Below are 288,358 nucleotides of genomic sequence, written 5' to 3' on the forward strand. Positions count from 1 at the left end.
ATAAAAGAACATTCACCAAGGAGGTCCCACTGGGAGAAATCCAGAGACCACATACCAAGGCAGCCTGGGCCCATGGCTTGCCATGGATTAAAGATGCTGCCAAGGAAACAGTACAAGTCCTCGGGTCCAGGAAGAGAAATGTGGAAATTAGAAAGCCAACCAGAAGAGGAAGTAACAACAGCTGATTCTTATATCTTGTTAACAAGTGCAGGCAAATATTTGCAAGAATAGCAGCACAGTACATGTACATCATGGCAATTTGTGGGTCAGTTAAATGGAGAAATCATAGTCATCAACTGGAACTGCATTTATCCATTTAGCCAGCTTTGAGTGAGTCAGGTTCTGGGCATTCCTTCTTGGTAGGGACAGGCAGGTACACAAAGACCTCAGAGAGTCAGTAAGCACAAAGTGCTAAGTCAGTGCATGGTCTTGCTGCAGTCAAAGAGATCATGGAAGGTTGAACAGCCAAGATTATGTGTGAGGCCCAGTTTCCCATTTCTCCAGGCTTATCAGCCAGGACAGACCACATTCCCATTACACAGCCAACATTTCAGCCCCCAGTATTGACCCCATGGCCCATGTCTGGAACCCCCTCTGGAGCTGAGCCATACTTAGCTGTCCAACAGGGCCAGAAGTCGAACTTCCTGTGGCTGGGTGAAGTAAGGTCACCACTAATGATTCCGCTCACTCATAAGACTTGATAAAGACTCAGTGCAACCACAAGTTGTATTAAAATAGCAAGTGTTTTGTTCTGATTGCAAGTGACTCCTGCCCTTCCCTAACCTTCCCCAAAAGGTAGTCAGACTTTGTGTTCCTCATCTGGGGGTGGACACAAAAAAGGGGGAGGGCTTCCATGAACTGAGTTGAAGCAGTAGTCACCAGGTACCCAGAAGACAACCACCATTTCCTTCTGGTTTTTAGGCCAGTGCCACATATGGAAGAGATCAGATAGGAGGGATGTTTGGAGCTGGAAAGATTACCATGTTTTGTGAGGCTTGGACTAGGTGCAGTAAGCAGGGCTGCTTCCAATAATGATGTAGTGCAGGCAGCTGCTCTCAATGACCTCTGTGTTAACTCTAACTACGTGGTCTACATGGTCCAGTAAAATCCTACCCATGACAAGTTTAGGGGAACCTTCAAAGTCAAACACAGGAAAGAAGCCTGTGGTCCTCATCTTGCATAAGCATAGGATCCTACAGGCATGCAATGGGTGAGGGAAGCTCTATGAAGTCCACTTGTACCATGACCTCCTTAGAGAAGGTAGGGCTTACTTGAATGGTGAAGCCAAAGAATCATCATCTCAACCCCTCTGCTGATTCCCTTGCTTGTGATATGTGCACAACTCCCTCCAGACTCAACAATTCCTCCTGCACGATGAACCCCTTGTCTTGCCTTCCCTGGGGCAATGTTAGCATCATGGAGTGTCTCAATACTGGGGTCTACATTGTCCTGTCACCCAGAATATTCTGGATGACTATGGCTAGGAGGACATGAAGCTGCCCAAGCACAACCCCGGCATCCACTGGCATGCTAAAGTCACCCCTGACCTGAATGGGCCACTCACTGCATAGCCTTCCCTGCTTCTATACCCAGTGGGTCTGCCATTGAGCTGACTTGCGTATTTACAGAAATATACCAAATACAATGACATCAACAAGGTTGTAAAGAGGGTATCAGAGGGACCTCAATGGGCAATTCTGGTTTCAGTAAGGACCAAGTCAACTTCTGAGACATGAACAGTGATACCCACTCCCCCAACCTTAGCACTGAGGCTAGCATTACTCTGGATAGCCTATTTGTCAGGCTCATTTCCTGTTTTGATAACAAATTCAGCTACAACAACCACTTTGTGGCCCTATGGTCCTCACGGCCTCCAAGAAGTAAAACCCCTGGACCACCAGCACCAACAATAGCATGAGCGGAAGAGGTGCTGCTCAGCTGCTAGGGACACTTTGACACAACTCACCCTCATACAATATCTCCCACCCTTTACTCTGTTCTCATCTCAAACCCCCTGAAGCAAGGACTTGGAGGGCCCTACCTTGCCTTGAACCCTCATCATACCATAAAAACCTCTGTACTACACCCAGAAAAGAAAAAACAAAACAAAACACATACACACATCAACAAGCTTCAGATTGCAAAGAGGAAGCCAAAACACTTGTTGAAAGTAAATATGAACTGCCCTTGGAGTCACAGCAGATTGTCAAGTTATTGTTTTCAGTTGCAATGAAAAAGAAAGAAATTCCAGTAGGGAATTCAACAAAATTGTCTTAAAATGACTAAAGCCTAGGAAAGATGATTGCTGTTCAGCCATGCGTTTTCCATGTGGATTTCCACAGACTGTGAATCTCAAAAGTGAATTTCTATTATATTTAATGATTATCTTTTTTATTTTTTATTTTACTCTATCTGGAAGGATTAAAAAGAAGGCATGTTAAATCATGCAATTAATCCCCTTTCCAGTAGAATTTTATCCCTGTGGTAGGAATGACCTTGTAGAAGGTCAGCACAGACTTTGAGAAAAATTAGTCTCCAACACGGCAAGGCAAACCTAGGTGTCTGGACAGGATTGCCACAGGGCAAGGTGACCTCTGCCAAGTTTGGGTAAAGGTGAATTGTCCTTTGTCTGGTTCCTCTGCCATCTTGTGACACCACTGTCCTTGTCTTAGTGGCCCCACAGTAGCCTCCTGTCTCTCTCATTCAAGTTGTGGCCTGTGACATAAGCTCTCATTCTTATTTTTTATCCCAAACCCAACTGGTTCAGTTCTTTCCATTCAGGTCAAATGTTAGCTCATGTACATCACTTTACCCAGAAACTGTGGCTTTCCTAGAAGGTGTGGCTTCGAGACCCCTATGTAACCCTGGATCCACACATCCCTGCCCCACTGCCTGCCACCCTATGTCACTGTTGTACCACAGACACAGCATGTTATACCACCATCACCCCAAGCAGTGTTTTATTATGTAAAATATACATAAACATAAAATTTAATAGTTTACCCATTTTTAAGTGGATAGTTCAACAGCATTAAGAACATTCACATTATTGTACAACTGTCACCACCATCCATCTCCAGAACTTGTTCAACATCTCAGATGTAGATTCTGTCTCCATTAAACAGTAACTCTTCGTTCACCCTTCTCCTAGCCCCTGGAACCACCATTCTAACTTTTTGTCTTTGTGAACCTGACTTTCCTAGGTATCTCATATAAGAGGAATCACATATTTGTCCCTTTGTGACTGGCTTATTTGACTTAGCATAATGTCTTCAAGATTCATCCATGTTGTAGTATATACTATTCCATCACATGTGATCCTACATCTTATTTATCTGTTCATAATCAATAGAAACTTGGGTTCTGTCCATTGGCTATTGTGAATAATGATACTATGAATACAAATGTGCAAATAACTGATCATGTTTCAGCTTTAAATTTTTTGAGTATGTATAATAGGAGTGGAACTGCTAGATCATATGGTAATTTTTAATTTTTGAGGAACTGCCAAACTGTTCCTAGCAGCTGTGTTACTTTAGATTCTTAACAACAATGTGTAAGGGTTCCAATTTCAATTTCTCCACATCCTTGCCTACACTGACTATTTTCTGGTTTGGAGTTTGTTTTATTTTAATAGCCACCCTAATGGATGAGAAGTGGTATTGATCTGCATTTCCCTAATCATTAGCACGTGTTGAAGACATGTGCTTATTGGCCATTTACTTTTTTGGAGAAATGCCTTTCTTTGCCCATTTTTTTAAATTGGGTTGCTTTGTTGTTGATTTGTAGGAGCTTATTATATACTCTAGATATCAACCTCTTATCAGACCTATCATTTGCAAATATTTTCTTCCCTTAAATGAGTTAGATGCCTTTTCATTCTGTTGATAAGGCCACTGGATGCACAAAACTATTTAGTTTTGATTAAGTCCTACTTATCTCTTTTATCTTTTGTTGCATGTGCTTTTGGTGCCATATGCCCTGTGCATTTTAGAACCTGGGAGTCTAGTGCATATCTATGCCTGTTAAAGAGGTTGGGAAAGCCTTGTCCCACCTTCTGTGTCTGCAGCACACATATTTAGGCCTTTGGACTTTCTTAACCATCTAGGTGAGTTATAATTTTTAGCATTTCTTACTCCTGTTACTTTCCTCTTATTACATGCCTTATTTGTCCTCCCAGTAGGGTGTCTGTGAGAAGTACTAACAAGTTTTCAAATTTCTCTATGTCACTTCCTGGGAGGTATCCCAGATCTCAGTATGATTTTAAGTTAATAGGGAAAAATTGATGCTTTTATTTATTTTTATTGTGCTTTGTGATGCTTTTAATGGGAATCAAATAGAAAAAAAATATTAGTTGAAATACTATGATACTTATATTCCTTACAGTAAAATGGGACAGTCCAGCTAGTCAACTGCTAAAAAAATGTCATCCGGGAGCTTCACCAGAAGGTGAAGCATATGGTATGATCAGATAACAAAAATGATATAATCTAATAATAAAGTATACAAGGAATGGTAACATGACTGAATTGTGATAATGTAATGTTTTGTGAAAAAAACAAAACTATAGTGTATGAATCCAATTTCATTAAAGGAGAAATATAAGGACAAAAAAAGATTGTACAGGTGGTTTTATCTGGACATTGGAATTAGGGGTGAAATTTTATTTTTTTCTAATTTTACATATTTATAAAGAAAATTTAAATGGGGGCACCTGGGTGGCTCAGTTGGATTAGCAACTGACTTCAGCTCAGGTCATGATTTCATGGTTCCTGAGTTCCAGCCGTGCGTGTGTAGGCTCTGTGTGGACAGCTCAGAGCCTGGAGTCTCCTTGGAATTCTCTGTCTCCCTCTCTCTCTGCCCCTCCCCCACTCACATTCCATCTCTCTCTCTCTCTCTCTCTCTCAAAAATAAATAAATATTTTTTTAAAAATTAAAAAAAGGAAAAGAAAATTTAAATGGATATACATTGTTTTTTATATTAGAAACACAGCTATGGGGCACCTGGGTGGATCTTTTGGTTGAGCATCTGATTCTGGATTTCAGCTTAGGTCATGGTCCCAGAGTCCTGGGATGGAGCCCTGCGTTGGCTCAGCATGGAATCTGCTTAAGATTCGCTCTCTCCCTCTGCCCTTCTCCCCTACTCATGCTCTCTCTAGATCTCTCTCTCTCATTCAAATAAAAAAAAAAAAGAAAGTAATGCAGCTAATGGATATTTATTAAACACACAGCCCACTCCTGCCCTTACACCTTTCTGCTTCTTCCCTTACCCTACAGACTGGGACATTCATGTAGGACCTATGGAGCCTTGGTGGTCACTATGTAAGGAGAAGACTGAAGATCCTTCATGCGGCCTTACAGACAGGTACTCTCATGTTGGCAGAGACACAAGAAATGCAGGGATCTTGCCTGATTTCATTAATAAGTTGTTTAAAAGAAAATTTATATAATCACCATAAAATGTATGTGTGGGTAGTGTGTGTGTGTGTGTGTGTGTGTGTGTGTGTGTAACCACAGCAAGAAAATCTAGGTTGTGAAGATAACATACTAAATGTATTTCTTTATTTTGGGGCCATAGTTGTTTTCTTATGGGTCTTACTGGAAAACACCAAATTTATTTTTCTGCCATCTATGAAAAGGTATGGTACCCGAGGTCTCTCATAATTGGAGACTGAATAAATGCTTGGAGGTGTGGGGTTTTAAGACAAGAGGTATGCTTTCTTGGCCCCATGTCATCCTTATCCCTATTCCAGGTCATCTCATAGGGACTCATGTCCACACCACCTGGGGTGTGAGAAAGCCCCATGACTCTATGCTTGTGAGTAGACCCAGCACATTCACAGGTGCCATAATGCCTCACTCCCCCCCACCCTTTTATCCTTGCTTCAGTGACAGTGGGACCCCTCATCCTCCCAGCAAATACAAACAATGATTCTGGCCTCTAATTGTTTTTCCTAGTGACTGGTTTTCATTCTGTTATTCACCACATCAGTGGGCTTTCACTTCCCCACCTTGTGTGCTCACACCCAAAAATTTACATGATGGGGGATAATCACAACTTACTCTTTTTCACCTCTCATTCATATTACAATTAGGGCATTAAATGGACTTCAGTTTGAAATTATTTGAGAGGGTTGATGGGGGGTGAGAGGGAGGGGAAGATGGGTGATGGGTATTGAGGAGGGCACCTTTTGGGATGAGCACTGGGTGTTGTATGGAAACCAATTTGACAATAAATTTCATATTAAAAAATATATTTAAAAAGTTAAAAAAAGGAAAAAATTAAAAAAAAAAGAAATTTGAATTGATGTATGTACCTACATTTTGATGTATATTTTATATGTATATTTGATATACCTATGTAATTGATGTATATTACCTGCGTTTCATTTTGGAAGAGCAGATGGGTGTTAGTTATTTCTTCTATATGAGTTGAGGACCAGCTGGTTGTGCCTGCTTAGGTGTAAGTTCCTTTTGTGGCAAAGGTGTATGAAGCCTTGTTTTTGCCTCAACTTCAACTCACATTCTCTGGGTCAGCTTTTACCAACAAAAAACTGAAATGTTGCTATGTACTTGGCCCCTGGGTGTCTGTCAGATGGTCCAAAAGCTAGAAGACTGGGTCCTCTTCACCAATGTTGGTCTTCCAACAAGGAATATGATACAAGGTTAAAGCAAGCTGGAAGGTCATCAAGAAACCTTAACTGTGAAAAGGAGAGATGTGATACAACCTCTGTTCACCCCCTTTCATTTGCTCACTACACTGTTCTTGGTAAGTAACTGAGACCCTACTGCGCTTTGCATGGCCAGGGCCAAGAGTGCCTGACAGCTACTGAGGTTTTCCTTCACCTTTCCCTTGTAAAACTCTGCTAGGTGTTGGAAATCATTAGAATACTTAAAATCATACTACAGATGAGGAAATGGAGGCAAAGAGAAGTTAAATGACTCCTTCAGAGTCACACAGCCTTGGATGTGAACGTGAGTCTTCTACTGTCTCCAGTATGAGGGTGTTTTCACGTTCCCCATTTACAGAACTTTGGCTTTCTCACTATTAGTTCAACAATAAAATCTTTGAGTTGAAAGGGCCTGAGTACTTTCAGCCACTTAGGACAAGGACACCCTCGGTGGCCCATTCAGAACCAGACTTGCAGGTGCAGGCCTTCCCTCAGGAGCTGTTGACACTGTTGAGGCTGACTCCTTCCCTGCAGCCACTGGCACTTTTGACTCAGCTAGAAGCAGAACAGGTCCAGTCCTCAAGCTGAGCACACATGTAGATACTGCTGCCCTGCTCTTCTGGCCATGTCTCTTTTGTGGGCTAAAAGTGCCAGGTCATGTCCCTTGCCCTCCTGACCGGAGTGCTCATTTATGCATCCCTCCCACGTGTGACTACCCTCTGTACCAGAGTCAGATTTATCAGTGTCCCTCTCAACACAGAGAAGCCAGGGTTATCCTCTTAAATTTGTTCCTTTCAATTCAGGGCCAGCTTCTGGCTTTTCAAGGCCACTTTGAATCCTGCAAGGTGGTAGAGAAAATCAGCAATGCATTTCTATCCTCCATGCCCAGAATTTGTGTTTGTGTCTAAATATGGTAAGTTTGCCTCATACCAGTTGTTTGTGAAGAAGGTAGACTGGACAGACCAGGGACTGAGTCTGTGGCATGAGGCCAAAGACCTCCTTTCTGCCACCGTGGCTATTACTCATGACCACCCACAATCCCCTGAATACTCACACACACCTCCAACGTTCCACCGTGGGCACTGTGCCCCCACATACTCTGTGTGCCCCTCCTGAGGGCACTCACTCCTTAATTCTTTCTGCCACCTCTGCTCTGTCTGCTGCTCCAGATCCTCTTCCAGCCTCACTCCAGATTTGTCTTGAAAAGAGTCCAACACATAACCCACTTTCCAAGGGCAGATATAGGTGGAAATAATTGCTTTTATATAGGACATGGCTCTGGTTGCACTTGGGAGATGCCCTCCTTTTAGATAGAGGCCACTATCTCTCACCCCACTGCAATGGTGTTCTGGCCTCACCCCTGCCCTGACCCTGCTGTTACCCAGGCCACAGTGACCTCTTTGAGACCCAGCTCAGAGCTGTTCATGTCCAGGGAATATCTCTCGCATGGCACTCTGGGGTGTCACAGAGAGGTGTGCTGGTGCCCCATGGAGTTGGGTAAGACAAGCGACTGGCAGGCTGCATCCTCCTTAGTCCAGGGGTCTCCTTTCTGCTTAGGTTATTCAACATTTACTGCTTGTAGAAATACTCTCTCTTCTTGGTTGTGAGGATGGCTCACCCCTGCCTCCCCCATATCCTCATGGTCACCCACCCTCCACCTCTTCTGTTGATCTCTCATTTTCTGTCCCTCTGGAGACATGTCTATTCTAGCTCTTGGTCCCAGACCCTGTCCTGTGCCCCATCTTCATTCTTAGTCAAGGTGATGTCATCAAGCAAGATGGGTGTCAATGCATTGAGATGCCCGTGGCAACTCCCACACCTCCCATATTCCAGTCTGGTTTAGAAGGCCACCTGAATTCTCATATTAGCACCTGCCTCTCTGACACCCTCCCCCCTTGAGGTGGAAAGACACCTGGAACTCAGCCCAGATGCCCTCTGCCCCTCATCAGTGCTGACAGTCACAGTGATGGGCAGCATCAGCATCAGGTTTCTGTGGCCACAAACCCAGGATTCCTCCTGATTGTTCTCCTTCCCTCAAGCCCTGCTTTCACCATCAGCTGAGTTCCATGACTCTGCTGCATGTACATGTCAGACAGGTCCACTCTCCCTACCACCTCCACTGCCCCATCTTGGTCAATGTCCCTATCATCCCACACTGGGCCTTTGAAGTGGCCTCACGACTATTTTCACAGCTCCATCCCCTGCTCCCTCTCATCCATTCTCTGAGCAGCAACCTGTGTGGTTGCATTAGAGATGTCAGATCAGGGCACGAGCCTTGTTGAGAACCCTCCCTGAACCTGAATTTCTGCAAAGGTCTCTCACTGGACTTGCTGTAACATGCAACCTTCTTACCATGGCCTATGAGGTTCTCGTAGGCCACTTTTCTCTTGGCCCCATGTAGTCCAGCTGTATTGACCTGCTTTCTGTAAATAATCCAGGCTCACACCTGATTTAGTTTCTCCCCATGCCCTTCCTTCTGCCTGTGTGTTATCCCCAGATGTTCACATGACAGCTCCTTCTAACAGGAGGCCTCAGCTCCCAGGGTGTCTCCTCATAGAGGTTTCTGACCATGTGAGGTAGAGCAGAAGCTTACCCCACTCATCAATCACCCACCACTCTGTCTTTATTGTCCTCATAGATACTTATAACCATGGGACTGTGTTCTTTCTTCCCCCAATGTAATGTAAGTTCCTTGAGTACAGGGACTAAGCTGCTTTTGTTTAGATTTTATTTCCAGTGCCAGAAAGTGACCTGGCATGTATAAGGTAGCCACTATCATTTGTTAAGTGAATGACTCAATAATCAAGAGATAAATGTAGACCTTCTGTTTCTGTATTTCTCAACCCTGGAGGTACAAAAGAGTCAACTAGGAGCTTTACAAAAATATGAATACTAGAGCCCCATACACAGAATTGCTGATTTAATTGTTTGGGGGAAGGTCCAGGCATTAATGTCTGTTAAAGCTACAAACGTGTACCAGTTGTGCATCCAAGGCTGGAGGTTTCAGACCTGGGTCCAAATACTGTCCACTACCAACTTCTCAAAAAGCCTCCAGGAGAAGCCCTGAAACAGTAAGGCAGGCCCACTTGCATGGTGTCTGCAGCGATCTGCAGAGCAGAGTCAGGGACAGCATTTCTCCGTCTCAGGGTCTGAGCTCAGGGATTCTTAGGCAGGTCTTGAAAAGTGAGGAACTGACTGGAATTGGGCAGAGTTGACAAAACAGCCTTGGACTGTGGGCACAGCAAACAGATGGTGTTGAAAGGAGTCCTGATGAGCAGAATCTTTGTGGTGTTTTGCATTCCAGGAGGAGGAGTTTCCTGGAGCACCCACCTTGTTGTCACCTGTCTGGGCTTCTTTGGCTGCCTCCACCACTCTCACATGGGACCAGAAATCATGTTGGTTTCAGTTCTCAGCATTAATCACAAGGAAGGCAAGGTTGAATGGGTGCAAAAAGAAGTCTTTTCAGAAAAGGATAAATGGCAAAAAGGATCAGAGATTCAGCAGATGTAGCTGACTCCACAGTCCCCAGGGGAGGAGACCTGAAAGACTTCTTGCTTCTCTGGGTTAGCTACTAATTTTTATTCCAATGTTAAACCATTGCATGATTAATGATATAACTCAATCTATTAAGCATAGTTTAATGAATCAATCTAATGCTTTTACAATGAGTGAAACATATTAACAATATGAATGTATTAGTGAATCAAATGATTTGTTCTAAATAATGCAACATAATGATGCTGAATCTAATTAAAAATTGAAATCAAGAAACTGATTAGAGAAAATCATAAAAAAATATTGATTTTGTTAAATACGTAGGTTGAAGCTAGGAAAATACACAGTTATTTACCTAGTGTTCCGCCAAGAGAAAACACGCACAGAGGTGACCCTGTGGAAATAAGTATCATCAGCCACTTGTGCCATGTCCAGAAAGACTAGCATGAGCATGTGATGTTGTAGCTGAGAAGCCAATCGGGAAAGTTTTGGTAAATGCTTTCTCCAAATTGAGCTACAACAACAGCTAACTGACCACTTCACTGAGTCGGAGCTCCCAATCAAGTCATCTTGATTCAGACCTTTACTTTCTGTATTCATGATGCAATGAAATGGAATCTTCTTTCTGGGAAGGACATTTATATCATGAAAATATTTAAATTGATCACAAAGCTACATGAAAATAAAACAAAACACTATCTCTGCAAGAATGCATACTTTTAAAGTTTTTATGCCACATGTTGAATTAAAAGGTTCTGTGGGGAGATAAGCAGTATGACCCCAGAGACTCCTTCCAGCTGCCTGGAAACCAGCTGGTGTGGGGGTGGGGTAGGCAGAGGTGGTGAGGTAGGGGCTGTGCACAGCCCAGCCCTCAGGTCAGGCACAACTTCCCTTTCTTTGACCCCACGTCTCCCACTTGGCAATTCCTTCATAGCACTTTCTCCCTTTACTTTGGATGTTTTTGGAGCCTCTGTTGTAGTCATCTTTATATCCTCTGTAACATTTAAGACATTTTCACCCACTAAATGTTTGAGCAAACTGAGTTTCTTGCCTGCCTACTGATCTGAAGGCAGGATGCTTTCTGTAGATGCAGAATCTACATTCTCAAGGCATGGTTTTATGACTACTCAGGAGTTCCTGCTGATCAATAGCCAGAGATTCAGTCATCCCTTCAAAAGTGTGGCCTGACTGGGGCAAAGAAAAGAGACAGGATAGTATAGTAGAAAAAAATAGCAATTGTCTTCTGCCAATTGAAATTCAAAAGATTCCCCAGGGATTTATTTTCTAAATGGTTTCTAATTTCCCTAAGTGTTTTGTCCTTTTTTTCTCTTATATGTGAGCATCCAATGAGCAGACACTAGTGCCATAAATTTCTGACATTCCTTTCCTGGCAAAATCCTCTAATTATAAAGCACTGCTTGCTGTGTGAGCCAAAGGGAAGGGTAAATTACTTCACTTTTGTTTTTACTATTGACCCCACAGATGGATGTGTTCATGTGCCTCATAGAGCTGAAGCCATCCTTCTTCTGACCCTTTGCAAAAGCAGGTGACAGAAGCTTGTGCCCACCCCACAGCCCATGAGTTGGGTTTCTGTCTCCTTCACCCTCGGAATGGGCTGTGCATCTCCTGGCTCCCAGTGTGCCTTTACAGAATGCCAGGGACAGCATCTTCTTGATGTATGAGTCTCTCCACCTGTTCCAACCCCAGGGAATAAGACAGGGCCTCAGAGATTCATGACTGGGAGAGAGATCCCCTAGAAACATTACCAGATGCCTTCAGGCCTATGACTTCAATGGGAAAAGTGTAAAGGATAGGGTGTTTAATGCATATTGAACGCTAGCATGAGGCTCTATGCCACAGACATATTATATGGGTGATCCCATTTAATCATCCCAAATGGTGAAGATGGTATTATTATCCCCATTTTGCAGTTTAGACCGGAGGCCTGAAGAGATTAAGCAGCTTGCCCAAGATGTCTCCCTCACTCTCATAGACATAAACATACATGTATACATGTGTGCACACACTCACACACAGCAATAAGGCAGAGCAGCCTTTTGTCTTGGAGATCTACCTCCAGAGTAGGATGTTATAAGGCCTTCTAAAAGCAGTCTCCTTTTATGTTCCTTAGGTGTAGAGTCTTAGGAAGTTAGAACTGGCAGACTCTAGGTCAAGTGAGAAATCTGAGCATAGCAGCGCTGAACAAAGTGCCCAAGGTCACACAGAGGAAGTTAACTAGACAGCCTTCCAGACCTTGATCCAGTCTTGAAACCCAAGTGTCTTATGCAAGCTCTTCCAGAATCAGACCCCAGGTGAGGATCAATGGGCCAGTGACTGATTATGGAAGAAGTCCCCCAGGGGAGGCAGTAAGGGATCAGGATGGGAGGCTGGAAAGGGAGGGATGCAAGCTTGTGCAGGATGTCAGGAAAATCCCAGAGAGGCTTCAGCCTGACCCTGCAGAGGGCTTTGGAGGGTAAGCAATGCCTCTGAGTCCATCCTGCCTTGAGGCAAGGGAGCTGGACTCTCACACCCCTACTGGTCTGTTACTGGTTACTGGCCACAGGGGAGGACATCAACCCATAAGCATCCCCAGCTCTCCGAGCTCCAGTGGACCAAGTTCTCTGAAGACAGTGCACATGCTGGAGTTAGGAGAAAAGCATATAGAAACTGCAGGGTGGGTACACAGGTGAGATAAAGAAGTGAGGGGTGTCTGGATGGAGACTGCTGCACTGGACCCCTGGTGACTAGTATGGTGTTTTCACATGGAGCCAGAGGCAGGCCCCATAACCACACAGCCCCACAGCCTCATGAGGGAGTGAAGGAAGGGAAAGGCATCTGAAATCATGCAGAGAAGTTGGTCAGGAATATTGGAAATAGATTTTGAAAGAAAGGTTGACAGAATTAGAATGGTTAATAGCTTCAAAAGCAGACTAATAATGATCCAGTGACATGCAAGTAAACAGAGGCTTACTACAAAGACAATAACCACTGATTCAGCAACCAAGATATATAACTGGATGTACAAGAAAATGTCTGACATTAGAATGGGCAGCCTCAGAAGGCACTAAGGAGATGGGCACTCATCACACCTGGGATCTGTTCTGCGGGTGACACGGGGTCCCTCTGAAGTGATTGGCTGTGAACATACAAAGCATGACCACAAAGACATTTCTTTTTTTTTAAGTTTATTCATTTATTTTGAGACAGACAAAAAGAATGTGAGTAGTGGAGGGCAGAGAGCAAGAAAGAATCCCAAGCAGGCTCTACCCTGCCAGTTCAGAACCCCATGTGGGGTTTGAACCCACAAAACTGTGAGATCATGACCTGAGCTGAAACCAAGAATTGGATGCTCAACAGACTGAGCCACCCAGGTGCCCCAACAAAGACATTTCTGAGCATCTCTGAAGGATGCATATTTGGGAATAGAAGTACATGAAGACAAGGCTACAACAAAAACAGGAATAGAAGACCTTTTACACCCACCCTGGGCCCTGAGTGAGGGGAGTGGAAGCACTTTTATCCTTCCAAGCATGGGCCTGATATCAGGATGCTCCAGATCATGACCTTTGCCAGCTGAGTGACCTCAGGACATTATTTAACCTCTGTGGACCTCATTCCCCTCCATTGTGTGAGCAATGTCAGCAGCTGTGGTCCCTGCCTTGCTAGGCTTCTGCCAGATGCCATCAGTGGGCACAGACACACTTAGAGGTGGGAACAAATCACAGAACAACTAGGAGGGCTCTTTAAATGTGAATGCATGCCCATGTCTGGTGGAAAGGTGGTGTTCGTTGCTTAAAAAACTCATCTGTTAGAGCAGAATTTATTTTGATTCAATACAGTATCATCAAGGGACACCCAAGCATCCTGAATATCTGGTTCATACCCTACTTATATTTCTTCCAGCTATTGACATAGCACCTTTCATCACATCAGTGCTGTGTGGAAATGCAAGTTCATTCATCCTCCTGACGTCCTTGGATGTGAGCTAAAATCTGTAAATTAGCATCTCCATTTTGCAGATACAGAAACTGAGAAACAGATCAAGTCACCACTTCCTGAATGTGGAGCAAAAGCAGGCTTTGCTGCTGGTTTCTTTCCTTGAATCTCCAGTCTCCACTTTGTAAGCCACGCTTGCAAGGCACTTTGTTCCTCAGCCTGCTCTGATATGTATTTTTTCTTTCTTCATGTTTTCGTAAAAATGAATGGAGCTTTCTTTGCTGGAGTGACAAATGAGCATGGAGGAGAGGTATGGAAATCTCAGAACTCAGGCCAGGGATCTGGCATACAGAATCTGACACTGCGCCCTGATTTATACCCCGAGCCCTGCCCTGTGAGCAGTAAACAAATGGCATATAGCAGGTCGGGCACATTATCACCCATCCAATCAGCTCACTGGGTGGAAGAGTAGGCATCAACTGTGGGGAATTTTCAGTCTTAAGCACAGCTTTCCAAGGTGAATGGGTACACGTGCAGGCCACCTCTGAACTACAGCTGAGGATGGGAGAAAACCCATGGTCTGGAGGCCTGGATGCAATACCGTCTCTGCCTCTTTGCAAATGGGACTTTTGGCACCCCCCACTCTGGGTCCTGTGGGCCACAGGGAGGTCTGAGTGCTGCCCCCTCCCCTGCTCACACAGATTGTGCTATGAGAGTGGTTGGCCGAGGCAGGACAGCTGGTGTCCAGCATCAGATATAGGGCTGGGAGAAGCTGAGGTCTGAAACAGGGAAAACGATGTTAAGTCCAAAGACTTCCCAATGAGGATAATGGACGTAAATAACTAGGTCAGTAGCTAGGAAAGTAAAAGTCAAGAAGAGTCAGGGGCAAAAACAGGTTTTGGAGTGTGGTTCAGAGCAAAGCTTCTCGCACAGCAAGGCAGCAACCAGGAGCCAGATATCCCCTTCAAACGGGGTCAATGATACCAGTGAAAGGGGCCACCCCTGAGGAGCAGAGACAACAGGTATGAGTGGCCTCTGCTAAGTGCTGGTGGACAGGGAGGCTCTGGGTTCCTTGGAGAAGGCAGAGACTCCCCTGTCACCACCCAGCCATTCCCAGAAACTGCAGATGTTCTCAACTGTATATTGTGGGCTCTTGTACTAGTCTTACATCCTCGGATTCACTCTTCACAACACAGAATGTGGGAAGGGAAAGAACTGACTCATCCAAGGTCACTCTGCAGCAGGTGGAGGTAAGATAGCATCTGGCCTGGCCCTGCTTCTGTCCACCAGGTGGCCCTTCAAGCCCCTCTTGCCCCCTCAAGGAGGATATGGCTAAGCTGTGAGGGGATCCCCACCAGATCCTTCCTTTTAAGTTATAGTGCAAGTTATCGTTGGCATTTGCATCTGAAGACACTGGTGACTCTCTTGTTACTATTTTGGTTTTGGCTAGCAGCTATTTCTGTGACAGTGAGAGCTCAGGGGTCTGCAGACTGTGTCAAGGAAAGATGTGAACATCCTTTGTTTCTCAGGCAAACAAGCTTTGTGGGTCTTGCTTCTTTAAACTTCCCATCCACTCAGCTGGGAGGATTAGCTTATTGTGCCACTGGGGGTAGGGGGTAGCAGACATAAGGCCACCTGAAAGATCCTGACTTTTCCTTTTCTTTTCTCCTTGAACTTGTCAGAAGGGCAGTGGGAGGCGGGGGGCAGTGAGGTGATCTGGAGAGGCTGGAGCGACAGAGCACTGGAGCAGAAATAATCAGACGAGATTCCAGAGAAAGACAGAGATTAGAATGCCCTAAGCACAAATTGCTGCTAGTTCTAGAAGGTGTGGGGAGGCTGCCAGCCTGCCAGCAGCTTCCTCTCAGCATGATGCCACCATGGCCTCTGGTCACCCCATATCATGCTGTGGTTTCTATGCCATGAGACTGTCGCGGGTGCTAACCTACAGCCTCCACCCTGCATGTCCCTTCCATCTGCACACCGTCTTGAGAACAGACACAGAGGAGAGGGCAGCAACGGGATGCAGGCTTACAGGTGCCACTTCCAAGCAGCTGCCTTGGCATCCTTTGCTTCTCCAGAATTTGCCTTTGTCTTGATAATTAGGGAATAGTTGATTTGCAGGAAAAAGACATGTTTCTATTAAAAAGTGTTTTCAGTGTCTTTAGTGAAGCAACAAAATGTATTTTTCTACCTGTTGACATTTTTGGTACCTAGACAGGATTTCTTGACAAGACGAAATACATTATCCTGGATGCAGCCAGTCTATGTGGGTGAGTAAGAGAGGGCGGGCTCAATTCCAGCAGGCCCCGCTGACTATTCCAGTGTCTCAGAGGTGAACTGCCTGTTGCTGGCTTAGCGGGAGATCAGTTGCCCCTGCTGAAAGCCTGCAGCAATGAAAACCTTGACAAAAAATTGTTAAAATTATTGTTACAGTTTTTAATTATCAAATATATTTGTGTAGGAAAGAAAGAGCCAAGTAATATATATAAATTCTAGGAAATAAGTAATTTTGTTTGCAGTTAGAATGTCCTGCAGTTTTCAATGGTATGCACTCAGCTCTAATGCTTTGTAGGTTTTACCATAAACAGGGTTCAGGGCAGCTGCTGCTGGGAATATGCAGATACATAGCTCAAAAAGTCCAGACACCACCAAACGTTGCTGAACCAATGACAAACACACAGACTAGGAAAGACCCATCCAGTTACTTGGCTGCCCAGAGCAGTCTACTATATCAGATACTGCCGCTTTCTATTATTTGTTAAATCATTTTATTTTGTTATTCTTTCCATGTCTGTGGGGATATAATTTAAGTACATTTGGCAAGCTGCACCTTAGCTGACAAAACCTGTTTTGGCGTATATTTTGGATTGTCAGGTGGCCCTTAAACCAACGGAGCTCTTTCCTTCATGCCACCAGCCAGGGTTTATTTGTCCTGCACTTCCAAGCTGTATAGATTGTGTGTGGCCATGCTCAATCTCTGCTGTGGGAGGAGATCCTCATGGCATCCTAGTGCCCTGATATCAAAGAAACCACATTTTAGTGACCCTGGGAAGGGCTAGCTGCCAGGACAGCTGTGGCCCTGCTTCTCTGGGCCCCTACTCATGTGTAGGACAACCACCCAGGGTATACACCTAGAGTGCAGAGGAGAATGCCATATGGTTTGGTTCTGGCACTTGCCTAGTAAGGTTCTTTGTTTAAGAGGTGTTCTTTTCTTGAAATATGAGTGATAAACTGGGAATCGCAAAAGTGAAATTGCTTACCTTTGTGCTTTTCCCTCCACTTCCACATCCTGCAAAATTACAGAAGTGCTTATTTTTACAATAGAACTCTTTATTTTTGCAGAAAAAAAAGAGCACATGCAGCAAAAAATATTTTTTCTTATGCCAAAAACAAGTTCTTAGACCTTTTAGAAAGTGCCAGAAATCATGCTAATAATTAATGACATGTTTAAATGCTTAGTTCTGCACCAGCAATGCTTTCAATGACCAACCTCTTAGTTTGTCATTATGTTAGAGCTGCACTAGTACATGTAGTTCTTTTGTACAGCAAGGAAAACATGCTCTCTTTCCATTTAAGTGAAGGTACATCGCTCTGTCCACTTCAGCATGTAGACTGAAGTGGACAACTGAATCTATTTTTTGAGGCTAGTGCTCTGAGCACATGCTAAAAATTCTGGCCTCATTGTTGATCCTGATAATAAGGTTTTGCAAAGCTAACCTCTTTTCTAATTTCTCTTCTCTTTAACAGTCTTGGAAACAGCCATATTTTCCAATGTTTGACAAATACATTTTCTCAAAGATACTGATTATTCTGATACTACACTCTGTCATAATAATAGATTTATGTTATGGATCATTAATTAGATCATAGAAATTAGTAACTAGATAAAATTCAAGTAGGAGTTGTCTGCCAAGACAGGACAGGGTTATGTCAGGAGATATGAGGGCAAGCTACATCAGGGACACAGGGAGTAAGTGCTGGAGGCTCTGGTGTGAACAGGCTGGACTGTTACCTGACATCTCCAGAAATGCCCAAGAGAATGTGTGACAGTCTAGGAAGAAGAAATGAACTGTCGAAGTCAGTAGAAGGAATAAATTCAGGGTGGGAAACAAGCAGATAACAGCGGTAAGGATCCACAATATTTGCAGTGAGCACAGAGGGAGCATTGAACTTGACCTCTCTTTACTGATTGATCTCTGGCTGCATGGTGTGTATGGCCTGTTTGCTGGGAAAGGAAGAGGGCCTATATCAACTGGATAGCGTAACCAAACCTGTCTCTGTGTTTGTCAGTTGTCACCCACAAAAATGACCAGCCTCTGGCTGAGTCTCAACACAGGGCCACATTCAAATAAACAGCAATTTGACATCTAACATCTTGAAGTAAAAGACACATCCTTAAAGTACACACAAATGATATAAGAATTTCACACACTAAATCATGCAGCAAAATTTTCCAGGATCCTACTTAGTCACTTCTCTTGTGCCAGAGGAAGCCTGTTTGATACACAGACACCGCCCAGAAATGTGGGGTGGAAGGAGGCTTCTGGACACACACATCCTCTTCATCCCTCTCCTGGGTGATTCTAAGAAATACTTTTTGTCCAAGGGGAGAGAGAGCTGGTTGCTACCTACTGTGACCACCTGAGGAATTAATTCCTCCTTAGACTGGCTCCCCCTTCCTCCCCATGGACCATGCAGGTGGTCCTTCACTTTTTGCTCCTGGGATCCATTCCCCAGTAAACTGCCTGATTGCACCGTTGGGCTCTGGTTTCCGAAAAGGAGACCCAGACCAAGGTACCTTTCTCTATATTGCAGCACCTCTGCTTTATTGAGGTGTGACAGTTTTTGTAATTCAGGTGTGTGAAATCATGAGCTCCACTGAGGAAAACTATGCCAACAGTGGATGGGCAGATTTCAGTTTCAGTGGGTCTTGAGGGAAGCGGGGAGAACTCTCTTGCCAGCACAATTCATCATGCTCACAACAACTCAGCTCTTCCTTGGCATCTCCACTCCTATAACTGCCCTGGACTAGCTCTCCATGGCAAATGTTGTCATACCCATTTTGTAGATGGAGAAACTGACATTTCAAGAGGTTGAGGAGTTGGGTGAATGTCCACTATACCATGGTCCCAGACGTGCTCAGGTGTCTCTCCAGGCTCTGGCTTTAAAGGCCTGGGGTGGAGTGGAGCAGGAAACTCATATTTTCATGCTCTTACAAGAGAAATTAAGGCTGTCTCAGGAATTGGCATAACATCAAAATATGTAGGTATGAGTCATTATCAGCAAGGTCCACAGAACTGGAGAGTGGGCAGATGGAATCAGTCAGCTAAAGGGATCTGGGAGAACCTGAAGGAATACAGCTGTGTTGGCCACACCCAGCCTCTGCCCCCTCAAAACAAGAAGAAACTTGGATGAGAGAGATAGCATCAATCACCCCTCTTATGTAGCGTTTTGGGGGGCTTCCAATCACCAGCATAGGTTTTGTGTTAAAAATGTAGAATTTGCCATTCCCCTCAACTACCTTGGAAAAAAAGTACCCAGCAACTTTGTCTTCCAAGCTATCTTTAAGAATAATAATCAGGGGCACCTGGGTGGCTCAGTCGGTTGAGCGTCTGACTTCGGCTCAGGTCATGATCTCACGGTTCGTGAGTTCGAGCCCCGCGTTGGGTTCTGTGCTGACAGCTCAGAGCCTGGAGCCTGTTTTGGATTCTGTGTCTCCCTCTCTCTCTCTCTGACCCTCCCCCGTTCATGCTCTGTCTCTCTCTGTCTCAAAAATAAATAAACATTAAAAAAAATTTAAAAAAAAGAATAATAACCAGCCAACTCTGGTCAGGAAAACATGCTGAGTGCATTGAACGACATTCATGCCTCATACAATGTCAGGTGACAGATATTATAATTATGCTCATATTAGATATGCAGGAATCCAGGCTCTGGAGTAAGTGAGGACAAAGTGATAGGAAGTAGAAAATGCTTACTTGGAGCCTAGGTAAATTTCTGAGCTCATAACCTTGATGGTAAGCATTCCTCCGACTCCTAACAGACACCTTCTATTAACGTTGGCTACTAGGGAAGTAGGAGACAGGCTGGATCTGCACCTCACTCCTCCTCTCACTAGCTATATGATGACAGGTGAACTATTCAGTCCCTAACACTCAGCCTCTTCAGCTCCTGGGATCACTCCTACCAGGCCCATTGAGCTCAGATCAGAATTCAGTGAGCTTTTATGTATAAAGAACCTATCTCATTTCTAGGTGCAGTAGATAGCAAAAATGGTCCCTAATTCCTCCCATCCCTCATCACATGCCTATTTCTAATGTGACTTTATGGCTCCACCCATCAAAGGTAAAAGCTATTTCCCCATCTCCTATATCTGAGCTGGGCTACCTGACCTGCTTTGGTCAATGACACATTAGCTAATGTGAAGTCAGCTTGAAATCTGTGTGCATTGAAGCCTGTTGCCATTGAGTGTCCTGCAGCCACCACTTTGTAAGGAATGCTGGGCCAGCCTTCTGGAGGGCAGACTTATAGCCCTGTCAGCCCATCACCAAGTCCACAACCAACGTATCCCCAGACAGGTGAGTAAGGCTTTTGGCTGCCAGCTGACTACAGATGCCTAAGTGAGCCCAGGAAACATCATGTGAAAAAGAGGCAATCCATCCCAGTGGACTTAGCCCTCATTGTCAACCCTCAAAATTGTGAGCAAGTAAGTAGTTGCCATTTTAAGCCACTGAGTTTGGGGGAAGTTTGTTATGTAGCAGTAGACAAGGGATATTCTGGCACTATAGGGTTGCTTATAACACATTAACTTTGTGTTTTCTTTGATTCTTTCCAAGTGATGTAATGGATGCAGAGGCAAGACCTGCTAATATGGAAATCAGTAACCTAGATGTGGGTTGACTGTTCCTCCATGCAGCCCTTCTGGAACTGTCTCCTTACAGGAAGAATCAGAGGATGGGCCTAGGTGGTCACCAATAATTCCTCCAGCTACAACGTTCTGACATTCTACTGCATCTTTTTTTTTCCTATTCTAAACTTTCATGTCAACACAGCCTCGGAAATTATCCTAGGTTTTGGTTCTTTCTCCCTTTATTTCTGATTACAGTTCATGTTTTTTTTTTCTTAGAATCTTGCCCATCATGTTTACATTGAATATCTGAATGCTCATCTCCCCATCTTTCTAAGTCAGAAAGATTCTACTATCATAAGACACTGCAGCTTTTCAATTCCCAGATGTCATCAACTTAAGAAAAACAATTTAGTAATAGATTTGGGGGACAGAAAAGGGAAAAAAACGTATGATATTAATTAGATTGCTTTAAAATTGCATATACTATTCATCATCTTTAATACTACAATTGACATTTGGGGCAGACCATTTTACACATTTCATCTTACAATGGTTTCTGAATGAGCACTGTTGACCTCCAGACACCATGCACAGCACTATAGCCCCTGGGCTAATGGCTTTCAGTTTGAGACATTTTAAGAAATATTTATTATTTGAAAAACTCAAATATATATTTCCTCTCATCAAGCCCACCTATCTCTAGGGAGGTAACAGCTTCTCTGGAAAGTTGCTGAGAAGACTGACCGCTAGCTCAATGCTTTAGTGACAGCTCTTCACAACATGTGAATTGGGCCCACCGATCTTGCTTAGCTCTGAAAGTTCTAGAATCTCTTCTAAGAGGTAAGCATCGTTGAGAAGGATTCCCATTTTCCAGGAAAATTGGCAATACCTACTGTGTCCCACTGCCCAACTCTTGGCAACCCCTCATTCCCTTTCTCATTGTAATGTTACATCATGGTGTAATTGTTATGATCACACTCCAGTCAACAAGTAGGGAGGCACACTTCAAACAAACTGCCCTATGTGTGTAGCTACCATTCCAGATCAGCCAAGGTGCCCACCAGGAGCCCTGGATCCCTCCCTGAGCTGTCACATTTGCTGTAAGCAGGTGACATTCCTCTCTTCAAGTTTGAAATGCCTGGTCCTGGCAAGATTCTTTTGCAGTAAAGTGTAAGGTCAATTAGGATTGCAGAAATACTTAAGTGTGTGTGTGTGTGTGTGTGTGTGTGTGTGTGTGTGTGTGTGTAGGGGGTAGTGTCAAGAAAGAATACATCTGTAGATCTTGAAGCTCTGTGAGTGGCATGGGAGAATAAGAAGAGGCAGGGAACAGGAGGAGGAAGAAAAGAAATAAACTCACCACATTGTGAACTGTTCCTTTTTCTTTCAAATTACCCTGTTTTTTCAGAGACATCTGGTTTTTGACCCCACAATCCAATGTGGTTTTTTTGACAACTATCAATCATTGAGTATTTGGTCAGTATTGTGAATGCAGTAACCTATCGGAGCCCACCTATAACTTTCAGAAAGAAGTTACATATTCATTCCACAACAAAAATAAATGTGAATATTTAAATATTACACCAAATGAGGCACATTATGAAAACCAACTCTTAGAAAATTTTAGCAAATACAAGCATACAACCCCTATACCCCCATCAATGTATCCATGCTCAATCCATCACCCAGATGAGCCAGGGCATACATATAGTTCCAAAACATCAACCTACAAAGTTTCAAAGCACCTAGGACATGAAGACAGTTCACAACACTCAATACAAAGGCATTTTCTTCTTTTAAATTCTGCAACACTCACTTTTGGAAGGAACACTTCACAGGCAACCAGCAGTGACCAGTGATCATGTTTTACACTGCAAAAGAGGATGCCTGACTACTCTATTAGGACAAACCCAATTTAAAATTCAAACATTACCTAGAGTCAGAGGCAAGTCACAGCTGCAACCCAGGCTGGTGCTCTCTTAGCAAAACAAAACTGTCCTCCAAAGCCCAACCCAAAGACCAGTAAGCAAAAGTTCATTGGCTGAAAGGCAGGAACCTGAGTTCCAGGCTACTTCTGCATATTCTGTAGCTATAGAAATCTTAGTTAACTTTTGTAAAGAAAAACCTCAGCTGCTTCATCTGATAAACGGGAATAATGATTCTCCAACTCAAATGAGTCTAACAACGTCTTCTCAGCCCAGTGGTTCAGATGAGAGAATTTTCTGTTTAGGGAAGGACTTCAGGAACAACTAGCAACGTTACTAAGGCAAGGGCAAGGGGGGGCATTTTCCTCCCATTTGAGAAGTTCTCCTAGATGAGAGAGATGTACAATGCTCTTTTCTGAGTGTTGCAGACCAGGGACTTGCAGCTCTGGGGATCTAGAGGAAGAATCCCCAGTTGTGCTTTGCCATGCTGCAGAGTTGCAGATGGAACACAGTTCAAGTTGATAAAGGGAAACCACAGATGCCCCTGGTTCTGCTGACCTGCTCCTCCACCCATTTGCCTTTTTACAGCCCCACTCTGACTTTAGCATTCTCTTTGTGGGGCTGATGCTCCATAGGTGCCAAGTCCCCCACAAAGGCAAGACAGGGTGGACCTGTGGTTCTGGCACCACCTGCAATGCTTGCCCTTTGCAAAGTCTAACAGAGGCAGCCTGGCAGTGGAAGTAGTGCTTTCTGAGGGGATGAGGGGGGCAAAGCGTTGGTTACTAGGTCAGGAGGAGGCAGGGCTCCTCACCAAGCAGGGTTTCATCTGGGTATAACCAGCCTTGATTATCAAAGCCTAGGCTGGCAAGGCTAGACTGTAGCAGGTCTGCCCCTGGGGTAGAAATGGGCTAACATTGTTTTCCTAAATCACTTTCGACCCCCTTTCTGACACACCTTTCTTTCCTGGTTCTTTCTCTATGGAATTCACACTGAAAACACTATTTCCCCCATCCCCCAACACTTGAAATTGATACTATCTTGGGAGGTGGCCTTTCCTTGGCTCTACTTCCCTCTATTCACTCTGCTCACCACAGTTATGGCCTCTACCCACCCATCCCCACAGCCCTAGCTCCTTTTAATTCCAACAGCCAAGAGGCTGCCTGGTGAGAAAAACAAACCGGTTTGGGGCTGGGCAGGGGGTCTGAGAGTCTGAGCCCGCGCCTGGTTTCTCCTGGGTAGCTGGTTGGTCAGGACGTGAACAGATGCCAGGCCTATAAAGTGGGTCCTACGAACGTCAAAACGAACAAGAGCCTGGGGAGGCCTTTAGGACCGAGGGGAACCATCTCAGAGCCAGGCTGCAAATCCCTGTCCACTGAGTACCCAGCGGATGCTCCCCTCCCCCAGTCTCTGTCGCCTTCACAGTCCCAGACAGCGGCCCCAGGCCAACCGCCTGACGTGGTCACCCGCGGGGCCCGATAGGCCTGGGGCAAAGTTGGCGGCCGCCTTCTCACCGAGCCATTCCCTTCTCCTCCTCGCTCATTCTCCCTCGGAGCCCGTGGCCACCTCCTCCAGCACGCGTGTCGCCAGGCTTGGCCAACCAAGCGGCGCGTCCCGGGACGGCCCTTGCCCAACCAGCCCGCCAGGCGTGCGCCGCGGGAGTCTCCCCGCACCTTTTTTTTTTTCCCCCTGGGGGCTGGAGCGCCGGGCTCCGCCCTATCGTCGCCTCGAGCGAGCTCCCCGCAGCCCCGGGCTGCCGCCGCTGCCCCTAGCCCGGCGCTCCTGCACGCTCGGGGCAGCCTGGGGAGCGGGTGGCGAGTGCTGGGCGGGGAGCGGCGCGGAGGGGAGGGGAAGGGAAAGAAGAGGAGGGCAGAGGAGGAGAGAGCTGGGGAGCTGAGGAGCAGAGGCGGGCGCCGCACCGCACCGCCCCGCGCCCCGCACGCTCACTGGCTCCGGAGACGCGCGGGCGGGCTCCTGGGCGCACTGGCTGGGTCACCTTGTCCGGGAGGTAAGTCCCGACCGTCCCGGCAGCGCCGGCTGGCGGAGGGGCTGGCAGGAGCCGGGCGGGGGCCGCGGGCGGGCGGGCGCAGGAGGCGGCTCTCACGCGGGAGGGCGCCCAGGCTCCGCCTCGGAGCGCGCAGACCCAGCGGCGGCGCGACGCCCGCGGTGAGTTGGGGTGGTCGCTGTGGCGGGACCTAGGAGGCTCGGGGTCGCCAGGATCTAGGGGAGAACGGAACTGGCGAGGAAGATGCGGAGGAAGGGGTCGGGTGCTGTGAACCCCGGCTGCAGCTTGGCGCCTCGCCACCCCAGTCGCCCCGGCGACGCGGAAGGGCTGTTGTGCAAAGTCGGTGGGAGCTAGTGAGACCTAGACCTCGGAGCGCAGTGGAGCGGGACTGCCCAAGGCCTTGACGGTGCGGGGCTGACGTTGGCTCTGCAGGTTCGGGCGACCCCCTGAAGCGACCCAAAGGAGACCAGCTGGGGCTGGTGAGCGGGGCAGCCGCGGAGCTGGGGACCGAGGTCCAACTGGGACTGGGAAGGGTAACCGGCTTGGATTGTCTTTGCCAAACCAAGGGAAAAAGGAAGGCGAGGGTGCGAAAGCATTGGGATGGGGACTCCCAACCCGAGACCGGGACGGAGGTGGGGACTCCGGGAGACCCCGTGTCCGCGAGCTGTCTGGTCCCTGGCAGCCACGACAGCCCGCAGCCTTGGGAGCCGCCAGCCCCGCGCAGAAAGGGGACCGAGTGAGTGGACGCGCTTTTGGAGATCAAGTTCTAGTTTCGCATTCCCTAGGCATGATTTCTGCCCCTTGGTGTACGCTCTCCGAGCTGCTGCGGAGGAAGGAATGGATTGCAGGCAGAGTTGGGCACTTTTCTTAGGGAAGGGGCTTTGATCGCTGTGCGTTTTCTGAAAGACTCCAACAGAGTGGGTGCTTGCATCCTTGCTTTTGAGAGGCTGTCAGTGGGGTCGCTTGGCTTTTCTGAAAGACTAGAGGAAGGCATCATCTGGTCGCCTTCATTTCCTTGTGGGGGGATCCCCTTGAATGCAGAGGCGTGGGCGCCTGGCACCCAGACTTCAGGTGAGCGCAGCCTTTCTGCGGCGTCAGATGCTCTGGCGCCTCGTGGCTAGTGGCCCGGACTCAATGTCTGTGCCTTCTCTGGCCTCGTTCCGGTGTTTAGTGCAGCAGACGCAAGTCGAGGACTCGGTTGTTTTGAGGGATAGAGGGTGGATAGCTCCGTTTTCAGGTTAGAATCAGGCTCAGGCGGTGGTGCGTGCGCGCGTGTCTGTGTATCTGTCCGTTTCCCTCCTACTGGCCAGCGTGTTTAGTCAGAGCCCAAAGGGAGAGGCGTGCTGCTGCGCAGACCTGCAGCCTGTGGGGTGAGCAGCCTGGTAACGAACCCCAGAGCGGGCCAACTTTTCCTTGCCGAGGTGTGATCTCCAGGACAGTCTGCGTGGTGCTGGGATGTGGTCCTCCTCTGAGAGGGGTCCGGTTCAAAAATCCTCACAGCAGCAGAACCGAAGACGTGCCACCGAGGTGGCACCGCAGCAGTCTGATGTCCCTTCTTGCTAGGACAGGAAGTAGCAGGAGCCAAATTTTCAGATGAATTATTGCATGCTGTGTGCCTGGTGGTTGTGTGGAGTGTCTTTTTGGAGATCAGACCACAGGTGCCACCAGGCCTGTGAGAAGGTGTGAGGAAGAGCCCTCCACCTCCTTCCTTCCCTCCCTCTCTCCAACACCCCTGGCACATTTTCATGGAGCAAAAGTTGGTTTGTAGCTGGTCTGGTCGCCTCTTCCACCCCTCCCAAACCCCCTGCATAAAAATGGAATTGCCATAATCAAGAGGACCTTGTTAAATAAAGGGGAAAAATAGGAAAATCTGTGCTTAAAGGTTTTTTTTTTTTAAGATTGAAAATTTCAATAGTACACCAAAGTTGAGAGAATAATACACTGAACCCCAGGTGTACCCCTCATCCAGTACCACACTCACTGGCCCTTTGTCCTGGCCTCTTTTCAACCACCTCTCCTCAGAGTTTTGGAGGCCGTGTTTGATGAAATTTTAAGAACCCATTCCAAGCCCACTTCATCTCTAAATACAACCCCAGGTATCTCCAGTTGATATTTCATTCCATTTCACCTATCACCAGAAACGACTGCTTTAAATGATTCCATTAGAACGGGTGCTATCTTAAAATAGAAATGAAGGCAACCCCATTTCCATTTTGGGGTAGTCAAACTTGCTGATGTTCCCTAAGGTATGGGGGGGGGGGGTGAATTGAAGGAAGAAAAAGAAATCTAGATCCTGAGAAAAAGAGACATTTGAAACCATTAGATTTCACTTATACCAGTTGATATTCAGGGAATAAACAAGATTCCAGCTGAACTATGAGAGGCAAAATAATTTTTTTTCATAAAAACTTTAAACTCAATTCATAAATCATAGGCAATTAATTAATTCCATATTTAGCATGACATAAATTAAAAGTGCTACACACTGGACTTGACTCATCTTCCTCATTAACTCTGACCTGTATTTTCTAGGGAATTATTTCTATTATAAGAGAATAAAAAGGTATTTTCTTATGTAAGTTTTCTATCCAAGACACTTGCCAGTGCTATTCAGGGGTTCATGAGCAGTACTGAATATTTCATCTCTCAAATAGAAAATAAATGTTTGGTCATCACACTAGCCACATCTGATACACCCTCTGGAGAGACACTAGCTTGCTCAGATTTGAGCTCAAGTGTAGTTTCTGGTGGCTGGAGGAGAATACCATGGTGAGGCCTCTAGAGACAATGGGAGGGTGCTCCCCCCACATTTGTACATGGCTCCCTCCCACCCTGCCACCTCTGTGCCTTCCCTTTATATAAAAGCTGTTCCTAAAAATTGTCAATGTTCTTAGAGGATTCAGTCAGACATTTGAATACCTTTATGAAGTGCATTATTTAAAGGCATCCTTAGTTAACCTTTCGTAATATGAATAACCATCCTGTAAGTGAGCAGTTTTAAGTAAAACCTTATCTTTCTGTGATACCAGTATGGCCCTGAGCCCCTCACTTTGGCCTTTGCAGATCCCCATGCACACTGGAGAATCTCATGACCCACATGGACTGATTGTAATAGTGTGATCTGTAGCTTGAGCAGACTTCATGTTACCCGCAAAATTATTTGAGTAAGTGGGCAAAGGTGGCAAGGATTGAAGGATGGGGTGTTCATTTGTCAGCATCAGCAAAGCACTGGGGCAAAATGAGTAGAAAAACAGCCTGTACATTCAGTGGGAAGTCCTGAAGCTGTTTTGCTGAAACATACTGATATGAGGAGGTATTGGAGCCATAGCTTTTGACTTGGCATCATCACACTTGAGACATTGTGCCAACATGTCAAAAAAAGCAAAACGTTGAAGATGTGCATATATTAAATATCCCAAATATTGAAGGTGGACTTACCAGGTCCCTGCCTGTGTCACCAAAATTGGAATAATGAAGGTAGTAGCAGGTGGTTTTTAACAAATATGATTTTAAGCATTCTCTGTGCAAGATACTTAGACATTTCCAATTATTCCTGAGAGTTCATAAATTTGTGTGTGTTTTTTAATTTTAAGAAAGATTTATTTATTTATTTTGAGGGAGGGAGAGACAGAGAGAGAGAGAGAGAGAGAGAGAGAGAGAGAGAGAGAGAGAGAATGGGGGAGGGGCAGAGAAAGAGGGACAGTGGGAGAGAGAGGATCCTAAGCAGGTTCTGCATTGTCAGTGCAGAGCCCGATATGGGGCTTGAACTCACAAACTTCGAGATCATGCCCCAAGCCAAAATCAGGGGCTGAACACAACTGACTGAGCCACCCAGGTGCCCCTCATAAATGTGTTTTAAAGAGGGGCTGAGTAACTTTTTTAGTCATTGGGCTACAATCAGTGTCCCCACAGTGGTTTACTTTGCCATCCAGTGTACTGGATTTCAGCTGGATGTACAGGGGGAGACAGTGGGGGGTGATTTGGAATTTTCCCAGTCCTGTGATTGCCCACCCAACAGGCTTTTCCTGAAGGTCCTGTGAGGAGGCTTGCTTGTTGGGTGATCTTAGAGACTTCACTTAGCTTTTCTGAGCTTCTTCTGTTTCTTTTCATCTGCTTCTTTTTGGGATTTTGAAAACAATGTTTATAGTTGACACAGTGTTTTTTTTAATGGGGAAGGCGGGACTGAGAACACTTTGATGTCTTAACTGTATGTCTCTTCAGGTGAAGTACCCCCCCCCCCCACCATCCCTCTGAGTCCCTCTGAGCGCTGGGAGTGAGTCCAGCCCCTGCTCTGTACCTGCAGCAAAAGTCAGAATGGGGACATTGTGCGTTCTTCCTTGTGAGCCTGCGTTCCCATGTAGGAATGTGTTTGGGTGATGTAGACATTCATGTCAGGGAATTGAAAGGGAATGTACAAGAAAAGCTTGTGAGCAGAAATATATCCTTAACACAACTCAATTTAGACTCATATCACATTTAAGAAATTACATGGTGCATGTTCTCTAGGAGAAAACATTTTGAAGCAGATTATCAACAAGCTACAAAGTACCAAACCTGTTAAGTTGCATTAAATAAAATACTGAAGACCCAAACCTGTTAAGTTTCATTAAATAAAATACTGAAGACCAACAACAACAAATAAGCATTGGGATCCAAGATAACTGTTAGAACCAAGAATAACATGACCAGGAAAAAATATACATACATAGAAAATAATGAAGATAAAGCATGCTTCTGAAAGCATGCTTCAGACCAACCCAGGGGACAGCTTTGCATATTTACTTGCATGAGAATGATTTATCTAGGAGTTCAATTAACATTATTCCAGAAAGATGGAGAGTTTTGCCCTTGAGGTTAAAATCAATGTTCAGTCAGCGTGAAACATTTTGAGTTTTTAGTTCTCAATTGATTCTCAAGTTGTTCAAAGATATTTGAAACTTAGGTCTCGATAATGCTATAATGTGATGGCATTTAGGGTGTGTGACTCCGAGGAAGAGGAAACAGAGTGATTTACTGATTGCATGGTGAGTCTCTCAGAAAGGGCCCGCCTAGTTTAAATTCTTATTTTATCTTATTAATGTTTATTTATTCTGTGTGTGTGTGTGTGTGTGTGTGAGAGAGAGAGAGAGAGAGAGAGAGAGAGAGAGAGAGCAAGCAGGGGAAGGACAGAGAGAGGATGTTGGGGGAGAGAATCCCAAGCAGGCTCCACACTATTAGTGCTGAGCCTGACTCAGGGCTTGATCTCATGAACGGTGAGATCATAACCTGAACCAAAATCAAGAGTCAGATGCTTAACCGACTTAGCTACCCAGTTGCCTCTAAATTCCTATTTAAAAAAATTTTTGCTTCTCAAACCTTCGACCTCATTGGGTAACTACTTTCACATGTATCTTCTATCTGTCCCTTTTTAATCTTCTAGAATGAGGAATGTCATTGTTGAAAACAAACCAAAAAACAAACATTTCAGATGTCAGAACTACAAGCATTGTATTCCATTGCCTCAACTTTAAATTAAAGATACTTCTGAAAGAGAAAAATATATTTTACCTCAAATATCCTAGAGCTTCACCTCTGCTTAGGGAAGCAAAGAAAAAAATGTTACATAAACTCACGTTTCTGCCATGTGTACAATATGCAGTTTTTTTTACTTATTCTTATGACCTTATCCTCAGACCTTGGTGGCATAGACTTATAGCTGGTGTAGGTGTTTGAAGTAAGAGGGTTTGTTTTTGGGGTCCTAATGGGATTAAGTCCTGGGACAGGATTAGCAAACCCTGTAGTATCGCTGAGGGGTAGGCTCAGGTTCTGTGTAGCATTGGAATGGACCCCAAGGATGCCTAACTCATCCTACCATTGATGGCTACTAATTCTTTTGTTATTTGCAGTGTCTAAAATTGCCTTTAAATACAGTCCTCCCTTATCTGCAGGGGATGCGTTCCAAGACACCCAGTGGATACCTGAAACAGTGAATAGTACCAAGTCCTCTATATACTCCTTTTTTCCTATACATACATTCCATACATATCTATGGTAAAGTTTAATTTATCAGTTAGGTACAAGAAGAGATTAACAACAATAGCTAAGAGTAAAACAGAAGATTTATAAAAACATACTGTAATAGCAGTTATGTGGATGTGGTCTCTCTCTCTCAAAATATCTTACCGAACTGTACTCACCCTTGTTGTGATGATGTGAGATGATAACATGCCCAGGTGATGAGATGAAGTGAGGTGAATGGTGTAGGCATTGTGATGGAGGCTACCGTTGACCTTCTCACTATGTCAGTATGAGAGGGTCATCTACTTCTGGACCTCAGTTGATGGTTTGTAAATAAAACTGCAAAAAGTGAAACCAGGGATCAGGGAGAGCATTTCTGAAGGCAACCTTAATACCTGAAATCTGAGCATTAGCCCCTAAGCGTTTCCTGTAGAAGGGACCTTATGCTTACGAGTTGGGATAATGGGGCTGTGTCCTGTATGGCAGTCAGAAAAGTTGACATGTGACAGGTAAACAGTGTGCACCGTCTAACCTCAGGGTATGGCCTGTGCTAGTAGCTCAGACATTTGTGCACGTATTTTGAGAGCCACTCAGACATTCACAGATGTATTTTAAGAGCCCCAGGTCTCCTGTAGCCCCTGCATGCTCACAGACAGTGGACAGGACCCTGCACTGGTCAGTCCCTTCACTCCCAGCCTAGTCCTGAAATGCGTTCCAGCATTCCTTGCCTGCATGCAATCCTATTTTCACTTTTCTCCCCCAATCTCTTTCCTTTCCCATAATGCTCTTTGGTATAAAAGCAGTTCCTCCACAAAGAACCATGAGCGGATTAATTAACGGGCATACTGTCCCACAGCTTTTCTTTCATACACTAAACCCAGAGACATAACACATTCATTATCAGTACTGCCACATAGTACAGTACTCTAAATTCCCTCACAAAGATGGATTTCCGCTGAAAGCCAATTTTAAGTAAAGGGGAATCATCTGTTTTGTTATTTCTAAGTTCATTCTCTTCCTTTTATTCTTATATTGATTTTTTTTTTTAAGCCGCGAACATAAGGGTCCCACCTTTGCACAGGGGCAACTGCTTTGTCTTTCTTTACTCAGAATTAGATCACTGGGGTTCTTTTTGGAAATCCCTTGTAACTGCATCTGGGCTCAGTAAGGGCCATGCTACCTGCAACCATGTCCCACTCACTAACTCAGAATAAGGAAGATGGTGGTCACTGTTTTGATGGTCTTGGTCCTTCTGTCATGCCCTGTGACCCCTCTTGTTGGGGTCCTCTTGCATAATATTCATTGGCACAATTGCTAATCTAAATGTTCTTGGTGTAGGTATATTAACTGTGAATAGGAGCATTGAATATATTTTGGAACATCACAGTCTATTCTAAAGCACAAGGAAAAATATATGTCTTGATTCAAAATGTGCACAACAATGTAGTTTCCTGTCCTGATAGTAGGCCTTGAGTAGCTGAATTGCCAAGTACCTTTCCAGGAAAAGTATGTACTTCAGATTCTTGGGTCCCAAACATATATTTGCAATCCAGATTCCAGTAATTACTCTGTTGTTCATTGCAGGCCAACAGGACCATAGTACGTATCAACACAGTGAGTGTCCCTGGTGCAAGGTGTGAACAGCATGGTGATGCCTCCTCTCGGTTAGTGTTTGGCCATGGTCCAGCCTCAAAGACCCTCTTTCTTTGCCAGAGAAGAGATGTTTTGCCATGTTTGATAACTTCATGACACCAGCATTCTATTTTGGAAAGGTCATGCTTTATAATACCACACCTGGCTTGCACTTCCTTCCTCCCTTCCTTTTTGCCTTCCCCCAATTGGAAGCTCCTTTGCAAGCAAAGACTACCTCCCGTTGATGGTCCACTGCCATTATTTCCCACTCAGAGTTCAGCACTGCCTGTCTCCAGTTGCTCTGTGTACCCCGCACTGTAGCAACCAAACTCACAGATGGTGTGAGCAAGGGACTTCCTGGTGACCCCTTGAGAAGAGATGAGTTAGCTGTGCTATAACCCATGTAGAACTCCCCTACCTCCCCATGTCTTGTTCTGTAGCTATTCTAATATCCATTGGGACCGGCAAAACTTTCTGGTGTCCTTCATATAGTCAATTGCCTAGTCCAATTTAGAATTGCAAGTTACATCTAATTTTAGGCTTACTTCTAGGGCTGGAGAAGCTTTGCCTGGTGAGAGGGACCCTCGGCCCTCAGGCACCTAGATGAACCAGTAGATCCTTCTGGTAACTTTTGAGGGCCTTCCCATACCACAGTCCCTGACTCTAGCCCTAGGTTCCACCGTCTCAAGCTTCTCTGCTCCTGACAGGCAACCCGAAACTCAGGATTGAAGCTCCTGGGCTTGCCTTGTCAGCTCCCAGGAGAAAGCCATGTGGCCTCCCTGGGAATTTCATCCTCAGACCTGGAAGGGGTCTCTTCATATTCCAGGTGAGGGGCCAGAGGCCTATGTATGTATGTATGTATGTGTGCTCTCTGCATGCCAGAGACTGGGGAGTGGCAGTGTCAAGGTGAAATGGGCCTACTTTAGGAGCAGAAGAAGTACTCCATGATGACCATGAGTTTCCAGACTGTGCTTGTGGCTGGTGGCAGAGGTCTGACCATCATGGAGAATGGGAGACAGTGAGTCTCAATGGAGCACATAGCATCCCACTTCCCCTTGACTACAGTGTGTCTTGGGTACCAGAGGAGGAGCTGGAGGCAGCCATGGGCTCTGGGGCATTAGCACTTCAGTGGAAATTGAGGCTGTCTGGTAGTGAGGGGTGAGTGATGCAGGGGCTCATGAAAGCTGAACCCTGGACCATTCCAGACTGAGGAATGACCTCACTTCTGTATGGCTGCAGATATTCCAGATGCCAGGGGCTGGCCCATCTGGACCTATGACACCAATGCAGTCTTCTAGCCTTCCTGACTTCAGGATTTGGCTCTCAGGGCTAGATCTGGACACCACTCCACGAGTGGTGGACCTCCACTTTACATTTCTCTCTGAGGGGAGGTGTTGCACCACACATAAACTGGGGCCATCTACATTGAAAGGAGAAGCCTCATCCTTCTGTTTTCCAGATGAAATTTAGGGAAGTGAATGTATTTGCAGAAGCAGAGTAAGCTCAGGTCTGAAGGGCCAGATTCAGGCTTGCAGAGCTTTTTTGGAGCTTGTCATGAGGATTATCAGGATAACCAATGGATGCCTCCTACTGCTTGTGCCTTCTTGTACTATCTGTGCCTCTCTCCCAGGAAAGAAGAGGAAGGGAAGAGAAGGGAGGGGAAGGATGAAGATTTGAAACATGTGTATTATTCCATTTCATTTCCTTAGCAACCTCCTAAGATGCCCCCATTATACACTTGGTGGGATGAGACTCGGAGGGATTACTCAACCTGCTCTGTAATGTCACTGCTGGTTGTAGGGCCTCTGGGCATGGACAGAGTTTATCAGGGTTTATTTATTTCTGTGTTTGTCTCCAAAGTTCATGTTTTCTCACGCATGATACTCAGGGATTTGTTGTTGTTGTTGTTGTTGTTTTGCATTGCTAGTATCTGATGTATTGTCCTAAGACAATAACATATCCTATGTAATAGTTGGACAGACAAACAGAGACAGAAACTTCCATTTTGCAGCAAAGACCAAGGAGGACAAAATGTAATTAGGTCATTTCTCCATCTGTGCTTTTTGATAGTTTCCTTGGAGGACAGTGCCCAGAGCATGTCAGCAAACTGTGACCCATGGTGCGGGGGAAGGGGGAGTTGGGTTGGGCCAGACCAGGGAGTTGTGTGCCTAGAAAAGTTCAGAACAGAAATCTCCTGCAGAATATACAGCAGTCAGGGTGGCGGGGGGGGGGGGGTGTGGGGAGAGGGGGAAGGTTCCCCCATTCCCTCTAAATGCCATGGGCCCCAGACATTTATAGAGAACATAAAAATAAACTAAACAGGATAGCAGATTGCCTAGTGAGACCTTGTGGGCACTCAAGGCTTTTCCCAGAAGATACAACTGTCCTGTCTCCTTCGATGCTACCCAGAAATGCTGGTCTTCCTGGCATTTGTATTCAGAACTGTATATTTCAGGAATATATTTTGGTGAGTTGAACTCTATCCATTGCTTATGTTTCCCTCCTTAGGACCAAGTTGGTGCCTTTATTAGAGAATGAAACACAGATGAACTCCATTGTTTCTTGTGGCACAAATCAAATGGACTCTGCACTGTGGTGTGGCTTAGCCCTGGAAGATGTCTTGGGAGCATAGTCCTGATGGTGCACTTCCCTCTTTTCTGACACCTCCTTTCCCTCTTTTACCCTCCTTGATTTCACTGACCAGGCCTTTTCTGGCAGAATGGCCTGAGCCCTGGCAAGAGCCCACTGTTTTTCATACTCCCCATACTCTAACTAAACTGTCCTGTGGTCTTGCTTTTGGCTGTGATTTATATGCACCTGGCTCCCAGATTTCTTTCTCTATTCCTAAACCCTCCCAAGGCTCAGCCTTGTCTATCCACATGCCCACTAGCATCTCACCTGGGGACGTCTGCCTCAGAGAACCTCCCTCTGCCTTCCCCAGGCCCTCACACTCCCTGCCCATGCCCTTCCTCTAGTGATGACACACAGCAACCTAGATATCCAGAAAATTGCTCACCTCTTAGGCTCCTACCTCTTCCTTGTCACCAGATTTCTTACCTTCTCAATATTTTTTACCTCTGCCTTGCATATCTTCCACCATTAGCTCCATCTGGACATTCACCTCCTTCCAGGTTCTCTCAGCAGCTTCCTGCAAGGTCTCATTACCTGCTCCCATGTGCTTCTCATTTCCAGTCTCCAGGACTGTTGGAAGAATTAGCTTTCTAAAATGCACATCTCATCTCGAAGGCCTTCATTGGCTTCTCATCTCCAGTTAAATAGGAAGGCTGCCTGAAGAGGATAGCAAGCTGTCCATGACAGTCCTGTCCACCCTCCAGCTTCTTCCCCAACTCCATAGGTTCCTATAACACTGGCCATTCATACCCCCACCAACATACCACATGTTTTCATGCCTCTCCCCATGTTGGTTGTCATCTCCTGCTAATCTTCTTCAAGGCTCAGCTTGACCATACCTGGTGCCTTTCCTTCAAAGTTCAGTGTCCCTGCCTCTGGGTTCCTTGTTACCTGGGCCCACCCCATTCTGGTGTGGCATGAGCAAAACAACCAAAGTAAGAGATACCTGGAAATAATTTTGGCAAGAAATATGTGGAACCATACAAAATAACTGTAGAATTTTACTCATGGAATAAGGGAAGATTTGAATAAATGGAGAGAAATACAATGCTCTGGGATAAGAACACTCAACAGTAACAAGATGACATTATTTTCACCAAGTTAATTTACAAGTTTAATGCCATTTCAATCAGAATCCTGATGTTATAATTGCCTTTTGAACTTCACACAATTATTCAAAACCTCATGAAAGAATAATCAGGCTGTGATGCTAAGTTTATTTAAGTGTAGTGGAATGAAGGAGGGCTTATCCTCCCAGATAATGAAACTGAGCATCAAACTATACCCATTAGGATGTCTATCATAAAATTTTAAAAAAGCAAATAATAAGTGTTGGCGAGGTCGTGGAGGAACTGGAAGTCTTGTACATTGCTGGTGGGACTGTAAAATGGTGCAGTTGTTATGGAAAATAGTATGGAGGTTCCTCAAAAAAATCAACATGGAATTATAATATGATCCAGCAATCTCATTTCTAAGTATATTTCCTAAAGAATTGAAAGCACAATCTTGAAGAGATATTTGCATAATCATGTTAATAGCAGTGTTACTCATGAGAGCCAAGAGGTAGAGTCCAAGTATGCAGCCCAAATGTCCATTGATAGATGAATTGATTTAAAAGGGTGTGGTGGGTATACAATGAGATACCACCTCACACCTGTTGGAATGGCTAAAATTAACAACACAAGAAACAAGTGTTGGCAAGGATGCAGTCAAAGGGGAACCATCTTGCACTTTTGGTTGAAATGCAAACTGGTATAGCCACTCTGGAGAACAATATACAGGTTCCTTAAAAAACTGTATATATATATATATATATATACACACACACACACACACAATACACACACACATATACATATACACACACACAATGGAATATTACTCAACCATCAGAAAGAATGAAATCTTGTCATTTGTGATGACGTGGATGGAGCTAGAATGTATTATGCTAGGAGAAATAAGTCAATCAGAGAAAGACAAATACCATATGATTTCACTGATATGTGAAATCTAAGAAACAAAACAGATGGACATATGGGATATGGGGCAGAGAGGAGAAAAGGAAACAAACCACAAGATATTCTTAATGATAGAGAACAAGCTGAGGGTTGATGGAGGGAGGTGGGTGGAGGTGGGAGGTGGGGGGGATGGGCTAGATGGGTGATGGGTATTAAGGAAGACACTTGTGATGATCACTGTGTTCTATGTAAATGATGAATCACTGAATTCTACTCCTAAAATCAATGTTGCACTGTATGTTAACTAAAAGTTAAATTTAAAAAATTAAAAAAAATAAAAGGATATGGTATATGCATGCAATGGAATATTATTTAACCTTAAGAAGGAGGAAAATTCTGACACATGCTACAACATGGATGAACTTTGAGGATTTATAAGAAGTGAAATAAGCCAGTCGTAAAAAGACAAATATTGTATGATTCTGTTTATGTGAGGTTCCCAAAAGAGTCAAATATATAAATACAAAATATAGATCAATGGTTACTAGGACATGGGGGTAAGGAAGAGGAAGAATTGTTTAATGGATATGGAGTTACAGATTTGTGAAATGAAAAGATTCTAGAATCTCCCAAAAAGCAGAAGTCCAAGACCAGATGACTTCACTGATAATTCTACCAAACTTTAAGAATAATTAATACCAGTACTTCCCAAACTCTTCCCAAAAAAGAAGAGGGGGAATACTTCCAAACTGATTGTATAAGGCCAACACTACCCGATGCCAAAACTAGACAAGGATGCCACAAGAAGAAATTCACAATATCCCTGATGATCTTAGAGGCAAAAATCCTCAGCAGAATACTAGCAAATTGACTTCAACAATACATTAAAAGAATCATACACCATGATTGAGTGAGATTTATTTCTGGGATGCAAGGATGGTTCAGCATCTGCAAATCAATGTGATACATTACATTAACAAAATGAAGGAGAAAAATTATATGATCATCTAAATAGATGCCGAAAATGCAGATGCATTTGTCAAACTTTAACATCCATTTATGATAAAACCTCTCAACAAAATGGGTGTAGGTGGAACATATTTCAACATAATAAAGACCATATATGAGTCCACAGCTAACATCATACTTAACAGTGAAAACCTGAAAACTTTTCCTCTAAGATAAGGAACAAGACAGAGATTCCCATTCTCACCACTTTTATTCAATATAGCAGATATTCTAACAAGAGCAATTAGACAAGAAAAAGAAATAAAAGACATCCAAACTGGGAAGAAGTAAAACTGTCACTACTTGCAGGTGACATGATATCATGTATAGAAAACACTAAATCCTACACACACACACACACACACACACAATCAGTAAAGTTGTAGGATACAAAAATTGATATACAAAAATCTGTTGCCTTTCTATGTACTAATAACAAACTATAAGAAATAGAAATTAAGAAAAAAGTTGATTTACAATTGCATCAAAAAGGATAAAATGCCTATGAATAAATTTAAGCAAGGAGGTGAAAGACACGTACACTGAAAACTATAAGACATTGATGATAGAAATTGAAAAAGACACAAATAAATGGAAAGATAATTTGTGCACATGGATTGAAAAAATTAGTATTGTTAAAATGTCCATACTACACAAAGCAATCTACAGATTCAATATACTCCCTATCAAATTCCAATGGCATTTTTCACATGGAGAACAAACAATCCTCAAATTTCTATGGAACTACAAAAGGCCCTAAATAGCAAAATAATCTTGAGAAAGGAACAAAGCTGGAAACATCGTGCTTCCTGATTTCAAGCCCTATTACAAAATCTATAATAATTAAAACAGTATGATATTGGTACAAAATGCATAGATCAATGGAACAGAATAGAGAGCCCAGAAATAAATATTTGGTCCATTAATTATGACAAAGTAACCAAGAATATATAATGGCTAAAGAACTGTCTCTTCAGTAGGTGTTGTTGGGAAAACTAGACCACTGTCTTATGCCATACAGAGGAATTAACTCAAAATGGGCAAAAGATGTGAACATAAGATCTGAAACTACAAAATTTCTAGAATAAAATGCAGTTAGTCACCTCCTTTACATTGGTCTTGGCAATGATTTTTGGATTTGACACCAAAAGCAAAGTCAACAAAAGCAAATATTAATAAGTGGAACTATATCAAACTGAAAAGCTTCTTCACAGTAAAGGAAATCATCAACAAAATTAAAAAGAAGCCTACCAAATGGGAGAGAAGTTTCGTAAATCATATATCTGATAAGGAGTTAATACTCAAAATATACAAAGGACTCATAAAATTCAACAGCAACAACAAAAACAATTTGATTAAAAATGGACATTTTTGCAAAAGACATATCACATAAAGGGTTAGTATCCAAAATCTATAAAGAACTTATCAAACTCAACACCCAAAAAGCAAATAATCCAGTGAAGAAATGGGCAAAAGACATGAATAGACACCTCTCCAAAGAAGACATCCAGACATCCAGACATCCAACACACAAGAAAATGGTCAACATCACTCATCATCAGGAAAATACAAATCAAAACCATAATGAGATACCACCTTACACCTGTCACAATGGCTAACATGAACAACTCAGGCAACAACAGATGTTGGCGAGGATGCAGAGAAAGAGGATCTCTTTTGCACTACTGGTGGAAATGCAAGCTGGTGCAGCCACTCTGGAAAACAGTGTGGAGGTTCCTCAAAAAATTAAAAATAGAACTACCCTACATCCCAGCAATTGCACTACTAGGTATTTATCCAAGAGATACAGATATACTGTTTTGAAGGGGCACATGCACTCCCATGTTTATAGCAGCACTATCAACAATAGCCAAAGTATGGAAAGAGCCCAAATATCCATCAATGGATGAATGGATAAAGAAGATGTGAGATACACACACACACACACACACACACACACACACACACACAATGGAGTATTACTTGGCAATCAAAAAGAATGAAATATTTCCGTTTGCAACTACGTGGATGAAACTAGAGGGTATTATGTTAAGCAAACTTAGAGAAAGACAAATATCATATGACTTCACTCATATGAGGACTTTAAGATACAAAACAGATGAACATAAGGGAAGGGAAGCAAAAATAATATAAAAACAGGGAGGGGGACAAAACAGAAGAGACTCTTAAATATGGAGAACAAACAGAGGGTTACTGGAGGGGTTGTGGGAGAGGGGATGGGCTGAATGGGTAAGGGGCATTAAGTAATCTACTCCTGAAATCATCGTTGCACTATATGCTAACTAATTTGGATGTAAATTTAAAAAATTTAAAAAATGGACACTTTTCCAAAGAAGAGATACAGATGATCAACAGGTACCTGAAAAGTTGCTCAACATCACTAATCATCAGGGAAATATAAATCAAATGCATTATGAGATATCACCTCACACCTAATAGAATTGCCATTACCAAAAAAACAAAAAACAAAAAACAAAAAACAAAAAATAGCATGTGGAAAAGAGAACCCCTGTGTAGTATTGGTGGGAATGTAAATTAGTGCAACTACTATAGGAAGCAGTTTGGAGGTCCTCAAAAAATAAAAAATAAATAAATAAATAAATAAATAATAGAACCACATAATCCACCAATTCCACTTCTGGGTATTTGTCCAAAGAAAATTAGGTTATAACTCAAAAAGATATATGCATCTCCATGTGCATTTAAGCATTAGAAAGCAACTTAAGTGTCCATCAGTGAATAAATAATTTGTTACACACACACACACAAACACACACGAATATTATTCAGCTATAAAAAAGGAAATCCTGCTATTTGCAATAACATGGATAAAACTTGAGAGAATTATGGTAAGTGGAATAAGAAAAACAAATACTGTATGGTATCACTTGTATGTGAAATCTAAAAACAAAAACAAAAACTAAACTCCCTAAGAAACAAACACTGATCTTATAGATGCTAAAAACAGATTGGTGGTTGCCAGAGGAGGAGGGGGAGGGGAGTGGGGTAAATGGATGAAGAGAGTCAAAAAGTAAAAAGTTCCAGTTATAAAATCAATAAGTCCTGGGGATGTAATGTGCAGCATGGTGGCTATAGTTAATAATACCATGTTGAATATTTGAAAGTTGCTAAGACATCTTAAAAGTTCTCATCACAAGAAAATAAAATGCAAGTATGCAAGGTGATGGATGTTAACTAGACTTATTGAGGTTATTTTATAATAAATATAAATATTGAATCATTATGTTATACACCTGAAACTAACATAATGTTATATGCCAATTATATCTCAATTTAAAAACCCACAATGGTGAGACTAGTTGCTTGGCTGCTTATCAGGCTGATTACTCCATCTCTGGGCAAAATCTGTGGGCTCTCTGGTACCAAATGATCCAGATGCCTGTCACTTAAGATCCCAGGGGACAATATGAGGACATTGACTCTGGTTCTTTCTCATCTGTAAAATGGTGAGGGTACCTACCTGCGTCCTTCATGGAGTTACTACAAAATGCAAATAAAGGATAGAGTAGAGAAAAAAGTTCGGTGTGGGAAGTGGGGGGTCGGGGGGAGTCAGTGCCACAAAAATAAATTCTGGAGATCTGATTCACAATATGAATATAACACTGTTGAACTATACACATGAAAATGGTTAAGATGGTAAATTTTGTGTTATGTCTTTTTTTTATGTTTATTTTATTTATTTGAAAGAGAGAGAGAGAGCAGGGGAGGGGCAGAGAGAGACAGAGAGAGAGGATCCCAAGCAGGCTCCATACCATTAGCACAGAGACTGACACGGGGCTCAAACTCACAAGTCATGAGACTTACAAGTTACAAACTCACAAGTCATGAGACTCAAACTCACAAGTCATGAGCTGAAATCAAGAGTTGGACACTTAACTGAGTCACCCAGGTGCACCTACCGTTATGTTTTTGTCACAATAAAAACAATCTCACATTCATTGGAGCTCTAAGGTTCTAATTACTAGCAAATAATTGACAGACTGTTCTAGTTATCTATTGTTCATAACAAACTGCCTCCAGAATTTTGTGCTCATGGATACGTGGGTCAGAAATTCAGAAAAGGCACAGCACAGCAGAGATGCCTTGTATCTGCTCCATAATGTTTGGGGCTTCAGCTCTGAAGACTGATGGCTGGGGCTGAAGTCACTGGGGCTTCTTTGCTCTATATTGCAGGTGCCTGGGCTGGGCTCACTTGAAGGCTAAACCCAGATGGGACTGTCACCTGGAGTGCGTACACCTAGCCTTTGTCTGGAGCTTCCTCACAGCATGGCAGACTCAAGGTAGATTTTGTGTGCCTTAGCTGGCGCTCCAAGAGTGAGCATGAATGAGGCACAGAGTACAGGCTTATTCAGCCCAACTCCATTTTAATAGGTGAGTGTCTAAACTAGCCCATATTAAAGAAGAGGTGAATTAGATCCAACTTCCTAAAGAGAGACATGTCAAAGAATTTGTGACCACATTCAGTTTGCCATTATAGGTAAGATAGAAAACTCTGGAATAGATTCCGATCCCAAGAGCTTATTGTATTGGCAAAGGCAGCATGGCAATCGGAAAGAGCTGGATTGATCAACAACTGGCATGTAGGAAGTTGGCTGTTTGGATATACAGTCAAATTATATCCCTCCACATTATGAAAATTTCTGAGTGAATATAAAGAGAAACATCGGTAAATAAATATAAAAAGCATAAATAAATTCAGCCTACAGTTGAATGTCTTAGTAGCATTTCCAAATGAGAATATTGATAAAGAATAACCAAATATATGTTACTCATTCTGTGCAATAAACACTGTAAGCAAAATTTAAAAAGCATAAAATAGCTTGGAAATAAACATTTATGACAAATGTAACAATGCTTAATCCTTGCAGAGTAAGCAATAAGAAACCAAACAACTTCATCGAAAACTGAGCATGTGCCATGGAGAAAAAGTTGAGATGAAATGGGAATGACTGATATATAAATATATGCAAAAGTGTTTATCCTTAGTTATAATTGTGAAAATAGAAAATTTAGTTTCGGAAGACATATCTTCCTTCGAAAACAATTGTGTAGATTCAAAGATGGTGCTGCTCAGGTCAGTAAGGATGCCTGAAGAAAACATGGGCTCTCTGATTCTCTGTGCAGGAGAGCTGAGTCAGCCCTTGTCTCAAAAGCTATTTGACATGTTCATCCAGGTCCTTCTGTTACCTCCTGGACCCCATGCATGAACACATTAAGCTGCAGTTCTAAGGTACCTGCAAAACATGCACATGTGCACCTGAAGTAATGAAATATCAGGGAAAAAAAACCCTAAATGCTTGTCATGAAGGGATTAAATATCATGTAGAAATGATGTTCTTCCAATAAATAGTAAGATAAACTCAGTACTTGGTTCATTGACCAGGGCCATGCCTGGTATCTATTTGTATGGATGCATGTCCATGATAGGCTAATAAAGATAGAAATCTAGAGAAAATATGTTAAAAAAAATTGTGTGAATGTGTTATGCTGTGTGTGTGTGGTGGGGATAGTTTGTATATTCCTTCAAAAATTGCTGGAAGGCTATTTCCCAAATTATTAATAGTACATAGCTATGAGGAATAGGGCAGAAGTAGGAACTTTCATTTTTTACTTTATACATTGGTATAGTTTACATTTACAAAAGTAAATGTGTTGCCTTTACAATAAAAAATTAAACAAAAATCTATCCTATGGAAATAATAAGAGGTCTGGATAAAGTTTTTTAGTTACATGTTCATACACACTTTGGGGGAAGTGGGAAACCTAGGGCCTCCTAGGAGTGGAATAAAAGGTATGCAGAGCGAGTGATGCATGCTCAGGTTACAGTGACAAAGCAGGACTCAAAACCACATGTACTTACATGTAGAGGGAGAAAAATGCATATGTATTTGGGGAAGACTAGAGAAGAGGCCCCAACATTATATGCAGATTTTTCTTTATGTACTTTTCTAATGTTCTTATTGATTAATTATTACTGTTCGAAAAAACTAAAAAATCAGAAAAGACATTATTTTGTACTCCTATACACTGTGCCTGGAGCCTGGCACCCAGTAGGAGGTGCTCAGTCCATGTTTGGCCTTCCTTGATTTCCACTCAACCCCATGCCCTCCTCTGGCAAAAAACTTTTCTGTTCCCCTGCCCACCATCCCCAGTTTGAGTGAGTTCTCATCCTTTCTGTGCACACTCATGCAAGCCCTCTCCCATGGCTCTATGCCCCACAACCGTGTAGACTCTTTAGAAGTAGTTCATTCAACATATCTCAAGTGCCTACCATGCACTCTATCTTGTGTTAAATGTCAGAGAGAAGAGGAACATTTGGGGACCTTCACTGTACCTTCAATGGCTTGTCTTGCTGGTGGGATGGGGCTTCATTTGCTCTAAATGCCTGCAAGTGAGATGATGCAGGTGAGTACACGGGCTGTGGGGCTTGGAAAGAGACCTCAGTCAGAGCGAGGGGTGGGGACATTCTGGCAAGGCTCAATCAAGACTGATCAGACCAGAGAAGTAGAAAGAAGGGATCTTCCAGGCAGAGAGTTCAGGATAAGGGTCAAAGATCAGATATGGCATTTCTGTATGGCCTCAGAACCTAATCTGCACCAATAGTGTTTATTGAGGTCTAGAGGACTGGATGGGAAACTGTAGACAGTCAAATTAGCTCACAAACAACTGTGGCTCTCTATTGCTGCATGCAGATTGCCCCAAAACTTACCACCATAAAATGCTTACAGTGTCTGAGGGTTGACAGTTTGGGAGAGAACAGCTGGCTGCATCCAATTCTGGTCTGTTGTTAGGGTGCAGACAGAGGGTATCTAGCACTGGGAGATTGGGGAATTTGGGCAGCTGGAGGTCAGCTGGGCAGCTCTGGAACTCTCCATGTGGCCTCTCCATGTGGGCTGTATTGGGCTTCTTTGCAGAATGGTGGCCTCAAGATGTTGGACTTCCTCAGTGACTTCTCAGCATTCCAGTGTGAGTCTTCCAGCAGAAGACATAAGTCATGTGGACTTTTCTGCCTCAGGAGGCACATAATGGCACTCCCACCACATTTCATCAATTACACATGAATCACAAGCCCGCCTAGATTCAGGAAAGGGGACAGAGCCCCCACCTCCCAATGACAGGAGTGCCAAAGCAACATTGTGAAGTAATTGTGGGATGCAAAATACTGTTATGTCCATCTTTGGGAAATATGATCTGACACAAATACTTAAAAGCAAACTGACTTGGTAGGTCTTTAGATCACAGATAAAAGTGGAACCTTTCTCAACAGCAAATGATCCAGATCCATCTTTTTAGTATGTGGGTTCTTCCACACCTCATTACTTATTTTCCAGTATCAACATAAATTCTTAGTGTGTCAAATTATGTCTCAAAAGTATATTCTAGAGGGTGATGTTCTGTTAGGTCCATAATCAGAAACTGGGGCATAGGTTAATAGCACCAATATTGCATGTTATATAGTGCATTAGTTATTGTGTGAGTGAATTCTAGGTCTTAGGAATTTTGCTCAATTCCATCATTCTCTAGTATTTTCACTCAAGAGATGGAAGGGAAAGGTGAGAAAAAGAATTAGAAGTTTCATGTCCTTGTATGTCTAATAACTTCTCTAGATTTATACAGAAATCAGTGGCAAAGCTGATTTGGATCTAGCTTTTTGCTTTTTGATTTTTTTTGTCTTTTTTTTTTTGAGGTGTAAAATACATAGACCTCTTTTTGCAACTGTGTGAGTACATAGGTTAGAGATTGTCAAGCTTAAAAATAAAACAGCCGGTTATTTTACCAACAAAATAGGTTTATTTGAAAATGGCAGAAAAATTGTAATTTGAGACATGTAGGCTATGGCCAAACTGAAGGCAAGTCTGAAAGACAAAGGAGAGGAGCCATTACTTTATAGAGAAAAAGGAGGAAGTTGGGAGGGGCTGCTTTAATGAAAGTCCATGGAAGGAACATGAATTTAGGATAGTGATGATTTCTCATTGGCTGAGTTGTAGCAGTTTCTCATTGGCTGGACTGTTGCTGGGCAAGGAGAAAATCTTTCCTACTCCTTCTGGATCTAGTAAAGTAGGCTTCTTCCTGATGGAAAATGCAAGATACCTTCCTCCTGAGGTCTGCAATTGAGGGGTGGGAGGGCATGTGTGCTCCCCCTTCTGACTTCTTGGCTCTATTTTATTTTTATTTATTTTTTTCTTTTTTGTGATGACATGCATTCTGGCAGTTTGGCCTGTAAGTTGTCAGGCAACATGCAAGTAGTATATTACCTCATTAGAATTATAAAGTAGTTCTCTATACTTTTGTACAGTGAGCAAGTATTTATTTGTCTAGAATCTAGTTAATAACTATTAGAACTATTAAATACAGCTAAACTAAAATTATTCCTAATAGAGTGGCAATTCAGAAAGCACTGACTGTCTTGCATTGTGTTTGGTTTGTCATGATAGACATTATCACTTATAGTATTGACACTCTGGAAGAGGTAGAAGACTGGAAGGTCTCAAGCATCATGCTATCATTCTCTAACTTATCCATGGCTTTGAGTGAAAACCATATTATTGTGTGTTTTTCACAAAGAACAAAATATTATGGAAATGATCATCTATTTGCAAGTTCAGATAGAATTATGATTATGCTACCATTTATTAGAATAATGTGGCCAGTCTGCAATTTTTTTTTACTTTTTAGATTTAATTTAATTTAATTTAATTTATTTTTTCATCATGATAAGTGTAATGTTTAATCCCCATAACATATTTCACCCATCCCTCTATTCCCCTTCCCACTGTTAACCATCAATCTGTTCTCTAAAGTGTCTCTGTTTTTTACTCTTGCTCATTTGTTTTGTTTCTTAATTCTACATATGAGTGAAATCATATGGTGTTTATCTTTTTGTAACTAACTTATTTCACTTATGATAATACTCTCTGGCTCCATCTCTGTGATTGAAAATGCAGATTTCATTATTCTTTATGGCTGGATAATATTCCATTGCATATATATACTATATCTTCTTTATCCATTCATCTCTTGATGGACACTTGGGCTGCTTCCAAAATTTGGCTATTGTAAATAATGCTGAAATAAACATAAGGGGGCATATATCACTTTGAATTAGTGTTTTTGTATTTTGGGGTAAATACCCAGTTATGTGATTACTGGATCCGAGGACAGTTTTATTTTTAATATTTTGAGGAAACTCCATACTGTTTTCCACAGTAGCTGTACCAGTTTACATTCCCACCAACAGTGCATAAGGGTTCCTTCTTCTCCACATCCTCACCTCACTTGTTTCTTGTATTTTTGATATTAGCTATTCTGACAGGTGTGAGGTGGTATCTCATTGTAGTTTTGATTTGCATTTCCCTGATGATGAGTGATTGAACATCCTTTCATGTGTCTGTTGGCCATCTGGATGTTTTCTTTGGAAAAATGTACATTCATGTGGTCTTCCCATATTTAAATTGAATTATTTGTTTTCAGAATGTTGAGTTTTATAAGTTCTTTATATGTTTTGGGTACTAACCCTTTATCAGATGTCATTTGCAAATATCTCCTCCCATTCCATAGTCTTTCTCTTGACCCTATTTTATTTTTTTATAATTGTTTTAAATTTTTTTAACATTTATTTATTTTTGAGACAGAGAGATACAGAGCATGAATGGGGGAGGGTCAGAGAGAGAGGGAGACACAGAATCCGAAACAGGCTCCAGGCTCTGAGTGGTCAGCACAGAGCCCGATCCGGGGCTTGAACTCACGGACCGCGAGATCATGACCTGAGCTGAAGTCGGACGCTTAACCGACTGAGTCACCCAGGCACCCCTCTTGACCCTATTTTAAATGAGGTTTCTTTTAGTTTCACAAACTGAAACAGCAAGAATAACAGAAAAGCAGGGACACAGGAGCTGAACACTGGGATTTCTTACTCTGACAAGCTACCAGCCTACTAGAGGAGGACTGCTTCTGCTATTTGGCCCAAGTGAAGGGAAGGTAGCAGTTTTTTAGCTGAAGATGCTGGAGGTGGGAGGGGCTGACTCAGAAGCTCAGTGCACTCAGGGCTGAAGCTCTGCCATCCTCCTGGGTCCCAGATGGCTGCTGCAACCCAAGACATCACATCTGAGATCAAGGCAAGGAGTGGGAGAGGTGGCCAGAGTCTCCCAAAGACATTTGTCCACAGGTTTCTTTGGCTAGACCATGTCTGCAGCCATTCTTGGTTAAAGGAATGCCTGGAGTAAGGGTGAGGAACTGCTTTTCCTGCCTCCAAGTGAAGGTGGGCCAAAGTGATAGCCTAGAGTGCATTCTCCACTCAGCCTGTGATTGTCACCCACCCCAAGACACATGGGATAGATGTAAGGTGGGAAGTTCAGAACATGTGTGTTTCTGAACAAAAAAGAACAGTCACTGGTTTGCTGATGATTCTGAAATTGTGTATAGTGTGTGTGTGAGGGATGGCAGTGAGGTAGGTAAAAGAGAGGCAGCAAATCTTGAGCTTGGGTTGGGGAAGCCAAGCAGAGAACCTGGACTGAGGCCAAGCAGAACTTCTCAGCTTGAGTGAGCACATCTGGGTGCTGGTAAAGTGCAGGTTCTGAGGAAGCTGGGGTGGGGGATCCTGAACTGAACCTGCACCATGCTCCTACCTCATGCTATTGCCTCATTCTAAGTAGCCCAGGTCCAGGTGGTGCTCAGACTTGACTGCACAGTAGGTTCACCTGAGGATATTGAAAAATTGGCTTGCATTCAAATCATGTAAAGAATATAAATTGATTTGGGTCAATAATATTAAAGGAGCAGATGAATCACTTTTGCTTGCTGAAGCATCTGTTAAAGCTGTATTCCTCAAACTAATACATGCACAAAGCACCTGGGGATTTGCAGGCACATAGACCCTAGTTCATCAAGTCTGGGCTGGAGCCTGCAAGCCTGCATTCCTACCAAGTGTCAGGTGATAACAATGCTGCTGGTTCCTGGGCTGCACTTTAAGCAGCCAGGTAGCAAAGAGCTAAGGTAAAAGGAGTGGGTAGGGGGAAGAGATGGGGGTATTTGGAGCACAGAAGAGCATGACTACCTCTGTTGTCCCTGGTCTGAGCCAAGGGAGGGTAGCAGCTGTTCATCTGGAGATGCCAACAGTGTAGGCTTGCTGAAGACTCTTACATATGGTTTTACTTGTCTTAGGTAAACTTATATAACCTGGATTTGGGGTCAAGAAATATAATATGCTTAAATTTTGTCTTATGTAATACATAATAAAAATGAATTATGAGCATCCTTTTTATTTAAATCTTCAGAGATATAAAACAATGCAAGATTTGGAGACAACTGCATCTTTGGGTTCATTGGAATGAATGTTGCAAGGAGACATAGTCAGAACCCAGGCTCAGAAGGGACCAGTCCATGACTCTCCTGACCTATTTAACCTCTATGCTCTAGTTTTTTCACTTCTAAATTGGAGACAAGTGCTGTTATCTCAAACAATGTGAAGTTTGCAGAGGGTCTAGCACACTTCTTGGTATGCATGAGGCTAAATGAATATGTACCTGCCTATATGGGTATGTTTATGCATGTATCTGCATGCACGCACATGTTCATGTATACATGTGCACGCATGCATGACCATACACATGCCAACCTCCCCTCCCTATCTTATCCCCTCTATAATATTTTGCCCTTGTGAGGTGTGGTAGATTGTTTGGAAAAATGGGTTGCAGTGACTCCTCTCATCTCCCCACATATCCTGCTTTGCACTGTGATACACTCACATCTCCCATCAAGTAGAGTCCATTTCTCCCCCCTCGAAAATCCAGATGGCTGTATTTCTGACTTTGACCAACATAGTGAAGTGGGGGTGGCATTGCACTTTTTCTGAGTCCAAGCACCACAAAGCCTGCACAACCTGAACTCACTTGTTTGAACCTTACTCACTAGCCAGGCTGGATCATGCAAGTTGCTACATTCACACTGAAGTGGAAAACCAAAATAAACACATATTTCTTATCCTTCCTACCTGCAAAGTGCTTAAAACAGTGCCTTGTGGAGAAACTATTCTTCTCGTCCATGCTTGATGTCCACTGTCACATAATTGCAGTTCATACTGCCTGATGGTATGTTGAGAACAAGGTAGACCAGATGTACAAGCACTTAAGCAGGGTGATGATAAATCACCACTTTGAACCCTTCTTCAGGCTCCAGACCATTCCTGGAACTCCAGTGACAAGCTGAAAAGGGGCAGGCTTCCTCTGTCCTGGTTGGTACCTATAGACATGGGTGCAAGGAGCCCTCCCCTATGCACTGCACAGGTTCCTGCTTTGGAAGATGAATTTCCATTTATGCAGCCTTTGATGAGAGCTTTCCATTCCTCAGGCAGGCCCAGGGTGTCATATCAATGAGGTAAGTGGTACCAAGGTGTGAGTGTTTTGCAGAATTGGAGGTAAATATGGAATAAGACTCTCTGCCAGGATTCTCAGCTAGAGACATCACCCCTGAACTTTCCACTGCCCTTAATGCCAGACCTGTGACAGGGCATGACTGGGCTCTAGGATAAAAAAGAGTTGGCATTGCTTTGCTGTTCTAGAATGGGGCATTGATCTTTGGGTCAGGATTTCCCCCCTGTTGTATGTAAAAAGCCTTTTCTGTGTTAGTTCTCATTTCCCCTGCAGTGACTCAGCCCTGTTCGTGATCTTGGCAAGTCTAAGATGCCTGTGGAGGCCAAGATTCCTGCAGGTGCCCTGACCTAGAACTGGATGTCCAGCTTCTTTTATGAGACAATATTTTCTACATATGGAAGCCACCTTCCCATCCACATTCCTTCATACAGATACATAGGCAAACATGTGCATACACATGTTTACATGGGCAGTCACATACCAACATACATACATAGATACACCTACTCACACACACAGAGACATGAACACACACATTAACACTCACATGGACACACACACACACACACATCCTGAGCAGTAAACCCAGTCACCGTGAACATCACTGCTGCCCTGGGATTCCCACTGGAAAGTCTGGCAGGCAATAAGCCAGTGTACAGCACTGGGGACACGGACAGCTGCAGGCACCTAGTCAAGGATGAGACTTTCTGTCCAGAGCCCCTGGACTGTTAAAAAGCCTCATGGCATGTTTCATGTCTTCACCAAGCAACACCCTCTGCCCTGGGGGAATCTGAGTCCCTGGTTCATCTAGCTGGCAGGATCTAAACACAGTACTCAAAGATGGGTCCACTGAACTTCTGCCTATAAATAATGGCAGAGGGGTGGCAGGGAGAGAGATAGGGCAGCCAGGAGCCTTAGAACACAAGCTGTCAGGTGAGGACCATGGGGTGAATTTGGGACCCCAGGCTTTTAATATGAGTGGATTCTTTCTATTTTGCTCCTAGTAATGACTGGGGTGGAGAGCAAAGAGGAATTCTTCTGTTGTGCCTGGTTCTTTTGGGGAGATCAGTTTGTTTCCATGACTGAATGAAAAGCACACAGGTTACAGTCCCTTGAGTACTTTAGAAAAAGCTTGTCTTTGTGGCTTCTTGATTTTTATTTATAGAGGGTTATTTCACCTAAAACTCCTATTTATGCTTTGCCTATGAGCCTGAAAGGATGGGATTTGCTTGTGGCATTTGGGACATGGAGAGAGGCAGAGAGGAGGGGAAACCAAGTCACAGCAGCTTGATGGAGGTTCAGCTGGGGCCTGGGCAGGGAGAAGGGGAATGTATGGGGTGTAAATGAGTGTGTGCCTGGGGCCTCTGTAGTCACTCTGCCCAGGTATGAATCTGGCCTGTCCCTTGCCTTTTGGGAAATCATCATCCTCTCTGTACCTCAGTTTCTGTGTGAATGAAAAAGAGGCACCAGTTGCTCTGGTGTGTGTTGTCATGGAGATTACATGAGGTGAGAGATAAATAGCCCTTAGTAGGATCTGCCAATTTGGAGCCAGCATGCCATAGCTGTTACTACATTTGCTTGTATGGGGCCTTAGCAGAGGCAAGCTCCAGAGGATGGGCTGGTCAGAAGCCTTGGTATAGTGGATGAGGCAATGCTGCAGCATGGAGGCCAAGTTCCAGGTGGGCACAGAAGGTGAGGAGGCAGATGCCATGCCTGCATTCCATGAACTAAAACCATCTGAGTGGAAGCAGAGCCAGGGAGGAAGCAAATCCCAGAGGAGCTGGCTCAGACCAACCTTCCTGAGTCCAGCAAAGATGGCTGAGCCCCATAGTGAGGTGCCACAGGGTCATGGCCCTTCTCTCCCTAATGGGTCTAACTGCTGCAGCAGGTGAGGGTAGGTGGACCTGTTCATGTGGCTGATATCATAAAACTCACAGAAAATAAGGTTTCAATAGGCCAAATATGCTTTGTTCAACAGGCCCTGTGGATTTGCTCTTTAAGATGCCAACCAATTGGCTGGGGTGAATGTGAGGTTGGTTGCAATCAGTTTTGAGAGCTTTTTGAACATATAAGTGGTGACTAGTGGAATACTAAAAAGGTAGAGCATAATAAAGGATGCCCCTGAAGATTTGAGATCTCTACAGGCTGGGAGAATACCATTTGCAAACAGCTTGGAGAGGGCAGGACATTCGTGGGGTCTTTGTGCAGAACAAGTCATGTCAAAACAATGCACACTCACTCTCAGTAGGTTGACAGGTTGACAGGTTGACAGGTACAGTTGATTAAAGGGGGGAAGTCTCAGATGCTATTGCCTGAACATTATCAGCCCCTGATTATCACAGAGGTGGGCCCACTGCAGGGCCACAGGCAAGGCTAGTCATAGGAGCTGCTGCATGCAAAGGGGTTTTGGCATTATTCTCACAGTGGACCCAGGCAAAGTACATCAAGGATTCCTGAAACCTGGGGGTATAGACATATGTGGGGTACATCCTAGGAGTGGCTCCCAAGTGGGGACCTGACACTAACATTTATGTTAAGATTAAATGATGACACTAATCAACTGTTGGCAAAGGACATCACTTGACAGCATTTGGGAGTATTTGAAGAAAATTAGAGATATGGTTATGAGTAAAGATGTTTAATTCATTTGTTCACTGAGTGCCAAGTCATTGGGCACCCACTACGTGTTATGTGCTTTCTGGGAACACAATAAAATAAAAGATGCAGTACCTTCCCTCAGGAAGCTGATAGTTTTCTTTGATGCAAATACATTTTGGAAACAAAAACAAAAACACAAAAAGTATAAAAAGTAAGAAGAAAAAGAAATGGCAAAGATGGGTAAAAGGAACAAAAATAGAGTTAAAATAGATACTCCATTATGGGTGCGTTATGACATCCTGCTATTTCTGTTTAACAGACAGAGCACCTGATGCTCAGCGAGGCACAAGTCTGCTCAAAAGACCCAGGTAACAGGGCCCAGCTAGAGTTGATGCTGTTGACCACTGTGCTTCTCTGCCTTTGTGCTTGTGGTAAACTAGGCGCCCACACAGGCACTGAGTACCACCTTCTTCATCCACGCCCCTCAGAACATGCCCACTCCTTTTGCTGGTTCCTGGTAGACATTATGGTTTTCTGTCAGTGTCAGGGTCCTGCTAAGAGTGACACTGAACCCAGGAAGCAGCCCCCTAGCTCTGCTGTGAGAGGTCAGAGGTGGGCACTTGCTAGACAGGAGAGAGGTGAGCTGGGCAGGTGAGCGAGAGGAAGGGTAGGCTCAGCTCAGCTGCAGTGTTGGAGGCCTCTCCAATGTCTGGTCTGAGATCTGCAGGGCCCACCCCAGGGGACATTTGTATTTCCATCCTGGCTTAGGAGACTTTGGTAAACTTCCAAGTCCCAAAGGAAAAACAAACAACAAAATGTCATCATCACCCCCTTGCAGGATAAAGGACAGGAATGCCTTCTGTTTTCTTCACAGAATGGGCTGAGTCAGATTTTGCAGAATCCCCCATCCCACACCACTGAGTACAGAGAGTATAAGAACAGGGGCAGGTAGGACTGTTGAATAGTGCCCTCCCCCTCTCCGTGGAGGATGAAGATCCTCCCTGGTCATGGGGCTGACCAGGATGGGGCTTACTGACCAGCTCACCATCTTCAAGCAGCCCTGCCCTTCCCATAGCAGCACCTTTCCCTGCCATCCAGCAGGAACATCCTGCTGCCAGTCAGATCCTCCAAGCAAAGGGAAACCACGCATCTTGCGCAGTGGCAGGAGTACAGTGGGGATGTGGGTGACTCTGGTGTTGGCTTCATGTGAAATGGTGATTATGATAGTCCCACTGTGCTAACCCATTAGTAATGGAAGAGAACATCTATGACTTCAGGAAGGTTAGGCACTTTGCAATACAAGGCTATCCAAGTATTGAAATGTCCTCAGAAAAGTTAGGGAAGCCTTGAATACTTTGCCCCAAATCATTCTGTTTCCAATTTTTATCAAAGTCAGTTTCACTGGAAGAATTAAGTATACCAGCAAACCTAAACAACACTCTGTCATTCTTTGCTCTGAGAATTAGCACACATTTGTAATTATAATGTAAATCTTGTTAAAGATGGAATGAACTCACTTACATAGCTTTGGGTTTCTTTTTTTTTTCTTTTTTTTTTTTTTTTTTGGCATAAAGCCCACATGTGCACCTGCACACTATTGTGAAGTTTGGTTGCTGGTTTAAGTGGACTTAAATTTTAACTGGATTTTCCCTCAATATCAAATATTCTTTGGAAACAGTAACCTCTTATATTAACACAGGTTACTGGAGATTTTCAGACCATCTTTCATAAAAGTTTCACATACAGGGCTACTTTGACTACTTTGGCTTGTGATTTTCTCACCTCCTGTGCTGGAGAAGATGCTGTGAGCTCACATTCTGTCCTGGTGGCATGCCGAGTGTGGGAGAATCGTGACAAAGTAAAGCTAGCACCACTGTCATCAAATGCTTGATGGACACTCACACTTATAACTAGACAGGTTAAGAGCAGACCCGAATGGGTGACCTCATGACCTGGGTGCCTAGTGTCCCTCTGGTCACTGCCATTTCCATGCCCACAAGTGGCTGGTCTGGATAAATCATGAACATGCCAGAGTCAATCAAAATGTTCAGAGTATGAAGTAAAAGTGGAAGTGAAAGAAGCATAGAAAAGTGTGGGCTGGTACCTTCCAAAAAGATTTAGTGTTTTCATCTGACCAACAGTCAAGTATTTTTATGTGCCAAGCTCTGTCCTGGGTGCATGGGATACAGAAGCAGTGGGTCAGACAAGGTCTCGGCTATCATGGAGTGCACACTCCCTTGGGGCAGGTAGAGAAACAGGTACAGAAAACAACCTAGAAGTTTTAGATTGTGATATGTGCTATGACGAAAAAGTGTTCAGGTGATAGGTTGACTGGGGAAGAGTGGAAAATATATGTGGTAGTCAGGGAGAGCATCTTTAAGGAAATGATTTTGGAGCTAAGATCCTGAAACAAGAAGGATCTAACCATGCCAGGATGTGTGCAAAGGGTCCAGGCACAAATACAAAGGCCTGAAGTGGGGCCCAACCAGGAACAAATGGACATTTCGGGAGCAGGTACCATGAGGCCAGTGTTGTAGATGCTGCTTTTGGAGGACCTCTAGGTGCAGGGGGTACAGAAATAGGAAGTGGGCCTGGGGCAGCTGGTAGAGGCCAGATTGTGCAGGAGTTCAGGCCAGGCTGATGGGCTTGGACTTCATTCTAAATACATATGGAGGCCCTTGCAGGCTCTAAGCAGAGGAGGGAGAAGGTCTGCTTAGCATTTCTAGAGACATCTTGTGCTCCAAGAGAACCAGATGTGGAGGCCCAAGGGGAAGCAAGTGACTTCCCTGGTCCAGGTGGGCATGGCTGTGGTTGAAGCTGGGTGTTGGGGATGCTGGAGATGGATGTGGTAGGATTGGGCTGCTGAGAATCAAGACAGAAAGAGACGAATGGAGACGAATGGAGGATGACTCTGGGGTTTGGCGTTGATGGACTTACTTATAAGATCCATGGGGCAGTGGTTCTGTCTAGCTTGCTCACTTCCCTGTGCCAGGCTGTGGGATTACATCTGGCATGTGGCATGTGCTCTAATGCTTGTGTGGAGTTGGTGAGTGGTGGAGGGAGACTGGGGTAGTGTCTATGGCTCTGAGACTGAGGGGCTCTCTCCCAGTGGGGTGCCAGGTGGCTGTATGCCCAGAGGGAGGCATGGTGGTGCTCCTGTGAACATCCACATCTGGAGGCCATTGAGCCCTAGGATTGGCTAGGCCTACTGAGACTGGAAGGGAAGAAGAAAAGATGAAGGAGGGACCCTGAAGTCATCCCAGCATGTGGAGATCTGGAAGAGGAGAATGGACCCTGGAAACTGGGAATAAAGAGCCACAGACATTGTGGGATCCCTTTGAGATCCTTTGTCCTGTGGACGCTCAGCTAGGGTGTCTCAACCACAGTGTCTACTCACTCAGATGTGGGGCTTAGGGAGATGTGTTGGGGGGAGGTGAGGGAATTCAAGGGAGCTGGCCCAGCTAGAGAAGTGTATGTGGAGAGCAGAGTAGCAATGGAGGAAAAGGTCTTTAGGGTGGGAAGATAAAGCCCTTGAGAAGCCAGGGAGGAGGGTGAGCAGTAAAGTAACAAAATGGTGACATGAGTATGGGAAGGAGAAGAGATAGTGGCCAGGTGCTGACACTCTCCATGTCTATTTGTGAGTGATTCTGTTGAAGGTACTCTTGAGGTGGAGCCCTAGAGGATGGGTAGACCAGGACAGAGGAAGGAAGACCCAACTCTGGGAGGGTGGAAGTGGCAGAATAGGGACTGGCCACAGGGGTGGACCTGGGACCCTGGGGGTCCAATCTGGTTGCCCTGCTGCTTTGCCTATGGAAGGCCAGAGTGGCTGTCCCAGCAGAGCCCCCATTATGCTGGATGGTGTGACTGTGCACGTGGCAGACACCAAGTAGTCCTGGCTTTCATTCCATCCCTGAGGGAGGCACTTGGCAGCCCCTAATACCCTCTGATGTGACCCACAAATTCCCTTTTTCCTGCTGGCAGGTCCCACTGGTCACTCCATGGAGGTCCTGTTCAGTGCTCTTTCTGTGGCTGTATACGATCCCCTGATAAAAATGGTTTACACTATTTAATTCAAGGTCCCAGAAATGCCAATTGTCATTTGTTACATAACACTTACACTGATTAAAAAAATAGTTTTGAGGAATGCTCCAGCATATGGGGCACAGGAGATACCTGGATGGGATTTTCCAGTTAAATTTTTTTGGGGGCGGTAGGCATTTACAACATATTCTGAGACATGGAGAGATGGGATGGGTTCCTTGTCAGAAGTTTCAGACAACAGGTCTGCCCTCTGTACACAGTAAACCTACTTCAGACCATGCCTCCATGCTTGCTGAAGGTCAGCTACTTGATGACCATTACTGAGCTCCCATCTCTATCAGTGCTTTTTGGGTGGGAGGGATACAAAACACCCATCTCTGCTTGCCACACCTGCCCCTACCCCTACTTATGTCTCAGATATAACCCTGGTTTGTAATCTGAGACCATGTCTTTCCATTCCCCAAGTTGATTGATTCCCTGTAGGTTAATGGCAGTGAGGCTAGGGATGTCGCACAGGCAGGGTGGGAAGGGCAGCTCTGATACACTGCTTCTGTCTGAGACTTCCCAAATTGACAATCCAAATCCTAGATGGTGCTGGTCACACTTTCAGTAAACATGGTAGAGAGCGTCCCTCTGTAACAATGCCAGTGGGAATTTATTTGGACAGAATTAGGATCAAATCTAGGGACTTGAACCACACATTCTTTAAACATAAAATGAGTGATACAATCCTACGGATAGGGGGGATTCAAGCAAGAACACATTGGTAGAGTGTGATAACTCCCTAGGCTAATAGTAGCTGCCTGATAAATGGGTATTGTTATTTTTTTTTAATATTCAAAAGCTGTTAGGTTTAACTGCACATTGCAGGATCAGCAAGAAAGGAATCCTGTCTCTTGCATTTGTGTGAATTGTAAGGTAAGCTTGTCTTTTTCTGCCAACATGCCAGCTGGGAGGTTGATAGGATTGCATTGAGTCTGTGGATCAATTTGCAGATTATTACCATCTTGGCAATGCTGTTTTCCAATTCGAGCACCCAGAATGCCTTTCCATTTATTTAACTCTTCTGTAATTTCTTTCAACAGTGTCTTAGAGTTTTTGGTGTACAAGTTTTCCATGTCTTTTTGTTAAGTGCATTCCTGAGGATTTTATTCAACTGGGTTCTGAAAGTGTGATGTTTTAAATAATGGAATGAGCATCAGCATATGACAAACCTGGGTGTAAATTCTAGCTCTGTTAATGGTCTTGTTTTGTCACCTTGGGCAAGATACTGGCTTCTCTGAACATCTGTTTCCTCATCTAAAAGGAGGCATCCCAATTCATTCTTGCTGAGGCAGGTAGGCTGCTCATGTGGGGTGATGCTCGTGAAAGCACGCAGCACAGTGCTACTGAATATTGGTTGTGTTCCTCCATTTATTAAGTCCACAGCAAGACCTATTATTTTCTCACACAGGATATCTTGTTTGCAAATGCTGCATTAAAATACCATCAACATCATTGGGGGACACACGCCTGCCTACTTTGTACTTTACATATTTAAAAATACTTTTTCACCCTTTTCAGTGATATAATTTTATCTATTTCTAATTCTCAATTTCTCCCCCTCAAAAAAATTCCCCTTGAGTTTTTTTGACCTACATCCACCTTTTGTGGGCTTAGTAAAGAATTTTATCTTTCCAAAGTAGCACTAACGCAATTCACTTCATTTAATATCTCATTACTGGCTCATATGTTCTTAGAGGCATGGGATTTTATCATAATGTCATTCTTCTCTTCTTCTGTCTTTAAATATGTTTTATCATGTTTAAGAATATAATGAAATACCTGCGGTGATTGATGCCCAGTCCCTGTAAATCAAGACACCTTCTTTCCTTTCTTTTAATTCAGTGCTTTCTGTTCTGCATGAGACTCGGGTTTCAGCAGCATAGTGAAGGACTGACGCTCTGTCTTTGAAAGGACACGCCTTCTTCCCCTGTCCCACTCTACACACACCACCAGCACACAGGTGTATGGAATTGTAAAACCAGAACTTGTGCAGGAACTTTGGATCTCTTTTCCAAAATTAAATATAAATAGGGGTTTTTAACCAACACTGGGGACTGTTGCTGTTACAAAACCCATGAACTAGTGAAGAGTATCAGCAACAGGGGCTGACAAGCCAAGTTTAGCTGACCACACTGTTGAGAATTTGAAGATCATTCACTGTGCTGATTTTAAATGTAACATGTGCATTCACTTTGCTGCTGCAACTAAATGGAGAATGATGGCTAAGCACTAACAGGAATGGCTTTCCCCAAGTGCACTGTCAAAATCTGTGTTTTTTCATGGGAAATAATACACAATGTCATACAAGGTGGTGTTTGTCATCAGCCTGATACACCGACAGGTTATTGAAATAAACACCTAATGATCCTACAGCCTTTGCTCCCAGGGCTTTCCCCATGTGGTGATATCACAGCCTAGACCTTGAAGGAGCATGTTGATGGGCCTAAGCATTACCCTGTTAGGGAGAGATAGAAGGCCTTCCTGATATGATTTCACAGGCATGTGTGGTCAGAAGAGGAAAAAAAGAATGAGGCGTCTCAGACCTAGTGACTCAGATTTAGTTTCAGGTAGAAGTGAAAGGTAATGGGCTCACATTCACCAGTGCTCACCTCGGCTGCTCCAGGCAAAGCTGCAGTAAATAGGCCATATGAGCACGTGAGAACTGCCAACATAAAACATTCTGTTGTGACATAAACCTCTATGTTACTTAGTGTTAATGATTAGAAATCACATGGAAAGGATGGGTCGGTACCAGTCCAGCTTTACAAGCTTTGCAGAGACTCTCAACTGTGCAAACAACAGCTCTTCCTGCCTTGGGCAGGCAGGGGCTGCTCCGGGGGCAGGAGAAAAGCAAGGGAAAGGGGTATTCCTGATAAAACAAACACTGACCACTCTCCTATCATTTAAAAAATCTGTAGAACGGTGTGCAAATCTTTACTAATATGAATGGTTGAAAAATATACAAAAAGCTGATTTCCGATTATCAGCTGAGGGAACAGGGATAATAGATGCCTGGTGAATCGTGTCATTAATTTTGATGATTCTGACCAAAGCATGTTTCTAATAGAAATACCTTAAGTTAGAAATGCCAGAGTCACACTCCCTGCATGCCCTGTCCTGTCCCGAGGTCAAGTGGGAAGGCAGAGGGCCAGACCAGCAAGTTCTCCTTTCACTATCCAGGCTGAGAAGCCAGTGTCTGTACCCCTGTACAGACAAAAGCATGGGGTCTGTGCTGTCATCCCTGCCCTCCAAGTAGTGCTTTGGTTTGCACATTTATGTCTCATGAATGGCATTTTAAAAGATGCCAAATAGTGACTGTAATGTTTCTTTAAAAATGAACAAATACTACTGGAAGGTGTTAATATAATTGGAATAAATATAATAGGAAGAAATGCCAGAAAAACTAGAAATACCTTATATACTACAAAAAAGGGACCCAGCACCTTCCTTTAAATCAAATTCTGTTTTTAATCCCTTTTCTGTGAGTTTTCACAAAATATTGGGCTATTTGGGCCTTTCTGTATCAACTTAGAGAATCAGATGTTTCTAGTTGGCAAACAGAAGCAAATATTCTTCTTCTGTTTGCTTTTGTGTTGATTGAAGTGATGTGCCCCTTCCTATTATTTATAATGCCATAGATGTGACTTTCCCGTCCAGCTCCACCACATGCTTAGTTAAAGTACAGCCTTTAAAATGCTTACCATATCAGACCTGTCTATCAGAGCATGAGACAAAGAATACAGGATTTCTACAGGAAGTCTGTGCTGTGGGAGATCTGTTTCCCATAAAGCAAAATGAATTGCACTCATGGTCTGACACTGACAGCTAGGACCTGTGCTCCAGACCCCAAGGGGGGGCCCATGGAAGGATTTTCTAATTAGTGAAGACAAATTGAAAATGGAAGCAGATAGCTTACCAAGTCTACTATATCAACATTTTTAAAAATTTTTTTTAACGTTTATTTATTTTTGAGACAGAGAGAGACAGAGCATGAACGGGGGAGGGGCAGAGAGAGAGGGAGACACAGAATCGGAAGCAGGCTCCAGGCTCTGAGCCATCAGCCCAGAGCCCGACGCGGGGCTCGAACTCACGGACTGCGAGATCATGACCTGAGCTGAAGTCAGACGCTTAACCGACTGAGCCACCCAGGTGCCCCTATCAACATTTTTAAAAGTGGAAAAAGTGAAATTTCCTCAAGCTAGCAAGAATCTGAAATAATTTGAAGCTTTAGAAAAAGAAATATATATATTTATCTACTAAATCAGGCAAATAACATACTTGCATATTTCATATATTTGATCATGTTATAAATTCTATTTTGTACTTTATATAGTAGTAGGTACTTTGCTTTGAGAACTATACTTCCATAGATGCCATATTAAGCCTCCTAAAAGTTGTTATCCCATTGTGCTATGGACAGAGTGTTTTACACACCTCCCCCACCCCCTGAAATCCTGTGTTGAAGCCCTAGCACCCAGTGTGATGGTATTTGGAAATGAAGCATTTGGAAGGTAAGTAGGGTTAGTTAAGGTCATAAGTGTGGGACCCTCACGATGGGATTGGTGCCTTATAACAAGAGGAAGGGAGAGAGCTGTTGCTGTCCCCCCACGTGCACATACCCAGGAAGGGCTATGTGAGGACAGAAGGAGAAAGAGGCCTTCTGCTAGCCAGAAAGAAAGCCCTCACCAGAAATCAAATCATCCGGCACCTTGACCTTGGACTTCCCAGCCTCCAGAACTGTGAGAAAATAAATGTATGTGGTTTAAGCCTCCTATTCTCTGGTGTTTTGATGGTAGCCCAAGAGGACTTTCGATCATCCATAGTACACTGGCCCCGGGTAGTGGCTACGGTGTCATATATGTGACACTGCTGACTAGGAGCAGCTAATGAAGGCTTTTCCCACTCATTTGCTTGATTCCACTTATTTCAGGCCCTAAGCTAAGCTGAGCAGAGCTGAGCTGTGTCCATTTGCATGGCCTACTGTGTGTGTGTGTGTGTGTGTGTATTTTTTTTAAATTTTTTAATGTTTATTTTTGAAGGAGAGAGAGACAGAGTGTGAGTGGGGGAGGGGCAGAGAGAGAGGGAGACACAGAATCGGAAGCAGGGTCCAATCTGTCAGCACACAGCTCGAGCTCTCAGCACAGAGCCCGACACGGGGCTAGAACTCACAAACCGCGAGATGATGACCTGAGCTGAAGTCGGATGCTCACCCGATTGAGCCACCCAGGCACCCCATGTATTTATAATTTTAAATGTTGATTTATTTACTTGGAGAGAGAGATAGAGAGAGAGCAGGGGAGGGACAGAGAGAGAGAAGGAGACAGAATCCCAACCAGGTTCCATGCTGTCAGTGCAGAGCCCGATGCAGGGCTTGAACCCACAAACTGTGAGATCGTGACCTGAGCCAAAATGAAGAGTCAGATACTTAATTGACTAAGCCACCCAGGCACCCCAGCCTACTGTATTTCTGATGGGGAGCAGTAAGGAGCAGAGGCTGGGGCAGCAGGTCTGAGGCCAGGCTGATTGGGTTCAAATTCCAGCTTTCCCACTTACTAGCTGTCTAACCATCAGATATGACTTTACCTCTATGTAACTAAGTTTCCTCTTCAGAAAATATCAGTGGTAATAACAATAACCACTTTATAGGATGCTTGTGACATCCTGAATTGTGAGGTGTTTGGTCCATGTTGCCTCAGATATTATCCATCCATCACACTGTACCTTATGGAGTTAAAGAATTCCACCCATCGTGTCTCATCCAGGAGTTTTATGTGCAGTGTATCTTCTGCACACTTGCCTCTGTAAGCCCAAACTTCTTACAGCTAATGCCTGCGACTTTCTACCATTTTTCCAGAAGTGGAAACCCACTCAGCATACACCAGGGTAAGCTGCAAGGTCCAGGGAGTGAATGCCCTGGGATCAACTCTTGAACAATGATGGACAGGGAGTTGGCATACAAATGCCCCAGTTCCCTTGCCCCTTAGGTCAGATTACTCTGAGTGCACATTCAACACATTCTCTCAGACTTCCCCAGCAAGCCTGAGTCCCAGTTGCCTGCAGCAGAAACTGGCTTAATAGCACATAGTTTCTTGGCTTCTCTCTGTTCCTCACCTTACTCGCCATTACCTGTCCACCTCTTCCTGGAACTACCTCCCAAATAAACAATTTATATTCCAATCCTTGTTTCAGAGCCTGCTAATGGGAAGTTGGGGATCACCGTGGACATAAGAATCATAGCCTTACTGAAATGATAGGACTGTTCTGCATATGTGCTTCTCTCCTACTCACTAAGTGAGTTCTGTCCCAGAACCAGTGGAAAACAGGGACTGGTGTCACACTGGGAGACAGTGTCATGTGGGAAGTGGCTTTGCTCATTAATCGATACTGCTCTGATCCACAGAGTGTCAAATCTCTTCAGGGTAAATCATATCCCAGGAATAAACAAGAGTGAATCTCAGGGAGGTAGAATCTCTCTGGATCCTTACAAATGAATGTTCTCCTGTAGAGTCTAATAAGAAAGAATATGACTTGGAGACAATCATTCATTTGGCCTCAGCAGCTATTTTAATAACTTTTAAGTGTCATTCCATGGATATCTCATCCAAAATCTGTTAAGAACTGCTGATTTGCTTTTCCAGATCAAATGCATATCCACCACAGTGTATTGCCATTTGGCTTCTGATCAGAAAAAAGTGAAGGCCTGTAGAACTGTGCTAGTTCTCCTGTGCTAGTAGAACTGTGCTAGTAAAGGTAATAATATACAAAGATCATTGAAGTAAGATAGCATGCCAGCAACCATGTTATAAAGTATCATCAGATCTATGTTTCTGATGTATCTGGAAAGCACCTTCAGGAGAGTTTTATCTGTATTTATATGTATTCTACTTTAAATTCTGACTAAGATCTTCAGTGGAGATGGACTTTTACAAAACTATGTTCAATGCTCATTTGGAAGTCATAGCATTTGTTTCTAGATTTCAAAGGTCCTTCATCCCAGATATGTGAATGGTCCTTTACCCAAGATTCATGGTCAGGTCTCGGAAGCAATGTGGCCAAGTGAGACTGGTGAGTGAACCAGGGCCTCTTCCCTTCCTCTCAGTGGCTGGGAGGACCTTCCTGAGGACCATGGAAGAAGGCTGGCTTCTGCTGCTAGAAGAAGGGCTGCTGATGTATGGAAATCTACCTCAGGAGTGGGTTGCTAACACATAGTATTTATCATCCAGGACATGACAAAGACATGTGGCAATATAATAAGATGGGTTAACCAATTAACTAAATAAATAGGTAATTCCAAAAAGGCTAAGGGAAAAGATGAGAGAAAAAATGAAATAAAACCAGGACAGAGGTGATACTCCAAATATATATTTTGAGGTCCAGAACTGGCTGTAAGCTCACCAGCAGCAATGCAAAGAGGGAGACACAATCAGAAACATGACTCACAGTGTCCAAGTGGTAAAAATAGACCAAGGACTCATGAGAAGCTCATCTATTTCTGTTCCTGAGATGAGATGCAAAGTTCTCATTGAAGCAACACTGCACTGCAATAAGCAGCATCCCCCAAAATACCCTAGCGGGAATACCTTCCCCAATTCTCCAGTCTCCCTAACCCTGCTCTAGCTTTCCATGACCCTTATCTACATAACTCACTAACTAAATTCATGGTCTGCATCCCATCCTTATGTAGAACATAAGCTTGGCAAGGACAGAGGCTTTAACTGGCTCCCTGATGCACCCCCAGCATGGGTAACAGCATCTGGTACAGGGCAGGTGGTCAGGGCATGTTTGTAGAATAATTGAACTGAAGAAATTTCATTTCATTAGGAATTTTCCTTACAGAGTGGATCCATGGGATTTGGCAAGGGTAGTTTTATGCTCTGCAGACATTCTTGGTGTGTAGGTCTCTGATGGCTTGTTTCAGTGCAATGTGGATTGTGGTGTATCTAGTCCAAGGATCAAATAAAAATGCACATGTGTAAATGGAGCACATAAATAACAAAAATGTTTAAAGAAGCCCCTTGAAAGAAAATGGGGGGTGGGTTTGGAGATTGAGAAAGGGAAGGGACCCACGCAAGCTGGACTGGGTAACTGTCAGGTACCTGTGTGCCAACCAGCCCTAGCCTTGGCTGTGGATCTCCATCTATGGCTATGAAGCTACTGGGGGCTGGGTCCTCGGGTTTATTTGCCCTGTTGTGAAGCATAGAAACTCTTAATTTTCAGTTTTCTTCAGGGTAGATCAAGCTCTAAACTTGGAAACTGTAGTTCATATGAAAAAGCTTTTACTTCAGAGTAGTAAAAGAAGGCCAGTGGGACCAACAGAAAGTTGCGGATGGAGATGGTGTCTAGGGGGTGGGGATGGAGGTAGAAAAACAGGGGTTGGCTTATTATGGGCCTCCTAAGCTACACTGAGGCCTTTGGACTGTACCCCAGGAGCACTGTCTCTAAAGGAACATGCACAGGGGTGTCACAAGATCAATTATATGTCTGAAAGACATAGGGGTAGATGTTGTGGAGGAGCTAAGAGATGTTGAGGTGGTCTGGGTGAGAGATGGTAACAGCTGGCTCTAGGGTGACAAGGGAGATGAGTGAAAGGATCAGCAGGACTTGTTGATGACACTATTTTGGTGGTGAGGAGGAGGTGGTGGTAATAGAGACTCCAAGGTTTGGGATTTAGATCAATAGTGATTCGTGGACACAGGGAGTGGGGAAGGGAACAAGTTAGGTTTTGGTGTGCATTGAATCTGATTCTTTTGAGAAGTCCTAGTGGGGATTCCAGTGGGTCTGGTGGTCATTGGCACATGGGCAGTAGTTGGCACCATGGGTTACAGGGAGACTGATGAGTGATAAAGGATCTAAACACAACACTGAAAGGCTGGACAGAGAAGGATGACCTGGTGGAGAATGGGTGGGAAGACCTGAGGAGGGGGCAGGAGAAGCAGGAAAAAGTGCAGCCAGAGAATCCATGGGAAAAATTATCTGGAGGAGAAGGAAGTTGCCAAGGGGTCATATGTTTCTGAGAACTCAAGCATTGAGGAGGTGAGAACATATCCTCTTGGCTCATTGACATCTAGGCCATGGGTTTTCTCGGTGGAATGGCCAGGAGGGCACCAGATTGGTTCCTGCACACCCCTGCCCCAGATTTGCCCTCTTCACTCAACCTTGAAGCTCAATTTGGGTGGATCTGGTGCATCCACATTGGTTTCTTATACCATGGGATTTGGTTTTCGGTGGCACTGCAAGATTTTTAACAGAATTTAAATTTAGTAGAATCCCAGGTGTTCTCCATGCATACTTGTTTCATAGTTTACTCCATCCACCAGGTTAAGGCATATCTGCTGATGGCTAATCAAAGCATCATCCTGAAGAACCAGACCATAGACATCAGAGCATAGGGAGGCTAGAGCTTACTGAGTGGGTCAGAAATCACAACACAGGAAGTAAGAGGCTAGATATTACCTTGTAACACATGAAGTGAGTTTTTAAGTGTGTAGCTAGTGACATGTCACTAAAAGTTTCATCCTTTCTTGGTGGTCTCACTGTCTCTATCCTGCTGAATGCCATGGCTTAGTGGTAACCAGCCAGAGGCTGGCCTCAGAACAGTGTTGCTACAGGGAAATGACTTATTTTAACCAGTCCAGAATAAGTGTGCCAGCATGACAGTAAATAAGAGAGTGCTATGACATAATCTCAATGCTGACCCTGAGGTTTGGGGTATGACTTAGTCCCTCCATACCATCAATTTAACTCAAGTGTTTCATTTTGGTACTACACGGTTCCATTTATCAGTAACCTCCCCCCACTGTGACTGGAAGGATTCCCAGCAAGGGGTCTGTCTTCTAGGCATCCTTATCTTCAGCAGGTTTTAAGACCAAGGACACATGGAATAAGGTAAAGTGAAATATTTATGCGAAAACATGCCACACATCCAAACAGCAGCAGACCCACATACCCAGAAAAGAAAATGTAAGTGAGGGAGTACATCCAAGTCATCACCAAACCAAGTCAGCTTTGAGAGAAAGAAATCCTCCTGAAGATATGGACATTGTGATAGCAGTCCTGATGCCACCAGAGTGACCAATGGCCTGGTATATTGTCACCTTATTTTTCCTTGAAAGCTGGAGAAATGAGATCTCAACATATAAACTTTCTAAAATTCAAGTCTCTGGAAGTCACATAACATTAACACCCACCAGAAAAGGCCCTTATCTGGAAGCTCCAGACTGGCCTCTTTGTTGCAGCAGATCTGTGGCCAGCAATCCAGAAATTGTACTCCCCTAAACTAAAATGCCTACTGGTTTCATTCTGGCTTGTTTAAAGTCTGCTATGCTGTGATTTTCAGGGCAGTGGATCTTCCTTGACCTACTAAGCCAAATTAGCATGGCCCACAGCAGACCACACAGTTCCCAGAACTGACAGAGATGGAACCTTGTCACCCACATCACATGGGAGGGGCAGGTGCAAGTCCACTATACAAAGAGAGCAGCTGGGCAGAGGGCAAGACAGCCTGTAGCCTGGCCCCTCATTCAGTCCAGGGGAGAGATTGGGCTAAAGGGTTTGGGTGTGTGTGGCTTTCTTGGGAAATGATTAGGGTGAGAGTAGAAAAGTGAGAAGGGAAGAGAGGGCCAAATAATGGCTCTTTATCAAGAGTCACCACAGGCATGGGTGAGTGGTGGCTGGGGTCAGTCCTGCTGGGTGAGTTCTGGAAGACAGAGTAGGACCTCTTCAGAATTTTGACACCTGCAGTCCAGGGCTGGTGGATTCATTCTCCACCTCAGTCCACAGTGGCCAAGGCTGCTTCTGGGGGCACTGACTCCCTCCTGAGCTTGCCAGCATGTGGACCAAGACAGCACCTTCATTTGCTTGCAGTAGGATGCATTAGTGCATGCTATGGGGATGAGTGCAAAGGGTATACAGGCAGGGACCATCACATCTGCAATGCCAGAAATGCCTCAACTTTCTGATTAATCATCTATATTCCCTAGAAGTTCCAGAGGGAGGAGCAAATAATAGTCATTATCATTTTGTCCCTGCTATTGAGACCCCTGGCTTTTCTGGAAGATGCTGTTGGAGCTCACTACTTAGGCTCTTCCTTTGTACAAAGGCATGTTCCCACTCCACCCCTGGGCACCAGCAGGAACACAAATCTTGCCATTATTGGGCTACTTTGAGCAGTACAGGAGCCCAGAGGGAGGAGAGCTGTAGGGCCCATGAGAAGGCACCTACTCAGCACACAGAGCAGGTGTCCACAGGGCTGTAGGTTCCTCCTGTAGCTTCTGAGGATTTCCCTGATGGAGAAAAGAAAGTGGACCGTCACAGGCATAAGCAGGACACCAGTGACTAAGCCAAGCCTTCTACATCATCTGAACATGAGAGAAGCAGCCTCCAGTGGTCTCCTGCTGCTTGTCTGTCTCCTCCTTGTCCAGGACACGCTGTGGGCACAGTTTGCCCACAACCTGTGGATCCCACGCAAGGAACTCATTGCCAAGAAGAGCCAAGGGGGTTGGTTGGGAGGTGCACTGTTCACAAATACAAGAACCACTAAGTATGGAAGTAGGGAAGTAGGTCAGTGGACCCTCATAAGAGCCCCAGTCTGAAGTGGTCACTTGGGCAGAAGTAAAGAGAAGGATCTGCATCTTAATGTGTGCTTTAAAAAAAGCTAGAAAAAAAAAGAAAGAAAACTGCTAGAGAGGAAGAGGGCATAAAGAAAGGTGGGAGAAAGTTAAGAGATTAACACACAATAATGGGTGAGTAGAAAGTTAATATTAAGAGGGATAATATTTAAATGTCAGATGATTTAAAAGCTCCAAAGAAGAAAAAGATATATGAAATAAAAAATATTAAAATGTAAAAAAGAAACCACAGAACCAGCAAAGGGGAAAGCCCAGAAGTTAAAGATTGTGTTTTAAAGAAAAAACAAAAATGAAACGAACAGGTAAATGTTAAAACAAGACTAGGAATTGGTAACAAAATGCATACAGTTCTTTAAAATGATAAAAAAAAAAGTGTGATTTCTCTGGCTCCCAACTCACCTGCCTACAGGCACACAGTGGAATAATTGTGGGTATTGAAGGATAAAGGAACTAAATAGAGGTAGAAGGAAGGAGCCTGAAGATTAAATTAAGAGTATTGATATCAGGTCAATAAGAAATAAAAACCACAATTGCCTAGATTCCAAGTCCTACAACATAATGAATTTGTAGTTATTTAAGAAACCAATACAGTGTAAAAAGATAATACATAAAATATATGTAGTGTTTCACTGGCTTGATGTGTAAATCTCTCTGGAGTGAGTTATCAGTTTCCCATGAGATGTCCTTGGGTCCTTGTAACTTTTGCAGGAACTCTTGGCACAGACAACTGTCACTCAGAGTTTATGACCTGATGCTCTATAGACATGTTTTATTTAGTCCCTAGAGGGATTTAGGGGATTCACATGAATGCATGTGCACACACACACACACACTTCAGCTGTCATTTTAAAATAAACCTGGATCCAAATTTCTCTTGAGCTCTCTATTGTTTTCGTCTCTCTCAACTTACTTAAAATGTACACTTTTTATTTATATCATTAGTTATTGGTCTTAATTTTTTAATATGTGTTCCTTAATGTGAAAATTCCAGAATTAATGCTATCACCATCCTTCTCAGGAATATAAGGATCTTAGAATCCCCTTTCTGAGTTACATTATTGTTCAGTATTTTAGTTCCTTCTTACTTTTGTCACACCAGAATTCATCCTTGTTATTGTCATTATTGTTGCTATTTATATATTCAGTGCTTATTAAAGATGACTCATATTCCTCAATTACCTTATATTTGCATCTATTTCTGCCTTCTGTGATGGATCTCCTCTTGTCCAGAGAATATGGTTTAGCAATCCTTTTAGTGAAAATCTCTTAGTGGTTCATTCTTTCAGTCTTTGGCCAAATGCATTTTGTTCATATTGGTGAATTAATAGTTCAACTAGGTATAGAATTCTAGGTTGAAAGTGTTTTTACCCTCAGGAAATTCGAAAGTATTTTTTTAATGTTTATTTATTTTGGAGAGAGAGGGAGAAAGAAAGCACAAGTAGGGGCTTGAACTCCTGAAACGTGAGAGATCATGACCTGAGCTGAAGTCAGATACTTAACCTACTGAGGCATCCAGACGCCCCTTTGAAACTACTTTTCATTTTTGTATGGTTTACATGGCAGTTACTGAGAAATCTATTCTTGGTTTGCTTTTTTATAGGGAATGTACATATTTTTTCTTTAAGTCATATTTTTATATAGTTTTAATATAAGATCTATAGGTGTGGAATCCCTTTTGTTTAATTTGTATTATGTGTTTTTGGGTCTGCAAATTCACATCTTTCATTAGTTCTGATAAATTCTCAAATCTCTTTAGACATTGCCTCTTCCCCAATTTTAGTGTTATCTCATTCAGGAATCCCCAGTCTATTCTTCTAGAATTTCTATTGGTTGACTAAGAGACATTGCCATTTTTATCTTCATGCTTTTTACATTGTCTTTCATGTTTTCCATTTTATGCTGAATTCCAAGTAATAGCATTAGTTCCACATTCCAGTTCATTTATTCCCTCATGGGATAGTTCCAGTTTGCTCATTCACTTGTCCATCATGTTTTAAATTAAGTATATATTTTTATTTCAGGAAATTCCAATTTACCTTGACTCTTTTGATAGCATTTTCCCCTAGGTGGGTTTAGTTCCTTCCTGTATTCCTTGAAAAAAATCTTCAGAGAGACTTATTTTGTTACCTCTGTCTTAATGTTTATTATCTGAAGTTCTTGGGCAGCTGCTTAATCTGTTAACCCAGGCTCATGGTGGATTGTTTCTTAGTAAACTTTAGATTTCTGAATTGTGACCCTCTTAACCGGAACTCTAGCTGAAAATTTGGTTGATATCCTGAGGTGAAGGTGTGTCACACAGGTACCCCAGGGGTTCACTGACCTGAGCTTAGTTTTTCATGGGAGTTTCTCTGCTGTCCAGATCATGACATTAAAATCTCAAACCTCAGCTACCCCTGGGGTTGAATTTCCAGCAGAGAACTTTCTCCAGTCTCAGGTCAAGTGGACCAAGCCCTGTTTTCTCCCTCATTGCACTGATGGGGCAGAGTGAGCACTTTTACTTGGGGTCCCATCTTTATGTGGGGTCTCAATTCCTGCTCCTTCTCTGAGGAGACCCAAGGCCTGTCTCCTCTCTCTACATGACCACTACAACCCAAGGCTTGTTTACTGAGACTTACCTCTCTCTTCAAAGATGCAGCAACATCAGTTTACATTTCTGGCTCTGTATTTCACTTCTCTCTTTAATTTTTGTCCCTGAATATTTCCCTAGCTTTCTTGTGAGCTCATCTATACCTTTAAAGGAATCTTTGCTGTATTATGCAACATGCTTAGATACTGTGTTTCAGGAGGCTTTCACATTGTATAGTCAGACTCCATGATTAAAGCAGATTTCTCCAGAGAGATCTGAAGATCTGGCAATACCAGGTCTGTTTCAGCAGGACTGAAATAGGCTAGAACCTTAAGCGGGGGAGTGTGCTCTGTTCAGTCTCTAAGTTATAACTTGCAATATTTTTCTCATCCCTGTGTTGGCATTTATGATCCAGCATTATATGGTGCCTACGTTGCCTAACTTTGAGGCTTCTTCTGTCAAAGCCCACCTGCTAAAGACCAACATGAGTACCTGTAGTCAAATGAAATTTCTTGTATTTAGCCCCCACAGCAAGCCAAATGGGCAACGTGGGATCTTGGGAGCATCCTCAGTAGGGAGGAAAAGGTCCTTAAAGGATTAGAGCTGTGCTAAATTATTCTCAGGAGCATTTGGGGCAGGAGCAGCCATAGGTGTGATACAGTGGAGAAGCATAAATACAGTTCAGTAATTGGATGTTTCAGTAACCTGTGTTCAAGAGGCAGAGGAACTAAGCAGAGTTGGAGCCACCACTGGTAAGAAGGGCACTTGCTCAGAAGCAAAGTTTGAAAGCACTTTTATAGCTGCAGTAGGTTTCTTGTGCAAGAACATGATTTGTGGGGTTTTTCCTGTCCTGTTGGAAACATTATATCAGTAGCAATCAGCAGGGTTGATTTTCAGTTTTCTTACTTCTTAGGGCTTAACTAACCTTTAAGTGAACTGTTTTTGTCAAAGAGAAATCCCTTGTTCCAAAAGAAACCTCGGTTCTTCTGAAGCTCCTGCAGAAGGGGTAGCTAGGTGCTTGGACCTTCCAGTGTCCCAGTCTCTGGTTTCCTGCCAGGTTGATTCATAAGGACCATAAAGCTGTCATATATGTGACTCACCACATTTCACCTCTTGAGTATATCTCTTAACACTGTTTTCACTCTTTAAAGCTCATTAAGGAATACACCTAAGAAAAAGCCAGCTCCCATCTGTTGACAATGTAATGAAATCAAGGAACCATCCCCACCCTATTCTTCTAAAGCCTTTATTCACCCTTTATCCGTCTAAACACCCCAGTATGAACCAAGGCTGGCCCAGCCTGTCCTTGGAGCATGCGCCTCATTCCAATTTGTACCCCTTGACCTTCACTAGGTTTGTGAAAGCCATCACTGATGGGCAGAGAATAACTGAAGAGTAAATGGCCATGGGAATAAACTTGAGATATTAGCCTAGGAATGCTGGGTTGAAATGTGACTCATTTTCTATGTCAGAGCTCTGATGAATTAATTTCAGCTGTTGATTTTTCTTATGTGTTTCTCAGGCTGAGCTTGTCCTCTGTCACATGAAAGTTCAGGAAGCAGCCTGAGAGTTTATTTTGCTAATTAATTCAAAGGTAGGCCATGTATGCCACCCATGAGATTGTGCATTCATTTCTGAATCTTTGTAATAAAGAAACCATGTTTCTATATTGAAGAAGCACTTGGTTATTGGAAAACTCTGGGGGGATATCATTTTTTAGTTTTTATACCTTCAGTTTATTTTAGCAAATCTGAGGTTTAGAAAAACCAATGCATGGGGAATAGCAAATCACTTCACTGTTTTGTTTTTGTGGATATTTGAGATCTCATGTTGTATCCTAAGTACCTTTTGGTAGATGATTTATGATGTGGATGATGACCTTGACCTGGCCATGTTTTCACTTTTGGGTTCATTTATGTGAACTTGGAAAAGTATAAAGCATATTACTCTTTTTTAAAATTAAATATATTTATTTATTTTGAGAGAGAGAGAGTGCAAGCCGAGGAGGGGCAGAGAAAGAGGAAGACAGAATCTGAAGCAGGCTCCAGGCTCTGAGCTGTCAGCACAGAGCCTTCGCGGGGCTCAAACCCACAAACTGTGAGACCATGACCTGAGCCAAAGTCAGACACTTAACCAACTGAGCCTCCCAGGCACCCCTGAAGCATATTATTCTTGTGAAATTCTCCAATTGTAGCATGCACATTCCTTTCACATTTTAACATTTCTTAAATTCTGAAATAGGGATGCATCTTACAATCAAAGCCTACTGAGACTTGATGAAATATGGCAAGGTTTTCCCCTGAACAAATCTTTATGTAAGTGAGTAAATCTAAATGAATATTGACTGTATAAAGCAATAACAATAAATTATTATGGGGCCTAACTATATGTATTAAATACAATTATAGATATCTATTTAATAATATTTTATATATTATATACCATTTAAAATAAGGACAACAGCAGTGCTAGATTGAAAGACTGTGGTCAGACTTAACATGTAAGTTTCTTGTATTTTTCAGGAAATGGTGAAAGAACCAATTTATATTAAACCCAAATCAGTTCAAAGGTACCATATCTCATTGGCTTGGACACCAAAGTTATTGCTTATGTTTTTAAAGAAAGTCATTTTTTTATTATGGTAAAATATACATCACTTAAAATTTATCATTTTAGCTATTTTAAAGTATACAGTGAAATGACATTAAGTGCATTCACATTGCCCACAAACCATCTCTAGAACTTTTTCATCATTTCAAACTGAAACTGTGTACTCATTTCTCCCTTGCTTTGGTCCCAGGCAACCACCATTCTGTTTTCTCTCTTATAAATTTGATTATTCTAGGTACCTCATGTAAGTGGAATCATATAGTATTTGTTTTGTGTCTGGCTTATTTCACTTAGCATAATATTTTCACGGTTCATCAATATTGTAGCAAATTGCTACATAAGCTGTGCTACATAGCAAGTTGTAGCATAAGTTGCTTCCTTTTTGAAACTGAATAATAATATTCCATTGTATGGGTAGCTCACATTTTGTTTATCCCTGAATCTGTTGGTAGGCAGTTAGGTCACTTCCATCTTGTGGCTATTGTGAATAATGCTGCTATGAACATGGGTCTACAAATACGTCTTTGAGACCTTGCTTTCAGTTCTTTGGGGTATATACCCAGAATGGAATTACTGGATCTTCTGGAAATTCTATGTCTGATGTTTAAGGAACCACCAAGCTGTTTTCCACAGGGGCCATGACATTTTATATTTCTACCAGAAATATATGAGGCTTCCAGTTTCTCCATGATGAAATTATTAAAAAAATATTTTTGTTTGTGGTTATTTTGACTAGGATAAGAAGCTTAGGTAAAATATTAAGTAGTATGCAAAAATCAATAATGAAAATTCCAAACCTCTCACCTCGACTCCTAACATATTGTGCCATATCCCCAACCTGCTTCCCAGAGGCAACTCCTTTTCGCCTTTCTCTTTTGACAGTTATGCCATGCCTTGACTGCTATGTTCATCCAGTTATTTCTTGATCTGTTGAGTTTATATTCTGTCCAATGGGTTTCCTGCTTTGAAAAGGTAGAATTTAGGTCACTCAAGGTTAGCATTTAGTTCACTAACACTATTCCCCATCTCCTCCCCTCCTCTAACTTTCTGGCGTTGTATAATTTTGACTTCTCCCATAGGTTCCTATTATATCTTAAACTTCCATATCCTGTCTTCCTATGAGGCAGGATGAGGCTGTGGGTGGCAGTTTTTTTTCACGCTGCTTCCCTTGTTCCCATTTACCTTCCCATGGAGGTTGGCTATGTCCTCACTTTTACATTAGAAGTGAGTCTAGCTTAATGGCTATGAGTCAGACCCTAAAATCAGACTTCCAGGACATGATTCCGGCTCTGCTGCTTACAGGGGGAAGGCATTGAGCAGGTTACTTAGGTTTTTGGTGCCCCAGTTTGCACATCAGTGAAGTGAAGTAACAGCAATACCTACTTCACAGGGTTATTTAGAAAATTAAACATGATAAGCCTCATAAAGATCTTAGCACAGTGTCTGGCATTTAGGTGTCTGGTCAAAATGACAATTATGATTATGGAGTTGATGGTGACTTTGTCAGGACTGGTAACCTTTAAAATCTGCTTTTTAATTGTATAGATTCCAAATGTTAAATTATTAAACAGTTATTATCATGCTTCTATAAATGCTAGGACTATAAACCCAAGTTTAGTGATAAAACAGTATTTCTTCTCTTCTGGTTTCCTGTATCATGACCACCTGTACTAGAAGAAAGAAAATATTTTTAATATCTAGATCAAGTGCATTCTTTTATATTTCATAGCTGCTTAAAATAATGGGAAATTTTGTTTTGCTTTTGCGTTTAGATCCGTGGAATTCTTATACAATTTTTCTGCTGTGTGGAGTTTTTTCCCGGAGTTTCTAAATGACTTTCCTTTAATATTGAGGGAAGAAACCTGCATCTTCCTCCCAGAATAGCTGGTATCTTCCAGCTTTGTATTTTATCTTTCCTCCTCAGAAATATGGCCTTTGTGAAGCCCACACATGTTTGTTATAAATTGGACAGATTGTTGATGGACAGCTGCCATACGGGGATTTTTTTTATTCATTTCCGGAATTATTCACTGTATCTTTTGTCCCTGATTATCCACTTCCTTGGTGTCCATTATCATTTGTTTTTCCCTAGAGTGAATTTGTAAGTTACTTAATTAGGGAGAGTATATGTGAGAAAATTTTTATGAGTGCTGAAAATATTTGTTGTTGTTGTTTGATTTCCTTTTTTTGCTTTTGCTCACACTTGAATGATTGGTTGGGTGCATAAATTAAAAAGTGTTTTCTGCTTGCATGTTCATACATTGTGGAAGGATCACCACAGTCCAGCTAAATGACTTACCCACCACCTCTACTGGGTTACCTTTGTATGGTGTGTGCATGTGCACACATATGCGCACATATGCTGGGAAGATTTAAGATTTATCTTCTTAGAAAATTTCCAAAAAGTACAATACAGTATCATTAGCTGTCATCACCACCCTGTATTTAGATCTCCAAAACCTACTCACGCTCTAAACTGAAACTTTGCAACCTTTGACCAACATCTCCCCATTTCTCCCACACCTTCCATCCTTGACAACCATCATTCTACTCTCTGCTTTTATGAGTTCAACTTGTTTATATTTCACATGTAAGAGAGATCATGCAGAAATTAATGTAACATTGTGTGTCAACTATACTCAAATTAAAAAGTTTTTTAATTAAAAATGTTAACCAAAAAATAGGAAAAAAAGTTTTTTTTTTCTTCCAGCTCTCAAGGCATTTGCTGGTTATCTTTCCAACATGTGTTGTTGTAATGGAAAGTTCAATGTCAGCCTGTATGCCTCTGTCCCCTTGGCCACCATCTACCTCCCCCACCAAGTCCTGGCTGCAGCTTCCACTGACTTTCCTTCAGCAATTTGAACCACTCCTCATCTACTGTGGCTTTTTAAGTCTTTATTTTCTTAAGTATTTGTTACTACTTTCACTTCTATTAAAATCTTTTTTTATTCTTTTGGAAACATTTTAATGAGGTCTTCTTCAAGAGACAGAAGAAAAATAATGTGTGCTCAGTGCTTCCTCTTGCATCAGAAGTAGGGCCCCATTATGGATGTATTCTCTGTCTCTCTGGTTAGTCTTATTAGAGCCTTGCTTTTAGAGAGCAAACTTCTGGCTTTGTTGTTTCTCCATGTTGTATCTTTGCTTTCTATTTCACTAGTTTCTGCTCTTATCTTTACTACCACCTGTCACATATATTACTTCCTTTTACTATTACTTTAGCTAATGTATTTATTTAGATGTCAACCCCTTACTTTTTGGCCTTTATTTCCCTGATAAATGAATTTAAGCCTCTATGTTTCTCTCTTGTATTGCTTCAGCTGCATCCCTTGGTTTTGACCTGTATTTTGTGTGGTTTGGTTTGGTTTCATTTTTTTTAATTTTTATTATTTAAAAAATATTTTAGTTAACATACAGTGCAATGTTGGTTTCAGGAGTAGAATTCAGTGACTCCTCACTTCTAAACAACACCCAGTGCTCCTCACAAGTTCCCATCCTTACTACCCATCACCCATCTAGCCCATCCCCCACCCACCTCCCTCCATCAACCCTCAGTTCTCTATCATTTAGAGTCTCATGTGGTTTGTTTCCCTTTATTCTCTTCCCCCCTCTTCCCATATGTTCATCTGTTTTGCTTCTTAAATTCCACATATGAATGAAATAATAGGATATTTGTCTTTCCTTGATTGACTTATTATGCTTAGCATAATACATTCTAGCTCCATCCATATCATTTCAAATGGCAATATTTCTTTTTCTTTTTTTTTTTTTGGTGGCTGAGTAATACTTCATTGTATATAGTTTTGATGTGTAGTTGTTCAGTATGATTCATTTCTAAAAATTTTTTTTTCAACGTTTTTATTTATTTTTGGGACAGAGAGAGACAGAGCATGAACGGGGGAGGGGCAGAGAAAGAGGGAGACACAAAATCTGAAACAGGCTCCAGGCTCCGAGCCATCAGCCCAGAGCCTGACGCGGGGCTCAAACTCACGGACCGCGAGATCGTGACCTGGCTGAAGTCGGATGCTTAACCGACTGCGCCACCCAGGCGCCCCAGTATGATTCATTTCTAAATAAGTTTTCATTTTGTTTTAATTCTTCTTTGGTCCCAACTAGGAAAGTATTATTACTACTACTAGGAAAGGTTACTCAGTTGGTTAAGCATCCGACTTCAGCTCAGGTCATGATCTCATGGCTCATGGGTTCAAGCCCTGTGTCAGGCTCTGTGCTGACAGCTCTGAGCCTTGGAGTCTGCTTCAGATTTTGTGTTTCCCTCTCTCTCTCTGCTCCTCCCCTGCTTGTGCTCTCTCTCTATCTTTCTCTCTCTTTCAAAAATAAATAAGTAAACATTTTTAAAAAGATATTAAAATTCCTTTGGTTTAAGTCTCAGTTTTTTTATTTATCTTTAAATGTCTTATTTCACTTTGTGAAAGATAGTTTTGTTGTACACTCTTCAAAGTCAACAGGTGATTTATCTCAATATAGTGAAGATGTTAGTCCATTGTCCTCTGGCTTCAATGATCGTCCATGTCTGTCACCATTTTCATCTTTATTGCTGTGTAAATTATCTTCCCTTTACCTTTCACCACATTTAGGATTGCCTTTCAATTCTGTGTGCATCAATTTAATGACAGCATGTCGATGTGGTGTTTATCAGTAAATTTTTGTTACCTATCAGTTCTGAAAATATCATAGGTGACATTCCTTCAAGCATTACTTCTCTTTTCCCCAAGATTCTTCTCTTTTTCTGGAACTCCTCCGAGAAGTAGGTTAAATCTTCTTATTCCAAACTCCATTCTTTTAACTACCAATTCAATTTTTCTATCTTTTTTTTTTCTGCTAATGATACATTCTGAATACAAGAATACCTCATTTTCTTGTTCTTCATAGGTACTGCATTTTTTTGCAGATTGATGGCTTGTGCCAACTCTGTGTCAAGAAAGTCTATTGGCACATTTTTCCAACACCATTTTCTCATTTTGTGTCTCTGTGTCACATTTTGGTAATTCTTACAATATTTCAAACTTTTTCTTTATTATATCTTCCCTTGAGCCAAAGCCTAATTCAGAGCAAAGCAAAGTAAATTCTGTGAAAGTTGAGAGAGGTGAGGAAGCTGCAAAAGAAAAGTTTGTAGTTCACAGGGGTTGGTTCATAAGGTTTAAAGAAAGAGTTGTCTCCATAACGTAAAAGTGCAAGGTGAAGCAGCAAGCATTGCTATAGAAGCTTCAGCAAGTTCTCCAGAAGATGTAATGAAGATAATTAATAAAGATGGCTCCAATAACAATATATTTTAATATAGATAAAAATAGTATTTTATTGGAAGAAGATGCCATCTAGAATTTTCATAGCTAGAGAGGAGAAGTCAATGCCTGGGCTTCAAAGCTTCAAAGGTCAGGCTGACTTTATTAATGCAGCTGGGGACGTAAGTTTAAACCAATGCTCATTTAGCATTCCAAACCTCTAGGGCCCTTAAGATTTATGCTAAATCTGCTTGTTCTATCTAAATGAAACAAGAAAGCCTGGATAACAGCACATCTTTCACAACATGGTTTATTTTAAACACACTGTTGAGAACTACTGCTCAGAAAAAAAGATTCCTCTCAAAATACTATTGCTCACTGGCAGTGCACCTGACCACCCAAGACCTCTGATGGAGATATACAACAAGATCGATGTTTTTGTGCATGCTCACCCAACATCCATGGATCAAGAAGTAATTTCAACTTTTAAGTTTTATTATTTAAGAAATATTTCAGTAGGCTATAGCTGCCATAGAAGGTGATTCCTCTGATGGATCTGGGCAAAGTAAATAATAGCAAACCTTCTGGAAAGACTTGATCACTATAGATGCCACTAAAAACATTTGTGAGATTCATGGAAAGAGGTCAAAATATCAACATTATTGGGAGTTAGAAGAAGTTGATTTCAACTCTCATGGATGACTTTGAGGGGTTCAGGACTTTTAACAGAGGAGGTGACTGCAGATGTGGTGGAAACAGTGAGAGAAGTGGAAGCCTGAAGATGAGACTGAATTGCTACAATCTCGTGGTAAACTTTCACAGATAAGGAGTTGCTTCTTTTGAATAAACAAAGAAAGTTATACCTTGAGGTGGATACTACTCCTGGTGTAGAAGCTGTGAAGACTTTTGAAATGACAACAGAGGATTTAGAATATTACATAAACTTAGTTGATAAAGCAGCAGCAGGGTTTGAGAGGATTTATTCCAGTTGTTAGAAGTTCTGTGTGTAAAATGCTATCAAATAGCATCATCTGCTACAGAGAAATCATTCATAGAAGAGTCAATCAATGTGACAAACTTCACTGTTGTCTTATTTTAAGAAATTGCCGCAGCCATCGTAGCTTTCAACACCCACCACCCTGTTCAGTCAGCAGCCATCAGCATTGAGGCAAAACCGTCTACTAGCAAAATGATTAAAACTCACTGAAAGCACAGATTATGGTTAGCATTTTTTATCAATAAATTATTGTTTAATTAAGGTATGTACATTGTTGTTTGCTTAAACATAATGCTGTTGCACACTTAATAGACTACAGTATAGTGTAAACATAACTTTTGTATGCACTGGGAAACAAAAATATTCACTTGACTCACTTTATTGCACATTCACTTTCTTTTTTTTTTTTTTAATTTTTTTTTCAACGTTTATTTATTTTTGGGACAGAGAGAGACAGAGCATGGACGGGGGAGGGGCAGAGAGAGAGGGAGACACAGAATCAGAAACAGGTTCCAGGCTCTGAGCCATCAGCCCAGAGCCTGACGTGGGGCTCGAACTGCTGGACCGCGAGATCGTGACCTGGCTGAAGTCGGACGCTCAACCAACTGCGCCACCCAGGCGCCCCTGCACATTCACTTTCTTGCAGTGGTCTGGAACAAACCCACGATATCTCTGAGGTATCCCTATATTTTTCTTGAGTCCACCTTCTAGATTATCTTTTTTTCCCTCCATCTGTGTCTTTTTGCTCTATAAATTTTAGTTCTTCTTTTATATTTTTATTTCAATTGAATTTTTTTTCAGTTTTTGAAGTTCAATCCATTTTCATTTTTCTACTTATAGTCTCTTGCTACTTGCTCATTTTTAAATATTTCTATTTATCTGTTTCTGTAAATATTTTATAAATCATTTTTATATTTCTATCTCTTCTATATTTCCATAAATATTTTATAAATAATTGTTCTATATTCTTATGATTTCATTACCTAAAATCTTTGATTGCCCAAAGCTATTTTTTACCTACTGATTCTCACTCACAGTGACATGCATGCAGTCTTTTGTGCATGCTGATCTTTAATTGTCAGCTCATTGAGTGATTCGATTATGTGGTTAAATATGGGGATCTTTTCACCACAGAGGTTTGAATCTATATCTGCTGGTAGCCAGGGCTCATCACTTACTTGAAACTATGTCAGAACCTACAGAATGGCAGCTCTCAGAGCGTGATCTTTGGATCAGCATCATCAGCATCACCCAGGAACTGCTTAGCTATGAAAAAATTTTGATACCCTTCCACAGTGAATAAGAAACAGTTGGTGGAGCCTAGAAATCTATACTTAACAAACCCTCCAGGCGATTCTAAGGCATGCTTAAATTTGAGAACTTTTATGAAGAATCGTAGCTGAGAATGAGGGTTCAGTCTCAACTTTTTCATCTTGTTTCTCTACCAAGCCTGTATAATTTACTATCAGTTACCGTTGGCATTGTAAATCAATGTAATTCTGCCCCTTCTAGAAATGTTTTATAGCATGGTGGTAATTTTGATGTTTTCCTTCACAACGAACAGTATCTCAAAGTATATTCTAATCCAGGGTCTTATTTTGTAGTAAGAGAAGCCCTCAGAGCCTCTAGTCATCTTTAATGCTAAAAGTGACACTCTGCCATTAAGGTTTTAATTTGACAAATGTATTTTTTTGTTTCTAAAGTTGTAAGTCCTTCATTTTTAAACATATTAAGCACATTTATTTTATAACCTTTATCTGATAATATCAATAGCTGCAGTCATTGAGACCTAATCTGGGTAATTTTGCTCACCCTTACTAATTGTGACTTATTTCCTTATGTGTTTAATTTCAAACTGAGGTTTCTTTTAACATCGTCTATGGACATCTTCTGAAGCCTGTCTTTAACACATTCTTCCAGAAAGGATTTGCATTTGCCTCTGCCAAGAATCCAGGTGTGAGGTTTCAGCCCCAAACTCTCCAAAATAAGAGTTCAATTGCATTTTTCAAGGCACATTGAGAGTGGGAAATCTGAGTGTGAGTGCAGACTTGTGGTTAGAAATTCTCAGAGATAAAGTCATCCTAGCACCCTCTAGAAGCATCGGGTTACCCACAAGAATTTTAGAGACAAGAATACCTTCAAGGCTTTCTGTCTCTGTCACTCACTGATGGGGAGGAAGAATTCTTGCTTGAGTCTGTGTCCACATTCAGTCTTCTCATTGAATTCGTTGATCACATGGGCAGCCTGTATATCTCCAAACCATAGAGTGGTATTTGAGTTGGAGGTGGGGGTGTCACTGCTGTTGATGGTAATGGTAGAGGTGGCATTATTTGTGCTGATGATAGTGGTGGTGTTAATGGTGGTGGCATGATGGTACTGATTGTGGGTGGTGGTGATGGTGATATTGGAGGGGTTATGGAATTAGTAAACTTTTTCTGTGAAAAGCCAGATAATAAATATTTCAGGCTTTACAAGCCATATGGCCTCTGCACAACTACTCAACTCTGCCTTTTTAGTGCAGAATAGCCATAGGCACATATGAATGAATGAATTTGGATGTGATTCAACAAAAATTGATTTATTGACACTGACATTTGAATATTTTATGGTTTTCATGTGTGTTGGAAAATACTTCTTTTCAGTCACTTGAAAATTTACAAAAATCATTCTTAGCTTTTGGGCAATACAAACAAGCTGGATTTGTCCTGTGGGCTAGTTTGCCAGTTCCTGGTGGTAGTATAGTGTTGAGAATGATGATGATGATGGTGGTAATGGTGGCTGTGATGACAATGGTAGTGATAAAGGTTGTGAAGGTAGTAGTGAAGAAGGTGGTAAAGGTAGAGGTGGTGATGGTGGTGATGGAGATGATGGTAGAATTGATGATGGTGCTGAAGGTACTGGTGATGGCAGTGGTAGGCAGATTGTGGTGGTGGTGGTGGTGGTGGTGGTGGTGATGATGATGGGTGGTCATGAAGATGATGGTGGTGGTGGTGATGGTGGTAGTGGTAAAGTGGTGGCAGTGAAGGTACTGGTAGTGACTGTAGGATGAGGATGTTCCTAAAGTGGTGGAATTGGTAGAAGTGGGTATGTAGGTTCTGTTGGTGAAGAAGTCACTTCCCACATCTTTCTTAAAACTGAGATGGGATTTCACAAAACTAAAGCAAGTTGGCAGAACTTTTATAGGCAGCAGTGGCCCTAATACACAGGTTTTTCTTATTTCCAGTACCACAGCATTTCCTCTGCACTTCTCTGACCATTAATGAATAAGATTTAGAATTCCTGCGGATCCTTTCCCAGAGGTATGGTAACAAAGCCTTGCTCACCAGAAGTTTGGATTGGCTTTGTGCACAGGAAGTCCCAGGTCACCAAAAGTGATAAGTTCGATGATGCAGCATTTTGCAATTGTAATGTTCCATTTAAATGTTAAATAACAATAACTGATCTGGTTCTGAATGCTTCATTAACTGTCTCCACTGCCAAATCACAGGCTTTTCTATGAGTTTCTGCCAAAGGCAAACTTTAATTGTTTTAATGAGGATTTGCAAGCAGCTCTTTTCTCTCAACACTTGGGCACTGGCGGAAACACATACATCATTTGCTTAGCAGGAGGGAAGTATTTCTGTTTACACAAAAGGCTTCTAACAGTGCTGGGGTTTAGGGAGGACCCAGCACCTGGTGCCCTAATGGTTTCCTTAATTGAGCTGTATGAGAAGGGATTAAAAGTGTTAGGAGCAATCCATGCCTGTCACACATCCCAAGCGTTCTGGCTAAACTAATCTGCTAATTAGTTAATTTTCCACATCAGTTGCATAGTTTGCTCTGTTCCGTTTTTACTTGGAGATGCTGCTCTAAAGGTTGTTTTATGTGTTAAATGTAACTGTTACTACACAAAATCCTTGGCATATAAAGGTTCTTAATCAGCCACAGAAGTACAGATATTAGATACTGCTTTGTAAAACTCCTTCTACTCCTCACTAAACATATCCTAAGCCCACAGTGCAGATGGTTCAATCTTCCTGTGGGAGGGGTGTGTGTGGGGGTGGGGTGGGGCAGGAGACAGAATCATTAGACATATAGAATTTTTCACAGACTCAGAAAAAAGAAAAATACGAGACAGAGTACTTCCGTTTGTCTCTGCTTCTGTGTTGATGCCTTTGTTTGGAAATCACTATACTTACAACACTGGTTCCCAAAATTTATATTTGATTTTTTCTAGTTATTTCCTCAGAGCAAAGCATCTATTAAACATTAGAGACAATCCCAATTTCTCCACGGATAGGTCCATGTGTAAGTCTGCTGTATTGATAGTACGTAATTCCTGGTGGAGCATGCTAGAATTCTTTAAAAAGGGTGTATGTTGTAGGGGCTAGAAGCAGACAGAACATAAAATTGCTCAGATCCTGTTCTTATTGAGGAAGAGGGAGGCTTTGGCTGCAGCATGGGCTGCCTTATTCTGACGAAACTCTGATATGTGTTTGGGTATCTGAGTATTCCATTTCACAGGGAGAAGGCAGGCTCAGTCTGCAGTGTTTTCTCCATTAGCAGGTCACATGGCCTGCCTGTCAGTGGGACTTCTCTGGTCCAGCTAGTGTTTGAGAGACTCCATCTCTACTTACCAAACATCTATGGCACCTGTCACTCTGTGTTCCCAGCCATACATGAAATGCCTTTTCCTGCAGAGGTGCAGACTGAAGGTTTTTGTTTTGTTTTGTTTTGTTCTTAAGACAATTTCATTCTCACTATATATTTGCCAGAAAAATAATGTACTATTTTATCAACCATTCAATAAGAGAGATGCAATAAGAATTAGCCCAGTAGCACATAGGAGCTCAGTGGTAACAACCATACCCCAATGAAAGCAATAAATAAAATGCAGTATATCCCTAAAATGGATTATTATTCAGGCATAAAAGGAGTGAAGTGCTGATACATACAGCAACATTGAAAGCATTATGCTAAGTGGAAGAAGGCAGACACAAATACCACATATTGCATGATTCCATTTATGTAAAATGTCCAGAATAATCAAATCCATAGAGACAGAAGGTAGATTAGTGGCTGCCAAGGGCCAGGGAAGGGAGGAATGGGGGAGGGGAGGGACTGCCTAATGGATATGAAATGATGAAAATATTCTGGAATCAGATAACAATGAGGCTTGCACAACTCTGTGAATATACTACAAGCCACAGAATTATGCACTTTAAAAGGTAGTGAATTTTATAGCGTGCAATATATCTGAATAATGCTGTTATTTTTTAAATGAATGAAACTACTAATGAAAACAAAAAAGAGCAACAGAACCAGGATCTTCCTGAAATATTGCATACTCTTCAGATATGAGAGCTGATGATGCAGGCCCACAGTCTGACATGCTTCCCAGCTTCTCAGGTGATGCATCACTATGACTCCACCTGGACACAGATATACCTGGGTTCAAATCCTACCTATTCCTTTGCCTCACTGGAGTATCCTCTCTGTATGTATTTAGATCATTCACTGTTAGGATTTAGGATCTTGTAGAATTTGAAAGACACCACCAGAGACATGACCCCGGATTTATTTTTCTTGGTGAAGAGTTGGTGAATCAGTCTTAACCTGTGCATTAGAGGCCAGAAAACCTGATCCCCAACTCATTGTGAGAGAATCCATCTTTTAGAGGGCAGGCTTATATTATCCTACCTGAGACTGCTCTATGGACCCACATTGCCAATTTATCAATTAGTAGTGAGGAATCACTCTCTTGGGGACCAAGGGCATGAAGCTTGTATGACCCCACACATGCTGTCCCTGGAATAAGGCAGCTTATGAATTTTCAAAGAGAATTAACAGTCTCATAGGCTTGTTTTTAATTTTTGTTTTAAAATGTGTTAATCCGGGGTGTCTGGGTGGCTCAGTTGATTAAGCATCCAACTCTTGATTTCTGCTGAGATCGTGATTTCATTCTTCATAGAATTGAGCCTCATGTTGGACTTGTACTAACAGCGTGGAGCCTGCTTGGATTCTCTCTCTCCCTCTCTCTCTGTCCCTGCCTTGCTTGTGTGCTCTCTCTCTCTCAAAAAAAAAAAAAATAAATAAACTTAAAAAAATAAAATTAAAAATAAATAAATAGTATTTATCAATAAAATATTCATCTAAGCCAGCATGTTATTCTTTGCTGTGGCTGGCCTAGGAGGGTTTCCATCTCTTTAGATGGCTTCTGTTTGGGTATGTTGAGGCAAATAGGTACCTCTTCTCTAAGTTCTGACAAGAGAACCGAGTTCAGTCATTCAATAATATCATAGTGTTGTGAGCTTGTAGACATATAAGCTGGTTTACTTGGTTCCCTTTTCTCTATAGAAATGGTGCTAGCACCTCACAGGCTTGTGGGATATTAGTCTGATGCCTTGGGTTCCTTCTCCAAGAAGCAGGTCCCAAGACAAGAATTCAAGAGCACCAGTAGCAGAGAAGGGAAACGAGATGGTTAGGGAAGGTGCCAACAAATGTCATGTTGGCCAGTAAGATAATCTCTGGGAAATTGAGGGGGCAGGCCTTCTGGGGCCTTAATAGAGTATGGAGAACACCTGCCTCAGACTGTCCCACTAAGGGACAAAGAGGCAGGGCATTCATCCATCAACTTCCCATCTCTCATTAATGGAAGCTGCACCAGGGGCCTTAACCCCTCTGACCTGGCCTGTGACAGCCAAGATAGCATGGTCAGTTCCTGGAATGGTGGGACTCAGGGCAGGGGTAGGAGCAGGGGCACCCATGGATTTAGCTCACCTGGTATATGTGAACTCATCATCATCATCCCTCAACTTTTCCAGATCCATCCCTTACCCATTGTTTCCTACTTTGGTGACATCCCGTCCACCAGGGGCCTAGGTCAGAAGGAGGGGTGCTTCATCTGCACATTCTCCACTCCTCTGCCTCATTATACATATTCAAGAGAGCACCCAGGCCTATTGACTCTGCCTCCTACTTGCCTCCTGGACTGCACACATCTCTCCATTCATGGGCCTTCTTGAAGTCACCTCAGTCAGGATTCCTGCCTCCAGCCTTCCCAGATACACATATGAAGGCTCCTCCTTTCCATCCTGCTGCTCCTCACTGGATGCTTGAGGTTGTTAGGACAGGCTCCAGTGCTCCTGCCACCATTCCCACCCTCTTGTCTCTCCCAGACCTCTGCTCCATCCAGCTACACTGCCCTTTGTGCTGCTTGTTCCCTGCCTCAGAGCCCTAAAGCATTTGACAGCTAGAAACACTTTCTTCCCATCTTGACCCTGAAATCCTCCTCACCCTTTAGGTCTTATCTTTAATGACACCTCCACAGGAGGCTCTTTCCCAATCCCCTGGCCAGGTTATTGCACCCAGTTTCTTGTGTATTCACAAAAGGAAGGCTTCTCCTTGTCTAGAGTACTGGGTATACTTTAGTGCTTATTCAAAGACAGTGTTTCTCCTGTGCCCACAAAATGTCTGTCAGGTGGATGCATGGAAGTCCCTGGTACGTGCTTACCATGTGCTAGTGCTGGATACATGCCGTTTTCCTTCCTTTCTGGTTTTGGGGGAGGAAGTTCAAATTATTTTGAAACTTTTCAGGTGATGTTGCATTAGGGGCTGAGGCTACCTCTGCTCTGGAGATCTGGCTTTTGTCCCCCTGGAGCCTGATTCTCCAACCCCAGGGTGAATTTCAGTTGCACTGAGAGATCACTGTCACTTGGGGTGGGGAACATTTGCTGGTCCAGATTAGAAAGCCTTCAGGATCCAGACTCATGCGGAAAAAGTGCTTCTATTATCTGTAGACATCATTCTCTTTAATTAAAATAATGATGGGATGGGAATAATTACCTGTTTGGGAGCAGGATCATAGTAGTTTGCTGATTTACCACTGGCTCATGTGCACAAACTTTCTAGATGAGAACAAAATGCTTGCTATTTGTGCCAAAGGAAGTACTGGGAAATTGCTTGATGAAAGTCCAACCCTCATCACCACATATATGGAAATATGCTCTCTCCCTATATGATATAGAATTTCTGACTGGAATAGCTTCTTCCTAAGTAAAAAGATTATTTGTGAATCAAAAAAAAGTCATAGCATTCAATAACTGAATCTAACATAGGTGAGCTTTTAAATGACCCACCTCTCTAGGCTAATGGCTAAACAGGTAATTTCCCTTAATTGATAAAAAAAGAATGTTTTGTGTTCATCAGTGCAGTTCTTGTCACATGTATTTGAGGGTTCATTTGTAGCCTATAGTAGCAAAACATCATTAGCTATTCATCAAGCCCTCGTGGACTCGATGGATGATCCAGGACGCATCTTCTGAGTTGCAAGGATGGTAGAACTGGTTCCTGACCTGGAGGAACTTGCAAACCAGTTGAGGCAAAGCCCTGTCCCACGTGAATCCCAGAGGGAGCATGGCAGGTGTTGTCACAGACGTCTGACCTAGACATTCCTCCGTGGGGGAGGTGATGTGTAGCAAAGACTGCTTCTGGAGTGAGCAGAAAGCCAGGGACAAGAGAGGAGGGACAGGAGAATGAGATAGACGCAGTGCGCTCAGCACATGCAGACACCAGCTCAGAGCATAAATTTGTCTTCAGGAAAATGAGACATGGGGCATCAGGCCTTGTAGTCCAACCTGAAGTCTGAAGTGTGGACAGTGGGCCTACATGACCCTCTCCAGAAAGATATAATCACGAGCCCCAGTGTAATCCTGGCCCTCACACCAGTGACCCTGGGGAGGGACTTGGTGAGCAACAGTATCTGTCCACTCAGAGAGCACCATTCATAGTTTTTCTACAAAAATGCAACAATGTGAATAATTTTGGGAGATTTTTCATAAACATTTCTATTTACCATGTCTTTTGAAAAATTAGAAATGGCAACGTGGAAACAATTCAGCATGGGCAGAGGCAGCAGGTGTCAGGGGCCAGCGGCTGCCCCCAAGCTGGACGGCGGTGCACCCTGCCAGGTCTGGGGGCCAGGGGCAGTGACATGGAGACCGTTGGTCTGACCACCAGCTGAAGAGGGCTCTCTGGGTGGCCTGAATCTGAGGGATGTGTCAGGTATAACAGAACTGGTGATTGCAGGGGACGAGGGGTGTAGTAAAAGTTGAGAATGGCTTCTGAAGGGATGACCTGTATGAAGAGTGATTTTGAAATTTAGTTTGTTGTCAACAGAAGCACCAAGAATCAAATACCAAATCACACACACACACACACACACACACACACACACAAAAGAGTAGGAGGACCAAGAACTCTATCCTGAGCCCTGCTCCCAACTTTTGTGCCCCCACCTTCCTCATTATTACCTGCTTTAGCTGTTTCTCTTCCTGGGTGGATTCTCTGTCGGGGAGGCTGTTCACAGCTCTTTTTCCATGAATTATTCAGAAATGGTTTTGGGTTAATCCTGTCTCTTGGACCTGAGGAGCAATAGATGTTGAGGCCAGATGTTGTTGCCTTCATCTCCTCCCGGCTGACCCCCACTCTGCCTCCAAACCAGTGAATGAGCTGCACTTAGTACTCAGCTTGTGATCCTCAGAGACCCCTGAGCAAGTGAGGTTTCCAGCTGCCCTGTCTCTCAGGGCTCTGGGGGCCCCATCTCAGTGTTCCTGGGTCATGGGGGCTGTGCTATGAGCACTGTGTCCCTAGCCCAGAGCTCTCCCCCTGCTTCTGGGAGTCAGTCTCAGGCCATCTCAGTGTTAGAAACCCCATCTGTCATCCACAATCCTACCTAAACACGGTCTTCTGAAAAGTGAAAAACTACCCACAGCTGGAAGAATGGTTGTACTTATGATGAGTAAGTGAGAGGGACACAGGTCACCTGTGTTTCTCACCCCTACCTTCCAGACACCCCCACACAGACCCCCACAGTTAAATAGGAAGTACTCACTGTGAGGAGCACATGCTTTCTAGCAGGGTCTCTAAGTACCTGTGCTCCTCGGGAAGGCCTCCATCATCTGCTGTGACAGCAGCACAGGAACTGCTGGTTGAGAATGCTCTGGCCACTGATGTCACTACTCATGTGGCCTCTTTATGATTGGTTTGTCAGAGATGGAATATGCAAAACTCAGGAATCATAGTGCTCTCATGGCTCATGCCACCCTAAAGGTTCCTGCAGGGCTTTGGTCCCTCCCCACTGCACTGACACTGGCTGAACGTGCACACAGTGCTCTGTGCATCAGAGCCAGGCCCCCAGTGTTGGCAGTGTTTTCTCCTCCACCCACACCCCATGCTGTCCGCAGACCCACCTGCCTCTGAAATTGTCATATTCCACTCAAGGGCCTTTCTTCCACAATGCCCATTGATTGTCAAAGTAAAGTTTTTCTGTACATTAGCATTCAAGATCCTTGTAATAAAGCCTCTGCCCCCTTAAACTTATCTCCTGGCCCTACTCTGCCAGAATTGCCCCAACACCACCCGTACATGTCCCTGCCACTTTGCCTGGTCTCGTGCACTTCACTCTACCTAGAACATCTTTCTTATATCTTCACCTGTTGATTTAAAGAAAACAAAACAAAACAAAACAAAACTTTTTGTTATAGAAAATTTCAAACCCAGATGAAAGTGGAGAGAAGTAGACAACGGACCCCATGTTCACACCAACCAACTTCACTGATTATCAACCCATGGCCAACCTGTTTTCTCTGTACTCCACCCACTCCTCCTCCCAAAACAGATGGTTTTTAAACAAATCCCAGCCATCACATCCTTTATTAAATCTGTAAATATTTCAGTATGAATCTCTAGAAGTTGGTAGCTCTTTTTTTTAGGTAGCTCTTTTTAATCCTCATCATATACCTTCAAAAATTAAAAATACCTAAAAAAAATTACAAGAACTCCTTAGTGTCATCAACTACCTAGCTAATGCTCTCATTTCTCCAAAGTCTCAACATGTTTGTGAATATATGCATAAATGTAGAGATGTTGTATATAAATATGTGTATGAATGTTTCTGTGTATACATATGTGTATACATATACATGTACATACATATGTACATATAAAAACATGTCAGTTCATTTGTTTGATTAGATCCAAATAAGATTAATATATTCAACTAGTTGCTATATCTTCTGAGTCTCTTTAGTACATAGAATCTTTCTTTATTCATTGCATGTGTGTGCTCTCTCGCTCTCTCTCTCTGTTTCTTAATTCTTAAATTTTCTGGTCATTCTTCCTGTAGATTGTCCACATTCTGGATTTTACTGATTGCATACAGCTATGATGTCATTTGGCATGTTCCCCTAACCTCTGAATTTCCTATAATTGGTAGTTAGGTACAGAGATTTGATGAAAATAAGGCTATGTTTTGTTTCATTTTGCTTTGTTTTGGCAAGAAGACTTTTGTGGGTGTTGACGCAAAATGAACAAAGCTTTTAAAACATTTTAAAGAGAAAGGAAAAGAGTTTTATTTAAGTCCAAGTGAGGACAGCTGCCAGGGATATACAATCTTCATAAAGAAGAGAGTGATCTGGGGAAAGAATGGTTGGTGCAGGGTTATACATGTTTTTACATAAAGAGTTACAAATCATCATGACAAAGGACATTCCAGAAAAGTATAGACTTTATCTTATGTGTTTAGTATGTGTAGGGCTGTAGAACTCTAATCTTATGGGAACTAGGGAGGATATGTGTGTGTGTGTGTGTGTGTGTGTGTGTGTGTGTGTTTTATATTTATGCTTGGAATACTCCTTTTGGTTATTTATTTATTTTACTTTTTTTTTGTAACAAAGCAGATGTACAATGTGTTCTGGAGGCAGAAATAGAGCACATGCTTTGAGGTTTTGCCAAGTCATTTTGCCCTTGGTAAATGTTAAATTATAGCTTCCCCGGGAGCCCAGGAACAGGGCTCACAAACATTAAAAGTTGGAAATTTCCTTTATAATGGGTGATGGCATGCATTTCCAACAGAAAGCATGTAATGTCCCATTGTCCTTATTTTTGTCCTGCTCACAGCCATCAATAGCTACTAGCCCTTATGTAACATCTGCTGGTCATTTTGATTGTAGCTTATATTCATTTAGATTCCACAGGAAGATCTTGTATGAACATTTCTGTGGTTCTTTGTTAGCTTACCTACAGCCTTTAAACCTGGAGGTCAGTTTGGCTAGATATAAAATCCTTGATGCACGTTTTAGTACATTGAGTATCCAGTACTTCACTCCACTGACTTCTGTTATTAAGCATTTTTGTTGACAAGTCTAATGATAATCTGGTTTTCTTATCTTTTTTAGTGGCTCAGGCTGTTCTGTTTTTTTTAATTTCTGGATAACCAAAGGTGTTTTTATATTTGTTTTCCTTTAAAGTTTAGTAGATTTACTATAATTTATATTGGAGTTGGTCATTCTGGGTCAGTTTTCCCAGGTACTTAGTGTACCCTTTCAACATTAATTACAGGAAAATTTTCTTAAATCATGGTTTTATACTATTTGCTTTTATCCATTATTTTCTACTCTAAGGTCTCCCTTTATATACATATGGTGCTTTCCTTATTCTATATTTGTTACTTTCTTTCAAAATGTTTTCAGCACTTCAAATGCACACAGTGCAATGCAGGTCTTTTGTGTTACAGTTTGATCAGCTCTGGAAAATGCATATGTATGTGTAACCTCTGCTCCCCCAAGACGCAGTGTGTGTGCATCACCTGAGGATGTCCCCCATGCCCTGTCCATGCAGAGCTCTTCCCACCCTGAGCCAGACAACCTTGCCTTTTCTTCTGTAATACAAAACTGTCTGCTCTTGAATTTTATATAAACTATAGTATTCATGCTTTTTAAATTTAACACATTTTTTAATTTTCCATATTCTCTTTCCTTTAAGGTGTGACCCACTGTGCTTATTCACTCATGTATCCCTTCTGCTTTAGACTTGATTTCTGAAATTACTTTATTTCTAATTTTTCCAAGTTCTGTTCACATCTCTTTCTATTCACAAATTATATTGCTTCTGATTTGTTCGCCAGTTCTGATATATGTTGTTCTCTCATAATTTATATCTTTTCTCAATTGCCTTTAGCTCATTTTGAAATATCAGATTCTGGTTTCACATGACCATGACTTTCTGGTATGTTTATTGTCCAACTGCTATTACAGTGACTTATGTAATTGCTTTCCTTCTCATTTATTTGACCTTTAATATTAGAAAAGCATCTTTTTATTTCCAGCAAGCACCTAACATAGTGTCTTACAATAATAAACCATTGATAAATATATATTTTATTGAAATTAAACCTAGCATATTCTGATCAATGTGAGATTTTTCACCACCTTTTGGAAAAGCTGTATCTAATCCCATGAAACCCAAGACTCATGGGCCAAGAGGTACAAATCATGGAGCTGAAAAGCACCTACCTTAAAGTTTCTCTTGCTTAACTGCTTAATTAATAATTCCACTCTCATAAGCAACTTGCCCAAGGTTATGTAAACATTTAGTAGCAAAGCTGGAGCTAATCCTTTTTTTCCTGGTTCTTAGTATAGTGCTTTTTATATCATGACTTACTCAAAGTAAGGAAAACCTGTTTCTATATGATACGAAGTTTGTATGGATGTTGCATAACTACTTTCTGTTTGTCTTTTCTTCTTCCTAATTGTTGTTTTCTTATCTGCCTGATATTCATTAAACTTGTGGGTAGGAGGATTCTTTGAGCAGTGGTACAGAGAGTAAGAACCAGGGAAGAATGAATAACTGGGGATTATAGGCAGAGACATGGGGGCCCCTCCCCCTTTCACCTGCCAGCAGCTATAAAAGCAGCAGGTGTAGCATGACTCACATGATGCCCTTTTAGTAGCTTTCTCTGCTAGACTCACAGAAACAACTTCCAAGACTTCACCCAGAGAACAAAATTGGGAGCTTGGCCATTAATGCAGTCCAAAAAGAGTTTTATCAATAGGAGGCAGCATCTGAGACATAGCAAAGTCTGGTTAAGCAAAGGATCAAGTGAGAGGCAACCACTGGTTCTGAATATCATGAACTGAAAAAAAAATACAAAATAAGCAAAATATTATTTGTTATACAATATAACCAATTATAGTATATATATATATGTGTGTGTGTGTGTGTGTGTGTGTGTGTGTGTGTATACATATATGTGTGTGTATATATATATGTATATGTGTGTATATATATATATATATATACGTATATATGTGTATATATATGTATGTGTTGTAAGGATAGCATTTTCTATCCTTAAATGTGGCAGCATTTTCTTTCTGTTTTATTTCTGAGGTGCTAAACTCTGGCTGGGGGAAAGCTGTTATCAGATAGGAGGTGGTAGAAGTAACAGAGGAAATAAGCTATTAGGAATTATTATGTGAAATACAATATTGACGGATGCTGCAGTAACAAAAGTAAAATTCCACTAATTTTGGCCTCTTTTACTCAAATTTAATAATAACTTATGATGCCCAAAGTTGAAAAAATCTACTTCAGGGAAAAAAACAAAACTTCTTGGGGCACCTGGCTGGCTCAGTGGGTAGAGCATGTGACTCTTGATCTCAAGGTTGTATCAAGCCCCATGTTGGGTGTAGAGATTACTTAAAAATAAAATGTTGAGGAGAAGTCAAGATGGTGGAACAGCATGGAAGTTTTTTGTGTGTCTCACATCCATGAAATACAGCCAGACCAACACTAAACCATCCTACACACCTAGAAAACTTATTGGAGGATTAACACAACAATCTGCACAACCTGAACCACAGAGTCCAGCAGAAAGAGAAAAAATTCATTTTTATTTTCAATTTTTATTAAAAATGTTTTTATTTATTTTTTTACTCTACTTTTTACTTTTGTGTAATTTTTTTTCAAATTCTATCTTACTTCCATCATTCTATTTTAGTTTACTTCAGTGTATTCACCTTTTCAAATTTTCAAATGATTTCCTTGTTTTTTTTTTCTTTTTCTTTTTTCTCTTTTTTGTTTCTTTTCTTTTTCTTGAATACAGAAAGTGAAAAACTTTATTTTTACTTTAAATTTCTATTAAAAATGTTTCTCTTTAATTTTTTTACTATATTTTTTGCTTTTATGTAAATTTTTTTCAAATTCTATTTTACTTCCATCATTTTATTTTAGTCTACTATAGTGTATTCACTTTTTCAAATTTGCAAATGATTTCTTTTTTTTCTCTTTTTTCTCTTTTTTGTTTCTTTTTGTTGAATACAGAAAGAGAAAAAAATCATTATTTTTTTTTTAATTTTTTTTTTCAACGTTTATTTATTTTTGGGACAGAGAGAGACAGAGCATGAACGGGGGAGGGGCAGAGAGAGAGGGAGACACAGAATCGGAAACTGGCTCCAGGCTCCGAGCCATCAGCCCAGAGCCTGACGTGGGGCTCGAACTGCCGGACCGCGAGATCGTGACCTGGCTGAAGTCGGATGCTTAACCGACTGCGCCACCCAGGCACCCCAAAAAATCATTATTATTACAAATATTTTTCTTTAATTTTTTTCCTACTATATTCTTTACTTTTGTGTAAGATTTTTCAAATTCTATTTTACCCACATCATGTCATTGTAGTCTACTTCAGTGTATTCATTTTTTCAAATTATCAAATGATTTCCTTTTTTTCTCCCCCTTTTTTTTCTCTAATCTGTCAAACGACTTTCAACACCCAGATGAAAACACACCTAGGATCTAGCGTCATTTATTAGATTTGTGTGTGTGTGTGCTTTTTCAAATTTTTAATTTTAATTTATTAACTTTAATTTTTCTACCTCAAAAATTCCTTTTCTCCCTTCAAAATGACAAAACAAGGGAATTCACCCCAAAAGAAAGAGCACGAAGAAACGACAGCCAGGGATTTAACCAACACAGATACAAGCAAGATGTCTGAGCCAGAATTTAGAATCATGATAATAAGAATACTAGCTGGAGTCAAAAATAGACTAGAATCCCTTTCAACAGAGATAAAAGAAGTAAAAAATAGAATGAAATTAAAAATGCTATAACTGAGCTGCAATCACGGATGGATGCAGTGGCGGCAAGGATGGATGAGGCAAAACAGAGAATCAGTGATATAGAGGACAAACTTACAGAGAATAATGAAGCAGAAAAAAAGAGGGGATTAAGGCAAAAGATCACTATTTAAGAATTAGAGAAATCAGTGACTCATTAAAAAGGAACAACATCAGAATCATAGGGATCCCTGGAGAGGAAGAGAGAGAAATAGGGTTAGAAGGGTTATGTGAGCAAATCATAGGGAAAACTTTCCTAACCTGGGGAAAGGCACAGACATCAAAATCCAGGAAGCACAGGGAACCCTCATTAGATTAAAAAAAAAAACAAAAAACAACTATCAACAAGGCGTATCATAGTCAAATTAACAAAATACTCAGATGAGAGAATCATGAAAGCAGCACGGGGGAAATAAAGTCCCTTACCTACAAGGGGAGACAGATCAGGTTTGCAGCAGACCTATCCACAGAAACTTGGCAGGCCAGAAAGGAGTGGCAGGATATATTCAGTGTGCTGAACCAGGAAAATATGCAGCCAAGAATTCTTTATCCAGCAAGGCTGTCATTCAAAATAGAAGGAGATATAAAAAGTTTCCCAGAAAAACAAAAATTAAAGGAATTTGTGACCACTAAAACAGCCCGGCAAAAAATTTTAAGGGGGACTCTTGGGAGAAAAATGGGAGAAATATATATATATATATAGCAACAAAGATTAGAAAGGATCATAATGGCAATAAATTCATATTTTTCAGTACTCACTCTAAAGGTCAATGGACTCAATGATCCAATCAAAAGACATAGGGTAACAGAATGGATAAGAAAACAAGATCCATCTATATGCTATTTACAAGAGACCCACTTTAGACCTAAAGACACCTTCAGATTAAAAATAAGGGCATGGAGAACCATCTATCATGCTAATGGCCAACAAAAGAAAGCCAGAGTAGCCATACTTATATCAGACAATCTAGACTTCAAAATAAAGACTGGATCAAGAGATTCAGAAGGGCATTATATCATAATCAAGGGATCTATCCACCAAGAATACCTAACAATTGTAAACATTTATGTGCCAAATGTGGGAACACCCAAATATATAAATCAATTAATCACAAACATAAACTCATTGATAGTAATACCATAATAGTAGGAGACTTCAACACCGCACTAACAGTGATGGACAGAACATCTAATCAAAAAATCAACAAGGAAACAATGGCTTTGAATGACACACTGGACCAGATGGACTTAACAGATATATTCAGAACATTTCATCCTAAAGCAGCAGAATATACATTCTTCTCCAGTGCACATGGAACATTCTCCAGAATAAAACATATACTGGGACACAAATAAGCCTTAAGTAAGTACAAAAAGATCGAGATCATACTGTGCATATTTTCAGACCACAACGCTATGAAACTCAAAATCAATCACAAGAAAACATTTGGAAAGGTAACAAATACTTGGAGATTGAAGAACATCATACTAAAGAATGAATGGACTAAGCAAGAAGTTAAAGAGGGAATTAAAAAGTATATGGAAGCCAATGAAAATGATAACACCACAACCCAAAACCTCTAGGATGCAGCAAAGGTGGTCATAAGAGGACAGTATATAGCAATCCAGGCCTGCCTAAAGAAGGAAAGATCTCAGATACACAACCTAACCTTACGCCTTAAGGAGCTGGAAAAAGAAGAATAAATAAAACCCGAAACCAGCAGAAGACAGGAAATAATAAAATTAGAACATAAATTAATGCTATCAAAACAACAACAACAAAACAGTGGAACAGATTAATGAAACCAGAAGCTTGTTCTTTGAAAGAATTGACAAAATTGATAAACCACTAGCCAGTTTGATCAAAAAGAAAAAGGAAAGGACCCAAATAAATAAAATCAAGAATGAAAGAGGAGAGATCACAACGAACACAGCTGAAATAAAAACAACAATAAGAGAATATTATGAGCCATTATATGCCAATAAAATGAGCAAACTGGAAGAAATGGAAAAATTCCTAGAAATATATACACTACCAAAACGGAAACAAGAAGAAATAGAAAATTTGAACAGACCCATATCCAGTAAGGAAATAGAATTAGTAATCAAAAATCTGCCAAAAAACAAGAGTCCAGGGCCAGATGGTTTTCCAGGGGAATTCTACCAAGCATTTAAGGAAGAGTTAACACCTATTCTCTTGAAACTGTTCCAAAAAATAGAAATGGAAGGAAAACTTCCAAACTCTTTATATGTAGTCAGCATTATCTTGATTCCAAAACCAGACAAAGACCCACTACAAAGGAGAACTATATACCAATTTCCTTGATGAACATTGATGCAAAAATCCTCAACAAGGTATTAGCCAACCAGATCCAACAATACATTAAAAAAATTATTCACCACAGCCAAGTGGGATTTATACCTGGGATGCAGTACTGGTTCAATATCCACAAAACAATTAATGTGATTCCTCACATCAATAAAAGAAAGGACAAGAACCATATGATCCCCTCAATAGATGCAGAGAAAGCATTTGACAAAATACAGCATCCTTTCTTGATAAAAACCCTCAAGAAAGTAGGGATGGAAGGAGCATACATCAAGATCATAAAAGTCATATATGAATGCCCCAATGCTAATATCATCCTCAGTGGGGAAAAACTGAGAGCTTTCCCCCTAAGGTCAGGAATAAGACAGGGGTGTCCACTATCGCCACTGTTATTCAACGTAGTATTGGAAGTCTTAGCCTCTGCAATCAGACAACACAAAGAAAAAAAGGCATCCAAATCAGCCAGGAGGAGGTCAAACTTTCACTCTTCGCAGATGACATGATACTCTATATGGAAAACCCAAAAGATTCCACCAAAACAAACTGCTAGAATTGATTCATTAATTCAGCAAAGTTGCCATAAATAAAATCAATGCACAGAAATCGGTTGCATTCCTATACACCAACGATGAAGTGACAGAAGGAGAATTCAAGGAATTGATCCCATTTACAGTTGCACCAAAAACCATAAAATACCTAGGAATAAATCTAACCAAAGAGGTAAAAAATCTGTATGCTGAAAACTATAGAAAGCTTATGAAAGAAATTGAAGAAGACAAAAAAAAATGGAAAAAAGATTCCATGCTCCTGGATAGGAAGAACAAATATTGTTAAAATGTAGATACTTTCCAAGGCGATCTACATATTTAATGCAATCCCTATCAAAATAACTCCAGCATTCTTCACAGAGCTAGAACAAATAATCCTAAAATTTGTATCGAATCAGAAAAGACCTCAAATAGCCAAAACGATCTTGAAAAAGAAAACCAAAGCAGGAGGCATCACAATTCCAGACATCAAGCTATACTACAAAGCTTTAATCACTGAGACAGTATGGTACTGGCACAAAAACAGACACTCAGATCAATGGAAAGACTAGAGAACCCAGAAATAGACCCACAAATGTATGGCCAACTAATCTTTGATAAAGCAGGAAAGAATATCCAATGGAATAAAGACAGTCTCTTCAGCAAATGGTGCTGGGAAAAATGGACAGCGACATGCAGAAGAATGGACCTGGACTACTTTCTTACACTATACACAAAAATAAACTCAAAATGGATGAAAGACATCAATGGAAGACAGGAAGCCATCAAAATCCTTGAGGAGAAAGCAGGCAAAAATCTCTTTGATCTTGGCTGCAGCAACTTCTTACTCAACACGTCTCCAGTGGCAAGGGAAACAAAAGCAAAAATGAACTACTGGAACCTCATCAAAATAAAAAGCTTCTGCACAACGAAGGAAATAATCAACAAAAGTAAAAGGCAACCGACAGAATGGGAGAAGATATTTGCAAATGACTTATCAGATAAAGGGTTAGTATCCAAAATCTATAAAGAACTTATCAAACTCAACACCCAAAACCAAATAATCCAGTGAAGAAATGGGCAAAAGACATGAATAGACACTTCTCCAAAGAAGACATCCAGATGGCCAACTGACACATGAAAAAATGTTCAACATCACTCGTCATCAGGGAACTACAAATCAAAACCACAATGAGATACCACCTTACCCCTGTCAGAATGAGTAACATTAACAACTCAGGCAACAACAGATGTTGGTGAGGATGCAGAGAAAGAGGATCTCTTTTGCATTGTTGGTGGGAATGCAAGCTGGTGTAGCCACTCTGGAAAACAGTATGGAGGTTCCTCAAAAAACTAAAAATAGAACTATCCTACGACCCAGCAATTGCATTACTAGGCATTTATCCAAGGGATACAGGTGTGCTGTTTTGAAGGGACCCATGCACCCCCATGTTTATAGCAGCACTATCAACAATAGCCAAAGTATGGAAAGCGCCCAAATGTCCATCGATGGATGAATGGATAAAGAAGATGTGGTATATATATACAATGGAGTATTACTTGGCAATCAAAAAGAATGAAATCTTGCCATTTGCAACTGCGTGGATGGAACAAGAGGGGATTATGCTAAGTGAAATTAGTCAGTCAGAGAAAGACAAAAATCATATGGCTTCACTCATATGAGGACTTTAAGAGTCAAAACAGGGGCGCCTGGGTGGCTCAGTCGGTTAAGCCTCCGACTTCGGCTCAGGTCATGATCTCACGGTTCGTGAGTTCGAGCCCCGCGTCCGGGCTCTGTGCTGACAGCTCAGAGCCTGGAGCTTGTTTCAGATTCTGTGTCTCCCTCTCTCTCTCACCCTCCCCCATTCATGCTCTGGCTCTCTGCCTCAAAAATAAAAACGTTTAAAAAAATTGTAAAAAAAAAAAGAGTCAAAACAGATGAACATAAGGGAAGGGAAACAAAAATAATATAAAAACGGGGGGGGGAGCAAAACGAAGAGACTAATAAATGTGGAGAGAAAACTGAGGGTAATGGGAAGGGTGTTGGGAGGGGGGGTGGGCTAAATGGGTAAGAGGCACTAAGGAATGTACTCCTGAAATCATTGTTGCACTAAATGCTAACCAATTTGGATGTAAATTTAAAAAAATAAAAAAATAAAACAAGTTAATAAAAAAAAGAAACTATGAAAAAGAAAAAGGAAAAAACAATCTGCCCATAAATCAACCCATTCAATTCAATCCCACGTTGTCAAGGATCAACAGTAGTTTTCAATAGAAACATAGGAGTGTGGAAGATAAGCCAAACTAGCTGCCATTTGCACTCGCCATAAATGTAAGATTCCCATGAAAAGCTGGTTCATTGTGGGTTAGGGACACTTTGAATTCCAAGTGTTGAAATAAAGTAGACCTCTAAGCTCTATCTCCATACACATAAAATAAAATAAAATAAAATAAAATAAAATAAAATATAAAAAAAGAAAACAAAACCCTTAAGAATATTTGATATATTAATTTGAATACTTTTTTAAAAGATAGTATATAATCCATTGTATAGTCAAGCCAACTGTGCAACTAGCCAAAACTTGCACTATATATGATAGAACAGCACCCCTCTGTTTTATGTGCAAAATAATCACTTGGAATGGTGTTAAAATGCAGATTATGATTCAGTAGTTCAAGGTATACTGAAGATTCCACCTTCTAACAAACTTCCAGGTGGTGCTCATGTTTCCAGTTCTCAGCTAAGCATTATAGGTGTCAAACTGTGGACAGCACCTCAGAGACCTAAGCTGTGCATGCCTCAAGATGCTGTAATATCAGATTCACATTTGGGGCTTGTGCAGCTCAAGGTGAACTGCCTCTTGCAGGGGCAAGGGCTGGAGGAAGATGTTGACATTAGCAGTTTTGATGTTTGCAGAAGAGGATGTAACAGCACCCATAACAGAAATTGTAGCACAGTGTCTGAGAACACACCAGAAAAGGGGAGATCCTTCGTCTGAGCAAGAGCCTGTGACTCCATTGAAGAGATGGGGTTTGAACACATGCAACCACATGTCTTTTGTAAGATAATACATATTTGAGAAGAAGGAGCTCAGTCTGAGAAGTGAACTATACTTCAAGAAGGTTATTCTAAGCTTGGTGGTACATCTGGCCTTCACAAACCATACAAGGGGCCCAATTCTGAGATCAACCCAGTGACTTCTCTGTAGAAGGAGAAGATTAGAGAAGCTGAGGGTTTGGATCACAAGTACTTCAACGAGCATATTATTCTGCCTTGGAAGAAGAACAGTCCCAAAGATGATGCTTAGACATATATTGTGCCTCACATGTTGCAGGTACTCAAAAGATCTTGTCCAAATAGTTTCATGGTTTCAGTCTTAAGATGTTAAATGCCAGAGCTAAATCAGCAGAAGTGGCAGTGAGTTTTTTGACCTGTCTTAAATCTGACACAGTGTCACATAAATAATACCCACCATCTGTCTGTGCTTATGCTGTAGTTTCACTAGTCATTTGTCAACTCTACTAAAGTGTTATTTTCTACTTAGTCACAAAGGTATCCTCCCTATTTCTCGGTTGGTCTAAAATTTTGAATTCTTTTAGCTACCACCAAATAAAGCAGTTATAATATGAGAAAATTCTGAAATCTCATAGAAAGCCAGAGTTCTCAAAGTCCCAACACTCAAAGTGTTTTCATACATAATAGCTATTAACTTGCAAACAGGAAATGCCTGAGGAAATTTATTCTTTTTGTTGTTAGGAAAAACCTTAAGCATTCATAAAATCTTGAGAAAAGGTGCAAGTGTTCTTAAATCATTATTTTTTTTTTACTTCTAGGAAAATTACTCAAATACTTCTAAATTATTCTATTTAAATTTTTTAAATGTTTGTTTAATTTTTTATTTAACTGTAGTTGACATACCACATAGTTTCAGGTATATAACATAGTGATTCAACAAATCTATACATTTTTCAGTGCTCACCATGATAAGTGTAATCACCATCTGTCACCATATGTTACTACAATATTGACTATATTCTCTATGCTGTACTTTTCATCCCTGTGACTTACTTATTTCATAACTGGAAGTTTGTACCTCCTAATCCCCTTCACTTGTTTTGCCCACCTCCCCATCCTTCTTCCCCTCGGCAACCACCAGTTTTTTTCTCTGTATTTAGGAGTCTGTTGGGTTTTTGAGTGTGTCTGTTCTCTTGTTGTGTTTTTTAGATCCCACATATAAGTAAAATCATATAGTATTTGTCTTTACCTGACTTATTTCACTTAGCATAATACCTTCTAGGTCCATCCATGTTGTCAAAAATGGCAAGATCTCATTCTTTTTTATGGCTGAATAATATTCCATTATATACATATAATATATGTATATATACACCTATATTCACCACATCTTCTTATCTATTCATCTATTCATCTATAAATGGACACTTGGATCATCTCCATATCTTGGCTATTCTAATTAATGCTTCAATAAACATAGGGGTGTATATACCATTTCAAATAGCATTTTCATTTTTGTGGGGTAAATACCCAGTAGTGGAATTACTGGATCATATGGTATTTTTATTTTTAACTCTTTGAGGAACCTACATACTGTTTTCCACAGTGGCTGCAGCAGTTTACATTCCCACCTCCAGTGCACAAGTGTTCCTTTTTCTCCACATCTTCACCAACACTTTATTTCTAGTCTTTTTTATACTAGTTATTCTGACTGGTGTGAGGTTATATGTCATCATGGCTTTGATTTACATCTTCCTGATGATAAGTTATGTCCAGTATCTTTTCATATGTCTCTTGGCCATCTGTATGTCTTCTTTGGAAAAATGTCTATTTAGGTCCTCTGCCCATTTTTAAATCAGATTGTCTTTTGTTTTGTTTTATTCTTTGGTGTGCGTTGTATAAGTTCTTTGTATATTAACTTCTTATCAGATATATCATTTGTAAATATCATCATCCATTCCATAGGTTGCCTTTTTGTTTGTTGATGGCTTCCTTTGCTGTTCAAGGATATTCATTATCTCCAAAACCTTAATCTTTGGTATCTTTCTTTCTTTTCCTCCTCCTCCTTCCCCTCCCTTTTTTTTTTTAAATATTCAAAACCCTAGAAAGGAACATGATCTAGCTAGAAACAATTTAGAAGCCTTCTTAATTGTATCCCAAATATGTAGATGTTTCTCTAAGTTGAGGGCTATTAAGGCAGGGGAATTTCTAGTTCAATTCCTGGGCCCGTGTTGGAAGACCAGTAGGCATTTCTCATACATACATTAGAATGTACTTGAATATACATGTGAGTGTTTCCTCAGTTGGGGAATTTTGTCCATACGTGGTACTAATAAAGTGGGTTTTCCTGTCATTTAACTTCTAAATCTGTGTGGGACATTATTTCTTCCTTGAGCATGTGTTTTCTGCTCGAATAAATAGCCATGGACCTGGGAAGAGTCAATCCCCATTACAGATTTACAGCCTTATTTTCCCTCTGGCCTGGCCCAATGCTAATGTGATTGGATTTACCCAAGGATTTCAAGATGTCTGCCGGCAATCACAGGTTTCTCTAGAGCTACAGTGGTTCCAATTCCTGCAAAGTCTCCTTTATTTGGAAGCAAAGTCTTTATAGAGATGTGAGTAATCAATATCTGGCTTTCTCTGATTGGCTGCTCAGATAGAGCCTTTTTAAAATTGGTAGAATAGGTAGGACTAGAATATCATCTGACTCCCCCAGTTTCTGTGCATATTGGCTGACTAGTACATGCTGAAACAGCGACGGTCCGGGTAATTAGCTTTTTGTCAGGTGTGATTTTCTTGTCTCATCTCTGTTTCCTCTGCCTTCAGGAGAAATGGGTCCCATGAGGCAAGTGTGACCCTGGAGTGCAGCCTGCCAGCCTTACACCCAGTTGAGGAGGGAGAGCACCATGGATGGCATAATTGAACAGAAGAGTGTGCTGGTGCACAGTAAAATCAGTGATGCTGGCAAGAAGAATGGCTTAATTAACACCAGAAACTTCATGGCTGAGAGCAGAGATGGCCTGGTGTCTGTTTACCCAGCACCACAGTACCAGAGCTGCCGGGTGGTGGGCAGTGCAGCGCCAGCCACCCTGGACAGCAGCAGGAGTGAGCCAGTACAGCAGCTGCTGGATCCCAACACCCTTCCGCAGTCTGTGGAGTCCCATTTCCGTCCCAACATCATCCTCTACTCAGAGGGTGTGCTGCGCTCCTGGGGGGATGGCGTGGCTGCCGACTGTTGTGAGACCACCTTCATTGAGGACCGGTCGCCCACCAAAGAGAGCCTGGAGTACCCTGATGGGAAGTTCATTGACCTCTCGCCTGACGACATCAAAATCCACACACTGTCCTACGACGTGGAGGAGGAGGAGGAATTCCAGGAGCTGGAGGTCAGAGGATGTGTTTATCATAAGCCTTTGGGAATAGGGAATGGGGATTGGGTGGGGACCCATGAGCGCCTAGCAAAAGTTAGGGAATGAAACTTGTGTGTGAAAATGCAGAGAAACGGAATCATCCTTAAATATACATTGAAAATGGAGTAGAGAAAGTCTAGGTGACCAACACCCAGTGGGGGCTTCAGCAGGGATGCCGGCAGAGACAACACAAGGTAATGGCCATAAGACTGGAGCTACTGGTGGATTTAAAGATTGCCAGCACTGGAAATCAACTGGGTATTCCTTCTCACCCCACACTCATGAGAGAGGGGTTATTGGCAACAGTGATCAAGGTGAGAGGGAGGCTTATGGTCCTAGAGCCACATTAGGCTGAAAAGGCATGTGTAGGGACAATTTGAGAAGTGTTTTTGCTGCCACATGTAGTTTCCTTAATTTGGCATTCTAGAGTTTCTTCTAAGGGAGGCTTGGTATAGCTAAAGCCTGCTGGAAGAAATAGTAGGAGTGCTAGCCTAAAGGGAAGATGAGTTGAGTTGTTTCAAGAGTCACTTCTTCAGGAGACTGGAGGGCAGGTAAGGGCATTTGGATTACATGCTCTGAAACATTCATTTTGGACATATTGTAACACAGCACAGCAGCCAAGCAGACCAGAAGCATCAGGCCTGGAAGTGCACTGAGAACCAGAAGCAGCTGGAGAGAGACGGGTTTAATCGGAAGGGAAATTCAGAAATGAGAAATGTCATGTAGCAATCCTTGTGAATAGAGCCCATGAAAACCAACTGTAAGGGAGTACAGAGAAGTCAAGTTGCGCGAGAGGCCATCAGAGCGAACCTTCACACCCTCTGGTGGCACCTGTTAAGGGGAGGAGGAGGATATCATCTCTGGCCATTCTAAAGTTTTGAGAAAGCTGCAAGAAGTACTTTGGCTTGCATTCACAAGCCACTGTCAATTGTCCACTCTTTTCTAAGACCTGACGGTTTTGTCGAATGCAAACATATAGATGACACTTGAACTGCTTGAAGTTCAGGAAGCAGATACACAAAAGTGCAGTTGCCACATAACACAGGAGTTATGATGGTAGAGTACTCAGTCTGCTCTGAAAGCATCCAAAGTAAGGGTGATGGGACTCCAAGCATAATGTGGCGGGTCAGCAGTCATTACAGAGGAAGCACTCCCTGCACTGCATCATGAGGTAAAGAACCAGACTCTAAGCAAGAGGGCTCGTGGGGAGTTAGCAAGAGAATTCTGGTCAAAGAGGACATCATGAGCAGATAAAGCACAGAAGCATCCAACCTAGGTCAGCAGGAGATAGTAACTGATTATACTTGTAAGACCTATGGATCATGGTGAAGTCGGGACACAGGACCAAAAGGAAAGTCCTGTAACTGAGGACTGTACCAGCCTTCCAAAGGAGGCTGGATTTTAGGTGAGGTCACAAACCCATATGCTTACAAGAAGGAAGGACATGTAATAACATCAAGAGAGAGCCCTGGGGGGGGGGGGGTGTGACCCGAGACTAGCCCTGGCCCAACCATCTACAGCTTCAGCCCTCCTCAGCTACCACCCCATAGGCCATGCTGCTAGATACCTTGAAGGATGCTGTGGCCATGGAAACCACTGAGGAGTTTCAGGCAGGAGAGCTGGGGTCAGATTCAAGTTTTTGGAAGCTGCTATGGTTGCAGAGTGGGACAGTGGGACAGAATGGAGAGATGGAGGGGTGAGGGGAGGGACATGGGGCTAGGACCAAACTGGATGCACAGAGCTTTTGGGAATTGTCATACGACACAGTGAGGGAGAGAATCAGGATAGCAGTAGAACTGAAGAAATACTTAAAAAGTAAAGTGTGCCATTGTTTGGAGATGGTGCAAAGGAAAGGGGCAGGCCTATCCTGTGCAGAGATGTCCTTAAGCCTCCAAGTGGCCAAGCTGGCTAGCAGAGGATTTTCAGCTTTGTTAAGAATATTTGGAAAATAAGCTCCAATATATAATATCCATTAGAATTTACAATTTTGGGATTCTTGAATGTCTCTTTCATTACTCTGTTACTTGTGTGGGCTTCATTCCTCCCTCCCTTTCCTTGTATCCATGCACTTAAAAGTCCATATCCTTGAATAACTACATTACATCAGTATCAGTGAAGATGAACAAGTGAATAATACATCTTCTTGGTCTTTAGTCCACTTCCATTCTGTGGCTTCACAACAAACTACACTGAAGGGAAACTTACTCCTTTTCCTTTAAGACTTGCATTGGCTTCAGATTGAGCTTGCTAATAAATACAACCATTATTTAAATGCAAGTGTTCTTTCCATAGTATGTCTTAATCCACATTTTTGTCAATCAATTACTGAATCCATTTTTTTGCAATAATTTTCACAAAGTGACCTCAGCCAGTAGATGTGGTTTTAGAACTTTGCAAAGGACCACAACCTACTTAGAGTCAATATTTTAAATTAAATGTTAGGATATGGGTGGCTGGGGCAACAGGATTTTTTATCTGGTTAGTCTAAGGCTTTGACAGGTAGTGCAGGCTTCTGGGGAGGTGAGCTCTGCCGCCCAGTTTGTTTCCCTGTCCTGGCAACAGTAGAGGCAGCCCATCAGAAACAATTATTTTAATGATGCAGCAGCTGGAATCTTCAGTCATGATTATAGTGCCTACTGTGTACTAATATTTTTGTAGTCACCTTTGACTGTAGGGGTAAGGCAGAACATGTTGGCATTTGTGCCTTTGCCAGAAAGGGTCCACCCAAAGACATCAGTGGAACAAGTACTTTAAAGCTGGGCTGTCTCTTACAAGACTTTCTGTTTGATATCCAGGGAACAAATCCAAACCAAGAGATGGATCTTCCCACAGGCTCTGAGGGGAAGGTATCAAGGCACAGTTATGGCAGTTGGCACTCCTTCATTGCTGTCTAGCATAGCCATAGAGTATTCTAGAGGGTCATTCAAAGTGGCAGATTTGGTCCATTAGGAATTCTGTAAAAATAAGGTATTCTCTCAGCAACATTCTTATGGTGTGGCCATTGCACTCTTTATTCATGAAAACAAACAAACAAATAAACAAACAAATAAACAAACAAACAAGCAACTAGTGAGTGGTTAGAAGTGTCAGCATGCAAGGGCACCTGAGTGGCTCAGTCGGTGAAGTGTCCAACTTCAGCTCAGGTCATGATCTTGCAGTTCATGGGTTAGAGCCCCCTCCTCTGGCTCTGTGATGACAGCTCAGAGCCTGGAGCCTGCTTTGGATTCTGTGTCTCCCTATCTCTCTGTTCCTCCCCCACTTGCACGCTCTCTCTCTCTCTCAAAAATAAATAAAGATTTAAAAAAAAGTGTCAGCATGCATGGAGCAACTGTTCTAAGGTTGATTGTTTTTCTATTTCATGAAATAATAAAGGGGCCTGTATCAGTTAGCATTTGCTGCATTACAAATCCCCAAAAACAGTGGCTTAAAACAACTATTTATTTAGGTCATGATTCTCAGGGTCAGCAACTGGGATGAGTCTCAGCTGGATGGTTCTTGCTCTGCTAGTCTTACCTGTGTCTCCTCACTGGTCTGTGGGTAGCTGCTGCTCAGCTACCCAGCTGTACTTGAGAATGCTGGCTGGCCATTAGCTGGGATGACAGAAGTGGCTTGACCACATGACTCTCATCCAGCAGGTCACTCCATCACATAGCAGTCATGGTAGAGATTCCAAGAGCAGCAAGAGAGGGTGAGTCTCAATGTGCAAGGGCTTTCCAAGTCTTGGCTTGTGTTAGGCATGTTGCTGTCTTATTGGCCAAAGAAAGACACACAGCTAAGCCCAAAGTCAGTGTGGGAAGGACTTTTTAGGGTGGCAATATAGGAAAGTGCCAACAAATTGGTTGCCAATTATTGCAGTCTATAGTCTATCATAGAGAAAAAAAGTTTGCCTTTTTGACATATATATATTTTTAAGATCATCTAATTGAACAGAGTGACAACAGTCATGGTTATATTGTCACTTAAACAGAAAATACAATAGTTATTGATTTGGAGCTCATCCCAGAAGGCAGTACTACTTCAGATAAAACAACAACAAAAAATGACAATTTAACTTCTCAGGGAATTCTATAGCTTCACTTGGTCTATAGCAAATTGATACCATTTCCTGAAAATTGTACTTTTCAGAAAGCCATTGCCCTGGTAAAGATAAGGGGTTCTTGTCCTTGAAGTTTCTGTGTACAAGGAAACCTTCCTCTTACCTGCTCCCTTCTCACTCTACCTGGAGAGGTTTGCCCCTGACATTTATAATGGAGAGTCCCTGATCCAGAGAGGTTTGCTCACCTGACACAAATTTCTACAAGAACATGTGAAGTTTTCAGTTAGCCTTTGAGGTCATACTTATGCAAATAGGTTCTGTAGCTAATTTCAAGAATCTTTATGTAAGGGCCTCAGAAATTGAGATTTGCTCTGCTCTACCCAAGAGGGAGTTGCTAGTCATGGTGAATTGTCAGGGCTCCAAATCAGACAGGGAGATCTCAGGGGGCCTCTGAGGGGTTGCAGGAATGCAGAGGTGGCTGCTCATCTTTCGGTGTCATTGCACTCAGTGTAACCAGACAAGCCTCCCCGTGGGCACCCTCAGGGCACTCTGGGTGCATGATGCTGGGCCTGGTGCTCTACAGCTCCAGGGCCTCCTCCCTGGAGTTTGACCACTGCTTCATCTAGTGCCCAGACTGCAGTGAAACTACATCTTTTAGGAACATCAATAGCAGGAAAACACTTCTCCTTTTCATACACAGACACTCAGAGACTTCAGGCACCAGTGATAAAGCAGTTGTATGAAATATAAAATTTGGGTTTAAAGCTATGAAATGAAGTAGGTGAAGTTCAGGGCTAGAGAGTCCTAAGAGCCCCCTTGCTGTTAGAGATGCTTATCAAATGCTGAAAGGCCAATTATGACCCATTTATTTGTGATAATGCAACTCCTTCAGGATCCTAGAGCACATGGAACATCATCACTTAGAAAGAGTGACCAAGGTGGGTGAGCCTTTTCTTTGCAGCGGGAAGGAAGGAGACGTCAGGCACCTACTGGTGGAGCATCTATGTCAGGCTCTTCATGCACCCTCTGCCATGTAACCCCACAGCAACACTGGGCCACAAGTGTTAATCCTGCCTCATCCTGTGCAAATGACACTGAAGCTTGGGTGGTGTCCAAAGTCACACAGTTGGATGTACCGGCAGCTCTTGGATCTGAGACATGCTGACTTCAGACTCCTGCCTCCTAATGGTGATGCTGTTCCTCCAACATTAGGAAGGGGGAAAAGTTTGTGTTACAGTGAACTGCGGTTTCAGAATCCACAGGTAAAGTATGAAGAGGCAGAGCTGGGGCAGTCACAGACCACTCCCTCGCTGCCCTGAGCTGCAGCTGGGCCTCCCCAAGATCAGGAGTCTGCCCTCCCATTACACACTTGAAGCCTGTCAGGAGATTCAGGATTTCACAACTGCAGTTTAGCACTGAGGTGCTCCATTCATAAACATGAGCAAAGAGGGAGGACTCAACAAACACTTGAAGAAAACTCAAAAGAGTGAATGAGACAGAAAAACAATAGAGAAATTGACCCAGAGGAAATAAATAATTCAGAAAATAATCGATAATATAGAAAATATTTTTAGTCTCCCCTAGAGAGGTTTGGGGTGGGCGATTTGAGGTTTGATTTTCTTTGTTTTCTCCATTGCCACTGGCTAGAACCTCAAATATGATGTTGAAGGGAGATGGCAAGCAGGAGGCATCCTTGCCTTGCTCCTAATCCTGGGAAAGCACTCAGACTTTCCTGATGAAAGATAATGTTGTTCATGTTCTTAAGCAGGAGTAGGAAATTCCCTTCCATCACAACTTTGTTGAACAGTTTTTTTTTTTAATAAGAAAATAGGTGTTGCATTTCATCAAATGCATTTTCTCTATTTAGATGATCATGTGTAAATTTTTCTTTTGTCCTTTATTCTATTAATGTGATCCATTACATGAACTGATTTTCAGATGTAAAAGTGTCCTTACTTTGGGGGATTAATCCCCCTTGGTCATGGTATATACTCCTCTTTAAAGATTGCTAGATTTGACTCACTAATAATTTGTTAAGAATTTTTATGTTTGTGTCCATGAGGGATATTGGTCTGTAGTTCCTTTCTTGTGATATTTCTTCCTGGTTTTGGTATCAGGGTAATACTGGCCTTATAGAATGAGTAAAGAAGTGTTCCCTCCTGTTTTCTGAAAGAATCTGCATAGTATTGATTGGGGGGCGTTGTTTGTTAAATATTTGTTCAAAGTCATCAGTAAAGACATCTGGGCCTTGGCTATTCTTTGTGGGAAGAATTTTTATTACTGATCTGAAATCAGTATCAAATCAATAAGAAATAAGATGATTTCTTTATTGTTTTAAATCTATTATTTTAAAGAAAAGCTTCAGATTTTCCTTTCTTCTTGATGCAGTTTTAGTAATTTGTGTCATTCTAGGAATTTGTCCATTTTATCCAAATTTTGTAATTTGCTGGCATAGAGTTGTTCATAATATTCCACTTAAATCTTTCTATTTTCTGTATGGTTGGTGGTGTCGCCTCTTTTATGTATACTTTTGGTAATTCAAGGCTTTATGTTTCTTCCTTGGTCAGTCTAGCCAAAGGTTTATAAATTTTGTTGATCATTTCAAGTAGCTGACTTCTGGTTCCACTGATTGTTCTCTTGTTTTTTGGTTTTCCATTTCACCGATTTTCATTTAGGTGTTTATGATACCCTTCTGTCTGTTTCCTTTGGGTTAAATTTGCTCTTCTTTAGTTTCTTTACATGGGAGCTTAGTTTCCATTTGAGATTTTTTCCCCTTTATGATATATATGTTTAAATTTATACTTTCTCTCAACTACTGTTTTAACTACAAATTTTTGATAGGTTGTGTTCATTTTTAATTGAGTTCAAAATATTTTCTAATATCGATTGTGCTTTCTTTTTTTTTAACTTGTTTTATTTTTTATTTTTTTTTAATTTATATCCCAATTAGTTAGCATATAGTACAACAATGATTTCAGGAGTACATTCCTTAGTGCCTCTTACCCATTTAGCACACCCCCCCACAACCCCTCCCATAACCCTCAGTTTGTTCTCCATATTTATGAGTCTCTTCTATTTTGTCCCCCTCCCTGTTTTTATATTATTTTTGTTTCCCTTCCTTTATGTTCATCTGTTTTGTCTCTTAAAGTCCTCATATGAGTGAAATCATATGATTTTTGTCTTTCTCTGACTAATTTCACTTAGCATAATCCCCTCCAGTTCCATCCACACAGTTGCAAATGGCAAGATTTCATTCTTTTTTATTGCCAAGTAATACTCCACTGTGCTTTCTTAAAGTGGGTTATTTATAAAAGTATTTAATTTTTCTGGGGAGCCTGGGTGGCTCAGTCGGTTAAGCGTCCGACTTCAACTCAGGTCACGATCTCGCGGTCCATGAGTTCGAGCCCCACATGGGGCTCTGGGCTGATGGCTCAGAGCCTGGAGCCTGCTTCCGATTCTGTGTCTCCCTCTCTCTCTGCCCCTCCCCCGTTCATGCTCTGTCTCTCTCTGTCTCAAAAATAAATAAACGTTAAAAAAATAAATAAATAAATAAATAAAAGTATTTAATTTTTCAAATATTCATAGATGTCCCAATTTTTTAAATTATTTACTCCTCAATTAATTTAATGTGGTTGAAAAATGTAGTGTGTATAATTTCTCTCTTAAATTTATTGAGAATTGATATGAGGCATAGTATATAATGTGCTCTGGGAAATGTGCTATGCACACTTGTGAAAGAATGTATATTTTGTCATTATGTGAAGTATCCTATAAATGTTTGTTAGGTCAAGTTGACTGATGATGCTATTCATGTCTTTTGTTTTTGCTGTTTATCCATTAATTTTGTCAGTTTTTGCTTTATGTATTTTGGGGCTCCATTGGTAGGTACATGCACATTGATGATAATGATGATGTTGATGATGATGATGATTACTGTTATATCATGCTAAAGTATTGACCATTTTATCATCATAAAATGTTCCTTTTTATGTCTAATAATATTTCTTGTCTTTAGGTCTATTTTGTGTGACATTAATATGCCACTCCCATGTTTTTATTATTACATTTTCCATGATACATCTTTTTCTATCTTTTTGCTTAGAATTTATTTTTATGTTAGAATTTAAAGTATGTCTCTTATAGAAAGCATGTAGTTAATCTCATTTCTTTTCTTTTTTTTTTGTTGTCTTACAGTCTTTCATTTGATTGGAATATTAATCCATTTGTATTAAATGTAATTTTTATATGATTGGCTTTATGTCTGCCATTTTGATTTTTGTTTTCTATGTGTTTCTTGTTTTTGTTATTGTTGTTTTCTTTTTATCTTTTCTTGTGTTAGCCACCATGTCAGCCAGGGATGTGAGGAGAGCTTACCAAGTCCCTCTGTAGTTCTCTCATTTCCAGGAGCTCCCTTTTAAATTCCTGGGTTATTCTCCCATCTGCCACTTGACCCAACCAGGACTATAGCCATTGGTTGGGAGAGCTTCAGACTTTTCCCATTCATAGCTAGGAATGGATTTTCTACTCCCAATCAATTAATCCCCTTTCAATAATAAAGCAAATGGTTTCCATGGCTAGGTCCACCCTAGCAGAAATACTGCATGGGCCAAGCTGGCGTGAAGCATGGTAACAACATCACAGATACTCACTTTTCTTACTCAAATTTCATCAGTTGTTGGTAAGTAAATACTTTTCAATATACTGACCTTTGGTCAGTGTATAAGGCTGTATAAGGCTGTGTTGATATTTTTTTCCAGTTATTTCTGGAAGACAAGATATGCCTACCTCCTGACACTATCATATAAGAAATCTTGCCAAGATACTGCCTGAAGTCCTAGATGTGCATTTTCCAGCATCACTAGATTCAAACAAAGAATGTGTTCACATGTCCATAGATGGCTTATGGTTAAGAATTTTAATCAAATTAATTACTTCAAATAATATGACATATATTTGCTTATAGCATTAGAAAATCAAATTATCATTTTCCTCCCTTGGGATAGTCTATAAAGAATTATATTTAGATATTCCAGTTTCTTGTGGATCTACCTGTGGATCAGTCACACAAGGGAATAGTTTTACTCCTTATAGTCATAGCCCATTTTGTGTTGCCCAAACTGCAGCAACCACCTTATTCTGTAAAGAGGCAATGTATGAGTAACTTTTATTCATCTAGAAATTAAATTTACGTACATGAAATAAGTAATAGTTACCAGTAAGGGCATTCTAAATACAATTTCCAAAGAAAAATTCAAAAATATTTTGTGAAACATAAACATGATTGGCATAATAGTATGCCATTTATTGTTTTAATTTTCTGTATCAAGGCTAACTCTCATCTAAATGTGGAATTCAAGGCATGTTTCTTAAAAATCGATCTCTTATGTTCTCATCTAACATATTCTCATCTTATATATAAATAAAAGGCACTGAAGTGTGTAACTATAACCATTTGATGGGGAAAGTGTCTCCCAAGATCATAAATCCATCTGTCATAATAATACAGACTGATAATTTTTCATATTCCTCTGAAACACTTTTTGATAAGTAAAAGGGAAGAGGCATCAAACCAAATTCATGTGTCAAATAAATAAAAGCCTTTTTAATTTTTCAAATTTGTGCTGAAAAGATTTCTTGACTGGGGCTTCTGAGCCACTAGTCATAATTGTAGGTGAGGAGGGGCCTGTTGTATCTACAGCTGCCTTAATGAAGGGAATCAGTGCCAGAGAACTGGAATCTTCTGTCATTGTAAGACTATTTCTTGTAATGAAATCTGCTTTGATACATTTACATGTTGCTGTGAGCTAAGTGCTTTCTAACATGCGTAAATATAGTCTGAATAATAGTGAAGAGAAGGCCCAAAAGCCTCTGATGAATATGTTCCATACTCAGTTTTGAACAAATATCAGCAAAATGTTTATTCTAAACCCAATTTTACTTTAATAAAGTTTCCCCAAGCTTAGCCGAAGGGCCACTTATCTCCCTTCATATTCATTTGAATGAAATCCAGTACAGATAGGATACTTTAGAGTTGTATAATGTAGATGTACACAATGGTTTATGAAAACATTTCTCCTCCAGGCCTCCACCAAGTTCAGTGTCCTGGTGACTCTTTAATAGGTGTGTGTAAGTAAGTAAGTCAGTCTGCATTGGTGCCAACATGTCAGAAGACCAATAACTAGACATCTCATGCTTGGGAAGGTGAGAACTACCAAGGGGTATGGTGGAAGTCTTTTCCATCATAAAACAAATAGAATGTGTGGAGTCAGGGAACATTCCTAACAGTTGTGAGAAACATATTTAGAAACATAATACATTGCTTGGAACCTTATAACCTTATATAAGGTTATTATCCATTGAGGTCTAGATTGTGAAATATAGATTCAGGAATGGGTTAGCAGAGATAAGGGTGTTTTGGGGAGGCTTTCTGGTGGAGGGTCCATCTAAACTGAGATCAAATCCCAGAGGATAGCCCTCTTTTCAACAAACCGCCCATGCTGTGCTGGCCTAGGCTGGATGCAATCAGGATGTGTTTCAATATGGTATATTATATGGATGCTTCTTCTAGAAAATAGAGGAAAAGTAAAGTCTTTGGATAGATTCATTAATCATTGAGCCTCCTGTTCTAGGACTTTTGCTTTTATCTCTTTTAAGTAATCACTAGGTAGCAGATCACCCAAACAGAGTTCAATAAAATGAACGCCCTGTGGGCTTTCAGGGACACCATGAGCAGAGCTCCTCTCCCACAGCCTCCACACCACTCATGCCCTCCCTACCATCTCAAACCTCAGGGGCCTCCTTCAGTCTCTCAACCTCCATTTGGGCTTTTATAGCCATCCCTGATGCCTGAAATGTTCTCTTCCTTGCCCTTCACTGGGCTGGCTTCTCAGAATCAATGTTGCCATTTCAATTCATTGTCTGTTTGCTTACTTATTTTCTGACTTCTTTGCCACAGTTGTCTTAGGTTGAGTTCACCAGAAACAGACAACAATGTGAGGATTCATGAACAAGAGACTAAGGAAATGCACTCAGGAAACACTGACTGGCCAGCCAGATGGAGGACCGAGCCTAGGAAGGGAGTTTCAGGCTAAGTTCCACAGAGGAGGCCTCAGTATGGCCCTTTGGGGACCTGAGTGTAAGTTATGTGCTGGTGGTCTGAAGACCACTTCTCCCACACGGGTTGTAGGTGAGTGGTTTGCAGCCTCCAAGGTGAGGAACAGAGGCATAAACTGCAGATGTCTCCAGTGCTTAGGCCATAGCTCCACAGTCTAGGCATGCAGTTAATATTTGTGCTCATTAATTTATTAATGAATAAATGAATCTGTCAGAGGCAGAAGAACTCCAGGATCAATTTCTAAAGATTTTTTTAATAGAAATGAAGCCAAACTGTGTGAGCAGCCAAGCTTGTTGAGAGTCTTCTTGGTGAGAATTTTATATGACCTTGACTTGGTTTAATAAGTTCTTTACAAAGACACCTGTGTCAAGTGCAAGAAACAGAAATAGAACAGGGGGCCTCCTGGTACATGGTGAGCTGCTCTGCAGTAGCATCCCTGTATCTTCCTGTCTTGGGGACTGCTGGTTAGTGGCACATGTTAAATTGCTCCCAAGCAACGTTCAGCACTGTGTTGCAACACGAGAGCAGATTGTGTTTTTCACAAACCACAAAAACAAAGACAGACTCCACATAAGGAATAAGGAGAAATCATGACATGAGGAGTATTATAAATGACACACCATTGGTATTTTATTAAAAAAAGAAATCCCGCAGTCATTTTACCCAGATAGATCTCTCTCTGTGCGCTGTAGAGTAGGAAGAAGGAACGGAAAACCTGGAGCAACCAGAAGGCACTGGGGGCCCAGACAGTACCCACCCTGTCCCCAGGCCTGTGCTCAGCCCAGAGCCCTTCCCTCAGCTGGCATCTGTGTCCTCTTTGGCTTTTAAACTCAGTAATTCAGAGGTCACACCCCAAAACCAATTAAATCACAATCTCCAAGGTCAATATTTTTCTTTAATGCCTGTAGGTGGCTGTAATTTAAGACATCCCCCCCCCCCCCACCAGTCGGATATGGCATTCATATGTTCTCATATGCCACGATCTTAGCCAGACCAGCTGTTCTTGGTCATCTCGTCACATGAACTGTGAGCTTTTTCTGAGTAGATGTGGAGGCAGTCAGAACCCTGGCACAGGTTCCCTAAAGTGTGTCCCATGGAACACTCATATGGGAAAATAGAAAGGGTTTGGCAAACCCTTGGAAACTCCAGATACTCCCTACAGAGTTACAGCCCCACAAGTTCTACAGGTCAGTTTTGGCTTAGCCGGAATTCACATGCTGACTTTAATTCAGTGATTCCTGGGTTAATTTGACTCTGAGCCCTTGGTTTTCAAAACACCATTTATTTTGACCTCCTGAACCAGTGTGCCACAGCACACACTGACCTAGCTATTCCCAAGCAGATTGGTACCATGCCAGATGAGTTAAGTGGCAGCGAAGAACCTAGTGACAGCTGGGCTAGCCCCTGTCATGAGGACCTGCATCATGTCGCAGGATGAAGTCAGTGCGGACAAGCTCCAGAGGGCCACTGTCACCTGGAGAGACTCCATCTGGAACAAGATGCAGAAACTCATGGGGTCTGAGGATCCTGAAGGAAGAATGGAACAGAGAACAAGGGGAGTGGCTATTAGTTTGTTGCACCATTGTTGCTGCTATTTGTTTGCCAAAGTGGAGCCTGGACAAAAAAGTAGCTCAGGAAGAAAGCTGGGGAGAGTGCCAGCTAGGGGACTCCCTGCAGCTCTATGCTGGAGAGGAGCTCCCAGGAAAGGAGCCATCCCTGGTGACTCCTCATCTACCTTAGCACTTTTCCTAAGCCTTGCCCAGTTTGAGTGTGTGAGCAAATCACTTCCTGAAATTGAAGGGCTTGAAATTGAAGGTGTGGGTTCAGGCTGTCCAGGGTATGGCCTTAGGGTCTGTATTTCTAACATCTCCCAGTGGATGCTGCTGCTGCCCCTAGACCACACTCAGCATCAAAGACAGAGACCTTCCCTGACCAGTGATCCAGACAGCTTCTTCTAATCCTCTTACTGTCAGAGAAGATTCAAGATCAACCTTTAATGGAAACATTTTCCATCTCTAGAGGTGGACTTGCCCCTTACGGCCCCTTCTGAAAGCCCAGGGACCCATGTCTACCTTCTTCTAAGGAGGGCCCCTTACACCCTTCTCCTTCCCCAGCAAGGCTGCCAGGCCCTGGATGGAACACTGCCAGTGTCTCCACTTTTCCTGGTATGATGGTATTCTACTCTTCTGGCCATCTAGGTCACTCTGGATCCCCTATGAAATGAGCCGAGAAATGGATAATCCAGAAGCCGACTGAAGCCCCCTGCCTCTCCTGGTTACTTCCCTCCTTGGAACACCTCCTGCTCTGTGACCTGTGAGCTCTGCCAGGACCTTGTGCTCATCTGGGTGGGATCTGCTTCCATCATTGCCTCCCTCTGCATCCCACTGTGGCTCTGGAACAAGGGTGGATATCTCACACTGCTTTACAGTCAGTCTCCAAGTTGAGGTATTGAGTGTAACTGGGACTGGGATCTTCTACACCTTATGTCCTCTGTGTGCTTCTAAAAATGCAGCCACTGGTCCAGTTTTATGGAAGATGAGATCCTTGCACAGTGGCTCCTAGAGGCTTGAGCTTTCTTGTTGCTTCAGGCAGTGACCTGGAGGAGATAGATGCACTCATGAAAAGGACTTACACAGCTCTCTTTGCTTTGCTAGAAGATTGGGCCATATTGTTCCAGCTGGAATTGTCCCCTGTAACAGCCCCATCTGTCTGTTGTTAGCATGCACTGGGCAAGAGGTGTGAATATCAGGCTTCTAGAACTGGATGCCCTTGGCAAGCTATCTCTTCAGCAGGCCAAATGCTGATCTGCCCCTTTTGATGTCCTTCTTATAGCACCTGGAATCACTCTGGCTGGCAGGACTTCAGTATTTGGAAGACCTAACATAAAGTGATATGGACTTTGAGGAAAGTTTTGAAAGAGGCAGCTGCCAGACAAATGAGAGGCACATGCCATCCCAGTCATCTCCATTTCCATAAATACTCAAAATGTGCTCTCATAAGTAAAAGGTAGCCTTAAAAACATTTGTTGTATCTCTAAGAACTAGTCTTCAAGATGGAGACGAAATAAGACAATGGTACATTTTTTTTTTCAATCAGAAGATTCAATGCAGCTTAAACTGGTTCAGTTGAACAGATGGTCATCCTGGACCCACTGGTCACACCTCTTAGAAGTGTCAGGAGTCACCAAGTCCACTACTTCATAAACTGTAGTTCTCTGAGATAGTATAAGTACATAACTCACTGTAAAGACTGAAGACACTGTGACAAGGGTGGGAGATAGGTGTATGGCAGAATTAATATGTACTAGCTTATCACAGAATCTACTTATCTCACCCCCTGTCAGGAGGCAGAAAGTATATGTGCTCTGTAAGAGCCAACCTGTTGAAAGAGAAATGGGTGCTTGTCAGTATCAGAAATATAAACAAGGTAAATTATTACTCAGGAGGTGCTGGAATGTCTTCAAACTGACAGTTAACCCTCTTCCTTACTCTTAAATTTTTAAGGGTATTTATGATTGGACCATATGAGGAGAATTTCTATATGGGGCAAAAAAGGCAAGAAGAAACAAGTCAATACTCAGGTACTATGTAGCAGGAAGAGGGACTCATGCCCCATATGTTTCCATCCCTAGTTCTTTCACTAGCTTATCAGGAAGATGTAGCCACGTCTATTTTATAGATCATGAATTTGAGGTTCCAGCCAGTGGTTTTCCATCTTGGCTGCATATTAGAATCACATATAAAACTTACAATGAAGTATAAAACACTTATAAAATCCCTGATGGTTAGAGCATCAGAAGACCCAAGCATCAGGAATCTTAGAGCCCCTAAGTGAGCCCCCAAGGATAGCCAAACCCCAGGACATTGGTGACTTGCCCAAGGTCACACAGCTAGGAGGGATAGACCAAATGTTAGCTCTAATTCCTGTACTTTTTCTATTCTACCATAATAAGTAACTTGTATCTCTGGGTCATGTTGATTGAATTATCTAAATTAGATCTAGAAACTCCAGTTTTCTATTAAAATCAATTTTTGTCGTTTTTACTCTGGAAAACAAATCTGAACCTCAGCTGATGACATGCATGCTTCAGTGTCTAGGGGGAGTGTACTGATATCTGCAGCTTACTTTGAAATGCATCCCAAAGAGGGTTAGACGAAGTAATAGATGGACAGAAGGATGAGCAACTTGGTAAATATCTGATAAAGTCAGTATAGTAGCTATGCTAACAATAGAGTCTGAGTGAAGGATACGTGAGCATTCACTATATGCTTATTTTCAGTCGTGTATGTTTTATCTATTTGAGTGCATATTGATGCAAGGAATAGGAAAGGTGTTATCACTGCACCATTTATGAGCTAATCCATTTTTAACCTTCTGTTTTGCAATTATCATACACCAGCCCCAGTGTTGTATTTCATTTCTGGAGTTTGTGTTGACAAGCATGTGTTCTTGTAGCTGACTTAATTTACTGCACAAATGGTAGCAACGTTGCTCTGAAAAAGAAGTGGTCATCACATTCACATTTACATTTAAATGTAAAGTGTATAACTATAACACATTTAGAGGAAAATGTAGGAAATCTCTGTAACCTAAAGTTAGGTGAAGAATTTCTAGGGGCGCATGGGTGGCTCAGTAGGTTAAGTTAGGTGAAGAATTTTTAGGGGCGCCTGGGTGGCTCAGTAGGTTAAGCATACAATTCAGCTCAGGTCATGATCTCGCGGTCCATGAGGTGGAGCCCCATGTTGGGCTCTGTGCTGACAGCTCAGAGCCTGGATCCTGCTTTGGATTCTGCATCTCCTTCTCTCTCTTTCCCATTCACACTCTGTCTCTCTCTCTTTCAAAAGTAAGTAAACATTAATTTTTTTTTTAAGTTTTTAGATTGAAGTTAGAAGGACAAGCCATAAAAGAACAGATAGATAAATTTGACTTCATCAAAGTTAAAGTTTTACTCTGCAAAATACATGTAAAATAATGAAAAGACAAGATGCTGCAGAGTGAGAGAAAAATATTTGCAAGTCACATGTCTGACAAATAATGTGTATCCAAAGTATATTTAAAAATTCTCTAAACTCAAAAGTAGGAAAATAAACAAACCAACTTCTAAAATGGCAAAAGATTTGAACAGATACTTCACCAAATAGGGTGTGCAGATGGTGGGTAAGCACACAAGAACATTCAACATCATTAGCCATCGGGGAAATGCAGATTAAAACCATGGTAAGATAGCAGGGCACACCTCTTAACAATGGCTGAAATCCAAAACACAGACACTACCAAGTGTTGGTGAAAATGCAAAGCAACTAATTCTCATTCATTGCTGGTAGGAATGCAGAAGGGTACAGCCACTCTGGAAAAGGCTGTCACTTTCTCACAAAGCTGAACAATTACCATATGACACAGCAATCCCACTCCTGGGCATTTGCTCTAAAGAAATGAAAACTTACATCCACACAGAAACCTGTTCCTGTACATCGCAGCATTTACTTGTAATAACTCAAACCTAGAAACTAATGTCCTCCAGTGGATGAATGGATGAGCTTCATTCATGGAGGGTGGCACTTCCTCATCATGCAATATTACTCAGGAATAAAATGAATGCGTTGCTGATACACCCAGGTATTGTACTGGGTATTGTGCTGAGCAGAAAAGGTGGGTCTCTAACAGTCACATACTGTCTGATTCCATTGCTCTGACATTCTCCAAAAGACAAAAGTGTAGCAACAGGCAGCAGCTCTGTGGTTGCCCGGGGTCAAAGGTGAAGGAAGGGAGGTAACTATAAAAAGGCAGCAATAACATGAAGGAGCTTTTTAAGGCTATAGGACCTTCCTGTATCCTGATTGTTGTACTGGTTTTATAAGTCACACATGCAGCAAACCCATAGACCTTTAGACAACAAACAATCAAACAAAAGCGAGGGCATGGTTAAGCTGTGAGATCTGATTTAGGTCTGTGGTTTAGCCTTGTTCTCCGTGTCAATGTCCTGGTTTTGATCATGTGCTGTGCTTATGTAAGAGGCACTCTAGGGTATGTGGGAACTCTCTGTTCTATCTTTGCAATTTCTACAGGAACTCTGTTCTATTTCTGAAACTTTTATGTGAGTCTAAAATTGTCTCAATTGCACACACACTGAAATAGTTTATACATATATACACATATACATATTTCATGAGGTTCTTTAATGAATTTTAACATTCTTTTTATAGGATGTTAATACAACTTAAATATATTCTTTCCCCTCAATAAAGCAGAATACTTTAGAATAAAGAAAATTGGGAAGTTAACAATTTTTTTAAATAGTTGATATCTGATTACCTAGAACACCCCGGTCAGTCCCTTGATATGTAGCCAGATATTTACTGTAATTGGATTTTGCACAGAAGCAACCTTTTGATTTGGAAAAAATTCTAATTCTTACAAACTAGGGAGCCCACTTGGGCCACAGGTGCTTCCAGATGTGTGGGGCTGTATTCCATGGACCAGCAGTGAACTAAGAGAGACTGGACAGGTGACTTCTGGAACCGCCTACACACAAGGTTCTCCTTGATCCCCTGTTTCAGGAAGTTGTTTTTTATTGTAGAGATGGAAGATGTGGATTCAGGGATCTGACAGTGTATAGGGGCTGGTGGCTTTGGCCAGTGACTGAAACTCTGAGAGGACAAAAAAGACATTGAACAAGTCGGGTAGGGGATCTACACTCTGCCCATTCTGGAGCAAGGTGGACATGCCTCTCACTCAAGCAAAAGAGGTTTCTGGTTTACTCTGTGATGGGGCACAGGGCTGGACAGGGTATGGGAAGCAGAGATGACCACTGATCTCTTAAGAAAGGGCACTGTGATGTTCACCTGCACCCCTCCCCCAGTATCTAGAATAATCTCTGGCACTTATTAGAGCTTATAGACTATTTTCTGGGTACATGGATAGTTGTGGATGGGTGATATCACATTCCCCCAAGCTTGCCCATAGTTCTTAGGAGGGCTCACATTCTGCTAGGCTCCTCTGGCTTCTAGCCTGTCCCTCCTCATACTTCTCAGCCTGAACTTTCATGCATTGTTTTTCTCTGAGCTCCTGAGGTTGTGCATTCTGTGAATAGCATTGGCACTCATGAGCCATCCTCTGCCAGATTCTTCCAGGAACCCTTTGCTACATGGGCCCTTGGAGGTGGCACTCAGTTGCCCTGTCCTGTGAGATGATACCTCTGACTATGCATGGCATCCATGCTTTATTCTGGAAGCCCCCTTAGGTTTGTTTAGCTCAGGCACACCTCTCTGTGTGAGCTCTCTGAGCTCCTGTGGGCAGGTGTGTGATATCAAATGCCACCAAGTAGCTTCTCTGTGGAAACATGAAAAGGACAGGTTTCATGGAATACCAAATTGCAACGTAAAATGAATTATTCATATTTCATGAAGAAAGTAAATTCAGTATTTTCCTCCCTGTTTTCCCCATAATGTTCACAGTGTTTTCATTAAAACACAATCAAGAAAAGAAAACAGGGGTGTTTGGGTGGCTCAGGTGATTAAGCGTCTGACTCTTGGTTTCAGCTCAGGTCATGATCTCAGGGTTTGTAGATAGAGCCCCATGTTGGGCTCTGCGCTGACAGCACAAACCCTGCTTGGGATTCTCTCCCCACCAACTCCTACCCCATTTGCATGGGCACATGCTCTCTCTCTTTCAAAATAAATAAACTTAACAACAAAAGGAAAGCAATATACAAAAAAGGAAAAAATCAATTTAAAGTAAAATTTTTGCCTTCTACAATGGTGTATGTAGGAGGGATTTTTTTTTAACTTTTTATTTTTAAAATAATTTGAGACATTCAGAAAAGTTGCAAGACCAGTACAAAGAACTTCTGTATGTTTGTCACCTGTTTTCTTCAGCCTCAATAGTTTACTACACTTGCTTTATCATTCTATCTATATACAGGTGGTCCTTGAACATTGCAGGGGGTAGGAGCACTGGCTCCACACCGTCAAAAATTTATAGCTTTTGACTCCACCAAAACTTAACTGCTAATAGCCTGCTGTTGGCCAGAAGGCTTACCAATAACATAAACAACACATGTTTTATGTGCTATATGTATTATATACTGTATTCTTACAATAAAGGAAGCTAGAGAAAACATTATTAAGAAAATCATAAGGAAGAGAAAATATATTTACAATACTGTTTTATTGAAATAAATTCACCTGTAAGTGGACCTATACAATTCAAACCCAGATTGTTCAAGGGTCAGCTGTACACAAGTTTTTCTGAGATATTTGCAGTTAAGTTACACACATGAATTTCCTTTACCACTAAATGAACCATATGTGTTTTCTAAAAAAGTCACTTATAAAAGGAAATTAAAATTATTACAATACTATCATCTGTTCTATAGATTTATTCAAATTTTTCTAATTCTTTCAATATTGTTCTTTGTAGTAAAAGAAAAAAATTGGGTTCAAAATCCCATATTCCCGTTTTTTTGCCATGCCTCATTAGTCTTCTGTAATCTGGAATCTTCTTCTGTCTCTCTTTCTCTTTCGTAACCTTGACATTGTTGCAGAGTACAGGTCAGTTATTTTACAGACAGACCCAGGTTTGGGTTTGTCTGACAATTCGTGTGGCTGCATTTTTGTCAGGACCACCACAGAAGTGAGGCTGTGCCCTTCCTAGTGCAGTGCATCAGGAGGCCACGGTGTCAGTGTGACCCATAACTTTAGTCACTTGTTGACAATGGTGCTGGCCAAGTTTCTCACTGGCCAAGAGATGGTGTTTCTTTGCAATTAATTAGTATCTTGTAGGTAGGTAGATACTCTGAGACTGTGGGGGCACCCTATGTCCCAGTAGTTATCCATCTAGGTTTAGCATTCTCTGACACATTGGAAACCCCATAGTTCGTTCTGTATTTATTACTTGGCATTCCACTATGAAGCAGAGTTTTCCCTTCCCCCATATTTATTGTTTCCCTCATTTAGAACTTTATTTCAGGCTGGGCCAATTGGTTCTTATTTTATTCAGTGGGTTACTGTTCCATTTATTACATTATCTATTGTGGTACTTACTTTGTTATGTACTCGACAGCCCCTTTCAATTTCGCTTCTGTGCACTTTGGACGTAACTCATCATTCTTTAATCATCGTCATCATTCCCTGGTACAGCAAGCTATTCTAGATATATCCTGTTGTGTTGGCAATCCTACCCCTGAAATCAGCCATTTCTCCAAAGAACCCTGGGTGCTTTTATTGGAGAACGGTATTTAAAAACTAACATTTGGGTGCTAAGTCTGCTCACTGCCCCTGGGGATGGAGATCACTGTTTCCAGGCACTCTCAGAAACCTAGATGGAAAACACCTATGTGCACATGTCACATATCAGTGTAACTGTGTGTATCCATATTATACACACATTTGATCTATTTATAGATAGGTAGAAACAGATACCCTCAATTCCAGTCCAGCCAGCTCACAGTGGAGCACTTCATATGTTTGTAAGCTGCATTGTATTCCATTGTGTAGATGTATCACAGTTTATGTGAACACTCTTCTTTGAATGAGCACTTCAGTCATTTCTAGTAGTTGGGAATTACATATAATGCTGCAGCAAATAACCTCATGCATATGTATTTCCATATTATTGGAGGTGAATCTTCCGGATAAATTCCTAGAAATGAGATTACAGGGCCAAAAATAAACACATATTTAATTATGTTATATGGACAAATATGCTTCCTAAGGCTGCACCCATTTGCATCTCAATCAGCCTGTTTCCCCACAACCTAATAATATCGTTGATTGTGCTTTTTAATTTTTGACAATAGGTGAAAAGTGGTGTCTTGGTGTAGTTTTCCTTGTCCTTTCTGTGAATGTGATTGAGTATGATTCCACCTGGACTCGTGAGGCAGGCACAGAGCCCAGGCCATGTAATTCAGGAGGCTTTCCATCTAGATACTTCTGTTGATGAGGGACTCTGGGAGTGAGACACACCACAGTGGCAAGAAGGCTGGACTAAGATTTCAGCCCTTGTTTCCCTCTTTACCTTCAAACCAGTCCAAATTCACCTTGTTACAACTACTTGGACTTCTCACCTGAAAACAGTGAGGAACTAGGTGGATTATGTGTTGAGTTCCTCAGACAAATGTAACATAAACTGGAAGCAAGAAAATCTAAAAAGGACAATCGTTACCTTATGCAATAATGAATCATACTAAAGCAGGGATGCACGTTTAGAAACTGGATCAACAATTAGTGATAACTCGACATGCTAGGGCTGGTTAGTTGTAAACCAGCCCTCTGGGTTGGCCATAAAAGAATAGGTCCCTGTTTATTTCCTGGTCACTTGGTTGATGTAAGGTAAGACCTGGTTTTCTCAAGCAGTGGAAAGTGACCAGGACTCTGCATGGTCTGGCTGTGAGCACCTCTCTGCTCCCACTTCACACCATTTTCTTTCTAGAGCCTTATGCATGTACAGTACTCCTCACCTAGGCCTTTGTACATGCTGCGCCCAGGTCCTTAACTGAGCAAGGGACCTTCAGATGGAAATCTCAATTTCTTCACAAAATCTGAAGTTCAGTGTACAACTCAGCTGCATCCACACTGTGGATTAAAAACAAAAACATGAGTGAAAAAGTAACCTAATTACCAACACACAATGATTACTTGCTATGCCTAGATCAGTTTTACCTCATTTGTGTGGTGTTATTTTACATCAAGTCTTACACACATGATGCATGTTTTTTCTTTGTGCTTATTTACCTGGTAGGGATGGGGTTTATCATCCTGGATGCCCACGTACCTTGTGGGCCCCCATTTGCTCACCCTTCCCAGGTGTTCACTGAGTGTGGTTCTTGCTCCACGTAGCATTGCCCTGATTCAAGCTTTTAGGGTGTCTAACACCCCCAGTTTCTCCCTGGGCTCTGTAGCACTTGCTATCAGTAGTCCTCAGGAGAAGGTCCCCTGGCCTGGCCTCCACCTACCTGAGGACTTTCTCTGGGGACCTGAGAGACCATCTGCAAAGTGTAGGAGAACCTTTGGCCCCAGGAACAATCCTCATCCACTAACCAGCAGGAGGTAGTTTGGGAATGATCTCACTCTGGCCCCTTGAGGTCCCAGCAGGACCAAGCCCCAGAGGTCTCATAGAGGTGCCTGCCTCAATACACATCCTTTATTGGTGGTGTATTGGTGGTGTTCCCAGACATGTCCCACTTCTCTGCCCTGTGATATTTCCTGTGCTCATCTCCCAGGAAAACAACACACCCCAATTCTATACTCAAAGTCTGTTTCTAAGAGGAGTTATGCTACCGCGGGTCTTAAAAAAGCATTTTGCTGGGGCGCCTGGGTGGCGCAGTCGGTTAAGCGTCCGACTTCAGCCAGGTCACGATCTCGCGGTCCGTGAGTTCGAGCCCCACGTCAGGCTCTGGGCTGATGGCTCGGAGCCTGGAGCCTGTTTCCGATTCTGTGTCTCCCTCTCTCTCTGCCCCTCCCCCATTCATGCTCTGTCTCTCTCTGTCCCAAAAAATAAAATAAACTTTGAAAAAAAAAAGCATTTTGCTAAGCATTCTTTCCCAGGGCCCCTGAGCACTTTCAGACTGCAAGAAGACCTGACCTTGTAGGGGAAGTCATAGAGGGAGCTGGTTCTCCTAACCTAACCATTGGATTAAATACTCACACCTAGTGGGGTGCCTGGGTGGCTCAGTCAGTTAAGCATCCAACTCTTGGTTTCAGCTCAGGTAGCAATCTCACAGTTTGTGGGATTGAGCTCCACGTCAGGCTCCGTGCTGACAGTGCAGAGCCTGCTCGGGATTTTCTCTCCCTCTCTCTCTGCTCCTCCCCAGCTTGCTATAAATAAATAAATAAATAAATAAATAAAACATTTAAAAACATAATATAAATACCCATATCTAGTTAGAAAACAAGCACTTAAATTAATACAGGCATATGGAATAGCCCTGTAGTGTGCTCATGTGTTACCATCACACCCCACTTTCATAAGCAGTGATAAACCAGGAGTGACCCCCAGACATAAATCTTAATGAACCTTGCTTCATTTGCTCCTGCTTCCAGAACATTACAGGTCCTAAGGCTACAACCACCCCTAGATGATAATTAGACAGTTCTCAGATAAGAGATGATTTTGCACTTTGTCCATTACAAGTAACCAGCAGCAGAAGTTTCTGTCTTGAGAGCTTCTCTGTGTGAAGGAATGCCTGTCTCCCCAGAATGCTGCAGACCTGGCCCTGAAAACCTTGTTTGTGTGTTCCCAGCCTCATCAGGTCAACCTCCACTGAGTTTGCTTTCTGAAGGTAATGAATGCAGGATGCAGCCTGGCAGGGGCTCCTCCTGAAGCCCTCCTGGAACCTGATGTGTAGAAGCTTAGCCTTTTTAAAAGGAAATTAAAGTGGGGTGCCTGGGGGGGCTCAGTTGGTTAAGTGTCTGACTTCAACTCAGGTCATGGTCTCACAGTTCATGGGTTTGAGCCCACTTCTGATCCTCTGTCCAAAGTAAACATTTAAATAATAATAAAAATAGATAAATAAAAGGAAATTAAAGTCACAGATTAATCAAATCTATTGATTATGGGAATGTAGCCTTCATGGGACTATACTAGGAACTAAGACAGGAAGCCCCCACCACAAAGGAAAAAACAAACTTGGAAGCAATAGAAAGAAGAACACAGTTACTGGAGGTGACCCACCAAGCAGTGTCTGTTTGGTTTCCACTATCCCATGTTTGTACACCATGTTGGTCTATTCCATACAGTCTCCTTGCAAATAATCTCCTCACATATTAACTCACTCACTCATCCACTCGATACCCAGAATCAAGCTGGGAGCTTCCCAAAGAGAAGGACGAGGTGCGAAATGAGTACTGCGGCATGGTTGGCCCAGTGTTGCATGCGCCTGTTTATACAGATTGGGGACTGGGTCTCATTCATTCTGGAAAACATAAGATGCTTATGTGGTATTTGATATCCCTTCTGAGTTAACTTTATTCTCCCCCATCTTTGGAAATTTTTCATATTTTTATGCTCTTAATTGGATTATTGTCTTCTAAAAATACCTCCCTCCTCAAGGAATATAAAATCATTTAGGGAATATTATGCCAGATATTACCAGGAGGCAAAAAAAAATTATTTCTGAGTGATGCATTAACTCTCTCATTTTCAACCTTTCTTTGTTCCTTTCTTTTTTTCTTTCTCTCTCCCTTTCTTCCTCTCCTTCCTCCCTTTCTTTCTTCCTCTCTTCTTTCTTTCTTTCTTTCTTTCTTCCTTCTTTCACTGAGTGTCATTTGTTTTACCAAAGTTTGCCTGGGAACCCAACACGCACACAGAAAACAGTGGAGCGTTTATGCATAAGCAGGGGGTTTGGGTCTGAGGGCTTCCACCCCTCCCCTGCCCTTCAGGAGGCCCCTGGCACACTGCATGAACTGCAGCATGGAAACACGCCCCCTCCCAATTAAGTGAAAATGATGCAACCTGCATTGTCATGCAAACTGTGATGTTCCTCCAAAGAATAAATGCATAGGTTGTCATTATTGGCGGAAAATTGAACATGTTGTGAAAAATACATATATATTAGGAAACCTTGTGTTTCTATTCATTGAACTTCCTGACCAATGGGGAGTTAATTAACAGAAAAAATGGAATTCCCAGGTTTTAGGAACTAGAGAGTGAAATGCATGTGATACTTTACTGACATTGCACATAGTTTCATTGTCTGATGATGATGCAGGGCATGAGTTTGGGAGCGATGGTTATTGAGAGTTGCTGAGGGGAAATCTGGTCATACCTGCTTTGGGCTGTCTTCACTTGGGACACTAGGGAGCATGTGCTCCAAGCATCCCATACTTGAAAGAGATTAGGGCAAAGGCCAAGGTTCTGGCTTCATAATCTGCTTTGCTCCTTGTCTGGTCTGATTCCCAAATTCTGAAGTCACAATTTCCTTGGCTCTCACCAAGCACCAGGAAGGGGTGACATACATGAACTTGGGATTCTTTCTGGGATTGTCTCTACTCCTGTGAGGAAGAATACAATTGCTCCCATCCTAAGACCATGCCAGATGCTGCTGCTCTCCCTTAATAGTGCCCCAGGCTCCTGACACCCTAATCTCTCACCCCCTCCCTTCCCATCCCCCTTCCACCCCTCCTACACAGGCTTTTGAGGAAACCCCCAAACAGTGGAGTCCCTTCCACAATCTCCACCTGGGCCATCCAAATGTACCAACACGGTCCACAAACAAGCTCTTTCAAAGTGTCCCAAAGAGGCAGTTTGAGTGTTCAAGTAGATTTTGTTGGTTTTTTTCTTGCCCCCATTGCACTGATATAGCAAATAATCTCTGTCTACAAGACAATTACTACCTAGTAGGAGAAACTAAATTACATGCCTAAAATAATTACTTAATAATTTAGGACAAAGTGTGTTTAGATACTAACATATTCTGTGTTACTGATCTGATTCCAGGTGTCTATATACCTTGTCATCTGTAAGCTATGTGTACATTACACAGAATGAGTACTCAGCATGCATCTGTCGTTTTTATGTAATCTGATGTCAATACAGGAGAGACCAGTGGACCTCAATGTGTCAGGGAAAGCCTGGTTCAGAGATGAGTTGACTGAATGATGAAGGGATTAGGTTCTTCCACAGACAAGTTGGCCATGGAAAACCCTTAAGTGGACACAGGTGGATCCCTGGGATCCACCTGATAGTGCAGGTGAGGGCAGGTGGTCCCAGTTCTGGCCCCGCAAGGACTTCGGGAATTAAAACCTAGCATTGACCTTGCCAACATAGCTCACTAGGAGCTATTTCCTCCTTTAGAAGTAGAAGCTTTGTTGGATATTGACTTTTCTGGGGTATCAAAGGCACTCACCCACACTTCACTCCTCTCATATAGGCAGGGGATCTCACAATCCATGCTGGCTACAAGACCACAGAACATTGGGTGTGCCTCTTACAGACACACACGGAGGTTGAGGGAGCTGTGTCCATCTGCCTACATCCTCATAGTGGCTTATCCTTATCATCAGCTGTCCTAAGACAGCCTTGAACCTGACCATGTCATCATTCTCCCCCACCTTCCCTGTGGTCTCACCTAAATGGATGGTTAGGATGTGCATTCTGGAGGGCACTAGGGAAGGCACTTCCAGTGGAGAAGGAGAGGAGACAAGGTAGAGCAAATCCCCTGGTTACTCCAGTGCACTCTGGGAAAACTCTGGGAGTTTTGCTGCTTCCGCTGGTACTGTCCATGTTGGCTTCATGTACATGTGAATTCTTTCTTTCAGCACATGTGCTTTGGGTGCCTACTATGTGCAAGACACTGTTCTGGGCACATAGGGTGCAGCTGTGACCAAAACATGCAAAATTGCCTTCTTAGTGCTTAGAGGAAGAGAGACAGTAAACAAACTAGTGCCACCTGTAGTGCAAAGGAGACAGGTAAGGGGATAGTAATGGGGGACAGCAGTGACAGCCTTATGGGGTATCTGGGAAAGGCTATAATGACAAGTGACATTTGAGAAAAGCCCCAGATGAAGTTGGGAAGCCAGTCATATGTGTCTCTGGGGTAGAGAATTCTAGGCTGAGAGAACAGCAAGTGCAAAACCCTGAGGCATGTTGCAGGAATATCAGAGTGTTGCCTGTGGGTGGAGGACAATGAAGTCAAACTTAATAGGGGTCAGATCCTAGAAGACAGTGTTATCCAATAGAATTTTCTGAGATACTGCAAATGTTCTACATCTGTGCTCAGTGTGATAGGCATTAACTACCTGTGGCAGCCGAATACTTGGAATGTGGTAGTTTGGCTGAGGAACTAATTGTTGGGTGTGTTTGATTTTAGGTAATTCAAGTTTAAATAGATCCACGTGGCTACAGCTGCCATGCTAGTCAACACAGAGGAGTGTCATGGGCTGCTCTGAGGGCTCTGGTCTTGACCCTCAGTGAGATAAGGCCGAGGGACCAGTGGCAAGGTCAGGTCTGACCTGTGTCTCAGTGAGTGAGCTCAGGTGTTGTGTTGAGCTCCAGTCCTGATCCAGCAGCTGCTCTTCAGGCTACAGGCCCATGTTATGTGATTTCTCTGTACCTAGTCTCATTGAAACCATAGTCCACAGGGTTCTAAGTGAGGATGAAGGAATGGTGGAAGCTCCCGCACCCGTTAGCACATCTGCACCTTGATAATTTTCATTGTTAAATGAACTTACTTAGTATAGAAAAATGCTAAAACCCAGAAATGCAGAGAGAAAAAAAAATAACCAATATCCTGGCCATCCAGAAGCACATTCTGACATCCTGGAGGGATATGACTTATTACACTTTCTACTCTAGTTTTTCACCTAAGTTCTTATAAACATCTTTCTAAGGAAATAAACATTTATATTATCATTTTCCATGATTATATAGATTTCTTTTTTTCTCCTTTTGAAATCTTTTTTCCATGATTATATAGAATTATACGTAGAATTATTTTGTAATTTTGGTGTTTTTAAACAGTGCTGTCAGGAATACTCTAGAACCAACCCCCTACATGCCTGGGAAGTAAGCCTCCATGGGGAACCCTGCATTCAAGCCGCCCAAGGCCTGCTGCTGTACCATCCTGCTCAATGCACCTACACTCTCTCCTTGGGGCCACGTGGAGCCGCACTGCAGATGAGCAAGCTATACCTGGGGGTGGGGGAGGGAAGAAAGTGTGAGACCCAGAGGGGGTGGGCAGGGGATGTGGGAGGCCTTGAGTGACACCAAGTGACATGGCTGAGCCCAGCTTTGCATCCCTAAGATGGCATCCTCACAGCCCAGACTCACATAGCTGAGTGAATCGTTATGTGCAAAACACTGGGCATTGTGCCTGGCATTATGATTGTTTTATCGAAGTATCCTAAGGGAAAAAAAAAAAAACCAAGGGGACAACTTCTGAGTGGAGGTGGTAGAAATGGGCAGAGAATGGGTCCTTTGTGTGGGGCACCAGTGGGCCAGCAAGGCACAGCGGAGGGACCAAGCAGCCCCTTCCTCTGCCCACCCAGCATTGGCTGCCTCAGAAGGGGCATCTGCAGGAATTGTAAGTCCCCTTGGAATGCTTTTAGTCTGCCTTGCAATTCTCCAATCTGATGACCCATGAAAAGGATTTTTAGAAGCAGCTGCTGTGCATGATGAATTTCTTGGTACTGGTGGTTGTGTGTTTTCCCTGTTTGGTTTATTGGTATCTATGCAGCCTTGCCCAGGCTGGACTCATCTCCTCTCCTCTCCTCCCTGTTTAATGGCAAGATGTACACGCTGCTTATACCCACAAAACAGCCGCCGGTGGAAGACAGAACATAAAATGAACTGGGCTGTTTTTGTCTGCCCTGTAATTTGTCTGAATATTTAAAATCTATTTTGATCAAAATTGACTAATTACTTTGGTACCGTGTAGCCACAACTTTGCAATTTACAGAGTGTGGTTCCCTTATGCTTCTAAATAAAAGTCTGTGAAGATTTTGGGGGAGTGCCCTGAAATTTAATTCTTTGCTTCATGGGGATAGCAGTGTAATTCTAAGCAGGTTCCAAAAATAGAAGCCAGAGCTCAGTGTACCTGTGTGGTCTGCAGCAACAATTCACATGCTCTGGCAACGTGATTGAGAAGGCTCTTACTGGCCACTACTGCCACTGGCCATCCACTGCTGCCATCAAACATATCAGTCCAGAAGCAGTCATTGTAATCACTGGGGCAGGCGAGGCAGAAAAGACATCTCACATTTGCGCAAGAAGCAAATTTAGCCAAAATGGGGTTTGCTTTGAGCCAAGTGGTTACTGCCCAGCACAGTTAACAGTATAGAGTTCTGGAAGGAGTGGCCACTGACTGGGCAGTTCTGTGATTTGGCAAGGCTTTTAGCTCTCAGAGCCCAGCTTTGTCCTTCATAAAATAAAAAGAACAACAACAACAAAAATAGTAACAACACTTATTTCCAGAGTTGCTGTGAGAATCCAGAGTGCTGGTATATAAAACTCTTAGTAAAATAAAACAAACAAGAAGTCCCACAAAAGCCAAAAAACTAAAATACTCATAGACAAAGTTGTTGGTTGTGTGCAAGCATATCCACCTGCAGCACGCTGACTCATTGGTGTGAAGATTATTAGCTCAGGGTCTGGGTTGAGGGCTGGAAGAAGTGGCTGTCCTTTTATCCCTGGTCCTCTACCTCTCTCAGGGGCTCTCTGCTCACGAGTTGCCCTGGGATTGTCACTGTAGGTGCCTCCCTTCCCAGAGATCACCAGCATCTCATGCAAAGGCCCATTCATGGTATGGCTCAGCCACATACACAGTGCTGACAGCCAACTCCTGTTTCCAAAGTGAAGGTCTGGAGGCCAAGCATTGTCTGGAGATGCACAGCTGTGAAGACACTCAGGGTCTGCCTAAAACATTGCACATCCTTCATTCAGATCAAAGATATCGGCATCCCAGCAGGTACATCTCTCCCTGGCTAGCCCTCTGGGCCCAGGTCTCACCCATGATTTGTGCATTCCTGGGGCTGCTCAGTGCCCTCCCCAGACAGACATAAGGACAGTGATTTTCATTTCCCGTCATTGTTTAGGAGACCACATGGAAAGCACTGCTGCAGAGTGAAAAGAATAGAATTTCACAGACAGGGCTCTATGGAGGAGAAGCCATACAGTCCCAAACTCACGGAGGGGATGTTGCCCCAGTGGCAGGTGACTCCCCAGGGCAGAGAGCCTGCCTAGTGGAAAGGAGCCAGCCCTCTGTGAGAAGTGATGCCTTCCAGTCCTTGACCCGCCGGGGTGTGTAGGTGTGTGCGCATGTGTGAGAGTGTGTCCACACCCACACTCTAGCGCATCACCCACTTCAGTCACAGGCCCTATGGAGAAGGTCCTTGTTTGTGATTTGAATGAGATCATCAGAATTTGCCTGTTCTTCAACTACATAGAAACAGAGTCCTAACGGGAAGTTTCCATTAGTTCCCTGCAGCTCCTCGTCTGTCTGCACGCTGACTAGAGGCTCTGATTGGCAGTGATATGTGCATTTAGTTAACCAAGAGAAGGACCATGGTCCCACGTGGGCTTTGTGTGTGCATGCGAATGTCAGGGGAGGCACATGGGGGCACTGCTGGAGGTGGACCGGGCAGCGATGCCAGCAGCACAGCGCTCACATGGGGTATCCACCGGAGTGTTTGGTGCCTCAGGTCACTGCCTGCCCCTAAAGCCACCTGAGGAAGTAGCCAGCATGGCTGCATTGAGCACTGAATGTCTCCAGCCTGCATCCAGAGGCTGCATGTTTAACAACCTCTGTCTCTGGCAAAGAGAGTGAGGAAGCTAATGACCCTCTTTCAGAAAGAAATGCTCCATTTCTTTTTTAGGAAACAAAATCTGGAGTAAAATGAGATTTTATCTTTGCATAAAATAAGCAGTTAGAGAGGCTGGCCTTGGATTTTGGATGAGTCAGCGTGAGTGTGCCATGTTTTGATGAGGAGAGAAAATTCATGATGGGGGCCCAGCAAATGGAATAACCAATTAGGCAAAAAGCATCCTCTAGTCATAACATCTAGACCTGGAGGTGCTGACAGGACAGCAGCCATTTAGTGCGTGGAGCTAGTAGTGAGATTTTCTGCAGGGAGGTTTGGTCCATGGCTGTCATTGCTTAGTGAGGGATGGAGTCTTCCATGGATTTTTACAAAGCCCTGTGCCAGTCCCTGACCCCCTACCTCAGGCTCCCTAGGAGGCTCTGGCAGGCCTGTGCTGAGCTCACAGGCCCACTAAGTGGGCTCATCACAGAGAAACTTCCAAACAAAGCAGCCGTCAGCTCCTCTGGAGACAGCACTTTCACCCGGGGTTGACACCAGGCCCAGCAGTGTCCTAACTCAGATCAAAGTCTAGGGAAATGAAGAGGGCTCAGAGACGGTGTCCCCTTGCCCAACACCAGCCCTCCTTGTCCTATAAACCTGTTTGAAGTCTTAGAATAAAGAGAGGAGTCCCATCCTTGTGTGGCCTTCTGAGAGTGCCTGTCCCATCCTCGCATAGATTAAAACTTTATCCCCACTGTGTGTCACTAGGTCCCAAAGATCTGTGAAATAATGGACTTCTGTAGGATTTGATCTTCAATGGAATGACTCAAGAGCCAAGTACTTAGTATTTTTTTCTTTTGTTCTTGATAAGGATCTCCTCACCTGGGGGCTTCCTTTCTTGGGGGAAATCTACTTGTAGGCAATAACAACAGTGACCTTCCCAGAGGGGCTTTCTCCATTCCAGACTCAGCACCCATGTCTAGGGGCATCGTACAGTGATTCCACTAGTGACGCTCTCTTCTTCTGTACCATCCCTGTCCTCTTCTGTCTTGCAGAGTGACTACTCGAGTGACACAGAGAGTGAGGACAACTTCCTCATGATGCCCCCAAGGGACCACCTGGGCCTCAGCGTCTTCTCCATGCTCTGCTGCTTCTGGCCTTTGGGCATTGCAGCCTTCTACTTGTCCCACGAGGTAAGCCTGTCTCTGTCGGCCACACACACAGCCTACCCGGGTCACTGAGGAGGAGAGCCCGAGAAGCCTGTTCAGCTCTTGCTATCTGAGGGGCCTGCAGTTTATAGTTGGAGGACAGGCCCATGAGGGAGGTCATGGGCCTCACCTCAGGCTGCTGGGACTGGTGAGTGCTGGAGTCTTCTGCTGCTTTTTACAAATCTGGGACCGAAGCTGCCTGTGAGCGGGAGCCTGGGTTGTGCCAGCAGGACCGACCCAGCGCTGAGAGACGCTGTGCCCAGGGCAAGGACAGCAGGTGAGGAGTGGTTCTGTCTGTGACAGGCTCATTCATATAAAACAGGTTATAGTGTCTGCTGCCTGTACTTCAGTACTCCTCAGCTGAAGTTCGGTGAGAGGAATGGCCCATCACAGGGTGAATCACACCCTCCCTCCTCCAGTGTGAAGGTTTCTGGAGGCATTGGTTCCCAGGTCTTTTTCATGCAAAGCATTTGCCCTGTTGTGCCTTCATGGAAGCCAGGCTTTGGAAGATATTCTCTAGCAAATGAAGACTATTCATGCAGAAACAGTTTCCGTTCCCATTTTTATTAATCAAATTGACACATACCTGTCAGTTACAGTGTGTTCCAGTGTTACCACACCCAAAACCTCAGCCCAGCCCAACCAGAGGAAGACAAGGTGGTTCCCTGGGTCGGCAAGGTGGAGAGTGTGGTGCCCACACTTATGTGTGTCCTCTGGGTGCGCAGCGCTCAGGGCTTCCTCTCCAGCATCCAGGGTTCTGGAGCTCAGGCTGAAAACAGCAGATTCAGGCAGGCTTGGTGTCTGAAACATTTATTTCTCCTGGCTTGAAAACAGGTGTCCTGGCTGACCCCAGCATGGCCTCTCACTGCTTCTTACTGGTTTCTGTGTTGATCTCATTTTGTTTGGGGAGAGAAGAGTCCCTTGATACATTGTCCTTTCTCCCTCCCCCCTTTCATGACATCACAGAGGAACAGGGGAGAGCAGTGGACCAGCTAATAATGCTGGAGCCCCTGAAAGCAGGTGCTTCTTAGCAGGAACTCTCAAGAGGCCCTTCTAGGCAGGGATGAGGCAGAGCCCTGCTCAGTCAGCACTGCTCTGCTGTCCTGGTTCTAAAGGATAATGGGGCAGTGGGGGGTATGTTGGCAGCCAGTCCTGCACTGCTGCGGTTGGGCTAAGTGGCTGTTCCATATTGTTCCAGCTTGGCCTGGAAGGTCTGTCTGAGCTTCACTTTTGTGAGTTTATCCCACAAATGCCAAAGACCCCCTTCTCTGGGGGAACAAGCATGGGACAGGAAGCAAGACTCCAGGTCTGGCAGAGGTCAGCCTGGCTATGGGGCAGAGTCAGGCCTAGGTGTACCCAGACCCCAGGAAGGGGACATGGGCACTACATGGGCTAAGGACACACAGTGGGACCTGGAGAAAAGCATGTGGACAGATGCCCTCTGTGTGTAGAACATAGAGCCTGCCTGCTCCTGTGTAAACTGCACTCTGAACCTGGGTTAGCATGCTACAAATAGGCCATGATAGTTTCACTAAGAAAAGGAAGGTCAGGAGGGCAGAGCAAAGAGAAACAGCTTCTCACACATCACAGGCCATTCAGATTTTCCCTTAAGCTCAACTTAAGCCCTCCCCCCATATTCCAGTCCTGCTACCTGCAGTGGTGAGGCAGGGTGGGTCACTCCCAGTCTCCTGGGTCAACCCTGCCAAGAAAGCCCTTTACCTACCCTGGCTGGGAGGTGGGGGGAGTACTCAGAGCTATATTTTGGTTGCCAAATTTTAGATGGGGACAGATGTGTTCAAAGGGACAACATCCAACATTGACATAAACATGTAGGCAGGGTGCTGGATGAAATGAGCACCGAGTAAATGGCTGGGCACAGGGAAAGGAGGGAGAGGCTGCCTCTGTCTTGGCTGCTCCACATCCTGGGTGAGGCCCCCGTCTCTGGAGCAGGGCAAGCTGTGCACAGCACCTTTGTCTGAAAAACCGAGGCCACAGTTGCCAAGGCTGGCATTTAGATCCTTTCTTGGAGAGTAATTTTATTCTCCACACCTTAAGAACCTCTTACTTGGGCCTGATGCATCAGACGTTTAATACCTTCAGTGGTAAAGACGATTCTGAGTATTTGTTTAATAGTGAATGTGAAATATAGTGTCTATGGAGGCCTCTGCTCACACTGCTCTGAGGTGAAGAGCAGACATTGTTGAGGAGTTTAGGGGTTTCTTGCAGCACTGGAATTAGAAGAGGGTTTCCAGGGGATCCCGGGCTCTCAGTCCCCCTTTTCATTATGCTGTGAGCATGGATTTCCTTCAGGGGAACCCCAACAGAGAAGAGGTGCCACATTTCATAGAGAACTCTGCAGGTGAGTGCCCTTCACAAGGCCTGTGTCCAGATCCTTCTCCCTGGGCTGAGACCCATGCCCTCAAAGCTCACTGCTTATAGCCCACAGCTGTGGCACTTTGGGGCTTTCCTGCAGACCTGGGAGACAACCAGCCTGGGCACACAGCACTCCAGTCCAGCCATCAGGCTGCCGGGCATTCTGTTTGTGTCTCTTCGGCCCAATTGCAGACACAAAGTCTGCAGCAGGTATTGGAGGGGAGCTGCCAAGGGGAGAGCACTCGGTTCGCAGTAGAACAGACACACTCCGAGAGTCATTACACTAAATTAAATCAGTGCTTTCCTGGGCAAGGCCAGCTGGGAGCTCTCCCTGGGGCACTGGAGAGAGGAGAGCCCAGAGCTGGTTTCTGCAGGGTCCTTTGTTGGTGGCCATAGGCACCTTCTGCTGCCCTCAGGGGCTGGGGGGCTGGGATGGTGATGTCAGAGTAGAGCAAACAGCCTATCTATGAAGCCAGGAGACCTCTAGGTTCCAAACGCTGGTTCACAAGGAAATATTTGACATCTAAGTGTGACTTAGGGTATTCTTTTTCTTTTTATCATAGATCATACCTCAGCGTAGTCACTGACAATTAGATGATGTCTGTACATTGTCAAAATATCCACTCAATGGACTACTCAGTAACATGTGAGTCCATTCCAGGAAAACACAACAAAGCAAATCTCAGTGGTTAGATGACATAGAGCAGTGGGAAGGAGAATTAATAGGATCCCTGGACTTACAAAACCCAGTTTTTGTTTTTGTTTTTCTGCCTTATTCCGGCTGGGTCCAGGTCAGCAGGCAACTTTGCCAGGCCTGTTTCCTGATCCATAAAACAGTATTGAAATAACCTACAGCATGCAGCTAGCTGAGTCAGAGAAGTGAGGTTAGAGAGAAAGTCCCCAGAAGGTTCCTGCAAAGAAGCAGGTGCTGATCATGCTCTACTGGAAATCCCACTTGTCTGTATACATGTGGGTCTCTAGGTGAAAGGATACCTTGAAGGAGACAGGATATTTTCTCTAACAGTTTTTATAATTAAAAAGGTGTTAATTAAGTACCAGTAACAATAGTACTGAAAGTGTTAGTAAAGCAGGTGACATCTGCTGAGCACCTATTAAGTCCTATGTAAAATACTGTGCACCTGGCTGCTTGGGGAGTGGTCCTGACCAGCAGCATCAACAAACCCAAAGCTGTCAAAAATGCACACTGTCTGGCCCCAGCACAGACCTGCTTGATCAGAGCATCTGGGGGTAGAGCCCACGAATCTGCATTTGAACATAGGAAGACTGTGAGGCAGCAGTGCCATCATATGGTACCCACTCTGTGGGTCGTAAAACCGGGGTCCAGTGAAGTCAGATGGTGTCCTAAGGCCAAAGGTGGCTGACAGTGAGCTGGGATTACCAGAATGGCCTGGCTCGGAGCCACCTTTGGAAGAGGCAGCTGGCGGGGCCTGATCAGGAAGGAGGGCTCAATGTGGAGGCCAGTGGGGGGATGAGCATGGCATTCATCACAACCTTATTTTATTCCAGCAACATTAATTGTTTGATCCAGCCCCCAATGCAAGCAGATTTTGTAAACCAGTTTATAGAGGGGAAAGTGTTGTATGCAATTTTGGCAGATTCGTCTAGGAACTAATGCTTCTCAATGATGTGGAGGATGGAAATGAATCCATAATTTGCCAAGTGACTGCTGTGAGCTACTTATTGCACACACTTTTTCTTATTTAACCTTTGCAATGAGTCTGAAAGGTGGACAGTTATTATCCTCACTTTGTGGATGACAAAACTGAAGTTTCAATGGATTAAATGACAGATAGAAATCAGAGAGGTAGCAAGTATGGGTACATGATGCAAATATCAGTATTTCTAACCCTTAAAATGCAATCTTCTAAACATAATATTGACTTTTATCTGTTAGCAGACAAAATTAGAAGCACAGGTCTGGCTTCTAAATCCACCATCCCTCACCCCACTTATAGCAGGGTAAAGTGAGAAAGACACATCCACTCTAGTGGACCCTCAGTGCCTCACTCAGTCCCATGGGGCAGGTGCTAACGAGGCAGAGGCTGGGGGCCCTCCCCAAGGAGTCCTTGGATCTGGGCTCAAGTGCTGGGCAGGCCGGAGGTTTGTATGTGCTGCGTCTGCTGCAAATGTCTCCTGAATTCGAGTATTTATTATGTCTTGATTTCATTTCATTTCATAAAATGTTTCTTTCTTTTACTAACTGAAATATCATAACAGTAATTAAATGAAAAATGGGTATTAAGAATAAGATTATGAATCTTATGAATAGCACCAGCAAAGGGAATTGGACAAATTAGGGGGAGGAAAGAGGAATCTCTTTATAGTATAAAACCAAGAAGAACGAGAGTCCAACCTGGCATATGATAGTGCCCTTAAAATCCAGTCATTCATCTGACATTTATTGAGCTCCTACTATGTGCCAGGCCATCCTCTGGGTGCAGGGATATAGCAGTGACCAAAACAGAACTCCAGCTTCACAGAACTGACATTCTCATGATGAGAAGCAAAGAACATACAAAAGTAAACTTATAGCATATCCAATAGTGTTATGTTATAAAAGAGAAAAATTAAGTTGGAAATGGATATGGGCATACATTTATAATTAGGGTGGCCATGGAAGGACTTGCTGAGGGGGTGACATTTAATAATGAAACTACAGGCTGATCCATGAGGATCACTTGAGGAAGAGCTTCTGGGAAGAGGGACAGCCAGTGCAAAGCCCTGAGTGAGGAACATGCCTGGTACATACAGGGAATGATTTGGAAGCCAGTGTGGCTGCAGCAGGTGACCTTTGATTGTGGAAGAGTAAATAAGACAAGAGAGGGGTGAGGTGGGGCAGAGCCCACAGGGCCTTTTAGGTTGTAACAGTGACTTGGGCTTTTTCTTTGGGCTGAGAAGCCACTGGGATGTTTGAGCAGAGGAAAGACACCATCTGTCTACACTCTATCAGGGGAGCATGTGGAACATAAGGATAGGAGACACCATGTTGGAGTCTGGTATAACCATCCAGGAGTAGACCATCCAGTAGTGATCTGGACCACTGTCATGGTTGGGAATTTAGTGAGAGGTAGAGACACAGGATGGCTTTTGGAAGAATGACCAACAGATTTCAGTTGTGGGTGTGAGACAGAGAGAAGGGAAGGAACTACTGGATGATGGGTTCCACTGGCTGGGGGGACATGCTGGCTGTGTGCCACAGGAGCAGATGGAACCAGACTTTGACCCTGTCAGGTTTTCAGTGCCTGCTGGCATCCAAGTGGAGACACTAAGAAGGCAGCTTGTTGTGTGCTGCCTTCTGTGAATTTGGGATTCAAGAGAGAAGTCTGGGCTGGGGACGGGAATGGAGGATGAGGTCTAAACATTGAGGTCTCACCAATGAGGAGGCTGGTGGTAGCATTGGCAAGAGCAGTTTCCAGAGTGCTGGAAGTGAAAGGCTATGTCTGTGGGCTCAAGAGGGAACAGGAAAGAACAATCCCTGAGCTGTGCTGCTGGGAACTAGAATGGCAGGCACTGTGCAGGGGGCATGGGAGGTGGTCATGGGTGCTGGGGATGTTCCATTTCTTGACCCAGGTGCTAGTTACACACTTGCCAGTATTCCCACAAAGGTAAAGCTCAGTATGTGAAAACTGGTCATTTATTAAGCATTGCATTTAATGATTTGTGCACTTTTCTGTAGGTATATTTTAACCAAAAAAAATTTTTTTTAAAGATTATGGGAAGAAAGCCATTGGATATGATGCATCAAGTTATCTTTTTTGAAGAAATTTGCTGTAAACAGAAAGAGAAAGGGGGAATAGTTAATAGGAGAGGTCATGTTAAGAAAAGTTATTCTAAGTGGAAGAAATCATAGCACATCTGTATGCTGAAGAACATGATCCAACAGAGAGGGGAAATTGACTTGGCACTCGAGGGGAAGGGGGAGCTGGTGAAAGAGAATTTCTGGAGAGATGATCTTGAGTGGATAGGCAGAGTAAGTGGAAGCAGTTGTCTTTCTTTGAAAAAAATATTTATTTATTTTGAGAGAGACAGAGACAGCACGAGTAAGGGAGGGGCAGAGAGAGAAGGAGACGGAGAATACCAAGTAGGTTCTTCTGTGAGCACAGAGCCTGATGCAAGGCTTGAAGCCACAAAACTGTGAGATCATGACCTGAGCCAAAACCAAGAGTCAGACACTTAGCCCACTGAGCCACCCAGTCACCCCGAAGCAGTTGTTGCCTTTAAGAGTTCCCTAGTTCATGCAGATCCAAGGAGGCAGGTGGGGTGCAGAGCCCTCATCTTAGGACTCCAGGTTCCTGAGTTACACAGGAAGCTCCTAAGGTAGCAGGGGTTGAAGTCCTAGAAGGAAGGAGGAGCTGAGGGCCAGGGAGAGCATGCAGGATTGTGGCCCCTGATGCCCCTGTGCATGTCTTGGCAGCAAGACCCTCTGCAGGGCTCCCCTGCCTAATTCTTTGGGGCCCAGGCAGAGGGGATGCACCAGGGCTGCCAACTTGCCTGAAGAAGACCACAAGCAAGGGATGCAGGGACTCAGTAGATAGGCAAAGGAGTAGGTGTGGGGATGGGCTGCAGAATTTGGACAAAATAAGAAGGGAAGGAAGGATTCGAGGGCAGTGGGGAGTGGGCAGTGATAAGTGCCCTAGTAATACACATTTGCTATGCTCAGGCACTATGCCCTCACTCACTCCCTGTGCCTCTGAGGAGAGTCCTCCTGTCCCCATTTTCAGGTGATAAAATAGGCCCAGAGAAATCAAGTAGGTCACATCTCCAGGGGCAGAGCCAGGATCAGCCCCCAGCCCCTCACCCAACATCACTGTCCAGGTTGCTGCTCAGTAATTATGTACTTGATTACTGATTCCACCCAAATAGCACTCAAGTGTTAGAGAAACTCTGGGCCTTGCTTTAGACATTATGAATACTCATATAGGGGAAAATATCTGAGTCTTAGATCTTTTCCTCTTCTTTTCTCAGTGAAATAACAACCCTGATTATAGCTCCTAGGGATATGCCTGTCCTTCCCCCATCTGACTCCAGTAGGACTGATAATATTAAATTATAGGAGAGAACAAAGCAGTCCTGAATAATAATATATACTAAAGGTACTTGTTCTTTTTCCTGAATTTGACTTTCTCTAGCAGAGTAGAAACATAAGTCAAGTACATTGCAGGCTGTCTTCTTCCCTCTGAATAAGTGGCTGTACAAATTCTGCAAAGGTGGAGGGAGACAATTATGGCATTTGGGGTGTGAAAACCTGTCACTCAGATAAGCCCTGGTAGAAGACATGGGGAACATCTTTACTGTCCAATGGGAATTAAATGCTTCCCTCCTGAATCTCCACCTTGGATGTTAACACTAATTGATTATGGCTTATTTGTAGGATTCTTGACAATATTTTCACCCAATTTCCCAGAAAGAACCCAAACTTTTCTGTAGTCACTCAAGACATTGTGCCACTCAAAGAGAGTGAGGGGGGGCGCCTGGGTGGCGCAGTCGGTTAAGCGTCCGACTTCAGCCAGGTCACGATCTCGCGGTCCGTGAGTTCGAGCCCCGCGTCAGGCTCTGGGCTGATGGCTCAGAGCCTGGAGCCTGTTTCCGATTCTGTGTCTCCCTCTCTCTCTACCCCTCCCCCGTTCATGCTCCGTCTCTCTCTGTCCCAAAAAAATAAATAAACGTTGAAAAAAAATTAAAAAATAAAAAGTGAGGGAATGGTTTCCTTGGAGATTGCCAAATAATGCCATTTTCTGGATTTGCTGTTGTAGTTGGTTCTTGAGCCACCACATTATTGGTACTAAAAAGAACCAACCCATGGGGCCATTGGGACATTGGGCCATAGATGACTTGCCCCATCTTCCTATGTATTGATATGGAAAGAACAAACTGATCTGCTCTTAGAAAAATGTGATATTGGTAAGATGATTTGAAAATAGGGAGCAGGAAACTGTTAGGGACTTCTGCTCATTACCTAGACTTTTGATGTCTTGCAGCTGGAATAATTCATGTGTGTGTGTGTGTGTGTGTGTGTGTGTGTGTGTGTTTATTTTGCTAAGAGCAACTTGGAGAGATGATTAAATGTGAAGAAATCTTTTTCCTTGCAACATTGCTTCTTCACAGCACCCACATATGTGTTTTTCTACATGAGGTTTCTGAGTCCTTGCCCTTCCCCCAAGTCACCCTCAGATGTCAATGACCATCAACTGGACACCTTCACATTTATGTGGTTAGTCTGTGTGCCAACCACAGGGGTGTCACTCACTGCCCACAGGTGTTGTGACTTGTGCAAGAGGCAAAGGAGCATCTGACTTTGAGCATCTGCTATTCTTGTTGCTGAGGTGCAGAGCTTCCTGGCACCACAGAGAGATACATGCAGTGTCTGGGGATGCTGAGGCAATGGGATTATTTCCTCCATGGGGGATCAGGGAAGAGATGGACCCTAAATTTCCTCCTCCTTCCTTCCTTACCCCCAGCCTACCACTCAAATCCTTCTCATGGTCTTCCACAATGCATTCAGAGGAGCTGTCTTGGCAGCACTGCTCAGGAGACAGATGATGGATATCCACTGTGCATTTGTCTGCAGCTAAAAGTGCAAGCTAAGAAGGAAGAAATAGTGTGAGCACAAGAGATTCTGTCTTTATATTATGGGAATGGCTGCATGTGCTTTTCCTTATTTCTGTTCTAATATTTCAGAACACATTTTACCTCCCCAGGGACTGCCCCATTCCATGTTATGTATGATTGTGAAAGAGCTATAGTTATTACAGAGTGTACAAATTTTGGCCTTATTCATCAGGAGCTGCTGGGCTGGGAGAGGGAGAGCCCTAGCTGCAGTGGCTGAGTGTGGCCCTGGCCCAGCCTGTGGGGGCTGGGACGGGGGTCACTGCCTCCCCTGTGGGACCCTAGGAGATGCCTAACGCCATAGCAGCAAACTAATGAGCACCGAGAATAAAGATTTTCCAGCCTCTTGGACTTTCCCTAGGTTCCCTAGAACATGGAACCTGCAGCAAGGTTGGGGTTCTAATGCTTTATTTGGAGGTACAACCCCAGGTCAACGAAAGTGAAGGGAAATGGAAATGGTGCATGGAAGGGAAGAAAGAAATGCAAGTGGGTGCCTTACCATGCTGGCCACCACCTCCCAGTGGAGGAATGCTGGCTGCTCAGCACTCAGGACCTCTCTGGCAGGGGCCACTGGAGAGGGAACTTCGTCCTGCTTCCATGGCCCTGCACAGGTAGAGTGATGTGCCTGCCTGGGATGTAGTGGAGGAGAGGCCTGGGGCAGAGGAGGCAGTGACCAGCCAGAGGCATGAGCCTGAGGGGCTCTGAGACACAGGAGATGTGTCTCATGTCTCTCCTCCTGAAAGCACTGAGCTAATCACCTGGGCATCCAGCAACGTGAAGCTTTAGCTCCTGTTATCCTCCAAGGACTGCCCCTCCTCCAAGGACACAGGAGTATTGAAAAACGTAGCAGGAACACTTGTGGCCCAAACCAGACCGACACCAAAAGTAAAGTGTAATAGGTAATAAGGTAACATCCAACCTTTATTCTTTACAAGGTAAGAGCAGCAACACTCCATAGAACCAGAACTACAGTAGGAGCATTGCCTTAAATTTGAGCTGGGAAGTGTGCAAAGTACTTTATGGGCACCTAATTATTACAATGGCCCTATTAAATGAGGTACCAGTATTATCACCATTTCACAGATGAAAAAGGTGGGTAGACCCTGTTCACATCAGGGTATGTGCTATTTATGAATCCTTCAGATACACTCAGAGCCACTTCAGAACAAGTTTACAGTGGATCACCTTTCATCCTCATGAGGACCACTGGCTGAGAGGCAGTTTCCCTCTGGCCCCACAAGTGAGGAAGCTGAAGCTCAACAAGGCTGTTTAACTTATTCAGGATCACACAGCAGGTTAACTGCACAGTAGTGTGGGGCTCACAGGGGGTGAGGTTCCAAGGAAACACCGCAATACCAGTAAAGTCCCTCTGTGCCCACCTTTGGCTCCTAGAAGTTCTAATACAGTCTCATCTATGATCACTTTTTGTTTTCAATTTAATGCAGATTGATTTGGGTTTACTACTTTTCTCTTGTAGAAATTGTTTTTTATTAACTTTCTTATCAGTCCCCTTTTGTTCTTTCAACAAAGAGCCAGTTTGTGGCTTCAAAATTAATCCCATGGTCATTTGTTGGAAGAATCAGTCAAATGATTTCTTTTTTATGTCTTCAGTTTTTAAAATGTTGCACTCTTCAGATGTGGGATATATTGTTATACATTTTTTAAAGTCAGAAAAACAGAAAGGGACTGGAAAGAAAATAACCCCCCAAATAGGCAATGACTGGCTTTTCTATCCTTTCCACACATGTGTTTTTATTTGTTTGCATTGTTGGTTTTTTGTGTGTTGTGGTTTTTTTTAATATTTTATTTTTAAGTAGTCTCTATCTCCAACGTGGGGCTCAAACCCACAACCTGAGTTCAAGAGCTTCATGTTCTATCCACTGAGCCAGCCAGCTACTCCTATTTGTGTGTTTGTTTTAACACCATTAATCTGAAGATGATTTTTCAATCCAATTTTAGTTTGAAAATAATACTCACACACATAATTGTATAGCTTAACAAATTATTATAAAACACACAGCCAAGTAACCATCACCTAGGTCAAGAAATAGAATATCCAGTGTCCTCTGCCATACTGCCTCCTGATCACCGCCCCTGTCCCCACCAGTGAGCACTGTGGAGACTTCCACAGGATTCACTTCTTTGAATACCTTTATGATATTACTCCCTGAGCTTGCATCCCCAAGCCCTCATTGCTTTATCTTTCCTGACTGGACTTGCAAGAGTTACACTGAATATAAGTGACATTCTTATCATGTCTTGGGTATCTAAGGGGACATTTCCAACCTTAATAGTACATGGAACCTTCCATATACCTTATTATTTGATCAAGAAAGGATGTTGAATTTCTCAAAGGCTTTTTGTGCAAATGAAACCTATGTGAATGTTTTCCTTCAATCTACAATGAGAGGAGTTGCATTGGCTGATTCAAAAATGTTAAACCGACCTTGAATTTTCTTTCTTTTCTCTGAAAGTTTATATAAAACTGAAATTATTTAGTTGTTGAAACTTTTATGGCACTCACTGTTGGTGTCATCTTGGACTGGAGCTTTCTTTATAGGGAGATTTTTAATTACTAATTGAATGTATTTAATATTGATAAGTCTAATTAATTTGCATTTGGGTACATTGTATTTTTCTAGAATTTTGTCAGTTTCATCTAAATCATCAGTTTTATAAATCTTCTCAAATTATAAATTTGGGCCTTTTTTATTTCCTTTTTAAATATAAATATAAGGGTAGATAGACAGATATAGATACCACCAAGAAGACATTATTGTTACCATCTTATATTGTTAGTATCTATCTGCATATACTTGCAAAATCCACTTACTCCATTCCTTATTCCTTCCTGAATCCTTGACCTTATGGCTTGAATAACTTTCCTCTTATCTAAAGAATTTCCTTTAGTATGAGTCTGCTGGTGAAATTCTATCTGTTTTGTGTCATTGGAAATGCCATTTTATTACTTTTATTCTTGAAGGTGTTTTCACTAGATATGGAATTGTGAGTGGAAGTTCTCTCCTCAGTTGTGTTGAGGCTTCTGATAAACCCATTCACTGTTTATACTTTTTATAGAAATTACCTGCCAACATTTCAAACCTTTTTCTTTTGTTTTCTTGAACATCATAAGCAGAGGTGTTTTACGGTCCATAACTGATGCTTATAATGTTGGGTACTCCTGCAAGTCTATTTTTTTGTTTCCCTCTCATGACATATTTTCTTAGATTTTTGTTGTATATGCGTCATTGTTTTGTGGTGTGTTTGTTTGTTTGTTTGTTTGTTTGTTTTGAGAGGGGGGGGGAGAGGAGCAGAGGGAGAGAGAGAGAGAATCTTAAGCAGGCTCCATGTTAAGCACGGAGCCTGACATGGGGCTTGATCCCACAACCCTGGGATCATGACCTGAGCTGAAATCAAAAGTTGGATGTTCAACCAACTGAATTACCCAGGCATCCCATGCTGGTCATTGTTTGGGGGATAACAAGTATTCATGGAATATTTTGAGGTATTTCTTTGCTTTTGCTGGGATGTGGGGCACAGAGAATTCAGGGTCACCTTAGTCCAAGCTCAAGTTTTGAGCAGATGCAAAGCCAGTCTGTAATTCAAGGGAGGGTGGGTATACATCTACTTCACTGTTTCTTCTATGGCTTAGGTCTGTGCTGCTCGGTCCTGTGGCAGCAGCTAGTTTGCTAGGATATTCCTCTTTGGTGGACTTTGTGCCCCAAAAGTAACCCCAAACGCTGCCTCTCAGCCACCTCTTTTGGGTCAGCACACATCACCCAGGCAGAAGTGTCTCCTTGTGCCTGTCCTGTACCACAAGATTCTTTTCCTCTCCTGGGCCTTGGCCTAATAGCCGCTCATTTTCTTATCTTTTTGATGCTTTTAAAAATGTTCTTTAATATTTGCTCTAGGGTTTTTAGCTGTCTTTCTGCAGGGAAGTTACTAGAAGCATTACCATAAGCATAAGTGTACATGTCTCTTTCCTTAATTGTTTATATGGGGAATATATTTATTTCATAATAGGAATTTTTTATTAGAAAGTCAAAGGCTTGGTTTAAGAACTCAGATTATCCATTGCTCGAATTCCCCCTTCCTTCTGGTGCTAACAGAAAGTTGAATGGGCTCTTTGCTGTGCATGAGTGACCAAGTACAAAGTTACCAAGGTTGACAGGTGTGTGAGAAAATGGGGCAGAGACCATATATGCCTCATTCACTCTCATAGGAATCAGCATCCCTGTGTAAATGATACCAAGCACACAGTCTGGCACTTCTTAGATGCTCACTAAGTCCTGGTTGTATTTGTGCCTGATGCAGAGATGTGCATACCCATGTTCCACTTGGTCATTTCCTAAAGATGAGCCATGTGGCTTATAAATGAGTTTCCAGACAGCTGGAAGAAGTTGGCAATGACTGAGATCAAATCAGTCCTCCAAACAAATACTCTGGGAACATGACCCAGGAAGGACTGTGGACAACTGGTACTAAGCCCAGGGGGATCCTCTGGGTCACAGAACCCATCTCATTCCTCCAAGGTGCTCCACCTACAGAGGGAGGTGCCATCAGTCATGGGTTGAGGTCTCCTACTGTCCTCTGGACCATCTGGCTTGTTCCTGCATCATAGTTGGAAATGATAAAGACAGAGGTGACCTGAGGGTGAGGGGAGGAGTAAATCACACTGATGTAAACTTTATGCTGCAGAAGGAAGTAGACTGACATAGGACAGTCAGCCTGGAATGCCAGAGATCCTTGAACATGGAACAGAGAGTCTGTCTTGAATACAGAGAGTCCACCTATTAACAGAGAATTTTAAACCAGAGAATAGCAGGTTAGAAGCAGAACACCATGAAAACTAGTCAGGAAGCACAGTATGGAAACAGTATGTTCTAAAATAAACTTATCTTTAGATTAAAAAATCTTTTCACAAGAAAATGAGCAGACATATTTTTCAGGCACTGTGGGGTGTCTGTGGATGCCTCCTGTACACCCTTAGGGTCACTGAAGGTACATGGAGGAAGACCCAAGACTGTTCATTTTCCTCCACCCTCCCATCAGCCAGAAGCGTAGTTACAGTAAATCTTTTGTGTGAAAATGAACTAGGACCTTTTCAGATGGTTGAAGAAAAATGCTCTGGGTGTTTTCAGAAGCTGTCACTTGTCCATCTTTCTAGCCACTTCTTTTCCCAAAACAAACCAGCATTTTCATGTTCTCCCATATAAACTTTGTCACAGGGGCAGACTTCCAAAATTGTCACTATTCTTTTTGCTTCAAAACTGTGTGTTTAGAACAGGTGCATTTACATAAAACCAGAACCTTGTGTATTCCACACACTGAGTGGTGTTGTTCATAATCATCAACACGTCCTGGAGTTCATGTTTTATGTACTTCACCATCCCCCTCTCTTTTGTCATCAAGTTCATGATCTCAAGTGTCCCCTGATTCATAGTAAACTGAAGAGAGTTAGAGAGTTAGAGGCAGAGAGTTAGATATTTTCTGGTCCAGCAAGGTAACAACTCTGTGGCTGGAGTCTGGGAAAAAGACCTGGCAAAGCATGTCCCAGACCTGGGAGGTGCAGAGAAACAGGAGTGAAGGGACCACATGGGGAGGAATATGCTACCAAGGGACCAAGGGCATGGGAGGGGCTTGGAACAGGTCCATCTCAGCCTCCCAAGGTGAGTGTCGTGTCAGTTAATGTTTTGGGGAAGGAGCTTCAGGGCTGCAAAAGCCCAGGTAGGCACAGAAACAGAGTTGACTTGCAGACAATGATTTAAAAACATGGCTGAGGGATGAGCTGACTAAGCTGGATATATTTTAACCTGTATCAGAAAATGTGCAATGGCAGCTGGGTGGACATCAAAAGATCAGATCTCCCCCTCTCTCCCCCTCTCCCCCTCTCTCCCCCTCTCTTTCCCTCTCTCTCCCTGTCTCCCCCTTCTCTCCCTCTCTCTCCCTCTCTCTCCCTCTCCCCCCTCCTCCTTGGATATCTCTATCTCCATGTGCACATTTAATTGCTGATTGTAGCTTTTGAGAGTTGTTTTGCAACTTCTGGATTTAAACAACTCCATATAAATATTAATGATCTGGGGCAGCCAAGACAAATCAGATTTCTGATATGTTTTTTTTTTTTTGCCATCTGGAATCTATGCTGGATGTAAGTTACTGATTTTAACTAGTTTTGGTATATAAATGAACAAATACATCATGTCTGTTTTGTTCCCTGGAGTGTATTGTATGGATTTTTTTTCAGTTATAGGTGATGCTTTGTTTCAGTAATTAGTATCTTGACTTTGTGATTATTTGTCTGTAGCATAGAAACCCACATGTTGATTGACTGTGCAAGAGCAGAGCCCAGGAATTGCCTGCAAATCCCCAATCTAAGGATAAAATCTCAATGTATTAAATTTTACATTCTTCCATCTGGCCTTATGGGTCACCTCAAATTACATTTCCAAATGTGTGAAATTTGAGGATATAGCATGCCTCTAAAAGCAAGGTTGTTCATGTTTCTTTTGCATCTCTTTTAAGATTAAAGCCCCCACACAGGTCCTGTGACATCCTGAGAACCAAACAGAGGTGCAGTGCCAGGAGCTCCTGGTTCTGTGCAGTGGCCCTTGGCCCCTGGCTATGCTTATAAAAGCTGAGTCCAGCCTGGCTAGGCATGCACTGGTTTATAACAGAGGCAACGAAGGGTCATCACAAGTGTCTCTGGGTACAGCTACATGGACAGCCCCTGTTAGCCTCAGATGGCCTCAAGTCAGATCTCAGGGCTCCCCGTGTGTTGGGGATATGACTGTGACAGTTAGTGGGACACTCCTGCCTTCCCTCAGAACTACGGACAGGCCAAGGCCACTAATCCACCTTGCATCTTGCATAGCATTAAGTGCCACTTTGCATGAAGGATAGCAATTGCATATATTTTGACTCATGTGTATATTGATGCAAGCTGAACATACAAATTCAAGAAGGATTGTGATACATCATTGGTTGATGAGTACATTATACATTCTCATAGGAATCTAGGCCCATATTTGGTACATCTCTGATATTTTCATTTTGCCATCAGTGGAACTCAGTCTTTCTCACTGATAGAGACCCTCTCACTGGGCTACCTCACCCATCAGGCCAACTCTCTGTGGGTGTTCAAAAATAATTTTTAATTGTTATTTTTTATTTTTGAGAGAGAGAGAGAGAAAGAGAGAGAGACAGACAGACAGAGCATGAGTGGGGGAGGGGCAGAGAGAGAGGGATACACAGAATCCCTGAAGCAGGCTTCAGGCTGTGAGCTGTCAGCACAGAGCCCGACACCTGAGCTGAAATTGGCTGCTTAACTGACTGAGCAACCCAGGCACCTCATCTCTGTGGTTATTTTAAAGGTACTTATAACATTGCCATCTGCACCTCTGCATAAAAAAATGGTCCAGCAAGAGGACAGGGCCCTGCCTGACAACTCTGGAGGTGGCTATTTTTGGCAATCCCCTTGTTTTCTTGCTTCCTTGATAAGCGTTACCTTTTCCTGGAACATGGAGAGTTCTATGAACCCCATACAAAGAGCTTAGCAGATGCTGAATTTAGAGCTGAAAAAATTATTTTGAGCACAGCATGTAGTATGACCTGCAGAGCATGTGTGTTATACTCCTTGTTTTTATTTTCCTTCCCTACTTTTATATGGAGAACTCTTTATTTTTAACCTGTTGAGGCTATGTACAAGATAATAAGGAGTGTCTGAAATGCAACTACAGAATGTGTTTACATTGGTCTGTATCTCTGTCCACCTGAGCTTTGTGTGGCAGCAATGTTCCAGCCAACACATAAGCAGAGAGCCCACGTCTTCAGCTTGTGAGCTTGCAGGGAAGAGCTGGAGGGCTGGTTGTCCCAGAAATAATTCAAAGATAAATGATGAAGCAATGAATTCTTGGATGACATGATTGTGGTTTATTTAGGGGACTAGGCAACAGCAAGACATGCAGGGAGAGAGAGGTGTCTTCTAGAACTGGTCGTGCACTGGGACATACTTAAATGCAAGTGGTGAATTTCTGAGTATGAGTCAGCTGCTGTTGGTGCCAGTCACCTCCTTGGACCCCTGCTATCCTCCATCTCAGCACAGCTGTGGCTCTCCAGAAAGTCCCATCATTTGGGACACTTTGACTTTCTTATTTGAGCTCCCCTTATAAGGCCCACTTAGACAGTAGCATTCTTCAACAGTCTCCCTGGTACTGTTCCCTCCATCCAAACTGGGTATTTTCAAAGTAAGCGTGAACCCCATGGCTTCTTCATTATCCCCCAGCCTCCTGCTATGTTGCTACCCTCCAAGGCCACCTACCCCCTTCCAGGCCCATGTTGCCTACCATTACCACCTGGGGTCTCTGGTGGTCTCTTCTTTATCAACGAAAGAGCCATAGGAGCTTCCAGGCTGTCCTGGGCCAGTTCACAGGCACAGAAAGCATCAAAAACAGACTGGCAGTACTTCATGGTCATCCCAGATATCCTTCTAAATGCAGTGGAGACATAATAGGTTGGTGAAACAGATGAGACATTTTGAGACTGTCCCTAGAGCTCAATTTAAAATAATTCTCTGCATTCCTGAGATGATTTTGAATATTTTGCTCAGTGCCTTGCATTCCTTTGGAAATGACATGCAGAGTTCGAAAACCAAAATGAATCTTGTAAGTGACAAATCTTCCTCCCAGAGCCATCTGTGTCCATACAACGATTTGGGGTCACCCTGTCAAGGGCATTTGGGAGCATGTTTATGCATGTAACATTGCACATGAGGGAGCCAAGCGCTAATCAGCCAGACCTTGGGTAATAGCCCCATCTCTGATTCCACTGCAGGGTGCCTGAGTCATGCACACCACCCACAAAAGAAGCTCAGATTTATGCAGCGCCTGATTGCTCCTGCCCTTAAGCTGGTTTTTAGGTAATTGGCAAGGTAGCTCACAAGGAACACTCACAGTGTGGCATGATTTATTATGCATGAATATTGAATCATGAGAAATGGAGTTGCCTGAAGTTCAGCTGACATGCTCAAGTCTGAAGGAAGCCAGAGCCCCAAACTGAATGTAGGGGCCTGGCCTGTCCCACAGGTGCTGTATATTAGCTCAGATACCTGTGCTGTTTGCCAGAGGTGGGCTTATCGCTTCCCAGGAAGGGGAGGATGTGCCCATGAATGAAAGTAAGTTGCTCCAAGAAGCCTGGCCTTCTAGAGAAGGCCTATCTCTTTCCTGCATGCCCTTCTGCCCAGTTACAGCAACGGGGAAGATCTGGCATCTCAGTTCTTGAGTTAGAGGGACGTTTTCTGTCCACAGTGGGTTGTCAGGCACAAATCATCTAGAATCTGCTCCCATGTGTGAATCATGAGATGCTTAGGATATTCTGGGTGCCGCCTGAGTGTTCTCTGGATTTCTGTTCATGGAAGTAACATTTGCCATCATACAAGGCCCTTCCCCTCTGCTCAGTACATCCTCTTTGCTGGGAATCCTCAAAGCCTCTCTGTACAAAGGTCTTGTCGGCACTGTGCCTCCCTCAGTCCCTTTGCCCAACTCTAAAGCCTAGTGAGATGTTTTCTGAGAATGAAACATATTCCAACTCACAGTCCTGTTCCAGAGTCTCCCTTTCTAATATATCTGCCAACGCCCTGAGTTAATATTCCTTAGGCAGATAGGCCCAGTTCACAGACTGCCTGGGCTCCCACTAGTCTTCAGGGCAGACTGGAACCCTTGTGGACTCAGGTCTCTTCCTCCAACAGCCTGTCCTTCCCTCAGCCCTAAGACCTGCTCGTGACCCCCATGCCACCTCCCCAGGAACCCTTGGCTCTCCTACCTTGGGGACTCCCATTTGGTCTGCAAAAATGTGTGTAGGGTGCTCTCTCTCAGCCTCTTCCTGTACAGCGCCTCCAGGGAAACACCGTGGTCCTTTCTGGCTGTTTCTGTTCCCTGGCACCCATCTCAGTCACATGAGGGGACCAGCTTGGCTCAAGACTTACAGGGAATTGGGCCAGACCCACCTTCCTGTGGGTGTCAGATGTGATCAGGAGGGAATGGGCCTATAATTCAGGAGTTCTAAAATAAAATCCAGGGAATACACGGAACTCTCACTGTTGTCCTGTAATTACACATCTTCCTGGGAGTATTCTGCTTCATCCAAGTCCGTTGCATAACTATGCTAATGGGTACATAAACACTTGATGGCAATGGGAAGAAAATATTGCCCAGGTGAATATTGCATTAATTTATCCATCAAGTTCTCTGAGCGCATGACTGGTTAAGTGCAGGTGAGTTCTGCTTGACTCCATTCTTGGTGTAAGAGCCTTTCATGAGAAAGACTAATTTTTTCCAACATTCTTTGTTATTCCTTATCACTTCAGGAGCAGGGAGGCCCCAAAGTGACTTGGTACATCTCACCAGCGAGTGATCTCTTCCCCAGAATAAATTCTGCTTCTTTATTACATAGAAACAATCTGACTCCAGGTGAAGATGCGGAGGAGGTGGTGGCTTTGATTTAGGATTTTTACCTTTTGTGGCCAAGACAGAAATCCAGCACACCCCAAACACCAGCCCGAGTCTTGTTGGGAAGATGGTGACTAGCCCTCTTATGTAGACCTCCTGGTGTTCTTGTTTTAGAGCAGGGGAGGAAAGAAGTACGAGCCCATCCCGTGTGGCATGGAGTGTCACATGCCAGAAAACCAAAGAAGGGCTTTCAGAGCTGGGCTTAAAAGCAATGTTAGCACAGCCTCTTGCTACCCTGTAGAATGACTGATCTTATGTCCCAGGAACTTAACAGAACTCAAAAGCTAGGGGAAAGGCTTAAAGCAGAGTCAACCTTAACTGTGCTTCTAACTACATCTTAATTCAGAATGAGTCCCCTTCAGCTCCCAACATAGAATCAAAATAATAATTTGTGACCATAAAGAAGGAGGAATTAAGGGTTTCAGCTCATGGGGGTCGAGAAAGAGATAATCATACAAGTCAGGTACTCGGTGTCTGGGAGGTTCCCTGAACTAGGAACATCGCTGTTGGCCACTCAGGGACAGGACATGTCCCCCACCACCCACTGCAGGGGCAGTAATAGTGACAGTGGCTATTGTTTCCCAGGTGTTTGCATGTTCACTATCACATATGTCCCCCAACGATTCTGAGGTGACAAGGAAGAGCACTTTGCAGACAAGGGAACTGAGACTCAGAGAGATCGGGTAACCTGTGTGAGGCCCCAGCCATAAAGGCAGGTGCACAGGACACAGACCTGGACTGGAAACCTGCCTCAGAGCAGACACTTCCAACATGTCTCTACCCAGCCTCCCTGCAAAGCAAACCAGAAGGTAACATATCTCCATGCTATTCAGATAAAAGATCTGGGTGATTGGGGTTGGGATTTTGGAGACCATCTCAGTGACATTTGCTCCCAGCTGGGTGATCCAGAGCAAGTTACCCCTCTGTGGCCTTCTAGGTAAGACAAGACTAGGTCAGATAAGGCTATGGGTCCCATCTGGCACCACAGCCAGTGTTGTATGCACTGGGTGACAGCAGGTGAACATGCTCTGCATAGTCAGTGGAATGGCACCATCTCATACCTGGACAACCTCTCCACATCCACATATGCCTCTCAGAACAGAGTGACATCCCCAAGCCCCAAGAAATCTGCTTGCTGGCCCCATGTTCAGCTTCCTAAGATACACACCTGTCAGTGGGACCTCTGCTTAGGAGCATTGGGTCTCTGCAGAGCCAACAGGATAGAACACTTGCCCCACAAACACCTGCCAGGGTGAGGCCATGTCTGCAGCCGTGTCTTGCCTACACCCAGCCTAGTACTCCCACCCATTGAAATTGCCAAGGCCACCTGCCCCACCTGCCTTTGAGTCCCCACCAGGAGGCTCTCCCTTCTTGCCTGCTTTCCTATCTTCATGTAGGAGCAGCTGCTTATATAAGAGTGAGAGTAACCTCCTTGCTACCATCCTTCCAAAGATCCTCTGACTGCTGAGTTCTGCTGCCTGCCTTACTCTGTAGCCCGTTGGACAGCAAGGTCTTCTCCAGTTACGTGATGGGACCATGACCCCCAGATGACAAGGATGTAAATAAGATTTGGAGTCTGAATTCTTAGCATCTTGAGGCAGGAGAGGATGGGCTTTTGAGACTTTGGGGGTGGCTTGGTGGAGAGGGTGTGCTGCCTCCCAGGTTGGGCTAGTCACCGTGCCGATTAAAGTTGACAAAGGAGAGCATACTGGTGATCAATGAGGTCGTGCATCCTTTCACAACCCTAACGTGTATTATTAAAGTGTTTAGTATTCATGGGATCTGTGGCCTGGTAAAGGAGTGTGATAAATACACTTTCAGGTGTTTGATTGGTTTGTGTAAACAGTAAGACATGGAAGCAACATCTAAGAAAAAAAGACCTGGCATGAAAGAGCACTTTTCTCAAAAGCCATCCACGCTCATTGGTTGAAAAAGGCAATCTTGGGGAACTAATTTAAGGCCCCTAATTTAAGATTCTGGAGTGATCAAGGAAATATATTCAATTAGACCTTAGAAACTGGGGCTAGGGGAATGCAATGAGAAAGGATCACTTACATGCAGGAAATGAGCTAACCCTCTGCTGGAATCATTTTGGAGGTTGTCAGAGTATAAATAAGATATAAATATGATTAAAGTACTAATTGACAAATTGTCATCAAGGAGAAGTCCTGCTTTTCCTGTTAAATGCTCAGAATATAGAGTATTTATCATGTGTACATTAATGTAACCCAAAGGCACAAGCTGTCCTTTCCAACAAGGGTGGGCATGTTGGGGAAAGAAAGGAAAAGAATGTAGTAATAGCTTAGATTTGGGCTATGTGTGGGGGAAAGTCCTAAAAGATGTGAATGGTGAATTTTAATGCAGCATTATTACTTTCAAGGACTTCTGTCACCTGGAAATTAACTAGTTTATAATTCAAAGGAGTATTTTCAGTGGCCGACTTTAATAAATGAAAGCTAATCTTTGAAATTAACAAATGATTTGTACATGTTAATCAAATTCCTACAGACTGTGGTGTCAAGTAGGTAAGGCAGCTTCCTTGCTAATATTTTAACATTCATTTAATGGGTCGCCATAGTTTTTTTCTATCCTAATAGTTTGCCCCTCCCATGCGATGCTCTTACAAAGCTGCAGGTATCCTAACACCCATCTGAAATGAGCCAGGGGACAGGCATCACTCCAGTGTGGCAGGAGACACATCTCTGAGAATCAGAGATACTGCATGACCCATCAGAAATCCCTACTCGTGACTCAGGCCAGGTCTTCTTAACTCTACATCCTGCCTCCTCAAGGTTCTTCTCTGCAGCCCCTTCCTCTTCCTGAATTGACCTCCTATCCCTGTGTGGGAGGCCACTTTTCCTGAATTACCTGACACTTTTGGGGGGCCTGCTGTGCCCACTTTGTCCTCCCCATGGCCCAGATCTAAGCAGCCTTACTCCCCATGCAGAACACACTCCAGCCTCTCTCCAGGTGGTCTTTCCTCACAGGCACCTTTGCAGAGGGGACACAGGTCCTCAGTTTACCACACACTGCTGTTCCTGAGACAGAGGGTCATCAGGGTCTTCTGTCTTCCACCTCATCCACCCAACATGGTGCTCCCCAGAGCATAGGCTTGTCCCCCTTCTCCTTTCTTGTCCAGAGGGGAGGTCCCTGGATCCCTAAGAGGTCGGTGGAGATCATTTGGAGCACCCAGAAGCTTAGATGGGAAATGAGGTACGTCATGATTTTTACCAACCTCTAACTGAAATGTTGCATTTCCTTCTACTATGAATGCAGGCAACAAACACATTGTTGTGGGTGCATCAGGGGAACTCACATGATAGAGATCTCAAAATATTACTTACGTTTCTCACTACTTTGAAAACCTAAACCCAAGTACTAGTTACTATTTAGTTCCTTAATAAAGTAGCACATATGTTAATATAATCACAATTATGACTTTTTCCACCGTATGTATATTTCAGTAATTTGGCTCCTATTGTAACCTTTTGCATTTTATTTTGTGAATTTAAAAGCCCCAAGGGAAGGCCCATTAACCATAAGGGAACCGGAGGAGATGAGAGTCCCAGGGCTCGCCCAGGAAAGCCATTCAGTTCCTTCTAACCAAAGGTGGAGGGGAGCCCCAGACAGGGGTCCTACAGCATCTCTGCAAGTCAGAGCCCCAGGCCTCCCTGCCACTGAGGGCCCAACCTGCCTCTCCTCTTGCCAGGGCTATTTCTGACCCGTCAAATTATGCTCCTGTTAGCATGTTACTCTGCCAGCCTGCAAAGCCCCTGAAGAGAAAAAGACATCACCCCTACAGCAATTTCATTACCTTTATATTTTACTCTTGTCTTTTGAAACTAGGAAAAGATGTTCTGTATTAAAATGTTCCTTCCCGCCGTGCATAATGCTAATGTCCTCCACATAATAAAGCTAATGGAATATTTTACAGACTGAAAATAGACGCAGTGACCTTTTCTTCTCTCTGGAAGAGCCTCTTATTTTTTTTTTGACTCTCTCACTCCTTCCCTCCACTTTTTTCTTTTTCATCTTAGATGTCAGACCCCTATAGCCAAATGACCAGGACATCTTCTGGAATTAGTGTTTCCTCAATTTAAGCAACAACAACAAAGAAAATCATCAGATAATAGGGGAACAAAAGCACTCATTTCCTTCAGTTATGGCCTCTGAAAAATATCAGGCTCTTGGATGAGAGTATTCACATCTTGGGGAGAGCTGGGAGTGCACTTCACACCCCAGATGGGGAGGCTTTTGTTTCAATCAGCTTCCTGTAGTTTAGATCTGTCAAAAGGGTCTAAAGGGAGGCTATTGTCTTGAGTTTATCTTTCTTTTTCTTTCCAGTTTAATTGAAGTATAGTTGACAAATAAAATTCACACAAAGTATACAGTGTATCACTTTGTTTGAATGCTGGAAAAGCATAAAAGTCTGTATTAAGCCTGGAAATCTGACTTACTGGAACCCCCAGCTGAACATGATCATTATTGGGTGTGAAGGATCCTTAACCAGGATGAGAAGGAAGGATGTGGACGGGGTAGGGGCAGTGTATCCTTACAAGCTCCTCACAGGGCAGCAGCCTGGACTGCACCCCCTTCTGAAGAACAGGAACCCCAGGGCTGTTCTGTGTTCAACTGTCACTTGTTCTGTCACTCTGTTCTTTCAATGTTGCCATTACTAAGGGAACTGGAGGCAGCAAGTCACTTGTACAGCATAAATCATGCCTCCTTTGTTCTTCAGCATTCGGGAGGTGACAAGAGAAACAAGACAGAGGTTGGCTTGTTTATATCTGGCCCCAGCATGGGATTCACCAAAAGGAATGGTCTGGAAGTCAGTAAGAAGTAGGAAGGAGCAAAGTGTCGAGTATTTATTCCGTCCTTAATAATTCTCCAGCCAGAAAGGGCCTTTTCTTCTGGATATTTTGCTTTTTTCTTACAATGGGGAAGCGAGTGGCAAGGATATTGAGGCTTCCAAAAAGGGCAGCCACACACCAAAGAAGAACAGGGAGAAAGTTTCATGGGCCAAAAACAGCTCTCAGATCCTCCTTTCCAATGCCTTCCCCATCCACCTGCTATCCAGGTGTTCCTATTCGTAGATGAGTCTCATGGGAGCTGATATCTATTTGACATAAAAAGGAACATGCATTTGCATGTGCACATACACCCCTCCCCCCCCCACACACACACAATTTAAGAATCTTACCATATGGTTTGCTTCCTTCCCTCTCTGTAACTTTTTTTTTCTGAGAACAAACTAAGTGTTGAAAGTGGATGGAGGAGAGGGAAAAGTGGGTGATGAGCATTAAGGAGGGCACCTGTTAGGATGAGCACTGGGTGTTGTATGGAAACCAATTTGACAATGAATTATATTTAATATAAAAAAGACAAAAAATTTATTCCTCTACATTTCCTGGAAATGATTCATTTTTAATATTCAATGCATGTTGGAAAAAAAAGAATCTTACCATATATTGTATTTATTTTTAATGTTTATAAGTCAAATAAATGTATCATTGTGATCATATAATAGTATATCCCTTACTGTTTATATTTTCATCAGCTTACCAGATGATAAGTCTCCAGGGGTAAAAGGGAAGCCATCTCCTAAATAGTCACCAGAACATGCCATATCCCTGACACTGTGTGGTATGACCCAACCCAGCCTCCCTTTCTCAACTACACAGTTCATTATTGTCTAGTTCAGACCATCCTTGGTATGGAGGAGAAGGGGTGGAGCCAAGCCTTGTGTGTTCATGAAGTCTGCATGAGCCAAGATATGTTTTCAGGTTCCATGTGAGGCAGCTGAGAGCCAGGCAATTTAAATATGGACTCAAAAGCCTACCCACTAATAAGAGGAGAATTGCCCTCAGGAGGAGGTGAATTCTGCTACCTCAAGAACCTCGTATCATTTCCTGCAAACTTCTACAGTCTATGTAATTCTTCCTGGTTTTACAGTGAAAGGTGAGTTTTTCATGCAACAACTGCTTCCAGTTTTCTGGTAAACCTCTAAATTTTATAATCCAGTTACTTCTAGAAAACAAGCCACCTTATACGTAGTGGCAGAAAATGACTGTTTCGTTACACTTACAGTCTCTGTGTGTTGGGAGTTCAGGAGGCACCGTTTGGACAGTTTGTCTCTATTCCTAAATGTCTGAGAAGGCTGGGCTGGAAACATTTGTGGTATCTTCACACCTATGTCTGGTAATTGATGACTTTAACCAGACTGTCCACAGGAGTACCCCTTTCATGGTGTTTCCATGTGGTCTCTCCACATGGACTAATTTGAACTCACAGCATGGCAGGAGCAAGTGTCTCAAGTTATCAAGGTAGAGCATGAGACCTTGTATGATCCAGGCTTAAAAACCATGTGGCATCACTTCTGCCAGGCTCTACTTGAAGAAGAATTTGTAAAAGTCCATCCAGACTCATGAGAGAAAACGTAGACCTCAAGGCTCTAGAAGAATAAGAGGGATGGGAAATATTGCAGCAGCCATTTTGGGTAAAACATAGTCTGTCAGAGCTGCATCTGTAAGGATGAAGAAAATTATACTCACAACATATTTGTATTATTAATTTTATAGGAAAATGATTAATGACAGAACAAATTTCTTTCCTAAATACTGTATTCAAGAAGAATATATCAAACTAACACTTTTGAGACCTAAAATGCCTTCTAATTTCTGAGGTCATGGCGTTATTACAGGCATCTTTACTCAGAAGCTATTATACTTAGCACAGGTCGGCATGTGTAACAATGATGATAAACACATTGCTTAATGAAGACAGAAGGGCTAAAAATCAGCCCTTCTTTGGAGATTGTGAATCTCCAATCAGCAAGGCAAACAGCATTATGTTGGTTAGGCTAAATAATGGCATTAAATATTTTAAATGATTTTTAAAACTAAAGTTGGAATATTTCTTTAAATATATACTACCTTTCTCTGTATGACTTATCTCACTTAGCATAACACTCTCCAAGTCCATCCACGTTGCTACAAAAGGCCAGATTTCATTCTTTCTCATTGCCAAGTAGTATTCCATTGTATATATAAACCACAGCTTCTTTATCCATTCATCATTTGATGGACATTTAGGCTCTTTCCATAATTTGGCTATTGTTGAAAGTGCTGCTATAAACATTGGGGTACACGTGCCCCTATGCATCAGTACTCCTGTATCCCTTGGGTAAATTCCTAGCAGTGCTATTCCTGGGTCATAGGGTAGATCTAGTTTTAATTTTTTGAAGAACCTCCACACTGTTTTCCAGAGTGGCTGCACCAGTTTGCATTCCCACCAACAGTGCAAGAGTGTTCCCGTTTCTTCACATCCTCGCCAGCATCTATAGTCTCCTGATTTGTTCATTTTTGCCACTCTGATTGGCGTGAGGTGGTATCTCAGTGTGGTTTTGATTTGTATTTCGTTGATGAGGAGTGACGTTCAGCATCTTTTCATGTGCGTGTTGGCCATCTGGATGTCTTCTTTAGAGAAGTGCCTATTCATGTTTTCTGCCTATTTCTTCACTGGATTGTTTTTTGGGTGTGGAGTTTGGTGAGCTCTTTATAGATTTTGGATACTAGCCCTTTGATATGTCATTTGCAAATATCTTTTCCCATTCCGTTGGTTGCCTTTTAGTTTTGATTATTGTTTCCTTTGCAGTGCAGAAGCTTTTTATCTTCATGAGGTCCCAATAGTTCATCTTTGCTCTTAATTATCTTGCCTTTGGAGATGTGTCAAGTAGGAAATTGCTACAGCTGAGGTCAGAGAGGTTTTCTCCTGCTTTCTCCTCTAGGCTTTTGATGGCTTCTGGTCTCACATTCAGGTCCTTTATCCATTTTGAGTTTATTTTTGTGAATGGTGTAAGAAAGTAGTCTGGTTTCATTGTTCTGCATGTTGCTGTCTAGTTCTCCCAGCACCATTTGTTAAAGAGACTGTCTTCCTTCCACTGGATGCTCTTTCCTACTTTGTCAAAGATTAGTTGGCCATACTTTTGTGGGTCCAATTCTGGGTTCTCTATTCTATTCCATTGATCTATATGCCTATTTTTTTGCCAATACCATGCTGTCTTGATTATCACAGCTTTGTAGTAGAGGCTAAAGTTGGGGATTGTGATGCCTCCCGCTTCGGTCTTCTTCTTCAATATTTCTTTGGCTATTCAGGGTCTTTTGTGGTTCCATACATATTTTAGAATTGCTTGTTCTAGCCTCAAGAAGAATGCTAGTGCAATTTTGATTGGGATTGCATTGAATGTGTAGATAGCTTTGGGTAGTATTGACATTTTAACAATATTTATTCTTCCAATCCATGAGCATGGAATGTTTTTCCATTTCTTTGTATCTTCTTCAATTTCCTTCATAAGCTTTCTATGGCTTTCAGCATACAGATCTTTTACATCTTTGGTTAGGTTTATTCCTAGGTATTTTATGCTTCTTGGTGCAATTGTGAGTGGGATCAGTTTCTTTATTTGTCTTTCTGTTGCTTCATTGTTAGTGTATAAGAATGCAACTGATTTCTGTACATTGATTCTGTATCCTGTGACTTTGCTGAATTCATGTATCCGTTCTGGAAGACATTTGGTGGAGTCTATCGGGTTTTCCATGTATAATATCATGTCATCTGCAAAAAGTGAAAGCTTGACATCATCTTTGCCAGTTATGATGTCTTTGATTTCCTTTTGTTGTCTGATTGCTGATGCTAGAACTTCCAACACTATGTTAAACGACAGCAATGAGAGTGGACATCCCTGTCATGTTCCCAATCTCAGAGGGAAAGCTTTCAGTTTTTCCCCATTGAGGATGATATTAGTTGTGGGCTTTTCATAAATAACTTCTATGATGTTTAAGTATGTTCCTTCTATCCAGACTTTCTCAAGAGCTTTTAATTAATAAAAGATGCTGAATTTTGTTAAATGCTTTTTCTGCATCGATTGACAGGATTATATGGACAGACACCATATGATTTCACTCTTATGTGGATCCTGAGAAACTTAACAGAAGACCATGGAGGAGGGGAAGGGTAAAAAAAGTTAGAGAAGGAGGGAGGAACACCATAAGAGACTATTAAAAACAGAGTAAACTGAGGGTTGATGGGGGGTGGGAGGGAGGGGAAAGTGGGTGATGGACATTGAGGAGGGTACCTGTTGGGATAAGCACTGGGTGTTGTATGGAAACCAATTTTACAATAAATTTCATATTAAAAAATAAAAATAAATATCTACTATGTGATGCTATGTGTATGTAGACAAAAGAAATGGAAATGTATCAATAAAAGAACCACATTAAAGCATTTATTCATCTTCAACATGAATCTCATTTGTTATTCTAAAATCAAAGTGCCAGGAAAACCTATAATATTTGCTTTTGCTACTTAAGTAAATAATTTATCACATCAAAGTGCATTTTGCTTCAAAGGTTTGAGCTTGGCTTAGCACAAGGTTAACACCAATTTGGCACACTCTCTTGTTTTTAAATGGCCATTTACACAATGTATCATCTCAGATTTGCTGAAATACTGCATTTCTAAGTCAACACCCTGCTTATTCATATTTTTAAATAACTCTTTTGCAATTTGGTCCCAAGCCCCTTTGGTGTCTGTGAGGATATCATTACCTCCTCTGTATTCATATCTGCTGCAAGGTGGTCTCTGGCTTTTTTTTTTTTTTTTGATAGGGTGAAATCTCTACCCTAGAAAGGGTTACAGAGTTTATTTTATTTTTTTTACTTTGTTTATTTTATTTTTTTTTCTGAAATTTATTGACAAATTGGTTTCCATACAACACCCAGTGCTCATCCCAAAAGGTGCCCTCCTCAATACCCATCACCCACCCTCTCCTCCCTCCCACCCCCCATCAACCCTCAGTTTGTTCTCAGTTTTTAACAGTCTCTTATGCTTTGGCTCTCTCCCATTCTAACCTCTTTTTTTTTTTTTCTTCCCCTCCCCCATGGGTTCCTGTTAAGATTCTCAGGATCCACATAAGAGTGAAACCATATGGTATCTGTCTTTCTCTGTATGGCTTATTTCACTTAGCATCACACTCTCCAGTTCCATCCACGTTGCTACAAAAGGCCATATTTCATTTTTTCTCATTGCCACGTAATATTCCATTGTGTATATAAACCACAATTTCTTTATCCATTCATCAGTTGATGGACATTTAGGCTCTTTCCATAATTTGGCTATTGTTAAGAGTGCTGCTATGAACATTGGGGTACAAGTGGCCCTATGCATCAGTGCTCCTGTATCCCTTGGATAAATTCCTAGCAGTGCTATTGCTGGGTCATAGGGTAGGTCTATTTTTAATTTTCTGAGGAACCTCCACACTGCTTTCCAGAGCGGCTGCACCAATTTGCATTCCCACCAACAGTGCAAGAGGGTTCCCGTTTCTCCACATCCTCTCCAGCATCTATAGTCTCCTGATTTGTTCATTTTGGCCACTCTGACTGGCGTGAGGTGATACCTGAGTGTGGTTTTGATTTGTATTTCCCTGATAAGGAGCGACGCTGAACATCTTTTCATGTGCCTGTTGGCCATCCGGATGTCTTCTTTAGAGAAGTGTCTATTCATGTTTTCTGCCCATTTCTTCACTGGGTTATTTGTTTTTTGGGTGTGGAGTTTGGTGAGCTCTTTATAGATTTTGGATACTAGCCCTTTGTCCGATATGTCATTTGCGAATATCTTTTCCCATTCCGTTGGTTGCCTTTTAGTTTTGTTGGTTGTTTCCTTTGCTATGCAGAAGCTTTTTATCTTCATAAGGTCCCAGTAATTCACTTTTGCTTTTAATTCCCTTGCCTTTGGGGATGTGTCGAGTAAGAGATTGCTACGGCTGAGGTCAGAGAGGTCTTTTCCTGCTTTCTCCTCTAAGGTTTTGATGGTTTCCTGTCTCACATTTAGGTCCTTTATCCATTTTGAGTTTATTTTTGTGAATGGTGTGAGAAAGTGGTCTAGTTTCAACCTTCTGCATGTTGCTGTCCAGTTCTCCCAGCACCATTTGTTAAAGAGGCTGTCTTTTTTCCATTGGATGTTCTTTCCTGCTTTGTCAAAGATGAGTTGGCCATACGTTTGTGGGTCTAGTTCTGGGGTTTCTATTCTATTCCATTGGTCTATGTGTCTGTTTTGGTGCCAATACCATGCTGTCTTGATGATGACAGCTTTGTAGTAGAGGCTAAAGTCTGGGATTGTGATGCCTCCTGCTTTGGTCTTCTTCTTCAAAATTCCTTTGGCTATTCGGGGCCTTTTGTGGTTCCATATGAATTTTAGGATTGCTTGTTCTAGTTTCGAGAAGAAGGCTGGTGCAATTTTGATTGGGATTGCATTGAATGTGTAGATAGCTTTGGGTAGTATTGACATTTTGACAATATTTATTTTTCCAATCCATGAGCAGGGAATGTCTTTCCATTTCTTTAAATCTTCTTCAATTTCCTTCATAAGCTTTCTATAGTTTTCAGCATACAGATCCTTTACATCTTTGGTTAGATTTATTCCTAGGTATTCTATGCTTCTTGGTGCAATTGTGAATGGGATCAGTTTCTTTATTTGTCTTTCTGTTGCTTCATTGTTAGTGTTTAAGAATGCAACTGATTTCTGTACATTGATTTTGTATCCTGCAACTTTGCTGAATTCCTGTATCAGTTCTAGCAGACTTTTGGTGGAGTCTATCGGATTTTCCATGTATAATATCATGTCATCTGCAAAAAGCGAAAGCTTGACTTCATCTTTGCCAATTTTGATGCCTTTGATTTCCTTTTGTTGTCTGATTGCTGATGCTAGAACTTCCAGCACTATGTTAAACAGCAGCGGTGAGAGTGGGCATCCTTGTCGTGTTCCTGATCTCAGGGAAAAAGCTTTCAGTTTTTCCCCGTTGAGGATGATGTTAGCTGTGGGCTTTTCATAAATGGCTTTTATGATCTTTAAGTATGTTCCTTCTATCCCGACTTTCTCAAGGGTTTTTATTAAGAAAGGGTGCTGGATTTTGTCGAAGGCCTTTTCTGCATCGATTGACAGGATCATATGGTTCTTCTCTCTTTTTTTGTTAATGTGATGTATCACGTTGATTGATTTGCGAATGTTGAACCAGCCCTGCATCCCAGGAATGAATCCCACTTGATCATGGTGAATAATTCTTTTTATATGCCGTTGAATTCGATTTGCTAGTATCTTATTGAGAATTTTTGCATCCATATTCATCAGGGATATTGGCCTGTAGTTCTCTTTTTTTACTGGGTCTCTGGTTTAGGAATCAAAGTAATACTGGCTTCATAGAATGAGTCTGGAAGTTTTCCTTCCCTTTCTATTTCTTGGAATAGCTTGAGAAGGATAGGTATTATCTCTGCTTTAAACGTCTGGTAGAACTCCCCTGGGAAGCCATCTCGTCCTGGACTCTTATTTGTTGGGAGATTTTTGATAACCGATTCAATTTCTTCGCTGGTTATGGGTCTGTTCAAGCTTTCTATTTCCTCCTGATTGAGTTTTGGAAGACTGTGGGTGTTCAGGAATTTGTCCATTTCTTCCAGGTTGTCCAATTTGTTGGCATATAATTTTTCATAGTATTCCCTGATAATTGTTTGTATCTCTGAGGGATTGGTTGTAATAATTCCATTTTCATTCATGATTTTATCTATTTGGGTCATCTCCCTTTTCTTTTTGAGAAGCCTGGCTAGAGGTTTGTCAATTTTGTTTATTTTTTCAAAAAACCAACTCTTGGTTTCGTTGATCTGCTCTACGGTTTTTTTAGTTTCTATATTGTTTATTTCTGCTCTGATCTTTATTATTTCTCTTCTTCTGCTGGGCTTAGGCTGCCTTTGCTGTTCTGCTTCTAGTTCCTTTAGGTGTGCTGTTAGATTTTGTATTTGGGATTTTTCTTGTTTCTTGAGATAGGCCTGGATTGCAATGTATTTTCCTCTCAGGACTGCCTTTGCTGCGTCCCAAAGTGTTTGGATTGTTGTATTTTCATTTTCGTTTGTTTCCATATATTTTTTAATTTCTTCTCTAATTGCCTGGTTGACCCACTCATTCGTTAGTAGGGTGTTCTTTAACCTCCATGCTTTTGGAGGTTTTCCAGACTTTTTTCTGTGGTTGATTTCAAGCTTCATAGCATTGTGGTCTGAAAGTATGCATGGTATAATTTCAATTCTTGTAAACTTATGAAGGGCTGTTTTGTGACCCAGTATATGATCTATCTTGGAGAATGTTCCATGTGCACTAGAGAAGAAAGTATATTCTGTTGCTTTGGGATGCAGAGTTCTAAATATATCTGTCAAGTCCATCTGATCCAATGTCTCATTCAGGGCCCTTGTTTCTTTATTGACCGTGTGTCTAGATGATCTATCCATTTCTGTAAGTGGTGTATTAAAGTCCCCTGCAATTACCACATTCTTATCAATAGGGTTGCTTATGTTTATGAGTAATTGTTTTATATATTTGGGGGCTCCGGTATTCGGTGCATAGACATTTATAATTGTTAGCTCTTCCTGATGGATAGACCCTGTAACTATTATATAATGTCCTTCTTCATCTCTTGTTACAGCCTTTAATTTAAAGTCTAGTTTGTCTGATATAAGTATGGCTACTCCAGCTTTCTTTTGGCTTCCAGTCGCATGATAAATAGTTCTCCATCCCCTCACTCTCAATCTAAAGGTGTCCTCAGGTCTAAAATGAGTCTCTTGTAGACAGCAAAGAGATGGGTCTTGTTTTTTTATCCATTCTGATACCCTATGTCTTTTGGTTGGCGCATTTAATCCATTTACATTCAGTGTTATTATAGAAAGATACGGGTTTAGAGTCATTGTGATGTCTGTATGTTTTATGCTTGTAGTGATGTCTCTGGGACTTTGTCTCACAGGGTCCCCCTTAGGATCTCTTGTAGGGCTGGTTTAGTGGTGACAAATTCCTTCAGTTTTTGTTTGTTTGGGAAGACCTTTATCTCTCCTTCTATTCTAAATGACAGACTTGCTGGATAAAGGATTCTTGGCTGCATGTTTTTTCTGTCTAGCACCCTGAAAATCTCGTGCCAATTCTTTCTGGCCTGCCAAGTTTCAAAAGAGAGATCAGTCACGAGTCTTATAGGTCTCCCTTTATATGTGAGGGCACGTTTACCCCTTGCTGCTTTCAGAATTTTCTCTTTATCCTTGTATTTTGCCAGTTTCACTATGATATGTCGTGCAGAAGATCGATTCAAGTTACGTCTGAAGGGAGTTCTCTGTGCCTCTTGGATTTCAATGCCTTTTTCCTTCCCCAGTTCAGGGAAGTTCTCAGCTATGATTTCTTCAAGTACCCCTTCAGCACCTTTCCCTCTCTCTTCCTCCTCTGGGATACCAATTATGCGTATATTATTTCTTTTTAGTGTATCACTTAATTCTCTAATTTTCCCCTCATACTCCTGGATTTTTTTATCTCTCTTTTTCTCAGCTTCCTCTTTTTCCATAACTTTATCTTCTACTTCACCTATTCTCTCCTCTGCCTCTTCAAGCCGAGCTGTGGTGGTTTCCATTTTGTTATGCATTTCGTTTAAAGCGTTTTTCAGCTCCTCGTGACTGTTCCTTAGTCCCTTGATCTCTGTAGCAAGAGATTCTCTGCTGTCCTGTATACTGTTTTCAAGCCCAGCGATTAATTTTATGACTATTATTCTAAATTCACTTTCTGTTATATTATTTAAATCCTTTTTGATCAGCTCATTAGCTGTTGTTATTTCCTGGAGATTCTTCTGAGGGGAGTTCTTCCGCTTGGTCATTTTGGATAGTCCCTGGCGTGGTGAGGACCTGCAGGGCACTTCCCCTGTGCTGTGGTGTATACCTGGAGTTGGTGGGCGGGGCCGCAGTCAGACCTGATGTCTGCCCCCAGCCCACCGCTGGGGCCACAGTCAGACTGGTGTGTGCCTTCTCTTCCCCTCTCCTAGGGGCGGGATTCACTGTGGGGTGGTGTGGCTCATCTGGGCTAGTTGCACCCTGCCAGGCTTGTGATGCTGGGGATCTGGCGTATTAGCTGGGGTGGGTAGGCAAGGTGCTCGGGGGCAGGAGGGGCAGGCTTAGATCGCTTCTCCTTAGGTGATCCTCTTCAGGAGGGGCCCTGTGGCAGCGGGAGGGAGTCAGATCCGCTGCCGGAGGTTTGGCTCCGCAGAAGCGCAGAGTTGGGTGTTTGCGTGGAGCGAGCAAGTTCCCTGGCAGGAACTGGTTCCCTTTGGGATTTCGGCTGGGGGATGGGCGGGGGAAATGGCGCCGGCGAGCCCCTTTGTTCCCCACCAAACTGAGCTCTGTTGTCAGGGGGCTCAGCAGCTCTCCCTCCCTTTGTCCTCCAGCCTTCCCGCTTTCCGAGCAGAGCTGTTAATTTATGACCTCCCAGACGCTAAGTCGCGCTTGCTGTCGGAACACAGTCCGCCCGGCCCCTCCGCTTTTGCAAGCCCGACTCGGGGGCTCTGCTTGGCCGGCGAGCCGCCCCTCTGCCCCGGCTCCCTCCCGCCAGTCCGTGGAGCGCGCACCGCCTCGCCGCCCTTCCTACCCTCTTCCGTGGGCCTCTCGTCTGCATTTGGCTCCGGCGACTCTGTTCTGCTAATCCTCTGGCGGTTTTCTGGGTTATTTAGGCAGGTGTATATGGAATCTAAGTGATCAGCAGGACGTGTGGTGAGCCTAGCGTCCTCCTAAGCCGCCATCTTGCCGCAACTCCCGAAAGGGTTACAGAGTTTATCACTCTTTGTGCAGTGTACTCCAGGTCCATTATGCACTCCAAAAAAATGAGACTTAATCAGAAGGTCAGAGAACACCCCTTCCCCATACCCTGTCATTGCTGCAAAAGCTCCAGTGCAATAACCATGGATATGAGCAGGGAAAGATGTGCTTTAAACTCTGTCTAATTTTTTTTTTCAACGTTTTATTTATTTTGGGGACAGAGAGAGACAGAGCATGAACGGGGGAGGGGCAGAGAGAGAGGGAGACACAGAATCGGAAACAGGCTCCAGGCTCCGAGCCATCAGCCCAGAGCCCGACGCGGGGCTCGAACTCAGGGACCGCGAGATCGTGACCTGGCTGAAGTTGGACGCTTAACCGACTGCGCCACCCAGGCGCCCCTAAACTCTGTTTAAAGAGCAGTACATAGGGAAGCCCCAAAGCCAAGAGGGAAGATGAAAATGAGGACTTTGAAGCTTTTTGTGCCTAAGCCTACAACAAAAATCAAAGGTGTTCCATTCCTGGGCAAATTAACAAAAACTGTCACACTAAAGGCTTATTTACCTCAGTATCTACTGCCCTGTACAACAAAATATTGCAAAGAATGATGGAAGTCAAGAAAAGACTGAAGAGACTAAGCAATCATAAAAACCAAACTCAAATGTGACTCCAATCTTGGTCGGTTGGAATTATCAGAGAATTTAAAACTGTGATCAGTGTGTTAAATCTGTAATGGAAAAGGTAGACAACATGCAAGAACAGATGAGTAATGAGAACAGAGAGATGAAAACTGTAAAAAACAGTAACAGTAACAGAAATGAAGAGCATTTTTGTTAGTAGGCTTAACACAGCTGATGAAAGAATCAATGAACTAGATGACAAGTCACCTAAACTAAAACATAACGAGGAAAAAAGAATGGGGGAAAGAAGAAACCAAACACCCAAGAAATGTGGGACCGTATGAAGAAGTGGTGTGACATGTGTAATGTAATTGAAATATTAAAAAAAGGAGAAACAAAAGAAATATTTAAAGAAATAATGGCCAGGAGTTTTTCAGTATCAGTGACAGACACCAAACCACTGTTGCAAGAAATATACAGAGACCATCAAGCAAAACTGAACAAAAACCAAAACCAAACAAACAAAAACATAGATATGACATATTTAAACTACAAATTTGAAAACAGAAAAATCTTGAAGATCCCTTAAAGTGAATAAAACACCTGAGCTCTAGAGAAACAAGGATAAAAATTGCAGCAGACTTGTCATCAGCAATCATGCAACTAAGAATTCAGTTGAGTGCAATCTTTTAAAGTGTTGAATGACTAAAACAAATAAACAGAACTTGTAAATCTAGAATTGTATATCCTTCAATGAGAAGAGTATCTGTGAGAATAACCTTCAAAAGTCAAAGGTAAATAAAAACTACTTCAGACAATTGGAGGAATTAATTGACAGCAGACCTGGAGTCCACAGGAAAGTTCTTCAGGCAGCAGGAAGATGATACAGGTTAGAAAATTACATCTATATTTAAAAAAAAAGAAACAGCAAAAAAGGGGATAAATAGAAGTTAAATGTAGTCTTTTACTTTTCTGAATTTATCTCAAAGTTTATTGTCCATTTAAAGCAAGAATAGTAACAGTGCATCAGATGATTATAGCACACATGAAAGTGAAAAGTAACACCAGTGTCATGAGGGAGCAGAGGAAAGGTTTGGGAGTGTTCTGTCATAAGGTACCTGCACTGCACATTAGACAATGTGGTGTTATTTGAAAGTAGACTTAAGATTGGTTTAAAGTGTTATTATGAACCCAGAGACAACCACCGAAATATATGTATTTTAAAAAGAAGTATAAATGATAAATCAATAGAGGATATTAAATGGAATCCTAAAAAAAGTGGTCAATTAAAACCAGGAAGCCTAAAAAATAGAGGAAAATAGAAACAACAGATACAACAGATATGCAAAGATGGCAGATATTAATCCAATTATATCAATAATCACTTAGATGTAAGTGGTTTAAACACACCAGTTGAAAAACAGATTGTCAAAGTGGTTTAAAAAAATAAAAATGAGAGGCTCCTGGGTGGCTGAGTTGGTTCAGCATCTGATTTCAGCCCAGGTCCTGATCTCACGGTTCATGATTTCGAGCCCCACATTGGTCTCTTTGCTGACAGATCAGAGCCTGGAGCCTGTTTCAGATTCTGTTTCTTCCTCTTTCTGCCCCTACCCTGCTCACACTCTCTCTCTGTCAAAAATAAATAAACATTAAAAAAAATTATAGAAAAATGAGACCCAACTGTATGTTGTCCACAGTATCAATTATGTATCATCTACATTTAAAGAAACCTACTTTAAAGGTAAAGACCCAGATAGATTAAAAGTAAATATTTAAAATAATAATACAGAGAAAGCTATACCATGCTAACACAAATCAAGATAAAGCTGGAGTGTCTGTATTAATTTCAGACAAAGCCAACTTCAGAACAAGGAAGATTATCAGAGATAAAGAGATACACCACTTAGTGATAAAAAGGTCAGTTCTCCAGGAAATATCACAATCCTAAATGTGTATGCATCTAAGCACAGAACCAAAATATGAGGCAAAAACTGGTAGAACTGAAAGGAGAACTGGATACCATCACAGCAGGATACTTCAACACCCTCATCAGTACTGAATAGACCAACCAGACAGAAGATCAGTAAAGGCACAGATGGCCTGAACACTATCAAACAACTTCACCCAACTGACATTAAAAGGACAGCCCATCCAACATCAGCAGAAAACCTCTTCTCAAGTGTGCATGGTGCATTCACCAAGATAGCCCACATTCTGGACTACAGAACAACCCCTAAAAATTTTTAAAGAATACAAATAATACAAAGTGCATTCTAGATCACACAGAAACCAAAATAGAAACCAAGAAGAGAAAGATAGCTGGGTATTTCCTAGATGATTGAAACTTCACAATATACACTTCTCAATAACCCAAGGGATCATAAAAAAGAGAAATTTTAAAATATTCTGACTAAAAATGAAAATAAAACCAAAATTTGTGGGATGTAGTTAGAGGAGTGCTTAGAGGGAAATTTATAGCATTAAATTCATATATTAGCAAAGAAAATGGATCTAAAATTCATAACTTAAACTTTGACCTTAGAAAATTAGAGAAAGAAGAATAAATTAAGGCAAGAAGAATGAAGAAAATTAAAATTCGGGAAGAGAAAAATAACACTGAAAACAGGCAAACAGTAGGAAAAATCAACAAAATTAAAAGTCAGTCCTATGAAAAGATTTGAAAAGAAAAATCAATAAAATTTTTAAATATCAGGAGTGCCTGGGTGGTTCAGTCAGTTGAGCATCCAACTTTGGCTCAGGTCATGATCTCATGGTTCGTGGGTTTGAGCCCTGCATCGGGCTCTGTGCTGACAGCACAGAGTCTGAAGCCTGCTTCCAATTCTGTCTCCCTCTCTCTGCCCCTCCCCCACTTGCACTCTGTCTCTGTCTCTTAAAGATGAGTAAACATTAAAAAAATTTAAAGATCAAGGGGTGCCTGGGTGGCTCAGTTGGTTAAGCATCCGACTGTTGATTTCAGCTTCAGGTCATGATCTCATAGTTTGTTGGTTTGAGCCCCGAGTTAGGATTTGCAGTGACAGCACAGAGCCTGCTTGAGATTCTCTCTCCCTCTCTCTCTCTCTCTCTCTCTCTGTAAATAAATAAACATTAAATTTTGTTTTAATTTTAAAGATCAATAAAATTGATAAACTTCTATGCTGGCATGCCAAGAAAGAAAGAACGAGAACCCAAATGATCTGTGTCAGGAGTGAAAGAAGGTCATGGCTACTGATGCTTTGGATATTAAAAAGAGAATAAGAGAATTCACTGAGAGTGAATTCAATAACTTAGAGGAAAGGGACCAAGTCCTTGAAAGCAAACTGCCAAAACTAACTGAAGGACTGATGGATAATCTGAATTGTCCTACAGCTGTGAAAGCCATGGTTCTTAGGCTTGGATGCATGTTAGAACTACCTGGAAAACTAAAACCTACTGATGCCTGGGTTCTGCTCTCAGCAATCTTTATATGGCTGGGGTGGGGCCTGAGCACCTAGGTGCTAGGACCCATCCCCGTGTAACTGAGATGCCCAACCAAACTACTGCTGCCTTATGTCTCCACATTCTGAGGTCCATTGAGCAAAATGGTGTCTCCCCACTCTTCATATGCCTTTCTCTTCATGGCTATTTGAAGAGTTAAAAGCATGAAGTCTCTCCCCAATTCCTGTGATTAGAGCTGATTTTTGTACCCAGCCTTAGAAATGGGAAATAGTTCATCCTCAGCAACAAAATTCTCTGCTGCCAAACTACAAATGAGGCCCTTGGTGAGCCTGTGTTTGACTCTATAGTCTCACAGCCACACTGAGCACACCTCTTCAGGACTCCCTGTGAGCAGGCCCTCTTCACACAGACGTGCATAAACATGGCATTATGGAATTAAGTGTTCACAATTGCTTGGCGTGGAATCCTCAGGGCCTGGAGAGCAAAGGTGGTGATAAAAAATTGAAGAGTACCCACTCTTGTCTGTGACAGTATCTTCAGATCTTTTATTCATGTCATGGGTGTACAATGTGGATGTGAAATCATTTTTGATCATTTGTAGTTAGGGCACTCAGATGACAGAGGGCTGGTCCCCAGCCAAGAATGAGGAAACTGTGTAGAGAACATTGGGCAGTCTGTCTGCACAACTCCCCACCAGGCTGTCCTTGGTGTGTTCAGTCCCTGCTTCCTCATGTAAAAATCTGTAGTAGAATAAAGCAGAAGAATTAGCACCCTGATGTGAGTCTTTATTTGAGGCTGCCTCACTCAAGGGTTCATTGCTGTACAGCAGAAGGGATGAAATGACTTCCAAGTGAAGAAAGCTTTCTATGGCTCACTGACATGTATATGAAACAGTTTCCAGCCTTCCTTTGGTCATCCCAGAACCAAAAGTGAAAGCCAGTCTCAGCTGTCAGAGCTCAGGCAGGAGGGAGATCAAGTCCATGTTGTATCCTCTTCAAAGTCCCCATATGGACTATAAGATCTGGACCTTGAAAGGTGAGGGATCTTCTGGATGCAGTGGTCATCGTGAGCAAGGGAGCACTTCTCTGCGGCTTTGGAATCCCCCCAGAGCACACTTCCACACCTGCTAGGGAGACCCTGGCAGGCAGGGTGGGGCCCACAGCCATCATATGGAAGGAGATCCCAGCAGGTGACATCAGTGACTGCCCAAGGCCACATGACCAGAGATACTCTGACACAGCATCTGCTCTGCCCTTCCTCCGCTGCTCCTTCTCACAGAGCTGCAGACATTGGCAACAGCCCTTGGGGACCTGCTGGCCTGACATTATACACAAAGGTTGACTTCCTGCCTGAAATGGAGGCAGCACAAGTACTGAACAGAGGCTGAAATACTCTTTAGAAATACAACTCTGATCAAATTGATAAGGAAACGTCTGCCATTCCTCAGAAAACAACTATGGGATTTAGAGATTTAGCAGAGTTGTGCCCACCACTGCTCTCTGTATCCGTCTCCATCAAACATCATGCAAACGGCCCAGTGGGGCTAAATGAAAGCACTGTTTGAACAGTTTTGAACAAGTGATTGTGGTGGGCATCCTGATGACAGACTGATGACAGGCACATAGCACATGGATGAGAAAGAGGGATTCCAGCCTGTTACACATGAGCCACTCTAATGGCAGGGTAGGCAAGGACTCACTCTGCCATATACCTATGGGTGTGCATCTCCCCACTAAAGCCAGAAAGAACTCTCCAGAGTAAGGGAAGTGTTCCTCTAGAATTACACAGATGGCACATGCTACCTCCCTTGGTGAGACTTCCTGAGCCATGTCCTGAGATGAAGACAGGTCCCATGTCCAATTTCTTAGGCAAGACAGTCAAAAATGATGCCTTTGACTTCAAGGCCTTTCAAAGAGTGATGGCAATTTTAAAATAACAGTATACCAAAGAGAAAGATAGAGATAGGAAGGAGGAAGATAGAAAAAGGAGGGAGAAAGCGGAGGAGGAAAAAATCAGGCAGGAAGAAAAATAGAGATCACAGGAAAAAGGCATGGACATGTACCCTAGCTTTTCCAGTGTTCCTAAACTTTCTAGAGTCCACAGTGTATAAACACGCCACAGAACAAGCTCACCGCTGTCTTTGCCATGCTGTATGTTGGGAACACATGCAATCTGGGGCCTTTCCATGCATTTGCAAAGCACTGGGTCATAAAAACTGAAAGTGATTTACATAGCCCAGCATAATACCAGAAAAGGGAAATCAATATAGTGGAGGTTTGGCAAAATCATGTTAAAGCACCCTTTCCAGGGAGTTTGATGACAGTGAGGGACACAGGCAGCTTCCAAGAGCTGACAGCACCAGCAGCCAAGGTAGACAATGCAGCTACTCGTCCCCCTGCCCCACTCCTCACCAGACACTCTGCTGTGCAGTCAGAAGGGCCGCACTTTGGGCCACACACAATTACACAGTCAGAAGCTGGATCCCACTGCACATAGACAAGCTGCATGGATGCTTCACCTCTCCATGTCTCATTTGACTCATCCATGAAATGGGAGATGCTACCTATACCAAAGCAGTAATATGGAGACTATAGAAAGAATGGCAACAACTCAATAATAAGACAAATCTTTATAGTTCATTCACAAAGGAAGATACATGAAGGACCAAGTAGCACAAGAGAAGGTGCTATAACCATTTATCATCAGGGGAGTACAAATGAAAACCATCATTGCTTACCCAGTGGAACAGTAAACATTAAAAATGCTGACATCACACCACTGGGGAGGGGCTGGAGGCCTGGGACCCAAACCTACTGCGGTACAAGTGTAAAATGCTACAACCACTGCAGAAAATGGTCTACATTTTCCTTACAAATGTAAACATTGATCTCCCTATTTCACACCCAGATATTTGCCTATGAGAAATGGACTGAGGGACACACAGAAATACCTGTACAAGATTGTTCATAGCAGCTTCCATAGCCCCAAACTGGAAACAGCCTGGAGGCCCAAGAACAGCCAGAGACCTAAGGGCTCCTGTGACTAGAGAATGGTTTACTTGATGGGGTAACCTGAGCCCTTCTGTTTCAAAAACACAGAATCCCTTCTGGGGCTGCTGCAGTGCCCATGCTCCTGAGATACTGGTTCCTGGAAGCCCTTGTATTCTATTCTTCAGAGCTGGCATCAACTTTGTCCATTGGCACCTTGGTTGTTACCACTTTGAGCCACCTATGCTGTGAGTTCCATTTCCCTTCCATTGCTTTTCTAGAATAACCCCTGAGTTATGGAGTTTCTTGTCTAGGAGCTATGTGGCTCTGAAGGATCCAGCTGCAGTGATGTTAATACCAGACAAATAAACTCTAAGGAAAAAGCTGTGAAGAATGACAAAAATAACACTATAAAGATTAGAAGACAGCCCATCAAGCAATGACAAGGTCTGGAAGTTTTACTTGCTTGGCTGCTGTTATGAAGTAGGGTAAGTTTTTAAACAGGGAGGTCACAGATCCCTATGTCATCTACAGGGCATTACTGTTCCCTAGGATGATGTTGAGAATTCACTACTGCCCCTAAAAGCCCCACCTGGTGAGCCTCTACCTGTCTATAGGTAGAAGCCATGAGAAATCCAGGAAGGGGCTATGGTGCAGGTGGCTTCGAATCAACATTGAGGGAAATTGGAGAACAGGTTCATAGAATGTCCAGGCAGTAGACCCAGGTGAGGTTGAAACCATGCTGTGGCATTACCATAGCTTAGCTGCCCTGGTGTGGAGCACAAATCACCCAGGGTGGGTGTGAGGGCTGTGGAGGGTGGATGGACAGCAGAGGGTCATGGAGGGCCATGGAAGGCCTCAGCAGCCACAACTGCCCACTCCTGCAGCCACTGTGGACTTATTGTCTCATCCAGAAAAAGAACGCAATTGGCCACATCTCCCCAGGACTGCCAGCTTCCAACACAACATTCCTCCTTCTTAAACAAATTTCCTAAAACTTTTATTTTCAAAGAAAAGAGAGATTTATACATTATGGACAAGGTGGAACAACATTAGTTTATCAGTATATTGGAAAGGACTTCAAAGTGTAATTTCATGATGTAAGATGTGTTGGGGTATCTGGACCTTTAAGGGTCTCACCTGGAAACAAAGTAAAAATTGTAGAAAAGAGTCTAATGATTCCCCTTGCCTCTCTTGGTAAATAATATGCAAAAGCAAACCCTGTGAAGTCAGTCTTATTTTCAATGACAGTTTAAGGAATTGTAATAAAATAAACCTCCTTGGCAGTTTCTATACCCCACCATCACCTGACTTTTGTTTTAATAGTGGGCTTGCAGTATTGATGGTTTCTGGAATCAGGGGCCCAACATTTGGATGACAGCTTAGATTTCTGGTAGTTATGCTAACCAGGACTCTGGAAAATTGTGGGCAAAAGGTCAGTACTATCTACCTCACATGTCTCTGTGGTCTGTGGTCTGTCCTCTGTCCTCAGACCAGACCAGAATGGTGCTTCATTTTCTAAATGTACAGCTGGAATGCAGGCGGCTGGCCATGGGGTGAGGGCAGCGTGGACAGTGAGGAGCTCAAAAATCCATTCATTTTAAACCTTTCTAGCCATGTGAAACCCTTGCTGCCTGGACTTAGCGCCTAATTTACAGCATTGCAACCCCAGTGAAAATACACAGGAGATTCTAATTGCACCATTTCAAAGAGATTTTTATCAAAACTGTCCAGGGACTCTAGTCCCTCTTCTTCTTTGTAAGGAGTCCAGATACCAAAAGGGTAATTGAGCCACTGGTGGGGTGAGCCAGGAAAAGCAGCAGAAAACTGCCTTTTCTGTCAGGTATTTCATGAGTGTTTTGGGGAAGAGGGCAGTAAATAGTTGTGCCTTTACCAGGAAACAGGTCTTTTGGAGCTGAGCACTGAGAAAGGAGGTAGGCGTGGGAGAGTCACAGCCTTTGAGAGACAGAGCCTCGCAAACCGTTTTCTTCCTTCTGGAATAAATTTGTGAGAAGCTAAAACAATGTGAAAGAAACCATGGCATTTCAAAGTCCCTAGAGGATACTGCCATGGATGATGAGATGTTTCTTATTTTTTCTTGGCCAATGAATTTACTGTCAACTTCCTCATCACAGAGTAATCTCTCCATCATTTCCAGTGGCTCTTCATGTTCTGTTCTGGTCCTTGTCTCCTCAGGGCAATCAGAAGTGATGAATGGATTGTGTTTAATGTGAACACAATGTGGTTTGGTAGCCTGTGGCAAGTTTGCTGCTATTATAAATATTCGGTGAGTAGGCAGGCCTGGAAATTGTCTCTTGCTGATCAAAGATCATCTCCAGACCAAAGATCATCTCCAAGGGCATCTCCAGAATGCCCTTGCCTTGCTAATTTGAGCAGATGTTACAGCCCTAAATGCAAACATGGGACCACTGGCATCTGCCTTCCTCTCCAACATCACCCCTTGGCATTCCCCCTGTGCCCAACCTGGAAGTTTCTGAGCCAGATGTCAGGCCAGCCAGACCTTCCCTCACCTCCAGACTTTCTCAATGCACTGTGTTCTGGAATGCCTTCTATCCCTCATCACCAGGTTGTTCCTTATGACAATGGTGAGAAGTCTTCCCACCCCACCCCAACCCCAACTGAGTCAGGTGTCCCCACCACCTGCTCCGTGATGGTCTGCACAGGCTCCTGTGAAGGCCCCTTCACATAGGGTGTGGTTCTCTGCTCTCACCTGTGGGCTGAGATGGGGTGGGCTCCCATCTGTTCAGGTGTCTTGTCATCTCTTCCTATGGCTGGTACATGATTGGGACTCAGTTCAGTATTGAGTTGGAGAGATGAGTTCTAACAGGCAGTTTTCTTAGTTATATGGTGGAGGGAAGTGATGTAAGTTTACCTTTCTAGCTGAACAGATTGCCTAAAAGTGGAAGGAAAGAAAGAAGAAAGAAAGAAAGAAAGAAAGAAAGAAAGAAAGAAACCAGTGTGTTATGAAAAAAATAAAAACCAAAGTTTAAGTCGTAGATGAGGCTTTGAGTAGGACAGGTTTGCTCTGCTTCTGCATTTCACCACAAGGAAATGGGGAGCTGAGTGCTTGATACCCTGCACCAGATGCCCTGTTTTGGGACATGGTTGAGGACTCCCATTATCACAGTCAGTTGTCATCTCCTTTAAGTTCACCAGCACCCCTTACCCTATGCCTCGTATTCCTTTAACTATCAGGGAACCCCATGGACATATGGCACCATTCATTCATTGCCTTTGTTACCTACCTGACTACACTCTCTGGTAAACAGAAGGAGCAAGAAATCAAAGAAACAAGGACAAAAGTGAATCTCCCTTTCTCTTCCCCTTCCTCAAAGCCTCCCCCAAGGGGACCTACTCACAGTGAGTTTATAAACCTGTGCATGCATGTAGTTTGGGTTTAAAAATAAACCAACATGCATTGCAACTTTCTTTTTCACATAATGTAAATACTTTTGGTATCAATATGTAGAGATCAACATTTTTAGTGATTCTGTGGTGTTATGTATGAATGTGCACTGTCTAATCATTTCCCTAAAATGAGCATACAACTTGTTTCAGTTTCTCCTTTTGCAAGCACACCCACAGGTGAAATCCCATTGAACCAAAGATTATGCACATGCAAACTTGGTAGATACTATAAATTGACCTCCAGGAGTCTGTGCCAGTTTTTACCCTCGCTAAGAAAATTTATCCTTGCTACTGTCTTCTCCACTAGGGCTCAGAGTTCAATTTTTCCTCATCTGGTATATAAAAATAGAGATCTTGTCACTTCAATTTGCATTTCATCGATGTATGTATGTATGTATGTATGCATTTCATCGATAGTATGATGTTAAATATCTTTGCTATTTTTTATTATTTCTTCTATAAATTGCTGGTTCATACTCTTACCTATTTTTATTGGGTTTTTGTATTTTACTGATTTGTAGGCAGTCTTTGTATATTGTAGCTATTATCCTGTTGGCCATTAGCTTTATCATATTTTCTTCCAGTGGACTTGTCAGTAGTGGTGTTTGCCATACACAGAAGTCCTGGGATCTCTCTGTGGTTGTTGGAAGGGAATCAGAAAGCATGGGGTCCATGTATAGCTGATATGGGCATCTCACCACAACCTAGCAGAAAGCAGAAGGCAGTGCCCGTGTTCAAAGACCCTATCTGAATGAGAGTCTCCCACAGAGCAGCCTCAAGAGCAGTCTACCTGTGTGACTCAGTGGCCTCCTATTTTTCCCAGACGGGAAGAAAGCATGGGCTTCCAACTGCCCCCTGCCACCAGCAGGAAGCCCTCCTGGAAAGAAAAGTAGTAAAGACCACCACTTGTTCCATGTTGGACTCTGGGGCCGGGTGCTCTCCTGACATTGGTGAGTCATGAACTCATGTGGAATTGTGTGTACTTTCTTCCCACCATGAGATGAGGGCAGAAAAGGAGAAAGTTGTGTATGGAAGAGCCCTGTCATCCTGACATAAAACCCACTGCTCAGCTCACATTTTATTTCTATATGCACCTCCTGTATATGCTTCACAGAACCTCCTACCAAAGCAGCTTTATCTTGTTCACTGGTTTTGTAACTTTCTGCTTTTCTGGCTGGCCTTTTCATTCCCTGATAGTCTTTTATGGTTTTGCAGCTGGGATATTGAAGAATGGACGCAATGAGCATGATAAAAGCTACTTGGAGACGTGGTTGGACATTGTCCACTTTCCTAAATGGATAATGTGGTATCTTCTAGGGGCTGCATGGTCTTTTCTCCAGTTCTCCTGCTTCCTGATAAAAATTTGTGTTTCTAAATTGGAAAAACATCTTAATGAGGAGGCCAAAGGAATACCTTTTTTATAGTTTTTGTTTTTAATTTTTTTTAATTTTTTACTTTTTTAAAATTTATATCCAAATTACTAAGCATATAGTGCAACAATGGTTTCAGGAGTAGATTCCTTAGTTCCCCTTACCCATTTAGCCCATCTCCTCTCCCACAACCCCTCCCGTAACCCTCAGTTTGTTCTCCATATTTATGAGTCTCTTCCCTTTTGTCCCCCTCCCTGTTTTTATATTATTTTTGTTTCCCTTCCCTTATGTTCATCTGTTTTGTCTCTTAAAGTCCTCATATGAGTGAAATCATATGATTTTTGTCTTTCTCTGACTAATTTCACTTAACATAATCCCCTCCAGTTCCATCCATGTGGTTACAAATGGCAAGATTTCATTCTTTTTGATTGCTGAGTAACACTCCATTGTGTGTGTGTGTGCTGTGTGTATATATATATATATATATATATATACCACATCTTCTTTATCCATTCATCCATCGATGGACATTTGAGCGCTTTCCATACTTTGGCTATTGTTGATAGTGCTGCTATAAATGTGGGGGTGCATGTGTCCCTTCGAAACAGTACACCTTTATCCCTTAGATAAATGCCTAGTAGTGCAATTGCAGGGTCATAAGGTAGTTCTATTTTTAGTTTTTTGAGAAACCTCCATACTGTTTTCCAGAGTGGCTGTACCATCTTCCATTCCCACCAACAATGCAAAAGAGATCCCCTTTCTCTGCATCCTCACCAACATCTGCTGTTGCCTGAGTTGTTAATGTTAGCCATTCTGACAGGGGTAAGGTGGTATCTCATTGTGGTTTTGATTTGTAGTTCCCTGATGATGAGTGATATTGAGCATTTTTTCATGTATCAGTTGGCCATCTGGATGTCTTCTTGGGAGAAGTGTCTGTCTATTCATGTCTTTTGCCCATTTCTTCACTGGATTATTTGGGGTTTTTTGGGTGTTGAGTTTGATATGTTCTTTATAGATTTTGGATACTAACCCTTTATCTGATATGTCATTTGCAAATATCTTCTCCCATTCTGTTGGTTGCCTTTTACTTTTGCTGATTGTTTCCTTTGCTGTGCAGAAGCTTTTCATTTTGATGAGGTCCCAGTAGTTCATTTTTGTTTTTGTTTCCCTTGCCACTGGAGACGTGTTGAGTAAGAATTTGCTGCGGCCAAGATCAAAGAGGTTTTGCCTGCTTTCTCCTTGAGGATTTTGATGGCTTCCTGTCTTCCATTGATGTCTTTCATCCATTTTGAGTTTATTTTTGTGTATGGTGTAAGAAAGTGGTCCAGGTTCATTCTTCTGCATGTCACTGTCCACTTTTCCCAGCACCATTTGCTGAAGAGACTGTCTTTATTCCATTGGATATTCTTTCCTGCTTTATCAAAGATTAGTTGGCCATACATTTGTGGGTCCATTTCTGGGTTCTCTAGTCTGTCCATTGATCTGTCTGTTCTTGTGCCAGTACCATACTGTCTTAATGATTACAGCTTTGTAGTATAGCTTGATGTCTGGGATTGTGATGCCTCCTGCTTTGGTTTTCTTTTTCAAGATCGTTTTGGCTATTCGAGGTCTTTTCTGCTTTGATACAAATTTTAGGATTATTTGTTCTAGTTCTGTGAAGAATGCTGATGTTATTTTGATAGGGATTGCATTGAATATGTCGATTGCCTTGGGAAGTATCCACATTTTAACACTATTTGTTCTTCCTATCCAGGAGCATGGAATCTTTTTTCCATTTTTTTGTGTCTTCTTCAATTTCTTTCATAAACCTTTCTATAGTTTTCAGCGTATAGATTTTCACCTCTTTGGTTAGATTTATTCCTAGGTATTTTATGGTTTTTGGTGCAACTATAAATGGGATCGATTCCTGGATTTCTCTTTCTGTTGCTTCATCGTTGGTGTATAGGAATGCAACCGATTTCTGTGTGTTGATTTTATACCCTGCAACTTTGCTGAATTCATGAATCAATTCTAGCAGTTTTTTGGTGCAGCCTTTTTGGTTTTCCATATAGAGTATCAGGTCATCTGTGAAGAGTGAAAGTTTGACCTCCTCCTGGCCAATCTGGATACATTTTTATGAGCTTTATTTCTTTATGCATTAAAAAAAACATACATAATTGTGCACAATGCACAAATCCAATTATTCACACATGCTTCTTATTTTTTAGTGCAATCTTTTCTCCCTCCATGTTCTGCTTGGGTCCCCACATTAGTTCCCTCACTGGGTGCCTATGTTAACCACCTCAACTGCCCATCATTGCCCCTCTATCTTCAGCCATTTGCATGTGCACATCTATGTACTTTTGCACCAAGCACATCTACCTATGTGTGTGTCCTATCATATTTTTTAAATTGGACAAGATTTGACACACTTACTGCATTTCATTGTTTTCCCTGACACTATTTCCCAACACTTTTGAAGTTTCTTACTTAACCCATATTGCTTGTCTAAATGCCCATGAAGTAATCAACTTGAAGATGATTACAATTTGTTCAGCTGTCTTCCATCACTGTGAATTTACTCTTTCTGGGTTTGGGGAGAAACTGTGAACAAAGATTCAGTCAAACGTGACCTTTAGTGAAAGTTTATATCTCTATTTACTGCTTCATAAGACTAGAGTGCAAGTAGGATCCTTCCATTATTGTGGGAAAAAATTAACTCCTTTTCAACCTACATACTTGGAAAACAATTTTAATGTATCATTATAAGGGAACCCTATCTTGATTACACAAATAAACCTAGATGGGCTCTGGAATGCAGCAGCAAATCTTAAATTGCCACTGAGGCCCCAGTCAATCCTACAGGCAACTCTTTCGAGAACATCCCCTTCTACATCTAGCAGTCATTGGTGGACTTTTTGCTGAAAGGGAACCTATGGCAGGAGAGTTCCTGAAGCCACAGACAGTGCCCTGGGAGCCACTGGCAGCTTGTCCTTTGGAGCATTGGTCTTGATGAGGGGTTGAAGGGTCAGGGCACAGCACCAACAGGATTCACCACACACAGCATAGGTGGCCAATACATAGCGAACAAGCCAGTGAGAGAAAAGCAAGCAACCAAATGCACTATGCATGTGTGCGTCTCATATGCTAACTTAAAATTCCTTCCACCCAGAGCAACATTTTCCTCGAGATCCTCCCTCTGCCCCTCCCCCTTCCCTCCTTCAAATAATCTCTTCCCAGCAAAAAGCAAGCATGCTGGAGAAATGAGAAACTAGACTTGCAATGGAAATCCCCCAATTAAGAGAAGCATGTCCTCACATCCAACCTGGTCATCAAATATTCTTCAAGAGCCTCTTCCTAACCTGGAAGACCCCAGAAAAATGCAGGCCCCCCTAACCTCCTGCCACAGGGGAGAGCTTTCTCAAATGCTGATATCCCTTGATGTGATACATACCAAGTCATTAAAGTCCTAAATTTCAAATCAAGAAAAAGAAGACAGATGTTCCAGAAGCAAAACAAACAAGCAAAGAGCAGAACAGATGCTTCCCCAGCAGGCACCATCCAGAGATCTGACCCCAGAGGCAGCAGGTCTCTCCCCAGGAAGAGGGGGCACAAGAACAGGGATGATAGCAGGCGGGCTGCATTCTCTACACACCAAGGTGGCCGGGTACATTCTCTACCTACCTGGTGCACCTTGCACTTCCCCCACCCCTTCTCCCAGAAAACTTCTCCATTTCCTGTGGACTCTCTGGACTTCCTGCAGAAACATCTTAGACACTGCTGAGACCCTGTGGGATTAAATGCTTTGACAAAGCCCACAGCTGGTTAATGGCCAAGCCAAGACTATTACATGCCTATCCAGTGCCAGAGAGTGCTCCCTCCAGATGTCACATTTCCTAACCTCACAAGGATCATAAAACGTGAAGGCGAACAGGTCCCCTAAGTGAAGAAGAAAAGCCACCAGCACAGTGCAGCACTGCCACCTCGTACAGGAGCTAAGCCCCTCAGTGACATTGTAGGCTGAAAGTAACAGATAGTGACAGAGAACCCAGACGAAGCTGGAACAAGCAAGCCAGCTCCCATGGAAAGCAGGGTGGATGGGTAAGGCTGGACAACTTGGTGGAAATATTCACCCAGTGAAAGGCTTGGCCAAAGAGCTGGACCCTGCATGTGTAGAAGCCTGAGCTGGTCCCTGACCCAATGCTGCTTGCCAGGGGGAGTGGGGCTTCAGAGGAAGAGACTCTCTGAGCTTCAGAAGGCAAAACCTGGCCTCACCTCATCTCACAGGACACAGAAGTGGGAGCCAGTTGCCAAGTTTGTCAAAGGCCTTGTGTTGCCATAACAACATCCTACGTGTAAAACACCCCTCCCCACTCAGCTTGGGAAGAGCAGGAGCTGAAAGGGAAGGGATAGATAACCCAATGTGGTGCAGAAAGTCTGAGAGGCCGCAGAGCAGCTCGTGCCCTGGCACACAGGTGAGGTCACCCCCCAGAGCACAGGCACCTGCTCACCAGTCCTCCTCTTTCTGCTGCAGTTGCAAAATGGAATGTTTTACCAGACAGGACAATAACTGACAAGTGTGCAAATATATTGAGAACAGCAATATGGCAGAAGGTAAAAATAGAATTGGTGTTTTTTTTTTTATGTACCCCTGGGTGATTGTCTATAGATGTGATTGGTACTGAAAACAAACCAATCAACCCACAGAAAATGGCAGAGCAGTTGTCAAGATAAATAGTGTAGTAAATGTGAAACCAAAGCCCAGGATGCTGATACAAAAGGCTCACTGTTCAGGGCTGTGATCCTTTCTTTTTCTAAGCGCACTGAGTTGTTTATGAAATATCCCCTCAGTGACCCACAAATGCACAAGGTCAAAGTCCAGGCTTTCAGGCCTTACACTGAATCAGCAGGCAGTGGGGGCCTGGAAAGCCACCCTGTTCTCCTCACAGGACTCCTGTCTCCAGGGGTAGCTGGTGCAGAAAGATGAACAGGGGCCCAGGAAGTAGAGGTGAGGGAGGTGTGGTCCTCAGGCAGGAGTAACAGAGGTCCTCACATGATTACTACATGTGTTGCAATCTGAAATGTGGAGACAGAAGAGGTTGATACCGAGCAGCACAGAATGTTTGGCTCTCTATGAGGTGAGTGGTGACCAAGGAGAGTGTAACCAAGTTCAGGAGAGAGTTGTCAGATGGCCAATGAGGGATTTACATCCCCCAGGGAATCACACCCAGGATCCAGCCAGGTGCTGTGCATCAGAGTCAGAAAAGGACAGTCATACCAAGGTAAGTTACCCTCACACAGACACCCAGATATCAGGGCACTGGGTCTGTGCCATGTCCCAGCATCCAGTGCTGGAGGAATATTTAGGGTCACTGTACTTGAGTTTCCCTGACCCAAAGGACCTCACTAACACCTCTCCACTGCATTCATTTAGAAACAAATTGAGTGGCCAGCCTGATGTTGTCTAGGAGAAAATGTCATCTGCAGTATCAATATGCACTTTCTGTTTACCACCATTGAAATGTTGGAATAACTATGAAAACAATAGGGTAAACTTTAAAAACAACTACATTTAAGAATTTAGTGTGTTCCTTCCAGTCCTTTTTTATTCTATGCATTATTCTGTATGTAGGTAAGATTATGTCTTAAAATATGCCATTTTATAACTGATATTGAGAGCATTTTTCATGTAATTAGCAATGCTCAGAAAGTGTAATATTTACCAGATAGCCCACCATAGGTAGATAGCATGATTATTTAGTTACTCACCTTTTAAGGCACTTACACTTCCCCCAACTTTCCACTCTAATAAGTAATACTGTGGGGGTTTTTTTTCTTCATTTTTTACTTAAATCTGTGCTAGCCTTTACTGTCACTTCTTAAGAAACAAGCTTTTCTTAATATCATTAATTCATGGTTATCTAGTAGCCCTTCTGTAGGAAGACTTTTAAAAATGATTTGTTTTCTTTATTATGTAATTGGTTTTCTGTGAAATGGACTGGAAGGAGGGAATAAAGAGGAGAACAAAAGAACTGACATGTCACCCATACTATAGCAATTATGAGAAAGTTTAATGTGCACACAAATTCAAGTTCAAGGGGTCTCTTCTGTAAACATCATGGGGTGGACGCCCTACTCCGTGGTGACACTGAACTGGCTCCCTCACAGATTTTCACAGGCACAAAACAGCTGTTGCCCAGGTGTCAGGGAGGCACCGCACACAGAGGAGCACCCTGGTGCACGGGGCAGACATTGGCCAGTGTGCACCCACACAGTGCCAAAACATTCATTTTTGTTCCTAAGAATTTTTTAAAGTTTATTTACTTATTTTGAGAGAGAGAGAGAGAGAGAGAGAGAGAGAGAGAGAGAGAATGCATACAAGCAGGGGAGGGGCAGAGAAAAAGGGAGAGAGAGAGAGTCCCAAGCAAGCTCCAAGCTGTCAGCACAGATCTGGACACAGGGCTCAATCCTATGAACCATAAGAACATGACCTGGGCCGAAACCAAGAGATGGACACTTAACCAACTGAGCCACCCAGATGCCCCAGTTCCTAAGAATGTTTATATGTTCCCCATGAGTATTTAAGAAAAATATCTGTTATTCCTCTCCTAGCTTTTAGAATCTCCTATCTCCTCCCCATTTATTTTCAGGAAAGAAGAGGGACTTTTGCCTAGAGACTGAGAATGAGAGCAGTGGTTTCCATAGATAAGCACGTGTTATATAGTTCTGAGGTGAAAGCTGTCACTCACCAGCTATGTGATTTTGGATAAGTTCACCTCACAAAACCTTAATTCTGTGTTTCCAGGGTCTCATTAGTGGATTCTCATGCAGACGTGTTTAACAGGAAGTATCTTCAACTTACATTGAAATGTACCCCAGAAAAGATAGATTGATGGATGAATAGAGAGTTATATAGATGAATAGACATCTAATAACATAAATATAGTAATATCCTAATGGCCAGCTAAGGTGGTGGATATCTGGGTATTCACTGTAGGTTCTTTAACTTCTCTGTGTGCTTGATAATTTTCATAAAACATTGTTAGAAAAGAGTATTAACAATGGTGTGTACTTCAGGTTCTGTGCAAAGGAGTAATGAGATGAGACAAGTAGAATTTCAGTGTGGAGTCTCACATAAAGCAGAAGTAATGTGTTATTGTTGCTAATATTTGTCACAACGACCAGCCAGATGGGTATCATAACTCTGTTTTACAGAGAAAAGTAAAATTAGATATTCAAAAAATAGTGAGTAGTTCAAGGGCTGAGCTAGTTTATGTCAGCCCTGAATTTGAGCCAGGAGTACCTTTCCCAAAGTCCTGCCCTGCCCTCAAGGTCCTCCAAGACAGAGCACAGAAGAGTGGGCCTGCATCTGTGGTCACTGTTCCTGGTCTCCCATGTGCTTACATCCAGTACCCTGACCGTTTTTTAAATAAATTTTTACTTTATAATACTTTTATACTTACAAAACATTACAAAGGCAGTACAGAGAGTTCCCATCTGCCCCTTGTCCGGTTTTTTCTTTTGAAGACATCTTAGGGTGTAGTTCCTTTGTCACAACTAATAAATAAAATACATTGTACAAAAGGTTTGAAGTGTCACCAGTACTTCCCAGCTTCCAAGTCCTTTCCCAAAGACACCTCTTGAACATTTTAGTAAGTCTGTCTGGTATTTAGTAATTTCTTAAAAAGTTATAAAATTTATGGGGTGCGTGGGTAGCTCAGTATGTTAAGCATCCAACTCTTGGTTTCTGCTCAGGTCATGATCTCAGGGTCATGGGATCAAGCCCCACTTCAGGCTCTGTGCTGGGCATGGAGCCTGCTTGGGATTCTCTCTCTCCTTCTGCCCCTCCCCGGCTCATGTGTGCTCTCTCTCTCTCTCTCTAAAAGTTAAAAACTAAATTTAAGGTATATATTTTCTTAATTTCTTAATCTATCGGTTTACCATTTATTTATCACAGGCCAATTATTGTGATGGATGAAGACTCACTTTCTTATAAAAGTTCTCTGTCCCTGTGGCCTCCCTCCCCCCTGCCCCATGTCACCTCTGCCCATCCCCATCCTCTCAATATGGTCATCACAGCATCTTATTAATTCATTATCTGACTACAGATGCCCAGTCACTGCTAAGCCAAGTGCATGGGTATTGTTGTTTTTCAATTCTATTCAATTCTATTCAGTTCAATTAGTATAGTTCATGGACTTAAGCTTTCTCTTTACTGTACTCATCAATAGCCTCTAGATATAATTTTTCATGATGTGACCAAATGTATCATATAAGCTATGGATTCTTTTTTATTGTCCTGGAGACCACACTCCTGGGGTCTTCTGTCTCCCTGCTCCAATTTAAGTTGACTGCTCTTTGATGCCATCCCTTTAACCTTTTGATCCCCTTGTAGTTTTGGCTCCTTTTTATTCCCTGTGTTTTTGTTTCTTGGATCTCGGGCCTGCTCTCAAGAATATTTATCTCTGCAACACCTGTTATTGCCATTGGTGTATCCATGAAAGACAATATGTCTTGCATTCCAGAAAGATGGCAAGCTGCCAACATGGCAGACCAAGGGTAATTCATTTCCAGGAGATGGGTCTGGGAGCTGTGGCTGGGCTTCTCATTCTTTTGAGGGGAGAGAGAACATGGTGTTTGACCAGGGAGGACCATGTACAAATCCCATAGCCTCAGAGTGTGCCATCTATGAAAGAGGCTAGAAAATTCTCCCCAGGCTTCAGAAACCAGGAAGTAAGCTCTCTGTCTGTTCTGGACCATCAGAGCACAGTCAGAACCTCAGGGCCAGGCTAATCCTAGGTGTGGGCCCTCAATTTACATATAAGCATGGTGCAGGATACCCACTGAAAAATTAAAATATACGTACATTCAGGATTCACGCTGTGGACAATAAAAAGATGCTTCCTAAGGACAATGAAAGTTTTGCAAACCAGCGAAGAGGAAAATAATTAATCCTAGCTCTCAATAAAAACACAAAAGAAATGTATAATCTATATGAAGGGGAAAGACATACAAGAGGGTCGTCAGTGGATTTTCTTCCTAAAGCAGAACTATTACTTCCAGAATTCAATTAACAAAAACAATTCATTTTTAATCTCTTTGAGATTATTATAGAACTCTACAACAATCCCAAGGAGATTAAAATAATTAAAATAATTTAAGTGATTAAGAAGGAATAGAGATCCATAGTGAAAAAATGAGAGATCATAGTTAAAAATATTTTAAAAATCCAAACTTGGAAAATTCACAACTAGAATTTTTAGAATTGGGAAGTATAGAGTACCTGTAATAATAATAACAACAACAAAAAAAACATTTTTGGTTTAAGCAGCAGATTGACTGGATGCAACTGAAGAAAGAATTTATATACCAGGAGATAGATACATGGGAATCACCCAGATAAGCACAGAAAGAGAGATGGAAAACAGGAAAGAGACATGGCACACAGAAAGAAGAGGTCCAACATGCAACCAATAGAAATTCCAGAGAGACAGAAATGAGGACAAAATGGAATAGTAGTGATATTTAAAGTCATAATGGCTGAAAATTGTCCAAAGTGAAGACAGGTATACATCATCAGATGGAGTAGCTCACTTCCTGAGTCCTGAGCAGAGGAAAGTAAGCTTAATGACACATAAGGATACATCATGGTGGGGCTGTAGAGCAGGAATTGGAAGAAACAACAAAAGGCTTAGCGATTAGCCCTTCATAGCCCTGTTTTACTATTTTACCCCTGGCCATCTCATTGTTACTCACAGCTTTGACTCTTACCTACATATAGGTAACTTCTGGTTCCTAACTCCAGTGCAGATGCATATGGACAAATACATGTCTTTGCTTGGATATCTGAAAGGTAACCTTGAATCCTAGGCCAAAGGCCAACTTTGTCATCACCTTGCTCCTGCTCCACTAAATATACATACTTCCCTTTGTTTCACTGGTGTCACCTTTGACTTGCCACAGTCTCCTATCCCTGTCCCTCACTTGGGCTGTCTGGAAGAGGCATGGGGAACATCTGAAATATGCACATCTCTTGCTCTCCCACCCATACTCCCTTCTTTCTTCTGCAAGCAGACCCTCAGTATCTTCCATTCTTAAGGAGCACACCAGACCTGGGTGGTCTATGCCTCCCTACCTCATTTTTTTTTTCTCCTCTCCAGCCCCACCAGTCCCTTCTCCCTATACTCCACCCTCATTCGAAGTGCACCTTCCCCTAGTCCCACAACAGGACATCTCCAAGCTCAAGCCCTGAGTCTCCAAGGAAGGCTTCCCTGGCCCCCAAGTCCGATCATGCTCCTCTGAGGCATGCCTTCATGGAACCATTTACAACATTAATGTCAGCTCCCCACTAGACCATAAGCTCCAGGAAAACAAAGGCTGCCTTCTCACTGACTTTTTTATCTTCAGCACTTAACACAGAACCCTGCAGGAGGATGACACTAAAAAACATTCCTTTAATGAATGAAGAGTGTTAAGGAATAATTTTGCAGATATATCCCAAACACTTGAGTGAACTGGTGACTTTTCCAACATTAATTCAAACTGTGTGCTGACTTGTGAATGAAACAATGATGTGTCCTGCAGACACGCCCTTCCCCCTTCAAGCTATGAGCATCACAGTGTTTACTGCTGAGATTGCATCTGGCTCTGGTGGTTTGGTCTCTGTATTGCTGAACTTGGTTTTCTCACTCATTTCTAATATTCAGTCTTCCCTCTTATGATGACTTGCTTAGCAAAGGAGCTGGATTTGAACTTGTCAAATTTGTTTAGTATCTGCTGTCAGTGAGTAGCCCATGCTGGTCCCTGTTTTGGGCTTACTCCTGGCCGTCTGTCCTCTTCGTGGGGAACCTCGCTGCCTTCTGGTTGGCTGCACAGCCTGCCAGCTGGGGGTGGGGGGGGTGGGGTGCACTTTCCAATTCTACTCCCTAAGGGGCCTGTAATTTGTTTTATTTTCCTGCTAAGGAATTCCTGACCTGAAGCAACCTCAAATGTGCAATGACTTAGTGGGAAAGAGGGAGTTAGGTCTCAGAATTTACCTTTAAGTCAAGTGGAATAAAGGTGAGGTGGTCATGGCAGGAGTCACTCGGATGCGACACTGGGGAACTCCCCAAGGGACACACAGGAGCCTTCACAAACCACCTCTGCTAGAAGGAAAAGTGTCCACTTCAAGACAGGGGCTTCAGTTCAGTTGACTTTGCTTCTTTGTCCTTCAGAATCATGCCTGTGAACCAGACTGCCAAAGACTGTTTGTGTCCCCAAATCCAAATGTGAAAACCCTGACCCCCAATGCAATGGCATTAGGAGGTGAGGCCTTCTGGAGGTATTGGGTTGGGATGAAGCCATGATGGGATTAGTTCACTCATACGGGGATAAAGGGACCACTGTGCTATTGCTCAGTCATGTGAGAACACAGCAAGAAGGCAGCTGTCTGCAAACCAGGAAGAGAGTTCACACCAGAACCCGACCCTGTTGACACCCTGATCTGACCTCCAGCCTCCAGAACCATTAGAAAGATGAGTTTGTTGCTTAAGCTCCCCTACTAAGGTAGTTTGCCAAACTAAGATATAAACTTCCCAGTGCATCCCCAACCTCCCATAGGGCTCCATTGCATGTACCTAATTACAAGTATAAAATACTCATTTCTCAAGTTTTGTTGTTTATCTCAAATGAAAAAAGACATTTCTATTTGGAAGCCAGGTTCCAGTGGGGCCAGCCATAATAAGTAGGATTATTTTCTGAAATGTGTCCAGGCGACTCCTGCTGCCCCTGTCCTTGGGAGATGTCATTTGAGAAGTATCCTGATATTTCAACCTAAAGTGAACAATGCCTGTTCTTTTCCACAAATGCCTGTTGGGCCACATCCCCTGTGCCACATTTTGGGAAACATTTCATTCAAAAAGGATGTTTCTCTAATGCTACTTTTCCTTCCCCTGCTTGGTTTGATGTGATATTAATGCACAACATACAGATTCCCCTTGATTCCACTGCATCTGTTGTGCCATTTCAGCTCAGATGCATGGATCTCAAGCTACAGAGAAAGCACTGTTGTTCACTCTGCCGTGTGTGTACAAACTACTCCACATTGGTCCCCAAGGTCCACCGATTGGGAGCAGAGTGCAAAATCACAAATATGCCTATGCTGACTTCTTTATTAGACCTTCTAATGATGTGCCAGATGTCAAATGCAAGCTAATGAGAAGCTGCTTGGGTCGAATGAATTCAAAATAAACACAAGAAATTTTCTTTTATTGGTTTTAAAAGAATAGAAGAAATTTTTAAACGTCCTCTAATGCCCTGGGGCAGTAATTAAAAACCACCCTTGTAAGCAGGCAATGCGGCTTGGTCATGTGCTGGAGTGTGTACACATTCCCTGGTCTGTCCATGGGCTCTCCCAGATCAGAGGGGAAATATGGGTTCCTCAGAATGGCATTTAGACAAGAATTTGGGGTTTCAAAATGAGATGCTGGGTGTCAGAGGACAGATTTCTACTCTCACATCAAATATGATTGGAAAAGAGCTCAGACGTGGATGGGGGAGCTTTCTGGAGGCTAAAAAGGATGGAAGCAGCTCTGTGTGCAACAAGGTTACATGCTAGGATCCATCCCCAGCCAAGCCTCCAGCTTGGCTTTTGTCCAGGTGAGAGAGCGTGCCTCAATTCCTGCCAGCCACTGTTGGAGAAAAAAGCCTGTCCTTTGCAGCTGGCCAGAACCAGGAGCTCTCACTATAGCCCACTGAGTTAAGGAGGAGGGAACCAGGATCTGAATATTTTCATTCCTAAAACTCTTGAGATGGTATCACATGAGGATTTGCTGAGAATGCCTATCCTTGCAAATATAAGATAAATTCAGTGGTAGCCATATATACTGGTGGTATCAGGTTCTCTCTCCCCAGCCTCCACCATTCTCAGCCCAGGTGTAGACCTGCAGCTTGTAGGCCAAACGGGCAGCAGAACCATCTGGTAATGCAGACATTTAATTTGCCATAGATCCTTCTCAAAGCTGAAGGCTTGCCTCACGCACTAGAAAGAGCTTTCTTCCTCCTACTTCCTTTCCTCCCTGTTCCATCACCCCCCTCTCCCTCCTTTCTCTGAAGCCCTGAGCTGGTTTTCCTTGCTGAGCTACTCCAGTGCGAGCTACAGCCACAGGAACAGACGGTGCCTATTCAGCCATCAGAATCCTGACTGGCAGTGTGGGAAAGCTGGCTAGTGGTTGGAAAGCTGACTACTTGGTCTGTTTATGCTGTGTTTTGGGTAAATGGGATGACGTTCCTATTCAGATGATCCACATCCAACAGGATGCAGATACTTTCAATTGAAACAATAATGATAACTGTAATGAACAAGCATGTTCAAAGACAGTTTGGCTTACTTGTTCTAACAAGAGGCTCAGTCCACCAACCAGGAGAGAACTACGCTGACACAGCATCATCCATCTGACTACAGTGATCTCAGGTGGTATGGCTGATGACTTTTAATTTTTCTACAGTTTCCTTCTCAAAGTGCCTCCCAAGCATTTTTGAGAGGCAGCATGCCTTAATGCAAGATCAATTTTCTAGAGTCAGACCTACAGGTTTCTGATCTATTGCTGAATAGTTGTATGACTTTGAACAAGTTACTGCCCCTCCTGTGCTTCGTTTTCCTCATCTGTAACTGAAGATAAGCAAAGTCACTGTGTCACGAGGTCTTGATACTAAAACACAGTACCTAGGACAGAGTAGTGAACATTCTAGCAAGCTATTGCCCTTTAGCTAAGTACCCAAACAGTTTGAGACAACTACTAGATGCTCATGGATATAGATAGATAGATAATAGATAGATGATACATAGATTTGAAATTTCCTAACTCTATAGTGAGAAAGCCCATAATCAATGGCACTTCTATAGTGACAAGCATACCCAGTGCCCAGATCTTTGTTTCTAACACCAATTTTCCAATAAAAGCAATCAGGGGTCCATGGGGAAATGGCTAATTATAGGATTTGGGCAGGAAATATACAAGATGAGCCTGGAGCAGCATCCTACAGTACAAAAAGGGAAAAGTGCTCCAAAATCAAAAGGATGGGGGCATGTCAAGGGGACATAGGAGCCAGCCTGAAAAATCTTTTCATGGTCAAAATGACAAATAGTATTGAATTATAAGCCAAAGTATAATGTATAATATCAGGGTCCATACTGATATAAATAAATGACTGGATGAATTGATTCATGGGGGAGAACACACAAATCTCCCTTACAGATGAATTCCAAATGATTTATGTAGACACTCCACCCTGAAGGAAGAAAAGCACATATCTCATATCATGTGTGGGCTATGCAGTGACCTCCTTTGACAGAGGACAGTATGCAAAGGTAGAAAGAAGAGTGACTTTAGAATAGGGAAACCTGATAAATACTACTTCTGCCAGACAATCAAGGTCTGTATGCCCAGTGATAAGTCCTGTTGATAGGATGTACTCTTGACATGAAGTGATTAGAAGGGCACTTTACCACTGTGGTATTCCTCCCTCAAATCCATTAGACAACTGTCAGTAGAGGAGCATCCTACAATATGTATGACCAGTGCTCCTCAACATTGTCAAGGTCATCCAAAGCAAGGAAAGCCTGGGAAGCTATCATAGCCAAGAAGAGCCTAAAGAGACATGATATCTGAATGCAATATGGTATCTTGGACGGGATCCCAGGACAGAAGGCGGAGAGTAAGCTTAAAACATGGACTTTAGTTTATGATAATGTATTAACATTGGTTTATTAGAAACCTGCATGCATATTACTGTGAGTATAAAATCTATTTTACAGACTGAACCTTATTATGCATACCTTATTATCAACAAGTCTACTCCTAGCTGCATACCAACAAAAATAAGTATATATGTTCATTAAAAAGTACTAGAATGTTTGTAGCAGGCTTATTTATAATAGCCTGAAACTGGAAATTATATTTGCACAAGAAAATGGGCAAATTAGTTACAGAATATTCATACAGTAGGACACTAGACAATAAATTATCTATATAACCAACAGGGATGAATCTCACAGGTGAAGGAAGCCACACACACTAGTGTCTACACTCTAGGATCTGTTATAGGAAGTTCTGAAGTGATAACTGCTGGGGGAGAGTGACAGCAAGGGGCCAGAGAAGGCTTCCAGGAGCTGACTCGGTTATGCTCTCCAACCAGTAACCCGCTGGTTACACAGGTATGTGCATGTTGTAAAAATTTACCAAGTTGTATGCTTAGGAATTGTGCACTTTCCCTATGAATGTCATATTTGGGGAAGGCGTGCATGTAAAAAAAAAAAAAAAAAATATATATATATATATATATATATATATATATATGGTATGTGTGTGTCTATGTATATATAATATATGGTATGTGTGTGTCTATGTATATACAGATACACATATATATTTATATAGCACATATTTTTAAAATAATGAAAGATACAGAATAAGCCAATAGCCAAATGTATAGCCATTTATAGCTGTTCAAATTTGAGAAATGGGGAGGGTGACAATTTTCAGTCCTGCTAATTTTGTCTCTAATTCTTATTTAATAATAGAACTTCCTATGATCTCATGATCACTTTTATTCCCTAACAATCTGCTTTCTGACCACATGTGACCCTGGAAGAAGCAGGTGGAGCTGGGGGCACTGGGCAGGAGCACAGAGAGGGTGGCCTGGGCAAGGAGGTGGCAGTGGGAGACACCAGGAGACAGTGCAGAGTGGAGGTCTCCTCACCCTCCCCAGGGGCTCCCATTTTGCCTGGGTTCCACTCAGGTTCCCTGGACTCTCACTTGAGGAGTCCCAGCCTTCCAGCCCTCCCCTCACAGGCAAACAAGTGTGTGGAGAAACTAAGGCAGTCTTCTCTCTGGATGGGGCCAGAGGCCAGCCTGTGGGGGAGAAAGGGTGTGAACGAGTTGGCAACTTCGGCCACAGGGTGGAAGTCCCTTTGGGAAGCACTTGCAGGAGCTGAGTGCCCTCTAGGGTTTGGTGGCTTCTCTAAGCCCTCATGGAGAATGAGAGGTGGCAGTAGCTCATACATCCCACATGAGCGTGGCACAGTGGCCACTGTTGATGTGTGTGTGTAGATGCAGTTGTGTTCTCTGTGAAATGAGATCCGCAGAAGAAATGATTTTGATGACATCTCTATAGGATGTTCCCTCCCCCCTGAGTTCAGGGGCCCAGACCAAAGGCAGGTGGAGTGGCTCCTGGAAGGCCGGTGCTCAGTGCCCATGCCCAGGTGACTGAGGTTTGAGTCAGGTTTTACCCAAACACAATCGGTATATTTGTTTCCTAATGGGTCTCTTTTCTGCTGTTCGGACCTAATTAGCAATAGAAGATCTGTTGTTTTAAATGGCTTAAAATAGGGGAAATCATAAAAATGCATGTGAAAATAAATACATGTGAGGAAAGAAACATGCGTGTTGAGGATTGGTGTGAGAGCACCTGCCTCTGAGAGGTCTTCCATTCTTGTGGCTTATGTCCCAATTATCTTGCTGTTCTCCTTCAGAATGTTACATGGAGTCTGCCTCTTCTTTGAGTACAGCTCTGAGTACCTTAGTACATACCAAATGTTAACTGTAATGAATAATGGAAATAACCTTTGCAATAATGCAAAGCAATGTAATCCAGCCAGACAGATATTGGTACTAGAGGAAAAATGAGTCATAAAATATCCAAAGTTCTATAAATTTCCAAAGAGATGATTCTGGAGGCAGCAGGTGTCTTCAGGAGCCTGTCACAAATCTTGGAGGTTGGTGTTAGGTGCTGGCATTTTCTGCTCAGGCCCTCCCAGCTGTGCCTGGACCCAGCTCCTCTACGGGAATGGAATGAATGTGTCCGTGGATGATGTGGAACGTAGAAACATCCAACCTTACCTATTCTTCCCCTCAAAATGAGTGTAAGAGAACCAAAGCAGCAGGGTGTCTCTAAGAGAAAATCATGATTTTACTAGACGCTCAAACAATACTTCTAGCCAAGGGAAGTGAAGACTTTGACAAAGATTTGAGAAACTCAACCCAGAGCTAAGACAAATGTTGGCCCATGGTTCCTGGCCCATGTGTGAAGGACCAGAGTCCAGACCCTTTCAAACATTCCAGATCATCTCAAGAAGGGGAGATGGTGTCCTAGCAGGGGTATGGAGCTTGGCATAGAGAACCTTGCCAAAGTGACACGAGGTCTGGGGCTAGTGTATGTCCCCATGAGAGATTCCACAGTCACATGAGGCACATATTCTAGTGGCCACCATGCTGGACAGCATGGACATAGAACACCTCCATCCTCATAGAAAGCTCTCCTGCATGGCACACACTAGACAGTCCCTCTCTGACCCACCTTCTGACCCTCTTCCTGGCTCTTCTCTTCCCCTCCTCTCCTGGATTCCCTGAGGAGCAGCAAACCCTTCTCCCTCTGTCACGCAGAGCATTGCATCATGCCCAAACTTAAAAAGCCAAGTCCTTTCCTGTGCTCAGCAGCAGAGCCAAGTAGGCTTCACCTTACACAGAAAGGGGTCATGATTATAAATATTTCCTTTGTGGATACCCCTGATTTATATCTTCCTTATCAGCTTGTAGACTCTATATAAGGCCAGTGACTGTCAGCCACAGGGATGCCCCAGAGGGTTCCTGTTGTAGTGGAAATGTTTCTGACCAAAGTGTGTTTGCACTCAGAAACCATGGTAGAAAAGGCTGTACTGTCATCTGTTCTATATTCATGGAGTAAACTGTGCTGAACCCATCCAGGCTCCTAAAACATGCAGCTACAAGGCACCAGAGTGGTGAGTGCTGGACCCCCAGCAGCCCCTCCCTCAGCAGGGGCAGGTAAGGCTCTCTGAGGATATAGTAGGTGAGTTAAGAATTTAAAAGGCCACTGCAAATACAGAGCTAGAGAGCAGTCTGTAGAGAGAAGCCAGGGCATACCTTCACTTGATTTGCATCTGTGTGTATAGAGAATTTAGCATCTCCTTTCCTTCCCTCTTCTCTGGTTTGGATATCAAGGTTTTACTAGTTTCATAAAATGAGTTTCTCTATTCTTTATGAATAGTTCTCATATGGTCATTTAATTTTTGGTAGAATCACTTCTAAAATTATCTTGGGTGCAAGAGTAGATTTTTTAAACTATGCTTTCTTCCAGTTACTGACCCTCTCCAAAGATATCCACTAACCTACTTCTATGCCAACAGCATAGACTACTTTAGCCTGTTTTTTACTTATGTAAATAGAATCCTGTGTCCAGCTTCTGTTCCACATTATGTTTCTGAGATTTATTTCCTTACCATTACTGGGTATCATTATTGTTTATCCTTTCTACTGCTGTTGGACATTTGTCTGGCTTCCTGTTTGGAGCTATTATGATGGTCATTGTTACAAACATTCTTGTAGATGTTCTTTGGTGAACATATAAGTAATATTTAAGTATTTACTAACAGTAGGTTTGTTGTTGTATAATGTGCTCATATGTTCAGCTGTGAGAAGACTGATAGTTTCCTCAAGTAGTGATAAGAATTTACACTCCTACCAGGGCTGTGTGAGAATTTGTTTTTTCCACATTCTCACTAGTAATTGGTACCGTGTCCCTTTCCCACTTGAGCCTGGTGCGGGGGGGCGGGGTTGTACAGCACAGTTCTTTCAAGATGTGCTTGGCTGGGGCATAGCTGCACGCCTGGGAAGGAGGGGAGCAGTATCTCCCCCACTCCCCTCCTCCCTGCTTGCCAGCCATGGTGTCTTCCCCTTTCACATGGTAGACATGGCCAGATAGAGGGTAGAGCAGTCTTACCCAACTCAGGCTGTCATGTGAGGCCTCATGATTTCTGGGCCTGGTGGATGTATACAGCTTTTTTCTCATCTAGGCATTCTTGTGGGTTCTTTGCAGATCCCACATGCATTCTGCATCCTCAACTACAGTTTGCATGAGACAAGCCATGCATCTTTGTCAGCATTTTCTGTGGAGGTCTGCTTGCCCCTCAGCTGGCCTCTGTTTGGCATGATCTAAGACAGTCCCAGTGGCAGCCCACCATGTCTAGTTCTTGGTGGGAGGGCCTGGCCTGTCCCCACAGAGCAGCACTTCTTTCAGCCTTGACCCTGAAGCCACTGGCAAGCTCACATCTGCCTTTTATATTCTCCAGACAGGAATTGGTCATGTTCCCTCAGTGCAAGGAACATACATGAGAACCCCAGTGCCCATTTAACCTGCTTACCCTGGGCCTACAGTGAAAGGCAAACACCTGCCCTCCTAATGGAGTGGGCCTGGGTCTCACAGCATGCTTTAAGATTCCTTAAAATTCCCTTCCCTGCCTCCAAACACCCAATCCTTTTGTCCTTTCCGTGGGGACACAGGGCTTCAGACATCTGATTTGGTTCTCCTCTTCTGTTTTGAAAATTGGGAAATGTTCAGCGGCTATATAGCTATCCAGCACCATGTCTCTTATGATATTGAGCCTCAAACAGAACTTCTAGCTATTGTGAGTGAGCAGAAGAAGAAAGGTAGGTAACATCAGACAAATATGGTCAAGGGCTTATATATCTCAGGTAAACCCAGGACCTGGGTGGGCAACAAGAAGGGGAGCCACATTGGAAAGTGGGTAAGAATTGGACAGCCTCGCTGATCTCCAGCTGTCGCAAGATCTGGACACACAGGAAGCATCAGAGGAAAGCAGGGCCTAGAATCTAGTCAGAGATTATGTGAAGAAGCCAGTCCCTGCAGATGAAACCGCTAAAAGTTACGACTAGGAAAGTTCTGTCACCACCAACAGAGAGACGTTTCTGTGGATAAATAAGCAAAGGTATTAATAAGTGCCACCCAAGGAATGTAAATTTAACTAATTCTCTGCAAGATGGACTGTCTCATCATGAAAACCTGAGCAAATTTAAATTGTTAAATGAGTATAAGAAGCTTCCTGCCTTGTGATAGATGACGTGTGCCCCTAACGTGGTGGTCTGATTTGGTGCCTGGCCTCACCTCAGGAGGTGTGACCCCAGTGGCACAGCTGATTGACCTCACACTTAGCCACAGTGTGTTTGTCCTGGTTGTGCATTCTTTGTTTATATGATTTTTAATTCCTCAGTTTAAATCCCTTCACTCAAGAGAGAGGAGAAGAAGCCAGTGGTTTTCAGGAATTTTAGCACTGTTTTCCTTTTGCTCTTCAGTTTAAAAGTCAGGTTTTCTATGTATCTTCACAACCAGATAAATGAGGGTAGCTGTGTAACCAAAGAACCAGAGTGCCCATTTAGTGTTTCAGTGTGAAATGTTCCAACAGGCTGTTGAAGAACTCAGCGCCTCCAAGGTGTAGGGGGGAGGGGGACATTTCCCCAGTCAGGCCTGTAGCTGAGCCAGGCCCCCAAGGTGCCCTGTGGAGTCTGAGGCTTCTTGCTTTCTGATTGGAGATTCTTTATGCCCCAGTGTTTTAAGGCTCCCCGCTCCCTTATGACTTTATCCACCTTCCAGAGGGTGCAAGTCTGGGTCCCACAGAAGGTACAGCTAGGTGCTGATCAAGAACTTGCTAGCCACCTGTACTTTCTGTCTTCTAAGCAAAAGGCCCCCAAAAGAAAGTAAAAAATTCACTCATGACCTGTTGGAGGAAGGGCAGGGAAGGAAAACCCAGTCCCAAGGGAGAAGTTTCCCACCCCAAATCAGGAGCAGGTGGATTTCCTATCCTGTTCATGGGTACAAATGGGAACAGCTGCTTATAGATTGGGCCAGAGGGCCTGGCTTACAGTGTCATGCTTCTTTCTGTCCAGTTGGTGGCCCTCCCAGTTCTGCCTTCAGGGGTGACAGAGGTGATGCTGAGGGAAAGCTGCCTGTAGGCAACCGCCCTGTGAATATGAGCTCCATGGGAGGACTGCCTCTCAGCCTAGTCCCAGGAGCCAGAATTGTCACTGCCCCAAGAGTTGGCACAGATTTGATTCTGATCTGACTGGAGGAGCTCCTGACTGTGACACCATGAGTGCATCCCTTGGCTTCATGGGAGTTCACATTCACCTGTGCAAGCAGGAGCCAATCTGAGCCATAGCTACTTTCATGAAAGGGTCCCCAGGAGCAGATCCTGAGATGCCAAAAGACAGGCCATCTGTCTAGGAGGAGAGTCCGGGCAGACTGGAGGTGAACAAGGCCACGAGGAAGGAGCCAGAAACTTCCAGTAAGGGGACACTGAGCCAGTGAGACCTGCCTTTCCCCAGCCCTGTGGCCTGCCTCAGCCCATAACTCAGTAAGGATGTTGAGGAAAGAGGAGATGCAGCCCAAGCCCCACTTAGGTCAGGACAGAGCCACCTCACTGAGCAGTTCTCAAACTCCTGACCCTCAGAAACTGGTAGACATGGAAGGGCTTATTCTTGTTTGAAGCCAAAGCTGGGGATGATGTGTTCCTCAGCAATGGATGATAAACACAGCCATCAGGAGAGAGAAGGCTGCCCAGGATGGGTGCCTGGAAGCCTGCTGGCCTCTCACAGGCAACAAAAAGCCTGCAGGTCAGGTCCTCAGGGAGCCTGCCCCAGGCCCACAGCCACGTCACAGCTGATGCAAACATTTTATTGCTGTCTCAGCTGTAGCTGGTCAGTCAAGAAATAGATGACTCACCCCAATTAGATCATTTGCAGAGGGCTGATTTACAAAGATGGCTGGCATGGGGACCACAAGGGACAGGGATGTGACTGGAGTGGGCATGTCAGAGAAGCCACAATGAGGAGGCCTGGAGAGAATAGGATGGAGGGTTTGAACCTGCAGGAGTCATCGGTTCTGCAGCCCTCACAGGTGGTGAGCCCTGTCCCCCTCTTCTAATCTCCCTGAGAGGCCCTTAGGGAGAAGGAACCAGGGCAGTCTCCCAGCCACAGGCAGGTAAATGTGGGAAGAGCGTGGGTCTGAAGAGTGAAGGGCAGGAGCCAGTGTCAGAGCTTCCACTGACCAAGCGTCATGCCCATTGGTCCACTGCACAGATGGGAACACCAACTCTCAGACTCCCTCTTCCCCTTTTAAAGTAGGTAGAGTACATGATTTTAAGTAAAGTCACACGCACACTCCCAGGGGCTGGCAGTATCCTTGACCCCACAGTGGGAGGGCCTTGGTGGCAGGTCACCCCACTGTGGGAGAAGATGAGGCTGGGCAGTATTGGGGTTCAGGGTCAAGAAGGCCATGCATGCTGTGCTGCAGGGCGCGGGGACTATAGCAGGCACTGCTGGAGACAATGTGAGTGGGTCCACCTGTGGAAAGGTCTGTAGCTGACAGCTAGAGAAAGTGGGAAAGGTGTAGGCAAGTCAGGAGGAAGGGGCCCCTGACAAGCACAAGACGACTCAAGTAAGTTATTTGAATGCCTAAGAACAAAGTGCGAGAGGGAGTTTAAGCTGTCCATTTCCTTTGGCACACATCACCTTCCACAGCAGAAGGCATTTTCCAGGAGGACAGACTAGGATCAAGGATGGGGCTGCCACCTGCAGGGTATGTTGGCCCCACAAAAACAGAGGTCAATCCCATGTTGCCATTAGAAAGGAGGCTATTAGGAGGTAAAATGCCAACCAATACTCCTTAGGGCCATAAACCAGAGGGAATGAGGTTTAGAAATAACACCCCACAAGCTAAAAACAAAAGTGTGAGAGCTGAGGGTGTGAGTGGCTTCCCTTTCTGCAAATGCCCACATGCAGGAATCAAAGAAGTGCCTTGCATGGTGAATGGACAGGCCATCAGGGCACACAGCTGCCACAACCTCAGGTGGGGACACGCAGGAGGCTGAGTTCACCCCCTGAGCTCCAACTCTCCCAGTTTCATTCCTTCTATTGCCAACATGGAAAGGTGATTCTGTTGGGGAAATGTGGGTCATCAGGATGCTCTCCACGCCAGACCAGGGCTGCCTTCTTGCAAAGCAGTGAGTCTCATCCCAGTTTGCCTGAACTGTCCCTATTGCAGCACCGAGTGTCCCAAGTCCTGGGAATCCCCTCAGTACTGAGCAAACTGGGACAGTTGGCCACCCTGGTCTCGACCTTGCCTGCACACTGGAGTCACCTGGAAGCATGAAAGGCACAGAAGCCAGGTCCCAACCCAGAGCCTCTGACTTCCCTGGCCCAGGGTGTGGCCTGGGCATCAGGAGTTTTCAAAGCTTCCTGGCAATTGGAATGTGCCCCAAGTTTGAGAAGTCCTGCTGCAGAGCCATCTGACATGGTGCAGTCTGTGCTGATGAGACCCACATGCCATTCCAAGTAAGGCCTCTCAGCATGCCTGCAGCACACTCACTTATAAACCATGGGCTGCATGTGCACACTGGGGTGTAGACAAGTCTAGATCCCCAGTTAGGGCAAACAAACAACATCTGCTTATTCCAGCCAAGAAGCATCTGCAATGTCCTCCTGTCCCTACCAGGAGATGCCAGGTTGGCTCTGTTCCTTGGTATCTCCTTTCCTTCCCCGCCCACCCCAATGTAGCAGTCAGAGCAGCTGGAAACGTGGCTGCTGGGGGAATCCAGTAGGCCTGGCTGACCCTCAGCTCATAAAAATGCACATGCACACAGTTCTGCTTTCAGCATCAGGGCTTCACAGACCCCTGGATCCAGGACCAGACCCCTGCACTCCTGCATAGCAAGAAAAGCCTGGAGACTTAGCCCAGAAGTTTTCAGTATGGAAATATTTCTTCAAGGTTGCACCTCAAAGGAGATACAAGCTGATTTGTAGCCACAGGATCCATTTTCTGAAACAAAGGATGTGTGTCAGGGACCACCTTTGTTAGACCAGGATGCCCAGTCTGTGGAGTGTAAACAGCATCACTACCTCACAGGAGCTTCTGCAAAATGCAGATGCTGAGTGGCATTGCTGAAAAGCAGCCTGCTTGCCAATGAGGCTCTATCTGTTTGCTGTTTCTGACACATCTCAGCAGATAGCATCTCCAACACAACACACTTCCTGTTGGAACAGTTGCCCTATAACCAAACAAAACGTAGAGGGTGTTCCCAGCTTGCACTATGAGAGTAAACCATGGAGCTTGATTCCCCAGCCGACACTTCTGGGCTCCTGGGGACTAGAGCACTCGCACCATGGGCTCAGAACCTGCCAGAGGGGATGTCTGCAGAGTTGGGCCAGAGCTTAGGTCAAGGCTTCCCAGTGCCACTACCTTCCTCACACAGACCACCAGAGAACCCAGGAGGGTGCACCTGGTGCCAGTACCACCTGGAAGCATTTGAAGGGAGCTGATCTTGTACAGCCCACTCGGTCATTCATGAAATGTTCAGTGAGTTCCTACCATCCACCCAGGCTTCAGGCAGACGGTGTGGACAAGGCAGGCATGGACCTGTCTCTGGAGCTTAAAGCTGAGCCAGGAAGGCAACTACTAAACATAGTTACTGAAACATGTGAGCCTTGATGAGATGGGTCAGTTGGGACACAGGCACTCCCGGCAGGGCCTGTTTTCAGGGGGAGGGAGTGCCCAGTGTGCCCTGCCTTCCTGTCTGTCCTCTCCTGTAGCAAGTCCCAGGGCAGATTGCCTTAAGGGTAGTGGTAATGAGAGATAGTAGCAAAGCCCCATTCTGATGGAATGTGGCCGCCTGGCTAAGGATGGGCATTTCTAGGGAATCATGTTATGAGACACTGGGGTGTTTGGGAGTGCTGCTAGAGAAAATGAAACACAGCTAATTGAGGCTTAATTAATTAATTAGCATTGTCCTAGGAGGCTTCTCATTCAGCATTCCCTTAGCTCTGCTTCATCAAGAATTATCAGCAGTGAGCTCCCAAGCTCCCTTCCAAGAAAGAAAATCAGGAGAGGAAGGCAAAAACTGACCTCCAGGATCCAACAGGTAGGAAAAAGAGAGATCCCAAGCAGACCAGAGTCCCTTCTCAACCAGACACAGAGCTCCATATTTCATCAGTCAGGGTCAGGACTGTGCAGGGTGGAACTTCATCTCATGAGTTACTTCTGAGTCTAACCCTTTGTGGTCTGTTGCAAAGGTTTTGGCATACCTTAGTTTGAGTAAACAACATACCACACCCATACCTGCCTACACAATGCAGAAATACCACTGATGATACATGGAAATAGGACCCAGGGAAGATCTGGTTTTCTGGAGATGGGCCAGAGAGTGAGTTAGGACATTGACCTGGACAGTGGGCTCTGCCTTTCCCCGACCACAAAGAATCCCCAGCCATCTTGGGGTTAACCCTTGTCAGCATCACTTGACCCTCCCAGGGGTTAGGGGGTCCTGGTAGCTTCTACCCCCATCAGCCAATTTCATCATTTTCCTCAAGTGGTCCTTTTAGGATGGTTACAGCTGAAACTCATGACAGTCCCCATGCTCTTGTGTAACATTTCTAGTCTCACTTGTGGAGAGGGACAGCAAAGGAAGGGGTTGGGGATGAGTACATAGGGTCTGCTGCAAAATACCCAACCAGATACAACATCCCAAGCCTCCACATTCCTATCCATCTTGTGATCCCAAGAAACATGAATTTTATCAAAGCAACACCTCATTAGGCAACTGAGTGACCAGAAATGTGGGTATTGGTCTTACATCATAATTTTATTGATGGTTGAATTTTACCAACTGCAGCTATGGTGAAGAAAGTCAATGGTCAGGAATGCTGGGTTCCATGGCCACCAGCTGAAGACTAAAGTGTTAAGTATCCTGAAATTGCTTTAACAGTCTTATGCCATAGTATCCTCTCTGGGAAATGAGAACTATAATTTCCTTCCTCACACCCCTACTATGTTTTAAAGTTAAATCAGGTAAGTGTGAACATATTCTAGTGTTATTTGGGGTGCCTGGGGACTCAGTCAATTAAGCGTCTGACTCCTGGTTTTGGCTCACGTCATGATCTCAAAATTCATGAGTTCAAGCCCCACGTCGGGCTCTATGCTGAAACGGTGAAGCCTGCTTGGGATTTCTCTCTCCCTTTCTCTGTACCTCCCTGGCTTGCTCACTCTCTCAAAAAAATAAATAAATAAAAATTTAAAAAAAGGAAATTCAGTGTTTTCCAAATAAAATAAACTATCATCTATGGGTAGAAAAAAAGGTGCTGAGGCTGCAATATCTACTCTATCCCTCACATCCTGGTTCCCAAGACGCTGGACCCCACATTGGTGGTGGAGTACTGCCAGCCATGGGTATTCCTGGGGACACTTTTATTTTTTTAAGCTTTAACTGCCTTGCAGTCTGGGGGAGCAATACCTCCCTATTTCTTCTTTGCCAGTTATAGAACAGCTGCATCACACCTGGGAGTACATCCAGTTACCCCTTGGCAAGTCCTCCCTGTCTGTTGTCAGCTAAGTTCAAAGTTGGAAAGGCACCAGAGGTGAACACTACAGTCACTTCATTTGCTCTGACTTGCTCATCTTGACTTCCTTTTTTCCTCTCTCTTTTCTCTCCAACAGACGAACAAAGCCGTGGCCAAGGGCGACTTCCACCAGGCCAGCACTAGCTCCCGGCGGGCCCTGTTCCTGGCTGTGCTATCCATCACGATTGGAACTGGTATCTACGTGGGCGTGGCTGTGGCCCTCATCGCCTACCTCTCCAAGAACAACCACCTATGAGCTTCCTCCAGGCACATAGGAGAAGAACCTGGGGCCAGTTGTGTGCAGATGCACAGAAGGCAGGGCTGGCAAGGGGAGGACACACAGACACACCTGTGTGATGCTGTACACTATAAATTATTGCCAAACGACTCCATAAAGCCCTGGGATTTTCTACCCATGGGTTTCTTTTGTTTTTACCCTTTAATTTCATTTTCACAGCACTGTGTAGAGCACGAGGCACATGGGCACTGCTGACCCTTCCAAAGGGAAGCTCCAAAGATCCTGACCCTCAAGGCCGTCTCTGGATGGATTCTGGTGGATTCATGACAGTGCAGCTCTCTCTGCAGCCTGCCAGTGCCTGGAATGCCATAGCATTAGCAATACACAACAATTCAAATGTGTTTATTTTTTATGGAATATGGTGCAATAGGCAGAGGGCAGAGGACTCGTCACTTCTGTCTGTGGCCCTGCTTCACTCCTCCGTCATTTTCCCTGTCCACGATCCTTCCCTGAAGGAAGAAAATGGGGCTGGCAGGAAGAGAGACAGAACTGCTGGCAGTCCTCCCAGCTGCCACTGGTCTTCAGATGGGTCCAGCCCTAAAAATGGAAGTCCAGAATCACATGGGGTCTGTCTCCAGGCCCAGTGGACACTCCCTCCATGCTGCCCCCAGCCTAGGAACATTGGGCCTCCTTTGGATATGTCCAAATTCAGCAGCCACCACGCAGCAATATGCAGTCTTGGGGCCTCGTTGATCTAGGGTGGGGGGCAGGCCACAGTCCCTCCCGAGACCCCTCCCAGAAAGACCCTGAAGTTTGCTCCAGGAACTGTAGGCAAAGGAGCTGTGGATACCATCTCAGCATAAAGATGCCTGTGTTGACACTCACCCTGGTGATGAGCAGTGACACCAGTGATCTTTAAAAGGAAATGAACCTTCCCTGTCGACTAAATGAATAGCTATTTTCTTGTCATTTTTTTAAATGCAACTACTGCTTCATGCTGCTTAAGTTATCCGATGAATGCTGAGAAATAAGTAATCAGACATTTTAATACCATTTCACTGCTGTTTTACGAGTGTTCATTATTTAACAAAAATTATCTTTTAGCTTTTTTGCTTATGACTTTTTTTTCTGATGAATATCAATTCTTGGGTTTCATTTCTACTTTTCACTTGTTTTAAATTACCACAGAGTGACCAAAGACTTAGCTGGTAGAAAAGTGGGAGTGTCTCCTAAGATAAGGGTCACAATAGCCCTGGCTGCTTACACTTTTACTTTGAATACCATTAATATTATCATCCTAATAATAATATTAGGGGACACAGAGGCCATCTCTCTAGGACAGTAGTTCCTTCCACAGCACTTACAAAATACATGCTGTCTGGGTCCCAGCCCCAGAAATTCTGATGTCATTGAGCAGGGCCACAGCCTGGTAATGCCAGTGTCCAGCACAAGTTAGGAACCACTGTCCTGGAATAAGGACTTGGGTTTGATCTCCTTCACCTGCCCCTCTCCCCCTTGAACTTAAATGCTTAATATTCTGAAAATTTGTAACACTGCCTTCCTGGATCAAATCCAAGATCCATCTAGAATTTGTCCTTAGCGGATGCTCCAAAAACATATTCTAAGACCCTAACCTGAAGAAGAATATATGAAAGAAGCCTAAACATCCCTGTAAGAGTCAGAATAACCTGGTGATAGAGTGCATGGATTGGGATCAAACCAGCTGTGTGATCCATATGGGTGCATGTCTCTGAACCTCATCTCTAAGAGATGACAGTTAAGGCCCACTTCTGAGGACTTCTGGGGAATGCACGGGCACAGAGTCCAATGCCTGGCCCGGGTTGGTGTGCTGGACATGGGGTGGCTGTGGTCACTCTCAGTGTCCTGGATAGCCCATCCCACAACTTGTTCATGCCCTTCCATTTTTTCTGCCCAGTACCTCAGGGTTTATTCATCATGAGCCATTGTGTGAAATGATCTTTTTACTTGTCCTAAATTAGCCCACTTTAAGTGCAAGAGGTGCTCAAAGTTCCATATCTTTGGATTTAGTTAAGAAGTAGAATCTACTCCCTATGTCCTCCCCACTGTCTCCACTGCCACCAATATGCCAGCCCCTTAGTGCCCAGGTGCTCTGTCTCCTGCTAGACCACCTTCCCATCTTCTCTCAGCCCCTGTCTTTCCACATGGAAAAGCTTCAGGTTAAAGGGATTCAGGCCTCTCTGTGGTTTCTCAAGCTCTGCCAAGACTTTCCCAAGGACCAGCACAAGAGCATATGGTGCAGATGGCCCTATGGGTGTTAGGGTCAGGGCCAAACCATTCAGAGGACAACTAATAAGGCATGTGTGGCCTTGAAGCTCATATGACAAGTAGACCCAATGTGGCCCCATCCTATGACTGGCTTGGCCTTGCTATCAGAGGAAGTGGTTGAATGTGATCTTCAGTAGCTGTGTTAGTGACTGCTGCACAACACAATAGTCTTCTAGGCATGTCTGTGGTCCATATGCCTTTCTAGACCTTAATTTTTCTAGTTGGTGCAGCCACAGATGAGGCACTATGCTCTGTAGGCCCTGCCCTGGGCACTGGACCCACAATATCTCATGTAGTCCCAAGAACCCCGGCAGGCAGGTGACAGAACTGAGGTTCCGAGAAGGTAACTCCCCCAGCACCACACTAAGTGGCAGCTGTAGAGTGAGGATGGGAACCACAGTCTGGTGCCACAACCCCCAGACAACAGGTAAAACCTGCTACCTCTCCCCTGACTACAAAGTTCCCCAGTCCACAGCAACTCATTTCATTCCTGTAAAAACTCTTTATTACAAGCATTTTGTTGACAGAGACCTGGAGTGTGTAAGTAATTTTCCTAAAATCATGCACCAGGGAAACAGCAAATTAAGATGAAACCCCCACCATCATATACTAAGCCTGTTCAGTTTCCTCTTATAAACCATGCTGCCTTGGATGTGGGTCTACAAAGCAAGAAAAATTGCATCGATGCCTAGATCACATTTTGGGGGGCAAGACTCTTAGGAATTTAAAAGGTATTTTGGTTTGTGTTTCACAACGTGTCTTTACCAGCAGGTGATGGGAACAAGTTGGGGGAAGGTTGGGGGCCTGAGGCGACTTCTGTGGCACTGGTGGTTAGGGCAGGGCCTAATCCTCCACACATCTCCATCCTGCATCCTTAGAGATGTCCCTGCCTACCTATTTCCATCTCCCTCAAGCTCTTCTCTGCCTCTGCATCACTAGGCATCCCTGCCCATGTCCCCTATTCACCAAGGATTGCCACTTCACCAGGTGTCCCCAAGTTGACCAGCCATCTTGTCCTCACCTGGTTTCTCCACATCACCAGGTAGTCTAGCTACAGTGGCTCCTGGGGAGACCATGGTGAGAGAGGTTGCACCTGTCCATCACTGTGCCCTCAGCAGCTGCCCAAGATGCCACAGTCAAGCCACAGAGCTAACTAGGAACAGGACTCCACTGGAAACAGGACCAACCTCTCCAAAAGCTGAGACAGGACATTCTTCAGGCCTAGCCAGTCACTTTGTACCTCCCAAGATGCTAGAGGAAATTTTATCCAGAGAAGCCTCTGGGTTTAAAATGCATCAATGGGAGAGTCTGTCCATTTGCCAAGAATTTCTGTTGCTCCAGTATATGAATGTCAAATGGTTATGTCAGCTGATGCCATGGCCAAAGCTGCTTTTCAGAGGCCCTGGCCTGAGTTTCAAAGCCTTGTCTTTGAGGTTTTATTGGGTCTCTTAGAGGCCCCTTGTGGATAGGCTTGAGCACCAACTCTTATGAGGACAATTTTATGCACCTGAAAGTTCACTTGTATTTGTTGTCATGGGTGTTGACATCTGTTGACCCATTTTCCCAATAAACCATTAAGTGTAAAATTCACACCCTGAGCTGAGGTTTCCCACTTGTAAAATGCAGCTGTCCCAGCTCTTATCTGCAGGACACATTCCCACCTGTTCTACTTTTGAAGTTGGGAGCTTCAGACAGACCCAGTGGTAGGAGGCTGTGGCTGTGATGTCCCCCATGACCCCTTGAAAGCCCTTCTTCAGGATGAGCTGAGCTTCCCAAGAAGTGATTACCTCACTCCCAAGAGGTTCTAATCCAAAGATTCTACTAAACCTAGCAAAGCAGTGGTGGACGCCAAGCCCGCAGATGCTTGGGGCCAGCACACTGCTGGCTCCCTTCCAGATAAACATATAAAATGAGTAATGAATTTGTTGTCTTGCTGATCCGCTAAGAATGAGGTCAGAGCTCCACATACATGGGCAAGGAAGGAAGGGGCAGGAGCTGGCAGCCCCATGTTTAGGGCACAGCAGGCTTCTGTGGACCAGCGGCTTCCCTGTGCTGCAAGGATGACAGGTGTGGCATGGCCCACTGCAGCCTCTAAACAGACTCCAGGGAGATGAGAAGAGTAAGTTCAGTGGGCCCACACAGCAGGACATGGTGACCACTGGGAGTGAAATGTCACATGGGTCTCGGTAGTAGAGAACACGTCTTAAGTAATTCACGGGGCAGGGAAAGACCTTCAGGGGCTCAAAAGATTTAATCAAACCCACCAGGAAGAAAAGACAGTGGGCTGACTGAGGTGGCATCTCTGGGGTGATAGAGAAGAATGTGGGTGCCTCCAGGGAGAAGCATCAGGCTTTCCAAACCTAGACAGTGCTGAGAGGAGCAAGGCATGGTCTGACACATGGTCTCAGCTTTTCTGCCTCCACTGAATTCAGTAACAGGGTTGCGATTGCTCTGGCCTTTGGGCCATGTTCCTTACTGCTGCTTCACCAGGCCCTGCTATGTAGATCCAGGATACAGGCATCAAGATGACTGTTCTTTTAGCTGAGTACTGCCATCAGTTCCCTCTGTTGCCCAGATGTCCTTTCTTCAAGCACACAATGAGCTCGGTTTACCCAGGCCAGTGAGATAGGTTCACTTGTCTTAATTCAGCCTTCAACCATGTGCCCGACTGACTACCAAGAATTAATTGAATGCAAGACACTCTTCTAGGGGCTGGTCAAGTGCCAGGGGGTCATCCACTGCATCCTTATGGCCTCCTGGGGACAGGGGCTGGTGTTTCATGAAATCAGGTCATTTGGGGGCCAATCTGAAATATAGGTAGTTTGGCAGGTAGGTAGATAGATGATGGATAGATAGATGATGATGATAGATTGATATAGATAGATAGATAGATAGATAGACAGATAGATAATAGATAGAGAGGTGATAGATAGATGATAGATAGATATAGATAAAATTTCTCTACATCTACAAGAGAGAGAAGACTCAGGACATCACAGGGCTGCACCACATACAGCTCTCCATTCTCTTGGGCCTTTGGCTATGTCACCTGATACAGCTCATGACTCAGCTGAAAAACAGTGATTTGCATCTGTTGTCAGTCTACACTAGAGAATCTGTATTTAGATTCAAACAACTTTATTAAGATAATCAAGATTTGTAGATAGGACAAGATGGGAAATAGCATTCTTCTAAATCAGCTCATGTCTTCATTCCCTGGATATGGTCCCAGCACATTTTTTAAATATACATTTTCTACTTGGCGTGGTACATGATGTATCCCTGGTAAGTAGGAAGAGCCTGCTAAAGTCAACTAGTGCTGAGAGGCTGGATTAGGGAGGACTGATGAAGAGCTGTACAATCTCCCCATTGGGCACCTTGAGGCGGGTCTTTCATTTATTCTCTCAAGAGTTCCTTGGGTAATTAGAAGCAAGAGATGATCACTTTCCAGTGACTGTGCATGATTAGAAACATAAATCAGACCACTTCAGTATCCCTCACCCTTCATTTTTGTCCCTGATGGAGTTAAGTGTGGAGGACCCCAGATGATGCCCCCTCATTATCATTCCTAAATTGATCCAGTTGTTCAAGCAACCCAAACCAACTCTCCATCTGGCACCTTGTGGATTCTCAAAGAATAGGTCTTTACAAAATAACATGAACCTCAAATTTGAAGTGAGTGTTGCAGATGGATCCAGCTTCATATTCACAGCAGTGCTGTGCCAGGCCTTATATGATGAGGAAACCTAACTCAGGAAGACCATTTAGGGAAGTAGGGACAGCAGTGGGTGAGGCCAGAGGCATATCGGCTGGGGAGAGTGAAGCCAGAGCCCTGGACCACTCACCATGAGCACAGAGATAGTCTAATAAATGAATGAACACAACAGGGACAGTTCCCCTCTCCCCACCCCCTGTGGGCAATTATCAATGTCTGAAGACATTTTTGTCTGTCACAACTGCCCATCTATTGGGTAGAGGCCAGGGATGCTGCCAACTCTTACAAAGCACAGGACAGTCCTGCACAACAGAGAATCCACCAGTCCCAAACATAAGTAGGGCCAAGAACCCTGCACTCCATTATTCATCCTGACCACCTGCAGCATAAACATTAGAAAACCAAGTCTGAGTTAGACACCACCCAGGTGGAACACCAACCATCCAGGTGAGCTTGGAACCACTCACAGAACAGTCACATGTCACTGGCAATCCCTTATCATAGTCACACTAGGAGAGAAAGGAAAAGGCAGGGGGAAAGGAACAGGAAGGCACCCCCTATTTTCTGGAAGGAGACTCCAGAGTCAGCCCCACTGCAGCTGCCCAGCCACACTCCCACCGGCCTCTATCGCCCTGTTCAGTCTTAGTAAAATAGTCACAGGACAGTAATAATGCCCTTCCCACCTCACAGGACTTAGGGCTTTGTAAAGGAAGCTTTCCTGTACACTCAATCTCTGAGTGCTGCTGAAATCCTCTGGTTCACAAGAGGCTGTGGGCCCCTTCATGAGTGATGGAGTCAGGGCTCCATGTGGAGGGGACTTAAGTCATCATGGACAGTTTGTGGTAAAGGAGACTCGGGTCTCCCCATCAGGATGCAGTCACACCAGGCCATGTGCACTGTCATTTCCATGACACACGGGTCCAGATGCTGTCAGGGAGCCACCTGCCGCCTCTCTTCAGCTCACTGCTGGGAAGTTAGATCCACACAGTTAGAGCTGGTCATGGAAAGGGTGCTGTTTCTTCTCAGCAAAGAAGGGAAGAGCAAGCTTGAAAATGGAGGTTCAACAGGGGCCATGGGGAGCTGTAGGCTTTAATCTGGTTATCCACAGGATTCATCCATTCAGAGTCCCTCGACATGGCTTTGGAATAGAACCAGAGGCTCAATGCCTTGCGACACCTGTTTCACCTCAGGGCAGTTCCACAAGCATTTGCTGAGCACCTACTGCGTACAAAGTTTGTGATGGGCCCTTGGGTGACAAAGACAGAAAACGATCACACCTGGGCAAGTGCACAGGCTCACAGGAGAAAATGCAAGAGTAGAAACCAAGACTATAGGTACCAGTGCCCAAGGAGATGGGTTACAGGATCTGGTGGGTGGATGTCTGAGCAGGAAAACATCTGGGTCCAAAAGCATGTGGCAGTGAGGGTGTTACTCAGGCCCAGAGCAGCAACCTCAATGAAGGCCCGACTTCCATCCTGACTTCTGTCTGGTAGTTCACTCAGTTCTTACACTTGCACTGACATTGTTCACAAATGCAGAACTTGGCCCAGGGTACATGGTCACAAACACTTGTGCAGGTGGTAGATTTGTCACCTGCTCTTGCCCAGCCTTGAGGACAAGATGGACAACATTCTCTAAGTCTAACTGAAACTGGGTGATGGTCTCACCTCCCAAATGCGGTCAGTGAGTGGCCACAGTATTTTCATCTTCTCTTCAGACAGACTCTTCAACACATCTCTTGGAGCTGGGCTTGGCTGAATGCTTAAGCCTCATTTCCTACAGACCAGAAAAGCCAGCTTCAAAATAATACTCTGGTGGCTGAAGAATTGGTTCGGGTCCTCCCCTTTTGGTCAAGAGAAGTACATCAATCCAAGACTAAGGATTAGGTAATGGTGACACTGAGGATATCAGGGCATTATGAAGGGTGGGCCATCTTCCAGTCACCAAGCTCTAGGGATGTAATTTCTGCCCATGCCAGGGGCTATGTGCTACATACCACTGTTACTCCCATATCTGGCAGGAAAACCAAAGCTTAGAGAGGGGAAGAATTTGTCCCAGGTCACACAGCTAACAAGAATCTGAATTATGCTTCAGTTCTACTTGAATCTAAGGTTCATGGTCTTAACCACCTCAACACATGCCTTATGGTTTAATTGGGTTTATTTGCCACTGGTGCTCAGGACAAATACAGTGTGGCCTTTCTGGTTTTCCAATAGTATCAACTGTCAGATGTGAAGTCCAAGGACCAACTTGCTCTCTCCACTGCCCTGGTCCCCTCCCCTTCCTTGCATAGAATGGGTCATATTTTATTCTGAGCCTGGGAAAATCAAAGGCATGTCCCTACATCCCTGGAATGATGGTGGTGGCCCTAGGGAAGAAGGAAGGGCATGTCCTCAAGGCCAGCACATGTTCAGTGGATAGTAGATGCCACCTTGTGCCCCTTCCTCTGAAATCTCATCCCAGCCCTTCAAGGTGGTCACAGTTTCCTCATTCCTACTTCACAGATGGGGAAACTGAGGGTCTGAGAACCAGGACCTTACCTGTTAGACAGCAGGTTCACAACAAGCCAGATTTCAGATGAAAGAACCTGTCTTTTCCCCAGCAGCATCTCTACTTGTGTGTCAGTTATAGAACAAACCCCAGAAGGCTCCTGGGGGCCCTGCCCAGGCCAGGAGCAGAGGTAAGGATGCACAGAAGACCCGGACATCCTGCAGGAACAAGGCATCACAGAGAACATACACACCAGGCTGAAATCCTGTGTCTGGGATAGTAAATGTATTTTCTGGAAGAGTCACCACCTAAATTAGTGTTCCTAGGGCCACAATGACAAAGCATCACAGACACTTACTCCTCATAGATCTGCAGGGCAAAGTCCAACAGCAAGGAGCTGTGGCCTCTCTCCTTGTTTTGCAGATGTCTGTCTTCTCTCTGTGTCTCCACATGGTCCTCCTCTGTATGCGTCTGTGTCCTAATCTTCCCTTTTTATATGGACACCAGTCATATTGGGTTAGGGCCCACCCTAAAGATCTCATTTTAACTTATTTACCTCTTTAAGGGCCTTATCTCCACATATAGTCACATTCTGAGGTACTGGGGATTAGGGTTACAATACATGGACATGGCGGGGGCCGGTACACAGTGCAGCCCATATACCACCGAAGCTGGCAGGTCTCCCATCCCTGTGACTGCTGCCCCTCGATCACATACACTACCCACAGTCATTTGGAACTCACTGCCCCTCCCCTCCATCACTGCCCTCAGCCCCAGCTATGTTTGCCTATCTGTGCATCTGTGCTTGTGGGTCCCAACCAAATCTGTGTTTGATGGACATTCAGTATCCTAGACCCCACTTCCTCCATGGCAGGAACTGTGTGGGATCTTGAAGACCCTGTGTGGCTGAGCCAGGCCCCCAGAATCCTGAAGATAGAGGGCACACTAGCATCTGAGGGGAGGAGCCAGACTGTACTCAGGACACAGGTTTAAATCTTCCGAGGCTGGAAGCCACACATCTCTCAGCCTGCCTTCAGTCCAGCCACAGCTGAGCCCTGACAGGGGCTCCCAGTAAAACTCAGAGATCCCAGCCTGGAGCTCTTCTCCCCTCAGTGATTTCCCTGGCACTCCTCAGGTCAGGTGGGAAGCCTAGACACAGGGCATCCCCCAGGTGGGGCAGAGAGGAGAATTGGAAATGATCCCCAGCTGCAGGTGCTGGCACAAGATGGTGTCCCTGAGGAATGCCCAAAATATTTTGCAAGCCAAAGTTTCAGAGTGATGAAGTCCTACCTGAACCTTCTGAGAGTAGGAGCCAAGCCCCCTTCAGCTACTCTAACATGGCCCTGTGTATGACATAGATGTTATACCAAGACCCTGGCTGCCTGCTGTGAGGAGCGTGGCCGGCTGGCAGCCTGTGGCAGTGGAGCTATGGCCATGTGATTCCCAGGACAGCCCTGGCCAACAGCTGAGCCAGGTGGTGGCAGAGAGCCTGGCCATTTCCACCCAACACCCATGTCTCCTACCAGCACTTGACATGGCCACATGTGCCTGATGGATGCCCAGTCCAACTTCCTCCATTATTCACACACAAACGTTCACTCCCCCAATAAACATCTTTACCCCCCACCTTAGAATCACTTCCAGGAGAACCCAGCCTGCAGCAATCCCTACTGCTGAGTTCTGGGAAACAACACAAATTTTAGGAAGCTGAAGCCTAAAGAAGTGAAATGGTATGCCCAGAATTCATGAGCCATCACAGACTAACCACAGGTGCCTCTCTCTTCCCACCATCATACTCCCAATCCACACTGCCATTTGTGAAGTGACTTCACATCCCTTGCCTTGCCCCCCCCCCACAGCCCAGGCTCCCCTCTTGCCATGAATGAGACTCAGGTGATGAGCTGGTGATAACTGCTCCAGGACTCATTCCATGGTGTGCCCTACCTTCTCCTGGGCTCCTGCCACACTATGCTGCTAGCAGCTGTAGTCAGTGTTCAGCACACACACATTCACTTTGATTGAGACAAGTTTGACAGACTTAGCAAATCTACTCAGACTCCACAGCAAAATTCAAGCTTCTGTCTCTCTATCCCCAAGACAGTAGGCCTGTGTTTCTTTTCAGAGGCCGCTATTAGCAGAACTGAAGAAAGGGTACAGCCAATGTTCAGTGTAAATGTTTGCTGAACCATGATTTGCAGAGCCATGGCAGTTTATACTGTTTTTCTTTCTATGGTTCCTTGTGCAATTAAACTGACTCAATTTTCACTTACTTATCAACATGAAGGAGATCCCCTCCTGGACTAAAACCCAGCTCAATGTTCTGGGAGCAGAGCTAGATTACCGTGGTACAGCCGGGAAAACCCTCATCCTCTCTAAGTTGTGTGCCAAAGAGAAAAATAAATATGCTTTTCAGCTTAAAAGTTAGAAAATCAAATTTGATTTTTGGAAAATGAACCAGACCAGATGTTCCACCCACAGCTGAGCCACAGAGCCTGGAAGATGGACCTTGGGGAATGTGCAAAAACAGAGAAGCCATGAGCAAGTGGACTGCCCTGGCCTCTGTTTCCCACACCTCCCCAGCAGCCCAAGAGCATTTTCTGCACCTTCATTGAGCAACCTTAAATGCAAGGAGCCCCCCGTTGGTCCTCTGGATAATGCCCACCCCCACACACAAATGTTGGGGCTTTCCCTTAGGATCCAATGGGGCCTCTCCTGACCCAAACTTCCAGTAGAGATTTTGTACTCTGGCCCATATTTAAAAATACAAAGCTTTGCACCAACCCGGGTAGCACTCTGCATACCACTGCCCTGGAGTCAAAAGTCAACTCAGAATTCTTCCCATCCCAGACACAGCTGGAAGGTGTCTGATGGTGGCCCAGCCACACTGGCCTTTGGTACACCTGAAGCATCTTCCTGGCTCATCCAATGCCCATGAACCATTCTGCCCATCTTTCAAGGCCAGCCAAGTCCCACCTTCTCCAAAAGCCTTCTCTGACCACTCTCATAGCCCACACAGATCCCACCCTATGTGAACTGCAGAACATTTAAATTAGTCCCCAGAACTCATTCCCAAATGATTGGTGTATATAACTATCTGTGCATGCATTCATCCAAAACACTTTTCATTTCAGTCCTCAGTGCTATTTTGAGCTCATAGGTTATGGTGCTCAATAAGAGAAAGACCCAGTCTTTGCAGGGGACAGACAATGATCAAGCAAACCAACAGCTGATAAAGTAACTGAAGGACATGTGGACGTCATGAAGAAACAAAGGCAGGTGACAGAATGGGCATGAAGGGGGCCAAGCAGAGGTGGTCAAGGATATCAGGGATGGTCAATCCAAGGGGGTGACACTGAGATGCCCTGAAGCCAGGTCAGGTGCCACCACATACACAGAAGTCCTAGGATAGTGAGAGGCTGAGAGCCTGGTGACTGGCATACTCCAACCTGTTCTTGAACCTCATGTGTCATCAGTTATGAGGACATCACACAGATGTGCCTGAGGTCAGCTCAGGTTCATTCACAGCCTCTGACCCAGGCTGGTGTCCTTCCTGGTGTACAAAGTCATGGACATAACTCACTGTCCCTGTCCCTCTTTCTGTAGTCATCAGCAAAGGATGTGGGAGGCTTCTGGAGAAGAGATAGGATGGCAAGGATGAGGGGTGAGTTCCGGTTGTCACACCAGAGTGGTGACAAATGCCAGCTCTGCTAATAATCACTGATAACATAGATGATGAAGATGGCTCTATTTGGGTGTTACAAGATCTCAGGTGATGCCCTGGAGATGCATCTTAAAATAGTTTCTGAAAAAGCATAAAGTGAAAACCTCATGCAGTTAAAATTACTCTTGAAATTTTGTAATGCAAAATGTAAACATCCTATACATTAAGAATGTAATGTAAGAGGTTTCCATTATTTTAATTGATACTGTGAACTGGGGTTCCCAGCCCTGCATAGCAACACTCCAGTACTGTGTGCACTACCTGGTCACTTGGTTTATCTCATCACACAGAGGGACCCAATTCATCAAAGGGGTCATCATGTGTGTCACTGCTGGTAACAGTGCAGCAAGTACATGAAGATGCCAACTTGCCAGCCTTTCCTGTTGGTCACTGGCCTTCACCTGGAGACAGTGTATCAGAAGGTCCTCTGAGTGTCCCTTAGCCAGTCTTCTGTCAGACCACCAGTTGCTTCTTTGATTCTTCCTTGCGAATATTAAAATAACCATCACCTCACATACATTGTCCATCCCCTCAGGAACCTCTTTCAACCCTTCATCAGTGGCAGAAAACCTTACAATCACTCATGTATTCTTTGCCTGAGTTGGCTTTAAATGCGTTGATTTTTTTTTCAGGCTTGATTGCATTTGTGGCCTCTAGATAAATGCTCATTGATGGAAACACTTATTTAAGGAGTGTCCCTCCCTCTGCCCTCCCTTCAGAGCTCTCTATTTCTTTGCATTCGTGGAGTGCAGGTCAATTAAATACCTTGATGATAGAAGTCTGCTGTAATGTCTAGAATGATGTGGAGGGAAGGCTTCCTTTAAACGTTTGTTGAATTTAATTAAACTGAATTTGTGATTTTATGCATACCCATCCTCTCCAGGTGAATGATGTGCTAAGCCTGTCTAACCCAAAATGAGAGGCCCATCTTAAAGTGAGTAAGAGCTGGGAGCTCAAGAATGAAGGTCACGGATCTCGGTAATAGAAGATTGTGTGAAATGTCACTGGATCATCAATCACCTGGGCTGTCTCCATGGCCCTTTCCATCATCCCTGTCATGAAAGTTAGTCCCCTGGGCCAACATCTTCTAGTCAGAATGCTGGGGGGTGAGCTGGAAGCACCCTATGCTCTGGGGTTATCCCAGGGTCCCACTTTCAGCCCTGGTTTGTCAGAGTTTGAATCTTGGTACTTCCAAGCCCTTTGATTACAATAACATGAACTTCTTCTAAGACCTCTAGGAAGGGACTTCCGTTTCAGGCTCTCCAAGGCAGCTCTTCACCAACCTGAGTGGCCCTTTGGCAAAAGTAGAGCATGTGAATGTGATCCTACCTGGCTGAGAAACTCAGAGAACAAGGGACATTGTGAGGGCGAGTGCAGAGGTATGGGTTTTTTTACATTTCTCTTTCTGATGTGCACACATTGGGGAGAGAGGATGTAATATAATTATGGAGGAAGGTGGGCGAGATGGGACCACAATACAGTGAGATTAATTTCCTGCCACTGTGTGTGGACTCTGCCTGTGACCACAGCTCTACTCTGTACGTACATGTGAAAATAGGTGATGAGGATGCCCAACACCTGAACACCCCTCCTAAATGTGCAGCACATGTCTTTCCTGCCTCCTCTCACATCTCCCAAGAGCCGTTCTCTCCAAGTTTTGTTGAGCTTGAACAGTGAGAACAAAGGAAAGTGACTTTGACCTCCTCTGACTTTTCAGTTGATAAACACTTACAGCCAGCTCACTGAGCCACCAATTTGTTCCTTAACTTTAGTCAAGTTTGAGGTTAATTATTTTTTACTTAATAAGTGACTCAAAAGTGGATATTTCCCTGGGGCCCAGAACCAAACTGCCTCTCTTTCTCTCCCTGACAGGCACACACAAAATAATAGAATTACGCACATAGGTATCACATTTCTGCCTGAAAACCTTCTACTGTTCCTGCAGAATGGAGTCCTATCTCTTCAGCCTGAGGGGCAAGTCCATCCCATCCGACCTTAAGCCAGTCTGTGGCTTACCCTTTCTAGGACATACTCTGACCTCAGAAACACCAAGCTGGAATGGAGCCTAAAGCAGAAAAACCCCATAGGAAAAACAGAGAGAGCCACAGAGTTTGGGGACGTGTGGCTCAGGAGGCTGTATTCCAAAGGACCTCACCTGCTAGCACTGACCAGGGCCACACTGAATTTTTGTCAGTTTGTATCTGTGGACAGGTGTCCTGGGGAAACTCATGGATTGGCAAAAGGCTGGGGACCCAGAGAGCATGCAGGAAGAGTCTCTCTATGCCTTGTGAATGGCCACATCAGGGGTCCCACCTACCAATACTGGCAATTGGTGTCTCAGAGCTCATCAGTGAGCAGTAAGTATGCACCTCATTCCTCCTGTTCTGAGGTAGGAGAGACTGTGGAATCAGGATGTATTCAGGGCCTAGCTTTTCTCCCCTTGTAGTGTGCATCTAGGAGAATTCTCCCAGGTGAGGGTGAGGACCAGTGTCTGTGCAGGGAACTGAAATCCTAACTTTGGCCCCCAGGAGTCTCCTATCACTGAGCTTTTCCCTATCTCTGCCCTTGGTCATGCTGATCCCCAAGTGTGGCACACCCTGTCCCACCCAGGTCTCCCACCATCCCCTCATCTCGCCCCCATCCCACACAGGTACACATCAGAGATGGGCCAGAGGTCCAGGCAAATGCTGATCCCCACCAAGCCTTGCCTTCAGGCTGTCTGTGGACTCAGAACTTCTCTCTCCTTCCTCTTTGAACAGCACAGGTAGACTTTTATCCATTCATTTACTCAACAGCTGTTTATTGCAGACTCACTGCCCTGGAGGGACTCTGGGGCCCTGAAAACAAAGGAACAACAGTTTAACAAATCTCAAAACATGACAGTAAGCAAAAAAAGCAAGTCACAGAAGATACAGTTTGTGTTTCATTTAGACCTGGTTCAAAGGGAAAACCAACCATAATGAAGGATACCTAAGTGATAAAACGAAAAGTTGGAGCATAAAATCACACAATTCATGGTAGTGGTAATTCTCATGGTGGGGTGGGGGATGGTCAGCAGAGGGAATGGGCACCAATCTATTTCTCAGGCTGGCTGGGGTTGCATGGGTGATTGCTCTTTAGCTGTGAGTCTACATTACATATATTGCTTGTATATATGGTATGATTCATGTTTTTTTTTAAAAAGTCACAGATCTAGTTTGTGCCTGGCATATTGCTGGTTTGAGGCATGAAGAGGTTAAGAAGGCAAAGCCCCTCTGCTCAAGGGCTCCCTGTCTCCACTCCCATGAACTTCCACTCATAGGTGTCAGGGTCAGCAGAATGTGCTGGGGTCCTGGGTGGCATGGTCTTGAACACCCCTGAGCCTCAATTTCCTCATCACTAAGGTGGGGGACCTGTGGTCTTGCACAGAATTGCTGTGAGTTGCTGATGAGGTGAGGCAGGTAACAGGCCCAGCGCAGCACAGACTTTAGGGAGAAAGCAGGTATCATCCTATCATTGTTGTCATTATGATTACTAACTCAGCCCTACATCGTGGTTGTTGACATGACTGTAACTACTCTGTATGTTGACAATTTTTTTTGAGAACAGATGTCTTATTTTATGCATTTCTTTATTTTGCTCTGCATTTGTCATTTGGTAAATGAAGTATTCTACACATATATTTGAATCTGACTAAATTTAATCCTCTCAAAAAATGCCCTTGTGAAGCAGGCGGGACATTAATTCTTTAAATTATGAGTGGGGAAATTGAGACTCAGAGAGGCCAAATGGAGGCTTCTCTCAGCAGACAAGGCAGTTCCTCTCATGAAAAAGGAAAATGTAGAAACAGGAAGCTTACTTTAAAGAGTATGGATTTTCTCTGCATCTGAGAATTCAACCACAAACTAAAAAAACAAACAAACAAACAAAAAAAAACAGGTTCAAAGTGTTGGGGGAGATAGTCCAGCATTGCTGTCCACCCACCATGAAAGCCAACCCTTCAGCATCATCAGAAACCTCAGTTTCCTAAAAGGGAAACTGCAGATACTGGCTTCACTTAGAAAATGCTTTGCTTAAAAACTAAAAAGAAAAGTCTCCTTGGAGGTGCTTTGCTTTATGACTTTGCTATAACAAACTTCTTCCTTTAGTCTACAGGAAAAAGAAAAGTATGCTCACTGGAACTAAAGCAGAAATGAGCGAACCTCTCCAACACAGCTGTTCCCAGAAGCATATGTCCTGGTTGACTTTCTTGGGCAGTGAGGACACAGGGAAGGAGTCAAATGTAAGTCCTTGAGTCTGATATGTGGATGTTATCAAACAGCTGACCTCTCTGCTTGCAATAATGATGTTCATCATGAGGATGATGGAGTGGGGGGTGGGAATGAGAAATGGCATCTTCCTCTTTCTGCTTCACATGAATGTTGCTGAGGTTAAAACAAAACCAAGCAAGAGCTAAAGCAATTTTCATTTCCTAATAACAAGACTCAAGGCCTGACCTTGTTACTTCTGTCTCTAATCTTTGATTTTCATAAAAATTCCTTACATGACTGGCTTGTTCCAGTTCCCCAACTGTCACAGACTTTGAGTCTGGAGTTCTTTCTTGTCCAGCAAGAGAGTGGATGCAGAAATGAATATGAGAGAGGCTAACGTCTGGGAGGAGACAAGAGCCCTGAGTAAGCATCCTTTCTCTGTATTTATTAGGATCAGAAGGCTTACATACATGATGGATGTGCAGAAAGAAACAATAAAACAGTAACCATTAACTCATGTGTGTGAGAGAAAAGGGGTTTTCAAAGACATGCGGTGTTAGGGGTTAGGTCAAGACAAATCAAAATCACAGTGCCAAGCAGGCAGTGTTTACTGCAGGCACAGCCATTTAATGCAGGCATTGTGTCTGTTTATCTTAACTTTTCTGGGGACTAAGAAGAATGGGGCATGCCACCTCAGGGTTAATAAGGCATTTTCCTCACTAGCTAATCTGGGGTGCTTTCACCCTGTGGTGGCTTTCTACCCTATGCTTTGTTTTACTTAATGACTAACCCTGGATGCTTTCAACCTGCAGCTATGGCTTTCCTGTTCTCAGAAGCTTTCATCCTGTGGAAGTGGCTTTGTGCTCTATGCTTTGTTCTATCCTGGGTGTTTTTGCCTTGTGCTGGCTTTCCACCCTAAGCCTTGTTAACTCATTGGTGTAAGCTCAGAGAATTCTTAAACTCATCCCCCACACCCAACCAGCACTGAGATCACTACATGATGCAGTGCTAAGCATTGATGTAATCAGGCATGGTCTGCTAGCTGTAACATAATTTTACTCAGATGCCAACCCAATGGCCAAAATTGTATTTTCCTCTAAAGCCAAGCATAGGAAAATGCACAAAATGTATAGTGAATAACAGTTTAAATATACCTCTGATGGCTGAGTCACAGTTGGATATTAAAATAGAGTTAAAAACACATTGATTCTTGGCAAGTTCATTCATTCATTCATTCATTCATTCTTGTATCGTCTCATTCAACAAACATTACAGAGCACCTGCCATGTCCCAGGCACTGTGCTAGGTGGATTCCACCAGAGAGGAAAGAGGAGGAATGGTCAGTCTTTTGTGTATGAGTGAGTGTGTGTGGTATGATTATATATGAATTATATAATATATACATGGTGAAGCAAACATGAAGGACTATCTAGGCCAAAAGAGATTGTTTCTTAAGAGATATGCTTGGGATGTTCTGTGGGAAATGGAAGCGGTCCAGAAGGACTCTAAGCAGTCCGCAAGACAAACATGGTAGATGCCCAAAGTAGAATGATGGGAACAGCCAGGAGCAGAAGCCAGAGGCAGGATATAGTCCATCAGTAACCACCATCAGTCCTCCAAATTAAGCCTTAACCATTAGCCATTTATCTTGCCCCCAAATGTCCTAGAGCTGGAACCAGAGCCCTATGGTATGGTTTAATGGAAGCCACAGTAATTGGATTCTGCACATCAGCGGCTATGGTTCCTGCATGTGCTGAACATGCAGTGTGGCCTGTATTCTGGGGCATACATGTAGTGAATATATGGTCCTGACCCACTCTCAGCTGAAAGAAGTGACAGGGGCCATGAGAAGGGGGCAGGTGAGTAGTAGGGTCTTAGTAGGGCAGGAGACCCTCCTAAGGGGAAGTCCAGGGCAGGCTTCATGGAGGAGGAAAGAAGGGAATCAGAACTGACTAGTGGTGAGAGATGGGGGGTGGTTAACGTGGGGTACTTGCCAGGATGGGAGAAGCATGGGGGAAATGCAGGGATGAAGTGGGAGACACAGGGGGAAGGGGGGAGGGGGGGAGGCCTGGAGCATGAGCAATGGCTCTAAGCTGGACTCCCAAGAAGGTGAGGGCCATGTGCAGTGCAGTGGAGGGAGTGGTGAGGGCAAAGTGGTTCTCAGGCACAGGAAGAAGTCCGGGGGTGGGAGAGCAGGCACAGTCAGGCACATGTTCCCTTTCCACTCAGTGTCTGAACTGGGAAGATGCAGTGCTGTGTGGGTCTCACCCCTGCAGACAGCCTCATGGCCTCACAGGGACATTCTGAGGAGTCAGAGGGACTAGAGGGCTCAGGGAGGGAGCCACATAAGCTCAGCCTCTGGAACAATCAGCCTGGTTGCCCACCTCCAACATCCTGCTCTCAGGGACTTCCCACCTTCGAGATGGGCCACCCAGGGAGATCCGTTTGCCTATCTTGAATTATTTAGGCACCAGAAGCAACGAACTGGATTTGTGCTAACTTCGGTGATTCAGACTTTTGGTTGTACAAGGGATACAGGCTGAACAACGGGACTGTCCTGCCTCCACAAGTGGACAGGTGCCCTGAATCTATAGGCTGTCACAGTCCAGAAAGAGGACATCCAAATCCCACTCTGCCACTTCTAGCTGTATGATCTCAGACAGCTCTCTGAACTTTGTGTCTTCCGTGGACAGAGAGACATTCTGAGTTCCTGTCTAGCGGGTTGTGAAGAAAGGAGGAGGTGCAAGGCAAAGAGATGAGAGCAGCTTGTCCCCATCAGGCATCAATGAGGCACCTTCCTCCGTCCTGCTCTTCTTCACTCACACCTGTGCTGTGAGGAGCTCTTGAGGGCCTGCCCACCTGTCTGTCAGGTGTTTTCCTTCTTCCTGAGTGCCTAGCAAACTGAATGCTGCCTTTCTTGCAGGCAGGTGCAGCCAGGTGACCACAGAGTTCCTGCCAATGGGATGTGGGTGAGGGAGGTGAGCCAATTTCTGGTCCAGGACTTAAGAAGTGGCTATGTCTTCTCCATACTCCTTCCCTTTCTGCAGCTGGATACAGGTATGGACAATGAACCTCTAGGGAATGGAGTACATTGAGGACAAATCCCTGGGAGGAACCTTCAGATGGAGGTGAGCTAACCGCCAACCAGGAAGTCACCATCGTGAACTTTTCAATGAAGAGGCAATTAACTTCTGTCTTTGAGACTTGGACATTTGTGGTTCTTTTTTCTATAGCAGCCAGCAACCCTAACTGAGGCAGACCCAAATTATCTGTAGAACTTCTTAGAAGTAGAGTGGCATATGGAAGATCTGTGAGAACAAAGCAAGGGGATTCAGAAAAGCATAAAAGGCTGTGCTTCTCAGATCTGGTCAAGTCCAAGACAAGCACATGCCTCAGACAAGAGAACAAGCCCTGTGCCTGCTCAGCCCAGGGCTCATGGCCTTTCCTTAAGATTGGCAGGTTCAGCCCATAACACAGAGGCAGGGCAGTAAGCCATAGATCCACACTCTGAAGATCTAACTTCCCAGAATAAATGTCTGACCACATGTAACCCATAATCATCTAATGTGATTAGGTCTAACAGCCCTACTTAGCCTGATGAAGAAAAAATCTGAAAAAGCAGCAGCAGAATGCTCTAATTAGGAGTCTAGAACAGCAGGACAAGCAACATTTATTATAGGGACCCAGACCCAGCTGTCGTTGCCACCCCTAACAGCTGCAGGCCACTCGCTGCTCCCCTGCATGCCCCTCAGCATATCTGCAGCTGGTGCAAGACCCATCACACATCTGGCCTGGCTCTTGTGTAGTCCCCATGTGCTGGCACAAGCCAGAAAAACACTCCCTTTTGAAGGAGACATGGCAAGCTTCTGGACAGAATTCACTTCTGAACCAGGGGACTCCTGGTTGGGATATTTAACTGACTGGAACATGCTCCAGGATGTGCTCTCAAAGCCCAGACACACCTGTGCATGGAACATGGTAAAATCTCCCTCCCCTCCTTTCCCCGCCTTCCTGCTCCAGTGCCAGAGTCATGGCACTGCAACACACTGCAGGTAGGAGGGGGGGCGTGCAGGTGACTAAACCACAGACAGGAAACAGCACACCCTGGGCCCTGCCCCTGCTCTCTAGCATGGGCACTGGCAGCTCTGGAATCCCAGCTCAGCCATTCACTTGCTCTGTGGCCTGAGGCAAGATACTCAGCATTCCTGGGCCTCTCTCCTCAGCTGAAAAGCAACCATGCAATTTGCACTTATTTCACACATTGCTGGGATACCAGGTGGACAATGTGCTCCGATATGGCTCAGCACCGATGCCATAGAACTGCCCATATCATCAGCATCCTCATGAGGCATGAAGCCTTGACAAATCATAGCTGAGCTCATGTGAGTCACAGAGCTTCTTTGAAACTCCGTTTTATTTTCTGAGGGGTGATGGAAGAGCCTCTGCCCTGCTGTCCCTGGTGGTGGTGCAGCGAAGCACACAGGATGCACAGAAACCGGCTACAAATGCGCCATGACCACCTGCTGTCACTGATTCCTAGCCATGGGACACCAGGGCAATTCTCAGGATGTCAGAAGGCACAGGCACTTGCAGTAACTGCTGTAGGTGGCCAGTGCTCAGAGCGTGAACTGCCTGAACTCCATGTGAGTATGGAGTGACTATGTGAAAGCATGAAGCGTTTTTCACTCATGACCCAGTGGTCAGGGCAATCTTATCAACAGCTCCATTTGAGGATGAGTAAAGAACATTTAAATTAATTAAGAGTACGAACATTTCTGTGTCCAGGCAGGGACATGGCTTTAACAGGCCTCTATCCTACAATTTGGCTCAGCTCTGGGCAAGGTTGCTGGGTCTGCAGGCAGAGCTCTGGCTTTGCTCCCCAGGCTTCTCAGCTGGGGGCGTGGGGATTCTCAGAAACGTGTGTTGACATGCTCCTGCCTCCCTGCTTCCTACTGCCAACCCTTCTAAGTGAGCCACCAGAGTCCTTTACCCACACCATTCACCTGCTTCCCTCACAAAGCTGTCACTGGCAGACTTGCGCTGGAGCCACCTTCCCTTTTCTACATCATGATCAAGGGTTGCTGCTTTGTTCGAATAAAAATTGTGCAGAGTTTCAGAGTAACTTCTAGTAACAAGAGAACATGTGACATCCTAGAAGTTGGAACAAAAGCCAAACCTCATGAAGAAGCCACAGATGACTGTAGTAAGCATGGGCATGTGGGGACCCAGGTGGAGCCTGGGGACTAGAGGGTGGAAGTGCGCAGAGACTCAGGCCAGGGAGCAGCCCCCATGGCTCCAGGAGGGCGGGCTGTTCTTTGCAGAGAAAGTAACTCCAACAATGTGTGTGTTTACAAGGACATCTTTGCTTGGGCCTGTGGCCTGTGAGGAAGCACTGGGTGGTGAGCGAGGATGGGGTTGTAGTGGATTCTCATAGGGGTTGAGGGGAGGCAGCAGCTCCTCTCTCAGGCAGCTCTGTCAGTCCTTGTTTCACATCTCTGAATCCAAATGTGACTGGGCTCTTCTTTGGGTCACTGAGTCCTCAATGGTCAATAACAGCAAAACAGCAAATGTGCAAAACTGGACAAGAAATTCATGGCATGATGTGCGTGGCTTGTAGCAAATAATGGGAGCAAGTTTGCACCTGTGTGCTATCCCCTCAGATTCTCCTCAAGGTGGGGTTTGCCCCTGGGGGACATAGATGCCAGCAAGGAGCCAGCCCGGGGTCCTGGGATCTCCTACTAACTCTCCATATGGACTTCTAGATTTGAGGTGTACTGGCTTGGAAAGCAGCACAGTACCTGCAAGTGGGAAGTGAGATGCAAGAGGCCTCCCAGTAGGGACTGATTAAACACACTGGAAATAAACCACAGGCATTCATTCAAGGGCACACCATTGGCCCTTGAAAGCCTTAGGGTGCACATGCTCAAATGCCTCTGGAAAACTCTCTGAGACTAGCGGTTAAGGAAATCTGAGGCTGCAAAAGTCTGATCACTTCATATTATATAGGCATACATAAATTATTGAGAACAGCTGTAGCAAAACATTACTCTACCACCAGTGTGATTCTCTCCAGGCAAAATTATAGAGAACATTTTTCTTACAACTTAAGAACTTTCTTCCTAAGCAGGGAGGTCTTTCTTCCTAAGAACCTTTTAATATCATCTCAAAGTCCCAGCTTCCCAAATACATACATATAATTATTATTTATGTATGTATTTGGGAAACTGGAACTATATAATATATACCATGTTATATACTACATAAATATATACTAGACCTTAATGTGTTATAAAATTAAATATCACATGTTATTATATAATTATATACATTTATATAGTAAATATATTTGGATAGCTGAGATATTGAAAAGTTATTAAAAAGCCTCTTAGGAAGAAAGACTTCTTTGCCTCAGTCAGTTTCCCAGTCTGGGACTTTCGGGAGTGGGCTGGATTTTTGCTTTCCCAGCTCCTGAAGCTCGGTCCTGCCAGAGGTGGGATCAGGCTGCTTGACAAGGGGTGACTGGTCAGAGCAGGTTCACTAACTCTGTGAAGTCCCTACATCATTACCAGGGAGAAGGGAGGCTGATGACCCAGCAGGCACAAATTTATGCCCCCAGTAAAACCACACTGATTTGGAATTGGAATTGATCTTAGTCTCTGTCCCTATAAAGCAGAGCCTGAAACAAAAGTGTCCCTGCTAACACTTCCCTGGGAAATCCAACCTGATGGAAACAGGCATGAGCAGGGAGGACAGTGAGGTAGGGAAGGTCAGAACCAAGGGGCTGTATTACTGGGCTGGCCACAGGTCACAGGTCTCTGGACTTCCTCAGGGAGACATCTGATCTGCTGTCTTAGAAGAGTTTGTAGAGGTGGGACAGACACAGAGGAAAGGAGAAATCATCCTCTGGCTTCTATATCCCATTGATCAAAAGTCATGCCATGACACAGCCACCCTTTCATACGTATAGGCTGCATCATCTGGCCATCGCTAGCAGCCACCAGGGAGGGAAACCAAATCCCAAGAAAACTCTGGGCCCTCCACTGAGCCTTGGACACTACAGCCCCACCACCAGGAGGCAAGGGAGCTCCAGATAGAGACCTCCATTCTGAGGTCTACAAAGATGAGGTAGGAGCCAGATGATCTTCCTGGAGGGTCAGCAGTGCCATAGAGAGGAAAACCAAGGCCAGGACTCGGTCACTGAGTGGGGGACCAATCCTGGGAGCATGAATTAAGCCTAAACTTCCTTCATTCTCCCTGCCCCGCCTAGGCTGTTGTCAGGGACAGGGGAGGGAGAGGAGGTGTGTAAGCTGCCTAGCCCACAGTGAGCAGGTTGGTAACATTAGGGTTACTATCAGCATTAATATTGCAATAAGAAAAATGGCTCTTACACATGTTTTATTTGGGTAAGTCTGAGAGCCAACTGTTACATAGGCAGCAATTTCGGGGAGCTGATTGTTAAACTGTTGGAAGGGGTGTTTACATCAACCACAGAAGTCAGAAGACACTACAGGTCAGGGTTTCTTTGTCAGTTATTTTCCTTCTGGATTGCTGGTTTATTGGCACACCACTGCCTGGTATAGTCAAATTTCTTTACTTCTCAAATTAAATTAGAAAAGATGGTCCTGGAGTCACCTGCATGGACTTTGTCACTGTGTGTCTATTAACATGTAGATTCTCAGGTTGCACTCCACACCTCCAGGGGCTTGAAGACTGTGAAGACTCCTTTCCACGCTCCTCAAGCCTCTGCTCAGGTGGGGTCACTTTTGCCTTCACCTCCTTTTCATGCTCAATACAGTGTCTCTGTTTGAACAGTTAAAAAAGAGCCCCATTTACTGATTTTGTCTAAGGATGGACACAGTGGCCTGGTATGTTAATGATTATAAGTTTAAAATGTAAAAAGCTGATTGTTTGATGTATAGGTGGCAGTGAGACCTTCAGCAGATGACTCACTCCCTTTCAAAGGCCTCCAAAGGAGACAGACATGTCAAAAACATGTGTGTGCAGGGAGTCACAATCTTCCGCCTGAGTGCTGCTCAGAACAAGGCATTCCTGGGGGCTCACAGAAATGGGGATCCAGGCCCACACTGCTATGCTTTTATCCAGACCAGCATGTCTCAGACCTGAACATGTACATGAAACACCTGGATATTTTGTGAAGGGGCAAGTTCTGATTTGGCAGGTCTGGGGTAGGGCCTGAACTATTCATTCATTCATTCATTCATTTATTCATTGAAATAAACAAGCCACCAGACATGTTGATGCTGCTGGTGTGGGGATGACACTTTCATGGTAAGGATCTGTGCTACACTATAACCCACAGAATCTTCGTGAAGTAGGTAGTTGGTGTTCCAACCCCATTACTGATAAAAGTATTATCACTCTTTATGTATTAATTGTTGGTGCTTGCTACCTTTTTCTCATGGTGTCTCAGCTCAGACCCCTAGTCCTCTGTTTCAGTTATCTGTTGCTGTGTACTTCAAAACTTTTCAGCTTAAGTCATAATAACAAATTTGAACTGGGCTCATCTGGGCAGTTCTCCTGTGCTGATAGTTTATGCTAGAGCTGTGGCACCTGATGTTCATCTATCTGATACTGCAGTTAGGAGAGAGAGAACCACTAGGAAGTGAGCACGCATAGCTCTCTCTCTAGGTGACCTTACCTCCCACTAGCTTAGGCTCTTTGACAACACAGTGGCTTCAGTCCACTTGGACCTCTTACGTGGCAGCTGGCTTCCATGAGAGAGTGTTCCAAGAAGACAAACCTTAATGTGCAAGTATTTATCAAACCTCTGCTGGCATCACATTTGCTAATAACCCACCTTGAACAAGTCAGATTCGCAAGCCCAGGGCCAAGGGGAGGTGGGCCATGCAAGGACAAGGTCACCAGGCAGGGTGGTTCTTGAGCCACAAATGCAACAGTCTGCCATCACCTCTGACCTCTGATTCCCTTCTTCATTCATCCTCATTCATCAATCCTTATCTCAAAAAACAGTTCCCTTAATAATTATCTTACAAATAGCTCACTTAGGGGAGTATTAGATCTTAGCAATTATCATTAGAGAGCTGCTTTTTGAATTCAGCTTCATTTTAACATTTTAAACAGTTCATTACAAGTTCAGAAACTCTCATTGTCATGCAAGATTTGCTTGCTTAAGTTATTACATTGAAAATTAATTAATTCTTTTAGTCATATTTTTTAATGGAAGATGAATTTAATTCTTTCTATAATATGACAAATTTCTGCTAAAGACTGACAGAAAGGGGTATTAATCACTGTTCTCATTTCAGAAACCATCCTGACAACCCAATTTTATTACTTTGTGGTGAAAGAATGGGTTAGCATTGCCACTGGCAAAAAGAGAATCAGGGCCTCACAGCTAGGGTTATTATTATTACCGAAAGGGGACGTGACTAGTGGGACACTCAGAGGTCATCACAGGAGACCAACAGTCATAGCACCTGTAAGTAGCTGTCAGCATCCTTGGCTTACATTTCAATGTTCTGCAGTTGTACCTGGGGTGTTTATAAGGAATAGGTGTGGGGATATCCCTCTGGCATTTTCCATAAAACCCATTTTGTGCTCACTTTTTTTTCATTAGAAAATAATAATATTTTTCACTACAAAGTAAAAATGACTCGGATGGAAAGAATGAAATGAAAAATCAGCTTCTTCTTACCTCACATGCTTAAGTGCCAAACCTCAATCTTCCAGAGTCCAGGTTCTTGGGTGCTCAAAAAATGTGCATGTAACACAACAATGCTCATTTGTGTGCACATGTTCATGATTTGCACTAATGGCAGCCCACCCTAAATGTGGGTGTGCACCTGCATGCCCTTGAAGGATCAACTTGACAAAGCACATTGGAGACCTTTCCATGTTGATGCATGCAACTCCTTCCTGGTCATAATCTCCTTTCTCATTGGTGATGCTTCTTGAAGATAATCTGAGCAATTTCTCAGCTGCAGACATGGCCATTGGCCATTGATCTGTTTAGATTTCTTGGGTCTTCTGGAATCAATCATCTAGTTTATATGAATTTTCAAATTTATTCATATAGAGTTAAGCAAAGTATTCTTTTGAATTTGAATTTGAAACATGTTTTCTCTATCTGTGGCTTCTTCCACTTCCTCCTTTTGAATTGTCCTTATTTTAATCTGCTGAATTGTGTGTCTATGCATGTAGTTACATACATATAGCATACGTGCTCATGGGAGCACATTATGAATGTGCACGTACGTGTAAATTCAAATCAGCTCCTGAGATTATATTCTACTTCTCATATTCTGTTTTCAACAATTTCTGCTTTCATTTTACTAAATTTCCCGCCTTATCTTTTCTAAGCCTAACATTGTTGGATTTTTTTCTTTGTCCAAATTGCTTAGTTTATTTTCTTTACTTTTGTGAACAAGACACATATTGAAGGCTAAAATAAATTTATCTGAGCACAGCTTCAGCTACATGACATTATTTTTACTATTATCTAGATAGTCATCAAAGTTTATTTTATTGAATTATGTTAAAAGAATGTGGTTTTTGATTTTTTAAAGAACAAAAAGGGGGGCACCTGGGTGGCTCAGTCGGTTAAGCGTCTAACTTAAGCTCAGGTCATGATCTCACAGCCTGTGAGTTCAAGCCCCACGTTGGGCTCTGTACTGACAGCTCAGAGCCTGGAGCCTGCTTTGAACATGAATCTCCCTCTCTCTCTGCCTCTCCCCTGCTCATGCTCTGTCTCTTTCTTGTGCTCTCAAAAATAAATAAACATTAATTAAAAAAAAAAGAACAAAAAGGTAAAAAGGAAGACAGAACTTTTGATGTATACAGTGCTTTTCTAGCAGTTTAACAGACAGAAGGATTTTGTAAATCCTTCAAAAATAATTGGAAATAATGGTCTTCTCTGTTTTCAGTATATAAAGTTTCTAAAACCCGCACATTCTTTGCTATTCCTGATATTGGTTTATTTTTGATCAATCTCACCGGGGTTTATAAATTTTATTAAACTTTCAACAAAACAACTTCAATTTTGTTGACTATTTCTATTATATATATGTTTCCTACTTTAGTAGTTGCTGCATTTTTAGTTATTTTGTCCCTTTCGTTTATTTTGGGTTTAGTTTGCTATTCCTTTTATAATTTCTTGATATTTATATCATAAATTTCAGCCTTTCTTCCTTTTTAACATATACAATTAAAGCTATAAATTCCCCGCTAATCATATTTTTAGCTTTACCTGACAAGTTTTAATATGTTATAAATTTTAAATTATTTTAAAATATTTCCAAATTTTTATTTTGATTTCTTCTTGTTCCTATGGATTGCTTTAGAAATAGATTAACTTCTATACATATGGGGATTCTCTAGATGTCATTTTTTTTGTTTTCTATCTTAATTCAGCTGCTGTCATAAAACATACTTTGAATGATCTCAATCCCTCAAATTTAGGAGGCATGCTGTGCCTCAGCAGCAAACCATGTTAATGCTCTCTATGAATATGAATGTTAATTGTATCTGAAAAGTTTAGTTCAACATCTAGACATACAATTTGGGTCAGGTTTCTCAATGTTGTTCAAACTTTCTATTTCCCTACTGCCTTTTTTGTTGTTGTTGTCTGCTTATTCTATCAACAGTTGAGAGAAGGGTGTTGAATTCTCCCACTAAATTGTGGGTTTGTATTTTTTTCCTTTTAGTTGTATCAATTTTGCCCTATATTTTGATGTTACATTATTAGGTGAATATAAATTTAGAATAATTATATATTCCCTTATTATCATTATGTCCATTATTATTATTATGAAAAGGTTCTCTTTTATAAGTGTTTTGTGCCTTAAAGCGCATATTGACTGATATAACTATACAAGATTTCTTCTGGTTATGATTTCATTTATATACTTTATTTCTTTTTGTTTTCAACTTTTTCTTTCTCTATATTTAAAGTCAGTCTATTATAAGCAATGTGTGCTATATTTTCCTCACACAACATAAAATTATTCATCTTCCAATTAGAGAATTTTTCCATTTATATTTAATGAAATAATTGATATGTTTGGATGTGATCTACACATTTCTAGTCTCTGTATTGCCTGTCTGTTCTATGTTAATTTCTTGCCTTTTTTGGATTATGTTTATCATTCCACTATCATATTTTTATTAGTTTGTTAATTAATTATACATTTTTTGCTATGTTTGTGTAATGATTACCATAGAAATTACAATAGCAAATTCTCATATTTTTGTTGTTTTTACTTCTTCCCAGAAAATTCTAGGAACTTGAACATTTTAATTTTAGTTACCCCAATCTATAATTATACTCACTATGTATATTAATTCACTATATATTTTAAATCCCACAAGACATTCTTATACAGTCAATACTTATTTAAATTTCCATAAATTTACCTATTCTGTGTTTGTTCCTCATCAAATTTATAAATCTTCACCAGGGATTATTTTTCTCTTCCCTTCAGTATTTATCTTACTGTAGGTCTGCACTTGACTTATTCTCTCACTTGTGTGTGGGTGTTTCTGAATGCATCTTTCACACTAATTTTTGAATGATATTTCCACTAAGCGTAGAATTAAATACTGTAAATTTTTTTTCAGTACCTTAAATTTTATTGTTACATTGCATACTAACTTCCTTCATGTCTGTTGGGAAGTCAGATTGAAGTATTTCTTTTTTCTCTGAATACTTTAAAGGTTTTGACTTAGTTTTAGTTTCTCAATAGTTTTACTATTATCTGCCTAGATGTGGTTTTCTTTATATAGATCTTACATATTGTTTATACTTCTTGAATCTGTGGGTTGATGACTAACCAATTCTGCAAAGTTTTCAACAATTATCTCTTTAATATTATTTTTACCCTATTTTTTTGTTCTTTGTTGCAGTCTCTAATTAAACATGTGTTAGATCTTTTCCATATGCCCTGTCTCCTAAAATCTTTTCTCTATTTTTAATTCCTTTCACTCTATGTATCAGTCTAGATATTTTCCTTGAATTTATCTTTCAATTGACTAATTCTCTTTTAACTGTGTCTAGTCTGCCATTAAACTCATTCATTAAGGTCTTAATTTTAGTTATTTTAATGTTACAATAATAAAATTTGAATTTTATTCCTTTTATAACTTCTGATTTTTGGCTAAAAGTTTCATGCTAAGGGCACCTGGGTGGCTCAGTCAGTTAAGCATCTGACTTCGGCTTAGGTCATGATCTTGTGGTTTGTGAGTTTGAGCCCTGCATCAGGCTCTGTGCTAACAGCTCAGAGCCTGGAGCCTGCTTCAGACGCTGTGTCTCCTCTCTCTGACCCTCCCTTGATCATGCTTTGTCTCTGTATGTCTCTCAATAACAAATAAACGTTAAAAAATTAAAAGTCTCATGCTATTCTTTTATCTTCTGTAACATAGCAAATAATTTTATTTTAAAGTCTATATCTAATAACTTCAATATCTGGGTCCCCTGTGGATCTGATCCTATTGTTTTGTGAATATTATTGTTATTGTTGTCTTTCATTCATGTTATCTGGTCTTATTGTATCGTTTTTATAAAAGCTTCCACTTTTAGTTGAAGGTTACTTTTTCAGGAGTGGTTGATGTATGAATGCTGTTCCTCAAGTTTTGGTATATTTGAAAACGTCTACTTTTAAATTTATATCAGAAAAATTTTCCAGAAATTTAACTCTTGGGTTTTTTTCATCTAATAAATTCAAACATATTGCATTGTAATCTACTTGCATTCACTCTTCCTTTAGGGAAGACTGGAACAAAACTGATTTTACCCATTTTCTATTAACTGTATATTTTGTGTAAGACCCTGAAAAATTATTTCTTTATCTTCAAATACTGAAATGTTCACCAAGATACTTTTTGGAAGATATTCTTTCTGTATCAGTTTTTCTTAAGTCATGACATTCCTTCTCATTCTGTTCAATCAGGTTACTTTATTCTAGGAGTATTTTCTTGTGTTCTACTTTAATATTTTTGTCTCTTCCACTTCTTGAATTCTTGTGTTCTTGACCACCATTTATATGTATATATGGTTGTATCTTTTTTAATTTTTCCCATTATTTGTATCTCTTTGTTATTTTCCAAGTATATGATCCATACCTCTGCTTATACTTTTAATGTTGGCTTTTTTTTAACAGTTTGTGCTTCTAATGAGACTTTATTTTTACCATTTTACTTTTATTTTCTTCCTTAACTCATCCAGTCCAATATTATCCCTCCATTATCTTACCTCTTCTCTTATTTCTAGTATATTTTCTTTGTGTTATTTTTCCTTACAACTTATTTCATCAGCCAGTGTCCAATTTAAAAGTAAGCCTCCTCAGGCATGTTAACAGAAAGAATCAATATAAAACATGATCAATCAAGTACTGGAGAACTGAAAAGGAAAAAGAGAAACACTGAGGTATCATGAAAATAATGACTGTTGAAAGCCACTACCATCCTTAGGCCAGAGAATCAAAGTAAAATGTGGGAATATTAAAGTATATAACTTTAGCAAATGGACATCCTCAAGCTGGAAACTAGACTTTTGAGTAGGGGTTGCTGCTTGGTTATGCTGGTGTTTCCAAGCTTCGTGGAAGTTTCCCAAGAGTCTGTGGCCCAAATATCTCTGGGTGGGACTAATTGGCCAGTGGTAGTATATCAGGAACTGAGAGGAATATACTGGAGCTAAGACTCCTGATGAGGGGGTGCTACCTGTCCGATACTTGTCTCTCTAACCTCAGAGGGAGAGGTCCAAGGAGTTGAGACCAAGAACAAGAGAAGAGGCAATGCTTGGCTGGTCATGATACATCAGGATCTCAAGGAGGGGTCTCATAGTACTATGACCCAGACTCAAAGGAGGGGTCCCAGCTGAATGCTGCCTGTGTCTCTGAATGACAGGAGGTGACTGGGTTCTATGAATGTGAGAAAACTGTAAATAGGATTCAGCTGCTGCTATAAGAAGAAATTGCCACCGCTGGAGTGAAGAAGAATTACTCCAGTAATGCTGACAGGGACAGGAAGTGTTCAGGAGGGAAATAGTGGGTTCTTGTCCCTCTTACAGCCTTGAAGTCTCCCTCTAACATCCCCCTCTTGGAAAAGCACAATGGGGAGCCATTAAGAGATCAGGATGTGTCTGCAGAGTCCCAGACCTTGTATCAAAGAGCAGAGAGGAGGGCAACAGCCAGGAGGAGACAGCTTGGTAGCCAACATACTTCACAAATGTTTGTCCAAAATTTCTTTCTATTTATAGCTCAAGCCTTCAGACATGTATTTTTTTTAAGTTCTTTCCTCTTTTGGGGGTAGTATCACTGCATTAGTTGCTGGTTCCTGTCTGAGTGTTACCAACTGAAGGGAAAGGAAATAAACTGGGCTGGTAAAACATCTTAACACAAGTGCATTGTTTCATGTTATAGTCACTTAGTTTTTACTTAACTTTAGCTAATCTGATCTATTGATGGTTGTGTGTGCTCCCACTTTACCCCACCTGGGTAGTCATCATTACTTTGTACTTTTTTATTTTTGATTAGGTACAAATTATACCTTATTTTCCAGCCATTCTTCACAGTGTGTGGTTTGAGGTAGTGGCTTTTTTTTCTAGCTTAGTTGAACATGGAGACTTCCTCTTCATTTTTTCATTCCTTTGGGATCTTTTTGGTTGGTAAGTAATAAAATATAAATAACTTTACATTGGTATTTTCAACTAGAAACCATAAAATTAGTATTGAAGCCATTATGCATCATAGTTGTTCAAGGTCCATTGTAATTAAACACTTTGAATTTGAGTTCAAAAAAAGACCGCTGTTCTTCTCTAACTCATTATGTTTCCTTTTTACTAACTTGGCTCTTAATAAACTCAAAACAATATATAAAGGTCAATTTTAGTAACTCTAGTTTTTATATACACTCTCCAAATGCTTCTTTTGATTCCTTTATGATGTAGATATCTACTTGAAGTCTCTATGCCACTTGAAATTCTGTCTGCAAGCAGATAATGTATAAATGATAATTTTTAAGGTTCAATAGGATCAATTAGTTCAGATGTGGATATCATGCTGCAGCATTTGAATGAATTCTCCAGACATTTTTCTAAGAGGGTCCCCCACTGCTAATAAGGTTTCTCAGTAGTAGCATTTTAGGCATTTTGGGGAAAGATTAGGCCAGGTGCAGGGAAAGTGACACTGATGAGCTTTGGTTTGTGCACCTTACTCTGCTTGGCCAGGACTAGTGAGTGCCACTTGCTGCACTGGGACTGAAACCTATGGCTGGGTGGTCTTGTGAAGGTCTGCAAGTCACCCTGGGTCTTCCAGCCCTCACTTGTAGAGTAATAATGAGTAATGATATCTTCCTCATAGGATGTTGTGGGGAGTTGTGTGCTTGTATATATTTCCTGTCCTTTCCCCAGATTAGAAAATGTCACCATTCCCACCCATGCTGGTGTGCACATGATGGCATATGAAACTTTACCTTTATGCAGAGTAGACAAAGTTCTTACATAGGAGTCATAGTCAACAGAGCATTGAACTTAGGAGGTCTGAGTCCTCAGTAATCAATTGGTAATTGTTGGCTTATGTACTTCAGTGATAGAGGCCCACAGGTTCTTCTGGAATCCCTTCTTCTTCGTATTGGCCCAATGAGTCTGAGCTATACTTGCCCAGGTCCCAGGACATGTATTTTAATGTCCACCATGATCATGATTTTTACTCACTTTAACTTTACTCATTTTAACAGACAAATATCTTTAGTCTGTAACTGCCTACCCTTCTTTAGTTATGAGCCACTAGAGGGTCTCATTTCTGCTTTCATTGTACTCCCTGACCACCCCCACCAGATGTTTTATCTGGTATATAATGGGTGCTTCAATAAATTTTGGCCGAATTTAATTAAAATGGCAGTGCTTGGCACATAATGTGTGTTAAAGACACGAAATGTATGAGTGAGGAAGGATGGAGCAAATGAGTAAATGAATGAATGCTGTGAAGACATCTGGTAAGTTACCTGCAATTAAGCACCCACTCTGTGCCAGATAACATGCAGGGTACTGCTTAAAGGAGAAATAGAGATGGGCATGTCCTCCTTTTTCAAAATAAAGAATATTCTCTCAGGTCTGAGACAAAGTGGTTTACTCACAGAAGCGTAGGATGATTTCCCAGCGTTGGGCTGAGAGCCCTTTCAAGAGAAAATGACATATGGTCAAAGAGAAAAGTAATCATAAATCTTTCTATTATATATCCTTCTGGAGCCTAGGCAAGCCAAGCTCCTTACTGAGAAAAGCAACTCAGGATATGTAATTTGGCATCATCACAACATGCAGAGATTTTCTTTTGGTGGTATAAAATTTTATGCAACATAAAATTCACTTGAAGTGTAAAATTCAGGTGGTTTCAATATATTCACAATATTTTATAACCAGAGTCACTACCCAATTCCAGAATATTTTCATCACTTCCCCTCCAAAGAAACACATATTCATTACCTGTCATTTCTATTGCTCCCTTACCCCAGTCTCTGGCAACCACTCATCTACTTTCTGTATTTATGGATTTACCTTGTGGACATTTTATATAAATGCCATACATATTGTGAGTTTTACATAATGGTGGCCTTTTGTATCTGCCATCTTTAATTTAGCATAGTATTTTCAAGGTTCATCCATGATAGCATGTATCAATACTCTCTTCCTTTCGTAGCTAAATAATACTTCATTGAATGGGCATACCACATTTGTGTGTCCATTACACTTGAAGGTCTTTGGGTTGTGAATAATGCTGTTATAAACATTTGTTTACAAAGCATTTGGGGAAATATGTGTTTTCAAATCTTTTGGATATATACTTTCAAGTGGAATACCTGAGTCATAGATAACCCCATGTATAATTTTTTCAGGAACTTCCAAACTGTCTTCCACAGAAGTTGAATTTTTTTACGTTCCTACCACCAGCGTGTAAGGGTTCTAATTTCTCCACATCTTTATCAATACTTGTCATTGTCTTTCTGATTATATCCATTCTAGTGTGTAGGAAGTGGTATCTTAACATGGTTTTGATTTGCATTTCCATGATGGCTAATGATGTTGAGTATCTTTGCATATGCTTGTTGGCTATTTGTAGATCTTCTTGGAGAAATGGCTATTTAAGCCCTTTGCCCATTTTTTAAATTATTGTCTTTTTACTTGATCTTTTTATATTCCAGATACTAGATCCTTATCAGATATATAATTTGCAAATATTTTCTCCCATTTTGTGGGTTGTCTTTCCACTTTACAGGTAGTGTCTTGCAATGCCCATAATTCTTAATTTTTATAAAGTCCAGTTTATTTTTTGTTTGTCTTTTTTATGATTTTTATATCATATCTAAAAAAACTATTGCTTAATCTAAGGTCACAATGATTTATAGCTATGTTTTCTTCTGTACATTTTATGGATTTGGCTCTTACATCAGGATCTTTGGTCCATTTTGAGCTATTTTTTTCTATATTGTTTGAAGTAAAGTCTAACTTCATTCTTTTGCCTAAATCCAATTGTCCCAGTACTATTTGTGGTAAAGACTATTCTTTCTTCATTCAATCATTGTGGCACTTTTATTGACAATCAATTGATCATAGATGCATAGGTTTATTTCTGGACTCCAATTCTATTCCACTGATCTATAGGTTTGTCTTATGCCAATACCACATTATCTTGATTACTATGTTTGTAGTAAGTTTTGAATTAAGAAAGTATGAATCTTCTAATTTTGTTCTTTTTCAAGACTGTTTTGACTATTCTAGGTCCTGTTTCCATAAATATTTTAGATCAGTTTGTTCATTTCTGAAAAAAAATTTGATTAAGAAGGCATATAATCTGCAAATCAATTTGAAGAGTATTGCCATCTTAACATATTTATCCAATCCATGATATGGGATGCCTTTTCATTTACTTAGGTGTTCTTTAATTTCTTTCAGCAATGTTTTATAGTTTTCAGCATACAAGCCTTACAGTTCTTTGGTTAAATTCATTAGTTTTGATGATATCACAAATGAAACTATTTACTTAACTTTATTTTCAGATTGTTTATTAGCAACATATGGGAATACAACTGATTTTGTATATTGATTTTGTATCCTGAAACTTGGCTGAAGTCTCTCATTAGCTCTAATACTTTCTTTGTGAATTCTTTAGGATTTTCTATGTAAAAGATCATGTCAGCTGCAAATGCATGTAGTTTTACATCTTCATTTCCAATCTGCATTTTTTTTTTAAATTTCTTCTTCTGGCCTAATGGGCTTGGATAGAACTTCTATTACAATGTTGAGAAGTGGTGAAAGGAGACATCCTTATATTATCCCTAATCTTAGGGGAAAGTTTTCAATCCTTTGCCTTTAAGTATGAAGTTGGCCATGTGTTTTTCATAGATGCTGTTATCAGCTTGAGGAAATTCCCTTCCATTCCTAGTCTATTGAGTGTTTTTTTTTTTTATCATGAAAGGGTTTTGGATTCTGTCAAGAGTTTGTATCATTGAGAAGATCATGTGATTATTACACTTTTTTTCTATCAATATTACGTATTATGTTGATTGATTTTTGTATATTAACCAACCTGGCATTCCTGGGACAAATCACACATGGTGAATGATAATTTTTAGATGCTGCTAGATTTGGTTTGCTAGTATTTTGTTGAGGATTTTGTGGTATATTTGGTTTTGATATCAGGGTAATACTGGCTTTGTAGAATGAGTTGAGATTTCTTTTTCCCTCCTCTACTTTTTGGAAGACTTTGTGAAGAATTGGTGTTACTTCTTTAAGGGTTTGATATAATTTATCAGTGAATCTATCTGTTTCTGGGTTGTTCTTTGTGGGAAGTTTTTTTATTGCTAACATAATATCTTTGTTATGAATATATTCAGATTCTCTGTTTACTCTTTGTTTCTCAGATTCTCTGTTTACCCTTTGGAAAGGTTACATTACATTGTGTCTTTCTGGCAATTTTTCCATTTTATATAGGTAATCTAAATGTCGGCCCTCAATCATTTCATGGTGTTTCCTTATCACCTATTTTACTTCTGTGTGGTACATAGTAATGTCCCCCTTTCCATTCCTGATTTAGTAATTGAGTCAATTCTCTTTCTTCCTTAATCAGTCTAGCTACAGGTTTGTCAATTTTGTTAATCTTTTCAAAGAACCAACATTTGGTTTTGTATATTTTCTCTGTTGTTTTTCTGCTGTTTCATTTATTTCCATTTTTTCTGTATTTCCCACTATTGTTTTGGGTTTAGTGCTCTTTTGTGCCTAGTTTCTTAAGGTAGATAGCTACATTATTGACTTTAGATACTTCTTCATTTTAAATGTAGTCATTTACAGCTATAAATTTCCCTGTGAGCACTGCTTTCACTGTGTCCCATATATTCTGATATGTTGTGTTTTCATTTTCATTTATCTCAAAATATTTTTGAATTTCTTGTGATTTTCTTCTGACCTATTGATCACTTAGGAGTGTAATGTTTACTTCTAATATATGTGAATTTCAAATTTTCAATTTTCAAATTTTCAGGTTCCTTTGTGATATTAATTCCTAACTTATCTTACTGTAACCAGAGAACAGACTTTGTATGATTTCAATCCTTTTAAATTTATTAAGAGTTATTTCACAACTTAGTATGTGGTCTATCCAAGAAAATGTTCCATGTGCACTTGGGAAAAATGTTTTCTGCTGTTAGATTGTCTTATTAGGTATCAGCTTTTATAGTGTTGTGAGTCTTTTGCTATTTGCTGATCTTCTGTCTATCCATCTTCTATCCATCAGTGAAAATGGGGTATTGAAGTTTCCAACTATTATTTTGAATTTTCTATTTCTCTCTGTCAGTTTTGGTTCATGTATTTTGGGACTCTGTTGTTACGTTTATAGTTAAAACTTCTTGGAGGATTTTCTATTTTATTATTATAAAATGTCCTTTGTTTCAATCTCTTCTTGTTTTAACTTCCATTTTGTCTTATATTAGTACAACCATTTCATCTCTCTTTAGGTTACTATTTGCATGGAATGTCTTTTCCCATACTTTATTTTCAACCTATTTATGTCTCTGAATCTCGAATGTGTCTTTTAGTTATCATATGGCCGCATCATGCTTCTTGATCTATTCTTCCATTCTCTGCCTTTTAATTAGAAAGTTTGAACCAGTTGAAACTTGCTTTCTTCAATAGAGATAACAGAAGCAAAGCACTTATTTTACCTTCTACCCACACAGTATGAACCATTATCCATTCTACTCCTTGCCAAGGCATCTTGAAGAAAACTGCCAACCAAATGGTTATTAATTTTGTCCATCACATTCTCTCTCTGTCTCAGCTTCCTCATCTATAAAATAATACAGACTTTTACTATTATTTCGACACCCAACATGAAAATAGCACACTGCACACCTGTCCATAGAGGAGCCAAATTCCAGACTTCTTCCCCTGGTTCCATAACTTAGAGTCAGTTGAGAGACTGAAAAGCACATTTTTTTTCATCTTTGGAAAAATAAGGGTAACAAGGATGAGATTCTGTTTTCCTTTAATCCCAAAATAGTTTAAGGTATCATCTAATGACCTCATGTTACTTCTGATATCCACCCCCCCACCCCACCCCACCCCCCCACACACACAGTATTTGTGCCCAGAGAATCAGTCAGAAACCTGAGACTGGATCCCCCTTTCTTTTATCTGCACCCCGTTTTGGTGAGTCACAAACACCTGTCATTTCTACTTGCCAAATATGTGTCCTCCCACCTCCTTTCCTCCCTGCTGCCACCCCTGCCTAATGTCTGCCTTTCTCAGTTCTCAGATCCTAATTTCTCACATCCCTGCTTCCTGTCCCTCTGTCCTCTCCATATGCCAGATAATGCACTGTCACAGCACCAAACAAACTTTCTAAAATGGCCCTCACCATCCCTAGCCTGCTATTTAAATATCCTTTGAAACTCCAGAATCCTTGGCTTCTCACCCAAGACCTCTGTGATTAGATGCCTCTCCACCCACAAGCTCACCACATTTCCCTCTCCTGACTCAGTCATTCCACTGTACCTAAATAGACAGCTTCAAGCAGTTTTCTGGAAACAGTGGGATCTCCCCAACTTCTGTCTCAGCAGCTCCCCCACCATTTCACACACTCAACAGAATTTTAACACAAGTGTGATGCTCCTCTCACATAGTTTTAAAGTTGCATCTAACTTTTTCACACAAATATACAATTTCTTATATATTGTAAATATTGACACCTAAAAAAGAAACTCTTAGGTCTCTCTTTAGAATTTATGCAATAGGAAAAAAACTACCAAGACAAGTTAAAACCCACTATTATCCATTTTTAAAATGTCTATTTATTTTGAGAGAGAATGTGAGGGGCAGAGAGAGAGAGAGAGAGTCCCAAGAAGGCTCCACACCATTAGCATGGAGCCTGACCTGGGGCTTCATCCCACAAACCATGAGGTCATGACCTGAGCTGAAATCAAGAGTCAGGTGCTTACCCAACTGAGCTACCCAGGTGCCCCTCCATTTTTAAAAAATACATGAACAACAACAAAAATAACATGGATAATATCCACTTTAACAGAAATCTTACCACTTTATTTTCTTCTTGAACATAGTTTCACTCTACTTACTTCATAGAATTTTATTCTAATGTCATAAAATTTTATGCTTGAAAGTGCTTTATTATCCTCATAAAACTCTGCAACAGAAACATGTATATAAAGTGAAATTATTTTATTTCTTATGAACTAAAGGCTCTGGGTGTTTGAAATTTTTTTCTAGATTGAGTTATTGCAATTATTCTTGATATATAATTGATCAATTCAAGATAATAGAATAGAGATGTTGATAAATTATTATATATGTATAAAGTGAAATTATATTGGGAATGCTTCTCTTAAGGAGTTGATTTTGGAGTTGTTCTGTTTCCTGAGGATCTTTCCGTTGTATGTGTGCCCTATATCAGGAAAGAAAAGGGAGGTACAGCATGACTGGTCCACCTGTCCAGAGGTCATTGCAGGCCCTGCTCTTGTGTTTCATACAGAAACAAATTCACCTTGCTGGGGTAACTTGTCTTTTCAATCGGGGTGTGGGGGGAGGTGGAGTGGGGCTTGCCATGGATAAACTTTGCTTATTTCTAGAATTCAGCAAGGCATATTTGGCCTGAATTTTATTGTCACCGTTTGTTTTTTGTGTTTTTTGTTTTATACCTGTAAGCACATAGAAACTTTGTTCACTTCTGAGAGTAGGTGAGGATTTTGTTATACCAACAACTATTACTCAGTTCTTATAACTCCTGAGGTATAGCAGTTATATCTCCTTTTGACTTTGTCGAAAACAAAGAATTAGAAACAACTGCCTTAAAAAGGGGATATGTCATCAAGTCGTTCAGATCATACTAGTCAGTGTCTGGGACATCTTCACAAAGGCCCCATTACAAAACTTGCAGAAGACCATCAAACAGGCCTGACTGCTTCCATTCAGAGGCACTGGGTTCAACCTATGAAGAGAAAGAGTTAGATTTTATTATATGCTTTAAATATATATTCATCAAGATCTTGAGGCTGAGGCTTAGCCAGCCCAAATGACAGAGAGCCACTGATGGCGTGCTTAGAAAGCTGGGGATGGCAGCTTCCACGGACTTGAATTAACTGCCAGATGGGACTTCCTGCTGGGTGAAGGCACATGCCATTTCTCAGCTCAACCAAACATGTGCATGTGTGTTTCAAGAAATAGTATAAAAATCACTGACAAATAAATTTGGATATGTATCTTGTGCAATCAAGATTAAACTTATATGATACTCTTAATCTAATAAAAGATCAGTATCTAAAATATATACAGAACTCCTAAAACTCAGCAATAACAACAAAAATAACCCAATTCAAAAACGAGCAAAAGACGTTGAATAGACATTTATCCAAAGAAGACATACAAATGGCCAATTAGCACATGAAAAGATGCTCAACATCACTTGTCATCAGGGAAATACAAATCAAAATTATGAGGTAACACCACACACCATTTAGGACAGCTACTTTCGAAGAAAAAAAAAACAGAAAACAAGTGTTGGCCAGGATGTGGAGAAATGGGAATTAACACTGCTAGTCAGAATGCCAAATGGACAGTCACTGTCAAAAAACAATACAGAGAGTCCTCAAAAACTTGAAAATAGAATTACCACATGATCTGGCAACTTTACTTCTGGATGTATGCTTTCCCCCCCAAAAAAAATTGAAAGCAGACTCTTTAAGAGATATCTGTACACACCTGCTCCTCTCCTCATTCACAATGGCTAAAATGTAGAAGCAGCCCAAGTGTCCACTAATGGATGAATTAATAAGCAAACTGTAGCATTACAGTCAATGGACTATTGTTCAGCCTTCAAAAGGAAGGAATGTCTGTGATAAGCTACGATATTAATGAGGACATAACAGTAAGTGAAATAAATCCATCACAGAAAGATTAATACTGTGTGATTCTTCTTCTATGAGGTACTTGGAGTAGTCAAATTCCAGTGGCTTGGAGGAGGAGAGAATAGGGAGTTATCATTTAACAGATACAGAGTTTCAGCTTTACAAGATGAAAAGAAAGGCAGACGGTGGTGGTGGCTGCACAACAGTGTAAATGCATTTAATGCCCCAGAACTGTACACCTTAACAATATTTAGGATGGTGCAAATGCCAAAGAACTGTACATTTTAAAAATATTTAGGATGGTACATTTTGTGTGATGTGTATCTTACCACAATAAAATATTAATGCATATTTTTAAAGTATAATGTATAATACTTTAAGGTACATTAAAAAACAAAGAAGACTTAAAAATTGATACAGTTAATTCCATACTTATGCTATAACATTATAAAAACAAGATAAGTATAAATGCTGTTTCTCATTGTAGAACTTGTTATAATGTAATATGATATGTAGGAAAGATTATTTACAAAATAAAATATAAGATAAAAGCCTTGTGAATAATTAAGAACCCACTATTAAAATCATAAATGGCCTCATCAGCTTTATGAGACATAATAATTGAAGTTTCTCTTGTATTCAAGAAAAGAGATGGTAAAAGTGGTAAAAACCTAAGGGTATGGCAGTTGCATATAATTTTTTTGTTAATAAAAATAAGAAAGTAGTAAATATTTATTTTGATAAAGATAAGGACTGACTGTAATTTGAACAAATATTTCACTCTCTGATTTGATAAAATGGGTTTTAACATCCTTTTGAATAAGGCACACAAAATTCTAATCAACAAATTTTTGTTTGTGTATCTTGAAAAAATAAACTGGTGATTCCTCCCAAATTTTGAATTATGTTTAAACTATAATTTTTATTAAGCTGTAAGCAGTACTACTCTGGCTGTTCAGAGATACTTTCTTTCTGGCAAAATGACATATCCAGATGACAAGCATTGGCAAGATTAGAGAGAAAGCTGTTACTTTTAAACTCATGAAAAAAATTGATTGCAATGTTTCTTATTGATGTTCTCTCTGCTCCCACAGGGCTGTCTGCCAAGAGCATTGCAGTCTTTGGCTACAGTCTAGGCATGGAAGGGACATGGTCATTAAATGAACATTAAGTGAAAAATTTACCAATCCCTCTGCTGCACTCTGTGACACCTCTAGATTCCGAGCATTCCAACACTTCACCCCAACACTGAAGGTTTGATGCAGGGAAAATCTCTGTTGGGCTTGGATCCCACATTCACCTGCAATCTTCCAATGGTCCTGCTTTCCAGAATAGGAGACATGAGGAATCTGTGGGCATCGCTGACAGGGAATGGCAGAGGGAACCTGCATGTGTCCCGATCTGACTTAGTGAGAAGATCATGTAGACTCTAGGCATGTGTAACTGTTGCCAAGAACCCCAGCAAAGTCTTTGTACCCCAGGGCTCAGGTGTCCAAGTGAAAAGTCACATCATCTGTTTGTTTCCAAATTAATTTGGAGTCCATATTTCTCTCCAGGCCATGATTGTCTCAATGTCTGACCCACAACTCAGCCAACATTCAAGACCTGTATTGAGTTGATACATATTAAACAGGTCGCCCCTTGCTAAGAGGCCAAGACAGGCCCACCTAGCCATGGGCAGAGGTATGGGCTGGGGGCTAGAAGTCACTTCAGCTCTAAGGAAAAAAGGTAGACATACTTTTCTGTCAGGACAAGCTCTGACCCCACAAATAGAATCTGGTTTCCAAGGCCCAAGTCTCCAGGGAGGCTGGGTGATATCCCTCACTCCTCCCTGAAAGCCACTCAGTGCCCCAGAAATCCTCTTTTCTTACCACCACGTTGCAGGCTGTAGGCTTACCAACTGTACTTTTCTAGCAAATCACTCACAAGCTTGTGTCTCCACTGGTATTTGCTCTTCCGTAATTGAATAATTAGACATGATTAATAACCTCATGCATTAGCATAATCCTAACATTATAGGTGTCAGGAGGATATAAGTTAACTGGAGGTTAACATTTTTGGCTCTGAATCAGATGCTTAAATTGTATGTTATGTTCTCATCAGCTGAGGAAGCATGAACTGTGCCCCCTTGACTAATTTGGCTATGTTTCTAGGGTCTGGAACAGCAAATAAGGAAAACACTGATGTCTTGGAATTTGGTAATTTAAGAGCAATTCCCAGATAACCACATTGATGTTTGTGTGTCAGCATTTATTGAAGACCTACCTTATGTGGGACTACATGCTATCCACTGTGGAGGATATGAAAGATGCAGACCCCATCTTTATCCCTACAGCCATGAAGATAAAATAAGGCATATAAATAGGTCCCTATGACAGTCACTTTCGGCCACTTCTGGCCCGCCTGTGTGTACCCAAGGAAAGAGAGTGCTTTCAGGCAGACAGCCAAGGAGACATTGGCTTTCAGAACAACAGTGTGTGGGTCACTTCCAGAGGGCCCTAAGGAGACAATAGGAAGGTGTTCCCAGCACTCTGATCCATGGGAAAAGACTGAACGGGGAGCTAGGAAGAGTACCTGGAAGGCTAGCCAGCTGTCTTAGATGTGTTGTCAGGGTAGAGTCTGGTCCTGGTCACTAGGGGCTCTGACATCACTCATGGTAGACATGAGGCTCACCTTCAGATGAAGCCACAGGTGCAGAGTTACAGCATGGTTTGTTCACATTACCACGTTTGGAAGGGAGGCTTCACTCACATGCCCTGGGACCTCTTCCTCCACATTCATACTCAGGATTCCCTAGAAGGTCTGATCCACCAGGCTGCTCCTTCACTTGACTTTCCTACAGACCCCGGTGTGCTGGCACCACTTGGGGTGCATGTGGGCAAAGGTAAGGTGTGGCCCTGTGCACTTGAATTGTTGGAAAGGATGAGGCTCTGTGATGCCCAGGCTGCAACCTGCTCCATGCTCTGCTCACCACCAGCCAAGGATCTTGCTCTGTGCTCAGGGGTTTGGCTCCCCTCAAAATGAACTTGGACATGGATAGCTTCTAAGACCTTTGAGGTTTATGGATGTACAATCAAGTGTGCATGTGTAAGAACCTGTGTGCCAGGTAAAAATAAGTCACTCAGCACAAAGTCTTGTTTGTTCATATAACACCATTGGGGAGACTTGAAAATGCATTTATGCCAAGCTGAGAGGTGGTATTTCTACATTGTTGGTTCAGGGTGGTCAGGGAACGTTGAGTTGATTGACAGCCTTCTCCCCAGAGCTTCCAAGGAAGAATATGCCTGCTGCCAGTGAGGTTGGGGCCCTGTGCCCAGAGCCAGAACCCTAACCCTAACTCTAACCCTAACCCTGGGCTGGACTGCAGGGAATATGAAGCACAGCTAGTGACCAAGGTTCAGCAGCATCTGAGAAACAGAATTCTAGCAACAGGCAGACTCCAGGTGGCTCTGACCATAAATGCTGACCTCAAAGCTCTTTCATGGACAAGCCAGTACCAAGGCTCTGCTTGTCCTGCAAGGCTAGAATCATGACACAAACCTGCTGGCTGCAGCTACACCCAACCTCATTAAATTCTGTCTGTCAGGAAGGTTCAACAACAGCACCTTATTCCGAACAACAAAAAAGTGAAAATAGAAAAAGAAGAAAGAAAGGAAAACCAACATGGCCAAGATTTTGTCAGTAACTTGACTCATGGCCCTGTTTCTGCAGGAGAATTGAAACATGTCTCATTGCCCTGAGTCACTGATGTTGTTGGACATGGCAGCCTGGGGGACCTCATACGTAGGAGCTTCAGGGGGCTGGAGACATTCTGTGTCTTGATCTATGTCCTACTTACAAGGTGAGAGGTGAATCAGCTTGTAAAAAGTTTATGAGCTGTTCATTTATGATTTGGACTTCATACAACTTCAGTTTAAAGTTTTTAAAGTTTGTTTTCTGTTTGTTCTTGTTCTTGATTTTGTTATTTTTAGCAGAGCAGGACACATCATGGCATAGAAGAGTATTATCTCTGGGGCAAACATTTAACAATAAATAGGAAAGGAAGTGAGAAGTATGCCAAGTGAAAATCATCATTGCTTCTTTGTGTCGAGATTTCTGGTGTTTTGATACTTTCTAAATGCTTTATGGGCATTTATCATGATTTGGTAATTTAAAAAATAAGTTAATTACACTAGAAGCCAGATAAAGGCCCCAGTGGCTGAGCCTCATAAACTGACATAAAAGAGACCGTCTGTGTCTTCAAGGGCATGTGCTGTCCTATGGAAGACTGCAGGGAAAACAGTAAAAGCTGTTTGGCCTCTAGATGCTTCTGAGGAGTGGGGTCAGTGGAGGGGAAGTTATCTTTAACAACCAAAAAGTCCTGAAGGAAAGAGACTTCTATGAATTAGCTTCACCTTGGGCTGTTTGTTTCATGCTTTAAAGTATGAATTTGTGCACTAAACCACATGGTACTTATCTCTCAGAGCTGCTGCTTGGATCCCAGACTCAGTCTCAGAGAAAGCAGCCTCTGCCTTGCTTCCTGCATCCAGAGTTCATGAACACTCACCGCTTCCCTCCACACAGTGGGCACTCATTTAAATGTGTATTGTGGGGTTTACCTCCTAAGATGCTGATGTGTGCTCATCCTAAGTAAATGTGTTTTTTTAAAGCATGCCTTTGTCAGGTTCTGACAAAGCTTTACCACTGAAGCTGAAGTCCAATGTATGGAGCACTCTTGGTCTTCCAGGCTAGTTTAAGTGCTAGGAAGAAACTGTAAGGCAGAAAACGCAGGTGCCAAAAAGAAGTTTGGAAGACAAGTAGAATAGAGTAGGTCTGGCAAGGTTCATCTCAAGATATCCACATAATAAAATGGGATGATGGGAATACATACATACATACATAAGGAAATAAGATGGCAAGAAAAATAAGGTCAGCAGAACACTTATTTTCTTAAATTGTTGGCTGATCATCCAATTAAAAACGATGAACTGAATGCATAGTTTATCTCTGCTCTTTTCCCAAAGTCCAATAGGTGATATAAAGAGAATAAACATACATAAGCCCCCCAGTAATAAGAGAAATATGGGTTTAGTCCCTTGAAAGCTGGTGAAGAGTGCAGCCTGTAGATGCAGACGCTGGGACCCCAGGGAAACAGCCTCTGTCTGCTGCACCCTCAGGAAACCATCAGTGAAAGGCCAACACAAGCCAACGGCACTCCTTTTTACATTCATAACAAGATAGCGAGGGTCACCAGACATTGGAGGAAAACCACAAAAATGAACTCAAAGACTAATAATTAAATGAACTAAGAATAGCTTCAAAGCATTTTACATGAGTCTTGTGAATTCTCATTACATTTCATAATTCGGATATAAAGAAAAGACTTAACAGTTTCAAAGAGGAATAAAAAAGCCCAGGTCCACACGTAAGACCAGCTATTTGAATGTCATTAGAATGTCGCAGCCACCTCCAGAAGGTAAGAAGACCAAGAACAAAAATTGAGAAACTGGAGGGAAACTTACACCTAATCTAGTATTTATTTCTTTATTTTGAGAAAGAGAGAAAGAGAGAGAAAACCAGTGGGGGAGGGAGAGAGAGAGAGAGGGAGAGAGAGAATCCCAAGCAGGATCCATGCTGTCAGCACAGAGCCTGATGTGTGTCTCAGTCTCATGAACTGTGAGATCATGTCCTGAGCCAAAGTCAAGAGTCAGATGCTTAACCGACTGAGCCATCCAAGTGCCCCTAGATTATGTGTCTAAGGAAGTTACTAGAACATAGCCTTCAGGAAAATGAGCTTGTGAACCAAGACAGGGGAAGATTGAGAAGCAGGAAACAGGGCATGGAAACAGAGGGTGAATAAGAAACCAAGGACACAGCCTGGGTCCTGAGCTCTCCTAACTGAGGAAGTAAAAGAAAAGGAGAACAAGTAGAGGTTATTTACCCACAACTTGCTATGTACTACTGACAATATTGACCTTTACCTGAGCCCAATGCTCCTGGAAAACAGGGAAGGTAAAGAATCCCCCACCCTTTGTGTTCTTAGAGGGTTTACTACGAAGGACTACTTCCTTGGACAGCTTAGATAAGGCCCATGTTGCCCCCCTCTTACCTGTGACAAAGACAGCACTGGCCCTCCAGATCCCCATTCTTTGCCTCTTCACTTGTTAGCTGAACTGTGTGGTACCTACTAACCACTCTGAACAAATTGTTTATCAGTCAAACTCAGATTAGCAGTCACTCCTTCACTCAGACCTTAAACTTTGCCCACCTCCAGCCTGAGCCAGCATACAGCCCACTATGAGGCCCCTTCTGAGAACAGGCAGATGTTGGGGTGACATATTCCTGGCTGTGCCATTGGGTCACCTCTTGCCACCTCTACTTATTCACCTTACTGCATTGCTGTTTCTTCCCAGCCTTGTCCACTTCTCCCTATGAAAGGAAGACATGGACATGCTACAGCCTCAGGTCACAGTGGTCTCCCTAAGGCAGTCATCCTTCACCCCCTATTACCATGGTCCTTCTCCCAGTATGCCAATAGTCCTCTTGAAGTAATCACTTCAAATAAAATCTTTCCTTTCCTATGTCAGGAGTTTGGCATCACTTGCATTTGGCAGATATTCAAAAGCAGTCAGGGGACAGGAAAGATTTATGGTGGGAAAAAGGAGAAGATTTCAGGTACAGTTAGATTAAAAGTTGTTGGCTTCAGGGAGGGCTGGATGCTGGGTAAGTAGAAATAGGGTATCTATTTCTGATAGGTGGTTTATTTGGGTATCATGTTTAGGTCTCTCTGGTTGGTCATGAGTCAGAAGCAAAGACAAGATTCAGTGAAGCTGGCAGTTATTTGCCAAATTCTGACCACCCTGGCACTGATTGTTGCCCCAGGTTGTGGTTGCTGCAGAGCATGGGTCAGGTTCTGTTGTTATGTATGGTCTGAACATTGTTCATTTGCATAATCAGTCCCTCAGTCCCCCCTTAGGCTATTCTCTCACTTGCAAGTGGTTGACCAATTCTGAGAGGCTAGAGATCCAGAGCTATGCTGCCTGGGGGTGTCCAGTCCTCTCCACCATGAATTGTATTTCAAGAACTTCTCAAACTTTTTGTTGCTGTATCATAAAGGTCATCACCTAATGAGAGCTGGACTGAACAGAGGCTTAATATTCTGAACAGAACACAATGAATCAGTGCTGTGACCAGTAAAACAAAACTAAAAACAATGAATAGTGTCTGTAAGATGCTTAAGAACCAGGTGTTTTAATGTGTTCTATATTATGTAGTTATGGCAAAGCCACAGACCAGGATATGACTACTACTAAAAATATAGTTCATTATACTTATAGTTCTCAAGAGAGGGAGTACACATAACACCACAAAGAACTCACATAGGGAATCACCCACCAAGAGTGAGGACACAGAGCCAGGGGACAAGAGAGAGAGGACATGTGAGTTCAAGCCTTTCCTGTGGTTTCTGCACATAGCATAGAAGAGGAGACATTACCCTTATTGGTTGTTGGGGGTGGTGTAGACACTGGGTGGGATAGTTTGTATTTGAAAAGTGCACCCCTGGGAGAAGAATACTCAGGGAGTGGGGGTGGACCAAGGCATGATACTCAAAAGGATAGATGACTGAGTCATATTGTGGTGTTGTTCAGAAAAAGGAGTATCTGGTATATTCATGCAGGGCATATGTTAAACCATCAAGTTTACAGGAGCTAGAAACCTGGTCAGCACACCAGGAAACTCAACTGCCCAACTCAGGGCAAGAAAACAATCCCATAGGCCATGAGGTTCAACCTTACAGAGTCAAGTACTTCTTCTTTGAAGCATATAGCCTATTCCATCAGACTTTTTTATTGATTCAAGAACAGAAGGAAGTATTAGCAGTAGCAGTCACAACATTATAGCCAAAAGAATCTAGAACAGAGTTCCGCACTACTGCAGGCACTATCCAAAAGGACGAAATGGAAGAATTCCCCTCAAAAAAATGTCCAGGAAATAACAACAGATAACGAACTGATCAAAAACGATTTAAACAATATAACAGAAATTGAATTGAGAATAATAGTCATAAAATTAATCGCTGGGCTTGAAAACAGTATAAACGACAGCAGAGAATCTCTTGCTACAGAGATCAATGGACTAAGGAACAGCCAGGAGGAGTTAAAAAAAATGCTATCAATGAAATTGCAAAATAAAATGGAGACAACCACGGCTCAGATTGAAGAGGCAGAGGAGAGAATAGGTGAACTAGAAGACAAAATTATGGAAAAAGAAGAAGCTGAGAAAAAGAGAGATAAAAAAAATCCAGGAGTATGAGGGGAAAATTAGAGAACTAAGTGATGCACTAAAGAGAAATAATATACGCATAATTGGTATTCCAGAGAAGGAAGAGAGAGGGAAAGATGCTGAAGGTGTACTTGAAAAAATAATACCTGAGAACTTCCCTGATCTGGGGAAGGAAAAAGGCATTGAAATCCAAGAGGCACAGAGAACTCCCTTCAGACGTAACTTGAATCGATCTTCTGCACAACATATCATAGTAACACTGGCAAAATACAAGGATAAAGAGAAAATTCTGAAAGCAGCTAGAGATAAACATGCTCTAACATATAAAGGGAGACCTATAAGACTCGTGACCGATCTCTCTACTGAAACTTGGCAGGCCAGAAAGGAATGGCAGGAGATATTCAATGTGATAAACAGAAAAAATATGAAGCCGAGAATCCTTTCTCTAGCAAGTCTGTCATTTAGAATAGAAGGAGAGATAAAGGTCTTCCCAAACAAACAAAAACTGAAGGAATTCGTCACCACTAAACCAGCCCTACAAGAGATCCTAAGGGGGATCCTGTGAGACAAACTACCAGAGACATCGCTACCAGCATGAAACCTATGGACATCACAATGACTCTAAACCCATATCTTTCTATAATAACACTGGATGTAAATGGACTAAATGTGCCAAACAAAAGACATAGGGTATCAGGATGGACAAAAAAACCAAGACCCATCTATTTGCTGTTTACAAGAGACTCATTTTAGATCTGAGGACACCTTCAGATTGAGAGTGAGGGGATGGAAAACTATTTATCATGCCACTGGAAGTCAAAAGAAAGCTGGAGTAGCCATACTGATATCAGACAAACTAGACTTTAAATTAAAGGCTGTAACAAGAGATGAAGAAGGGCATTATATAATAATCACAGGATCTATCCATCAGGAAGAGCTAACAATTATAAATGTTTATGCACCGAATACAGGAGCCCCCAAATATATAAAACAATTGCTCACAAACATAAACACCTTATTGATAAGAATGTGGTAATTGCAGGGGACTTTAACACTCCACTTACAACATTGGATAGATCATCTAGACACACAGTCAATAAAGAAACAAGGGCCCTGAATGATACATTGGATCAGATGGACTTGACAGATATATTTAGAACTCTGCATCCCAAAGCAACAGAATATACTTTCTTCTCGAGTGCACATGGAACATTCTCCAAGATAGATCACATACTGGGTCACAAAACAGCCCTTCATAAGCATACAAGAATTGAAGCCATACCATGCATACTTTCATTCCACAATGCTATGAAGCTTGAAATCAACCACAGGAAAAAGTCTGGAAAACCTCCAAAAGGATGGAGCTTAAAGACACCCTAGTAAAGAATGAATGGGTCAACCAGGCAATTAGAGAAGAAATTAAAAAATATATGGAAACAAACGAAAATGAAAATACAACAATCCAAACACTTTGGGAAGCAGTGAAGGCAGTCCTGAGAGGAAAATACATTGCAATCCAGACCTATCTCAAGAAACAAGAAAAATCCCAAATACAAAATCTAACAGCACACCTAAAGGAAACAGAAGTGGAACAGCAAAGACAGCCTAGACCCAGCAGAAGAAGAGAAATAATAAAGATCAGACCAGAAATAAACAATATAGAATCTAAAAAAAACTGTAGAGCAGATGAATGAAACCAAGAGTTGGTTTTTTGAAAAAATAAACAAAATTGATAAACCTCTAGCCAGGCTTCTCAAAAAGAAAAGGGAGATGATCCAAATAGAAATAATCATGAATGAAAATGGAATTATTACAACCAATCCCTCAGAGATACAAGCAATTATCAGGGAATACTATGAAAATACTACGAAAAATTATATACCAACAAACTGGACAACCTGAAAGAAATGGACAAATTCCTAAACACCCACACACTTCTAAAACTCAATCAGGAGGAAATAGAAAGCTTGAACAGACCCATAACCAGAGAAGAAATTGAATCAGTCATCAAAAATCTCCCAACAAATAAGAGTCCAGGACCAGATGGCTTTCCAGGGGAGTTCTACCAGACGTTTAAAGCAGAGATAATACCTATCGTTCTCAAGCTATTCCAAAAAATAGAAAGGGAAGGAAAACTTCCAGACTCATTCTATGAAGCCAGTATTACTTTGATTCCTAAACCAGACAGAGACCCAGTAAAAAAAGAGAACTACAGGCCAATATCCCTGATGAATATGGATGCAAAAATTCTCAATAAGATACTAGCAAATCGAATTCAACAGCATATAAAAAGAATTATTCACCATGATCAAGTGGGATTCATTCCTGGGATGCAGGGCTGGTTCAACATTTGCAAATCAATCACTGTGATACATCACATTAATAAAAGAAAAGAGAAGAACCATATGATCCTGTCAATTGATGCAGAAAAGGCCTTTGACAAAATTCAGCCAACTTTCTTAATAAAAACCCTCGAGAAAGTCGGGATAGAAGGAACATACTTAAAGATCATAAAAGCCATTTATGAAAAGCCCACAGCTAACATCATCCTCAATGGGGAAAAACTGAGAACTTTTCCCTGAGATCAGGAACACGACAGGGATGTCCCTCTCACCGCTGTTGTTTAACATAGTGTTGGAAGTTCTAGCATCAGCAATCAGACAACAAAAGGAAATCAAAGGCATCAAAATTGGCAAAGATGAAGTTAAGCTTTCACTTTTTGCAGATGACATGATATTTTACATGGAAAAATCCGATAGACTCCACCAGAAGTCTGCCAGAACTGATACACAAATTCAGCAAAGTTGCAGGATACAAAGTCAGTGGAGAGAAATCAGTTGCATTCTTATACACTAACAATGAAGCAACAGAAAGACAAATAAAGAAACGAATCCCATTCACAATTGCACCAAGAAGCATAAAATACCTAGGAATAAATCTAACCAAAGATGTAAAAGATCTGTATGCTGAAAAATATAGAAAGCTTATGAAGGAAATTGAAGAAGATATAAAGAAATGGAAAAAACATTCTGTGCTTATGGATTGGAAGAATAAATATTGTCAAAATGTCAATGCTACCCAAAGCTATCTACACATTCAATGCAATCCCCATCAACATTGCACCAGCATTCTTCTCAAAACTAGAACAAGCAATCCTAAAATTTGTATGGAACTACAAAGGTCCCAAATAGCCAAAGTAATTTCAAAGGAGAAGACCAAAGAAAACAGGAGGCATCACAATCCCAGACTTTAGCCTGTACTCCAAAGCTGTAATCATCAAGACAGCATGGTATTGGCACAAAAACAGACACATAGACCAATGGAATAGAATAGAAACCCCAGAATTAGACCCACAAACATATGGCCAACTAATCTTTGACAAAGCAGGAAAGAACATCCAATGGGAAAAAAAGACAGTCTCTTTAACAAATGGTGCTGGGAGAACTGGACAGCAACATGCAGAAGGTTAAAACTAGACCACTTTCTCACACCATTCACAAAAATAAACTCAAAATGGATAAAGGACCTGAATGTGAGACAGGAAACCATCAAAACTCTAGAGGAGAAAGCAGGAAAAGACCTCTCTGACCTCAGCATAGCAATCTCTTACTCGAAACATCCCCAAAGGCAAGGGAATTAAAAGCAAAAATGAATTACTGGGACCTTATGAAGATAAAAAGCTTCTGCACAACAAAGGAAACAACCAACAAAACTAAAAGGCAACCAATGGAATGGGAAAAGATATTTGCAAACGACATATCGGACAAAAGGCTAGTATCCAAAATCTATAAAGAGCTCACCAAACTCCACACCCAAAAAACAAATAACCCAGTGAAGAAATGGGCAGAAAACATGAATAGACACTTCTCAGAAGACATCTGGATGGCCAACAGGCACATGAAAAGATGCTCAACGTCGCTCCTCATCAGGGAAATACAAATCAAAACCACACCCAGGTATCACCTCACGCCAGTCAGAGTGGCCAAAATGAACAAATCAGGAGACTATAGATGCTGGAGAGGATGTGGAAAACAGGAACCCTCTTGCACTGTTGGTGGGAATGCAAATTGGTGCAGCCACTCTGGAAAACCGTGTGGAGGTTCCTCAAAAAATTAAAAAAAGACCTACCCTATGACCCAGCAATAGCACTGCTAGGAATTTACCCAAGGGATACAGGAGTACTGATGCATAGGGTCACTTGTACCCCAATGTTTATAGCAGCACTCTCAACAATAGCCAAATTGTGGAAAGAGCCGAAATGTCCATCAACTGATGAATGGATAAAGAAATCGTGGTTTATATACACAATGGAGTACTACGTGGCATTGAGAAAGAATGAAATATGGCCCTTTGTAGCAACATGGATGGAACTGGAGAGTGTAATGCTAAGTGAAATAAGTGATACAGAGAAAGACAGATACCATATGTGTTCACTCTGATGTTGATCCTGAGAAACTTAACAGAAACCCATGGGGGAGGGGAAGGAAAAAAAAAAAAGGAGGTTAGAGTGGGAGAGAGCCAAAGCATAAGAGACTCTTAAAAACTGAGAACAAACTGAGCATTGATGGGGGGTAGGAGGGAGGGAAGGGTGGGTGATGGATATTGAGGAGGGCACCTTTTGGGATGAGCACTGGTTGTTGTATGAAAACCAATTTGACAAACTTCATATATTGAAAAAAATAAACATTAAAAAATAAATAAATAAATAAATAAATAAATAGGTAGATTAATAATCACCACCTATTGCAAATATATTTTCTCATAGTATAGTGCAATTCCTGATCTACTTTCTTTCCTTCCCTCCCACCTTTCTTCATTCCTTCCTCCTTTCGTCCTTTTCTTTTTTTCTTTTTAATGCAAGTTCCTGACTTAACTTTTTATTGCTCAGGCATTAAAAAATGGTTAAAGGACCAAAGAAGACCTACAAAAGATCAATAGGTACATGAAAAGTTGCTCAATATCACTAGTCATTAAGGAAAAGCAAACTAAAACCTCACGCCTGTTAGAATGACCATAATCAAAAAGATAAGAGATAGTAAATGCTGGCATGACTGTGGAGAAAGGGAGCCCTTGGGCACCGTTGGTGGGATTGTAATTTGGTGCATCCACTGTGGAAAACAGTATGGAAGATCCTCAAAAAATTAAACACAGAACTACCATATGATCCAGCTATTCCACTTCTGGGAATATATCTAAAGGAAACAAAAACACTAACATGAAAAGGTATCTGTTGGGTGCCTGGGTGGCTCACTGCATTAAGCATCCGACTTCAGCTCAGGTCATGATCTCACAGTTTGTGGGTTCGAGACCCATGTTAGACTCTGTGCTGGCAGCTGCAAGCCTGGAGCCTGCTTGGGATTGTGTGTTTCTCTCTGCCCCTCCCTGGCTTGTGCTCTCTCTATCTCCAAAAAAAAATTAGTGTCAAAAAAATTAAATATATATATGTATATATATGTGTGTATATATATATATATATATATATATATATAAGAATCTAGAACAATGTGATTGTGATTGCTACCAGTGTGCATGCCTATGAGTTGAGACTGATCAGTATTCCATGTAGGGCAGAGGTGGCACCATTTATAACTGCTAGAGTTAGTGACTTCTATTTGTATAATCCCCACTGTTGGAACTTTACTCTGATTTTTTGCATAAGCAATTAGTAAGGTGCCTGAATAATCAAGGAGGCCTTATTTTGAAGTTGCATGTGAGTTGGAATTTGCAGGCTTGGTAATTTATAGAATGAAAGTATTTTCCCATCACCACATCAAGGTTGTTGAATTCAGACTTAGGATTATCCAGGCTCTGATCTATATATTGTAAGGGACAGAGGGATCCTAGCAAAGTCACAGGTTTATTTTGTTAAGGTTATTTGTCCAGATGGGTACAATCTGAAACACCATTGGCTATAATTCCCTATAGTCTTATTTAATGAGGTCAGAATTGCCAAAAGTTTTCATCATGGGGTCTGTGATGGATGGCATATTCAACAATAGGTAGGATTTAGGGCTGTGCTGTTTGGGATAACCTAAGAATGGTATTAGAATGAGTATGTCCTGACCTAACATTGTAACAAGAAGGGAAGAATACAGAAGTAGGAGACTATGGTAACGGCCAGGAAATCAATAGAAAATGAAAATGATTATAAGCAAGAAGATTTTTAAAAAACCAGGAATTAGACAGAGATCCTGATCTTATGTCTCAGGCAGAAGCTGTCCATTATCTGAAGTCATCAGTTGGTTCTAAAGTTCTTGGGTCTTCTGCCAGCTTCCAATTATCAACTGCTTCTGAAAATCTTTGGTTTGAGGTCCCTTATTGGAGTAGTCTTCCAAATTGTGTGGGATTTTCAATTGCTTCTTTAGTTGTGAAACCTGAATCCAAGGATGGACTCCCTGGAATTTCCAGCTGTATTTGTTTTCAACAGTTCCTGATACGGTCTCTTCCAATGAGATTAAAGAATGATTTTTCTAGTAGTATACACAGTGCTCCTCCAGGTAGAAGCTTTCACAGAGGAATAGCATACCGTGGTAAGAGCTTCCCTTCTAACAAGGGGTTTGTGAGAACATTCGCCCACCTTTGGCATGGCTCAAACTCCCATATTGATTAAGTGGTATGGCTACTAGGGGCAGAGGAGCACCCTGTCTACCAGTTTACTGTCTCTAAAAGTGTGGGTGCTACCAAGCCCTGAAGAGCATATAGATTCTTCAAATGAGTCTACCCCTATTCCTGTGATGATCCCTATGGCCTGTAGGGAAGGAGTAGGGGAAATGCCCGCTGATGCCTGGTATGCAGATGCTGGAAACAGGAAGGAACCACAGAAGTCAGTAGACTGAACTCAGGGTGGTTTGGCTGGTGACGACTCATGAACCCTGGCCATCAAACCTTTGTTTTGATATCTGGGCTGTTCTAATGGGATTACCCCTACAGCTTAGACAGTAAGAAGGTGCATAATCATAAATAAACCTTCATGGGGTCAAGATAGGTAGAAAGACATTTGGGTTCACCTGCAAAAGTCTGAGGTAATTTTCACTGTTTTCCACGTAATTGTTCATAATGTGCTAACATCCTCTGGCAATCAGGAAACTGATGCCCCCAGTCAGGTATACGCTTTTATAACTGACCCTTCAGTGGAAACAGAGAATGAGTGTCCAGGTGGGATGGCCTATTAGTGAAGATGGTGGACTGCCTTTGAAATACAGTGACTTGATGAATGCAGTAACAACACACCCTGTGTTTTTGTTTTTGTTTTTTGTTTTTGGTGGAAGCTTCATTTACATTTTTTATATTAAATATAAATTATTGTCAAATTGGTTTCCATACAACACCCAGTGCTCATCAGAACTTCCAACAATAGCCAAATTATGGAAAGAGCTTAAATGTCCTTCAACTGACAAATGGATAAAGAAGATGTGGTTTGTATATACAATGGAATACTACTTGCCAATGAAAAAAATGAAATCTGGCTATTTGTATCAATGTGGATGGAACTGGAGGGTATTATGCTAAGTGAAATAAGTCAGGCAGAGAAAGACAGATACTGTATGTTTTCACACATATGTGGATCCTGAGAAACTTAACAGAAGACCATGGGGGAGTGGAAAGGGGGGGAGTTACAGGCGGGAAGGAGGCAGACCATAAGAGACTCAAATACTGAGAACATCCTGTGTGTTTTAAACAGTGCCTAGGGACACCGCCAAAGAAATCTGGGAACATTCACTCTATTTACCAACCAGGAGCAAATGGCAAATTGCTCATATTGGCCCCCTCCCTCAAGTGAGGATTCTAAACATGCCTTGGTTTGTGTGGATACTGCTTCCATCCTAAACCAAGTTTTCCCTGTTCCCAAGAAAACCAAGCTCCATCATTAGGGGATTAGAGAGGTTGAGTATCATGTACAGATACCCTCATCAAATAGAGAGTGAGTGGGGGTCATATTTCATAGGTCACGATATGCAAGACTAGGCACAAAAAATATGACATTGAATGGAGGTCCCATCTCCCCTCTAACCCGTAAGAAGCAAGATTTGTGGAAAGGAACAATGGGAGATTAAAGCAGCAGATTAAATTACTAACAGACAAAAGCACCTTGGCCAGGTGAACTGCCTTACTGTCCCAGACAGTAATGCATTTCAATGACCAACCAAGGGCTTACTGCCCCATATGCCAGACCAGAGACCCTGCCAAAACACCCAATGCCATAAGGTATGGAAGTCATGGGAAATAGCCTTTGCCCAAACTCCCATTGTGTGCCAACGTGCTAGGCTGCTGAGAACACCAAGTCCCATCGCACTTGGGAAACAGATTATCTAATGGAACTTTCAATGAAATACTGATCCAGAGCTTGCAATGGGACATCCCACCCAGCTGTTAAGTTACTTGGCACCCTGAGGGGGAACTACTCAATCTCCACTGAGATCCCATTGTCCTGCTGAAAGCCAGACCCATTGAAATGCACTATCCTTGGAATGGAACATGCACCACCGAAAGAGGGGAGGCAGTGGGCGTTCTGGTCTGGCATAACCTGACCCCACTCCATCTCCTCAGACCTGACAGTGCTGCCTCCCCTTGGCCAACATGTGTGGTATGTACAAACAGGTTAACTTGCTAAAGCTGCAACCTCCCTCTCCTCAAAGCCAGAATGACACATTCTGTTTTCCACTGGTACAGTCATCTGACCACCATGTTTGTTCCCTCCATTGGCCTGGAGGAGAATATAGCACATAGAGAAGCTCTTATTAAATTCACCCAGAAAGGCTTAAAGCCAACAAGCTGATAAAGCCTGTATTAACTGAACTTTGAAATGTCTCTAATGAGATAAGCCATACTTCAGAATAGAATGGCCTTGGACATGATTATTGAGTCAGAGAGACACCTGTGCCATTATCAGCCAAATTTGTGTGTTCATACATGATGAGTCTCATAATGTGCCATTTTTATGAAATCACATGAGGACACAAAGGAACACCATGAGTGACACGACACCTAGGCTAGGAGACTTATTAAATTGATGGTTCGGATCATGGGGCTCTTGGTTGAAGAAATTGCTACTTATTTTGGGATCATTAGCTAAATCTTTTTTTTTCCATGTACATATACTATTGCTGTGGTATCTTATGCAGCCAGATAGCTGCCAAAGGACCACCTCCATGCTAGTGGAATCCCTTGCTGACCACTAAAGACCCAGTGGGGAAAAGAGGGTCATATAAGATTGTAAGGTCACCAGAGGTGGAATGCTGAGGGAGGTCATCAAGAAGCCATGACCATCAATTCACCTGAGAGCTGGCCCCAGGCCACCCCATTTCTGTCCTTGGAATTCTGTCCTTGGAATCCCACCTTTCCCACAATGGGAGATTTTCCCTCCTTCATCTATTTCACCCATCCCCACACCCACCTCCCTTCTGGTAACCATCAGTTTATTCTTTATAGTTAAAAGTATGTTTTTTGTTGTTTTTTCTTTGTTCATTTGTTTTGTTTCTTAAATTCCACACATGAGTGAAATCACATGCTATTTGTGTTTCTCTAACTTATTTATCTAGCATTAAACTCTATGGATCCATCCAATCTGCAAATGGCAAGATTTCATTCTTTTTTATGGTTGAGCTATATTCCACTATATGTATAACTCACATCTTCTTTATCCATTCATCAGTTGATGGATATCTGGGCTGCTCCCATAATTTGGCTATTATAAATAATGCTGCAGTAAACATAAGGGTACATATATCTTTTTAAATTAGGGTTTTTTAATTATTTGGGTAAATTTCCAGCAGTGGAAGTGGTGGGTCATAGAGTAGCTCTATTTTTAATTTTTTGAGGAAACTTCATACTATTTTCCACAGTGGCATCACCAGTTTGCATTCCAGAATGAGAGCTGTTTTATAGGACAAAGCTCTGAGATAGTGATGTGATGTTGAGACCATCTGGAAGTATACATGACTAAACCCAGTTAAGGCCTTAATATTTGGCGAGCATGTGCTACCACGCAAGACAAGCCTCTTATATAATAGACCTACCACCTACCAACCCAGAGTGCCTGCCTCTTTCATCTACCTCTCCTTGCCCTCCGTGCATAGAAGCCAGTTTCAGATTCCACCTAGGAAGCTCATAAGGGCGCTAGCCAACAAGAGGCCCGTCCAGATCACTTATGCACAAATAGATGAAGTGGATTTTTGTAGTTGAGGATGCCTCATGAAGGAGGCTGTTGAGGAGTCTTCAAATTCCAGAGCTTGTTCATGTTTTGGGTCTCTGAGCAGAATTCTCTCATGGGGGACTTAGCCAATTGATGAAGAGGTGTTGCAATCTCAGAAAAATTTGTCTTCCAGTGTCAGCAGTGTCCAGTTAGACTAGAAATCCCCCAACTGCCATTTGTAAGAGGTCTATGATAAACTTGGATGGCCTTTTGTCTATCACAGAGTGTTTTTCCCTCTTTAGATAGGTCATGTCCTAAATAATGGATTGCAATTTGGCAAAATTGTAATTTATCTTTTGGAACTTTTTGTCCCTTTTCTGCCATGGCTAGAACAAATAAATGGAAGCTTTTATAGGCTTCTCTTCTTTTCCTTTCTCTGAAAACAAAAAAAGAAACAAAACAGGAAATTATCCACATATTGTATCAGACCTAAATTACAAGAAAAATTTATCTTTAAATTCTTGATTGAGGACCTGAGAAAAGTAGAGGGGGGCTCAGTGAGCCCCTGGCACATGACTATCAGGGGAACTGTTTTCCTCCCCAGTTCCCAACCTAGAGGCAACTGAAAAAGGCAGAGCAAAGATCCACTTCAGTGAAGCAAGCGAGTTACTTCAGGAGGAATTGATGGCAGGATGGTATTTAAGTTAGGTACCACAGGGTTTGGTTAGGTACCACAAGGAAGCAAGTGATAACAGCTTTGTTGATGACCCTGAGATCTTGAACAAATTGATATCCTCATCCATTTGGTTTATTTACTAGTGGACAGGAGTGTTTAAGGCTAGTGCAGTGTACAAGAAGGCTTTATATATCAACTTTCTTTCAACCCTAGTTTTGAGCTTTTCCTTTGTTTCTTGCTTCATGTGACATTGGGTAAATTTGGGTAACCATTCTGTAGAATATATATGAATTTTAGTAGGTTCTACTCAAATTAATTTCCTTTTGTCAGTGGAACTTATAGCCCATAGAGTGTCAGGCACAGTGCACATCAAGATGTCAGGCACATCTTTATCAGGGTCATGCATCAAACATGATAGAAGAGGCAAAGGTGTATCCAGAGAAGACACTTGTCTATGAATAAAGGAGTCCTCTGAAATCTCAACAAATAGTCCCTCTGGTGTGCATTTAATATCACAATTCCATAGCATACTAAGTCTCTCCCTATTAAATTGGCAGAGGTAGAATCATGCAGCAGGAAGAAACCTTTTTTGGTCAGATGCCCAAGGGTTACAGTTAAGCCTGGGAAACAGGGAAAGTCTTTGAGTTATCTAAAATTTCTCCCACCTTGTGTTGTTTACTCTTAGGAGGTTGAGCAAAGGTGGCAAGGTTGAACACAAAATAAATAGCACCCACAGCTACCAGGAACAATGAGGTGGACCATCTATATTTCTAGTATAAACACTTTAAGTGTTTAAGTGTATGGCAGGATATTGGGTGCTTTGAGTTTTATGATTTTTCTTTGTCTCAGTTTTTCCTTTGTAAAACAGAACAATCGCTATTCCAGTGTCCCTTCTGTTTACACATCTACAGTGTCCTTCTCAGCTAGTGCTTGGTTGTAGCTGTTGGGTCCTAGGATAATACGTTTATTTAGGGTTCTGTTGTTTTTGTTCTGAAGCCCTTCCCACATGCTCTGCCAGGTGCTATATTTCAGGTGAAGGATTGCTTCCTATTCTATTTTCTGTTTCTTTTTTAATTAGGCCTCCAATTTCAGTTTAACTCCACTGACAAAATGAGGTGAAAGCCTTGCCCTTTCAAATCGGCACCTTCTTTAATTCTCAAATGTTGAAGCAATGTATTTCCTAGTCTATCCTTAAAATCTCCTGTACTTTTATCTTCTCTTTGTTTGCATTGTACAGTTATGGTCCAATAGACTTTTACTGAAAACATTTCAGGCATGGCTTTTAGGAGGATTTACCCTAATTAATAGGCTTTTTGTTGACCCTCTGATTTAGTGTGGAAAGAAGGATTTTTGTGGGTCCCTTTCCAGATTAGTCCAATCAGCTTTTGCCATACAGGGTTTAGCATCTGAAGTTCTGATTAATATGAGCACACATTCATATAGGTCAAGTAACTGTATTAGTCAGCATTCTTTAGGGAAACAGAAACAATTGTGTGTGTGTGTGTGTGTGTGTGTAGACATGTAGCTTAAGGAATAGACTCATAATAATGGGGGTGGGCAAGTCCAAAATCTGCAGGGTGGACCAGCAGGCTGGAGACCCCAGGAAGAACCAATGTTGTACTTCAAGACCATCTGCTGTAGCATTCTTCTTGATGGGAGTAGTAGATTTTATGTTCTATTCAAGCCTTCAACTTATTGTGTGAGGTTCACCCACATTATGGGCAGCAGTCCATAATAAAGCACTCTGCTTTATTCAAAGTCCACCAATTTAAATGTTAATCACACCCATAAACGCCCTCATAGACATGTCCAGAATAATGTTTAATCACATATCTGGGCAAGTTGGGCCAGTCAGGTTGACACATAAAATCACAGTAACCCTGGGTCATATGTACCCAAAAGAATTCTAAATTATTCTATAAATAACTGGCCTTGTCTGGGATTATGTAAATCCTTAATTATAGCTCTTGGGGTGCCTGGGTGGCTCGGTCAGTTAAGCATTCGACTTTGGCTCAGGTCATGATCTCACAGTTCGTGAGTTCAAGCCCCATGACGATATCTGTGCTGACAGCTCAGAGCCTGGAGCCTGCTTTGGATTCTGTGTCTCCCTCTCTCTCTGTCCCTCCCCCTTTCACTGTCCCTCCTCCACTTGTGCTCTCTCTCTCTCTCAAAAATAAATAAACATCAAAAAAATTGTTTTAATTATACATCTTAATTCAACCTGGGTCCAAAGTTTAAACTCTGTCATTGCCTGCATCCCTGGCTTTATGGGAGGGATGGATTTTTAGAGGCAACAGGAATTCCGAAGTCTTAGGAGAGTCCTGAGTAAAAGTAGGGAATCTGGACAAAGGAAGGAGAGAGATGAGTGGTGGAAGGTGCAGAGGGACAGGGATCAGAAGGAGAGGGGCAGAGGGGGAACTGGATACAGGTAGTCAAGTGGAGGACAAGGAGAGGAGGATTTACTAGGGAAATGAGACTAGTTTATCAAATTGTGTATTAGCTTTGGCAAAAGAATCTTTCAGCAAAGAAATTTTTGAATCAGAATTTCATTTGGTGGCCCTTACGTACCAATAAAAATACACTGTCTACTGAACCTGAGAAAAATCCTCTCCTTTCTTTCCCAAGGGATAGGGACCAAAGCACATTAACCCAGACATGGACCACAAGTGTGAGCTGATGTAAAGCTCATTGTGGTGCCACATGCACTGGCCCCACAGCTTTGCTCACAGTGCCCTTCCACCTTGTGCCCCCATATTCTCCAAGCCTAGTCTGTCCTATCATGCAAGAACATGTTCAAGTGCACTTCCTCATACTCCCTGTCCTCGTGCCCTTTCTCAATCTCCTCCTCTCTTCTTCCCACCCTCTCACCCCCCAAAAGAAACATTTTCTTTCTTCACTGAACTCTCAAAATGCTGTTGGGCTATAGATCATGCACACACACATCTATCTTCCTTAGATAGTGGTGGGCCTTGAGGGCAGGGGATGTCTCCAAATTATTTTTCTAACAGCTACAATCTCAATTCCAGAGACTTACTACAGTAGGCATGCAAGAGCTGCCTGCTCACATCTGCAGCAGATAAATATGCACTACCCTCCAACCCAGACGCTCTGCTCCAGTGTGCTTGAAATAAGGGCCTTTTGTTTGCTGAAAGCCATGGACAAGAACATCTGCAGAGGTCCATGGACAAGAACATCTGCAGAGGTTGTAGTCATAAGCACTACAAACTGGAACCAACTTAAATGTCCACCTACAAGGGAATGGACAAATACATTATGGGATATTTTATACAATGGAATACTGTCCAGCAATAAAAAGAAATAAGCCACTCTACACACTGCAACATTATGAACCTCACTTATACTAGTGGAGCAAAATAAGTTGTACACTAACAAGAACTTATTGTATTATTCTATTTAGATGAAGACCAAAGCCAGTAAACCTACACTAAGGTGAGAAACGTCAGAACAGTAGCTACCTTATGGGAAGTAGGTGGTATAGGCTAGGCGAGGGCATGAGGGATTCTCTTGGGGCCTGCAGAAAACAATCTACATCTTGAGCTGGGCAATGGTCACACAGGGGTACAGCACTTAAGTTTTGTACACTCCATGTTTGTCATTCCCCATGGTGTGCTGGCAAATGTTTAACAACCAGATGTCTGGGCAGAAAAGCTCTAATTTGCAGTATTTGCCAAATTCTGTGGATAAATATCCCCAACAAAGGCTACTTTCAAGATACTAATAAGGTGCCCACAAACAGAGTTAGGAGGAGTAGTAAATACAACAGATGTAAGTACCCTCAAGAGAAAAGATATCAGCAAATGTAGTAAAACAAATAGGAAGTGACAAGTTTTGAGTGTTTATTACTTTATTTTTACTATAACATTTAATTGTAAGTTTTACACAATTTAATATTTAATAATAGTTGTTAACAACCAGGTCCTAAGATTCCTAAAAATTTAACAATCAAGCCTCAGGAATTTATACAAGCTGGCTCTGGCATACACTGGTTATTTTTCAATGAAATTATTTACAAAAACAAAACAAAACAAAGCTCTGTTTGCTCCAGAACTGAAAGAACAAAGGGAAAACCAGAGATAAAAGAGGGAGTAGGCGGTTAGCTCTTGGAAGGGAAAGGGAGGCATACAATGTGGTGAATAGGAGTCAGGAATGAGAGCCAGAGACTTGTTTTAAATTAAAAAAAAATGTTTTAAGTAAGTTCCACACCCAACTTGAAGCTTGAACTCACGGTCCGGAGATCAAGATTTGCACACCCCACCAACTGAGCCAGCTGGGCATCCCCAGAGACTTGCTTTAAATTCCAGTTTGTCCTCTTCCATCTTCTCGAAGATGGCTTGACATCTCTGAGGCTCAGCCTCACCATCCTTGCAGCAGGAGTAACATGTCTTGCTCAGAGAGTTGCCTGGTGGAGCCAGATGAGGTCACTTCAGCCAGTTATGTGACCCTAGTAGGCCCAAATGTGCCTCATAAAGATTGGCTATTCACTTGACCAATTACTTGTAGCAACAAAGATGACAAGGATCATGCACCCAGAGAAGTAGTCAGCTCAGACTTTTAAAAACGTGCAGCACATCAAATACTCCCCTTTGCTGTCCCAGAAATTTTAATCCAATATTTTGAGGTCCAAATATCATCTTTAATACAGGCTCTTGAATGATCTTAAAACAAAATAAAAGTCTTCTGTAAGACATCTGTCAGTATTAACATGAGGAGCACAAGAAAGGTCCACATCCCTCAAGGTGGCCAGTGCTGCTGAGTGACAGTCTGTTGTTACTGGCAGGGTCCACAGTGCTATGATGGCCAAGGCAGGCCTGACTGCAAGGCCAGCCACAGGCCAACACCTGAGTGTCCGTATCCTTTAATGATGTGCACTGATTTTTCTGCCTGCACCTGCCCATGCTGCCTCATCATCTCTCATCTCACAAATGTAGTGAGGATAATGTTGCCTACTTTCTGCTGCTAACCTTCCTGAGACATAACTTCCTCACTGCAAAAATGGTAATTTAATGACTGGCTAAAGGAGACTAGTAGCCATCACAGCTTGGGGAGGACAAGTCACTGGGAGGGTTCTGGGCATTTCAGGCAGAATTTTAACCAGCTCCTCTATGTGATCATGTCACAATGACATTCCGGCTGGAGGGGCTGGGATGCAATGAAACACAGAGATTTTCCTGTCCTGGAAAAGAAAGATGCCCGATAAAATAGTTTTGACTGTACACGGAAGCAAATTCCCTTTATCCATATTAAAATACTAAATATTAAATACTCATGACAGCAAAAGAAAGCCCTCATGTGCTCTGTACTGGCCATCCTCATATAGTCAACTTCCAAAGCCAGGCAGCCTGCTGCTCAGAAAAGCAGCAGATAAGCAGGCAGAAAGCACATTTAGGCACCATCAAGAAAGATAATTGGACATTTGCTTAATGGCTTCAACTTCTATTTCTGGCTCATGGATGCTTTTTCTATTTTTTTTTTTTCTCAGCAGAGAAACCAACAAAGGCTCCACCTGAGTGATAGTAGGGCAGGAACATGATGACATTCCCACACCAATACCAACCAACTGGAAGCAGCTGTCTTGAGCATTGTTGGAAAGGGTTCTGAAGCAAGCTGTGTGACAATAGGAAATAGAGTGGTAAATTAGCATCGTCAGACTGTGAGTTAGGTGAGGTGCCCACATGAGGTTGTCTGTCAGCTTGGGTCCAAAAGGCAAGGTCAAAATTCTTTATTTTGGAATTCAAAGGTCTCCACAAGTGTGGCCTCATTCAACCCTCAGACTTCCTCTTTCAGTGTTGCTCCACTTGCTGGCCCTTTCAGACCATCTGAGAAACACTCAGGTTACTGCAAAAGTGAAGATGGTGGGGCATTTCCAAGACAAGCTCAGTCAGAATATCTGAGCAGCATGGCTCAGACACCTGCATGGGAACAATGCCTGGGGAGACCTGAGTTTGACCAAAACTGGGCACCACACTACAACAAAAGCATCATGAAGAGAGGGACTTTGCTTTGTTCAATGCTTTCTCTTTAGCAGTCAGTATGTGTCTGTTAAATATTTCTAGAATGAAGAAAGGCATTCTCCAGATGATAATTCCGTAACTTTTACTATGAAATGTTTGCAATCAAGTTTCAGCTGCCAATTATGTTACACTCATCTTTTCATCCCTGGCTCTCTCCTTCTTAAACCATACATCCCTAGCCAATCACAGCACTCAATGCACCAAAAGCCTGAACAACACAACCTAGCATTTCACGCCACCACAGAAAATCTGAGAGAGATACTTTCCAACCAGGATTTAGTAATTGTCCATGTCTCTTCCTGTTTCATAACCACAGGAAGGTTGAATGAGGCTCCAAAATGGACTCAACCACAAGGGGCCCCACCTAGTGGGAACCTGTGCACAGCTCTGACCAGTGTTCTTCTTGGCCTTTGCTATGCAAAGGATGCTTCTTTGTTGTCAAAGGATAATGCACAGTGAGGTGCATGGACTCAGAGAAAAGTGTGTGACCCCAGAGAGCCTTTCCACCTGGCCTCGGGTGGTGTCCTCAAGATAGATATGTTTACATCATAGAGAATCTTTGACCAAGAGTTCAAGGCAAGTGAGCACAATTACCGATCATGGATGTTTGCTCAACATCACTTGACAGCCTTGGATTATAATGTGCCAGACACTGTTCTCAGTGCGGGGAATACCGTGGTGAGCATGACAGAAAGCTCGCAGCCTAGGGAGTAATAAACAGGAGCACTAACTGATTCCCTAATATGCAGTGACCTAAGTGAGAAACGTGAAAACAGGTGATCAGTCAGCACATCAGCCATCAAACCTTTATAGGTTGTTTACTATTTGCTTCTTTAGACTTTTAGCTTTATTCTTAATAGCAACTTATGTGAGGTGGAAAAGACTCTACCACATGAAGTGGTAAGATTGGCTCTCCCTTCAACCTGCTTTGTGAGAACTGGGCTCGCATTGGCTTCTCCCATCTGTCTTCTCTCTGGGAAATAAGAGTGAGAATGTCTGCCTCCAGGGGAACTGAGGAAATCAATGTACATAATGAGTGTGAAACATTTTAAAATGCACTATCCTTCCCAAAAGAATGAGGTCACTTAAAACTAATGATGTCAGTAAAACAGAGCTAGAATATAGAAAATCAAGACTTGGGGAAGAAAGACAGAAAAACAAATGGTCATTAAGACATCAAGCAAGAAACCTACTGAGGTAGCAGTGCCCTGGTCTTAATCTTCCTGTGATCCTGGCATTGGGGAGGACGTGATATGACATGAAATGATGAGCATCCAAATATGAAGAAGGGAGAGATTGTGACAACATGTCCAGACCAGGAAAGGTTATTTTCCTTCCAAAGGAAAACGATTTCATAGAGCTCATGGGGGATAGCTTTGTCTCCACAAGTGTCTGCATTTGCATAGCACCCCACGGTGGCAAATGGGAGTAGAAATATCTAGAACTCTGAAGATGACTGCAGAAGGCACAGAGTGTTATAGTCTGAACCAGGAGAAATGGTGGAAAGGGAATCTTGGTTTGTCAGAACTAACCCAGGGCAGCAATCAGTCTCAAGTGAGCTGCCTTGATGCTGCAGAGGAACGGATTTTCATTGCAGCCATTGGAACAAATTCTGTTTCAGAATACCTTGGAAGAAGAGGGATGAAGTCTGAGTTCAGTAGAATGTGAAGGGATGGGCTTTGTGGGGGTGGAAGGCGGGAGGCAGAGACAGTCATCAGGGCTCCTATGTCCTGGCTCTGCTTTACCCCTGTCCCACCTTTTACTGGATATTGTCTTCTAGATGTTGTCTTTGGTTCTAGAACTGTGAGTACCAGCATTTGGTGAACAACCCCTAACACTTACATGCATGGCCAGGTAGTGTAGCATCTCTTGGAAGGTGCTGCATCCATTGGGCTCTCCCTGCTAACTTGTTAGACTTCCAGGGTGTCCCTGCCACATATGTGTCAGGGCGATCTAAATGTGTAAGACATTGTTCAAATAACTAGCCTGTTCTCCTAAAAAATGTCAAGGTGATGAAAGACAAAGACTGAAAAGCTGCTCCAGAGTAAGAGAGAGAGAAGCATGACAAGTAAATGTAACACATCCCCCATGCTTGGATCCAGATGGAGGATAAATATTGATAATGAGTAGTGTTGAAGACATTGACATTTACTAGACAATGGTATTAATATTAAATTTCCTATTTTTCCCATTGATCTATGTGTCTATTTTGTGCCAGTGAACCCATGCATATATAGTTGATTTATTTATGACAAAGTAGGCAAGAATATACAATGGGGGAAAAGATTCTCTTCAACAAATGTTGCTGGAAAAACTGAACAGCTACACATAGAAGAAAAAAACTGCACCACTTTTTTTTTAACGTTTATTTATTTTTGAAACAGAGAGAGACAGAGCATGAACGGGGGAGGGGCAGAGAGAGAGGAAGACACAGAATCGGAAGCAGGCTCCAGGCTCTCAGCCATCAACCCAGAGCCCAACACAGGGCTCGACACAGGGCTGGAACTCACAGATCACGAGATCGTGACCTGAGCCAAAGTCGGACACTTAACCGACTGAGCCAGCCCGGCGCCCCCTGCACCACTTTCTTATACCCTATATACATTATTTATACAAAAATAAACTCCAGATGAATTAAAGACCTAAATGTGAGACCTGAAACCATACTATTCCTACAAGAAAACATAAGCAGTAATTTCTTTGACATTGGCAGTAGAAACATTTTTCTAGATATGTCTCCTCAGGCAAATTTCTTATACCCTATATACCCTATACACATTATTTATACAAAAATAAACTCCAGATGAATTAAAGACCTAAATGTGAGACCTGAAACCATACTATTCCTACAAGAAAACATAAGCAGTAATTTCTTTGACATTGGCAGTAGAAACATTTTTCTAGATATGTCTCCTCAGGCAAAGGAAACAAAAGCAAAATTAAACTATTGAGATTAGAGCAAAATAAAAACCTTTTGCACAGCGAAGGAAACTATCAACAAAACAAGAAAAGGCAACCTATTGAATGGTAAATGTTTGCAAATGATATATTCAATACAAGAGGTTAATATCCAAACTTTATAAAAAGAAAACTTACACAACTCAACATGAGTGGGGGTGGTAGGAAATAATCTGATTAAAATGAGCAGAAGAAAAAAACAACCGGCAGGAGACCTGAATAGACATTTATCCAAAGACATACACATGGTCAACAGACATATGAAAAGATGCTCAGCTTCACTAATCATCAGGGAAATGCAAGTCAAAACTACAATGAGATATCACCTCACAACCATCAGAGTGACTATTATAAAAAAGAAAAAATAACAGGGGTTGAGAAAGAGGTGGATAAAGGGGAACCCTCATGCATGGATGGTGGGAACACAATATGAGGCAATCACTGCAAAAAAAAATAGTACGGAGGTGGGAATGCAAGCTAGTGCAGCCACTCTGGAAAACAGTATGGAGGTTTCTCAAAAAACTAAAAATAGAACTACCCTATGACCCTGCAATTGCACTACTAGCCATTTATCCGAGAGACACAGGTGTGCTGTTTCAAAGGGGCACATGCACCCCCATGTTTATAGCAGCACTATCAACAATAGCCAAAGTATGGAAAGAGCCCAAATGTCCATCGATGGATGAATGGATAAAGATGTGGTATATTTATATATGATGGAGTAATACTCAGCAATGAAAAAGAATGAAATCTTGCCATTTGCAACCACATGGATGGAACTGGAGGGTATATGTTAAGAAAGACAATGACTTCACTCATAGGAGGACTTTATGAGACAAAAAAGATGAACATCAGGGAAGGGAAACAAAAATAATATAATAACAGGGAGAGAGACAAAATGTGAGAGACTCATAAATATAGAGAACAAACTGAGTTATTGGAGGGGTTCTGGGAGGGGGTGATGGGCTAAATGGGAAAGGGACACTAAGGAATCTACTCCTGAAATCTTTTTTGCACTATATGCTAACTAATTTGGATGTAAATTAAAATAATAATAATAAACAAACAAACAAACACCATATTCAGGCTGCTAGACACCAAATATAATATGAAAATCTTGAAGGAACCAGAGGAAAAAAGACATATTACATAAAAGGAAAAAAAGATATTAATTACAAAAGAGCCTCTTATCAAAAGCTATATTAATTAGAAGACAACAAAAGGACATCTTTTTAAGCAAGATACAATTTTATTTCTCTATTACAAACAGAATTTTGGAGGTAGTCAATACAAAGATGTATGGTGGGTTCATATTTACAACTAGGACATAGTTTGTCATCTTTCTTTTCCACTGTCCTCCATCTATGGCTTTCATTCTTAAGAAAGCCAAAAAAACAAAAAATAAATGTTAGAGCTCCAGCCACTAGATCTACAAATTGGAAGAATAAGAAAATTCTCTTTCTTTTAAAGATATCTCCATGGAGGAGTTGCGGCAAGATGGCGGCTTAGGAGGACGCTGGGCTCACTGCACGTCCTGCTGATCACTTAGATTCCATCTACACCTGCCTAAATAACCCAGAAAACCGCCAGAGGATTAGCAGAACAGAGTCGCCGGAGCCAAACGCAGACGAGAGGCCCACGGAAGAGGGTAGGAAGGGCTGCTAGGCGGTGCGCGCTCCAAGGACTGGCGGGAGGGAGCCGGGGCGGAGGGGCGGCTTGCCGGCCAAGCAGAGCCCCCGAGTCTGGCTTACAAAAGCGGAGGGGCCGGGCGGACTGTGTTCCCACAGCAAGCGCGACTTAGCGTCTGGGAGGTCAGAAATTAACAGCTCTGCTCGGAAAGCGGGAAGGCTGGAGGACAAAGGGGGGGAGAGCTGCTGAGCCCCCTGACAACAGAGCTCAGTTTGGTGGGGAACAAAGGCGCTCGCCAGCGCCATTTCCCCCGCCCATCCCCCAGCCGAAATCCCAAAGGGAACCGGTTCCTGCCAGGGAACTTGCTCGCTCTGAGCAAACACCCAACTCTGCGCTTCGGCGGAGCCAAACCTCCGGCAGCGGATCTGACTCCCTCCCGCTGCCACAGGGCCCCTCCTGAAGTGGATCACCTAAGGAGAAGCGATCTAAGCCTGCCCCTCCTGCCCCCGAGCACCTTGCCTACCCACCCCAGCTAATACGCCAGATCCCCAGCATCACAAGCCTGGCAGGGTGCAAGTAGCCCAGACGAGCCACACCACCCCACAGTGAATCCCGCCCCTAGGAGAGGGGAAGAGAAGGCACACACCAGTCTGACTGTGGCCCCAGCGGTGGGCTGGGGGCAGACATCAGGTCTGACTGCGGCCCCGCCCACCAACTCCAGGTATACACCACAGCACAGGGGAAGTGCCCTGCAGGTCCTCACCACGCCAGGGACTATCCAAAATGACCAAGCGGAAGAACTCCCCTCAGAAGAATCTCCAGGAAATAACAACAGCTAATGAGCTGATCAAAAAGGATTTAAATAATATAACAGAAAGTGAATTTAGAATAATAGTCATAAAATTAATCGCTGGGCTTGAAAACAGTATACAGGACAGCAGAGAATCTCTTGCTACAGAGATCAAGGGACTAAGGAACAGTCACGAGGAGCTGAAAAACGCTTTAAACGAAATGCATAACAAAATGGAAACCACCACAGCTCGGCTTGAAGAGGCAGAGGAGAGAATAGGTGAACTAGAAGATAAAGTTATGGAAAAAGAGGAAGCTGAGAAAAAGAGAGATAAAAAAATCCAGGAGTATGAGGGGAAAATTAGAGAATTAAGTGATACACTAAAAAGAAATAATATACGCATAATTGGTATCCCAGAGGAGGAAGAGAGAGGGAAAGGTGCTGAAGGGGTACTTGAAGAAATCATAGCTGAGAACTTCCCTGAACTGGGGAAGGAAAAAGGCATTGAAATCCAAGAGGCACAGAGAACTCCCTTCAGACGTAACTTGAATCGATCTTCTGCACGACATATCATAGTGAAACTGGCAAAATACAAGGATAAAGAGAAAATTCTGAAAGCAGCAAGGGGTAAACGTGCCCTCACATATAAAGGGAGACCTATAAGACTCGTGACTGATCTCTCTTTTGAAACTTGGCAGGCCAGAAAGAATTGGCACGAGATTTTCAGGGTGCTAGACAGAAAAAATATGCAGCCAAGAATCCTTTATCCAGCAAGTCTGTCATTTAGAATAGAAGGAGAGATAAAGGTCTTCCCAAACAAACAAAAACTGAAGGAATTTGTCACCACTAAACCAGCCCTACAAGAGATCCTAAGGGGGACCCTGTGAGACAAAGTCCCAGAGACATCACTATAAGCATAAAACATACAGACATCACAATGACTCTAAACCCGTATCTTTCTATAATAACACTGAATGTAAATGGATTAAATGCGCCAACCAAAAGACATAGGGTATCAGAATGGATAAAAAAACAAGACCCATCTATTTGCTGTCTACAAGAGACTCATTTTAGACCTGAGGACACCTTTAGATTGAGAGTGAGGGGATGGAGAACTATTTATCATGCGACTGGAAGCCAAAAGAAAGCTGGAGTAGCCATACTTATATCAGACAAACTAGACTTTAAATTAAAGGCTGTAACAAGAGATGAAGAAGGACATTATATAATAGTTACAGGGTCTATCCATCAGGAAGAGCTAACAATTATCAATGTCTATGCACCGAATACCGGAGCCCCCAAATATATAAAACAATTACTCATAAACATAAGCAACCTTATTGATAAGAATGTGGTAATTGCAGGGGACTTTAATACACCACTTACAGAAATGGATAGATCATCTAGACACACGGTCAATAAAGAAACAAGGGCCCTGAATGAGACATTGGATGAGATGGACTTGACAGATATATTTAGAACTCTGCATCCCAAAGCAACAGAATATACTTTCTTCTCGAGTGCACATGGAACATTCTCCAAGATAGATCATATACTGGGTCACAAAACAGCCCTTCATAAGTTTACAAGAATTGAAATTATACCATGCTTACTTTCAGACCACAATGCCATGAAGCTTGAAATCAACCACAGGAAAAAGTCTGGAAAACCTCCAAAAGCATGGAGGTTAAAGAACACCCTACTAACGAATGAGTGGGTCAACCAGGCAATTAGAGAAGAAATTAAAAAATATATGGAAACAAACGAAAATGAAAATACAACAATCCAAACGCTTTGGGACGCAGCAAAGGCAGTCCTGAGAGGAAAATACATTGCAATCCAGGCCTATCTCAAGAAACAAGAAAAATCCCAAATACAAAATCTAACAGCACACCTAAAGGAACTAGAAGCAGAACAGCAAAGGCAGCCTAAACCCAGCAGAAGAAGAGAAATAATAAAGATCAGAGCAGAAATAAACAATATAGAAACTAAAAAAACTGTAGAGCAGATCAACGAAACCAAGAGTTGGTTTTTTGAAAAAATAAACAAAATTGACAAACCTCTAGCCAGGCTTCTCAAAAAGAAAAGGGAGATGACCCAAATAGATAAAATCATGAATGAAAATGGAATTATTACAACCAATCCCTCAGAGATACAAACAATTATCAGGGAATACTATGAAAAATTATATGCCAACAAATTGGACAACCTGGAAGAAATGGACAAATTCCTGAACACCCACAGGCTTCCAAAACTCAATCAGGAGGAAATAGAAAGCTTGAACAGACCCATAACCAGAGAAGAAATTGAATCGGTTATCAAAAATCTCCCAACAAATAAGAGTCCAGGACCAGATGGCTTCCCAGGGGAGTTCTACCAGACGTTTAAAGCAGAGATAATACCTATCCTTCTCAAGCTATTCCAAGAAATAGAAAGGGAAGGAAAACTTCCAGACTCATTCTATGAAGCCAGTATTACTTTGATTCCTAAACCAGACAGAGACCCAGTAAAAAAAGAGAACTACAGGCCAATATCCCTGATGAATATGGATGCAAAAATTCTCAATAAGATACTAGCAAATCGAATTCAACGGCATATAAAAAGAATTATTCACCATGATCAAGTGGGATTCATTCCTGGGATGCAGGGCTGGTTCAACATTCGCAAATCAATCAACGTGATACATCACATTAACAAAAAAAGAGAGAAGAACCATATGATCCTGTCAATCGATGCAGAAAAGGCCTTCGACAAAATCCAGCACCCTTTCTTAATAAAAACCCTTGAGAAAGTCGGGATAGAAGGAACATACTTAAAGATCATAAAAGCCATTTATGAAAAGCCCACAGCTAACATCATCCTCAACGGGGAAAAACTGAAAGCTTTTTCCCTGAGATCAGGAACACGACAAGGATGCCCACTCTCACCGCTGCTGTTTAACATAGTGCTGGAAGTTCTAGCATCAGCAATCAGACAACAAAAGGAAATCAAAGGCATCAAAATTGGCAAAGATGAAGTCAAGCTTTCGCTTTTTGCAGATGACATGATATTATACATGGAAAATCCGATAGACTCCACCAAAAGTCTGCTAGAACTGATACAGGAATTCAGCAAAGTTGCAGGATACAAAATCAATGTACAGAAATCAGTTGCATTCTTATACACTAACAATGAAGCAACAGAAAGACAAATAAAGAAACTGATCCCATTCACAATTGCACCAAGAAGCATAAAATACCTAGGAATAAATCTAACCAAAGATGTAAAGGATCTGTATGCTGAAAACTATAGAAAGCTTCTGAAGGAAATTGAAGAAGATTTAAAGAAATGGAAAGACATTCCCTGCTCATGGATTGGAAAAATAAATATTGTCAAAATGTCAATACTACCCAAAGCTATCTACACATTCAATGCAATCCCAATCAAAATTGCACCAGCATTCTTCTCGAAACTAGAACAAGCAATCCTAAAATTCATATGGAACCACAAAAGGCCCCGAATAGCCAAAGGAATTTTGAAGAAGAAGACCAAAGCAGGAGGCATCACAATCCCAGACTTTAGCCTCTACTACAAAGCTGTCATCATCAAGACAGCATGGTATTGGCACCAAAACAGACACATAGACCAATGGAATAGAATAGAAACCCCAGAACTAGACCCACAAACGTATGGCCAACTCATCTTTGACAAAGCAGGAAAGAACATCCAATGGAAAAAAGACAGCCTCTTTAACAAATGGTGCTGGGAGAACTGGACAGCAACATGCAGAAGGTTGAAACTAGACCACTTTCTCACACCATTCACAAAAATAAACTCAAAATGGATAAAGGACCTAAATGTGAGACAGGAAACCATCAAAACCTTAGAGGAGAAAGCAGGAAAAGACCTCTCTGACCTCAGCCGTAGCAATCTCTTACTCGACACATCCCCAAAGGCAAGGGAATTAAAAGCAAAAGTGAATTACTGGGACCTTATGAAGATAAAAAGCTTCTGCACAGCAAAGGAAACAACCAACAAAACTAAAAGGCAACCAACGGAATGGGAAAAGATATTTGCAAATGACATATCGGACAAAGGGCTAGTATCCAAAATCTATAAAGAGCTCACCAAACTCCACACCCGAAAAACAAATAACCCAGTGAAGAAATGGGCAGAAAACATGAATAGACACTTCTCTAAAGAAGACATCCGGATGGCCAACAGACACATAAAAAGATGTTCAGCGTCGCTCCTTATCAGGGAAATACAAATCAAAACCACACTCAGGTATCACCTCACGCCAGTCAGAGTGGCCAAAATGAACAAATCAGGAGACTATAGATGCTGGAGAGGATGTGGAGAAACGGGAACCCTCTTGCACTGTTGGTGGGAATGCAAATTGGTGCAGCCGCTCTGGAAAGCAGTGTGGAGGTTCCTCAGAAAATTAAAAATAGACCTACCCTATGACCCAGCAATAGCACTGCTAGGAATTTATCCAAGGGATACAGGAGCACTGATGCATAGGGCCACTTGTACCCCAATGTTCATAGCAGCACTCTCAACAATAGCCAAATTATGGAAAGAGCCTAAATGTCCATCAACTGATGAATGGATAAAGAAATTGTGGTTTATATACACAATGGAATATTACATGGCAATGAGAAAAAATGAAATATGGCCTTTTGTAGCAACGTGGATGGAACTGGAGAGTGTGATGCTAAGTGAAATAAGCCATACAGAGAAAGACAGATACCATATGGTCTCACTCTTATGTGGATCCTGAGAAACTTAACAGGAACCCATGGGGGAGGGGAAGGAAAAAAAAAAAAAAGAGATTAGAATGGGAGAGAGCCAAAGCATAAGAGACTGTTAAAAACTGAGAACAAACTAGGGTTGATGGGGGGTGGGAGGGAGGAGAGGGTGGGTGATGGGTATTGAGGAGGGCACCTTTTGGGATGAGCACTGGGTGTTGTATGGAAACCAATTTGTCAATAAATTTCAGGAAAAAAAAAAAAGAAATTGTGGTTTATATACACAATGGAATATTACGTGGCAATGAGAAAAAATGAAATATGGCCTTTTGTAGCAACGTGGATGGAACTGGAGAGTGTGATGCTAAGTGAAATAAGCCATACAGAGAAAGACAGATACCATATGGTTTCACTCTTATGTGGATCCTGAGAAACTTAACAGGAACCCATGGGGGAGGGGAAGGAAAAAAAAAAGAGGTTAGAATGGGAGAGAGCCAAAGCACAAGAGACTGTTAAATACTGAGAACAAACTGAGGGTTGATGGGGGCTGGGAGGGAGGAGAGGGTGGGTGATGGGTATTGAGGAGGGCACCTTTTGGGATGAGCACTGGGTGTTGTATGGAAACCAATTTGTCAATAAATTTCAGAAAAAAAAATAAATAAATAAAGATATCTCCATGAAACTCCCCTCACAACACATCCACTACAAATCACTGGCAGAATGCAATCATATAGCCATCCATAGCTGCAAAGGAGGCAGAGAATGTATTTTTTTAAGCTTAATTGGAATGAGTGTAATTAAAAATTATTTTCTATTGCTGAGATAGAATAAAAGAATATATCATTGTGAGAAACAGATTTCTGTCTTTTGTATCTGAAAATATCTTTACTTTGATCTCACAATTGTTTTATATTTTGGCAGAGTATAGAATTGTAAGTTAAAAATCATTTTCATCAGAACTTTGAAAGTATGTTTCTACAATCATCTAGCACTCAATATTATTATAGCAGGTTACTCCTTTAGAAATTTCATACTCAACTGATTTACTTTTTTTAACTTAACTTTATTTTTTATTTTTTAAAATTTATATCCAAATTAGTGTATAGTGAAGCAATGATTTCAGTACATTCCTTAATGTCACTTACCCATTTAGCCCATCCCCCCTCCCACAAACCCTCCCGTAACCCTCAGTTTGTTCTCCATATTTATGAGACTCTTCCCTTTTGTCCCCCTCCCTGCTATTATATTATTTTTGTTTCCCTTCCCTTATATTCATCTGTTTTGTCTCTTAAAGTCCTCATATGAGTGAAGATATATGATTTTTGTATTTCTCTGACTGACTAATTTCACTTAGCACAATCCCCTCCAGTTCCATCCATGTGGTTGCAAATGGCAAGATTTCATTCTTTTTCATTGCTGAGTAATATTCCATTATATATATATATATATATATATATATATATATATACCACTTCTTCTTTATCCATTCATCCATTGATGGACATTTGGGCTCTTTCCATACTTTGGCTATTGTTGATAGTGCTGCTATAAACATGGGGGTGCATGTGTCCTTTCGAAACAGCACACCTGTGTCTCTCGGATAAATGCCTAGTAGTGCAATTGCAGGGTCATAGGGTAGTTCTATTTTTAGTTTTTTGAGAAACCTCCATACTGTTTTCCAGAGTGACTGAACCAGCTTGCATTCCCACCAACAATGCAAAAGAGATCCTCTTTCTTCACATCCTCGCCAACATCTGTCATTGCCTGATTTGTTAATGTTAGCCATTCTGACAGGGGTAAGGTGGTGTCTCATTGTGGTTTT

The 288,358-nt window shown here is 42.6% G+C and overlaps 1 protein-coding gene and 1 long non-coding RNA gene across 7 annotated transcripts; one reads left to right on the top strand and one right to left on the bottom strand.

The window, feature by feature from the left end:
• Positions 1-13,970: 13,970 nt before the first annotated feature.
• Positions 13,971-24,373, bottom strand: LOC122496648. The gene is made up of 3 exons (XR_006300885.1): positions 22,883-24,373; positions 17,363-17,391; positions 13,971-16,502 (listed from the first exon to the last, which is right to left on the bottom strand). It is a non-coding gene; the product is annotated as an uncharacterized LOC122496648 (long non-coding RNA).
• A 329-nt stretch (positions 24,374-24,702) lies between these two features.
• Positions 24,703-211,587, top strand: SYNDIG1 (synapse differentiation inducing 1). 6 transcript variants are annotated; one of them, XM_043603018.1, is made up of 5 exons: positions 24,716-24,879; positions 42,318-42,515; positions 104,867-105,426; positions 136,888-137,025; positions 210,344-211,587. In XM_043603018.1, exons 3-5 carry the CDS (start codon positions 104,947-104,949, stop codon positions 210,500-210,502), a joined length of 777 nt encoding a protein of 258 aa, XP_043458953.1. In that variant the 5' UTR covers positions 24,716-24,879; positions 42,318-42,515; positions 104,867-104,946; the 3' UTR covers positions 210,503-211,587. The 6 variants fall into 6 exon arrangements, with proteins under 6 accessions (XP_043458955.1, XP_043458953.1, XP_043458950.1 ...); XM_043603020.1 differs by lacking the exons at positions 42,318-42,515; positions 210,344-211,587 and adding an exon at positions 183,484-183,636 and having other exon boundaries at positions 24,703-24,879; XM_043603015.1 differs by lacking the exon at positions 42,318-42,515 and having other exon boundaries at positions 24,717-24,879.
• Positions 211,588-288,358: the final 76,771 nt, after the last annotated feature.

The sequence above is a fragment of the Prionailurus bengalensis genome, chromosome A3 (genome assembly GCF_016509475.1).
Source record: "Prionailurus bengalensis isolate Pbe53 chromosome A3, Fcat_Pben_1.1_paternal_pri, whole genome shotgun sequence".
In the NCBI taxonomy this organism is placed as follows: domain Eukaryota; kingdom Metazoa; phylum Chordata; class Mammalia; order Carnivora; family Felidae; genus Prionailurus; species Prionailurus bengalensis.

What these genes read in the sequence shown, in the direction of transcription:
- SYNDIG1 (XM_043603018.1), top strand. Translation starts at nt 104,947, where the DNA reads ATGGATGGCATAATTGAACAGAAGAGTGTGCTGGTGCACAGTAAAATC. An exon ending in AGGAATTCCAGGAGCTGGAG is followed by an intron (nt 105,427 to 136,887) that starts GTCAGAGGATGT and finishes TCTGTCTTGCAG; the next exon opens with AGTGACTACTCGAGTGACAC. An exon ending in CCTTCTACTTGTCCCACGAG is followed by an intron (nt 137,026 to 210,343) that starts GTAAGCCTGTCT and finishes TCTCTCCAACAG; the next exon opens with ACGAACAAAGCCGTGGCCAA.